At 43.1% G+C, this 277,107-nt stretch overlaps 4 protein-coding genes, 1 non-coding gene and 1 pseudogene across 6 annotated transcripts; 2 read left to right on the top strand and 4 right to left on the bottom strand.

Moving 5' to 3' along the window:
* Nucleotides 1-72,509: 72,509 nt before the first annotated feature.
* Nucleotides 72,510-104,599, bottom strand: CXHXorf58 (chromosome X CXorf58 homolog). The gene is made up of 9 exons (XM_075538301.1): nt 104,506-104,599; nt 103,705-103,825; nt 100,079-100,178; nt 97,981-98,075; nt 97,473-97,584; nt 83,658-83,789; nt 78,610-78,839; nt 75,252-75,414; nt 72,510-72,849 (listed from the first exon to the last, which is right to left on the bottom strand). The coding sequence occupies exons 1-9, from the start codon at nt 104,597-104,599 to the stop codon at nt 72,700-72,702; spliced, it is 1,197 nt and encodes a 398-aa protein (XP_075394416.1). The 3' UTR covers nt 72,510-72,699.
* Nucleotides 104,600-107,977: 3,378 nt separating this feature from the next.
* On the top strand, nt 107,978-276,298 carry APOO (apolipoprotein O). 2 transcript variants are annotated; one of them, XM_075539177.1, is made up of 9 exons: nt 107,978-108,158; nt 126,569-126,676; nt 127,909-128,028; nt 130,223-130,277; nt 133,736-133,831; nt 139,753-139,844; nt 148,520-148,597; nt 167,646-167,711; nt 274,689-276,298. In XM_075539177.1, exons 1-8 carry the CDS (start codon nt 108,150-108,152, stop codon nt 167,679-167,681), a joined length of 594 nt encoding a protein of 197 aa, XP_075395292.1. In that variant the 5' UTR covers nt 107,978-108,149; the 3' UTR covers nt 167,682-167,711; nt 274,689-276,298. The 2 variants fall into 2 exon arrangements, with proteins under 2 accessions (XP_075395292.1, XP_075395291.1); XM_075539176.1 differs by lacking the exon at nt 274,689-276,298 and adding an exon at nt 171,408-171,667 and having other exon boundaries at nt 107,979-108,158.
* Nucleotides 229,438-229,544, bottom strand: LOC142435215 (U6 spliceosomal RNA). Its single transcript, XR_012781319.1, has one exon. It is a non-coding gene; the product is annotated as a U6 spliceosomal RNA (small nuclear RNA).
* Nucleotides 235,894-239,057, bottom strand: SAT1 (spermidine/spermine N1-acetyltransferase 1). The gene is made up of 6 exons (XM_075538975.1): nt 238,802-239,057; nt 238,568-238,619; nt 238,396-238,479; nt 236,705-236,806; nt 236,574-236,614; nt 235,894-236,432 (listed from the first exon to the last, which is right to left on the bottom strand). The coding sequence occupies exons 1-6, from the start codon at nt 238,865-238,867 to the stop codon at nt 236,262-236,264; spliced, it is 516 nt and encodes a 171-aa protein (XP_075395090.1). The 5' UTR covers nt 238,868-239,057; the 3' UTR covers nt 235,894-236,261.
* On the bottom strand, nt 247,332-247,965 carry LOC142434327 (TLE family member 5 pseudogene; annotated as a pseudogene).
* On the top strand, nt 248,400-262,821 carry LOC142433195 (large ribosomal subunit protein eL43-like). Its single transcript, XM_075538300.1, has 2 exons — nt 248,400-248,444; nt 262,476-262,821. The coding sequence occupies exons 1-2, from the start codon at nt 248,400-248,402 to the stop codon at nt 262,764-262,766; spliced, it is 336 nt and encodes a 111-aa protein (XP_075394415.1). The 3' UTR covers nt 262,767-262,821.
* Nucleotides 276,299-277,107: the final 809 nt, after the last annotated feature.

The following is a 277,107-nucleotide window of genomic DNA, read 5'->3' as shown; positions in this document are numbered from 1 at the left end:
CTAAACTATGGGAAAAAATTTTTTTCATAGCATTTTTTTCCAAGTGGATTTGTGTGTGGGTGTGTGTGCGCGCATGCGCGCGCTTTATTGGGAACCATTTCTTGTTTATATACTTTGTGCTCAAAGTAGTTGTTTTTATGCAATTTTGGTAGGAGATTTGAAACTATACAGTGTAACTGTTGTGATCTTTGTATGTGCTCATTTTCACTTTACGTGTTAAATGTCAGGCTTTACAAAAAAAAGAGCTGATTGCCATAATTATGTCTAAATTGGAAATGTTTGTTCTCTTTCCAACTCTTTAATCGTTCAAGTTTTCCGTACACTACATACAACCTTTTCACAAAATGCAAGATTCTCACATTGTAGGTTTTGTATTGGGAGAAATACTACCGGTTTTATATTAAAAAAAAAAAAAGCAAAGCTTGATATGTAGAAGTATTCGCTTTTCTTGAGACAGCAGCTCTCTCTGTGTTCCCGTCACTCGGCTTTCTGCGAGCGTCGCGGTAATAATTCATGAAATGTTGACTGAGCCCTCCACTCACCCTGTCGGGAGCAGCCCTTCTGGACCCCTCATCCCAGGAAGCCTGGGTGAGTCACCCGCTGAGGACATGTGCGTGAGGAGAAGTCGCCCAAATGGAGAAGCCTGTCAGTAAATTACAATGAAAAGAAGCTTTAAAATTTCTGATGACAAATGATTTGAGCTGTATAATTGGAACATGTTAAACATTCAGTGGGTTAATTTTTGTATATTGTATGTGTGGTGATAGGTCATAACATTTCAGTTGGTTCATAAAATTGTTATTTCAGTTAATAAGCTATCACTCAGAAAAGACCAGCTCTTTTGAGAATACATAATTTAAAGTTTTAGCCTGAAGTAAAACACAACATAGCTAATAGTGTAACTTAGACATAACTGAGGGCTATATGGCAGTAAAACTGCTCTCGTGCCAGTTTTCTTGTTTGCCTATTACATGTTTTTTTTTTCTTTTTTGGTACTCAACATTTTTTAGGGATCATCTGTTCTATTTGGATTAGAGTTGGTTTGGGATTAAATTTCTTTTCAAAAGGATTTACCTTAGAAACAAGCCCTGAAAAGTAGTTTATCAAGAGTATATGAAGCCTAATATTCCATAGGCATAGACTGGAATAGACCAACTCAAGGAAGTCCTATCCTTTCAGTATACCATGTAACATCAATATCCCAGTAACAGGGAGAGAATGCTATCAGCATTGTTCCCCCTTAAGAGTCTTGGATTTTTCTTTTACATCTTTGGGAACAATTATGTTAATGCTTTTATTAATCAGTATACCAGTTAGGTATTTACTTTCTGAAGGAATGTTCCAGTGAGGTTATGGGAGAGGTTATTTTCTACCTAACTTGTAGATGCCCAGGTGGGCATACTTTGTCTATAGAAAAATATTTTGACCTTTTAGGTACATTTGGGGCCAGTAGTCAATCCTAGGGCCGATATAAAAAATCTTAGAAATAATTTAAGGTTTGCCTTTTATACCTGTTTTCAAAGCCTTTACATTTTTGTCAGGTAATTTTTCCCAAGCCGTGGATATTATCTATTCAAACATGTTTATGCTATCCATTCTGTTTTTAAAATGAAAAAAAATGTTAAAAGTGTTTATGAAGAAAAGTTTAAATAAAATATTTTTAATCTTTAAAATGTATAATTCTCTATTTTTTACTACCTTTACATAAAAGCCACCACTTTCAAAGTCACCGATGACTGAGTTTCTCTTTCAGGCCAAGGAAGGGCCATGAAAATGTGAGATCTGTCAGTGTTTTCAGCCCCAGATGCAAAGGAAAACAAATTATTTATACTCTTCCGTGCAGTTGGAACTTCCATAATGAAGCCAAGTCATTGAAGTTCCTCTCTGATAGAGTTCAGAGAAGGCCTCCGTGCGGGGATCTTTAGCATCCCTGTAGCAAGGAGTTTCTGAAATTAGGGAATCTGCTGCACTGGAGGGAGAGCTTGCATCCTTTAAAATGGAGTCGTATGGAAACTCGGGGGTCCCAGGCTGCTGAGATCCTGCCTAGAGCTACCTTTCCAGTCTCATGGCTTCCTACACTCTGTTCTGAAGGCACATCAAATTCCTTGCTTTTTCTACTCCTCTGCTTGTCAAGATCCACTAATTCTGCAAAGCCCAACTCGCATGCTCTCCTCCCCTCTTAAAACCTGGTATCTCCCCATTGACTTAATTGCCTTTTCCACACTCAGCTCATTCCTTCATTTCCCTTGTTTAACAGTTGAATTTATCTCTCCATAACTAGATTATAGTCTCAGACAAAACGGTCTCCTTTCCTTCTCTGTACCCACATTTGCACACTGGGTAAAATGTTCACTGCCACTTAGAACAAATTCCGTATGAATTGCAGACAAAGGCTATTAGGCATTTGGAAGAGGGAGATACTACAGTTCACCGGATTTGGGTTTCTGCTTTGTTCTCAGTATACACACTCCCTGCACAATCTCTTCTACACTCATGACTTCCCAACTCTTATTGTGCTACCTGTCAAGTCAGAACTTAACCCAGGGGTCCAGCATCCCCTGAACATTTGTCATGTTGCCCTGAAATTTCAACCGAGGTGAGTGCACCCCTGGTGTAAACCATCTTGTAGATACCTAGACTGCACCCTCCTCTGATACTTGCTCATCATAATCCTCCCCATCGCATGCTTAGCTGGACTCTTAGGGCTGTACTGTGTCTTTTAACATCTGGCACTTGATAAGCCTGCCTTAAAATAAAAATAAAAACTTAAAAGACACTTGGAAGGCTTCCCGTGAAGTTCTCATTGTGATGAGGGGCAGCTGTATCCGAAAGCCTGCATGTCCATTAACATTGACCTCTGAGGCATCCCTGTCCGTTTTCACCAGCACTACTACTACCATGTCTACCAGGTTAACAGTTCACAGCAACACAGGCTTCTTCCGTAACAGCCCAGAGGACCTCAGGTCCACGCTGGAAATGTTAAGTGAAACAGACCAAAGGATATTTTCAGCATATTAATCCAATGAAATGTGCACACATGCACAGTCTTGGGACACACTAACATTTCTTTAGAATTTCGTGAAGAACTCTGGATTCTCTTTAACACGTACTTGGCCACTGCGCTCTTTTTGTTTTCATGGACCTCATTAATATTCTTTGATAGTAATAATCTTGAACAAAGCTGGGTGAAGGAGTCAATGAAATCAGCACTGAGGATGACAAATCCAGGTCCTCTGGCCTACAAAATCGGTCTTTCTCGTGCACTTCCCATTGGTTTCCTGGCTGATGTTAACTTGGAGATTTCCATCCCCCCACCCCATAGGACAAATTTGCTTAATTATACAACTGGTGTGATTTAAGGAACAGGACTTCCAAATGGCCAAGCAAGTAAGGAGTGGTACAAATCCATTCTCAAAGACAAATTTGTCAAAACCAACTTCCATTTAGGTGGGGGGTGGGAATGAGGCTTTCTACGTCCATAAATGGTAGTCCGATTTTCACTGGGGCAGCCCCCCCCCCCCCCGTAGGGTTGCTGTGAGTCAGAATTGGCACGATGGCAGAGAATTGGGGTTTGGACATGGAAGGTCTGGTATCCACCACACTTGAGAAAGTTATTCAAGAAATTATGCACCTCCTGAAGAGTGGGAGTCTGAGGCTGTCCCTATTCCAATTCCCTCTCACCTAACTGATTCTATTTGGAATAGAGTCTGGAAAGATTCCACACCTGAGTGGTAAGCAATCAAGAGAAGGTCAAGATGGCAGTTTAGCCTGAGGTCCCAATCCTAAGACTAGCAATAGACTCGCAGACAGATCAGCCAGAAATTTCACGGCGATTGTGGGCCAAAGCGGGCCTGATTATTTACTTATACCCAGAAGGCTGTGCTCATACACAAGGCCGAGGGCACCTAAGAAAGGACCTTAGCAAGTTACTTTTCTAAGACTGAAAGTGAGGCCTTTTAAAGACAGAAGAGGCCAGAATACATTGAGAAGCTCCCCAAACTTGGGATTTTTTCCCTGTGTAACACACAGCCAAGTCAAGAAGCCTTAACTTGCTCAATGTGTTTTAGGACAACTTCTGACAGCTAGATTGACTCACCACTCAAGTTATGCTGCTTTAGAGGTGATCCCCGGGAATCCAGGCGTCAACATGTAAGAAGTGAGCAAAGTGGCTGGACACAGGGATGCAGGTGTGGACAGACCCTGCAGAATTAGTCCAGTAAAATCACTAGAAGCAACCCAGCACAATAACCTGTGAGTGGATACCAAGTCCTCAAGCTGACCAAAGGGCAGGAAGGTGACTGGACACTTAGGAATATAAGTTTTGACAGGATGTCTCGACAGGTATATTTGTGCTGTGACTCTGTCCGTGAATATAGTCGAGACACCAGGGAAAGTTAGGAAAGCATTTTAGCCACAGTCAACCGCGGGAGTGATTAGCAGGACTTGGGGACTAAAGATCAAAGTTTTAGTAGACACCAGGGTCAATTGTTACATCATAGTCCACGAAGATAATATTCTATATCCTTTGGTGACTGGAGTTTTCTTTTTTAACTGCTTTATTGACATAGCATTCTTATTCAACTCAATGGTTTAAAAGTCATTAAAAAGAGTTGTACACACCAGCCTGTCCTGACTCAATCGCTGAGGACAAAGAGGGTGCATAAGCAAAAGTGGTGAAGAAAGCTGATGGTGTCCGGCTGTCAAAAGATATAGAATCTGGGGTCCTATAGGCTGGAAGATAAACAAGGGGCCATCTAACAAATAACAAAGCCCACGTGGAAGAAGCACACCAGCCTGTGAGATCACAGGCATGAAAGGGATCCGGTATAAGGCATCAAAGACCAAAAGGAAAAAAAAATCATAAATGAGTGGGGAGTGGGGACCCAGGGCCCATCTGTGGGAAATTGGACATCTCCTTGCAGAAGGGCCCCGGCGAGGAGACAAGCCAGTCAGAGTGCAGTGTAGCAATGATGAAATATACAATTTTCCTCTAGTTCTTGAATGCTTTCCCCCCGACACACACACTATTATGATCCCAATTCTACCTTAAAAATCCGGCTGGACCGGAGGATGTACACTGACATGGATAGGAACTGGAAATACAGGGAATCCAGGACAGATGAACCCCTCAGGACCAGTGGTGAGAGTGGTGATACCGGGAGGGTGAGGGAGAAAGGGGGAACCAATTACAAGGATCTACATATGGCCTCCTCCCTGGGGGACGGACAGCAGAGAAGTGGGTAAAGGGAGACGTCAGATGGTGTAAGATATGACAAAGCAATTTATAAATTATCAAGGGTTCATGCTGGAGGGGGGGAGCAGGGAGGGAGGGAGAAAAAGCTGATACCAAGGGCTCACGTAGAAAGCAAATGTCTTGAGAATGATGATGGCAACATATGTACAAATGTGCTTGACACGATGGATGTATGGATTGTGATAAAAAGAGTTGCATGAACCCCAATAAAATTATTTTTAAAGAAAGAGTTGTATAATTCTCACCATGATCTATTTCAGATAATTTTCTTCACTTTTTATCCATTATTATTTGCTCCCCATTTCCCCCTCAACCTCCCATGTCATAACCCTAAGGATCTATTAATCTAGTTGTTGTCTCTATAGTTTTACCTTTCCTGGATTTCATAGAAAAAAATCATCCAAAAATAAAAACCATCAGCAACAACAAAATAACACAAACCAAAAAAACTTCAAAATAAAGCAGAAAATAAAAACTAGAACCAGTTAAAAACGGGTCAGAAGGGAAAACAAATGGTAAGACGTTAAAAATGACAGGATATTTCTACAGATCTATCATGATTCACCTTCCATTGCATTCTGAGGAAAAGACTATTCACAACCCTGGTCAGCAGTCCTAGGGGAGTTCAATGGAGACGTAACCCTCCTTGTGGGGACTCTATAAATGGGCTTGGGGCTTTGTCACTGTTGTCCACCGCCTTCTGCAAACCAGGTGCTCAGCATTTGAGCTCTAATACAATTCTGTTCTCTGGTCTCGGTGTGCTCCTTCCATGTGACCTTAGCTGATAGCTCCCTTAGGTGGCTGCTTGCTTTAAGACAAACCTTTAAGACCCCAGATGCTATTCTTTCTGATAGCCGGGCACCATCTGCTTTCTTCACCACACTTTGCTATAGCACCCATATGTGCAGTGATCACTTCATAAAGGCAAGTATCGAACAGGATCAAATCAAAAGAACTAATTGTTGTTTCATTTGGGCTTATGATTCCGAGCTCAAAATCCATTCATATATCTAAGTTTCGTGTATATATATTCCTGGTCCACTTTAGACGTAGCATTATCAACTTCTAGAGCAAGAATATAGGTTAACTGAAGGCATTTGGTATTTCTAATAATAGTATTAATCTAGCCAATGGTATGGAATTTCAAATACTAGTGAAGAAACTACATAGTAGTTTATTAGATTAAAATACATGGAATGTTTGCTTACACAGATTAGAAGTTAATTGAGTGAACATTGCATTAAAAAAACCAAAGAGGCAAAGGGCAAGCGATTTGATAACACTCATTCTTAAGGCGAAACTATGCCTGCAGAAAGAAGACATGCCGCAAAAAGCAAAGAAACCAGGAAAATCACAAATAGATGTTGGTCTTAAGTTGTCAGTTATTAGACAACCTTAAGTCCAAGACTTGGGATAGCAGTTATCTCTACTGCTTCTTACCCTAGAGCAGTGGTTCTTAACTTGTGGGTCGCGACCCTGTTGGGGGTGGCCTAAGACCATCAGAAAACACATTTCAGATGATCTTAGGAACCGAGGCACTGCTCTAGTTGTCTCCAGGTGAGTCCGCCCACATGCAGATATGCCCACATACGAGTACCCAGCGTGAAGACGTAACCATGCTTCAAGACAAAATTTAATTTATTTGTCATTAGAAATAAATATTTCACAAGATATAAGTAAATATTTTGTGATTCATCACAATGCTTTAATTATGTTCAATTTGTAACAATGAAAATACACCTTGCCTGCACAGAGTGGAGACCCAAAGTCCCTTTGTCAGCCACTGGAGATCCCCTCACAGGGGTCTAGAGGAAGAGATAAGCCAGTCAGGGTGCGACGTAGCACCGATGAAGAATACAGCTTTCCTCCAGTTCCTAAATGCTTCCATCCCCCCCCCCGCCGCACACACACACACTACCATGATTCGAATTCTACCTTGCAAGTCTGATAGAGCAGAGGTTGTACACTGGTGCAGATAGGAGCTGGAGGCACAGGGAATCCAGGGTGGATGATACCTTCAGGACCAGCGGTGTGAGGGGCGATACTGGGAGGGTAGAGGGTGAGTGGGTTGGAAAGGGGGAACTGATTACAAGGATCTACATACATGTGACCTCCTCTCTGGGGGACAGACAACAGAAAAGTGGGTGAAGGGAGACGCCGGATAGGGCAAGATATGACAAAATAATAATTTATAAATTATCAAGGGCTCATGAGGGAGGGGGGAGCGGGGAGGGAGGGGGAAAAAGAGGACTTGATGCAAAGGGCTTAAGTGGAGAGCAAACGCTTTGAAAATGATTAGGGCAAAGAATGTACATATGTGCCTTATACAATTGATGTGTGTATATGTATGGATTGTGATAAGAGTTGTATGAGTCCCTAATAAAATGTTTAAAAAATACATCTTGCCTATTGGATATTTACATGATGATTCATCACAATAGCAAAATGACAGTTATAAAGTAGCAACGAAAATAATTTTATGGTTGGGGGTCGCCACCACATGAGGAACTGTATTAAAGTGTCGCGGCCTTAGGAGGGTTGAGAACCACTGACTTAGTGTGTTTCAGCTGTAGCTTCAAAGGAGCAGCTCACTTCCTTTCATCTGCAACAGATATGTATAAAGGTCACTTTATTTAGAGGGGCTTCCAAATCAGATCATTCTGAGAAGACCTTTGAATAATGCTACAAACCTTGAGAAACCCAAATCTCAAGTTCACATGGCCTATAGCACACGGTTGTCAAGGCAGAAAGAAAATTCTGTCAAAATGCATGATGAGCAATGTGCTACCGGTTAGATTCTTCCCCTGAAGGTCTAGCCAAGTGCTAAGCATTTTCTCCAGGGGCAGGCTGCCCCTCCCTAGTTTATCCATGAACAACAGTGAAATCACCAGCTCCAAAGGCAGACATAACCCTCCTTTTCTGGTCCTCAATTTCTATTGAGGTTCACTGAATGCCACAGTAGGAATGTGTATTAAATTGGGGTGAGTTTAGGGCAAGCTATTTGGCAGGGACTATATGATCCTCTTCCTGTTCCTGCTAAAGGAAAAAACTCACACCCAGAGAAGGTGGGGCCTTCTCTGAAGAAGTGTTTTTTTTTAATTTAATAGTTTTATTAACATCTAATTCACATGTCGTACAAATCAATAGCTTAAACATATTAAGAGAGTTGTATAAGCACCACCACAATCAATTTAGAACATTTTCTTGATTCTTGTACTGTTGTACTTGTAGCTCTTCATTTCCCCCAACCTTTCAAGAATAGTGCTGAGATCTGAATGGGAATTTCATTTATTTATAGATTAATGCAATTCTGACATATTCCCTATATTAATTCTTCCTGTTAGCGCATATGGGACACACTTCCATTTTTGTAACTCTCATTTGCTTCCCTGTAGTAGTGTTTTGTAATTTTCAGCATATAAACGAGGGAGTGAGAAATGGTTCATACGCACTACACAGCCATATCACAACGTTGCTTGGAAGACTAGATTACATGCTTACATGACCTGAGAACAGATGCCAGACTGTGTCTGGAATGTTTGTCCTGATTGCAGTGGTCTCATACAAGATTTGTCCTTTTGAGATCGACTCACTTCATTCAGCATAATGTTCTCCAGGTCCATCCATGGGGGACTGGGGTCTTAAAAGCTCATCACATCTAAGGTGGAACTATTGGTGTCTGTTTCCCTGTCGTGATCGAAGAAAAATGAAGAACATTGATGATGAAAGTCAACCTGCACAACCTTGAGGGATGATGCCTACACTGAAAGAGATCACAGTCAGAGACAGAGGGTGGGGGGGAGAAAAATGTAGCACAAAACTTCAAATCATAAAAAAAAGAAGGACCAAGCTTACTGGTCTGATGCGACCGGTGGAATCCCTGACACTATAACCCTTAGACATCCTTCAGGTCTGGAACTGAACTCTTCCCCGTGGCTCAACTTCCAGCCAAATGATAGACAGGATTATAATGTGGACACTACTAGCCAGGGAGAGACATGCACTCACCTGGCCGACATTCAAAGGGCAGCACTTGCCCAGAGCACAGAGTGCAGGAAGGGGTAGGATGAATGGAAATGGTCCACATGGGGAGGACGTGGGAGGAGGGGAGAGCAGGAATTGCAATCAATGCCCCACCTCCAATCAAAATGTGTATGGATCACTGAAGGAAAAATCAATTTGCTTGGTAAATTTTCACTCGAGTTACAAGAAAAAGTTAAAAACAAACTAAAGCAGCCTGAAACAGCACCCTTGGATTAGCAGGGTTGAGGGGTGGGGAGAGGCAGAAACCAAACCAAACCAAACTCACTGCTATGGAGTCAATGCTCACTGGTGTAGACCCCCTGTGGATTTCTGAGCTTGTAACTGTGTACAAGAACAGAAAGTCCAGTCTTCCCCCCGCAGAGCTGCTGGTGGTTTCAAACTGCCAACCATACGGATGGCAGCCCAGAGTGTAACCACTACACCACCAGGACACCAGGGTTGAGGTTGTGGGGAGGGGCAAAGAATCCAGATTTTCTGCAGGACATTGACTAGTTTTCAACAGCAAAAATGATAAAACATGCAAAGAGATTGGAAAGCGAGGCATACATGTGAAAATAAGCAGTCAATAGAAACTGCGGAATTGGCGTATTTGAGATCGCAGTACAATTACAGTTTTCTGGACTGCATTTGCATTAAAATTTTATTAGAAATAATTTCTCCCAGGCCATTAAAATCTCTTTGAAAATAATATTTTCATGATTGCTTAGTGTTCCGTAATATGACTGTGCCATGCCCCCACTGTGAGATATTTTATGAAAGAGGTTCAAAAAGTTAATGGAAGAATTTCAGTATCTTTTCATTTCCCTTTCCACAAATTTTTGGAAGCCCCCTCCTATATAAACACTTATTATGTCTTTAATATAATTTCCTTGAAATGGAAAAATGAACTATTGAATGTTCCTGACAGAAATTAAGCTCCTAGAAAGCTTTATATCCCCATCAGTAGCGAATGAATTTATCCCCAAACTCCCACCCACATGGATGTTATAAAAAATAAATAAATCATTAACAATTCAAGAGGTGAATGTGGTGTTTTGTTTTCATTTCTATTTCTTTAATTATAGTGAGTGGTGAGTAATTTTTGCCCTGAGCCTATTTGCAATCTCTGTGCTGTGAATTCCAGTTCCTGTCGTTTATGCATTGTTAGTGGTATCTTGGTGTCTCATTATGGTTTTTTTCCTGGTATCTTTCTGTTTAGTTTCTTTTATCATTTGAATGATTTACAAAGTTCCAGATGTTATTCATCAATTCTTGATTGCACCAACTCCAATCTGAGAAACCTAAAACATGTAAACTACACAGGAGTGTTTTGAATTCATTAAACCAGTATTGTTTTTAATAGAATTCTCCATCCATCTGTTTTCTCACACTGGCATACTATTAAAAATGATGAGTAGATATCTTTAATTATTGGGGCAATTCTAAAACATTCGTATTTCATTAAATTTGGAAAGCAACTAAGATAACACTTAGAGAAAGCAAAAGGGATAGTAATTCTACTGAAGAAACAAAAATAATTGAAGACTCAAGTATATTTGAGAGTTGGAGGAAGCTGGTGGAAAATAATGAGAAAAGTATGGGATATACTACACATTCAAAAGAAAAGTTATTCAAAAATTGACAAACAGCATTTTACCTTAGATTTCCAGTATGAGACGTTTGTAGAGTTCCCTCTTCTGTATTGGGAACATATATTCAAACTTCTATTAAATATCTAATATGTTGGTGCTCATAGGAGTGAAGTTAGGTGTGTGTGAGAAAAATTAGTAAGATCCACTTTGCCCAATCTAATGAGGAAACCTGCGAACAACCAACAATCACTTCAGGCAGGAAAGGGTGTGAACTAGAGGAAAAATAAGATGGGCGGGGCGGGTGAAACCTCAGTTAGTTCCTATTGGTCAGAATCAGATGTTTCATGGAGGAATTGGTATTTCTGGTTGTTCATCATGGTGGCTTGTGCTACGTTATGATTCTGGAAGCCAGGTCATTGGTATTTCAGGTACAATCAGGGTCATCCATGGTGGAAAGGTTTCAGCAGCGCTTCCAAACTAAGACAGACTAGGAAGAAAGGCATGTGGATCTATGTGACCATTGGGTTTTGTATCAACGTGGCTAGGCCAGGATTCTCAGGGGCTTCACTGTTGAGGTCTAGCCATCCCTCAGGATGTGTAATCCATTCCATAATGGGGTCTGCTGTGAGCAGCCATGCAGTTATAAAAAGAGTAGGGCGCAGTGCAACCTCCTTACTTGTCACAGTTCTGACTCAATGGAAAGGAAGTTTCCTTGGGGTGTGTGGCTTATTTCCTATATAAGGATGCTGCGATGAAACTTGCTTGCTTTCGGCTGGGTCTGGATCCTGCATCTAGCTCATTGACGTCTAGTTCTCTGGACTTGTGCCTGCAGCCTGCCATATTGCCTGTCATCCTTGGATTCATTCACCTGTCAGAAGTCTGACCTGTAGACTCATTGGTGTCTACAGCCTGTGGGCTTCTTGCTGATCCTGGGCTCATCAGCTCCCAAACCTACTCCACCTGACCCACGGACTTGGACTTGAAACCACACTGGACGTACCCACTTCTATAACAGTGTGAGCTATTTCCTGGACATAAATTTCCTTCTTCCTCTCCCTCCTCCTCCTCTTCTTCTCCCCTCCCCTCCCCTGTCTCTCTCTATAAATGCAGAAGAAGACATGGCATGAGGATTATCATTATTGATGTCAGATACAGCTTGGCTGCAGTCAGAGGATACCAGAAAGGTATCTGTCTGTGTTTAATTCGCTATGTACAGGGGTTTTGCTGTGTGGATCATAACAGACGATGGATGGTAGGAATCTCAGAAGATTTCATTGCGCTCATTCTGAACCTGGATATAGACCACGAGGCCGAGGCTGTTGGTTGCCCCAAACAAAGGGAAACAGTGTGGTTGACAACCAAGGAAGGGTTGCACTGGGCCGATGTCCTTCCCCCCTGATTATTCAACGTGCTTGCTGAGAAGCTGGACTCGATGAAGAAGAAGGCAGCAACAGGATGGGAGGAGGGCTTAGTAACAACTCGACCTGCAGATGGCACAACCTTGCTTGCCCAATGCAAAGATGACTGAATGTGCTTACTAGGGAGAATCAACAGTTATAACCCTCGTGTGTACTACATTTCAACGTAAAGAACAAAAGTCCTGACAACCAGACCGATTCACATAATGAGAAGTGGAGAAAAGAATTAAATGATCAAAGATTTCATCTTACTTGGAGCTACAACCGATACCCATGGAAACAGAAGTCAAGAAGAAGGAAAAAAAAGAATAACTTAATTGCAGTGGCAAAATCTTTTGAATGTATTGGACATATGTCACTCTGAGGGCCAAGGTGCACCGGACTCACTCCGTGATACTTTCAATCACCTCATATGCACGAGAAAACTGGACAATGTGTACCCAAACCAAACTCCACGCTGACTCGTGGTGGCCTGATGGGGTGGAGGAGAACAGCTCTTTTTGGTTTCGGAGGCTGGAAATCTATGCTTTCTCCCACAGGCAGCTTGTGGGTTTGAACTGCTGATCTTGTGGTTAGTAGTCCAACAGGTAACCCATTACACCACTAGGGCTCCTGGCAAGAAGCCTGAAAAAGAATGGAAGCATGTGAAGTATGATGCTGGTGAAGAACACTCTATGGATTGCCAGCACCATGACCAGAATCTGTCTTGGAAGGAATATGGCCACTATATTCTTTAGAAAGGAAGATGGTGAAACCTCACATGCTTTAAACAAGTTATCATGAGGGACCAGTCCCCGGAGAAGGACATCATGCTTGCTAGAAGACTGGTGTAAAAGAGGGAGATCCTCAACAAGATGGCTTGACTCAGTGGCTGCAATGACGGGCTTAAACTTATAAACCATTTGAGACGGTGGCTTCGGATTGGGCAATGTTCTGTTCTGCCATACATAGGGTGCCTATGGGCCAGAATCCATTTGATAGCACCTACTAACAACATTGGCAATTAGGTAGGATTTTTTCTAGGTGGCGAATATGGAAAAGGACTTTCAAGAGAGATGTGAAATCAGAGGGAGATCACAAAAAGCAAGAGGTTCTGACCCTGGCATGCGCTCCAACCCCATGATTGTACCCGTCCAGTGAGTATAACCCATCGTCTGTTATTCTATTTATAAGGACTAGCACTGGTATAAATCAAATAGCACAAAGTAAAATTCATTATGAATGAAAAACATGGTGGAAGAGTGATTTGAACTCATATTAACCATTTTATTGTTTTTAACTTTAAAAGTTAAAAATCAGAATAACAGAAATGTGGGTGAAAGGAGACAATGGACAGTGTAAGATACAAAATAACAATAAGAACATATAATCGATGAAGAATACATGAGGGAGGGAGGGGAAAAAGAGGAGCTTATATTGTGTTAGTTTGGGTAGACTATAGAAACAAATCCAGAGATATTCATTTGTGTGTAAGAGAAAGTTTTATATCAAAGAGCAATTATACATTAAGAAAACATCCCAGCCCAGTCCGGATCAAGTCCATAGGACCGATATTAGCCCATATGTCCATTACCAGTCTATAAATTCTTCTTCAGACTCATGCAACACATGCAATGACGCTGAATGCCGGAAGAAAGATCACAGGCTAGTGGGTAGAAAGTCTTGTGGATCCAGTAGTGGTGGAAGCCTTTCAGTGCCGGCTTGAGTCTCCACGTGGTTTCACCAGCTCCAGGGCTCTGGCTCCATCAGCATAGCACATCTGGCTTGTCAGCAGGAATGCCTTGCAGGGAGAGAGTGTACATCTGCCTCCAGTAAGCTATTTATCTCCTTCACGCCCCCAAATGAGGTCATCAAGCTGCAACTTGATTGACAGGATAGACTGTATCCCTTCTCAAGTTGACAGGAGACTATGTAACTGCCACAGAAATGATGATGGCAACATGTGTACAAATATGCTCAATACAATTGATGTATGGAATGTTATAAGAGCTGTAAGAGTCACCAATAAAATGATTAAAAAAAACATTAAAAAGCAGTCAAACCTGACCATAGGAAAATTGAGAGTTGGTCAAAATAATCAACCCACTAAAGTAGATGCTGTTAAAGACTTAATCTGATTCGGGGGGAACTGATTACAGGGATCTACATATAACCTCCTCCCTGGGGGAGGGACAACAGAAAAGTGGGTGAAGGGGGACGTCAGACAGTATAAGATATGACAAAATAACAATTTATAAATTATCAAGGGTTCATAAGAGGGGAGGGAGTGGGGAAGGAGGGGAGAAATGAGGAACTGATGTCAAGGGCTTGGGTGGAGAGCAAATATTTTGAGAATGATGAGGGTAACAAATGTACAAATGTGCTTTATACAATTGACGTATGTATGGATTGTGATAAGAATTGTATGAGTCCCCAATAAAATGATTTAAAAAAGACTTAATCTGATTATATTAGGAGTTAGTTTGGGAAGACATCCCCCACTGGCCCATAGCCCTACAGGGGACAAAACTGGAGACACAGAGTGGGAATTGTGCCTGATCTGACCCTACTACACCTAGGCAAAACACTAAGAGTGTGCAACAGAACAATAAGGGGAGCAGAGCAAGGAAGTCCCCAGGGATTACCAAAAATAGACTTTGGGGCCAGGGTGGGGCACCCCAGCAGACTCCAAGGGACAATACTCCTAAAGGTCAACAAAAAGACCTTGAATTATTTACAGGCTTTTCTTTTTTTGTCATTGTTTTTCTGTTGTTGTTTTGTTTTCTATTGTTGTTCTCTTTTGCTCTGTCTTGCTTCTGGTGCATAATATTATCTTTGCATGTCTATCTAGATAAGATAGGTGCGATAAACAATCTGGAGGAGAAAACAACGGGACCAATTGGGGGACATGGGAGAGGGGGAGGTGGGGAAAAGGAAGTGGGTGTTAACAAACCCAGGGACAAGGGAACAACAAGTGACCCAAAATCAATGGCAAGGAGGGTATAGGGGGCCTGGTAAGGCTTGATCAAGGGCAATGTAACTGAGAAGAATTATTGAAACCCAAATGAAGGCTGAGCATGATAGTGGAACAAAAGGAAAGTAAAAGGAAATAAAGGAAAGAACTAGGAGGTAAAGGGCATTTATGTAAGTTTAAATCCAAACATGTCCATATATAAATATATTTATATGTGACGATGGAGAAATAGATCTATGTGCTTATATTTGTAGGTTTAGTATTTAGACATTGGGCCTCTAAAGTACTCGCTCAATGCAAGAACACTTTGTTCTAATAACCTGGCATATTGTGATGCTTAGCTTCCTGACATGATCCCCAAAGACAAATGGGTGCATAAGCAAATGTGGTGAAGAAAGCTGATGGTGCCCGGTTATCAAAAGATATAGCATCTGGGGTCTTAAAGGCTTGGAGATAAATAAACGGCCACCTAGCTGAGAAGCAACAAAGCCCACATGGAAGAAGCACACCAGCCTGTGTGATCATAAGGTGTCCAAGGGATGAGGTATCAGGCATCAAAGGACAAAAAATCATATCATTGTGAAGGCGCGGGAGTGCGGAGTGGAGACCCAAAGCCCATCTTCAGGTAAGTGGACATTCCCTTACAGAAGGATTGCAAGGAGGAAATGAGCCAGTAAAGGTGCAGTATAGCAACGATGTAACTTACAACTTTCCTCTAGTTCTTTAATGTTTCCTCCCCCCACTATCATGATCCCAATTCTACCTTACGAATCCGGCTAGACCATAGCATGTACACTGGTGCAGATAAGAGCTGGAAACACAGGAAATCCAGGACAGATGAACCCCTCTGGACCAGTGGTGAGAGTGGTGATGCCAGGAGGGTAAGGGGAAACTGGGGTAGAAAGAGGGAACTGATCACAGGATTTACATATCATCCACTCCCTTGGGGACACACAACAGAAAAGTGGGTGAAGGGAGACATCGGACAGTGTAGGACATGACAAAATAATAATAATTTATAAATTATCAAGGGTTCATGAGGGAGCGGGGAGCGGGGAGGGAGGGGAAAATGAGCTGATGGCAAGGGCTCAAGTAGAAAGCCAATTTTTTGAGAATGATGATGACAGCAAATATACAAATGTGCTTGACACAATGGATGGATGGATGGATTGTGATAAGCGTGTACGAACCCCCAATAAAATGATTTAAAAAGAAAAGAGTTCATCTGGGCTTTGGGGAGCTGACTCTGAGATAAGAATTTGTATAAAAATAAAGCATTTGAGAGATCACTCTAAGAAGTACCATTGGGAAGGAGGGATGTGAGGTGAGGATTGCAGTGCAGCCTAAAAGGGTACCTTCTCTTTTTTTCCCCATCAGTTTATTAGGGACTCATACAACTCTTATCACAATCCATACATACATCAATTGTGTAAAGCACATCTGTACATTCTTTGCCCTCATCATTTTCAAGGCTTTTGCTCTCCACTTAAGCCCTTTGCATCAAGTCCTCTTTTTTCCCCCTCCCTCTCCGCTTCCCCCTCCCTCATGAGCCCTTGATAATTTATTTGGTCATATCTTGCCCTGTCCGGCGTCTCCCTTCACCCCCTTTTCTGTTGTCCGTTCCCCAGGGCGGAGGTCACATGTAGATCCTTGTAATTGATTCCCTCTTTCCAACCCACTCACCCTCTACCCTCCCAGTACCGCCCCTCACACTCCTGGTCCTGAAGGTATCATCCGCTCTGGATTCCCTGTGCCTCCAGCTCCCATCTGCACCAGTGGACCTCCTCTGCTCTATCCAGACTTGCAAGGTAGAATTCGGATCACGGTAGTTAGGGGGGTGGGGGCGGAGAAGGGTACCTTCTCAAGAGGGTTTCTACTGGGGAACCTAGAGTTCCATCACCGGCGGAGCTCAGGATGGTGGTGGAGAACATGTCTCAGGGGGATAAGGAAGCTGGGGCTTTTATCCTCCCAATTCCAGCTGACATTAGTTTAAGACTGATCGCAGCGACTTAACTCACCAGCACTCCTGACCGCGCAGTGCGGCTTGGAAGACAGAACCGTTGGGTGGAGAGCTGCAGGTGCGTGCCTTCGGACCCCAACCATCACCCTCACCTACTGAATGGTAAGTGTCGAGGGGATAGCAGGCAGCGCAGCCCTACAGTCGGCTACATTTATTGTTGACTCAAAATGATCAGGAGAATCTGATTTCCCGACAACATTTGCAAAGTTTAAACCTGAAAAGCTGGGCTCGGCCAAAATAATTGCCACAGAAGTAAATTCACTTGTAAGAAGTAAACATTTTTAAAAAAATGTATATATGGACAACGTTCTCATCAATTCTTCGTAGTGACAGGTGCACAAATAAAAATTCTCCCGATGAAAGCGATTTCAGAAAAATAAAAACAGAGATGAAAACGACTTGAAACATTTTTACCGGCATTACATAGAAAATTGTTATCAAGGAATTAAATTGCGTTTGCTCAGGAAACTATGCTCTTTGTAAAATTGCACCAACGTTGGTAGCATTCTGATGGAAATGTTTGCACTCAACACAGAGAGCCACAATGTCCTAAGGCTGAACATAAGAGAAGGTCAAAACATTGTGTTCTCGGGTTGCTGCCGGGGAAAAATGAAGAGGATTTGTGCCAGGGGACCTTGCATGGATAAATGCGGAGTGGAAACACATATGGACTGCTTTGGGAATGATGAATTCCTCACTGACAGGAGTATGGGAGCAGATGTCAAGCCCCCAAAATCATATTCATGATTCTTTGTTAAAAGAGGACAGGAGAAAAATTGTATCTTACAGTCCCCAGGGAAATGCCTCCCAATGCGTTCCTAAAATACCCCATGGCCTTATAGGAAAAAAAAGCACTGATACGAATGATATATAGACGACACAGCATAAAATGGCAAACAGCCTTGAAAATAAGCTTCAGATAAATGGAGTTCAGTGGAGAAAAACATAGCCTTGCTTCAGTTTATACTCCGGCTTCCTTTCTTGAAAGAGAAGAATAACAGAAGGTTTTACTTTTTCTTTTTTTCACGTGCATTGTTTTTGCTCCATCACCTGTGTTGACTCAGCTTCTGGCGTTTGCTAACTAGAGCTCTGGGCATTCCTTTCTTGATTCCAAGGAGCAATCCTGTGAGGCAGACAACTTTGTTACTGACTTTTGGTCCTTGTCCCCTCCCCTGCCTGTTGACTTTTTACACGGAGGCAGAGAGAGAGAGCAAGTCTGGTCCTCAACTACACAGAGTAAGCACAAACTGACTGTCGTATCAAGCATAGTCTCACTGATTGGAGGAGGACAGGGATATACACCTGTTTTACCTACTGCCGTTGGCTTCCAGCACTGGAAAACAAAATGGTGAGTGGAGGGATGACACCATCAGAATATAAGGAAAAGCTTATTAGGCACTGATAAGACAGCTGAAATTTGTGCCCATCAATTTGTCCATTTTCCAACTGCAGATTTATCAAGGGGGTGGCGCCACTACTCAAATGGGCAAAACTCAAAAACCAAACTCACTGCCATTGCTCGAGTTGATTCTGACTCATAGGGATCCTGTAAAGTTGGGCCTAAAGGTAGCTCACAGACTTCGTTGACATACACCGCATTTGGAAGGGTCTTCTTTTATTTACATAGAAATAACAAGAAAGGCCTGAAGTTAAACAAACAGTCATCTAGCAGAGAAGCAACAAGCTCACATGGAAGAAGCACACCACCCTGTGAGATCAGGAGGTGTCTATGGGATCAGGTAACAGGCACTAGAAGGCCCCCAAAACAACAATAACAAAAAAAACCCTATTGTTGAGAATGAGGGCAGTCAGAGCAGAGACCCCAAACCCATCTGTAGACAATAGGATATCCCTCACAGAAGGGTCACAAGGAAAGGGATGAGCCAACCAGGGCACAGTATAGCACAGATGAAACACACAATATTCCGCTGGTTCCTTGAGGCTTCCTCACCCCTCACTATCATGACCTCAGGCCTACCGTTCAGTTCTGGCTAGACAGGAGCATGTACACTGGTACAGATAAGAACTCACGACACACGGAACCCAGATCAGATAACTCCCCCAGGAACAGAAATGGGAATAGTGATACCAGGAGAGTAGGGGGAAGGAGGAACCAATCCCAATGATTGACTTACAACCTCCCCCTGCCACAGGGGGATGAATAATAGAAACATGGGTGAAGGGAGACAGTAGCTGGTGTAAGATATGAAAACAATAATTATTTATAAGTTATAAAGGGGTCATGAGAGTGGGAAGGGACATGGGAAGGAAATAAGAGGTGCCGCTATCAAAGGCTGAAATAGAAAGTAAATATTTAGAAAATGATGATGACAAAATATGTACAAATATGCTTGATACAATTGATGCATAGGATGTTATAAGAGCTGTAGAAGCTCCCAAGAAATGATGTTTTTAAAAAAATAAAGAAAAAGAAAAAAGAAAACAACATAGAATCTACAAATAAACATTGTAGGATTAAAAAAAAAATAGAAGACTCAGGGGAAGGATATATTTTTGAAAACAATTTGCTTTTAGATCCAGAAGAAAAAGTCAAATTATTTGGACTTTTCAGAAGATTGCAAATAATCGTGACCTTTGGACATGGGTAAAAGAGGATGTGGAACAAAGGATATTATTGCTGATGTCAGATGGATCTTGATAAAAAGCAGAGAATAGCAGAAAGATGTTTACTTGGGTTTTATTGACGACAAGGCCATTCAATTGTGTGGGTCAAAAAAACTATAGGTGACCTTGAGAAGTTTGAGAATTCTAGAATACTTCATTGTGCCCATGCACAACTTGTACATGGATCAAGAGGCAGCTGTATGAGCAGGGTTTAAGATGGGGAAAGATGTGCAGCAGGGTGGGATCCTCTAGCCCAGTGGTTCTCAACCTTCCTCATTCAGCGGCCCTTTCATACAGTTCCTCATGTGATGGTGACCCCCTAACTATAACATTGTTTTCTCTTTGTTTCCATAACATTATTTTCGTTGCTACTTCATCACTGTCATTTTGCTACTATGATGAATCGGGTGACTCCCGTGAAAGGGTCGTTTGACCCCCCAAAGGGTCGCGACTCACAGGGTGAGAACTGTTGCTCTAGTCCTATTTATTCAATCTCTGCGCTGAGCAAATCATCAGAGACTCTGGCTTAAATGAAGAAGATTGTGGCATCAGGATTGGAGGAAGGCTTGTTAATAACCGTTGATATTTAGATGACACAAGATTGCTTGCTGAAAGTGAGGAGGACTGGAAGCATTTGATGTTAAAGGTCAAGGACTAGAGCCTTCAGTATGGATTATAACTCAACGGAGAGAAGATCACAATCCTCACAACTGGACCAATAGGTAATATTATAAGAAATGGAGAAAAGCTTGAAGTTGTGAAGGATTTTGTCTTGCTTGGACCCACAACCAATGCTTATGGAAGCAGCAGTCAAGAGATCAAAAGCCGCATTGCATTGGGAAAATCTGCTGCCCAAGACTTCCTTAGAGTGTTGAAAAGCAGGGATGTTACTTTGACTACTGATCCCAAGGTCCGCCTGACTCAAGCCATGGTATTGTGAATTGCATCATATACATGTGAACGTGCGACCTTGAATAAAGACAGAAGAAGAATCCCTATATTTGAACGGTGATGCTAAAGAAGAATATTGAAAGTACCAATAACTGCGAAAAGGACAAACCAATCTGTCATGGAAGAAGGATGGCCATGGTGCTCCTTAGAGGCAAGGATGGCAAGACTTGGTCTCACATACTTTGAACGTGTTGTCAGGAGAGACCAGTCCCTGGAGAAGGACATCATGTTTGGTAAAGCAGAAGGGCAGTGAAACAGAGGAAGGCCCTCAAGAAGATGGACTGACAGTGTCTGCACCAATGGGCTCAGGCCTGGGACGATTGTGAGGATGGCACAGGGTGGGGCAGTGTTTCGTTCTGTTGCACATAGGGTCGCTGAGTCAGAACCAAAACACCAACTGTCAATGAGAGGCAAAGGTCATAGGTAGATGAAACCTGCAAATTAAAGATATAGATAGATGGCTCCAAGAAAGACTATTTAAAATAAGGATGATAAGAATATTTCAAAAGGACCAGTAGAATGAAAACCCATATTACAATCAGTAAAGAATGGACATGAGGTAGAGAACTCATTTGCTGATATGAAAGACATACTTGAGGTACCTTCCCATGCCGATGAAGATGACAAAGAGATTCAGTCTTTCACCAAACGCTTAGGCGGGCACCTACTGTGTGCTAGGGCTAGTGTGAGGTACTGAATTATCAACCCTCACAAACAAAAACAAAGAAACGAAAACCAAACTCGCTGCCATAGACTTGATACCACTTCACAGGGGTCCTATAGGACAGGGTAGTTTCGAAGCCTGGATGATGTTCAGCAGGGAGCCTGAACTGGAGAGAGATTTTAGACCCTCAGCTACTCTTACCAATAGCAGTTTCTTTATTTTGGTTTGATATGTTTTCCTTGTGGAGATATTCAAATATACCTACACAAAAGTAGGCAAAATAATAGGAGTCTCTATGTGGCCATCATGCTACTAAGTGTATTTTGCTCTGAGAACGGTTAAGTGTCCTAGAGAAAAAGATCTGAATTCCCACTGATTACTTCAGCCTGAGTTTCCAAAGGTGCCTTGGTGGCACAGTGGTCAAGCGCTTGACTGCAAACGGAAAGGTTGATTGATTGAACTCACCAGTCACTCTGTAGAAGAAAGCAGCAGCAGTTTGTTTCTGTAAAGATTTATAGCCCTGGAAATGAACTCTATGGGGGAAGTTCTGTCCTGTCCTAGAGGGTGGTGATGAGATAATTAGATTTAACAGAGACAAGTTGGGGGTTTCCTAAAAGGAAATGTGGGAGAAGTTAAACAAGTGGCTATCTGGCAGGGAAGCAACAAAGCCCATATGGAAGAAGCACACCAGCCTGTGTGATCATGAGGTGTCGACCATCAGGTATCAGAAAATCCCAAACAAACAATTATGTCAAGGCAAATGAGGGGGTATCGAAGTGGAGACCCAAAGCCCATCTGTAGACAATTGGACAGCCCTTCATCACAGAAGAGTCACAAGGAAGGAACAAGTCAGTCAGGGTGCAGTATAACACAGATGAAACACAACATTTCTCTAGTTCTTTAATGCTTCCTCCCCCCACTATCATGACCCCAGTTCTACCTTACAAATCCAGTTGTTCTTTTAAATTGACCATCACAAAAAACAAGGCTTGAGCAAAACTGCTTTTATGAAAAAATCCACTGTGAACTTTCCCAGGCGATGCCACTGGGTGCACTAATGCAGAGCAAGTTGCTCAATGCTCACCCAGTGGGGAAAAAAATCTGTACTTATGAAAGCTCTGCTCTGTCCACTGTAATTCCATGTTTTGTCTGGCCACTGCAATTCCATGTTTTGGCGGGTACCCCTCGTATTCTAGAATAGATCGAATGTTAGGCCACAAATCAAGCCTTAATAAATTAAAAAACAGGAGGACCCGATCTCAGAGATCTACATATAACCTCCTCTCTGGGGGATGGGCAACAGGAAAGTGGGTGAAGGGAGATGCCGGGAAGTGTAAGATAAGATAAAATAATAATTTATAAATTATTAAGAGTTCATGGGGGAGGGGGGAGCAGGGAGGGAGAGGAAGGGAATAAAAGGAAAATGAGCTGATTCCAGGAACCCAAGTGGAAGGCAAATTTTGAGAATGATGAGGGCAGCGAATGTATAAGGATGCTTTTCTTAAATTAATAAATCTTTTTATTGGGGCTCATACAGCTCTTATCACAATCCGTACATACATCAATTGAGCAAAGCACCCTTATACATTCGTTGCACTCGTCATTCTCATAATTCACCTTCCAAGGGTGCTTTACTCAATTGATGTATGGATTGTGATAAGAGTTGTATGAGCCCTAATAAAATGATTAAAAAAAGAAAACTAAGAATTAAAAACACACACACACACACAAACAGTAGCCCAATGCATAACCCACTATGTCACCAAGAGTATAGGCACATCGGAAAATGTGTTAATTATACTGATAAATATCAGTGGAATCTACTCCCATATCCAAATATAAAAACTCCAAGATTGAATGAAGGAAAATAAATTCTATTTTATTAAAAGTACCACACAAGGGCACAAAAAGATCAAAGTAAGAGAATGGGAAGAATATACAAAACAGATTCATATGAAGGGACTTCCAAGATCCAAATCCTTACATTAGTAAAATGTGAAACAAACCAAATCCACCTGACTAAAATGGTATCGAGATTTATAAATCCAAAATGTGAGTGATAAAGAAATCGTGTCATAACACTATTAATGAATCTTATCTAATTGCTTCCTGCAAAGACATACATATGCCACAGAATATACCTTTTCTCTCAGTGCCTATAGAACATTTACAAAAGTTGAATGTATAGCTGCATTATCAGCACCACTTAAACAGAATTCAATTGCCAAAGAAAAGTCACAGGACCCCAGATGACAAAGTTTACAAATCTACAGTTTATTACAGGAAATGGACACAATATAGCAAGGGCAGGCAAGTCAGGATATACATCACAGCACATGACTCACTGCAAGGGGTCTGCAGGGCCAGGCCAAGGCTCCCATTGTTCTCGCTTTGTAAGGGCCAGCCCAGATGTCATCCAGATTGGGAAGCACTGGTGTGTGTACAGAACACTTCAGAATGAGGGAGACTGAAACAGAATCTTGGCTAAGGTTCTTTATACCCTACTTGTCACTTAGGCATATCTCCACTCTGCATAACCAGAGAGCCCAGATGGATGTGCAGGTACACTGAGACCAAGGGCAGCTTTTCACCGCATGGTTATCTATTGATAAAGAATGCTACCAAGCTGGGTCAAGCTGCCCTGAACTTCCTTGGACTCTTTGTTACATAATGACACTATTAATGAATATGCTTCATGATTTTACCAGGAGTCAGCATTAGGAAGGCTCTTGACGAGAAGGATTGACACAGTGGCTGCATCAATGGGTACAAACACAAGAACAATTGTGATGGCACAGGATGGGGCAGTATTTCGTTCTGTTTTACAGGGGGTCGCTTTAAGCCAGGACTGACTCTTTGGCACTGAACAGCAACAACAATATTGTCATGTAAGAGTTTTACCCAAACCCCTCTAGCTAATTTCAGGTCTGCAATAATTCACCCTCACAATATGGTAGCAAAACGCTACATAAATCTTCGTAATTGCCCCCAAAAGCTGAAATCATATAAACCCTATTTTTGGACCATTATGGGGAATAAAAGACAAATCAAAAACACAGATTAAATCAAGGTACATTTTAAAAAAGATGTAAGTCTGATAAAAATTAGAAATAATATTAATATCCAAATAAATAAATACATAAAATAATGTTACTACCCAGTGCCAGTAAAGATATAGGGGGAATTGGCTTCTTCATTCACTAACCCTGGAAACAAGTTTGTGAAACCATTATCAGGTCTTAGTCATCTGTATTCAAGTCCTTAGAAAAGTATTTTCCTTTGCCCAGTGATTACATTTTTTGGCATTTCATCCTGAGGAAGTAATTGAGGCTATGAGCAGACAAGAATGATTATTGCTGCCCAATGGATAATAACAAAATGTTGAAAAAAATAAACTGCTCGGTAATGTGGGGACTGTTTCAAAATAATTCTTGTAGCGAACTACTTGTGGCAGATCCTGCTAGTGGAATGTCTGATCTCCTCCCCTGCCCCCCATTTCTTCCATGATAACAAAATCCCAATATATATATATTTTTTCAAAATCCCAATATTACTCAAGGTAGCTAAATTCACCGTTCCAGGTCCACAAACATGACAATCCTATTCCCATGTCCCTGGCTCCCCACGCTGCCAGGGGTGGTCATGTGATCCAGTTCTGACCAATGAGATGTAAGGGGAAGTCTCCTGGGAGCTCCTGAGGACTTTTTTGTGTGTGGCTTTCTTGATACACAGAGGCTGTTGGCAGAAATCATCTACTGAAGTCCTTCTGGGAAGTGAGAAAAATTACCTTCTCTTTGTTAAACAAGGGTCAGGTGGGTTTTCTGTTGTTTGTAGTCCACGGTGTTCTCACTGTGGTCGAGTCTGGGATGTGCTGCCCAGATTCCTCTGGAGGGTTGTCCGCTACTGTGAGTGCTCTGGCTGATGATCCCTGTCTGTGAGCCATCTCTGAGAACTGCACTCAGTTCAAGTCAGCTGACCTACCTAATGTCCCAGCCCCTGCCCCGGAGCCATCCACACCAAACAACCTAACCAAACCAAACTCACTGCCGTCGAGTTGATGCCAAAACACAGTGACCCTATAACACAGCAGTTACAAAGGTCCCCGTTGCTTCCTTCAATACTGGACAACAGAGCTGAAGTTCTCGTTGACGTTGCACTGTTGTCTAACTTCCCCCTCTGCCAAATCTTACTACATTCTCTCTCCACATTAGTGTTGATCTCAACTTGTGGCTATTAGGTACCCTTGAGTCAGTTCCTACTCATAGAGACCCTATGTACAAGCAAACACAACACTGCCCAGCCCTGCACTGTCCTCACAATCGTTCCCATGCCTGAGGCCCTGCTTACAGAGATGATGTCAATCCATCTTAGGGAGGGCCTTATGCTTTTTCACTGCCCTTCTCCAGAGACGAGTCTCTCTTGACAACATGTTCAACGTACGTGAGATGAAGTCTCCCCATCCTGGTTTCTAAGGAGCATTCTGGCTGTACTTCGTCAAAGACACATCTGAGCCCAAGAGCACTCCCTAATACATTTTCGGCACACAGAGCTCAGTCTCCGAGTTGGTTTCCTGGGGAACCTTGCCCACAACACGACTGAAAATTGATTCATATGAAAAGATGTGCAAAATATATTGCTAACTGACAAAACAACAGGTTAGAAAACAGTATGCACAGTGTTTTATTATACCGATTAAATAGCTGCATAGCAAAGAATTCTGCAAAGGACTACATTCAGACTCTGATCGCAAGACTTGTGTTTTCAACAATCTTCTGGCTGGCTGAACTAGATGTTCAGAAAAACTCTTTCTAAAAAAGGGCAGAAGGAAGGGGCAGGGGCAAAGTAGAAAAAATAGTTTTAGTTCAGAATACATGACATATCCAAAATATGTGACATATTTTCAATACATAGGGTAGTGATGGGATATGAAAGGAATTCCTATGGAGGAAGTAATGATAAGAAACTGCAAATGTTTTGAGAGTGATTAGGGCAAAGAATGTGCGGATGTGCCTTATACAATTGATGTATGTATATGTGTGGATTGCGATAAGAGTTGTATGAGCCCCTAATAAAATGTAAAAAAAGAAAAAAAATTGTACGAGCCCCCAATAAAATTATTAAAAAAAAAAAAGAAACTGTGAATCCACAAAAGCTAACTCCTCAAGCCAAACTGACACCCATGCAGGCGATGCCGACTCACAGTGACCCTTCAGGACAGAGTCAAACTGTAACAATTCAACATGGAACCCACTCTGACACCCCAGAGCTCCCTGCAGATTCACGATGGTCTATAGTTAGGTTTAAATGAACCATTCCTGTGAGGGCAGGAGACAAAGCTTAGAGGCCATGCTGTGGGAGAGGTCAGCTCACAGGCCTTTGCAGAAAGGCAGAAGAGCCAAAGGCCAATACTCCAGAAAGTTCAATGAGAAAAAGCACACCCTATAGATGGGGGTGGTGGATGTAAACTCCCTGAGGATAACCAAGTAGAACAAACTCTCACATGAGTGTGGGTTAAGTCGATCTGGATCTCTGTGACTCAAAGCAAACCTCAGACTCCAAAAATGGAGCCCCAAAGGGTTCTTGGTAGTACCCACAGAAAACAAAAAATGTCTTTGGAAGAACACACTGCTAAGATTGGGCTTAATTTGTAGTGCGGCAATTGGGCAGGCAATGTCAAATCTCCCCAAATTGATCAAGAGGTTCAATGCAATCCCAACCACAATTTTGGGACAAGAATTATCTAACTCATCTTAAAATTGATATGGGAAAGCAAAGGAGCTAGAATAGTTGAAACAATTTTGAAAAGGAAGAACTCACAAGGCCATATTTTAGAGTTAATACAAAGTGAGATGGAGCCTGGGTGGCTATGATGGTTATGTTGGGCTGACAACCTCAAGGTTAGCAGTTCAAAACCACTAACCACTCTGAGGGCTAGCTATGAGCCTTTATATTCCCAGTAAAGATTTACAGCCTTGGATACTCACAGGGATAGTTCTACTCTGTCCCATAGGGTCACTATGAGTCAGAATTGGCTCAATGGCGGTGAATTTTGATATAAATCTGTTCTGGCACAAGGATAGACCCTCTAGCTCTGTGGAAAAGAACAGAGTCCAAAAAAAGAGCCACACCTATATAATTCATTGATTTTTAACAAAGATACAAAGGACTTTTTTTTAAAGTAAACTTTTCAACATTTGGGACTCCTATGTTCCATATGCAACCCCCCCCCTTTCAAGATGGATCCCAGATTTGAGTGGTAATCTAAAACAATAGAAAACTTCTTGAAGAAAGTTTTTGTGAACAGGATTAAACAAAGATTTCTTATATCAGACACCAAATGATGAATAAAATTTGATAAGTAGACTTCATCGAAATTAACACCATCTGCTCTTGAAAATGTTAAAGAAAAGGAGAAAAACAAGGCACAGTCTAGGGAAAATAGTGAACACACCTCTGATAAAGGGATTGTAAGCAGAATACACAAAGAATCTCCAGACTCAATCATAAGAACTCCAACAATCCAACAGTGGGCCAAATATTTGCACAGACACTTTGCCTAAGAAGATATATGGATGAAAACGAGCAACGAAACAGCTGCTTGACATCATTGGTCATTAGGGAAATACAAATTAAAACCATAATGAGCTCCTACTCGACCCTTTCTAGAAGAGTCAAGGAAGGGCGTAGGACAAGAAGAAATAGTAAACATTCCTGGTGGGAATGCAGAATGTTATCACTCCTGTTAGACATTTAGTAGTGTGGTAGGCTGAAGAATGTCTCATCAAAAATGCTTCTGTCCTAAGCCCTGGAATATCAGTGATTGCCAGAAAGGAATGTTGACTACAAAGGGGCACAAGGAACTTCTTTTTTTTTAATTGAACTGTTCTATATCTTGATTATAAAGGTGGTGACACAACGGTATATGTTCATCAAAATTCATGTAATTATATAATAGAGGGTGATTTTTATTGTAGATAAATTATAACTCAATATATATGACTGAAAAAGGTCAAAGGAATAGTGAGCAATATAGGCAAATTCCTATAAACAATACAAAAAATTCTGGTTTGGTGGGGTTAAAAAATAAATCAAAATATAAAACGTATCCTGGGTGAGGATAAGGACATGTTGGGAGGGACTAAGAGGAATTAGTATGAACTAAGATTCTTGAATTGCTCAGAAGGTGGTAACTATGGTGATAAATTTTAGACTTTATTAAATTAAATAGGCATGGTAAAATGTTTATGTTAAACACTCTAAACCCAGAAATACAATGAATGCATGAATTTGAAAAAAGGAGTGAGGGGGAAAGGAGGCATGAAACAAAAGCAAAAAGGAAAAGCAGGATAAATAGAAAATGCAAACAAAAATGACAGAAATCAATCCAAGTATATTTATAATCATAACAGATAAAAATGACCTAAACTCTCCAGATAGAAGACAAACATTGTCTCACTGAGTAAACAAACAACTCCAATGTAGTCTGCTTTCAAGGGACACACCTAAAACATACTGTCAAAAGAAACAAATGAACTTTAAGGGAAAAGAAAGTCACTTCGTATTGCTTTAATGACCATGATGATTTGATTATTTAAATTCTTAAGCAATTCATAATATAGTGTCTTAATAGAAAGTAATTTCTTCAGAATAAAGACACGTAATCTAGGAAACCTAACAGTCCTAAAGTTTATACACTTAATAACAAATGGGAAAATCCATGATGCAAAAACCTTATAAACTGAAAAAATAAAGAGAAAAATCTACGATTATAGTCAGGGATTTTAATACCCCTTTCTTAATAATTGTTAGAACAAGTAGGCAGCAAATCATCAATGCTATAGTAGACTTGAGCAATACTATCAACTAACTTGAGGTGATGGAAGTTTATAGAGTACATTGCTCAAAAATTCTTCAAGCAGAGACCCAAAACCCATCTGTAGACAATGCGGCATCCCCTCACAGAAGGATCACAAGGCAGGGATGAGTCAACCAGGGCGCAAAATAGCACCGATGAAACACACAATATTTCTCTGGTTTCTAAAGGCTTCCTCACCCCCACTATCATGAACCTAGTCCTGCCATGCACTGTGGGCTAGGCCGGAGCACGTATACAGGTACAGATAAGAGATAAAAGCTCTGGGGAGGGAAGGGGAAAAATGAGGAGCTGATGCCAAGGGCTTAGGTGGAGAGCAAATGTTTTGAGAACGATGAGGGCAATGAATGTACAGATGTGCTTTACACAACTGATGTATGTATGGATTGTGATAAGAGTTGTATGAGCTCCTATTAAAACAATGTATATATATATATATATATATATATATATATATATATATATATATATATATATATATATATATATATATATATATATATATATATAGAGAGAGAGAGAGAGAGAGAGAGAGAGAAATACCAAAAAAAAGAGATAAAAGCTCAGGACACACGGAATACAGGAACAGGAAGGTGGGGAGAGGAGGCCAGGAAGGGATAACTGATAGCAATGATCGTCACACAACCCCACCTCCCACAGGGGGACGAACAACAGGAACAATGGGGGAAGGGAGACAGCTGTCTGTGTAAGATATGAAAATGATAATAACTTATGATTTATCAAGGGGTCACGAGGGTGGGAAGTGGGGAGGGGAGGAAAAAAGAGATGCGGATACCAAGGGCTCAATAGAAAGTAAATGTTTAGAAAATGATGATGACAACATATGTACAAATATGCTTGATACAATTGATGTATGGATTGTTATGAGCTTTAAGAGCCTCGATAAAATGATAAAGAAAAAGAGGATGTGGAGCAAGGGATACAAAAAAATTATCCTGATATTAAAACTAGACAAAGACACTACAAGAAAGGAAGATTACAGACCTCACAAACATTGATGAGAAAATTCTAAATAACATTTTAGCAAATCAAATACAACAATATATCAAAGAGGTACACTATGGCCAAGGGATGTTTATCTCAGGAATGCAGTTACTTGAATATTCAGAAATCAATGTAATTCCCTATGTTAAACTAAAACTATATGGTCATTTCAATAGGACCAAAAAAGCATTTGACAGACTTCAACATCCAATCCTGATATAAAGTCTCAATCATTGAAGAACAGAAAGGAACTTCCTTAACTTGATACAGGACATCTATAAAAGTGTTAACAATTAAGAATAGCTGATAATTAACAATAGTTTTCTAAAATCAGGAACAAGACACTTATGCCCTTTTCTACTTACCTTCACATTCGAGGTTCTAATCAGAGAAATAAGACAAGAAAATGAAGGAACAGGTATTCAGATGGAAAAGAATGACATAAAATGAAAGCAATCTCTATTTGCATATGACATGATCTTGCATATAAAAAAATTCTAAGGATTCTACTAAATACTATGAGAACTAACCAATAAGTTTAGTGAGATTGCAGGATACAAGATTAATAAGTAATTATCAATTCCATGAGGGACATTTCCAAAAGTTCATGGAAAAATTAAGTATCTTTTAATTCTATTTCCCAACAACTTTTGAAACCCTCTTATATGTCTCTACATACAGACAGATATATAAATGAATGAAACATAATTGAACATCCAGAAATAGACCCTTATACTGATGGGTGAATAGCTTTTCTATTTTTTAAAATAATTTTTCTAATCATTTTATTAGGGGCTCATACAAATTTTATCACAATCCATATACACATCAATTGTGTCAAGCACATTTGTACATTTATTGCTCTCATCATTCTCAAAACATTTGCTCTCCACTTAAGCCCCTGGCATCAAGTCCTCATTTTTCCCCTCCCTCTCCGCTCCCCCCTTCCTCATGAGTCCTTGATAATTTATAAATTATTATTCTGTCATATCTTGCCCTGTCCGACGTCTCCCTTCACCCACTTTTCTGTTGTCTGTCCTCCAGGGAGGAGGTCACATGTAGATCCTTAAAATCGGTTCCCCCTTTCCAACCCACCCTTCCTTTGCCCTCCCAATATCGCCGCTCACACCACTGGTCCTGAGGGAACATCCGCCCTGGATTCCCCGTGTTTCTGGTTCTTATCTGTACCAGTGTACATCCTCTGGTCTAACCAGACTTGCAAGGTAGGATTCGGATCATGATAGTGGTGGTGGGGGGTAGAAGCATTTAGGAACTAGAGGAAAGTTGTATTTTTCATCGTTGCTACATCGTACCCTGACTGGCTTATCTCCTCCCCAAGACCCTTCTGTAGGGGGATGTCCAGTGGCCTACAAATGGGTTTTGGGTCTCCAATCCGTACTCCCTGCCTCATTCACTATGGTAAGGTTTTTTTGTTCTGATGATGCCTGATACCTGATCCCTTCAACACCTTGTGATTGCACAGGCTGGTGTGCTTCGTCCATGTGGGCATTGTTGCTTCTTAGCCAGATGGCCACTTGTTTACCTTCAAGCTTTTAAGACCCCAAACACTATATCTTTTGATAGCCATGTACCATCAGCTTTCTTCACCACATTTGATTGTTCACCCTCTTTGTCTTCAGCGGTTGTGTCGGGAGGGTGAGAATCATAAATGCCAATTTAATAGCAGAAAATATTCTTGCACTGAGGGAGTACTTGAGTGGAGGTCCAATGTCTTTCAGCTACCTTAATACTAAACCTATACATATATGCACATAGATCTATTTCCCCATCCTCATATATAAATATATTTGCATATTTGCATGTCTTTATCTAGACCTCTATAAATGTCCTTTGCCTCCCAGCTCTTTCCTCTATGTCCTTTGACTTTTCTCCTGTCTCACTATCATGCTCAGTCCCCACCAGGGTTTCAGCAATTCCTCTTGGTTACATTACCCTTGATTATACCCAATCAGGCCTCCCACACCCTCCTCACCACCGATTTGGATCACTTGTTGTTCCCTTGTCCCTGGGTTTATTAACACCACTAACTTTCCCCCCACCTCCCCCTCTCCCATGTCCCCCCGGAACTGTCGGTCCTGTTGTTTTCTCCTCCAATTGTTCGTCCAGCCTATCTTATTTAGACAGACCTGTGGAGATAGTAACATGCACAAAAACAAGACAGAGCAAACCAACAAAACAACAACAACAACAAGAAACCAATGACAACAAAACAAATCAAGAAAGAAAAGCTTGTAGTAAGGTCAGGGATTGTTTATTGGCCTTTAGGAGTGTTTTCTAGTCCAGTCTGTTGGGGCACCACGCCCTGGCCCCAAAGTCCACCTTCAGCATTCTCTGGGGACCTTGCCGCTCCATTCCCTTGCTGTTCCGCTATGCACCCCCAGTTCCTTGCTTCGGTGTGGTGGCATCATGTCGGGCGCAATTCCCACACTGTGTCTCTGGTGTTGTCCCCTATAGAACTATGGGTCAGTGAGGGTGTCATGTCTCATATTGGGGCTGGCCATGTGGTCCTTTCTGTCGACTGGCTGCTCTAATTGAGAACATCATCCTCATGGCCTGGTGGGCCTGGATGTGCTCCACTCTCTCCTCCTCCCCCTTCATCTGGTCCCGTGTGCTCCAATCAGATATGTCCCTCTCCCAGAACTGCAGATTCAGTGTTGTCCTTTGAAATAACTTCTGAGGGGAAGGGCAGGTGTCCACTTAGTAGTTGGGGTTGGAGCCAGCCCCCCAGACCTCTCCACTGGTTACCTACTCCATACCGGCATGTTACATTCACATCTTGGAGCACTGGGTTGAAGTCTGGTCCCCCTTTCCCTGTGGAGATAGAAACAATACCTTCCCCTTGGGTGGGTTAGTGCCCTGTGCCCCCACTACACATTTATTATTATTTATTATTAGTTTTCCTTTCCCCACCTCCTTTTTAGTTGTCTCCCATGTGTATCCCTGTATTTGGTTTGGTCTTTGCCATATTACCTGGTCCTCACCCCAGGAATATTTGTGTACTGTAGCGTTTTCCTTATGCCCTCCCCCCCTTTGTTAAAATTTACCTCAGCAGACTTTGAATTCTTTCCAACCTTAAGTCAATGTTTCTTGAGGTCTGTTTTCTCTTTTTTGCCCTCTGGGTCAGGTTGTTCTATGTGGTGGTCTCTTATTTATGCTTGGTGAGTGTTGTTCTTCTCCCCATACTGGGTCGGCAAGGATCTTTTGTAGGGCTGGGTTTCTTCTACCATATTCTTTGAGTTTTTCCTTGTCTAGGAAGACTCTTACTTCTCCATCTATCTGATCGATAATTTGGCTGGGTAGGGTATTCTTGGGTTGCAAGGTTTCCCTTCAATTTTTGGAATATGTTACTCCACTCTCTCCTCTTCTTCATAGTTTCTGCTGATAGGTCTGAGCATATGCTTATTTGGGAACCTTTATATGTGATTGCTTGTTTTTCCCTAGCTGCGTTCATGATTTTCTCCTTTTCCTCAAAGTTGGATAATTTAACTATTATGTGCCTTGGTGACTTCTTGGAATTCATTCTAGTTGGTATTCTTTTAGCTTCCTGAATGGTTGCCTGGTTTTCATTAATTAAGCTGGGGAAGTTTTCCTCCAAGAATTCTCTCACTATTGTTGCAGATGATTTCTTTGTTGTGTCTTCCTCCGGTAAGCCAATAATTCTAATGTTGTTCTGCTTTATAGCATCAGACATAGCTCTTAAATTTTCTTCAGCTTCTCCGATGATCTTATTAGATTTTTGTTCGCGTTTGTTAAAGTCTGCTTGGCTGTCCTCCAAGTCATTGATGTAGTGGTTCTCCGCTTCCTCTGTCGATTATCTGTGCTTCTGCTACTGGTTTTTGTTATCTCCTCCCTAAGCTCCTGTATTTCCCTTTGGTTTATGGCTTTTATCTCCTCAATCATTTCATCCTTTTTCTGTATTGTTTCACTCATATCCTGTATGACTCCAAGTAGCATTCTGAAAATTTCTTTCTGTGGCAACTCAATGTCTGCTTCTTCTATGCATGTCGTTATGTTCAGGACATCTTCTGCCATTGCCTTTTGTTTCTCCCGGTTTTTTTTTTTTTGTGGTTGTTGTTGTTTTTGAGTTCGTTGGGGATGATGGCTGTTTGCGTTGCGTTGTTTTGGAGGATCCAGCTGCCATTTTCCAGGGAGTTGAAGAGCACTGGCTCTCTCTGGGAGACTTGTAGGAATGCTTCTTTGAACTGCCTACAGCTTATTTCACTATGGAATTAACCTACCACTCTATCCTCCTGTGGCTTCCCTCTCAGGGGAGTGACCCAGAAGGCTGGTGGGTTGCCTGCTTTGGTGTTGCTTTCGTGTTGGGCGGAGGTTCCTGCAGCAGCTTGGAACGTTGAGGAGTGTTGGCTGAGCTACCTTAGGACCCCAGGCACACAGGCAGGAATTCCGAAGGCTGAATATCTTTAACAAGGGTCCCAAGATCACTTAATGGGAAAAAAGTCTTTTCCACAAATAGTACTGGCACAACAGGATATTCACAAACAAAAGAAGGACATTGGGTCCCTTCCTTATAGCATATACAAAAAATAACTAAAATGGATCATAGACTTACCTGCAACAACTAAAACTAACCAGAAAAATACATAGGAATAAATATTTATGACATTGGCGTTGGCAAAATTTGTCACGATGTGACACTAAAAATGTAACTGACCCAATACAAATATAAATTGGACTTCCTCAAAAGTAATACTAATGTGCTTCAAAGGACACCATCAAGAGAATGAAAAGACAATTCACAGAATGGGAGAAAGTAGTTGTAAATCAAATATGTGATAAGGGAGTGGTATCTTGAATAAAAAACCAAACTCTTACAATCAATAATAAAAAGAAAAATAATCCTCCCCGTGACCCTTCCGTAAGGGGGATGCATGAGCCCTAGGGTGCAGTGTAGCAATGATGAAACATACAACTTTCCTCTAGTTCCTAAATGCTTTCTCCCCACACTATCAGGGTTCTACCTTACAAATTCAGCTGGACCAGAGGATGTATACTGGTACAGATAGGAACTGGAAACCCCGGGAATTCAGGACAGATGATCCCTTCAGGACCAGTGGTGTGAGTGGTGATACCGGGAGGGTAGAGGGAGAATGGCATGGAAAGAGGGAGCCCATTACAGGGATCTACATATGGCCTCCTCTCTGGGGGACGAACAACAAAAAAGTGGGCGAAAGGAGACGTCAGAAAGTGTAAGATATAACAAAATAATAATTTATAAATTATCAGGGGTTCATTTTGGAGGGGGGAGCAGGGAGGGAGGGGAAAATGAGGAGCTGATGCCAGGGGCTTAGGTGGAGAGCAAATGTTTTGAGAATGATGAGGGTAACGAATGTACAAATGTGCTCGACACAATTGATGTATGGATGGATTGTGCTAAGAGTTGTCTGAGCCCGCAATAAAATGATTTTTAAAAAAGAAAGAAAAAGACTCAATTAAAAAAAGACAACAATTCTGTACAGATTTTTTCCAAAAAATATCCATAAGCAAATGGCTAATAAGTCCCAGATAAATTCTTAGCATAATCAATAATTAGGGAAATTCAAATCAAAAGCACACTCAGATATCACTTTACACTTAATAAGAAAAGAACACGTGTGAGGACGGTGCAGGACCAGGCAGTGTTTCACTCTGTTGTATATAGGATCACTATGAGTCAGAACCGACTCCAAGGCACTTATCCACAATAACAACAACCACCACCACAGGATGGGTAGAATTAAAAAGATGGATGACAAGTCTTGGCAAAAATAAAGCACTATTGGAATTCTCATACACTGCTGGTGATAAAGTTGAATGAAGCCCTTTGAACAACAGGCTGGCAATTCCTCAGATAATGAACATAGTTACCATAGGATTCATAAATTCCACTCCTAGGTGTGCATCAAAGAGAAATGAAAACACAGATACCCACAAACATCTGTATAGGAATGCGTATAGCAGTATTACTCATAACAGCAAAAAGGTGGAAGCTACCCAAGTGTTCATCAACTGACAAATGGAGAACCAAAATGGACTCCATCCACTCCATGGGCTATCCCACAAGAGAAAGGACTGCCGTACTAATACATGCTAGAACTTGGATGAACCTTAAAAACATCATGCTAATGGAAAGAAACCAGTCACAAAAGCCCCCAGGTTCTATGAGTCCATTTACATGAAATGTCCAGAAAAGGCAAATCAATGGAAACAGAAAGTGGAATAATGGTTGCTTAGGGCTGGAGGAGAGGGGGATAAAGAGGCACTACTAATAGGTTCAGGGTTGCTTTCTGAGGTACAAAATGTTTCCAAATGGATTTCAGAACTCTGTGAATTTACTAAACCCCATCAACTGTATACTTTCAGTGGGTGATTTGTCTGGTCTGTGAATTATAGCTCAATTAGCTTTTTTTTTTTTTTTAACAAAAGCGTCCGATTGGAAAAATGGTTGTAGAATGGTTTTTATTTACACAGAACATGATTATGTAGAAAATCAGTTGTAATTTTCAAAAAGCAACTAGACCGAATAGGTGAGTTCAGTAAGGTCCCAGGATACACAATCAATATACAAAAGTCCATTTTATATCTACATAATAGCAACAAATAACTGGCAGAGGAGGGAACTTTTGGAAAAGCAACTGTAATACAAGAGCAGCAAAAACACTTAGGAATAAGCCTGTCAGAGGATGTGAAATTCTTGAACACGGAAAATTACAAAATAATGCAGAAAGGAACCAAGAAGAACTACATAAATTTATACCCTTGTTCGTGGGTTGAAAGATTTAATATGAACACATCAACCTTCTCCACATTGATATAGGTTTTAAATGTGATCCTAGCCAAAATCCAAGCTTTCTTTTTTGGTAAGAATTGATCAGTGAAATATAATAGGGAGTTCTGAAAAAAATTCCACACACATATGAACAATTTATTTTTGAAAGCGGTGCAAAGGTGATGCTCTAAAGAAATAATCGATTTTTAAATACATTGTGCTGGAATAATTGGATATGTACATACAAAAAAGAACACATATCTCAGAAAACATCTAGCGCAGTGGTTCTCAACCTTCTTAATGTCACGACCCTTTCATACAGTTCCTCATGTTGTGGTGACCCCCAACTATAACATTATTTTTGTTGCTACTTCATAACTGTAATTTTGCTACTGTTATAAATTGGATGACCCCTGTGAAAGGGTCCGTTGACCCCCCCCAAAGGGGTCGCAACCCCCAGGTTGAGAACCACTGCTCTAATGGCAAACATGGGAGAACTTCTTTGTGATCTTGAGTTAGGCAAAGATTATTTCCTCAAAGTCCCCAACTCACTGCCATTGAGTCAACTCTGATTCTTAGGTAAGGTAAAAGCATATATAATAAATGCAAATCGATTCATTGGACTTCATCAAAAGACAGGGGTAAACACAAAACTAAACCACAGATTAGGAGAACATGTCTACCAAGAATTTATCTATTAAAGGAGCTGTATCCAGAACTAGCAACAGAAAAGTGGGTGAAGAGCGACATCGGACAATGTAAGACGTGACAAAAAATTATAATTTATAAATTATCAAGGGTTCATGAGGGAGGGTGCAGGAGGGAGGGGAAAAGGAGGAGCTGATACCAAGGTCTCAAGTAGAAAGCAAATGTTTTGAGAACGATGAGGGCAACAAATGTACAAATGTGCTTGACACAATGGATGTATGTCTGGATTGTGATAAGAGTTGTACGAGCCCCCAATAAAATGATCTAAAACAACAACAACAACAACAACAACTAGCTCAACAGTAAGAAAAACAGTAACAAAAATACACTCAACAATAGGAAAACAAATAACCCAATACAAAAGAAGTAAAAGATCTGACCAGACACTTCACCAAAGAAGAAGCAGGAGCTCTGGTAGTGTAGTGGTTATATGTCAGGCTGTGATCCACCTAGTCAGCAGTTCTGAGGGAGAAAGACTGAGCTTTCTTCTTCTGTAAACAGTTACAGTCTCAGAAACCCACAGGGGGTCGCTATGAGTCAGCATTGACTCGATGGCAGCAAGTGAATCAAAAAGTTTGAGGAAATATGGGATAGAGGTATAAATACAGGCACATACATACGTAAATATATTGATATATAACCATAGGGACATAGATCTATGTACATATACTATATGTTAAGGATTAAGGTAGCAGATGGACATTTGGCTTCCACTCAAGTACTCCCACAAAGCAAGAACACTTTGTTCTAAAACCCTGGCATTCTGTGATGTTTACCTTCCTGACATGCTTGCTGAAGACAAAATGGGTGCATAAGCAAAGGTGGTGAAGAAAGCTGATGGTCCCCAGCTACTTAAAGATAAAGCACCTAGGGTCTTAAAAGCTTGAAGTTAAACAAGTGGCCATCTAGCTGGGAAGCAACAAAGCCCACATGGAAGAAGCACACCAGCCTGTGTGATCATGAGATGTGAATAGGATCAGGTATCAGACATCAGAAGACTCCAAGCAATCATATCAATGTAAACAGGGGTGGGGGTAGACTGGAGACCCAAAGCCCATCTGTAGACAATTGGATATCCCCTCACAGAAGGGTCACAAGGAAGGAATGAGCCAACCAGGGTGCAGTGTAGCACCTACAAAACATACAACATTCCTCTAGTTCTTTAATGCTTCCTGTCACCCACTATCATGACCCCAGTTCTACCTTACAAATCTGACTAGATTGGAGCATGTACACTGGTACAGATAAGAGTTCTCAACATACGGAATCCAGGACAGATAACCCCCTCAGGGAAAATAATGGAAGTAGAGATACCATGAGAGTAGGGGGAAGGTGGGGGGAGAAAGGGGAACTGATTACAATGATTGACATTTAACATGTGCTCTGCCCCCAGGGTGTATGGACAACAGAAGCATGGGTGAAGGGAGACAGCGAATGGAGTAAGATATAAAAATAATGATAATTTATAATTTATAAAGGGTTCATGGGTTCATGAGAGTGGGAGGGTGGGAGAGGGAGGATAAAAATGAGGAGCTGATACCAAGGGCTCAAATAGAAAGAAAATGTTTTGAAAAGGACGATGGCAACACATGTACAAATGTGTTTGACACAATGGATGTTAGAAGATCTATAAGAGCTCCCAATAAAATGATTTTTTAAAAAGATAATGGAATTTCTCATGAACTTTCTGAAGCTGCCTTATATATAAGTATCAAAGAAGCAGATGAAAATATGTTCAACCATGTGCTTGACACAATGGATGTATGTATGGATTGTGATAAGATGATAAGAGTTGTACGAACCCCCAATAAAATGATTAAAAATATGTTCAACTGCATTAATCATTAAAAAATTGCATACTAAACTCGCAATAAGATTCTACTTCACATTATTATTTGAATGAATAAAATGAAAAAGGCCAAAACTGGTACATAAAAGTTCCAAGTAGCTTTGTTTGTATTAGTCCCAAACTGGAAACAACCCAAATGCCTACCAGCAGGTGAAGGGATAAACACAGTGAGGTGTATCCAAACAATGGAATACTATGCAAAAAAAAATATGGATACATGCAACACCATGGACAAATCCCAAAATCATCGGGTTGAGTAAAAGAAGACACCCCCACAAAGAAGGGCATGCAGTGTTTTATTCCATTTCTATGGAACTCTAGAAAACACAGATGAATTTATATGGACAGAAAGCAGATGAGTGGGTGAGTGGGGAGGAAGAGAAGGGAACGACTCACATGGCACAGGAAACTTGGATTGTGGTGATGGTTTCATGGGTGTGTAACCCAAACCAAATCTCTTGCCAATGAGTCCATTCAGACTCATAGTGACTCGATAGGACAGAGTGGAACTGCCCCATAGAGCTTGTAAGCTGAAATCCTTAAGGAAGCAGATGGTCACATCGTTTTTTTATGGAGCAGCTGGTGGGCTTGAGTTGGCAACCTTTTGGTTATCATCCCAGCACTTAAACACTGTACCACCAAGAGCTCCGCATATGTATATAAGCATGTCAAAACTTATAAAATTGTCTACTTTAAATTTTAAAAAAATATTTATTTATTTTTATTTTAAAATATTTTAAAATAAATCATTTTATTGGGGCTCACACAACTCTTATCACAGTCCATACATACATCAATTGAGTAAAGCACCCTTATACATTTGTTGCCCTCATCATTCTCAAAATTCACCTTCCACTTGGGTTCCTGGAATCAGCTCATTTTCCTTGTTTCCCTCCCCCTCCCTCCCTGCTCCCCCCTCCCTCATGAACCCTTAATAATTTATAAATTATTATTTTATCTTATCTTACACTGCTCGGCGTCTCCACCCACTTTCCTGTTGCCCATACCTCAGAGAGGAGGTTATATGTAGATCCTGGAGATCGGTTCCCCCTTTCTACACCCCCTTCCATCCTGGTATCGCCACTCTCATCATTGGTCCTGAGGGGTTCATCTGTCCTAGATTCCCTATGTTTCCAGATCCCAACTGTACCATTGTGCATCCTCTGGTCTAACCAGGTTTGCAAGGTAGAATTGGAATCATGATAGTTGGAGGGGAAGAAGCGTTTAAGAACTAGAGGAAGGTTGTGAGTGTCCTTATTGCTACACTGAACCCTAAGTGAATCATCTCCTCCCCACAACCCCTCTGCAAGGGATGTCCAGTTGTCTATAGATGGGCATTGGGTCCCCATCACGCGCTCCCCTCATTCACGAAGATAGGATTCCCCCCACCCCCCGTGCCTTTGTTGCTTGAAGCCTGGTCCCCTCAGCCCTTCATGATCACACATGTTGATGTGCTTCTTCCATGTGGGCTTTGTTGCTTCTGGCCTAGATGGCTGCTTGTTTACTTTCAAGTCTTTAAGTCCCCAGATGCTATATCTCTCTCAATAGCCGGGCACCATCAGCCTTCTTCACCACACTTACTTATGCACACATTAGTCTTCAGCATTTATGTGGGGAAGGTGATCACACAATGATGGTTTTTGTTCTTTGGTGTCTGCTACCTGATCCCTTCAACACCTCATGTTCACTTAGGCTTGTGTGCTTCTTCTCTGTGGGCTTTGTTGCTTCTCAGCTAGATGGCCGCTTGTTTGCCTTCAAGCCTTTAAGACGCCAGATGCTATATCTTTTGATAGCTGGGCACCATCAGATTTCTTCACCGTGTTTGCTTATGCACACATCTGTCTTCAGTAATCATGTCGGGAAGGTAGGTGTCATGAAATGACCGTTTAGCTGAGCAAGGTGCTATTGTATTGAGGGAGTGTGCGCGAGGAGGCCCAATGTCCACCTGCTACCCTACTACTAAACCTATAAATATAGGCACATAGCTCTATTTCTCCCTTAATCATAAATACATTTACATATGTACATGTCTGTATTTAGGCTTCTATGTATACCCTTTGCCTCCTACTCCTTTGCTCTATTTTCTTATGCTTTCCTCCTGTCCCACTACCATGTTCAGCCTTCATTCTGATTTCAGTAATTTATCTCAGTTACCTTGCCCTTGGTCACTCCCTACCAGTCCTCCCATCCCCTCCTTCCACTGGTTTTGAATCACTCTTTGTTCCCTTGTCTCTGTGTTGGCCAACACCTCCTCCCTTCCCCTACCTCCCACGCTCTCATGTCCCTCTGGGACTGTTGGTCCCGTTATTTTCTTCTCACGTTGTTTGTCCAGCCTGTCTTATCTAGGTGGACCTGTAGATACAGTAATATGTGCATAAAAATCCAGATGGCTTTGACAGCACCAAAGTGGCACATGGCGTCGACAGCAGCAACACCGACACACTGACAAACAAAAAAAGCCATTAAAATTGTCTACTTTCAATATGCGTAATGTACTGGATATGAATTAGACTTGAATAAAGCAGTTAAGATTTTTCATTATATATTCAGAATATGTTTGCCAGGCCCAATATTCTAAGTGACGATTATAACCATTGTCATGCTTGACTAGACATCCACCACTGAATAGTTACCAGAAGCAGAACAGGGATTAAAGGGCTGACTTATTTTCCTCCTCTTTGAAAATTATTCATCTTTTTATTTGCAGAATTCAATGCCTTCACTCAGTACACATCAACATTGGGCTAAAGAGTTTCATTAAAGTCAGAAAGGAAATAAATGAAAGATAAGAAACTTAATTTTAAAAGACAAATTCTATCATATTACTTTATTGGTCTCTTGTTTCAATTTGACCAAAGACTATTCAGTCATTTCCTAGTATGGAAACAAAGGAGGCAAAAGCCATCGTTCTATTCAAGAAAAGAAACAAAAGCGATGCCATCATTCAACCCTTGTTCGTGCTATTCTTCATTGAGCAAAGACAAACATTTTCAAGCACTTACGTCACTTCCTGAAAACATAACTGAAAGCCATAATGCCATATGGAAATTGAGCCAATCTCAAATATGTCAAATATTGTTAAACAGATGAATCAAACAAAAGCAATAGTCATATATATTTTTTCATAACACATTGTGACAAAAAGAAATTTAGGGGAAAAGGTAAGACATAAAAATTAAAAATCAGTTTCTTTTAATAAAACAAGAAATATATGGGTGTAGGGTGAGGAGGAAATTAAAGTGTGGTAAACGTGCTAATGGGCTAGGGAGGTGGACATAAAGAATTTTCACTTCTCACAATTAACGTAAAAAATATACGGTTTGAAATAAGAAAGTTAAAATTAGAAATGAAAACAATCAATGATAAAAATTACATAAATCTTATACATCACCAGAGGAAAAACAAAGAGCGATGAAAAGTGGATCCTCCTAATACAAACCAAGAAGGAAGAAGAAGACACAAAAAATAAAATAATATAAATAAGACTAAAAGTCGGAGGCACAGGGAATCCAGGGTGGACGATACCTTCAGGACCAGGGATGTGAGGGGCGAGGCTGGGAGAGTGGAGGGCGAGTGGGTTGGAAAGGGGGAACTGATTACAAGGATCCACATGTGACCTCTTCCCTGGGAGAGGGACAGCAGAGAAGGGGGGAAGGGAGACTCCGGATAGGGCAAGATATGACAAAATAACAATCTGTGGATTATCAAGGGCTCATGAGGGAGGGGGGACCGGGGAGGGAGGGGAAAAAAAAGAGGACCTGATGCAGAGGGCTTAAGTGGAGAGCAAATGCTTTGAGAGTGATTAGGGCAAAGAATGTATGGATGTGCTTTATAAATTGATGTATGTATATGTGTGGATTGTGATAAGAGTTGTATGAGCCCCTAATAAAATGTAAAAAAAGAAAAGAAAAAAATAAGACTAAAAGTAAATGTCACAATAATCATAAAGGGATGAAACTTTTAATTTGAAAAACTAGAGACTCAATTAAAAAAACAAACACAAAAACTAGAGACTCAGGTGGGCAAATAAAATAAAAACACAGCTATATACTGTTTATAAAAGACACACAAATTACAAGAAAAATTGCAAGCAAAAAGGAAAACCAAGAAAATTCTTGCAAGAAGAAAGTAGATGTGGAAATTTTAATCAAAGGTAAAGTTGAATTAAAGTCACCAACATCAGATAAGACAAAGATAGTTATTTTATAATGATGTAAAATATAAATTAAAAATTAAAATACAATTATTGGACATTTATGCACCCATTACAATAGCAAAATATAGACAGATAGAAACACGAAAGTATAGAGGAGGAAACGGAAGCTACAATCCTACCCTGCAAGTGTTTACATCCCAATGGGCTGAACAAATCCCTATCCTTTCAGCTGTAAGTATACTTCATTAGGGCTTACATAACTTTGGTCATAATCCATGGGGTACATTTTGACAGAAACTTATTGATATCGTCCTAGGAGCTAATATTTTTTTTTCCATGCTAGAGGTACTCTGTGGTCTATTTATCGCAATAGATTTAAGCCTGTTGTTGGAAAATATTTTAATATGTATGTAAACGATTTTGAATCAGAAATATCTTTTTATTCAGTCTAAAGATATTTTTTAATGTTTTTTAAAAATGTTTTATTAGGGGCTCATACAACTCTTATCACAATCCATACATTTACACACATCAATTGTATAAAGCATATCTGTACCTTCTTTGCCCTAATCATTTTCTTTTCTTTTTCTTTCCTTTTCTTTTCTTTTTTTACCTTTTATTAGGGACTCATACAACTCTTATCACAATCCATACATATGCGTACATCAATTGTATAAAGCACATCCATACATTCCCCGCCCCAATCATTCTCAAAGCATTTGCTCTCCACTTAAGCCCTTTGCATCAGGTCCTCTTTTTTATTCCTCTCCCTCCCCGCTCTCCCCTCCCTCATGTGCCCTTGGTAATTTATATATCGTTATTTTGTCATATCTTTCCCTATCCGGAGTCTCCCTTCCCCCCCTTCTCTGCCTAGGAGCTAATATTTTAAAGTTTATCATTTCTAACTGGGTTAATTTTCCCCCCTTCATTAAAGAGTTTTCCTCACATTCCTTAGTTAAGAAAAAGTGGGAGGAAGACTGGCTTATCCTACAAGTAACTAACCTTGTTTTAGTGGTGTGCAGATGCCAGGGGAGGATCGATCATGAAGCAGAGTAGGTTACAAGGTCCAAGCCTTTTTGCCTCCCAATGCTCATTCCCATGCAGCACTACTATGCAGTGGTGGCGGCGAACAGTAGAAGGAACTGTATTCTAGTCCCCATCAGGCCTTACCTAGTTTTATCACCTCAGGCATATACTATCAGTCTATATTTTTATTACTTATCAAATGACAGTAGCCAAAATTCCGAAGCCAAATGTCCATTGTGCCTTGTTCCTCTTCAAAAGGATCACATGAACTCAAACTTCTAAACAATTTTATTTCTAAATAATTACAGATTTACAGAGAGTTGTACAACTTCCCCCCAAAGTGATAGCTTATATAGATGTAGAACAATATCGAAACCAGGAAATAAGCATTGATACATTATTGTTATCCATACACATAACAAGATCATAACAATAGAAAGTAAATGTTTAGAAAAATGATGGCAACATATGTACAAATATGCTTGATACAACTGATGTATGGATTGTTAAAAGAGCTGTAAGATCCCCCAATAACATAATCTTAAAAAAAAGATAACAGACTATGGGTCATAAAAACTATGGATAGCTGTGAAAAAAATGAGAATTCCAGAGCACTTCATTGTGCTAATGTGGAACTTTTACATGGATCAAGAGACAGTCGTGTGAACAGGACAAGGGAATACTGCATGGTTTAAAACCAAGAAAAGTGAGAGGTGGGGTGGGGGTGAGAATCACATCACCGTGAAAGAGGGGGAGTGCGTGATGGGGACCCAATGCCCATCTGTAGACAGCTGGACACCCCTTCCAGAGGGGTAGTGAGGAGGAGATGGGCCACTCAGGGTTCAGTGTAGCAACAATGAAACTCAAAACCTTCCTCTAGTTCCTGAATGCTTCCTCCCCTCCCAATCATCATGACCCCAATTCTACCTTGCTTTGCAGACCTGGTTATACCAGAGGATGTACAGTGGTGCAGTGGGGATCTGGAGGCACAGGGAATCTAGGACAGACGAACCCCTCAACACCAGCAGTGGGAGTGGCGACACCAGGAGGGAAGGGGGTGTAGAAAGGGAGAACCGATCTCAGAGATCTATGTGTAACCTCCTCTCTGGGAGATGGGCAAGGGGGAGGCGGGTGAGGGGAGACGCCGGGGAGTGTAAGATAAGATATAATAATTATTTATAAACGATCAAGGGACCAGGGGTGGGATCGGGGAGGGAGGGGGATGGGGGAAAAAAAGGGAAACCGAGCTGATTCCAGGAACCCAAGTGGAAGGTGAATTATGAGAGTGACGAGTGCAACGAATGTATAAGGGTGCTTTGCTCAATTGATGTATGCACAGATTGTGATAAGAGCCTTGTGAGCCCCAATAAAAAGATAAAAAAAATAAAATAAAACCAAGAAAAGTGTGTTAGGGTTGTATCCTCTCACCATACATGTTTAATCTGCATACTGAGGGAATCATCAGAGAATCTAGATTATATGAAGAAAAAAACGGCATCAGGGTTGAAGAAAGGCTTATTAGCAACCTGAGATACTCAGCTGACACAACCTTGTTTGCTGAAAGTGAGGACGGCGTGATGCACTTGCTGGTGACGGTCATGGACCTTTATCTTCATCCGCATAATCATTACAGTCTTCAGTATGGATTGCAACTCAATGTAAAGAAAACCCAAATGCTCACAAGTGGACCAATGATAAATGGATAAAAGGTCGAAGGTGTTAACTATTTTGTCTTGTTTGGACCCACAAGCAATGTTCATGGAAGCTGCTGTAAAAGAACTCTGGAGGCTATTGAAAAGGAAGGATGTCACTTTGAGAACTAAGGCGCTCCTGACCCGCGCCAGGGTATTTTCTATGGCCTCATATGCATGTGAAAGTTGGACACTGACTAAGGAAGACCGAAGATGAATTTATGCATTTGACTTGTGGTGCTGGAAAAGAATATTGAAAATACCATGGACTGCCAAGAGGAAAAACAAAGCTTGGGAGAATTATGGTCAAGGTGCTCCTTAGAAGGGAGGATGGCGAGACTTCCTCTTACAGACTTTGGCTTTGATGTCAGGAGAGATCAGTCCCTGGAAGGCATCATGTTTGGGAAAGAAGAGGGGGAGGAAAAACGAGGAAGCCCATCAAGCAGATGGATGGACACAGTGGCTGCAACAATGGGCTCAAGCACAGGAACAATTGTGACGACAGCACAGGACCGGGCAGTGTTTTGTTCTGTTGTGCACAGGGTCACAATGGGTCAAAGATGGCACCTACCACCACCACCACCACCACCCCCGACTGAGAAGAATTCCCTGGATGCCCATGCAGGGCTTTGCAACTACTAATACTTTGATCCTATTCCGTGCTAAGCAACATTCCATTGTATGGATGTACCAGAGTTTAACCATTTGAAGGACTCGAGTTGCTTCTAGTATTGTGGTATTATGAATAAAGCTGCCACGAACATTGGGTTAGTCTAGACATAAATTTCCCTTTCTCTTGGATAAACACACGTTTAGTTTTCTAAGAAACTCCTATTTTCCAGTGGCTGCACCATTTTACATTCCCATGACTAATGCACGAGTACCTCATTTTCTTTGCATCCCTGCCAGCATTGGGGTGTAATCACTTTTTAAAAAAATGTTTGTCATTGATAGATATGCAGTGATATTTCATTGTGATTTTCACATGGTGAATAATATCAAACTTTTTTGTTTATACATTTACTTATTAAGCAGTATTACATATCAAACGTTTTTATGTGCTTATTTGCCACCTGTTACACGCCTTCAGTGAAATGTGTGTTGATGTCTTTCGCACTTTAAAAAAGTACTTTTATTGGGGGCTCTTACATCTCTTATCACAATCCATACATTCCTCCAGTGTGTCGAGTACATTTGCACATATGCCGCCATCATCATTTTCAAAGCATTCTCTTTCCACGTGAGCCACTGAGATCAGCAACCCATTTCTTCCCCTCCCTCCTCTGCCCAGCCTCCCTCATGAATCCTTGGTAAGTTATAGATTATTTTTTCCATATCTTACATTGTCCTCCGTTGCCCCTCACCCACTTTGCTTTTTATTTGTTCCCCTGGGAGGGGGTTCCAGGTTGATCTTTGTGATTGATTTCGCCTTTCTCCTTCCACACTACCCTAATCCTTCTGGTATCTCTACTCTCCTTGTTGGCCCTGAGGGGTTTATCTATCCCAGATTCCCCATTTTTTGGGCTCTTACCTGTAGCAGTGTGCATGCTCTGGTCTAATCTGATTTGTAAGGTAGAATTGAGGTCATGATAGTGGGGGGAAGGAAGCACCAAAGAGCTAGAGGAAAGTTGTGTGTTTCATCGGTGCAATACTGCACCCTGACTCATTTCTTTCCTGTGACCCCTCTGTGAGGGGATGTCCAATTGTCTACAGATGGCATTGGGTCTCTAATCCATGACCTCCCCACCCCTATTCACCTTGGGTATGGTTTTATTCTGGGTCTTTGATGCCTGATACCTGATCCCATGGACACCTCATGATCACACAGGCTGGTGTGCTTCTTCCATGTGGGCTTTGTTGCTTCTCAGCTAGATAGCTGCTTGTTTATCTTCAAGCCTTTAAGACCCCAGACACTATATTTTTTGATAGCCAGGCACCATCAGCTTTCTTCACCACATTTGCTTATACACCCATTTTGTCTTCAACGATCGTGTCAGGAAGGTTCAGCAATCTTGTTGGGAAGGTCTTCCGCACTTTTTCTAATTGGATTGTTTATGTCTTTACTGTTGCATTTTGAGAGTTCTTTATCTAGCCTAGATACAAGTCCTTTTGCAATTATTTTCTCCACATGTGAAGCTTGTCTTTTCATTCTCTTAATAGGGTCGTTTGCAAAAGTTTCATTTTGATCAAGTCCAATCTAGTTTTTTTTTTTTATCTTATAGACTATGCTTCTCTCAGGCATTGAGAATTACTAACAAGGGAGATTATTTCTCGAGTATTTCTGATCTGCTCCAGCAGCAGGAGATACCCTGAACAAGGAATTCTGGGGAGTCTGACTGTGTGCACTGAGTAGTAAAGGGTGTGAGTAGGTACTTGCGGCATCTGACACAGCTAAATGTGGGTATTATATTTTGGAGACACAGGAACGGAAATGACCTTCCAGAGAAGGATCTGTAGGCTTTGGAAGAAAAAGATGAATATCATGACTTATGTCAAAAAACACTCAAACTATAGAAAAATAATCCTGGGAGTGACTGAAATTTTTGTTGAAAATATTGCTTTGATGTTTGTGCCTTCTGAAATAAGCTGTGAAGGCAAAAGGTGATTGGCAATGCATTGTCTCTGCATAGAGGATTTTTAATCACTTAAATGAACGCAAACCCAAATATCTGCCATTTGTTTCTATTTACTTTCGCAGGTTAAAAGAATTACTTTAGTGTATTTGTGTTAAATGAAAAAGTACCCTGAATGAGAAAAAAGTAATGGATTGTATGCTGAGAATAACCCATGGATTAATATTTAAAGTTGCTTAAGAGATGATGTCATGATAAAACTCCCCAGGACAGATAGTATAATGGCATTAGTCATAGATTTCCGGAAATGCTGATCCAACATATTTTAACACTGGAGGCCTTTTATTTATAGAAATCTATACTAATTATTGATCCAAAATATGCTTAGATCTTGTTTGCCTCTTTCTTAATATTCTATACAGAATAGTATCATTTGAGGTAGTTATTTTTTACTGTGGCCCATAACCATCATATCTTGATATTTTCATTTTGGCTAAGTTTCTTGTATCTCTGCAAATATGGGAGAGTTTTGGAGAATTGAATTTGAGAAGTCAATTTCAATGCCAAAGATTGTCATAATTTAATATTGCCAGGGAGAAATGAATATTCACTTTTCCAAAAATACAGAAGGAAATTACTTACTCTTGGAGAACTTTTAAAAATGGCACATATGAATATTTTAAATGTTAATGTCATTTTTATGAATCATAGTCAAATACTGTAAATTTATGTACTAGGGTTGAAACTTTTAAGTTTCATTCTTCCTGATCTACCACTCTGAGCACCGCACCTCACCTCACTTCTAAGCAAAGATTTTAAAAGGAGACATTCTCATGCTATTAAAAATCATTAAAGTTTGCAAATATAGTATCTATACTCACCTGCACATTATGAAACTAAGCTATAAAATAATTTTAAGTTAACCCCCTGGTGGCATGGTGGTTATGCATTGGATTGCCAATTGCGTGGTCAGCAGTTTGAACCACCAGTGGCTCTGTGGTAGAAAGATGAGGCATTCTCCTGCTGTCAGCAATTACAATCTTGGAACCCTACAGAGGCATTTCTACCCTGAATTATAGGGTTGCTATGGTCAGAATTGACTTTGTGACAGTGAGATGATTTGTTTCGGTAAAGTAATAGAAGAGCCCCTGAGTGGTCAAAACAACTAAGTGCTCAGCTACTACCTGAAAAATTGGTGGTCTGTATCCAACCAGAAGCACCTCCGAATAAAGACCTGGTGATTTATTTCAGAAACCAACTCGACGGCAACTGTGTTCTTTCTTTTTGTTTTTTTTAAAGAAATAATTTAGACAAGTATCATTCATGAAGAGGAAAACTTGATGCTTGATTTTAAACCAATATTTTCCTCACATCAATATTATTCTATAAATCATTGTCTTTAAGTAGGGAGACTAATATTGGCTCATCATCAGCAAAAGTTATGACAAACACCAAGTCATAAAATATTAGCTTCTGTCTCCCTTTTCACTTAAAGAACTCGGATTATTTAGAAATAGGTAATGCAACCTTTTCTGCCTCAAAAACTCCTTGACTGCTGAGTTTCTACCAAAAAACAAGCAACAAACTCCCTGCCATCAAGGTGATTCCAACTCATAGTGACTGTCGGACAGAGTAGAACTGCCCCTGTGGGTTTCCGAGACTGTACTTATGGGAGTCGAAAGCCCGTCTTTCTCCTGTTCCTACCAGCAGTTCTTATGAAATGTGCAATCACCTTGGGTGGTGTTTGATAAATGTACCATTATTCAAGTCTGCCCTGAAAAACAGAGATTTTTATACAAGCAGTTTCCTGCAGTTTAAGAATCTCTTCAGGAAGATATCGTTGCATGACTTTTATGCCATTCCTTTATCAGGTCATATATATTTTACCCATAAGGCTCCACACCAAAAAATTCACTACCACGGCCTTGCCCCCTGCTCATAGCGACCACATAGGTCAGGAGAAAGCTGCCCCTGGGAATTTCCCAAACTGTAACTCTTTTTTTTTTTTTGAAAAAACATTTTATTGGAGGCTTTTACAGATATCATAACAATCCATAAATCAATGACATCAAGTGAACTGTTGCTATCATCATTTAAAAAACATTTTCTTTTTTACTTGAGCCTTTTAATATCAGCTCCTCTTTTTTCTCTTCCTCCCCCATCCTCCCAACCTCATGAACCCTTATTAAATTATATACTATTTTTCCCTATCTTACACCCTCTGCAGTGTCCGTTCACCCACATTTCTGTGATTCATCCCCCCTGGGGGTGGTATACATCCATCATTGCTATCAGTTCCCCCTTCCTCCTCTTGCCCACCCACCCTCCCCATACCTTCATGGTATTGCTACTCCTGTTACTGTTTCTGAGGGAGTTCTCTGTCTTAGATTCCGTGTGTTAAAGCACTTATCTGTACCAATGTACATATTCTGGTCTAGCCAGATTTGTGAGGTAGAACTTGGGTCATGATAGTGACCATGCTAGTCATCAAATAACTAGAGGACTGATATGTGTTTTGTCAGTGCTATACTACACCCTGGGTGAGTCATCCCTTCCATGTGACCCTTCTGTGAGGGGCTGTCTAATTGTCTACAGATGGGCTTTGACCCCTGTCCTTCACCTCAATTTGTTTGTTTTTGATCTTCTGATACCTGATCCTGTCGACATCTTGTGATCACACAGGGTAGTGTGGTTCTTCCACATGGGCTTTGTTGATTCCCTACTAGATGGCTGCTTATTTAACTTCAAGCCTTTAAGACCCCAGACGCTATATCTTTTAATAGCCAGGCACCATCAGCTTTCTTCACCACATTTGCTTATGCACCCATTTTGCCTTCAGTGATTGTGTCAGAAGGTGAGTATCACACAGTGCCAGGATATTAGAACAACATGTTCTTGTGTTGAGGGAAGACTCGAGTAGAGGCCCAAAGTCCATCTGCTACCTTAATACTTTAACATATGTATGCACATAGACCAAAGTCCCTATCATTTCATATTAGTATGTTTACATACGTACATGGCTATATTTGTACCTCTCTATATAGATTTTGTCTCCTGGTTCTCTCCTCTGTTTCCTTTTCCTTTCCTCCTGTTCCACTGTCATGTCCACTCTTCATTCAGCTCTCAATAATTCCTCTGAGTTACATACAATTGATCAAACCCTACTAGGCGTTCTACACCCTCCTCGCAGTCAATTTTAGATCCCTTGTCCCTGAGTTTGTTGGCTCCCTGGTCCCTATCCCCCGCATCCTCCTCTCCCACGTGTCCCCAGAACTGTCGGTCCCATTGTTTTCTCCTCAGGATTGTTTATCCTGTCTATCTTATATAGCTAGACATATTAAACAAACAAACAAACAAATACATAAATAGGGCCTATAAATAGTTCCAGGTCTATCTGCTGACTTTTATGAATGACTTCCAAACAGGTCTGATGAAGTGCCAAGTACTGCCTCCCAAGTCAGAAATCTACTTTTGGGATTCCTCCGGAACTTTGTGACTTTGCTTCCCTTGCTGCTCTGTTGTGCTTCCTTCATGGTTCGCCTGCTGTGGGGAAGTCAGGTCAGACCCAAACAGTAACTCTTTTTCTTTCTTTAAAAAAAATCATTTTATTAGGGGTTCATACAACTCTTATCACAATTCATATATACATCAATTGTGTAAAGCATATTTGTACATCCGCTGCCCTCATCATTCTCAAAACATTTGCTCACCACTTAAGCCCTTGGCATCAGCTCCTCATCTGTCCCTTCCCTCCCTGCTCCCCGCCCCAAACAGTAACCCTTTATGGAAGTAGAAAGCTTCATCTTTCTGCCACAGTGCAGTTGATAGCTTCAAACTGCTGACCTTTTGGTTATTAGTCTAAGTAACTGCTATGTCGCCAGGGCTCCTCTACATAAGGCCTAGTATTTTTGGAAATGCGGTCTGAGTTCTTGACCCAGTGAATATGCAGTGAACTATAATGATTCATCCCTCAAGAAAATTCGGTCAGTTGTCTGAAACGACAAAAGTTCTAAAAATCCATTTCATATATTTATAGTATTCTATTCAGGCATATATGTACACCAAAACCCAAACTCACTGTCATTGAGTCCATGCCGACTCATAGTGACCCTATAGGACTGGGTAAAACTGACACTGGGGGTTTCCAAGACTGTAACTCTTTTTTTTTTTTTAAGACTGTAACTCTTGATGAGAGTAGAAAGTCCCATCTTTCTTCTACTGAGCAGCTGGTGGTATTGAACTGATGACTTTGCAGATGGCAGCCCAATATGTAACCACTATGGCATTAGGGCTTCTTCAGGCATGTACAGGTGCTCAATATATATGTTTTGTGGTTGCCATTGTTGTTTAAAATGAAGACTAGGTCTCTAGGCCCAACTATAGGAAATAGAGGACAGAGAAACATGCTAAACTACAGAACAGGGATTCAGTCAGCAAAAATCAAACTCATGGGAAATGCTGTGAGATGAATGACATCTCGTTTTCCCAATTGGGTGGGGGGAGAGGGGGCTGGGAAGACCTCTTTGTCTCCTACTGCGATTTATTGACAAAATGGCATGCCATTTTATTATAAAAGATGTAAAAGACATGTCAAAATAGTGGACATAAACTACAGTATTCATACTGAGGTGATGCATACTTGGGTAATGAAACTATAAAGCAATTAAGTGACTACCATATAAGTATTGTTCAAACTCAAACTCAACTATCACCAAGTTGATTCCAACTCACAGCAACCCTATAGGAGAGAGTAAAATGGCTCCCTGTGGGTTTCCGACACTGTCATTCTTTATGGGAATAAAGTATTAGTCGTCTTTTTAAAAAATCATTTTATTGGGCGCTCATACAACTCTTATCACAATCCATACATACATGCATGTGTCAAGTACATTTGTACATTTGGTGCCATCATCATTCTCAAAACATTTGCTTTCTGCTTGAGCCCTTGATATCTGCTGCTCATTTTCCCCCTCCCTCCACACTCCCCCCTCTCCCATGAACCCTTGATAAATGACAAACTATTATTATTTTGTCATATCTTCCACTGTCCGACGTCTCCCTTCACCCACTTTTCTGTTGTCTGCTCCCCAGGGAGGAGGTTATACGTAGATCCTTGTAATCAGTTCCCCCTTTCTACCCTACCTTCCCTCCACCCTCCCGGTATTGCCACTCTCACCGCTGGTCCTGAAGGGATCGTCTGTCCTGGGGTCCCTGTGTTTCCAGTTCCTATCTGTACCAGTGTACATCCTCTGGTCTAGTCGGATTTGTAAGGTAGAATTGAGATCATGATAATGGTGGTGGGGAGGAGGAAGCATTTAAGAACTAGAGGAAAGTTGCCTGTTTCATCATTGCTATACTGCACCTGGATTGGCTCATGTCCTCCCCATGACCCTTCTGTAAGGGTCTAGCTGTCTACAGATGGGCTTTGGGTCCCCACTCCACACTCCCCCTTATTCACAATGATATGATTTTTTTTTTGTCTTTTGATGCCTGATACCTGATCCCTTCGACACCTTGTGATCACACAGGTTGGTTTGCTTCTTCCATGTGGGTTTTGTTGCTTCTGAGCTAGATGGCTCCTTGTTTACCTTCAAGCCTTTAAGACCCCAGACACTATATCTTCTGATAGCCAGGCACCATCAGTTTTCTTAACCACATTTGCTTATGCACCCATTTGTCTTCAGCGATTGTATTGGGAAGGTAAGCATCATGGAATGCCAGTTTAATAGAACTCAGTGTTCTTGCATTGAGGGAGTACTTGAGTGGAGACCCAATGGCAAACAGCTACCTTAATACTAAACATATAAATATATGCACATAGATCTATTCCCCATCATGATATATAAATATATTTACATATGTACATGCCTGCAATTAGACCTCTATAAATGCCCTTTGCCTCCTAGATCTTTCCTCTATCTCCTTTTACTTTCCTCTTGTTCCACCATCACGCTCAGCCTTCATTTGGGTTCCGGTAATTCCTCTAGGTTACAATGACCTTGATCAATCCCTACCAGACCTCTTGCACCCTCCTCGCCACTGATTTTGGATCACTTGTTCCCTTGTGTCTTTTTTTTTAAAATCAAAACTGTTGTCATCAAGCCAATTCTGAGTCACAGTGACCCTACAGGACAGAGGAGAAGAGCCTCCTAGGTTTTCTAGGGTCTAATTGTGATGGAGTAAAATTTCATAATATGGCTCTTCTACCCAAGTCTCTCTAACTCCCACCAAATAATTGAGTGGGGCCATGCAATAAGGCATGTGAAACACTAATCAAGGGGCCTGGTCAGTTTTTGTTACCACCCTCTGGCTATAAGCAGCAGCAGAGACAACCCCGAGGAAGAGCATACCCAAGACCACTGTCTGAAGTGGGGGAGGCCACTGAGATCAGACCTACCAGAGATGGTGACACAGGGACTCCGAGGGGCAGTAACAAGACTATGGGGCTACCTTCTCCTTATCTGGCTATGGGACTGTGAGACAGAGTGACAGGTGGGCTGGATTCATAGCCTATGGAGGCAAAAGTCAAGGGACCAATTGGCTGAGAATCTAAGGACCAGAGAGAGACTTGGCTGCTGGCTGAGGAGAGGTGTTGCTGTGGACCAATGACTGTATCTTTAATGTTTTCTAATCCTGGCTTGTGGTCACCTGGTAACTTCCCGAATAAACCCACTTAATCGGAAATATGGTCTGTGAGTTCTGTGTGGCCATTTCAATGGATGATCGAACCCAGCAGAGATGTAGAGTGATGTGGGAGGAACGGTTGGTGTCAGTGGAGGCCAAGAAGGAGGGAGCGTGGAGGCATGCCTGACCCCTGTCTCAGGGCAATAGGGAAGCCAGAGGAGGTCAGATATGGCCACCCCCCTGCCATTCCTTGCAGTCACCTTTTTGGAGGTAGATAGCCAGATCTTTCCCCAGTGGAACCACTGCTGGGTCGGCAGCCCAGCACTTTACCTCAGTGCCAGCGAGGCACCTTTGGCCACTCCTGGGCACGGGAAACAGGTTCTGGGGTGGCTAGCCATGCTTCTTTCTTCTGACAGGGATGGTAGTTACAAAGGTGTCTCCCCTTACAAGACTTCATTAAGCTATATACATCTGTGGTATATGACTTTCTGCAGATGTGTTCTATTTCATAGGAAAAAAATTCTAAAACAATGGATTTTGATATTTACTAGATCATTTAAATATTAATCTCTTTACAATATTTCTTCAGCATGTGCGAAAGAATGGTTTTGTTCTCCTTTAGGTGTGCTATTGTATTTATGTGTGCTGTTGTATTTGTTATAGGAACCCTGGTAGTGTAGTGGCTATGCGTTGGGCTGCATGGTCAGCAGTTCAAAACCACCAGCCACTCCGTGGGAGAAAGACAAGGTTTTCTGCTCCCCCAAATTGTTACAGTCTTAGAAACTCACAGAAACAGTTCTATCCTGTCCTATCAGGTCGCTATGAATTGGTATAGACTCGATGGCAGTGACTTTGATTACTGTGTTTATTAAGGAACCCTGATGGAGCTGTGGGTCAGGGGTTGGACTGCTAACTGGCAAGGCCTGTGGTTGCAACCCACTAGATATCCCATGGGCTATCAGAAACCTTACAAATGGTCGCTGTGCACCGGCATGGGGTCTTGTATTTATTAAATCCAATCAATCCACTCCCAGTATTAATTCTAATAATGACTAACAGTCATATAACTTTGTATCAGCCATTGAGCTAATCTCCTTTTTCTCAGCAGGGAAGGTGAAGCATTATGGTGAGTCACTTAATACTAGAATTTAATATAGTACTAGAATGTAATGGTGGAACTCTACTTAGAATTGTGCCATTTATTCGAGTGTCGAGCACTTAAACATAGTTTATGTACATTATCTCATTTAATTCTGGCAACCTGCTAAAGTATGTCCTACGATGTTCCCATTTTACAGAGAATGTCAAAATCCAGAGATGTTAAGTAACTTGCTTAGAAACATGTAACAATTTGCATAGTCCATTTTAAAACCTAGGCCTGATGCCAAAGTCTTCACTAATAATCACTACACTATTCGGGAATAATTCTGTCTTGACAGTTGGCAGAGACTGTAATGGGATGGGGGGTGAACTTATTTGAGTGACAGACACATTTTATCTGTATCTGATTTGGGCCAGAACTAGTCCCAGTAGCTCTGAGACAGAAAGAGGAAGTTTTCCATTCCTGTAAAGAGCTATAATCTTGGAAAGCCACAGGGTCAGTTCTACCCTGTCCTGTAGGGTCCTAATGAGTCAGCATCGGCTCGATGGTTTGGTTTGGGTTTAAGTCTTTCTGGCTCCTGTGGGATGTTCTCTACACATATCTGTTCACACAGACTACAGTGACTGGGACCCTCTGTCACTGGCTATTGATAAGGAATGAAAGAGGGGGCAAGAAAGGAAACTGACATTTACTAAACTTTCAAATGCCAGATCCTTCCATTCAGTCCTCACAAGAACCCCACAAGATGTCATTTCACCCAATTTATAGGTCAGCAAGGAGCTCCGGTGGCACAGTGGGTTAGACATTGGGCTGCTAATCATAAGGTCAGCAGTTTGAGCCCACCAGCTGCTTTGTGGGAGAACGACACGGTTTTCTGGCCCCATAATGCTTTAAAACCTTGGAACCCACACGGGCAGTTCTGCTTTGTCCTATAGTGTCACTATGAATTGGAATTGACTTGATGGAAATGAGGTCTACACAAACACACATACACACCCAGTACCTTGACAGGGAACTCCCACAAGTTCAGGCCAGATTCAGAAGAGGACATGGAACAAAGGCTATTAATTGCTGATGTCAGATGGATCCTGGCTCAAAGCAGAGAATATCAGAAAGATGTTTACTTGTGTTTCATTGACTATGCCCAGGCTTTCGACTGTGTGACCCATAATAAACTGTGGATAACCTTGAGAAGAATGAGAATTCCCAAACACTTCATTGTGCTCAAGTGGAAGTGGTCCATGGATCAAGAAGCAGTTGTGCGAACAGAACAAGGAAATACTTCACGGTTTAAAATCAGGAAAGGTGTGTATCAGGGTTGTATCTTCTTCTCCATATTTATTCAATGTATACGCTGAGCAAATTTTGAGAAAAGCTGGATTAAACGAAGAAGAATGCAGCATCAGGATTAGCGGGAGGCAATATGCAGATAACACAACTTTACTTGAAGCACTTATTGTTGAAGATCAAGGACGGCAGCCTTCAGTATAGATGACAGCTCAATGTCAAGGAGACCAAATCTTCACAAGTGGACCAATAGGTGACATTATGATAAATGGAGAAAATGTTAATGTTGTCAAGGATTTTGTCTTGCTTGGATCCACGATCGATGCTCACGGAAGCAGTGGTCAAGAGAGCAAAGGACATATTGCAATAAGTAAATCTGCTATGCTACGCCAGACCTCTTTAGAGTATGGAAGTGCAAGGATGTTACTTTAGGGACTAAGGTGCCACCTGACCCAAGCCATGGTATTTTCAATTGTCCCATAGACATGTGAAACTTGGATATTAAATAAGGAAGAGTGAAGAAGAATCAGTGCATCTGAATGATGGTGCTAGAGAAGAATATCAAAGGTACTATGGACTACTAAAAGGACAAACAGATGTGTGTTGGAAGAAGTGCAGCCAGGGTGCTCCTGAGAGGCAAGGATGGCAAGACTTTGGCTTACATACTTTGGACATGTTGTCAGGAGAAATCAGTCCCTGGTGGAGGACATCATACTTGGTAAAGTGGAGTGGCAGCAAAGGAGGGGAAAGGTCCTCAATGAGATGGATTGACACCGTGGCTGCATTCATGGGCTCAGGCATAGGAACAATTTTTAAAATATTGCAGCACCAGGCAGTGTTTCATTCTGTGGTGCATAGGGTTGCTATGGAGCAGAGCTGACTCAGTGGCACCCAACAACAATAACAACACACACACACATTTGCTATCCAAACTCATTGCCATCAAGTCAATTCTAACTCATAGCGACCCTATAGAACAGTGTAGAACTTGCCCCGTGGGTTTCCGAGACTGTAACTCCTTATAGGAGTAGAAAGCCTCTTCTCTCTCCCAGAAAGCAAGCTGATGGTTTTGAACTGCTACCTTGTGGTTAATCGCCCAATGCATAACCACTATGCTACCAGGGCTCCTTGTATGTATGATATACTATTCATGTTATATGTATAGGAACAAACGGAAACTTCACAGCACAACGTAGAAGCTAAAGGAAGTCACTTCTTATTGACTAGACAACTTATTTGAATACACAACTCTGTATTAGAAGACACAACTACCCTATCTTCTTTCTCACGGAAGTGAAAGAATGTCTGGCAGATCCCCCTGTAAGACGATCTGTAACAGATCTGCATGAGTTCTGCATCCAGTGGTGTGCTGGTAAATGTTTACTAACCAGCCTTCCAGGGGAAAGACAAAGATCCTGATTTGCAGTGTTCACTGATTTCCATAGTATAAACATTCCCGCATGGCTGATTTCAAGTTACCAACAGGATGTTACTGAACAGGTGTTAGGAAACCCCAAACCAAGCGTACTGCCATCAAGTTGATTCTGACTCATAGCAAGCCTATAGGCCAGAGTAGAATTGCCTCTGTGGGTTTCTGAGACAGTAGATACTCATGGGAGTAAACAGCCTTATTTTTCTCCCAAGGAGGAGCTGGTTTCAGACTGCTGATCTTACGCTTTGCAGCTCAGCGTGTAAGTCACTATGCCACCAGAGATGGCCAGTAGCCTGCCATTTAATAGCGCTCCACTATAGATACAACAGATGCAAATGATGTCAAGAACATAGATAAAGTAGAAAGTAAAATAATTAGGAGTTGAGCAGTTGTTGTTTGTTGTAAAGACAATTCACTTTATTGTAATTTTTTACAATTTAATTTTAAAGAATTACTGTGCTTCACAGGCTACACATGAAATTCTTGAAAACTGTAACAGCCAGCCAGCTAAATCTGAGGGTCAGCAGACACAATTCTCGCATGACAATAATTCCTCTAATTTTTCATATGTTTTTGAAATCAAATATGTACTTGCAAAGCCAAATAATTCTACAGCGATTGATATGAAGATCCTCTTTCTCCATCCTTTGGATAAGCAGAAGCAACCATTGAAATTCTTCTAACTCTAAATTACATGTTTCTCATTTTTTCACTTTTGGGTATTACTTGTTGACTTTTCATCCTGGGAAATAAGGATCAATGCTCCTTCATCCCGTATGCTTCTCCACACCTACACAAATACACATTTCCCATCGCTCCATGCTTCCCATATGTAATATTCTAATTCTGGTTTGACCAGTAAAGGTTAATAATTGCTCAAATATGTAATATATTATGATGAGTCTTTCTTTCCTTTATAAGGTTTGTTCCCGCCCCCTCACCCCCGCCACACACTTTGTTTTCATTGCCCAAGTCTGTGTCTTCAGACTATCTCTCAATTTCCTCTCATATTCAAACACATTAAATTCATATGCTGCCAACAATGTCAATTACAACTCACAGTGACCCTACAGGATAGAGTAGAACTTCCCATTTGCATTTTCAAGGCTATAAATCTTTTAAAACTCATTTTATTGGGAGCTTGTACAACTCTTAGCACAATCCATACATACATCCATTGTGTCTAACACATTTGTATGTTCGTTGACATCATAATTCTCAAAACATTTGCTTTCTACTTGAGCCCTTGGTATGAGCTCATTTTTTGTCCTCCCTTCCCACTCCCCCCTCCCTCATGAACCTTTGATAATTTATAAATTATTTTGTCATGTCTTACACTGTCCGACATCTCCCTTCACCCACTTTTCTGTTGTTCATCCCCCAGAGAAGAGGTTATATGTAGATCCTTGTAATCAGTTCCCCCTTTCTACCCCACCTTCCCTCCGCCCTCCTGGTATCGCCACATTTTTTTTTACTTTTAAAAAACCATTTTATTGGGGCTCATACAACTCTTATCACAATCCATATATGTGCATTGTCAAGAACATTTGTACATTTGTTGCCATCATCATTCTCAAAACATTTGCTTTCTACTTGAACACTCATTTCCCCCCTCCCTCCCTGCTCTCTCCCCTCCCATTAACCCTTGATAATTTATAAATTGTTATTATTTTGTCATGTCTTACACTGTCCAACGTCTCCCTTCACCCACTTTTCTGTTGTCCGTCCTCCAGGGAGGGGGTTATATGTAGATCCTTGTAATCAGTTCCCCTTTTCTACCCCACCTTCCCTACTACACCCTCCTGGTATTGCCACTTTCACCACTAGGCCTGAGGGGTTCATCTGTCCTGGACTCACCTGTGTTTCCAGTTCCTATCTGTACCAGTGTGCATCCTCCGGTCTAGCCAGATTTGTAAGGTAGAATTGGGATCATGATAGGAGATGGGGGAAGCATTTAAGAACTAGAGGAAAGTTGCATGTTTCATCATTGCTACACTGCACCCTGACTGGCTCATATTCTCCCTGCGACCCTGAGGGGGATGTCCAGTTGTCAATAGATGGGCTTTGGGTCCCCACTCCGCTCTGTCCCTCATTCTCAATATGATTTTTTGTTCTTTGATGCCTGATAACTGATCCCGTCTACACCTCATGATCACACAGGCTGGTGTGCTTCCATGTGGGTTTTGTTGCTTCTGAGCTAGATGGCTGCTTGTTTACCTTCAAGTCTGTAAGACTCCAGACATAATATCTTTTGATAGCCAGGCACCATCATTTTATTGGGGCTCTTACGGCTCTTATAACAATCCATACATCAATTGTATTGAGCATATTTGTACATATGTTGCCATCATTATTTTGTAAACATTAATTTTCTATTTGAGCCCTTGGTGTCAGCTTTTTTCTCTCCCCCACCACCCTGGTGACCCCTTGATAAATTATAAATTATTATTTTCATATCTTATGCTGACTGCTGCCTCCCTTCCCCGGCAGTTTCTTCCACCTCCTCTCCTTATCTTCCCCCCACCCTCCTGGTTTTGATCCTCTTGTTTCTGTTCCCAAGGGTTTATCTGACCTGGATTCTGTGTTTGTGAGCTCTTATCTGTACCTGTGTACATGCACCTGTCTAGCCTGCAGCGGAAGGCAAGATTGGGGTCATGATAGTGGGGAGTGAGGCAGCTTCACGGAACCAGAGGAATATTTTGTTTCATCAGTGCTATACTTCACTTTGGTTGATTCATCCCTTCCTTGAGACCCTACTGTGAGGGGATGTCCCATTGTCTACAGAGGGGTTTTGGGTCTCTGCTTTGACCACCCACCCTTGTTCTCAACAATGTTTTGTTTGTTTAGGGTCTTCTGGTACTTCTTCCATGTGGGTTTGTTGCTTCTCTGCTAGATGAAGGCTGTAAATCTTTATGGGAGCAGGCAGTCTCATCTTCTTCCTGCAGAGTGTCTAGTGGGTTAGAACCACCAACCTTGAGGTTAGCAACCCAGTTTGTAACCCACTACGCCATCAGGGCTTCACCTTTTTGAAGAAGTCTCTCGTGGAGCTATGACCAGCTCCAATCTGCAGGTTTCTCCAGGTCTACTCCTTGGCTGTTATCTGGGGATTTACCTTCCCCATCATTTTAAGGATCCCCTCAGCTTCTCTTGGGCTGGATCCCACACTCATCTTCTTTGACTATACTCATTTGCTCAAAACAATGTCTTCTAGAATGTCTTGAGAATGGCATATGGCAGCTACCCTTTCTATAATCTGGCACACCTGGAGATGTTTGCCTTCAACCCTCACTTCGTGAGCTGTATTGTTGGTTCTAGAATTCTAGAAAGGAAATGGTCATTAGCCCCCCCCCCCAATTTTAAAGGCATTGCTTTGTTGTCTCCTACCTTCCAGTTTTACAGTCGAGAAATCTGAAGGCATTCTGATGTGAAATCAGGAAGCTTACAGGGCTTTTACTTGTTCCCAGTATTCTAAAAGATCACAACGAAACTGATTTTGCTTTACTATAAGGAGTCCTGGTTAGCATCGTGGATTATGCATAGGGCTGCTAACCACCAGTGTGAAACTGGCCAGTGGTTTAAAGTGACCCTGCACTCCTTGGGAGACAGATGAGGTCTTTTGCTCCTCTAAGGATTTACAGCCTTGGAGTTCCACGTTCGATCCTCCATATAGGATGGCTAGGAGTCAGAACTGACTGATGGCCGTGAGTTTATTGGGAGAATACAAGCCCTGGTATTGTTAGTGGGTTACACGCTGGACTGCTAGCCTCAAGATCAGCAGTTTGAAACCACCATCGACCCTGAGGTTTTCTGCTCTGTAAAGATTTACAGTCTCAGAAACCTGCAGGGGCAGTTCTATTCTGCCCTTTGATTTGATATGCATCAGAATCCACTTGATAGCAGTGAGATTTTTTAATTAAAATTATCTTTAAATTAGAATCTTTCTAATGAGGTTTTAAAAATTATTTTATTATTATTGTTGTTGTTGAAATGGAATTCACATAAGATGAATTATTTTAAAGCATACAGTTTACTGGCATGTAGTACATTTAGAGTACCCACCACCTCCATCTAGTTCCCAAACATTTCATCCCCCAGACAGATCGGTGCCCATGTCGCAGTCAGTCCCCTTTCTCGTCATCTCCCAGCCCCTAGCTATCACCAGTTTGCATTCTGTCACTACGGAGTTCCTTGTTCTGGGCACTTCATACTAATGGAACCATACAATATGTGGCATTTGTGTCTGGCTCTTTTCCTCTTGTCACAGTATTTTTGAGGTTCATTAACATTGTAGCATGCATCAATATGAATGTGACTTAAAATTGTTATTTCATAGATGCACTGGTGGCATAGTGGTTACACACTAGACTGATCCCAAGGATTAGCAGTTCAAAACCACCAGCCACTCTGTGGGAGAAAGACAGTTTTCTACTCCCATAAAGAGTTAGCGTCTCAGAAACCCACAGGGGCAGTTCTTCCGTCCTACAGGGTTGCCATGAGCTGGCATTACTCAATGGCAGTGTTTGGTTGGGGTTCTAAGTTCATGAATAGACTTTCTTGTCTCTTACTAATTAGACTTTGAAAGGTTTCTGTTTTCAGGTAATCTGTTGCCTTCCAGGTGTTTTTCTCCCCTGGGTGTTTGTGCCTTGTCTTTCTTGGTAGTTAGCAGCTTTCCTCTGCTGCTCAGATATCTGGGGAAGCTTGCTCATGTGTTCTGATGTCAAAGCAGGAGGCACTATAAACCAGATTAGAAACTCTGAGTAGTTAGTGGAGCTAGTTAGCTTCAAAGGCATCCTGGTGGCTCAATGATTAAGGGCTTGGCTGCTAAGCCAGTTGAAACCACTAGCAACTCTGAGGGCGGAACACCTGGGGATGTGCTCCCGTAGGCCGGCAGTCTAGGAACCTGTATGCTGGGTATGAAGGAAAAATCCATTCGACAGTCCTCAGCTGACAAAAGGAAGACTCCCCCAACCCACCCCTCACAGCAGTGTTGAGAAGTCTTCTCCCTTGCAGGTCAAACTCCACAGAGAAATGTGTCCCTAACTGCTAGCATTCTGAATGCTTGGTTGGGGGTGGGGTGGGGTGGGGGGCGGGGGGGGGCGGAGGCAGTTTCCAGATGTAAACTTTCACTTAATTCCCCAGTTTTCTGTACAGGACCCTAGATAGCCCTAAGCTGTGACTGTGGCTTCCAGTTTAGAGACCTTTTTTTTTTAAGGGCTTTAAACTGGTTCTGTCTGGTTCCATCAAGGCCAATTTATGTAAACCGGAGTAGTTCTCAGACTGGAAAAATGATAAGTTGCAATCATTTTAGAAACTTAAGTTTCATTTTTCGGGCAGAGTATGCACTGTGTAGCAACTAAATAGCTTGCACACTGAGTTTGAACTGGTTCAAAGCCCTACTTTTGTTATACCCTCTACAGAGGAAAAAAAATCTGTCTTGCACTCAAGTGAAGGAGGAGCAGTCGCTTGCATACAGATCTGCAAGCAACTCCTTTGTCCTCATCCGCTACTTCTAAAAGTAGCGTCTAATTCTTGAGTTCTGGGGATCACTACAGTGTCCAGCAGTTTGGGCCTTGGTCTCCTCCAGGCTGTTTTGGGATTCAGATGTGTTAAGTCAAATAGTACTTGTTCACAAGTTTTCCAACGGACACAGCTATGCTGCTGTTTCTGTTCTCTTTCTCATCCAAGGTTTATGATTTTAAATAATCTCTTTACTGTTTATATGAGTGGCCTTTGAGGGAGGAACAGAGAGTAAAGGAGACTTAAGCTATCATTTTTAGACCGAACTACTTCTGCATGCATCTTTATTCTTTCTCCCTCAAATGATTCCTTCTCTCTTAATTATTCTCCATATCTATGGACAACTGCAGTTCAGGAGTGATTATTCTATCTGGGTAATACTGAAGGGATGGAGAGAGGGCTCGGACCCAGGTTTGGCTCATCCTAAGCCGATACTCCATGTACTGCATGCTGCATCCATGAAGACGACAAACATCAAAATAGTTACCACTCCAAAGAATGAATGGCCGGAAAGCACTAGGGCAATGTATATGAAAACCTATGAAAATGTTGGAATCCCTGATATAGGAAGTGGTTCTTTGTGGGTTTTTTATCATATAAGGTTTATGACTTTAACTAATCTCCTTACTGTTATATTAGTGGAGTTTGGGGGGGAGGCAGAGGGGGAGGAGAGAGTAAAAGAGGAAATTCTCATGAGTAGAGAAGAAAGAGGGAGCAATGATAAGAGATGGATGCCCTGAGCATATTTGTCAATACCAGCAACTAGAGACAGAACCTTCAGCTTGATGACAGCAGGACACTGGAGCTGAGACCTCTGTACAAAGTTAGAACTCTCCAAGAACAAATGAGGAAGGGACTGGTTGGAAAAGAAGAGTGAAACTATTGCACAATGTGACGAATCTGATCAATGTCATGGGGTTGTACGTGTGGATATGTTGACTTCATCTGGTGTGCATGTATGTATGTATGTATGTATGTATAGAGTGGGGTGGGGGAGAGAAGATATGGAACAAAACTCCAAGTCATAGAAAAGATCAGACTTACCTGTTGGACAGAGACAAATGGGACTCCCAAGACTTTGGTCTTTAGTCACCCTTCCAATCTAGAAATGAACTCACCCCATGGCTCAACTGTTAGCCAAACAATACACAGGCCAATATGGGGAACAATAACACTAGGGAGGTATTCCTACTTTAGACTAATCAACCAGATGAGATCAAAAGGGCAACATTTACCCAAAGAGGCTCAGAAGGTGAGGAGAGGAGGGGAGGAAACAGGAAGCCCAGGACAGAAGTGAGATGGGTGATGGTATATTGTGCGGACTGCAACGATTGACTTGAAAGAAAACGTGTAAGGAAAAAAGAAAAGAAAGAAATTAAGAGTAAACAAGACAAACATTTTAAAGTTGCCAGAAAAGAAAGAATATGTTAAAGAAATAACAACTAGACTGACAGCAGTAGCCATATGACAGTGAAAAAAGGCTAACTTCCAACTGGTGAGAAAGTAACTTTCAGTCTAGAATGTCCTGCTTAACTAAAATAGATTTAAGACTAAAGATAAACTAAGGTTTTTTTCAAAAAATGCAAACAATCCCAAACTGAAAGTATTAACTACCAATGGACTCAAATGAAAGGCATCTTTAAGTGTGTGCATGAGGATCAAAAGAAATGTCCCCAGAAGTAAAAGGTGAGATTTAGAAAATGAAAAATTATCTCAAGTTAATTCCAACTCATAGGATGAGCAGAATTGTTCCCCAGAGTTTTCTTGGCTGTAATCTTTTTTTTTTTAAATCATTTTGTTGGGGGCTCTTACAGCTCTTATAACTTTCCATACATCAATTATATCAAGCATATTTGTACATATTGCCATCATCATTTCCAAGACATTTTCTACTTGAGCCCTTGATATAAGCTCCTCTTTTTTCTCCTCCCTCCTCTACCCTCCCACCCTCGTGAATCCTTGATCAGTTATATATTGTTATTATTATTTCACATATTACACTGCCCGTTGTCTCCCTTTGGCTGAAATCTTTACAGATGTAGCTCGCCAGGCATTCCCCTTGTGGCACCACCAGTGGGTGGGCTCAAACTGCTAACCTTTAGCTTAGTCACTCCCTGTTATCGATTGGATTCTGACCCACAGTGCTACCCTATAGAACAGGGTAGAACTGCCCCGTTAGTTTCTGAGAACTTAACTCTTTATTAACGTAGCAAGTCTCACCTTTCTCCCAAGTAGCAGCTGGTGATTTTAAACTACTGACCTTGCAGTCAGTGGCCCAATGCATTATCATGATACCACCAAAGCTCCTTTTAGGTTGTAGTCCAGCATAAATGACTTATACCACAGAGGGATGCAAGTACTCATATTGATATTTTAATAATGTCTTCCAAGACATTGGAGGACAAGAAGTGAACCCACAAGAAGAATTTGGAAGAAAACTGGGAAGGGGAAAAATATAGAAAAACCAGGACAAGTAGCACAAAATAAAATAGTCATAATAATTCTAAGTATATCAACAATTAAGATGACAAGGAAATGTAAATGCATTAAACTCATCAGTTAAAAGAAAAATAGCCTCAGACTGGAGCAAAACACAACAAGAACAAAGCCAGGTATTTGCTATATTTTAGAGAAGACCTTAAACAACGAAAGCTAGATGAGTTATGTTACCAGGGCACGAAGTAGTTCAAAGCAAACTGCATTAGTCGGAGTAAGGACAAGAAGATGCAATTCATCTGGAAGATAGGCTCATTACGAAATTATGTATATACCTAATAATATCCTCAAAGAGTTCTGGTGGCACGGTGGGTTAAATGTTGGACTGCTAGCTGACGGGTCAGCTGTTCGAATCTACCAGCTGTTCCATGGGAGCGAGAGCAGGAGGAAGCTTCCCTAAAGACTGACAGCCTGGGAAAGCTCAGGGAGCACTTCCACTGTATCCTTATAGGGTCATCTGCTCAAAGCTGGAGTTGACTCGAAGGCAGTGAGTTTGGTTTTAGGTTTTAGTAACATCTTTAAATAACACAAAGCAAAACCCAGCAGAATTAGGAGACACATATACTTTTCTCAGTAGTAAGTCAAACAACCTCAGGATTTATTCCATATAGAAAATATACGCAATACAACTAACAAGTTTGATTCGCAGGGCTTGTATAGAACCTTGTATTTAACTATAGGGAACACATATTTGGCTTAAGCATGGAACAAATATAAAAACGGGTCATGTACTTGACTATAACACAGCTCTCAACAAGTGTTGCAGAATCAGCACCACATAGATCCTGGTCTCTGCTTACAGGACAATCAAGTGAAAAAAAAATCAGTAACAGAAAGATAACCAAAGAAAAGAAAACTGTGTATGGAGATGTTTACACTGATGTTAATTATCTACAGTGGTGAAAGAAAAATGAGAAACACCAAAATGCAATAATATAAACCCGATCAAACAAACTGTGCTTTATCAACCCAACGCGCTATCATGTGGTCACTCAAAAGAATGATCTCGGTTCATCAAAAAGTTAAACAGAATCATCATCACCAAACTAAACCCATTGCCCTGGCATCGATGCTGACTCACAGTGACCCTGTCCATGTAAGACAGGGCAGAACTGCCCCTGTGGGGTTTTGATACTGTGACCTAGCAATTCCACTCGTAGGTATATACCTGGAAGGCTTGAAAGCAGAGATTCAAGAAGTTACTTGTACTCTATTGTTCATAGCAGCATTAGTTACAGTAGGCACAAGGTGAAAACAAACAACAAACTCCAAATGGCCATCAACCTAGACAAAACATAGTCTATACATACAATGGAATATTATGCAGCCATCCCATGAAATGAATAAAGACTGCCATGGATGGATGAACTGTAAAACATTATGCTAAGCAAAATGCCAGGCATAAAAGGGCAAATATCGTATTGCCCAAGAGAGGAAATATCTAGAATAGACAAAAGCAAAGAGACAAAATTAAATGAGTAGCTCCCAGGGGTTGGAGAGCGGTGAAAATGGACAGTTCCTGCTTAATGGATACTGAGTTTGCCTGTGGGGTGATAAGAGGTTCTGGAAATGGCTAGTGGTGATGGCTGTACAGCACTGTGAATGCAATTAATGCCACTAAATGGTACACTTAAATGGTACAGATGACAAATTTGATTATACTTATTTTATCACAATAGAATTGATGAAATATAACTTGTGTTAATTTCTTGTTGTCTTGTTGAGAACATACACAACAGACACTGATTCAAGTTTCTGCATGTGCAATTCTGTGACAGAGTACATTCAAGTTGTGCACAAGGAATTAAGTTTCAATGGACTATGCTTAAGATCCAATATGAAGTGAACATTTCAATCTATATGGAATATGATTCTAAGTATGTGAAAAATTATGGTGTTGGCAAAGAATATGAAAGTTCCTTGTCAGGAGAGCCCAGTCCTTGGAAAAGGACTTCATACTTGTTGAAGTAGAAGGGCAGTGATAAAGAGGAAGACCTTCATGAGATGGACGGACGCTGTGACTGTAACAATGGGCTCACACATAACTAATGTGGGGATGGTGCAGGGTGGGGCAGTGTTTTGTTCTGATGTACATAGAGTGACTATGAGTTGGAACTGACTCGACAACACCTAACAACAACATGTGAAAAACATGCATGTGTTTAGACAGATAGGAATGGTATAAGAAAATGAAAACTGTTATTAAAATGGGAATATGCATACTGTATATACTCGTGTATAAGCTAACTTTTCAGCATATTTTTTCTTTTTAAAATCATTTTATTGGGGCTCGTACAGCTCTTATCACAATCCATACATCCATCATGTCAAGCACATTTGTATATTTGTTGCCATCATCATTCTTAAACATTTTCTTTCTACTGGAGCCCTTGGTATTAGCTCCTCATTTTTCCCCATCCCTCCCCACCCCTCCTTTCCTCACAAACCCTTGATAATTTATAAATTATTATTATTTTGTCATGTCTTGCACTGTCCGACGTCTCCCTTCACCCACTTTTCTGTTGTCCCTCCCCCAGGGAGGGGGTTATCTGTAGATCATTGTTCTGCACATTTTTAATGCCGTGTTTGTGGTAAAATTAGGTGCCTCGGCTGATATTCGGGTCAGCTTATACTTGAGTATATATGGTAATTTCAGTTTTTAAGGATTGTTTTAGTGATGTGGTTACATTATTCAATGTCAGTTAAAAGAACCTATAGAGGAGCTCTGATCACAATGATCAATGTATAAACACCATGCCTCCAGGGGGATGAACAACATACATGTGGGTGAAGGGAGACAGCGGACAGTATAAAATATGAAAAATAACAATACATAATTTATAATTTATCATTAAGGGTTCATGAGGGTGAGAGGATAGGAGAGGAGAAAAAAATAGTAGCTGATACCAAGGGTTCAAGTAGAAAGAAAATGCTTTGAAAATTATAATGGCAACATATGTACACATGTGATTAATACAATTGATGTGTGGATTTTAGTTCTAAAATGCTTCCTCCCCCCTCCCACTATCATGATCCCAATTCTACCTACAAATCTGGTTATATCAGAGGAGGTACACTGGTACATATAGGAACTGGAAACACAGGGAATCCAGGACGGATCATCCCTTCAGGACCATTGGTGAGAGTGGTGATACCAGGAGGGTGGAGGGAAGGTTGGATAGAAAGGGGGAACCAATTACAAGGATCTACATATAACTTCCTCCCTGGGGGATGGACAACAGAAAAGTGGGTGAAGGGAGACACTGGACAGTGTAAGATATGACATAATAACAATACTTTATGAATTATCGAGGGTTCGTGAGGGAGGGGGAAACAGGGACAGAGAGGAAAAATGAGGAGCTGATACCAAGGGCTCAAGTAGAAAGCAAATGTTCTGAGAATGATGAGGGCAACAAATGTACAAATGTGCTTGACACACAATGGATGTATTTATGGATTGTGTTAAGAGTTATATGAGGCCCCAATAAAATAATCCAAAAAACAATTGATATATGGATTATTATAAGCCCTGTAAGAGTCCCCGATAAAATTATAAAAGGAAAAGTTAAATTGCTTTAAAAAAACTTTTCATGCCCTCAGAGGAAGAGTTGTGTGGCAGCAAATACTAGGTATACCATAGCATCCATTATCCCTTTCTAATGCTAAGTTATTTATTTGGTACATACTAATGAAAATAACAGCACAGTTGTGTCTCCCTTTAGGTAGGTGCTATGTTGGATTATAACCAATAAAGCATGCGCAGTGGGTACTCTTCAAAGTAAAGAAAGTTCCCTTCCTTCATCCTGTTCCTCCATCCTCCTACCTGAGATGCTACTTAGCTTTGCTATTGTGCGTACTCTGGGTGGACTGAGTTTGGTTTGCATTTGATTGAATGAAGGACTGCTTTCCAATTTAATAGATGACTATTTGTGCCTCGGGAAGCGACATATGTGCTTTTATATTCAACTAGTGCAAGCTCTGAAAAGGATGAGATTAAAGTCTATCCTGTTGGATGTCAAATGAGGACATATTAATATTAAAAAGTACACATTTCTGAAAAATACAATCTAGTGGGAATCATACATATTTACCCAAATATTCTTTATCATTTAAGAGAATATTTTAGCAACAGATGCGATTTTTTTTATAGGCTTCTTTGTTGGAATTGTCGGCAATCAGGCTATACAGTTTTAAAAATGTTAACCCAAATCCAAGACTGTATATTTTGAAGTTCAATAACTACTTGCATTTGGTTTAATTATCACAGCCTCTGGTAAGGTTTGATATGGTCCAACTGCTTAGCACATGCACACGCACACGCACACACACACAATCATTAGTGCTGTATCAGGAATGAGAATTTATCAGTCCAAAGTGGCACTGATAACCATTATCCCAAACAGTCTTGATACTTGAAAAACGACCCAGAGCATGACATTCAGCCAGGGACCTCATTCTGTCCCAGGTGTTTGCTAAGCTCCATAATGATTAGGCATGCGCTGTCATTCTCACTGCAGTAACAAATTCATTAGTATTTTTATTATAATTCCGAATAGGTCATTCGCAAGCTGTTCCTCCTGTAGCAGCAAGCACATTATTATTTTTATTATAATTCTGAAAAGGTCATTCACAAGCTGTTCTCTAAAAACAACATGCGACTAAAAAAACAGATGCTGGAGGCTGACTGAAGAGCCACCTTTTATTCTGCGAATTCTAATATTTATTCTGTGCATGGCCTCTTTAGATGTTTTTAAATGAAAGAAGAGGAAAATGGAATAAACTTTCCGGGGACTGATTTACTCGTCATTTCTAGAACAAAATGGAACACAGCTAGTTCAAGGACATGGCATTGAAAGCATTTATTCAGATGAACACGTTGCCAGCAAAAGAGATCTGTACCTAGGGTTAATACAGAAAAGTCTTCAAAACAGGTTACGTATTTGATGATGACATTGTTCTGAGGGCTTGTTTATATTTGATTTCCTGGTCTTTTGTAAGCAGACAAGTAGATTAGTACATAGCATTTTGACCCTGTCAATTAGCCATACCTTAAGAGGATGGGGAGTAAGCAGATTATAAATCTTCAGACCAGGTGAATAATTTCCCTTTGTCTTTTCTGCATTCCTCATTGGACGGGGCTTCCAGGTATCTCACAATGTTAAAAGTCGGCATGATGGCAACCACCTCCATTTTCTTTATACGTCGTGGGTCCATTTTCCGTTCCTAAGTAGAATTACAAATAGGAGCGAAAAGTGTGTGCTAGTTGCTGTCACAAGGTCGCTATGCGGCAGCATTGATGGTGGTGTGATACAGTTATATGAGACACGGATACATGCCATTGTGATTATTTCTACATTGCAGAAAAATACAGGGTTTTAGTAAGAAAGGTATTGCAAAAAAATTTTTTTAAAAAGGTATTGCAATACCAGAATTCCAGTTTCTAAATGCACAGGTTTATTACAAACAAGACGTAAACATGTCTCTGCGACCCGTGGGTGGCTGCAGACACATTCTCTCAGTAATACACTTGTCTTTGTCTCCTTCGGGTGCCCCCCCCCCCCAAAAAAAAAGTCTGATGGAGCAGCGGCTTCAGAGGGGATCTGCTGGGCCAGTTCCCATCGAGGCCCAGAGGGCAGCAGTGGCTATGGAGATTGTTGTGCTCCAAGGACATAGGACAAACATGGGACCTTCTTAGGAAAACATCTTCAGAAATTGGAGACTTGCACTGGCAAGGAAAAGGCCGGGAAAGTGGTGTTTAGGAACTTTTTCCAATCACGACAATGCACGTACCTGCTCATTCTCAGAGGGCAGTGCTATCCTATAAGAAACCCTGTCCCAACCGCCTGACAGCCCTCATCTTGCCCCTGCAGAGTTTTGTTGTCCAAACTCAGAGAACATTGGAAAGGAGCGCGGTTTGAGGCCCTCCCTCAGATACTCAACTGCCATTTTGACCCAGTTGGTGTAGAGCAGGGGTGCTCACACTTTGTCAGCAGGTGAGCAACTTAGAAAATGATCAAGTCAAAATGATCTACCAACAACAAAAATGCAAAACATTTCTTCTACTTATTACATTTATTCATAACTGCATTGAGAATTCTTTCTATGTACAATGAATGTTTATGTAGTACTCATAACCGCATGAGTCCATATTGCACAACACAATTAACTATGTACATTTTTTGTCATGACCTGAGTTTGCTCTGATGACTTGCACTGAATGGAATGAGCCAGGGATGCACAGTCCAGACAGTAGCTGCTGACAGCCAGCTTCAAGCACACTTCCAAATGATCCTCAGTCATGGGGGAATGGTACTTGGACTTAATGATCTTGATGTGGGAAAAAGCTGACTCACATCAATAAGTTGAGCCGAATAACGCAGTCAAGGAGGCAGCACATTTTCTCATGTTTGGGTCCTTTCCCTCCGTGGGTAAGGCCCAGAACTGTTCATGCGCTCTGAACTTCAGCTGAATGTCGGCTTGTAGTGTCAGAATCTCCCATTCTGTATGAAAGTGCTACGTGTTTGCCTTCTTACTTGGTCCAGCTCCCTCGCTTATCTTAATACCCTTTCTTAACGTTTAAGAGAAAAATCCAAGGTCTAAACATTGGCGACAAATTAGTTTGTCAGTTTTGCTGCACTCAGAACAGTTGTTTGCACATGCGTTTGACACCTAAGATTGCATCTGATTGGCTGCGCTGTATATCAATTAAGTAACGGGATTGATGATAGGTTTATGTCTATTTTTTAATGCCATGCGATCTACCCACACTACATTTACGATCAACTAGTAGATCATGATCGACGTATTGAGCACCCCTGGTGGAGAGACTAGTGTAGAGCTCTTCAGGGACAGGGCAGAGATGGAAATGTAGCCTTCTGAAGTGTACAGACCTGGATAGAGGATAGAAACAATAGCTTCCCATTTTGCTCTTTTTGTTTAATGAAGGTTTCTCTGAGGGTACAGCAATACTTTCTGACACCCCTTCCCCACTTAGTATTCCAACTGCTGGTGACCCTATAGGACAGAAAACTTCCGTAGGGTTTCCGAAACTAAACCTTCATCAGAGCAAACAGCCCCACCTTTCTCCAGCTGACATGGTATTGTGTTTCATTTCCACTTCCCTTTGAGATGTGCAGAATTAAGTGTCCACACAAAGAGACAATATTGTTTTGTTTTTTGTTAACTCATGCTGATGTGGTGCTAAAATAGCTGGTGTCTATCAAGAAAGCCAACTAATCTGTTCCAATTTTTTTATTGTATTAGATCAAGGTAAAAATAGTTTGAACCTATTCAAGGTGTACAAAAGCAAAACAAAAACTCACTGCCATCAAGTCGATGTCAAGTCATAGCGACTCCAAAGAACAGAGTGGAACTGACCATGTGAGTTTCCTAGTCTGTAACTGTTTACAGGAGTAGAGCTTCGTCTTTCTCCTGAGGAGCTGCTGGTGGTTTTGAACTGTTACCTTTGTAGATCACAGCATAACCACTATGTCACCAGTGCTCCTTCCAAGATATATACTACACTGTAAAGTTGTAGATTAGGAAAGTTAGGTTGCTCAGCAGCTGTACTGACTGGCAGTTTGAGTATTTTCTAAACCAATAAATTCAGTACAAGTTAAACTTACGGTCACTGGAGGAACATCTTTTTCTTTTTCTTTCGTATAAGCTTTTCTCATTTTTTCAACTTTCATTTGAGCTGTTTTAGATCGCCGACCCAGATGTTTCATTTCAGTTGGCTTTTTATATGGCCGATACAAAGGAGTGATGATTAAGGGAGGTGAAGGGGGCCTGGGAAATTTATGCATTAGAGGCAGAAAAAAAATCACATAAAAGAAAATTAAAGGCAAGGCAAATTCCATCTTTTATTCAAGCATGCTTGCACAAATATATGAAGGGGCTTCTGAAAATTCATGGAAAAATGAAGTGAAAAAATAATGATATTTTTCCATGAACTTTTTGAAGCCCCCTTTGGTAACAGGCCTCAGTACTTGGACCCATAATGCACTTACAGCTTTGAGGTCACACATGGAAGAAGCACCCAGCCTGCGTGACCATGAGGTGTTGAAGGGATCAAGTATCAGGCATCAAAGAACAAAAAAATCTTATCGTGTTCCGACACAATCACTGAAGACTAATGTGGGCATAAGCACATATGGTGAAGAAAGTTGATGGTGCCTGGCTATCAAAACATCTGGGTCTTAAAGACTTGAAGGTAAACAAGTGGCCATCTAGCTCAGAAGCAACAAAGCCCACATGGAAGTAACACACCAGCCTCTGTGATCACAAGGTTTTAAAAGGGATCAGGTACCAGGCATCAAAGAATAAAAAAATCATACCATTGTGAAGGAGCGGGAGTGCAGATTGGGGACCCAAAGGCCATCTGTAGGCAACTGGACATCCCCTTACAGAAGGATCGTGGGGAGGAGACAAGACAGGGTGCAATGTAACAAAGATGAAACATACAACTTTCCTCTAGTTCCTAAATGCTTCCTCTGTACCCACTATCATAATCCCAATTCTACCTTACACATTTGGCTAGACCAGAGGATGTACACTGGTACAGACAGGAACTGGAAACACAGTGACTCCAAGACAGATGACCCCTTCAGGACCAGTGGTGAAAGTGGTGATACCAGGAGGGTGGAGGGAAGGTGGGGTAGAAAGGGGAACTAATGATAATGATCTATATATAACCTCCTTGGGGGATGGACAACAGAAAAGTGGGTGAAGGGAGACATTGGACAGTGTAAGATATGACAAAATAATAATTTATAAATTATCAAGGGTTCATGAGGGAGCAGGGAGGGAGGAGAAAATTGAGCTGATGCCAGGGGCTCAAAAAAGCAAATGTTTTGAGAATAATGAGGGCAACAAATGTACAAATGTGCCTGACATACAATGGATGTATGTATGGATTGTGATAAGAGTTATACAAGCACCCAGTAAAATTATTATTTAAAAAAAAAACTGCTTTGAGGCCAAAGGTATTTCTGCTTGAACTACTTAGCATAGTTCTTTATCTTCTCAGGAAAGGAGAATGTTGACAACAGTGATGCTGCTGCTGCTGCTGCTGTTGATGATGAGTATGATCAAACCTGCTGTCAAGTTAAAGTCTGCTTTCCTGGAGAAAATATTGTACAGTAGCTATTGGAATCTTTCTGCTTTTTACACCATAGCCTAAGTGTTTAAATTTCATATTGACTGAAAACACAAAAACTTAGTTGTTGTTGTTTTAAATCAGTGTTGGGATTGGACACAGTTGGCACTATGCCCATATCCTCTTGGCCTTACCAGTGTAATGCCCATAGGCCCACCTTCCAGCTGCCAGCATCTGCACCACTCAGCCTGCAAGCTTTCTTTGAAAACAAGAGCCCTGTGCAGAGAAGGCTCAAAGTGCCTGAGAATGCCTGTCTTCCTTCCTAAGCAGCCTTTTAACCAATGATGGCTGGGTGTTGGTGTAAAAATACTCCAACTCCCTTACTCCCTTGTGGGATAACTCTTGAGTTGCATGTTCCACACTGGCGCTGGCATTCCTGAGAAGGATTAAGCTCCAGTTACTCACAGTGGGAAATGTGATAACACACCCTGTTCTGGCCGCTTTCCCTTCCCGATTTTACTTCTCCACCCCCCACGCTCATCAGTGTTTCCCGGGATCACCTCCCAAATAAACACTCAAATCCTTGTCCTGGGATTGGCTTCGGGGACATCTCCAAACTAAGACTGGAGTCAAAGAAGCCTTTATGAAAGTATTTTTTTCCTTGTTAATTGATTTTGAATCTGGCTACTCAGTTGGCTCTTGAGTGACTCACTCTTGGCTAATCAGTAGCATGAATCCAAATAGTAGTGAGCCCGGGGTTAGAGATGGTGGCAGAGGGTATGACATCACTCATTTGACCTTGGTGGGCAAAGGGTCAAGTTAAAGATTTGGATTTTACATGGACATGTTAGAGAGACGCTATTTCATGACGACAGACCACCTGTCTGGTAAATGTATAACCCTGATCACAAAATAAATAAGCTAACTGATGTTATTGGGTCAGCAGTGCTCATCTCGATCCTTTGGGGGAAACGCAGTGTGTGTGTGACACTGGGACCGCTGGTGTCTTCTTTGTGGACTAAATAAAGGAGTATTTTTTATATTTGATATGAGTGCATGAAATTAGATTACCCAGAGATCCTCTTTAGTTTCTCTATCTTTCTGAAGAGGGAAAGTTTTCCTATGTAAATCTGAAGGACTAGACGAGACTTGGTAATGGGGGACAAAAAAGAATAACATTGGAGAGGCCATTCTTAGTCCGTGCTGTTTCAGATCAGAATATGGGGTTTTTCTGTGTTCTGTTTCTGTCATGTGAATTGGTACACATGCTACAGGTAAAGAAGGGAATGATGTCTGTGTAATTCATATGCAATTTATCCTAGGCCACAGGAGCGAGGCTAGCAAGAGCAGCATTGTAACATTGGGCAGGAAAGGAAAAGGCCAGCCCTCTGCTCTATGGGCAATGGAGTCCTTTGGGTTGTTTTTATGAAATGAAAAACTAGCCAACTACACTCGGCGCATAACCTCCACCCTTCCTCAGCTCACCCTAATGGCATTTCCCCCAGCCTGGGGTAACCTGTGACTCTGGGTACTAGCATTGCCTCTCCTGTTCACCTTACAAGGTAACCACACTAACCTCGGGCTCCACTTCCGCCTGCCTGGTCTCAGTGGCCACAACCAGCACAAGTGAATGAGTGGTTAGTATCTCTGCGTATTGTCCCTATCTTGTGGCAGCCTTCAGCCTTCCTATGCTGTCTGCCTGGTGGTCTAAATGACCTCCCCAGGTATCCACTGTTGCTTCTGCTAGTGCACTATTGACTGAATTGCATACGTTTTGAGCGGCCAATTTTCCCCTTCTGCCTTGTTAGCTCTGGTGAGCTATTTGGCAGAAGGTGAACTGAAAAAATACCCCGAGCCATGCAACCTTGATGAAGGATCACTTTTACCTAACTTTAGACACCATCTGCAGCTGCTGCTGAAGCATCTCTTTTGTTTTTGGTCGCTGTGATAAATACTTCAATTCTTTTTGTAGGCGGGCTGAGACGGTCCCAGACTCTGCGTAAGCAATGATGTCGTACATCATCGTTGTCCTGGGAATGTTGTCCAGGTTTAATCTTCTCCAGTGGTTATTTCGGCCCCCAGCATATGCAGGAGTCTCATCCATTAGACTGTTGTACTGTATGAAAACAAAAAATTAGGACAGTTGGTCTGTGGGTGCTCTGAAATGTTTCTTGGGCACCTTTTCCGAGGTTCCACTCCAATGTCACCGAAACCCCAAAGCATTCTGTGGCCCCATCTCTGAACTGAATTGATATCTCTCATCTCTAACTTTTTTTATTTTCAACTTTTTGTTGAGAATTAAGTGAAGGTTTACAGAGCAGATTCGTTTCCGCTTTCTCTTCTGTGACTTACTACTAACCAGGCAATGCTTTCGTCATCTGTGCATGCTGCGGCTCCCCTCCTTCCTGCCCTTGAATGTCACACGGTATTGAGCGCTTAATTCCACGCTCACTATTCATTTCACGCACACACATTTTTATGGCAAATATAAGTGAGATACATTACGCTCAGCATGAGTCTGAATATTAATGCTTATATTTATGTATTCAGCATACCTGGCAGTATTTTTCTGTGACATGCTTGGGTAGATAGGGCATTTGCACAAGGGTTTTCTTTTTTGTGTTTTGAAGAAAAAATGAGTTCATCTATGGTGTTAAGTGGTGCATGTCAGTACTTTTATTTGCGACATCGGTAGACATCTCACTTCTTTTACCCAAATGTAAAAGGGTATCAAGTTAGGAATTTTAAAAATACAAATCTCTGTGACAAATTCAACATTGTGAACTGTCACTGAAGAGATAGGAACAGGAGCAGCAGATCCTACATACTAGTGGTTAAGAGCTATGCGTTTAAGGTGTAATGCACACACAGAGGCAGTCATTGCACTGTACTAATTGGGCATGCACAAATTTCAGTTACTATCATTTAGTCAAATAAGTGAAGGTGCCCTAGTGGTGCAATAGTTAAGTGTCTCCCTGATAATGGAAAAGTTGGCAGCTCCAATCCACTTGGCAGTTTTGTGGAGAAAAGACCTGGCAATCTACGCCTGTAAAAATTTTAAAATGAAACCAAACCCACTGCCTTTGAGTCGATTCCAACTCATAGTGACCCTATAGGGTGCTGCTCCTTTGGGTTTCCAAGACTGTAAATCTTCATAGGAGCAGAAAGTCTCTTCATTCTCTGGAGGAGTGGCTGGTAGATTTGAACTGCTGATCTTGTGGTTAGCAGACCAATTTGTAGCCCGCTGTGGCACCAGGGCTCCTTCCATAAATATTTATAGCCTCGGAAACCCTATGGGGGCAGTTCTACTCTGCCCTACTGGGTCGCCATGATTCTGAATCCACAGCATACAACAGTCAAATAATCCTAGCTCTGCATCCACATGGTCCAATTAGTTACCAGGGAATGTTGACTGTGACTAGTTACATGGAGCACAAACTGTGTCCCTAGCACACCAGTCACCGGTGACTATGTAAATGACAGACACCTCTAGATGAGTGACAAATCATGTCCCTTCCTTCAAAGTCTGTCAGTGACTGGTGACTGGCCAGCTCAGTCCTCAGAGTGTGTAGCTGGGTTGCCTCCTTGTCTTCCAGGGTTAAACCCACATAGCATTTTACCAACATGTATAATCCAAGCAAAGAAATGAAAAGTGTTAGCGCTAAAGTGCAATTGACATGGTACTTCAACGGACTTCTAGAAGAAATAGGTCGTCATTTAAGAGCACCGCCAGGCGGTGAAGGTGAACGTATCAACACAACTGAGGGGAATGGTTGTGAGGAACAGGATGAGGCTTCCCCAGAGGGAGAGAAACAACAGAAAAGGTTTCCACTAAGGGAATTCAAAGGACTTTTCACAAAACTTGAAGTATAAAGGATACAGTGGACGCTGACCCCAACTTCCAAAGTGGTGTCACTAAGGCATCAAAGAGAAGATGGTTCTAATATTGCAAGTTACATGGCAAGAAGGCAGCAAGCAATGTTCAAACTTCATTTCCCCCCTCAAACTTTTTGTTGTTTTTTAAGCGGATTTTTTTATTGTGGTATAATAGAAATATACTTTTGATCGGTTCTTAACAGCTTTATTGAGACCCACACGGCATATTCATAGAATTCACAGATTTAAATGTATAATTCAAAGTGGACTGTTTTGTTTATTTTTAAAGAAAACACTTTCATTCTCAATGTTTTGAATGTTTTAAATTGCAGAGTACAAAGTGAATGTGTTTTTTCCCCATTTTCCTACACACTTATAACAGACAGTAACCAAACTCACTGCCATCCTGTCAATACTGACTCACAGCGAGGGACTCTATAAGACAGCGTAGAACTTCCCATGGATTTCCAAAACAGCAACTCTTTACGTGAGTAGAAAGTCCTGTTTCTCCTGAAGAGCAGCTGGTGGTTTTGAACTGCTGAGCTTGCACTTTGTCGCCCAATGTTATCATTATGCTGCCAGGGCTAAGAGAGTTTTGAACAAGACTGTTACTAGAAAAGACTTTTCAAAGGTCAAGAAACAATTACAGCTCCCTCTGGTGTGAATACTGGAGCCTCTTTGCATGGTTTTAGAGTGTACAGGTCACAGTGAGAGGTTAGCCCTACCGTGCACAGTGAGGGCTGCCTGTGTACGTTATTTCCTGAGAGTAGAGCCAAATGGTGGGTAAACATCTCAGAAACAGCCTTCTTCTCTACCCTTGATTAGATGTTATCTTGGGCCAGTGTTTTTAAACCTTATTCAATCTCATTGGTCTTATCTGTAAAAAGGGTCACCTTATTTCCAGCTTGGAAGATGAAAGGTGGTAATATGTAGAGACAGCTAATAACATAGAATCTCATCTAGCAGCTCTCTCTTAAAAATGGGTCTACTTGGGAACTCCTTGACCTTTTCCACAGCCTGCAAGTAACTGGACCATGCAACCAAGCTTTATGGATTTCCTGGTTAAATGTTCCAGCATTTGGACCACAAAAAACCAAATCAAACTCATTGCCATCAAATTGATGTCAACTCATAGCAACCTTATAGAACATAGCAACACTGCCCCCATGAGTTTCTGAGACTGTAACTCAACGGGAGTAGAAAATCCTGTCTTTTTCCTGGGGAGCAACTAGTGGTTTTGAACCACTGACCTTATGGTTAGCAGCCCAATATGTAATTACTATACCATCAGGGCTCCTTCTTGGGCCACATAAGACATTTGAAAATCATCAACACCAGTTAGTATCTTCATGATTCACATTGAAGCAACTGAGTGAATCGTCATGAAAATAAATTATTGCATGGGCTAGAATCTGGAGACCCTTGGTTTATTTTGTAACTTGTAAAATGAAAGCAGTAATAGGATTGTTCAGAAAAGAAAAGGAGTCAAAAGTTACATATGCGTTTGCTACGAATAGTCTTCAGGTGTCAGGTTTAAGCTTTATGATTTAGCCAGTCCTTCCTTGGTAAAGCACCGAGGCAATGAAGAAGAGAGGAAGACCCTTGACAAGATGGATGGGCACAGTGGCTGCAACAATGTGCTCAAGCATATGAAGATGGCACAGGACTGGATAGTGTTTTGTTCCGGTGTACATAAGGGTCACTGTGCGTCAGAACTGACTAAAGGGCACCCAACGACAAGAATAATCCCTCCAGCTATACCATCCCGAAGTCTAAAGCTATAATGGAAGCAAAAATAGGGACAATGCTGGGGCCCTAATACAGAATACCAAACATAATTAAAATGTGCAAATAGCAGATGATGAACTAGACAAATAGGATCTCCTAAAAATGAAATATTTTTGCTTATCCAAAGGCCAAAAGAGTAAAAAGAAGGAAAAAAAGAATTAAAAGAAAACCCATAGTCTGGGGAAAAAGTTTTGGCTATGATATATCCAACAAAGATCTAATCTTTAAAATGTATAGAAGATTTCACCACCACAACAACAAAAGGCAAAAAAAAATCCAATTAAGGGCCTATTATCCAGAATACATACAGAACTCTTTTTTTTCATACAGAACTCTTACAATTCAATAAAAATATACACAACCCGATTAAAAAGTGGACAAAAAGACTTCATCATTCCTCCACAGAAGATATGGAACAAACACATGGAAACACATGGAAAGATACTCAGCACCATTAGTTATGAACAGAATGCACATCAAAATCACAATGAGCTATGATGTCACGTCCACTAATATGGCTATTGTAAAAAAGCTAATAACAAGCGCTGGTGAGGAGGTGGAGATATTGGAATCCTTCTACATTATGGGCTGGAATGTAAATGGTACAGTTGCTGTGGAAAACAACTTGGCAACTCTTTAAAATGTTAAAACATAAAGTTACCATATGGCCCAGCAATTTCACTTCTAGTCCTATACCAAAAATAATTAAAATGTTGACCAAACAAAAACCGTTATACAGCAGCATTATTCACAATAGCCAAAAGATGGAAACCCAATATGCCACATCAATGGATGAACATATAAAGAAAACAGACTAGATTATCCAGCCATAAAAGAAATATTACAACATGGATGAGCTCTGAAAACATCTGTTTAGGGGAAAACAAAAAAGGAAACCTGACCCCAAAGCCCACATATTGTATGATTCCATTTATGTGAAATATTCAGATTGTCAAATCCATCGAAACAGAAAGCTTAGTGGTTGACAGGTCTGGGTGAAGGGAGATTGGAGAATGGTTGCTTAGTTAGTGCAAGGGCTCCTCTTTGGGTGATGAAAAATTCTGGAACTAGATGGTAGTAATAGTTACACAATATTGTGAATGTACTTAGAGTGACTTCACCACTTTAAATGATTAAAATGGTACATTTTTATGTTGTATTCTACCAGTTTTTTTAAAAGGCACGATTCTTTCTTTTTGGGGGGGTGGGGGGCAGGCGGGGATAAGGTTAGGAAGGCTTTTTGTTTGTTTTCAATATATAGATTCCTTACTTTCATATAATCTTTCATTGTGACAATATCCATTTCATCAGTTACTTTGAGCTTCTGAAAAAGACGTTCATCTTCCAAAATTTGCTCAATAAATTTCCTTCCCCCCATTCGTTTGCAAGCATCATGCACAGTCTATAAAGAGAATAAGAAACAGACTTCAGAAACAGTAGCATAATAGCAATAGACAGCAGCATATGGATCTATTAATTCCTCACTGTTACATTGCCCTTGATTAAGGCCCACTGGCATCCTACGCCCTTCTCTCCATTGACTTTAGTTCACTTGTTGTTCCCTTGTATCTGGGTTGGTTCCTCTCCCTTCACTTCCTTTCTCTCACCTCCCCTTCTTCCGTATCCTCCTGGAAACATTGGTCCTGTTCTTTTTATCTCCGAATTATTTATCCGGCCTATCTTAGCTAGGTAAACATGCAGATACTTTAGTAAGCACAAAAACCAGGCAAAGCCAAATAAAACAACAAAGCAAGTCAACACCAACAAAACAATAACAAGCACAACAAAAAGAAAGCCAATGACAAAAATGGAAAAGCCTATAAATAGTTCAAGGTCTGTTTGTTGGTCTTTACAAGTTTTTTTCCAGTTGAGTCTGATGTGGTGCCACACTCTGTCTCCAAAGTCTATTTTTAGTATTCCCCAGGGATTTCATCACTTTGCTCCCCTTGCTGTTCTGTTGCATGCCCTTAGTGTTTTACCCTAACATGATAGGGTCAGACCAGAACATGCACACTGCTACAGATAAGAGCCCAAAACACAGGGAATTCAGGATAAATAAACCCCTTAGGGACAAAAATGAGTAGAGATACCAGGAGGATTAGGGGAGGGTTGGGGGAGAAAGGGGAAATTGATCACAAGGATCAACCTATAACCCCCTTCCCAGGGGGATGAACAAGGGAAAAGTGGGTGAGGGATGATGGAGGACAATGTAAGATATAAAAATAATAATCTAGAACTTGTCAAGGGTTCATGAGGGAGGGAGGAAGGGGGAAGAAATGGGGAGTAGATATGAGGGGCTCAGGTGGGAAGAGAATGCTTTGAAAATGATGATGGCAGCATATGTGCAAATATGCTTGACACACTGGATGAATGTTTGGATTGTGATGAGATATAACACGGGTGCAAATGAAGGGGGAGGAAGAGAGAGTGGAGCACATCCTGGCCCATCAAGCCTTGAGGACGATATTCCTGCTCAGAGTAGACAATCCACAGAGAAGACCATATGGCTGGCCCCACTATGAGCTAGGACATCCCTCACTGACCCATAACCTTACAGGGGACAACACTGGAGACACAGCGTGGGAATTCCACCCAATCTGATGCCACCACACCGGGGCAAAACACTAAGGGCATGGAACAAAACAGCAAGGGGAACAGAGCAACGAAGTCCCCAGGGAATACCAAAAATAGACTTTGGGGCCAGGGCTTGGTGCCCCATCAGACATGACCAGAAAACACTTCCAAAGGCCAACAAACAGTCTACCTACAAGCTTTTCTTGAACTAACTACAAGCTTTTGTTTCTTGTTGTTGTATTTTGTTTTTGTCATTGGCTTGTTGGTATTGTTGTTAGTTTGTTGCCTGGTTTTGCTCTGTCTTGTTTTTGTACATGTTATCTCCACAGGTCTGTCTAAATAAGATAGGCTGGATGAACAATCTGGAGGAGAAAACAATGGGACCGACAGTTCCAGGGGGTCATGGGAGAGGAGGAGTTGGGGGAAAGGAAGTGGTGTTAACAAATCCAGGGACAAGGGAACAACAAGTAATCCAAATTGGTGGTGAGGAGGGTGTAGGAGTCCTGGTAGGGCATGACCTAGGGTAATGTAACCAAGAGGAATTACTGAAATCCAAATAAAGGCTGATCATGATAGTGGGACAAGAGGAAAGTAAAAGGAAATAGAGGAAAGAGCTAGGAGGCAAAGGGCATTTATAGAGGTCTAAATAAAGGCATGCATATTTGTAAATATATTTATATATGGTGATGGGGAAATAGATCTATGTGCATATATGTATAGGTTCAGTATTAAGGTAGCAGACGGGCATTGGGCTTCCACTCAAGTACTCCCTCAGTGCAAAAATACTTTGTTCTATTAAATGGCATTCCATGATGCTCACCTTCCTGGCACAATTGCTGAAGACAAAGCGGGTGCATAAGCAAATGTGGTGAAGACAGCTGATGGTGCCTGGCTATCAAAAGACATAGCATCTGGGGTCTTAAAAGCTTGAAGGTAAACAAGCGGCCATCTAGCTCATAAGCAACAAAGAAGCACACCACCTTGTGCGATCATGAGGTATCAAAGGGATCAGTTATCAGGCATCATCAGAACAAAAAAAATCATATCATTGTGAATAAGGGGGAGTGTGGAGTGGAAACTCAAAGCCCATCTGTAGGCAATTGGACATCCCCTAAGGTCAGGGTCACGGGGAGGAGACGAGTCAATCAGGGTGCAGTGTAGAAACGATGAAACATACAACTTTCCTCTAGTTCCTAAATCCTTCTCCGCCCCGCCCCCCGACTACGATGATCCCAATTCCACCTTACAAATCTGGCTAGAGCAGAGGATATACACTGGTACAGAGAGGAACTGGAAACACAGGGAATCCAGGACCGATGATCCCTTCAGGACCAGTGAGTGGTGAGAGTGGCGATACCGGGAGGGTAGAGGGAGGGTGGGGTGGAAAGGGGGAGCCAATTATAGGGATCTACATATAACCTCTTTCCTGGGGAATGGACAACAGAGAAGTGGGTGAAGGGAGACATCGGACAGTGTAAGATATGACAAAATAATATATTCCTTTTTCCTAGCTGATTGCTCTTGCATAATATTTACAAAGAGAAGATTATATGGAGATTTTTAAACCACTTAAAATGTGTTAACTAACTAAAGCTATGTCTGCATGGTTTTAAAATGATGTAGAGGAACAAACAACTGAGTCTATAACTCTGGTGTTATTTTCCAAAAAAAAAAAAAACAACAACGATGATGAAGAAGTCTGTAATGGTATTTGTATTGTCAATGCAGAGAAAAATTATCTGGTGATTGAATGGGTTGCCCTAGGAACTGCAGTGAAAGGTGTTAGTGGACTGTTTTTTGTGTTAGTTAATACAATGGCCTTAAATGAAAACAGATGGGAAGTCTCTATGAGGTTTCACATTGCTTAGGCCTTCCTTTTCTTCTGATTTCATTCTCAGTAACCAGAGTATCAAAAAAAAAAAAAAAAAGGTCGTTTGTTTTCCCTTCTTCTGCCAAATGTCAATATCTTTCACTTAAGGAAAGCACCCGAGAGGGCATAGCTGGGAGCATCACAGTAACACAAAAGGCTTTAAATCACTTCTTTCTAGTTCAGTCACAGCCGAAGGAGCAAACTCTGAATAGACTGAAATTTGTAAAATGTGTGTGAACCAGAACGATAACCTCATTGCCATTGAGTCCATGCCGACTCACAGCGACCCTAGTAGGACAGTGTAGAACTGCCATTGTGGGTTTCTGAGACTACCTATGGGAGTAGAAAGCCTCATCTGTCTCCTGAGGAGCTGCTGGTGGTTTTGAACTGCTGATCTTGTGGTTAGCAGCCTAATACTCAATCATCAGGGCTCCTGAATGATAACCAGAACAGAAAACGTCTGGGTTGATGAGCTACTAGAAACTTAGATTCCTTTTTAGAAAACAAGTGTGAGTGGTGGTGGTGGTGGTGGGGTAGGTTGCATAGCAACTAAATCTCTTGGCTGGTGGAGTCAGAACAACAGTGCCCCAACTCAAAGCTGTTGTTTTGAATCTGTATCACTCTCCACAGTCTGGGCAAGAATTTAACCTCCCACATCAGGCTCCTGGGAGGGCATAATGGGCCTCTTCTAAGTCTCCCATCCCAGGGCTTCAACTTGTAATTTTTCCCATTCCAGTTATCATTCTGCTTCACCTAAATTTAAAAAAGGCTCTATTCCAATTTTGCTTTATTGGCTATGACTGAGCTGTTCAAACCTCTGCTTAAATCCTGTCTGGCTCTATTTGCTGCATGTCCTTCCACATATACCTATCCTGCGCTAAGAGCTGTATTAAGATTCAGTACAGGCAATCCCTAGGATATGAGCAAGATTTGTTCCCGAGTCTTTAAGAATTTGTAGATAAGTTGGAACAGGTGCATACACTTTTTGTTTTGGCTTTAGGGCCTAGGTGCCCAAACTTGGCTAATCATTGGCATCACTTGGGGATCTGGTGAAACTATAGATCCCTGGGCTCCGCTCCCTAGAGATTCTGATTCACTAGGTTGCAAATGGAGCTCAGGGGTCTGTTGTTTAGCCAGATCCCCCAGTGATTCCAATCTAGGCCTTAGGGCAAGCAAAGACTAGAAGACTTTTCAATGATTTAAAAGCTGCAAGTGAAGGTGATTGTGATGAAGTATTTCTTGCTAGTAGGATTGGGTTCAGCCATTTCAAAGCGAGGACTGCTTTACCTAACACAGCAGGGCAAGTATGAGGCGTTATTCTGCAGTTGGACATAACCTAGGGCTGCCCGAAGAGACTTAACTAGTCCCCACCCTCTTTACCGCTCCTTGTAAGTATGTGCTGACTCCTAGACGCATATTTATATATGTATCTGTGCTTCTGGCTTATGTGGAGGCAGTGTCTGGCATAGATGAAAATTTTACTGTCTTTTGATTCTAGATTTTTCTTTTTCCTCCACTGTTCAGACTGTGGTATTCATGAAATTATGGGAACTCTGCATTCTAATGCTGCTATAAGGACACAGAAGAGTACTTGCTTGAGACAGGGTTGAAATTTAGAATCTCTGTTCTTAACACACAGTACCACTGAATGCCTTAATGTATTTTCTCTTCTGATTATCACTTTTGTTATTCAGAATATTTCTATATACTTTTTTTATCTCAAAGATGACAAAGAGGTGAACGGAGAAAAGAAGAAACTATCTCAATGGTTGTAGTTTTATTTCAAATACAGTAATTGGAGGGACAGAGCCAGCTAAGCGTGGCACGGTGTTAGTGGTGGTAGGAACTTCTGACTCAGAGGAACCCTCACAACCCTTTCTTATATTCGAGTCCCATTGTTGGAGCCACTGTGTCTTCCTTTGGAAGATAGGTTTTGCTTTCTGTTTCATTCATTAAGAGCCCCGCTGGCATGGGAGGGGGGGTTGGTTGGACTGCTAACTGCAAGGTCAGCAGTTTGAAACCACCAGCTTCTCTGCCTCTGTAAATCTTCTGTAAAGAGTTAGTCTCAGCAACCCACTGAGGGCAAATCTACTCTGCTCTATAAGGTTGCTGTAAGTCAGAATCAACTCAATAGCCGCGAGTTTGGTTTGAGGTTTTTTTTTTTCTCACTCATTTCTTTATACAGCAGGCATCTAAAGAAATGTATGAACCCACATTAAGCTTTCGTGCAGTTAATTTCTAGTGGGTTCTAGTGAACTCTCCCCACAGTGACACCAAAGGTAACAACAAGTAATTGTACACTCAACAGGTAGGAGAATGATGTAATTCCTGCTTTGGCAATGTCTTTGGGTATAACTAACTCTATTTTACTTTAGATCATGGTACTCGTGGTTTTTCTTTGCAGCTCCTCCCTACTCTACTCCACTCTGCCACCACCAATAATCTCCCCAAGGCTCTGACCTTATTTGTAAAATGGCTCAGCTATGAGGCTCAGTGGATCTACCCCATTCCAGTACCCAAGCCAAAGAAAAACATGCCTGACAGAATCGGGCAATCTCTATGGCCACGTGTGAGAGGGTTGTGAACAAGTTTGCCCTCCAGTGGCCTGTAGGTATCCCTTTCCCAGGACATCAGCCAGGTACGGTGAGATTCAGGAAAGCCCTCCCGAGTAAACAAGAATGGATGAGAAAGAAGAGCCCAGCACCAGGAGAAAGGAAAGGGCAGGATACGAGTCAGTCAGATGAGGGGGTTCAAGAGGCAGGTTACCTTTTTGGTGAAGGATTCAAAGGGTCAAAGATGGGCATCTCTAATTCTGATACCACCCTGATACCCAGACTCACTTGGCCTAGACAGCCTCATAGCCCTAGAGACACACTTGGACTTGTAAAGTTATTCTAATATCTCAAAGCACTTGCCATCCCCCTTTATGAAGCTAGTAATAACTGGTATTCCCGCAATGGAACAGTTTCTTGGCTTGGAAGAGTTCCATTAGGTAAATGTTAAGAATAAATGAAACCACCATAATGTTTCCGCCTGTAAATGTAAGCCCCGCCCCCAATGAAAATCTCACTGCCATTGAGTCAAGTCTGACTCACAGCGACCCCATAAGACAGAGTAGAAGTGCTCCAAAGGGTTTCTGTGGCCATATGTTTTTACAAGAGTAGAAAGCCTCATCTTTCTCTTATGGGGTGGCTCATGGGTTTGCACTGCAGACCTTGTAGTTAGCAACCCAATTCATAATTCTAAAGTGGAAACAGATGAGTATTCAAGTCTGTTGTGCTTTAACAAGCCTCTCCAAATTCCAGCTTCCTCATAGACAAAATGGGAGTGTATGTGTATGCATATATAAACACATACATATATGGAGAGGGACAGAACATGACCTCACTGGTTCTGTTTCTTTAGAGAACCCTAAGATAGCCAGGTATATGCCCAACAGAACTGAAGGCATCCATCTATACAACAACGTGGACAGAAATGTTCTGAGCAGTATTACTCATAATAGGCAAAAATAGAAGCAACTCAAATATCTATCAACTGATAATCAGATAAAGAAAATGGGTATATAAACTAGGGAATAAGAAGGAATTGAGTACTGATATATGTGACGACATACCTAACCCTTGAAAACATATGTTGAGTGGAAGGCATCACATACAAAAGGCCACATATTGTATGACTGTTTAGAAGAACAAGTCCAGAAAAGGCAGATCTAGACACAAAAAGTAGATTCGAGTTTGTCAAGGGCTGAGGGTCGTAGGGAGGAAGTGGGGAATTTCCAAAAAATGCATATGGAGTTACTTTGGGAGTGATGAAAATGTGGTGGAATTAGAGATTGGTGATTGATGTATATTATTAGTGATAGAGAGAGAGAGAGCCCTGGTGGCATGGTGGGCTATGCATTGAGCTGCTAAACACAAGGCCAGCAGTTTGAACCCACCAGTTGACCTGTGGAAGAACAATGAGGCTGTTTGCTATTGTAAAAATTTTAAGTCTTGGAAAGACATAGGGCAGTTCTACTCTGTCCTATGGAGTTGCTGAGTTGAAATCAAACAGTGGCAGTGAGTTTAATTTTTGAATCAAGAATGATGTATAGCCTTGTGACTAAGCAAAAAAATATTGAATTACATATTTTTAAAGGGTGATGCATATGGTAATATGAATTATATCTCAATAAAATGTTTTCAAAATGTAGAGAACATTTTAGACTCGGGCCACTGTGAGTTAGGATTGACTCATGGGCAGTGGGTTTGGGTTTGACCATATACACGCACTCATGAAATAGTCATCATACAACCAAAATAACAAACCACACCCCCCAAACTCCTCTGGGCCTTACAGAGTACTTCCCTTCCTCGCCATTGATCTGCCTAGATCAGTGTATTCTAGAATTTTATACAAGTGGAGTCATGCAGTATTCCTTTTCTTTTGACTTCTTTCACTCATTCGGCATCATTCTTTTGGGAGGCGTCCATGCTGTGTGTACTGATGGTCTGTTCTCTCCTGTTGCTGAATAATTTTCATCTACCGAGGGACATTTGGGTTATTTCCACTTTGGAGCTATTACAAACAAAGCTGCAGCCAACATTCATACACAGGACTTCATATCACGTCTCTCCAGTAAACACTGAGCAGTGGACTGGACAAGTCTTCTGGAAGATGTGTCTTTAACACTTAAAGGAACTCCCAGAGTATTTTCTGGAGAGCTTATGCCATTCTCCATTCCCACCAGTAGTACGTGTGCATCTACTTAATTGTAGCCATTCCAGCGAGTGTGTCATGGCGTCTCATTTTGGATTTAATTTGTATTTCCTAAATGTTTAATGATGTCGAGCACTTTCCTGTCTTATTTGCCATCTGTATATCTTCTTTGGTCTGTTCAGATCTTGTTATCCAGTTTCTAACATTGAGTTTCTAATTATTGAATTGTAAGAGCCCCTGATATATTCTAGATACATATCCATTGCCAGATAAGTTTTGCAAAGATTGTTTACCAATTGGGGGGCTTACTTTTTTATTTTGAGAAGTGTCTTTAGAACAAATGTTCTTTGTTTTGATGATGTCCAATTTGGTTTAACCTTTTTATATTTCCTGCCTTTGGTGTCTGGTTTAAGCAATCTCTGCCAAATCCAAACCACTAAGGTTTTCTCTTTTGTTTTTTCCCCCTGGAGTTTCATCAGTTCAGACCTTACATTTAGGCCTATGACTCATTTTTAGGTTAGCTTTTTGTATGTGGTGTACATAAGGGTCATTGTTCTTTTATGGGGGGGCAGGGTGACATGTCCAGCCAATTACTTTAGCATCATTTGAACTGCCTTTGGACCCTTTGACAAAAATCAACTGACGATTATGGGTCTATTTCTGAATCCTCTGTGCTATTGATCTGTAGGTCAATCTTTATCCCTTTACTGCAGTCTTTTTATAGCTTTGTAATAAGTCATGACATCAAGCAGGGAAAAGTCTTCAGTTTTGTTCTTCAGAGTTGCTAATGCTATTCTACATCTTTTCGCTTATGAAATGTGGATGGAAAATAATAAGGAAAGAAAATCTGGAATGGAAGTATGAACAAGGGAAAAGATAGTATAACAACAAACATCTGTGAGCTTAGATTAAACATCTGAATGGGCCACAATGGACTCATCTTTCACATGAGTCAGTACCCTTAGGAAAAACCAGTAAACTTAGAGAGGTGGATTGGTTGGGAAAAGTCATGCTATCTACATGCAAAAGAAACTGAGTACATCTAAAAGGAAAAAAGTAGACCCTAGGTGGCACAAATGTTAACCTGCTTGACAGTTCAAGTCTACTCACAGGCACCTTGCAAGAAAGGCCTGGCGTACATATGAGGGCTGGAGGTACAGGGAATCCAGGGTGGATGATACCTTCAGGACCAAGGGTGTGAGGGACGATGCTGGGAGAGTGGAGGGTGAGTGGGTTGGAAAGGGGGAACTGATTACAAGGATCCACATGTGACCTCTTCCCTGGGAGAGGGACAGCAGAGAAGGGGGGAAGGGAGACTCCGGATAGGGCAAGATATGACAAAGTAACGAGGTATAAATTACCAAGGGCACATGAGGGAGGGGGAAAGGGGAGGGAGGGGGAAAAAAAGAGGACCTGATGCAAGGGGCTTAAGTGGAGAGCAAATGCCTTGAGAATGATTGGGGCAGGGAATTTATGGATGTGCTTTATACAATTGATGTATGTATATGTATGGATGGTGATAAGAGTTGTATGAGTCCCTAATAAAATGTAAAAAAAGAAAAGAGGAGAAAAAAATGATTAGGGCAAAAACTGTACAGATGTGCTTTATACAATTGATGTATGTATATGTATGAACTGTGATAAGAATTGTATGAGCCCCTAATAAATTGTTAAAATAAAAAAAAAGATTACACTCTTAAAAAAAAAAGAAAGAAAGGCCTGGCAAGCAACTTGCAACAAAAACGTTTCCATTAGAAACCTTGTGGAACAAAGTTCAACTTTGACATACTTGGGCCACCATTAGCTGAAACGAACTCAACAGCAACTGATTTTATAAGGGGGAAAATTCTACCTTTAAACGTTTTCCATCAAATATTGTTATGACATTTAAAATAAATTGTTTTCACATTTAAAATAAAAGTTTTCTATCAACTAGGAGTCTGTTTCCAGAATTTAGTTCTTTTCCTTTAAATGATATTCTGCTGTTGTTGAGAGTATACAGAGAAAAACATGTCTCAACTAACCATTCTGCATGTGTGAGTTTATACATGACACCAATTTTTGGGTGTCACAGAATTTTCACTGGTTTTAGTATACACAATGATTTCAATCACTACTGCTAAGGTTTTTCACTTGGTCAAGCCTGAGACTAGCAGGGACTGGCAGGTGCAGATCCAAGGAGCATTTCTGTTCTTGAGGCAAACCCCATTACATAACCTCAAAAAAGATGTTAAGTGATGATCTTTCCTGAAACATTATGTTTATTCTGTAGATGAATGTGGAGTTAATTTATCCCATAAATATAGGGTAAACATACACTTTCACATTTGAAGCCAGTCTCTACAAATTACGGAATATTAATGTTTCTGAAATACATTCCACAATGAACACCCACAGTCAACCTGCTACACTTATAACAAAGAGAGAGATTTTCTGATACTGTCCAAGAACCCAGCCCCATGTCCTTTTCTGGTATTCTTCAGAGTCAATGTGACACATGGAGGATCTGATCAGGAAACACCCGGGTGTTTCTTGCATACCAGCAGCCCCTAGGAAATTATTGTGAATGCAGAATCTCAGGCCCCATCTCAGATTGACTGGAGCCCAAACTACATGTTTATAAGCGCTCCAGGTGACTCCTATGCTATAGATACAATGAGGTGAATGTGAAACTTGCTTGGGAGCTCAGGGAAAGGGAGTTTATACCCCAAACCAAAACCCACTGCCATCAAATTGCTTCCAGCTCACAGCAACCCTATGGGACAGACTAGAACTGCCCTTGTGGGCTTGGGAGGTAAATCTTTACGGTAGTGGAAAGCTTTATCTTTCTCCCACAGAGCAGATTTGAACTACTTGACCTTGTGCTAAGCAGCCCAATGTGTAACCCACTATGCCACTAGGGATTCTGAATACACACCCACACACAACCAAAGTTCTCATAGAGGGACCAATAAGCAACATAATGATTAATGAAGGAGAGACTGAAGTTAAGGATTTCATTTTACTTGTATCCACAAGTAATGCCCATGGAATCAGCAGTAAAGAAATCAAACCACATATTGCATTGGGCAAGTCTGCTGCACCAGCCTCTTTAAAGTATTCAAAAGCAAAGATGTCACTTTGATAACTAAGATGAGCCATGGTATTTTCAATAGCCTCACATGCATGTGAGAACTGGAAAATGACTAGGAAGACCAGAGATGAGTTGATGCCTTTGAATTATGGCATTAGGGAAGAGTATATTCATACCATAGACTGCAAGAAGAATGAACACCTGTCTTGGGAGAAGTATACCCAGTGCTCCTTAGAAGTGAGGATAGTGAGACTTCGTCTCACATACTTGGAATGCATTATCAGGAAGAATGAGGCCCTGTTAAAGTAGAGTCACTGAAAGAAAGGGTGACCTTCAAGGAGATGGATTGACACAGTGACTGCAACAACAGGTGCAAGCATAGTACCATTGTGAAGATGGCTCTGTTGTACATAGGGTCATTGAATCAGAACAAATTCAATGACACCTAATAACGATGTGTGTATGTGTTCTGTAATTTGGGTTAAACAATTTAAACATGTTCAGTGCTTAGCGCAACAATTTTTTTTCTAAATATGCTACAGAATCAAAGAAATAATGACAAAATTTCATTAAAACAAATAGCATCAAATGTTCTGCCTAAGTAAAAACAACAACAAAAAACCCTAGCTAAAAAGATGAAAAGTTTCAGTAATTTCTCTCGGTTACATTGCCCTTGATCAAGCCCTACCTGGCCTCTCACACCCTCCTTGCCACTAATTTTGGATCACTTGTTGCTCCCTTGTCCTTGGGTTGGTCAACACAACCTCCTTTCCTCCACCTCCCCCTCTCCCATGTCCTCCCGGAACCATCGATCCTGCTGTTTTCTCCTCCAGACTGTTCATCCAACCTATCTTATCTAGATAGCTCTGTAGAGTTAATAATATGCACAAAAAACAAGGCATAGCTAGACAAAATGACAAAAGAGAACACAATGATGACAACCAAAAATAACCAATGACCAAGAAAAGCAAATTAATTTTTTTAATGAAAGAAAAACCTATGAATAGATCAAGGTCTGTTTTTTGACCTCTAGGCGTGTCTTCCAGTCAATTCCAATGGGGCGCCATGCTCTGGCCCCAAAGTCTATCCTTTGCACTCCCTCGGGAGCTCCCTGCTCTGCTCCCCTCATTGCTCTGCTGCACGCCCTTAGTGTTTTGCCTCGGTGTGATGGGGTGAGACCAGGCCAATCCTGACACTGAGTCTCCACTGTTGTCCCCCATAGGATCACAGGAGGCAAAGGGCATTTGTAGAGGTCTAAATAAGGCACGCACATATATAAATATATTTATATAGGATGGTAGGGAAATAGATCTGTGTGCATATATTTATAGGTTTAGTATTAAAGCAGCAGATGGACATTGGGTCTCCAACTCAAGTACTTAATTCAAGAACACTTTGCTCTATTAAATTGGTAGTCCATGATGCACACTTTCCCGACATGATCGCTGAAGACAAATGTGTGCATAAGCAATAGTGATGAAGAAAGCTGATGGTGCCCAGCTATCAAAAGATGATAGTGTCTGGGGTTTTAAAGGCTTGCAGGTAAAAAAGGAGGCATCTAGCTCAGAAGCAACAAAGCCCACATGGAAGAAGCACACCAGCCTGTGTGACCACAAGGTGTAGAAGGAACCAGGTATCAGGCTTCAAAGAACAAAAAATTTTATCAGTGTGTGCCCACCTTCCCGATATGATCACTGAAGACAAATGTGTGCATAAGCAAATGTGGTGAAAAAAGCTGATGGTGCTTGGCTATAGAAAGATATAGCCTCTGGGGTCTTGAAAGCTTGAAGGTGAACAAGTGGCTGTCTAGCTGAGAAGCAACAAAGCCCACATGGAAGAAGCACACCAACCTGTGTGACCAGGAGGTGTCGAAGAGATCAGTTATCATATTGTAAATGAGGGAAAGTGCAGAGTGGAGACCCAAAGCCCATCTGTAGGCAACTGGGCACCCCCTTACAGAAGGGTCTCGGGGAGGAGACGAGCCAGTCAGTGCAAAGTAGCAAAGATACATACATACAACTTTCCTCTAGTTCTTAAATGCTTCCTCCCCCGCCCCCACAGCTATCATGATCCCAATTCTACCTTACAAATCTGACTAGACCAGAGGGTGTACACTGGTACTGATAGGAACTGGGAACACAGGGGATCCAGGATGGATGATCCCTTCAGGACCAGTGGTGAGAATGGCAATACCGGGAGGGTGGAAGGAAGGTGGGGTAGAAAGGGGGAACCTATTACAAGGATCTACATATAACCTCCTCCCTGGGGGACGGAGAACAGAAAAGTAGGTGAAGGGAGATGTCGGATAGTGTAAGATATGACAAAATAATAATTATAAATTATGAAGGGTTTATGAGAGAGGGGAAGCAAGGAGGGAGGGGGAAATGAGGAGCTGATATCAAGGGCTCAAGTAGAAAGCAAATGTTTTGAGAATGATGATGGCAGCAAATGTACAAATGTGCTGGACACAATGGATGTATATATGGATTGTGATAAGAGTTGTACGAGCCCCAAATAAAATGATTAAAAAAACTAAACAAAAGATAAAAGGACTCAGGCAAGTAAGCGACTTTGAGTCCATTGTTAACAAACCCAAACTTTAATGCAAAGGAAATGAATGGACATTTTCTAGGACCTTATTTTATACTTCATAGTATATATTACTATATTGCTTCTTTTATAAGCAATTCACTAAACACTTTTTAGCTAATAAATAGAGACATTGGATATGCAGTATTTGTTTAAATGCATTATCTGCCTGATGTGCTGATTAATGGTGAAATAACTTAGACCGTATACTTTGGATGCAATTCAGATACCACAAAGATGGGAAAAGTTAACCTAAGGCATATAACATGAAACATCACCTCACTTGATGCTTTCATTATAGTTTTTCCGCTAATATACTTGTAACCATGGCCTTCGTTTTGAAGAAAAATTTTAAAAACAATGAAAGGTGGAAATTTCTCACCACTAAATCTGAAAGAAAGACCAAAAATTAGTCATTTAGAATCAGACTTTTAGGTTTCTCTTACGGACGTATATCCTTTCTGAAATGCAGAGTAAAAGGCAAGACCATTGATATTCTCAGAGCCATGCCTAAGAACATGAAGACCGGGTAGTGACATGGACTACCCAAGCTGAGGGTCCCTCACTTTAGTACACTCACATATGTGTCAGATTGGACTGATCATGAGTAAGGAGAGCTACTCTCAAAGCAACTTTTGGTAGAAGTCATATCTGTTTATTCAAATAAATAAAAACAACAGTCCCACATTTGCTCTGTAATTATGTCCTGAGAAATTAGGAGATAAAACCCTCCCAAAAATCTTTATGATTTCTTGATATGAACTTTCCCCAAATCAATCAACATACCTGAATCTGACCCTAGACTTCATAGTAGGATCTTTCATCAGCTCAGCTTCTGAGGGGCTTACCTTCCTTAATATTTCATAGGTCGCGAAAGATCCCTGAAAAAGACGGTAGTGTAGTTAACACAGAGCAGTACCCTGCGCAGACACAATTTACTGATGAGGACAGAGGCAGTGTGGTAAAGAGCACAGTACAATTGCCCTTGGAGTCCTAAAGACCTGGATTCTAGTCTTTTTTTTTAAATCATTTCATTGGGGCTCATATGGATTCTAGTCTCAACTGTCACTTCTACCCACATAGCCTTGAGTCATCACCTTCATCTTGTTAGCCTCCAAAGTTCGGCTATGTGTCCTTCCTGGAGATCCCAAGCACTGTTCTTTCCCAATGATAACATGCCTCACAATGCATGTAGTTATCTATAGACTTGTCGGGAGCCCTGGTGGCATAGTAGCTAAGTGTTGCGTTGCTAACCACAAGATCAACAGTTTGAACCCACTACCGGCTCTCTGCAAGAAAGACAGGGCTTCCTTCTGTCAAGAACTACAGTCTCAGAATCCCACAGGGCCAGTTCTAGCCTATAGGGTCATTGTGAGTCAGAACTGACTCGATGGCAGTGAGTTTGGTTTGTGTTTTGGTAGACTTGTCTGACTCTCCTATTGGGCTGTACACTCTGTGAACACAGACACAGTGCCTTTCTTGTTGGCTGTGGATTCCTAGAATCCTGTTCAGTGCCTGGGGCACAGCAGGTGCTTGACATGGAATGAATCGCTGTAAAATGGGGCTGATAAAGTAATGCTACTAGTTTTGAAGTACCTTTTTGCATGAGAGATCTGTTAGGGGCCTTCTAAACATGACCTTGTTTGCTGCTACAACTCCGCAGGATAATTACAATATTATCTATTGTTCCCATCCTACAAATAAAAATGCGGAGGCTTGGAGAGTTACAGTAACCTATCCAAAAGGCATACAGGGAGCAGATGAGGCGAGTGAGGATTCAAACTAAGATTTGTTTGACTCAAAGTATCTCTCTGCCTGGCTTTTGCGCTTATGACAATCACATAAAAACTACACTATGAGGCTTTTAAACTGAGCATGCATTCTCAGTGTAATGTAGTAATATGAAGTGTTAGTATAACAGATGAAGGGAGAATTTCTTTATGCTACTAAAAAATTCTAAGCCATCCAATTACACGGGTCTTGTGGTAATGAGGTATAAGTCTCACGTGGGAAGACAATGGACATTAGATCTGAAATGTCAGTAGTTTACTGGGGCGAGTTTTCTCTCAGGCATTCTGCATGTAACATCCAAAATAGGTCTGTGGATCAGAAGGTGAAGTGTACACATCACTGAGTATTCCTGGATTTCCAGAGTTGTTAAAAATTCCCTTAATGTGACTCACTAATCATAGACTACTAGCATTATGGGTCATTTTTAGGAGTACATTTGCTATTCTATCGAGGAAAGCTTAATGCTCAGCTGGGGTTGCCAGACAGTCTTTCTGGAGGTGGTTTTTCTGGAGGTGGGGGCATGTAAAACATTTTCCTCACTCAAATATCATCATGTTCATATATTTCTACACTTGTCTTTTTTCAGCAAGGAAATAACTTGACTATCTTTCTATTACACTGCTTATAGCTATAAAAACACCAGCATTTATTGAACCAATATCCTCTCGGTGGGCTTCATATAGTTTAATTTTGGGGGGAGCATTTACACATGTTGTAATGAAATTGTACATATATTGTAGAATGGATTCTTAGAAGTGAAATGGCTGGGTGAAAGGTACAGGTACTTTTAATTCAGATTTTTTTTTAATCATAAGATCACTGTCTCCCACATTTGCGTAAAGAATCAAATTGTTTTAAAAAGAACCACCCAGCATATGATTTTCAAAAGTGAAATAATAGTCATCACATGTTAAAAATAGATCCAGAAATACTCATTTATGGTTAACAAAAGAAACAGTCCCAGAACCCCATGCTATATTAGGTTTACAGAGAAGAGATAAGGAAGGTGATGTATTCTGTTTTCAATTAACCCGACTGTTTTGCTTGATAATTAATTAAATTTATCAGAGAAAACAAAAAGCAGAATATGTACCGCTGCACAAATTGTGTGTTTTAGAAGCTGGAACATTCTTTTGTTCATGTGACACAACCATGCACGCTGTATTTTTTTAGCAGCAAAATCGTTTACAGTTCTGAAGGAGAAAACAAGAGGTTATGATTTATGAAGTAATTCTTTTTCCTAAAATCCTAGGGGTTACATTTGCTACACTTTGCCATCCGTGATTCGAAGACCGACCTACTGCAAAATAGTGGGATGTGGTGACGGGAACTGGTCACCTGCAGAATTGAAGTAGGATGAAAGGAGCCCTGGTGGCGCAGTGGTTAACCACTTGGTTGTTCAGACCCACCCCAGCTGCACCATGGGAAATGTGGCAGTTGGCTTCCATAGAGTACAGCCTTAGAAACAGTTCTATGCTGTCTGAAAGGGCTGCTAACAGTCAGATCTGACTCACTGGCAGTGGGTTTGGTCTCAGTCAGAACAGGGATATGAAATACTCTAGAATATTCCTCTTGAGATTAGATAGACTCAACTTGACCAAGACGTTACCATCAGAAGGCATGGTATAAACAAAAAATGTTAGGTAAACCTCCATGTAGACTGTAGGGTCAGCCCCAACACAAGACACGATGTTCCTTTACTGACCCACAGTGCTTTGGTGGGCAGCAATGGAGACACAGTGCGGGGATTGTGCCCATTCAGATCCCTCCACACCAGGGTATAACACGAAGGGAACACAACAAAGCAGCAAGGGGGAACAAAGCAACAAAGTCCCCGAGGAATTCTGAGAATAGACTTCAGACTTGGCGGGCAGGGTTTGGCACTGCATTAGACCTGATCAGAAATAATTTATAAGGGTCAGCAGACAGACCTGGAACTATTCATAGGTGATTTCCCCCCTCTTTTTAACCCCATGTCTGCCTATATAAGATAGGCAGGATAAACAATCCCCAGGGGAAAACAACGGGACTGACGGTTCCAGGGGGACGCGAGAGGAGGAGGTGGGGGAAAAGGAGGTGGGAGCCAACAAATCCAGGGACAAGGGAACAAGAGATTTAAAATCGATGGCCAGGAGGGCATAGAATGCCTGGTGGGGTTCAATCAAGTGTAATATCACTGAGAGGAAGTACAGAAGGTCAAACATGATGTAGGACAGGAGGAAAGTAAAAGGAAATAAAGGACTAGGAAGCAAAAAACATGTATAGAGGTATAAACATAGACATGTATGTATGTCATTATATTAATATATAATGATAAGGATATAAGTCTGTACATATGTTTATAGGTGAAGTATTAAGGAGGCAGATGGACATTGGGTCTCTACTCAAGTCCCCCCTCAACACAAGGACGCTTTGTTCTAATAACCTGGCATTCTGTGATGATAACCTTCCCAACATGATTACTGAAGACAAAATGGGTGCATAAGTTAATGTGAAGAATGCTGATGTTGCCCAGCTATTACAACATAATAGTGTCTGGGGTCTCAAAGGTTTGAAGTTAAACAAGCGGCCTTCTAGTAGCGAAACAACAAAGCCCACATGGAAGAAGCACACCAACCCGTGTGATCATGAGATATCGATGGGATCAGGTATCAGAAGACCCAAAACAAACAACCATTTTGAAGTGAACAAGGTAGATCAGAATGGAGACCTAAAGCCCATCCATAGACAATTGGACACCCCCTCACAGAAGGGTCACAAGGAAGGGATGAGCCAGCCAGGCTACAGTATAGCACTGCCAAAACATACAACATTCCTCTAGTTTTTTTAATGCTTCCTCCCCCCACCCCAACTATCATGACCCCAGGTCTATCTTACAAATCTGGCTAGACCAGAGCATGTATACTGGTACAGATAAGAGCTCTCGACACATAATATCCAGGACAGATAACCCCCTCAGGACCAAAAATGAGAGTAGCGATGCCATGAGGATAAGGAGAAGGTGGGGGGAGAAAGGGAGATACTATAGCAATGATCAACATTAACTCTCCCACCCTGGGCGGATGAACAACAGAAAAATGGGTGAAGGGAGACAGATGGTATAAAATATGAAAATAAAAGTAATTTATAAATTATCAAGGGTTCAAGATGGTAGGAGGGTGGAGAAGGGAGGGGAAAAAAGAGGAGCTGATACCAAGGGCTCAAGTAGAAAAAAATGTTTTGGAAATGATGGCAACATATGTACAAACATGCTTGATACAATTGATGTGATTGATAAGAGCCCCCAAGAAAATGATTTTTTAAAAATCAGGAAAAAGCCCCCAATAAAATGATTTAAAATGAAAAAGAAAGAAAAATCTCTATGACTGAAAATGATTCCAATCCTAGTTAGGCGTTAATAATAGTAGTTGCATCGGGTAAATCTGCTGCACAAAACCTCTTTAAAGTGCTGTAAAGCAAAGAGAGATTACTTTGAAGGCTAAGGTGCGCCTGACCCAAGCCATAGTATTTTCAATAGCTTCATATGGATGTGAAAGTTATATAAGGAAGACTAAAGAAGAGTTGATGGGCTTAAATTATGATATTGGCAAAGACAGACATTGATCCTGGAAGAAGTATAGCCAGAATGCTTCTTGGAGGCAAGGATGGCAAGCCTTGTCTTACTTATTTTGGACATGTTACAAGAGAAAAAGTCCCTAGAGAAGGACATCACGCTTGGCGAAGTAGAAGGGCTGCAGAAAAGGAAACCCGTCAACATGATGGACTGACACAGTGGCTACAACCATGGGCTCAGACATAAGGACAATTGTGAGGCTGGCGCATGACCAGGCAGTGTTTCCTTCTGTTGTGCAGAGGGCCACTGTGAGTCGGAACCCAGTCTATCGCACCTAACAACAACTCGTTAAAAACAAAACTCACTGCCATCAAGTCAATTCTGACTCATAATGACTCTACAAGAAGAAGAAATGCCTCTTTGGTTTTCTGAGGCTGTAACTCTAGAAGCAGAAAGTTTCCTCTTTCTCCCTTGGAGTAGCTGGTGGGTTTGAACTGCTGACACTGAAGTTAGGCACCCATCACATGAGCGACTATGCTACCAGGACTCTTGGAACTGGTTCAAGTGCTAGGAAAATGAAATGTGGAATAGTCTACATTACCACGGGCGCTCTTTTTCCCTGGAATTGATGCCCACACCCTTGAAAAAGAGCCTCCCTCCCTAAATCTTGGTCCAACCAGCCACTTGGCAGTTACATCAGTGAATTTATTCTACTTTTGATCATGTCTCAGCGCTGATAGGTTGCCATTACCCCTCACGAGGCTATGTGCAAAGAGGTCCTCCCGCATAATGCCACCAGTTTCTGGCAGAAAGCAGAGTATGGCATGGCGACTAGAACGGGCCTGAAGTATGGGAGCTGAGGTTGGAGTTCTAGTTGATGCCCTTCTTAAGCTGTGTAGCCTTCGGCAAGTCACTTAACCTTTTGCAGTTGCACTTATAAAATATAATAAAACTGCTTCACCAGGTTGTACTGGGATCAAAAAAAGATGCAGGTTAACATGCTTTGTAAATTATACAATCAGCATTATCTGATCTGAAAAAGCAATTTAAAAGCACAGTCACCTCTAATTTACAAAACAAGACATCTGAAATTCGACTGGGTAAATACTGCAGGGAAACTATCCAGCTGCAGAACATGACCCAAGGCAAAAAAGATGGGTACTTACTGAAATCTCACATGCTTCTGCTGCTTTTTCGGGTCTTTCTTAGAGCCGTGTGTATCTGATTTTGCAACACCAGTCACTGGTGTTTTTGAGGAAGGATTCATTTTCCTTCTGGTGAGGTACCCTGAAAGTACACAAATGAAGCCTTCAAGGTCACACCACTATTGGAACTAGACTCAAGTGCCATGTGACTGCTGGTTTAATTTCAGAATCCGTTAAAGAGGAAAGTCACACTGAGGTGCAATGGCGCTTACAGTCTACAGTCTTTGGTTACTAAAGATATTTATTGGTAGCTGCTATAGTTTATTGTGCCAGCCTGGCCGATAAACACAAGTAGAATTAACTGAAGGGCAGAGGGATAAATGGCTCGGTGAGCCTCACCTTGGTTGTTCTGTGCCTCAGTTTAAAGGGGTACATACCTGTGGGATGCCTAGCGTGTGGACTGTGTCACTGTAAGTTGAGGTCCCTTTAAGCCCACACGATTGGAATGTTCATCTCTGGAGCTGGGGACTGACAGTTGATGACAGTTGGGGACCAGCCTTGCTGTTTGCTGCCTGGGTATATATAGCCCAGCTCTCTGTACAGAAGGGGACTGGCAACTGGCAGCTCTCAAGCCTTGAAGGACTGCTAGTGTCTCACTGCTTTAGAATTTAACTGTTAATTTCTTGTATGATCTATCTGTATATAATTTAACAGTTTATTTCTTGAATTACATATATATCTTTATAAATATATTTATATATAATTACTAGCAATCTGGTTTGTCTCTCTAGAGAACCCTGTCCAATACAGTAGCCTTCTAACTGATTTTCCTGCCTCCGATCTTTTCCTCTTCCTCCTCCTCCTCAACTATGAATCTGGAATTAACTTGTTTACAGCAGGTATCCAACCTTACCATTCCCCGACTTAAAATCTCGCAGTGACACCTCATTCCCTTCAAGCAAAAGTCCAAACGTCTGAACATGGGGTCCAGTCTGATCATGACCTTTTAAATAATTTAATTAATCATTTTATTGGGGCTGGACTCTTACAAATTGTGCACCAATCCCCCGTTCAATAGTATTAAACACACCTGTACATATGCTACCATCAACATTTCCTAAATATTTTCTTTCTACTTGAGCCCTTGCTATCTGATCACAATCTTGTTCCATTCTCTTTTGAATTCAAAATACCAACTTTCATAAGCCTCCCATCCTCTCTGTACTCGGAAAGAACAAAGAACTTGCCACAGTTAGCTGATGTTTTACATCTGTGTCTTTGATCATACCATTTCTCTACCTATAGTGACAGCCCTACCACCAGCCAATACTAATTCATCTGTCAAGACCCCAGCTAATTGATCCCTCCTATCGGCATTTTTCAGGTTCTCTCAGTTCTCTCTCTCTCTCCCTACACCCGTCTATCTTTCTAGCATAATTGGACATTCCATTCTCTAAGATCCTTTTATACTGACCCCTGGAGGTGTAGTGTAGTGTAGTGTGTTACAAGTTGAGCTGCTACCTGAAAGGTCAACAGTTCAAAAGCACTAGCCACTTTGTGGGAGAAAGATGAAGCTTTCTACTTCCATAAAGATGTACAGCCTCAGAAACCCACAACCTCAGAAACCCACTAGAACTACTCTGTTCTATTGGATTACTATGAGCCGGAGTTGACTCAATGGCAGTTGAGTTTGGGGTTTTTAAAAATATACATCTCATAGTACTTCTCCGATTAGTTGACATTTGTTTTTGTGGCTGCCCGTTCAACAAGCTCGTTGAGGGTAGGAGACATTTTGCTAAGTATGTAATCCTTAGTTCTGAACACAGTGGACCATTTTTATGCTAGCTGCAAAAGTTTTCATCACCAAAGTGTTGTGAGAGGTGTAGCACGTTACTCAACCTCTCAGTGGCTCACTTCTCTCCTTGACAAGTCAAGAAGGGTGTGTGCTAAATGATCTGGTTCCACTCTTAACTTTCTAGCCTTTGAAGCATGAATCCCATTTGAATGCAGGTCCCAAATTCTCAGTCATCGCTGAATCGGGGCTATGACACCAACTTTAATGCTGCCGTCGAGTCGAGTCTGACTCAAAGTCAGAGACCCTTTCTATCTTGTCGTTTAGTGCCATGAATCCCCATGACTAGATGCCTTCTAAGCATTAGTCTTCAAAAATGCCAACACTAAAAATATACTGGATCAGCAAGAGGTCTCATTATATTGAAATCATTTTCCAAATATATATATATTTTATACAAAATTATGATACTGTACTATGGGTCATATCTGCTTCCTTGATAAGTTAAATGGGAGATCTAATAATGACTACTTTCAAAGCAGAAATGAGCACTGATGCTATTTTGACTTCTGCTAGGATTGGCATATGATAGGAAAATACCTGTGCTTTCTATTTGGGACCAAAGTGGCCGGTACAGCCAGTACTACTGCACTCTCTTGCCTACATCATAATAGAAAACATTATAGATATGCAGTTGGAGGTTTGTGAAAATAAAGTTGTCACTTTTGTTACCCATCCAAGTTCACGTCATCCCTGAACCAAGAACGCTGGTATTAAATGAGCACTCTGCTTCATACTTGCATATGTTGGAGATTACATTACCAAAACGGAGTCTTCTGGTGAGTCAACAGTTCTCCTTAGGGATGCGAATGGCTTGGAAGATACAATTCTCCTGGGAAATTAAAAAAAAACAAACTGCCCTTAACACTCTAAAGTTGTCCTGGAATGCAAAGTTAGGCCTTGGTGAGACCCCACTTCATAATAGCACCTGATCCAGCGCTTCTGTGACCTCCTTCCCTAAATCACCCAACCAAATGCTCTAACAGACCTAACCCCCTCTTACTGGGATGCCCCACTGTTCCCTAAGGTGTGTGCTTTCCCTTACTCAAACTCCCCAAACCAAACTCAATGCCATCAAGACGATTATGGCTCACAGCAACCCCTGCAGTTATGAGAAAATCCCCTCCTCCCTTCAACTGCAGTTTGCTCCTATGACCTTTCAGTGCACATCTTCCAAATCTGCCGAGGATCAATCTCTCTCTCTCTCTCTCTCTCTCTCACTCACTCACTCTCACACTCACTCATTCTCACTGACAGGGTAAAATTGGCCCCGTGGGCTTCTGAAACTAACTAGCTCTAGAGAAAGACAACCTTTTCATTGTCTTCCTCTTTCGGGATAGCTGGTGGTTTCAAATTGTAGACCTTTCAGGTAGCAGCCCAAGGCGTAACTCTATGCCACCCGGGCTCCTTGATGGGATTAGAATGCACAATACAGAATGAAACCTAAATGACTCCCCAGTTAAGATAGTTGAAGCCAGAGCACGCAGGCTTTAAGGCTAGATGGGTAGGATTTGGACCCTGGCTTCCTAGATTTTATGTGTGAGATCTTGGTAGTTACTTCTCTACTCGGTTTCCTCTGCTATAAATTGGGAATAATCATCTTGCTCAGATTTGGGCCTCTTGTGCTTGTTATTCTTGTTAGTAAGATATTACCGTTACTTTCACTAGTATTCAGATCTGCTCCTATAAAGACTTACAGCCCCCAGGATCCCGCTACAGGGTCACATGCTTAGAAATGGACTCCATAGTAGGTTTGACTTTTTATTGGTTAGTATTAAGGAACAAAAGGGAGCCCTGGCTATGTTGGACTGCAATCTGCAAGGTCAGCAGTTCAAAACCACCAGCTGCTCCGGAAGAGTCGGAGGAAGCTTCCTACTCCTGTACATGGTTACAGTCCTGTCCTCCAGGGTCGCTATGAGTCGCCATCGACTCCGTGGCACTAAGAGTTAAAAAAAAAAATTTGCTTATTGAGGAACAAACTCCGTGAGAGGCGGACACTTAAATATCCTTTTAAAAAGCAGGGTCGGGGATGCCTTTTACGACCAAAGGGAGTGGCACAGACCCTTAAATTTAAAACCTCAGCACAAGCCCACTGTAAAAACCTGAAAACCTTTGTGAGGTAAATGCAGGTCCCTGAGGTCGGCGGCTTCCGGCTGCGAAGCTTTCGAAGCTGCCAGAGACCCAGCGAGCGCCCCCGCCCGGCGGCCGCCGCGCACAGGATCCCTGGCCCACACCTCTGGGTTCCCAATGGCGGCAGCCCAGAGAGCCGACGCCCAACGTCTCCCTCCGCGCGCCCCCGCGTTCTCCCACACTGTGCCGCGCTTCTCGTTGCCAAGCAACAACCAGCGCAGGGGCGGAGCCTCAAGGAGGGCGGGGCTTGTGTTTGCTTCCTGCCGGACTGTGACTCACTGTTGCTCCGCAACGCCGCTTCTTGCCCTAGTGAGGTAAGCGGAAAACCTTCAAGGGATTCAGTCGGCTGTGCTGCGCTCACCCGCACCAACGGTCTCTTACCGGGCGGTTGAAGCCGGGCCCTTACGGGCCGCCGTAGCCGCCTCTCCATAGTGGGCGGAGCCGAGGCCGGGGTGACCGCGCCGGAGCTGCGGCTGCCAGCAACATGTTCAAGGTGAGAGTGTGGAGCCGGGTCGCAGCTGTCACCGCCCCATCCCGGACACACCACCCCTCCCTGCGCTCTCGTGAGCCTCGCGGGGGATCGAGCCCTGTTCCCCCGGAGGCTTTTCCCACCCCGGGGCCCGTCTGAGTCTCGGTTCATTCACAGGTCTCCCTGATACGAGCGGCTGCCCGGCGGAAGCTAGAGTCCGTTGCCGCGCCGGAGGGTGGGAAGGAGGCTCGGAAAACCCTGGGCTGGTTGGGGGGCAGCCGTTTGAGTCGTGTTTTCGTGGATAAAACACTTAGGAAAGTTAGAGATTCACTCTTCCTCGGGTTCGTGCCCGCCTGGGAAGGTGAGGTCAGTTCTGAGCCTTGGGGGCTCTGGTTGCTAGGCAGTCAGGTTTCCGAACCACGTGTGTATTGGGGATGGGGGAGGGTCACCTTCGGAAAAGGTGCAGCGGAGTTTAAAGCTGGCTGACTTGGGGATAGCAAGGTGAGGAAGAAAGGTGGAGCTTTGCTCCAATCCTGGTGAACTTGATATGTACAAGTTGACTCCCTTCTTTATGTTTGATGAACACATGTCCCTTTCAAGAAAAGTACTTACATTGAAAACTGTGTTTTAAAACCCAACATTTTTATGTAAACCACCGAGAATCATGACCTAGCCACCTGACCCATAACCTGAATCATCATCAGCTTAATTGCCTAGGGTTTGTGTTACTGTTGGGCATGCATTGTTAGTGCACAAAACAGTAGATTGTCTACGTTTGAAAAAGTAAATGATATTTTTTATAATGGGAAATTAAAGGCTACCAAATATCTAACTACGAAATTGAGTCATCAATTTAACCCATTGTCATCGAGTCGATTCCAACTCAGCGACCTTGTAGGACAGAAGTTCTCAAGTTCCCTAATGTCTCGCCCCTTTAATACAGTTCCTCATGTTGTGGTGACCCCCCAACCATAAATTATTTTCGTTGCTACTTCATCACTGTCGTTTTTCTACTGTGATGAATCAGGCGACCCCTGTGCAAGGGTCATTCGGCCCCCAGAGGGGTCGCGACCCACTGGTGGAGAACCACTGTTATAGGACCAAGTAGAACTGCCCCCTGTGATTTCCAAGGCTGTTAACTCTTTGGAGCAGAAAGCTTCCTCCTGCAGGCGCGACGGCTGACCTTGGAGTTAGCAGCCCAATGAGTTAGTAAAATCAAGCTCACTGCCATCCAGTCGATGGTGATTCATAGCAACCCTATAGGGCAAGGTAGAACTGTCCCTGTGAGTTTCTGAGACTAACTCTTTGCGGGACTAGAAAACCCTGCTTTCTCCCACGAAGCAGCTGGTCCTTTTGCTGTTAGCAGTCCAGCGTGTAGCCACTATTCCTGCAGGGCTCCTCGAATGATCAGGGAATTCACCGGCCACTTAATCCAAGTGGGGACCCTGCAAATGAGTAAGTAATGCACATGCGATAGTGCCAATGAGATCTCAAACTTTACTACCCATTTAAAAGTTTTATTGCGTTCTCGCAATGTGCTTAAAACCAGAACATGGGCTCTGCCTGCCATTTTCTAGCTGTGCGACCTTGTGCGAGTTACCCCCCTCAGTACCTGTTTCTTTATCAGTGAAATTAGGATATAGCATCGACTTGATGGGTTTGTGAAAATGAGTAAATACGTTAATATGTTTAAAGCACTCAGAAGAGTGTCATCTAAGTATACCTACTCCTCACTTAAGACACAGTTATGTTCCAAACTCCAGGTGCATATTGATTACATATTGGACTGCCAACCTCAAGGTTGGCTGTTCAAAAAACCACTAGGTGCTTCAAGGGAGAAAGATGAGACTTTCTACTTCTAGAGAGTTACAGTCTCAGAAACCCACAGGGGCAATTCACCCCGGTCACATAGCAGTGCTTCTCAGCCTGTGGGTCGAGACCCCTTTGGGGATGGAGTGACCCTTCTTAGGAACCAAGACACTCCTTTATCTGTCTCCAGGCAGATCATCCCACATGCAGACACACCCACATACGAGTACCCAGCGTGAAGCCATGCTACATGACAAAATTTCATTTATTTGTCATTAGAAATAAATATTTCACAATATATAATTACATATTGTTTTGTGATTCATCACAGTGTTTTAATTATGTTCAATTTGTAGCAATGAAAATACATCCTGCCTAACAGATATTTACATTACAATTCGTAACAGCAAAATGACAGTTATGAAGTAGCAACGAAAATGGCTGTTCTGTGTGTGTGTGTTATATGAAATCCGTGTTATGCAAAAACGGAGAATGACTACACTGTTAGATAACTGGCCTAGCCAAGTTGACCCATAGCCTTAACCATCAAAGCCACTGGTGCCCAGCCTCGAGCCTAGCATTTATTACTGCCAGACACATTGTTTAGTGCACAAAATAGTTTTTTTTAACCATTGTCATAAAGATGTCAGATAATGAGTTAGTCAATAAGTGAGGAGTAGGTCTATTTGTTTTCATTTTCAGGTGGGCAATTTGAGGAAGACCGATTCATTAAAAAAAGTTCGTTCAATAAATGTATACTGAATGTCTGTTAAGTACTAGGAGCTCAGCTCCTATTTAAGGTTACAATGAACAAGGATGGTGGTGTTCATTTTAACAAGGACTGGGATCTGTTTCCGCAAGGCATTCTTAGCCTGGGCGCCTCCGTCCTCCAAAGTTATCTGCTGAGCGAATGGGGCCAAATTCCATCTTTGTTTTCACTATGCCCCCACTGCCCTGTAGCAGCATCTTCAGTTATGACTGTAGGTAACTGTTTGAATATCTCATGCGAATCAAATCCCAAGCCCACATTCACTGCTATCTAGTCAATGCCGCCTCATGACGACCCTATGGACTGGGGAGAGCTGCCCCTATGAGTCTCTGAGACTGTAACTCTTTGTTTTTGTTTTTATTTTATTTTTAAATCATTTATTAGGGGCTCATACATCTCTTATCACAATCCATGCATACATCAATTGTGTAAAGGACCTTTGTACATTCATTGCCCTCATCATTCTCAAAACATTTACTCTCCCCTTAAGCCCCTGGCTTCAGCTCCTCATTTCCCCCCTCCCTCATGAACCCTTGATAATTGATAAATTATTATTTTGTCATATCTTAAACTGTCTGATGTCTCCCTTCACCCACTTTTCTGTTGTTCATCCCCCAGGGAGGAGGTTATATGTAGATCCTTATAATTGGTTCCCCCTCTCTACCCCACCCTTCCTCTACCCTCCCGATATTGCCACTCTCACCACTGGTCCTGAAGGGATCATCCATCCTGGATCCCCTGTGTTCCCAGTTCCTATCCGTACCAGTGTACACCCTCTGGTCTAGCCAGATTTGTAAGGTAGAATTGGGATCATGATAGTGGGTGGGGAGGAAGCATTTAGGAACTAGAGGAAAGTTGTATGTTTCATGGTTGCTACACTGCACCCTGACTGGCTCGTCTCCCCACTATTTTTTCCGACCCTTCCATAAGGGGATGTCCAGTTACCTACAGATGGGCTTTGGGTCCCCACCCCACACTCCCCGCTCATTCGCAATGATATGATTTTTTTGTTCTTCGATGCCTGATACCTGATCCCTTCGACACCTCGTGATCACACAGGCTGGTGTGCTTCTTCCATGTGGGTTTTGTTGCTTCCAAGCTAGATGGCTGCTTGTTTATCTTCAAGCCTTTAGGACCCCAGACGCTATATCTTTTGATTGCCGGGCTCCATCAGCTTTCTTCACCACATTTACTTATGCACCCGCTTTGTCTTCAGCAATCGTATTGGGGAGGTGAGCATCATGGAATGGTAGTTTAATAAAACAAAGTATTATTGCATTGAGGGAGTACTTGAATGGAGGCCCAATGGGACTGACCTCTTTTCCCACACAGTGGTAAAGAACACCCAAATCTAAGGAGTAGGCAAAGGAGTCCACGTTATTGGAAAGGAGATGTAGAAGCAGAAGGGAATGGTGTGTCAAAAACCAAGGGTGGGAAGTTTCAGGAAAGATAGGCTATGTTAGAATGCTTTCAGCTGCGAATAATAAAAAACCTGCCGACTTGAAATAAAGAATTATCTCGCATAGAGACTGGAGGAAAGGTGGACTCCAGGCTCGTTATGACAACAGGTCAATAATGTCATCGAGGACCTGGCCTCTTTTCTTGGCTTCCCAAATTGTTTTTCCTGATGGTGCAAAATGACCGCCAATGCATGCTTTCTAATCACTTTAGTAAGAGAAAAAGAAACCACCTCCAAATTTCCGTTAATTCCTCCCTCAAGCTTGGAAAAGTACCCCTTTCCCCACAGTGGTGTGTAGTGAGTTACACATTGGCCTTCTAACCACAAAATCAGTAGTTCAAATCCACCAGTGCCTTTCTACTGCCATAAACAATTAGTCTGGGAAACCTACCAGCGCTGTTCTACTTAGATGGCAGTGAATTTTGGAGTTTACACTGGGAGTACCTTTAATTAACTTCACAGCAACTGGTACTGTTTGGCCTGATAGACCAATTTACCAGAAAGTCAGATGTCTGTTCCTACATCAACAGAATGCCATGTTCTGATTGGCTTCGTTTAAGCAGGCGCAATACCTAGGGGTGAGGTCAATTTCCCCTAATGGGGACCATAATGGAGTTGTTTTAAGCAGGAAGAGGCGGTTAGATACTCAGTCAACAATACCCATTAGAGAGAGTTAAGTTAGATGAGTTCTGAGAGCAGTTCATTGGCTTGGGCAATTTGAAACGCTTCTCTGGTCTTTATACTGATAGTGATGAAGGTTAGATTAAGGGTTGTGGCTGAGGAGAGTATGTAGTCAAAATGAAGTTTGCTGAGCTTGACTACCCAGAAAAAGAGGATTACGTGGTAACTAGAAAATGTTGGGTCAGGGGTCTAGGTTTTTTTGGGGGGTGGTTAAGACACTCAAGATTTGGCAATGTTTGTTATCTGGGGAGGAATGACAAGAAATCTTGTTTTTTTAACTAGCAGGAGTCCCCGAGGGTTAATGGGGAGAGATTCCCTGCTGTGAGCTGGAAGGGTGGGGTGATTAGACCCCAAGTCCTCAACTGGAATGGTACCACCCTTTAGGGTGCATTGTGGAAACTTGTAGGGCTCTTCCTCACACATCTAGTTTACTTGTGCTGAGCATTTCTATAAGGGAAATATCTTCTTACTAGAAACTTTTCCTTTTGACTTTTGTGTGTGACTGTCAAATCTCTGTACTGTTTTGTTCTGAATTTAAGTGTGTTGCTGGTGATATTTTTTTCAAGATTGCAAAAGAGCATTTTGAAGAATGTATCCTACCACGGAGGGTGTTGTTGGGTCTAGTATGGCTGAGAACTGGTGCGACACAATTTTGAATGTGCATTTTTGAATGTGATTTAGTTAAGGGGTCAGCTTCTGAGTCAATGGGGCTGGCTTGGGCATTAATGACACAAAACAAAACCCAGACACACTGCTACCAGTCCACTCTAATTCATAGCCACGCCACAGGGCAGAGTAGACCTGACCATGTGGGTTTTTGAGGTTGTAAATGCTTATGCGGGAGCAGCGTGTCATTTTGGACTGCAAACAATGTGGTTAGTTACCCAATGCCTAAGCCATCAGGCTTAGAGTATATGTTTCTTTTTTTATTGTTGTTGTTTTTAATCACTTTCTATTTTTGTCATTAATTTTTTTTACTTAAAAGATCATTTTATTGGAGGCTCTTATAACAGTCCATACATCAGTTGTAACAAGCACATTTGTATATATGTTGGCATCATCATTTTCAAAACATTTTCTTTCTACTTGAGCCCTTGGTATCAGCTCCTCATTTTCTCCTCATGAACACATGAGAATTTATAAATTATTTTTTCATGTCCTACACCGACCGCTACCTCCCTTTACCCACTTTTCTGTTGTTCACCCCCCTGGGTGTTATATGTCAATCATTGTGATCAGTTCCCCTCTTTCTCCCCTCATCTTCTCCCCACCCTCCTGGTCTGGCTACTGTCAATGTTGGTCCTGAAGGGTTTATCTGTCCCAGATACCTTGTGTTTTCAGCTCTTATCTGTACCTGTGTACATGCTCTGGTCTAGCTGGATTTGTAAGGTAGAATTGGGGTCATGATATTTTGGGGGAGGAAACATTAAAGAACTAGAGAATTGTTGCATGTTTCATTGGTGCTCTATCGCACCCTGACTGGCTCATCCTCTCCTTATCCTTTCCTTGTGACCCTTCTGTGAAGGGCTGTCCAATTGTCTCCAGATGGACTTTGGGTCTCCACTCTGCCCTCCCCCTCGTTCACATCGATATGACTTTATTCTGGGTCTTTGATGCCTGATACCTGATCCCATCTGTTTTCTAAAAAGCTCCCAGGTGACCAAGTGATGTAGGTATGGCTGGTTCCTGATCAGAATTTAGATAAATCTCTAGATGGATTAGTTCTAACTCTCTAATTCAGTTTCTCTCTCTTCTTCTCTCCCCACCTCCTCTCTCTCTCCCTCTCTTCCACTTTCCCTCTTTCCCCCTCTCCCTCTCTCCCTCCCTACTTTCTGGCTGTAGCTTTATGAGTGTGTTGGGATCTGGAAGAGGCAGAGGAACACATACATAGGTGAGCAGCTTTGAGGGCCTTGCTGAGAGCACAGGTCTGTGGTAATCCTGAATGATTGAAGCTGAGACTGGGGACAGCAAGTGGGTCAGCTGGGATAGGAGGGCCAAGGAGTTTCACAGTGTAGGGTTGGTGAGAAAAGTAGTGTGTCACTTGTTAGGTGTTTTGATTTAGCGATTCCTCTTCAGGTCTGTAGGGGGCAACCGTGGATAATAAATGCTTTTGAAAACCCTGCCTAATATTTGCTCTATCGTGCATAGGCAGCAGGTTTTTCATGTGCTGCTGCCGGAAGCGTGACTGTTGAATACATACACTGAGTTCTTCCATTTTATTCGTTGGACAGATGTTTATGATGGCCCACCTGTGGGCTGGGCACTGTGCTAGACACACATGAAAAGACCTAGTCCTCATCTAGGAAAACTAACTCACTGCCTTTGAGTGGATTCTGACTCATAGTGATCCTGTTGGACAAAGTAGAGCTGCCCCAAAGGGTTTCAAAGGAGTTTTAGTGATGTAGTAGGCTATATGTTGGGCACTAGCCACAAGGTCAGTGGTTCAAATCCACCAGTCACTTCATGGGAGAAAGAGGAGGCTTTCTGCCCCTGTAGATTTACACCCTTGGTGTAAGGGGAAAAATTGTATAAGTTGTCAAGGGTTCATGAGGGAGGGAGAAATGAGCTGATATCAAGGGCTCAAGTAGAAAGAAAATGTTTTGAAAATGATAGCAACATCTTTACAAAGGTGATTGACACAATGGATGTATGTATGGATTGTGATAAGAGCTGTAAGATCTCCCAATAAAATAATAATAAAAAGATTTACACCTTTGGAAGCCCAAAAGGGCAGTTCTTTTCTGCCCTTTAGGATCATAATGAGTCAAAGAGAAATTGATGGCAGTGAGGATTTTGTTTTTAAATAGTTTCTAAGGCTGTGTAGCTCTACACATCTTTCTCCTGCTGAGAAGCTGGTAGATTTGAACCACCAACCTTTTCGGCTAGTAGCAAGAAGCTTTAACCATGGCACCCCTATAACTACTCCCTGGAATCCTTTGGAAAGAAGTGGCATCAGGGCCTTCGCCAGTTTCTGACTTAGAGTAGCGGTAAGGTCCAGGAGCCTCTAGTTGTGAATAAACACCCCCAGCGACTGGGAACCCTCGTGCGGGAGCTCTAAACAGCCCACCACAATCCAGGGGGACCAGTGCTCGGCAGTGCTGAGGTGTGAGCAGGGGGTGCCACCCTGACCGCTCACTAGGTTCACCCTGACACGAGGCTGCACCCCAGACCAATTCCATCAGATTTTGTCGCGGTGGGCCTAGATTTGTGTTAAGAAATCCATCCACTGCCATGGAACTGATTCTGTCCTCCCTCCCTCCCTCCCTTGCTGCCATTGAGTCGATTTCAACTCTTAGTGACTCTAGGTTAGAGTAGAATTGTTCCTGTGGATTTTTGAGGCTGCAGTTTTTAAAAAATGTAACTTAGTTCACAGTTTACATTTCAGATGATCAACCCAGCATTCCAAAGTAAGCTAACCATCAGTTCCCCCAGCAGCCGCCCCCTCCGTCCCCAGGCTGTAAATCTTTAGGAGAGCAGACTTCCTCCTCCTTTCTACTGTAGAGCAGCTGGTGGGCACACCCAGCTGGTGGAGAGCACCTGGTAATTACAACCTGTAGTCAACCTTGAAAAGCCCTGACTTACAGACGAGCACCAGCAGGGGGCGTCAGAAAACCGTGAAGAAGCAAATGCCTGCACTGACCTTTGAAGCAGACAGCTAAAGTTGAAAGGGCCTTCCCAGTAGGGAAGAAAAGCCGCACCTGGGAGAGTTCAGCAGCTTGTGAAGACCTTGGGGTTTCTCCGTGGGACCTTGGGAGTGGTACTGACGTGCTCTGTAGCTGTCTCAAAGAATAAGCCTAGCCCTAACCTCAAATTATCCCGTGGGTGCTCCTGACATACTCCAAGCTGAGGTTCAAAGCGGGTGTCTCTGTTTTCAGCTTGTGAGTGGCATTCGATAGGAGGCTGCTCAGGTTGTGGTGTGGTTGTGCAGAGCCTGAGAGCTCTCCAAAAGTCTGTTTTTATTCCTAAACTTGGTGGTTTATTGGTTGGACTTGACGGTAGGAAGTAGTTTTCCAGCGTTGCTGCAGGAAACTTGGATATTAAATACTAGATCTCATTCTTTTCGCAAATGTCTAACCGGGTCCACCTGTGGGCGGGGCACTGTGCTGCATTTGCAAGGGAGGGGCCGGGAACCAAGGAAAAGATCTGGCCCCCATACAGGAGGGCTTCCCCATATTTGGCCACATATTAGAGGTTCTACCTGGTAAGGGGGCAGGAGGATTTAAGGATGGTGGCAAGGTTTTTTTTTTTTAAGTTGAGTGGCTATTAGAGTTCTTCATTGAGATGATTGGCTTGGGTGAGGTGCTAGTTTGGTCCTGCACACACTGGTTGGCATGGAACTCAAGAGAGGGCGGAGGTGTGTGTACTAGAGATTGTGGCATACTTAACTGAAGCCTTGACGGTGAGAAGGTGCCCTACTGAAAGGTGTTCTGTGTCACTTCCTCTCTCAAGGGCAGAGATGTGACAGGGAGGGCCCTGAGGTGACTCTCTACTTGGCTGGAGAGCATTGTTACCACACACATTATTTGTAGCTATTTAATCATGTTTATTTCATTTTTGGACATTAATAGTAAAAACAGAATTACATGCTGAATAGAACAGGAACATAATCTCTAAGTTGGGAACGAAGTGCTGTACATTTCCATGGAGCATTTTCAGTGCCTACATATTTTAAAAGAGAATGATTTTTACCTCTGCGAGAATTCTCCTTGAGAAATTAAGAGAAATTATACTCGTAGTCACGCAAAGACATTATCACTTCAAATAAAAATGTAAAAAAACCACAACAAATTACCACTTCACCCCTACAAAGATGGTTCTACCAACAAAAAAAAATGTTGGTGAGGATTTGTTGACCAAGACAGATTCTAGTTGTTTCTGGCTTCTAGACAAGTGACCTTCACTTGACTTAACCTCTGCTCTGGTCCCCCCTCACCCTTCCCAATCATCTTACTCCTGGGAGGGGGGGGGCACATTCATATGCTCCTCCACATTTTACAGGACTGGAGGGGAGGTTCTAGTGAGATAACATTCCACGAATGTCAGGCATTTTTCACCCTTCTGATTTACAGCAGGCAGACTGTGAAGTGATTTGTGGTTGCAGGCTAAGGCTGTGGATTTAGAACTGGCCAGAAGTAGACCAGATGAGGATACTCTCGTGAGTTCCTCCTAGAATCCCAGCATTTTTTCATCTGCTTCTACAATGAACACACCCTTTGTGTTGCAATTCACACAGCAAGAGGAGAGTAAGAAAGGAGTGGATAACAAGAACTGGGGAGATCAGAGACCAAAGTGGAGGAGACAAGTAGATAGTGTACTAGACATTTATGATCACTGAATTTATTACCCCGCGAGTTCTCTTTATGCTTGTGGATATATAGGTTTAATTTATAACCTGTCTTCTGCCCAGTACCCTTTCTACACCAGATGGAACTTTTTCCTTTTTTTATTCCTAAGAAAAATTCCTTTTGGTGTCCACAGGGTGGCATCCTTCACACGAAGTTTTATTCTTTCTCAAAACACAGCCCTTTTCATGATCCTTAGTTACCCAGGACCTCTGGCGGTGAAGAAGTTAAGCGTTGGGCTGCGATCCACATGGTCAGCAGTTGGAAACTACCAGCAGCTCCTCAGGAGAAAGACCTGCTCTCTACTCCTGTAAACAGTTACGGTCTGAGAAACCCACAGGGGGTCGCTGTGAGTTTGGTTTAGTGTCACCCTTCAGGTCTGAAACACAACCTCATCGAGCAGCTGCACAGTGGAATTGATGTTTGTGTGGTTCTTTTAACACTCTTGTAAGTTACTAGCTGCACAGCAAATCTTTATAGCAAAGATGCTTATCAGTTCCCCAAAGTTAAGAATTGGCTTCTTTAAAAAAAAAAACGTTATTTCTAATATGACAGGAAGTGCCAAAATATTTTTTACGATAAAGGAACTGACAGAGTTTGTGTCAGTTGCAGTTAGTTCACACAGCAGGAAACGATTGTGGGTTGTTTTTTTTTTGGAGAGGAAATAAAAACTCCGTCTAAAGATACAGATTTTAGAATTTGAAATGCATCCCCCCCCTCTTTTTGAGTGTTTCCTAATTGTTGCATGGCCTCATGCCAATTTTCTTAGAAAAATTAAGCAGTGCCAGTTTCTGAATGTGGTGGGATTTTAAACCTGAGTTTGTTGTCCATAAAGTTTAGAGGAGTCAGGAGCCAGAGTTTCCAATATGCTCAAAGCCCAGAACTTTGAGCATTAGGCACTGTGCGGATTTTGACAGTGCAGATGTATGCGTGACGGACGGTGTAGTTATATTGTGCTTTCAAGGCACTGGCAGTACAATCACCCTTTGTCTTCTAGTCCTGTCTGGCTCTTTGAAGCCGGCCAGTGGGTTTTATTCAACAGCTAGAGAGGCGCCAACTTAGGACTTCTTTGTTTGGTGTGGGCAGGCTGAGGAAGCCTGTGAGAGCTAGAGGGAGTCACATAAGTGCACAGTCATTGCCATAGTCCACGAGGGATAGGCGCTACGTTTTGGTTTTGTTTCAGATATGCCTGTGCATTCCTTTGAAAAGACCTTTCAAGTAGGCGCTATGGAAATAAAGGTTCTTTCTTCTTCCCTAGCATCCCCCATTGCCTGTTTTCTTTTGTGCTTGCTGCAGTGTCTCTCCCCTCCTCTAGAGGGTGCCAGTTCCTGGGTTGTATTATGACCTAGGTTAGACTGGCGCAGAGTAAGCCAGCCCAGAAGGATTACGGGATCATGAACAAATTTCCTGAATCATGTCCAGAACTGAGTCATGTACCCAGTTTGCTGACAAAGTTGCCATTTTCTTTAAAGAAGAAAAAAAGCCTAAGACAAATGGAGAGGAAGCTGAAGGCTGTTGTCATTTGTGAGTTCAGGGTCCTCTATGCACCTGTCTGTTAGGACATGAAGCGTGGTTCTAGCCTAGTTGTGGGGAACATCGGCCCATGAGCCATACAAAGCCCACTAAACCATCCATATCAGCTAACATTACACACCTCACCAAAGAGAAGTGGTTCCAACCATCACATTCAAACAAACTCACTGCCATCAAGTCAATGCTGACTCATAGCGACCCCCCCTGTGGGTTTCTGAAACTAAAGTTACAGGAGTAGAAAGCACAGTCGTCCTCCCATCGCAATAGAAGTGAATTAATGAACAGGTTGACCAAGTATAGCAGGCTAATTTTTAAGTTGATGATTGTGTATGGCCCTCAAATGATGTTATACATGTCTGAATGGCCCCCAGCAGAAAAAAGACTCCCCATCCCTGCTCTAGAAGAATAGATTGTACTCTGATAAAACTCTTCCCACCTTCCAGAAGATATGTAGCTTTGAGTTCTTTGCAAACACACAGAAACATTTGAAAGTCATAACTCAGAGTGAATGTTCCCCTAGGATTTTTTCCTACCCCTGTACCCTTAATGCTGAAAGAATGGAATGGTTTTTTAGGATTTCAAGAGAGAGAAGATATATATATCCATATATTGAATTACATTGTGTGTACACGCAGACAAGGAGCCCTGGTGGCGTAGTTGTTGCGCGTTGGGCTGGCTGCGATCTGCAAGATTGGCAATCCCAAACCACAGTTGCTCTGGGGGAGAAAGGGCTTTCTGCTGTAAAGCCATCATTTGGAAACCCACAGGGGCTGTCTTATAGCCTCCATGTGAGTTGGCATCCACTTGATGGCAGTGAGTTTAGTTTTTGAGTTTATACAGACACATAAACTTTGGAATTTTGGGCAAGCTGTATATTTTGGTCTGAATCAGGAAGTTGAACGTAGGTTTAGAGCATGCATTTATATATGAAACCAGTACAGCTCAACGGGGTGACTCGAAACTTGCCTAAATGGGCTATTCTTCTCCTCTTTGACACTAAGGTTTCTTCCTGTTCATCAGATAAGGCTGATAACCACGAAGCAAAAACAGTTGCAGATGAGACACACAGTATTTGCTTTGCTGACTTCATTTTGTTGAATTCTGCTCTCCAAAGATAAACTAAAGCATGGATTTCTGTGGGGAACAAGATAACGTCAATCTGAAAATGGCTTTCCCCCCCTGCTTATCTCTTTAGTCTGCTTCTGCTCTATGAGAGGGAGTCAGGAGTGTCGCCCAGTCCACAACTATGGGCTTGAACATTTCCCATAAAATTTGTGTTTACGGGAAAGTTGTCATAGTTGAAAGACCATTTTCTTCTCATGCAAAGTCTGAACTCTTAAAAGATTGGCTTTCTAATCCCCTTGACTTTGAAAGAGATGAGTATGGTTGTGGTTTTGACTGTTCACGTATGAGGATTTTGTACAGTCAGGTGAGTGCCTGCCAAAGCCATCACCTTTGGTTGGTAGGTTATTGATTTTTAACTAAAGCGCAAACAAACTCAACACAGGGTTGGTTACTTGACAACACAGACCAGGGCAGTGGTGGTGACAAGTGCCCCAGAGTGTGCTGATGGAAGTGGTGCCAGTTGGTCTCTGTTCAGAAAGTCCAGGCCGACCATGAATAAAAATCATTCATGTTAAATATCTGCCTTTAAATTTTGACCTTAATAATATCTATGAAATTTATAAATTATCAAGGGCTAATGAGGGAGGGGGAAGGGGGGATGGGGGGGGGAAAGAGGACTTGATGCAATTGGCTTACGTGCAGAGCAAATGCTTTGAAAATGATGAGGGCAAAGAATGTACAGATGTGCTTTATACAACTGATGTATGTATATGTATGAATTGTGATAAGAGTTGTATGAGTCCCTAATAAAATGTTTAAAAAAAAGAACTAGAAAAAAAAATATCAACCCCAGTAGAGAAGTAGAGCTTACCATGGGACAGCCAGTTGGCATCAGAATTGTTTAAAAAAAAAAAAAAAAAAAGGTCAGTAGAAGCATGTCTGACTTTTGCCTCAGGAATCGGCTTTGGGCAGGTGATGTTGGGGATCTTGACCCTCCTCCTTCATGAAATTAGAGGCAATCAGACCCTTCTGTCACGCCAGTCACACATGCCATTATTATCCAATGTGCTCTTAAAAGTAATTGACAAAAATCTGCTAAACATGTTAATAATAGAGTGATCTACAAATTAAAATTTTTTAACTTAAGGTAGAAGATTTATTAGTTAATAAACCATTTTTTAAAAACCAAAAATATATATCTATGTGTGCATAAGCCCCCATGGTCTGTGTAAATAGTGTCCAGTCACTTGAGTTTAATCTGTACACGTAAACAATTTATGTCTTGTAGTTCATAGCTGGCCTATATTTGTCTAATATCCTTCTCTTAGTGTTATACATTTTGTGCCATTGGTCAAACTAATGACACTATCAACAGAATTTCTTATGCCCTAGGGAGATGATTGATAATGTTCTCTAACATAATAGGACAACCATGTCTCTAAGGTGAACCGGAGATAATATAAGCCATAGATATATGAATGGGTCTGGGTCTTGCACTGAATTCCAATCCCAGTCTAAGAATAATTTGTTCTTATGACATGGCCTTGCTTGATGTTCACCCTCATGAAGAGATCACTGACGATATGAGTGCTACAGCAAAGGGTGCTAGAGAAATCAGGTGGTGACCAACTATCAAAAAGAATATCATTTGGGGTCTTGTCTTCAAATGAGCAGCCATCCAAGTGAGGCATCAACTAAGTCCACATGAAAGAAGCACTCCAGCCTGTGCGATCCATGGATTTTAAATAATAAAATCTAGATCCATAGGAGGGAATGGTATCAACTTCAATTATGAACACCTGGTTTGCAGAAGACTGTGGAAGCCGAAACTCCATTTGCAGGGTCCACACGTGGATGAAGCCTCCAGTGAAGCCCCTCCGACCAGAGCTGAGGGATGTGAATAGCCTTGTTATCAGACAGAGCATTGTGAAGTCGATTGTGGGAGGTGTAGTTAGGTCAAAACGACGGTGTCGTTTGATCTCCTTTTTGATCCATTTAAAATTTGTTCTAGTTTGTAATATTGTCTGCTTGCTTTTTGACTGAGGTTTTTAAAATCTGTTTTATTTGTTAGCTTTTAAAAATGTCTTTCTGTATATGAAATCCAGGACAGGCAAATCTATAGCGTCAGTAACGGAATGAATGGTTTTGGAGGGTTATGGCCGGGGAAGTTGTGGGGAAAATGGGAACCTGATAACAGTGCGAATACAAGAAAAATGAAAGGTTCTAAAATTGACTGTGGTGATGACTGTATAACTGTCCTTGATGTGATCAAGTCATTGAATTATATGATATGTAAATTTTATGCCGATAAAACTGTTCTATTTATATATGTATAAAATTTGTAGTTGCTAATGAAATGTTGGAGCCTTGGTGACATAATGGGTTATGCATTGGGCTACTAAGTGCAAGGTCGGTAGTTCAAAACCACCAGCAGCATTGTGGGTGAAAGATGAGGCTTTCTACTCCTGTAAAAAGAAAGTTACAATCTTGGAAACATACAGGGACAGTTCTACCCTGTCCTTAGGGTCACTAAGAGCTAGAATCAGCTGGATGGCGGTGAGATTGTTTTTAAATGAAATGTATTCAATCCTCCCCTAATCCCATTCATACCACTTGCTGTGTACACATTTGTTACAGATACTGGTTTGGTATTTAAGGTGTTCACTTTTCTTCCCAATAAGGATAAGAACAAATCTAGAGAAATACAAACGTTGTAGCTTGACAACTTTTAAGGATGTTCAAACTGTTAGGGTGGGAGGGGTGTGTGTGAGGGGAAGCATGTACTAAAAGAGTACAATATTTTAAAATTTGGCATATCTTGATTTGTGATAAGCACAGTTGATGGTTAACTACTTGGAGCAAAAGGAGTTGAAGCCCCAAATCCCAGCGTCACAATAGGACGAGGACAAAGGACTTGGGCTGAGGTGTTTTTTTTTTGTTAAAAAAGAACCAAGCTGGATTTATTTTAAAAGAAGACAAGTTTTCCCCAAAGTAGGACAATGGTAACTTGCTTTAGTAAAACGTGTAATCAATGTTCTGTTCTTGGGTAATTCGGTGTGAAGCCTGAAGCTTACTCTGAGTGGGGGACCCTGCGAATGGGTTTTGGAGGTTCACTGTCATTCACAGTCTTCTGCAAAGCAGGTGTTCAAAATTTGGGCTCTAATACTGTTCTTTATCACTTACAATTTGTGGACCACATAGGTTAATTGATGTGCTTCTTCCCTGTAGACTTAGCGGTAGCCTCATTTAGCTGCTTGGTTTTGCTTTTTTTTTTTTTTACTGTTTTTTCTTATACTATAAAAAAATCATTTTGGCTGCTTGTTTTAAGACAAGCCCGTCAGACCCCAGACATGATTCTTTCTGATACTTGAGCACCACTTGCTTTCTTCACCACACTTTGCTGTAGCACTCATCTCTTCAGTGATCACTTCATGGGACAGGCATTGAGCAGGCCTTTATCAAACAAATGAATTATTCTTAGAGTAGGGCTATAATTTAAGTCCAAGCTCAAAATCTGGTCTAATATATATGGTTTATATGTGCCCATGGTTCACTTTAAAGACATCATTATTTTGTTGAAGAACATTATAAATTATCCTTCTGGGGCATATGGTAGTTCTGTTACTATTACCATTAATTTAGCCAATGGTATAGAATTTAGAAAAAGTATAGGACTGTCTTTTAGACCAAAATGTGTGGATTGTTGATTTGTACAGATTAACAACTTAGGGGACTGGACACTGTTAAGCGATGAGGGCTGGAGATAGGGCAAAACTTTCAGTACTGTTCATTCATAAAGGTCAAACTGGACTAAACAGGTCATAAAAGTGAATGGATGATTACATTAATAACCACTCATTTGTTTTTCATCTCTTCTCTCCAGCCAGTCAACAGTTATTGAGTATATATTCTGTACCAGGTATAGCATAGGCTATAGGACCATGAAGTTAGACATGGCCCCTCTCCTCAAAGGGCTTTCAATCTGGGAAGGAACTTGAGAAGGCAAACTAAACCCACTCCCATTGAGTTGATGCTGACTCATAGCGAACGTGTAGGACAGAGTAGAACTGACCCTGTGGGTTTCCGAAACTGTAAACTCTTTTTTTTCCTTTTTAAAACAATTTATTAGGGGCTCATACAACTCTTATCACAATCCATACATATACATACATCAATTGTATAAAGCACATCCATACATTCCCTGCCCCAATCATTCTCAAAGCATTTGCTCTCCACTTAAGCCCTTTGCATCAGGTTCTCTTTTTTCCCCCTCCCTCCCCGACTGTAAACTCTTTATGGGAGTAAAACGCCTCTTCTTTTGTCCTATAGAACAGTTGGTAGTTTTGAACTGCTGACCATGCGGTTAGCAACCACTCTTGCAACCCACTACACCACCAAGGCTCCTTGGGACCTCGGAGAGAGATAAATAAATGGACACATAAGAGAAAAACAAAAGGCGACGGCTCCCAGTGCACTGTAGAGAGATAAAATGAGTGCAGGATATTTGACCTGGGTGAACCCCTGAAACTGGGAAGGCACTTGGGAGACATTTAGGGAGTTCAAATTTTGTGGGAGATGGCAGCTTAGAGGAAGTGTCTGCAGGGGAGCATACAATAAGTTTTGTTTAGCTCACATAAAAGTCCTAAGTAATACTGAAGGTTCCCAAGTGCAATTTAGACATAGGTTTTGGGGGAATACTATTCCTTAGTAATGTGGTTTCCGAGCTGGCAGAGAACCAGTTAGGATGCTACGGAAACAGTCCAGGTAGGCACTGGGGGGTGGGGGTGGGGCTCTAAGGCACGATTGTACAGTAAGAGGATAAAGAGGAGAGAGTAATGCAATCAGGAGAATTAGTGAGGTGCAGTGACAATTAAAGGAGTGCCCTGGTGACACAGTGAAGTGCCTGGCTGCTAACCAAAAGCTCAGTGTGTTGAGCCCGCTGGCCAGTCCCTGGAAGAAAAACATGGCAGCCTACTTCCTTAAAGATTACAGCCATGGAAATGATGGGGCATTTGTGCTCTCGTGTAGGGTTACTAGAAGTAGGAATTGACTCAGTGGTCATGGATTTGGGTGTCCTTTGGTAGGGACCAACACAGTGGTGGGAAGGGCTGAAATGGACCTAAATTTCTGAGTAGGTTGTGTAGTTGGGTCATGGCATCATTCCTGAGAGAGGCAGTTGAGAAAGATGATGAGTTGGTTCTGGGACGTGAGGCCCAGCCAAGTCAAAAATATCCAGATGTAATAGGATAAGTGAGTGAAGAGCTCAGGTGAGAAGTCGGTGCTGGAGCTGCGGATCTGGGAGCCAGAGGTTTCGTATTGGGCCCATGGGTGTAAGTAACTCAGAGAGCAAGAAATAAAAAGGAAATGAGATTGGGGGACCAGCTCTTGATGGAAGAGCTTGATTTGATTAATAGAATTGAAGGAATAGCCTTACTCTCTACAAGGAGTCACTGGGTGACATGAAAAACCCCTTCCCTTGCTGCTGCTGGTAGTGGTGATACGGAAGGGCAGAAGGAGGCAGGGAGGCAGACTGACTCTAATTTTAACTCCATTCTCCATTATTTCTGAATGTTTTCGATCTTTTAATTTCACTTTTAGTTCCTGACAGCGTGTTTGTGTGTTTACCTTCTGACCTCACAACTTAGGAATACATTGATTTCTCCTGCGATGCCATCAGACTTCCAGGGAGGGAGTGGGTAAGGCTATTGATAGGCTTGGGCTGCTCACCGCACGTGGTAGCAGGTAGTGAAAGCAGGTGATTGCCTCTGTGTTTCAGATAATTCAGAGATCAGTGGGACCTGCCAGCCTGGGTCTGCTCACCTTTAAAGTCTACGCCGCACCGAAGAAGGACTTGCCCACCAAAACTTCTTTCAAGGTCGATGAGGTAACCCACCCTCCGTGCTGGGATCGATGGTCAGAGTCTGCTTTAGTTACTATGGGGGATTTTATAACATATGTCCTGCAAAAGAAGAAATCAGTTTGCTGACTCTTTTGCCTTATGGGAAATTATTAACCTCTCTCTGGCTCTTTCACCAAGTAAACTTAGTGGTACTTAAAACAAGTGGTACTTAGTTAAGGACATAATAACGGAGTACCTCACAGGTTTTTAAGATGGGGAATCGGGTGTGTGCTAGTTGCTTATAAGCACACTGACTCTTGGATGGATTCAAGGCCTAGAGTCTGAAAAAAAAATCCTTAAATACGGAACAAATCTTCCATCCATTGTTTACCTTCTTTTTTGTTGTTTTGTTTTGGCCCTGTGCCCTCTCATAGAGCATTTTGGATATCTGTCATGGCATGTTATCTTACTATGCTAACATAAAGTTAATCAGCTCTATGACACACAGAATCCAGGAGTGGGAATGGTAATGCCGGAAGGGTAGGGGGAAGTGGGCAAGAGGAAGGGAGAAAGGGGGAACCGATCGCAATGATCAGCACATTATCATACATCCCTCTCCAGGGGGAAGAACAACAGAAAACATGGGGGAAGGGAGACAGCAGTCAGTGTGAGAGATGAAAATAATAACAATGTACAATCTATCGGGGGGTATGAGGGTGGGGGACAGGGTAGAGGACAAAACAAAAGCTGGTACCAAAGGCTCAATAGAAAGTAAATGTCTAGAAGAGAATGAGGGCAACATATGTACAAACATGCCCGATTCAATTGATGTATGGATTGTGATAAGAGTTGGACAAGCCCTCAATAAAATGACTCTTAAGCTAATTAGCTTATCTTTTGCCCTGTCCTCTCCTCAGGTTTGGGGACAGTGGCCTTGTCAGGGTGAAAGTGGCAGCTGTGAAAGTGTTCTTCATTGGGCGGGGAACAACTTTGCCCTGCTTAGATTAGCACTGACTTGGCATACACTTCAAGCACTTTCAGGCTTTACAAATTCGCTTCGCACTACCCTTCAGAGCAGTAAAAACCTCTCTTCCCATACATTCTAAAGTGAGTTCCAAGCGGGCAGGGGGAGCTGCTCTTGGTCTACACACACACATCAAGGAGATGAGTAAGGGGTATTGTAATTCCCGAATTCTGAGAAGCTGATAGGACAGTCGAGCGTTTATTGTTCTAACTCTGTATAATTTGGCATTTCTTTTTAAAAAATACATATGCAGCTGTCACTCTACTCAGTTCCAGAAGATCAATCTAACTATGTGGAGGAGCCAAGGACTGCCCTTGAAGAAAACATTGCAGAGCTCCGACACTCCTGTGAGCCGTATTTCAATTGGTGTCAGGTATGAGCTGTTCTGGAAATGCAGTTAACTCATTTCGCTTTAGAATCAATAACAAGAAGTCTCTATTGGCTGCATGTCTTTGGCAAAAGACACACTAGGAGGGGTCCAAAGGAGTCCTGGTGGAGGCATAGTGGTTCTGTGTTGGGCGGTTGCACACAAGGTCAGCAGTTTGAAACCACCAGCTTTCTACTCTTATAGCCTCAGATATCCACGGGGGCAGTTCTCCCCTTCCCTGTAGGGTTGTTGTGAGCCAGCATTGACTCAGTGGGTGAGTGAGTAGAAAGGTGAATAAAAAGAGGGTGGAACTACATGTTTTAGTAATGTTTGCCCCTAATGGCCAACAAATTATGCCTAGGGATTGGCTTCTGTTGCTGGCCACGTTTTAGAGCAGACAGAATATTGTGATTTTTAACATTGACACTTATGTTTACAGTCTATATAGGATGCTTTCATAGGCCTTGATACATAATGCTTTCCTTCTCTTGATTTTGCAAATCAGCAAAAACTAATATGTAAGGGTATGTGACAGGGTCTACATTTACTTGGCTTGAGTAATTCAACTTTTCGTGTTAGTAATTTTGAGATTCAATCTCCAGCCAGAACGTGACTTAATTTGTAACTTGTACCATCTGTGTCAGTGTTGTACTGTTTACCGATTTAGAAAGAGCCTAGTAAACAAGGACTACATCAGCAATATCAATTGGGTCATTCTACTTAAGTGTCATAACCATATTCTTGGGCAGTGAAACACCTAATGGCTTCATATGGATTAGGTGGTAAAGTGTTTCGACCTTATTCTATTCTAGTTTTTTTTCCCCTGGTGAAAATGTACACAACATGTAGAAGATTTTAAAAACCATCTTTTGTTTTCTGGTGGTGATTTAGAGAGAGTCAGCAAATTCGTATGAATATTTTTTAATATGTAGGCGTGACTGCTGTTATTTCTAGGGTTGGGGTTTTTTTTGTACTCTATTTACCTGTTAACCTGTTTCTTTGGTTTCTACTTTTTGTCCCGTGCACAATATTCATCACACTAACATACCTTTCCTCTAAGCCAGAGGGTCCCAAACTTATTTGACCTACTGCCCCCTTCCCAGAAAAAAAAAATTGCTTAGAGCCAACCTGGCAATAAAAATTTTTTGGTAGTGTAACCCATAATCATTCCCAACATGTTGATTTGCACATTATGAAAATAAGAAAGCTTTCTTGTGAGTCAAATGGTTTTGTGTTTTCCCACAGAATGGTCTACGTGAATAGAAATCTTTCTTATTCTTCACCCATTTTTCAGACCACTAGTTGTTAGTCCCTTTCTGCAAGGATTATTTTGATTTGTTTTTCATGGTAGAATTCAAGCTAGCAAGAGAAGTGGGCAGTGACTCCAGATGGTGGTTTGTAGTTTCTCTCCCTCCCTTTGTTTTTGTGGGAAGGAAAGCCCAAAGGTGCATTTTAATAAAGCTGCATGTAGTCTCCTTTATGTTCTTTAGGTCCATCTTCCAAATTCAGGTTTATTGTGACAAACAATATTATATGAAATATCAAAAGATATTGGCATAGCTTTCTCTCAATTGAGCTGAACCAAAGAACCAACCAAATCACGTAAGTCTTTTTTCCTGAAAAGCACAGAATGACTCCTGACACCGTCAGATAGCTGTTTCTTTCGTCAAATCATAGCTGTAGGATTCTTGAAAGTGGGTCCCTTTAGCTAGTGCCTTGTTTCTTTTTGGGCGATTTGATGCTCTTGTACAAAGCTTGCGGTTGTTAAGAGGATGTTGACACTTCTTTTGCTTCAGGATTCGTTCAAATGTCTCATCAAATGTGGATCTGGAATCCTTCGTCTCTGTACTTCTAGCAAACCAGGAAATGGAGTTACTAATCAAAGACAGATTTAATCACATGGGGAAAGAATTTGCCACCTTTATTATCAAAGGGGTTGGTTCGATATCTGGTCAATATTTGATAAGACAGTGAAGGCTGGTTGCTGAAACCACTTGGCTTGGGCTCTTGGCTTCCTGTGGCAATGGTAAGCCATTCTGCTAACCAGTTTGCTGGGAAAAGACATGATAACAAATCAAACCAAAGCAGGAGTAGAGCCCCTTTGTTCAAAAGGTGGGAATAGTGCGATCATTTGTTCAGTACAATAAAGTATTTATTCGGTGACTTCATCTACTAATTCCTTTTCACTTTTTTTGTTAAGGAAAAGTACTTCTACGTCAAGCCCAAGGCACAAGATTTTGTTCAATGGGGGGTAGGTAAGTTGATTTGGAATGTAGGCACAATCACTAACTGTTCCATCCCTAACTGTCGTGCTCTTGAACCCAATTCCCTGGGAGTGCTTAAATGGTGTGCAGGATTTGGGGGTGATGTGGGCTTTCCCATGAGTGAGAACTGGCCTGCTGGCAGTGTGTTAGCATTTGAGGGGTCTTTTTCACTCAAACCTGCTTCAGGGTCAGTAGGACTGTTGAGCTACTGTGAGTACAACCGCACACACAAATTTTTTTTTAAGTCTGTTTCAAAGTGCAACCAGCAGCTCTTTAAAGTCGGCAGAGCTCAGCGACCGATTAGTGCATGTGCCAGTTCTTATGTACATGTGAATTTGCATTTACACAGTTACAAATACATTCAGGAGACAGATGGGACTGTGTACTCCTGTAACGATATACAGCCTTGGAAACCCGATCTAGGGTCACTGTGAGTTGGAATGGAATCTGCTCTGGAAGTCGGTTTGATTTTTTGGGTCTGACAAAATTTTAGGAGCCCTGGTGGTGCAGTGGGTGAAGCATTGGGTTCCAAACTGCAAGTTCAGCAGTTCAAACCCACCAGCCTCTCCACGGGAGAAAGTTGAGGCTGCCTGCTCCTGTAAAGATGTAGTCTCAGAAACCCTGTGGAGCAGTTCTGTTCTTCCCTGCAGGGGCACTCTTGAGTCAGGATCTCCAAATGGCAATGGGGTTTGACCGTGGTTATACAGAAGGTTTGAAGCCGCAGGGAACTGGCCTGGTGTGCCTACGAAAGGCCTTATTGCATAATTAGCGACGTGTTTGTTTTCACACGTCAGAATTGACTTCCATGGCAGTGAGTATTGTTTTTCCCACATGGGAGTCACTTATTACTTCAACAACTCACTGCCATCCAGTCGGTTCCAACACATAGCACCTGTACAGGACAGGGTGGACCTGCCCCTGGAAGCTTCTAAGACTAATGCTTTACAGGGGCAGAAAGCCTCCTCTTCCTCCTGCATGTATCATATCTGGTACTCAGAAGTGATCTCAGTCAGGAACTGGTAAGTTAATAACCCGAACCAAACCCACTGCCGTGGAGTCAGTTCTAAGTCATAGCCACCGTCTAGGACAGAGTCAGAATTGACTCGATGGCGGCAGTGCATTTGAGTGAGAGGACAGAGCCAAACTGCCCAGCAGGGTTCCGAGGGCATTCTGTTAGCAGCTCAGTGCTTACCCAGCACACCACCACAACCCCTTGTAAATGAATCAAGAAGCTGCTAATACCTAGTTCCCCCACGTGGCCATCTCTTCCAATTAGCACCTTATTTTTATAAGGGTTTCTTCCCGTGACAGAATAAGATAGGCACGGGTGCAGTCTTTGGATGTGCTTGCTTCTGAGGCTGTCAAGTCAGGGCAGTTTTTGTGTAAGGGCAGATATATTCACAGTCTGCCAGTACAAGTTAATGAAGAACATCCTAACTTTAGTAATAAGCAACCTCTTCTTTAGTACTTGCTCCGTGTCAAGTACTGTTCCAAGGCCCCGAGAAATACGAATTTCTTTAGCTGGTATAACCACCTCACATTCTCTTAACAAATCCTGAGAGTTAGCTACTGTTATCATGGTTTATTTCTCACACAAGGAAACTCAGGCACTCCTGAATAATCTTGAATTCTGACATGTGTCATCTGTCATCTCTTACTGATGTGGAACCGTAGTCCCTCATTTGCACAGCCAGCCAGGCTTTCTCCTTGGGTTTGCACCTACTACAAAAGCTCTTAGCAGAGATGGCACCATTGTTAGTTCTGTTGCTTTTCCCACAGGCAGTCCCTTCATTTCCCAGCAGTCTCAGCCAAGACGCGTTACCAGAAGCTATACTTCAGCTCCACCGGAGTCTTAACACATACCTTCTTGCTCCGGTTCCACTTTGTGATTCACCCGCTTTGGCTGAGCTTCAAAGCCATCTAAGTGTGCTGCTGGCGAGTGTTCTGCGCACATGTTTAAAGTCAAACACAAAAGAAAGTTGAAAATTGCCTGACCTGAGACAGACAATGGGATGGCAGTTGAAAGGGGATGGGCAGGTCTGATCTAGGGCAGCTATAACACAAGCCCTATGGTTGTATTGGAAATGAACACATTTCCCAAAACACTTAAGAAAAGGAAAACCCGTCACTACCTGAAGACGAGCGTTATCGGGGATTCCAGTTGATTGAGTTCAGCGTGTATTTGCGTGGTCACCTCGTGCCAATCACTGAAGAATGAGCTTGATTAAGAGGGTCGCCACCCCTGGAATGCCTATTATAAATGATCCAGTGCTGTGCTGTTAGTGCAGATCCAGAGAGAATTTCAGACTGCTCTGGGAGGTCCCAAGGAAAGAACTCCGTTTAGTAGAGTGGCCAGGTGGACCAATCGAAGGCAAGTGTGAAAGGGGTAGTGACGGGCCCCTTTAAAATGTGGCATTTCCGACAGAAAGCATGGTGGGATCACGGTGTCAAGGTCAGCTCCATATTGGGAACCCGAAGCAGATAAAATAGGGGGTGCTGAAAATGAGGCTGAGAGAGGGATGCAGCCTTTCTGAGTCCCGACCTACCTGAAATTCCTTTGCTGATTGGTTCTGTAATCTTCAGCTTCTAGCCCAGTGTCCTCCCTAGCTATTTGTGGAGCGAATATCCTCTATGTTCCTACTGCAGGAAGGTGACAGAGCAGTCTCAGCAAGGTGTCTAGGGAGGTCTACAGCTGAATAATCACAGCCCAAGGTGGAAAAGGCTTAAATGATGGGATGGAGAATAAATACCATGGAAGAGGTATCTGAGTTGATGAATTAGGAAAATCCTAATTTAGGGGAGATGGACTTAGCCAGTATTTACTTGGTGGGATCGGCTCTGGAGAGCAAAGGCGGCCTCATGAGAGCAAAGTCACGAGGGCATGTTCGGGCATGGCTGATGGGTTACATTTATTTGTACTCATTTTGTCACTCTCCCACGTGACTTCCGTTTACTGTAAGTTTCCTTCATTATCCATGTGTATCCTGCTCTTGAGTTTCAAGAGCGAGGTCTTTGGCTTGTGTAATTGGTTCCCAAGTTTTAGAGAACACACGGCAAAGCTGTAAGATAGGACAGATCTGTCTAGAAAGATGTATCCCAGTCTGCTTGGTGTCTGTGTTTGTATAACAAGAACTTAAACAGTGAGGGGGGCCCTGTCTCTATATTTCTGCCTGTGTGGATCATCAGTTCAGATCTGTTGCCTTTGCAAATAGGAAAAGCATCTAAGATTTGTTTATAGTCAGGAAGTTGTCAGACCACAAGGGTTTGAAAATTGGACACTTGCTCTGCGAATACGAAGCCATGTTTCCATATCACATATGAACAGAAAACAAGAAGTGCATGATTGAGAAGCATTTGGTGTACTGTGTGTACTAGTTTAGTTCCACTTTTTGTTTCATTGTTTTTTGAAACCATTTATGAAATTGTTTCCTGGTCTAATTCTATTATAGATACCTATGATTATCTCCAAAATGCACCTCCTGGATTTTTCCCAAGACTTGGCGTCATTGGTTTTTCTGGCATTGTTGGACTCCTCCTTGCTAGAGGTAGGTGCAATTTTGCATCTTCATTTTTTGGACACGTTTATTTAGGTCCAGTTTATGCTCTGTGACATCCATGCAGCTACGGATCTCCACCACATTCAAAATGGAAAGCAACCATCAGCCCCCAGAATTCCTTTGGGGCCCTTTGTCGTCTGTACCCTTGGCCCAGCACAGCCACGCCACAGTTCCTGGCAACCAGGGGTCTATTTTCCCTCCTCGTTAGTCCACCTCTTCTCTAACTGGCATCAGAAAGGACGTTGAGCTTGATGCCCATCCTGCATTGATGGCTTTTGTGCTTCCTCCGTGTTGTGGCGTGCTAGCACTCCCTCACTCTGATGTTATACAGACTCCCCATGTTGAAATTCTTAGGAGCCATGCAACCAGGCCCCCATAAAATGATAACCATGGAGAGTAGTTTGCCAGCTGTGCCACCCGTTTTAAAGCTCTCGCTACACACGGCACCTTGGGGATCTTGAAAGGCCTCTCCTCTGACTCGTGACGTGAACTCACCCCTGCACACTCCTCACTGGGGAGCCTGGTTAGCTTCCAAAGACCAGGTTGTCATGGGAACATGGAGGCCAATCACATCAACTGTACTGTGAGCATCCTGCTGGTGTGTCTGCTGAGGTCACCTGTCTCCGCCACTTCTCCCTGTCCACTATCACCTCAGGAGACCCTGACTCCTACTGGGCCTGCAGAGAGGGTTACCCAATTTTCCCGAGCCAGGATGGCCCAATGCCCCTCGATCTAAAGGGTCCCTTGCCCTCCTGTATTTTGAAGCGGGGTGGCCCTCGCTCATCTTAATGACCCCAAAGCACCCAGGTGGTTTTCTCAGGGGGAGGGGACTCTCTGAAATGGGTGGGAGGGTCTGGGTCCTGGGGGGTGGGGTGTTAACATTCTGCCTGTTGGGTCCCCGACTGTCCTCTCACCCATGCATCCCCATCTGAATGAACAATTCATAGCTTTCTCCAAGGCCATGCTGGCCAGGCCGAGCCTCTGCCATTGGTCTTAAACTGTAGCAATACCTTATTCAGACTGACCACTCTCCACGGATCCCAAGAGGCATGAAAGTGAAAGGGTGCTGGCCCTGGGCACTCGAATGCCCCTCTCAGGACTCCTTCTGGCCACAGCCTAGCCTGTCCTTGCTCCTAGACACCCCCCCACCTGCCCCCCACAGTTCTGCTTTCTTCCCAGCCTTAAGGGTGGCACACCTTGCGATACTAGCCCCTGCTGTCCCAGCCTCAGCCCTGTGTGGGTACCTAGCACTGGCCCCACCACAGGCCCCATGCTGGAGTGTTCCTTGGGTCGCACCATAACTCGGGGACTGCGCCCGCCCTCCCCCCTAGACGGTGACCCCTTGGCAACCCGAGCTTCCTTTCTCCGTGCATGTGGGGCCCGCTGGGCAGTATTTGTCACTGCTGGACAAGCATCGGCAGTGTGCAGAATCAATAGGTTTTTTTACTGCTGCGAACCAGAGATGTGAGATTATGAACTAAGTGGGTAAGTGAGGAGCAGGTGTAATGGTTTCTGTGCCCGCCTCTCTGTGCAGAATAGGTAATAAAATTAAGATTCGTTTGTAGTAATCAACTTGAGAAATAGCAGAACCTTCCCCAGCCCCTTAAACTTCTTTTCCCTCTCTTCTGCAAAGCTGTTTAGAAAAACATCCCTATTTTCGTTAAGTAGGTTTTGGAATGTACCAAAAATCCCAAGACCGGTCCAGGTGCTGGAAATTGGGTGATTAGGGAGGCAGCTTGTGGAACGGAATGCAGTGAACCCTGCTGCCCTTCTCCACAGGTACAGCTTATGGAGGTATCTTGCAGGCCCCAGAGACGCTCGCTGTGGCACACCCTTGTTTCTACACTGGGTGTTGGTCGCCCGCGTATTCCAATCCTGTGACTAGCCTGGGTGGGGGCACCCCCCTCAGCGTGAGCCTTGTCCTTTGTTTGTGTTTGTTTCCCAGGAAAGGGGAAAAGGACATGGTAATATTAAATAGTTTGAAAACAATATTTTTTTTCAGAACTATAAAGCACATCTTCACATACACAGGTACATATGCACATGCATGTGTGCGCGCATGCACACACACTCACTCACTCTACAGGCTTTTCCTGTGAGTGCTGGGACTCCTAGGGGACTGCTGAGCAAGCTGAGTGGGATGGTAGGTAAATGTAGTGGGGGACCTTCGTAGGTGCAGGTTCCCATAGGTAAATGATCCCCTCTGGCTGGCAGCAGCAGGGTGGGGCCTCCTGGTTAAGTTTCTTGAGTGCATCTGCCAGGATAGCCTACTTCGTTGAGGGGGACAGCCAGAGTGTGGCAGGACAGGACTCCCATCCTAGTAAGGTTCGGGGAGGAGCATTCGGAGGAAGTGCGCCCAGCCAGGTTGCTCTTGACTTGGCAGCTATGGTTGTCTTCAGTGGCTCGCCCAGCAGTGGCAGCAAGGTGGTTCCTCTCTGACACTACCGGCTCTCCCAGGCTCACCACTGGCGTGGTGGGAGGTGTGGACTTGTAGACGGAGTGGGGAGCAGTGCATGCACTTCCTTCAGAAATTCTGGGGGCCTCAGCTCCTTCTGGGAAGCAGCATGAAGATCTGCTGGCCAAGAGCTGCTACTTGTCAGCTTCCCTTCCCAAAAGGCAATCTCACCGCCACTGAGTTGATTTCAACTCCTAGTGAGCCTATAGGATGGAGCCCAACTGCTCTTTGGGTTTCTGAGGTTGTACATCTTCCTGGAAGGCTCGTCCTTCTCCCGTGGAGCAGCTGCTGGTGGGTTTGAGGCAGCGTAATGCATAACCCACTTTGCACCCGCTTCCCCTGGAGGAGGGACACATGACTGGGTACAGACTTGGTGGTGGTTCCTGGGTCCTCACCTGTGCAAGCGGCCCAGAGGCTTAAAGCTTCAAGAGGCCAGGTATGTAGCGGACTCTTCTTGGATAGTTCTATCCCTTTGCTCAAGGAAGTGAGAAAGGAGCACTAATTTATTAATCATCTAGGTTGATAGCGTTTGCATCCTCTATCGTTCCATCTTTGGGGAGCTATATGTTGAAACTAAAAGTTTGAACACCAACGAGGTTCCCTTTTGTTAAAGCCATGGAAGGAGCCCTGGTGGTGTAGTGGGTTATATTGGGCTGCCAACTGCAAGGTCACCCATTGGAAACCCCCAGGCCCTCCTTGAGAGAAAGATGGGGTTTCTTACCCCGGTAAAGAGTTAGGCTCAGAAACCCGCAGGGACAGTTCGTCCTTGTTCTGTAGGGTCGCTATGAGTTCGAATCGACCGCATGGAGTGAGTGAGTGAGTGAGTGAGTGAGTGTTAGCACGTGTTGTGTTAGCATCTCGCCAGGCCCCAGTCAAAAACACCGCCTCTGAGTGGAGGTTTTTCTAATGCCAGATCCACATACATCCCCCTATCTCACACTGTCTATTTGCTTACCTCATTCTGAGGATCCTTCAAGCTCTCCATCCTGCTCTCTAATCTGCTGAGACCCCTTTTCCCCCGGTACCGCACACCTGCCTACACTCTGAACTGCCATTTCAATAGAGCTGTTGTCTTGGGTCTTGTCTTCTGGGTTCCATGCCTTCTTGGTTTACCCTGCTCTTTTGTTCAAGGACAGGCTTAAGTATCTTTTAAAAGAGGTGGTGTTGAAGATAAACTTGCTCATAGTTCCTTGCATATCTGAAAATTGCCTTCTGCCCTCAGGAACCCCAAAACCCAGAACTCACTGCCATCAACTTGATCCCAACTCTGAGCGACCACACAGGACAGGATAGAATTGCCTCTTGGGATTTCTCCGACTTTAAATCTTTATGGAAGCAGACTGCCTCATCTTTTCTCCACAGAGAAGCTGGTGGGTTTGAACCACTGACCTTTCGGCCAGCAGCTCAATACCATTTTGCCCTCATACCAAGAACTTCCTTTGTTGGACGTAGAATTTATTTTCTATCCCCACTTCGAAGGCCATGTCTTCATTCAGGCAGCTGGTGTTGTAGATGTGAGTCGATAGCCAGGCTGATGCTTGCTAAGTGATCCACTTTGTTTTCTTCTTGGAAGCTTTGAGAGCTGCTTGGAACCCTTAGTATTCTGAATTCCCTCGGTGCTGTCACTAGATGGGCTTTTCGTTCCCTAAGTGGCCATCATAGCGGCTTGTAGCCTTCCATTCTAGGAAGAGAGCATGGATGTCTTTGAAAATGCACTCCCATTCTTTTCCCTTTTTTATTCATGTTAATCAGTGATGGGATCATCTACATTGAACCCCATGTCTTTGTATTTTCTAGATTATTTTATTTTAGCCCTTTTGAATTGTTTCACTTTAAACTTTGATCACTTCCAGGACTGTATTGCTCTCGGAATTCCTTTTTCATAGAACTCTTTCTCTCATTTTCTTTCCATGTACTAGCCTCATGCATTTATTTGCTGATACTTAACAGTAAGTGTGATTTTGTTTTTAAGTACTCATGTTTCCGGTAGGGTGGGTATTTTCCTCAAGTGTCTGGTCACCCTTGGTTGTCCAGAAATGGTGTAGAATGCGGCGATCCAGTGAGAACTCTGGGCATCAATGGGGCTTGCTGACAGGCAAGCTCCCTCTTACCTCCTGGTGCGTTGGAGGGGAGCTGACCTTATATGAGAGGTGCCTACATTCAGTGCCGCCTGAGGAGAGCTTTACTTTCGGGCCCTAACACTCTCACCTCAGCTCTTGGTTCCCAGAAGAAAATCCAGGGAGTTTCCTTAGCAATATACCATCCCACCCATTTGGTTTAAACATTTTTTGCTGTGGGGTGGTTGTCTTGTACTGGAATAAGATGGGGGTACTGGTCTATTTATAGAACTTGCATTTGTTCCCTTCTCTGGAGCTTCCCTGAGGCTGCCTGGGTCCAGTCTGCACCCTCCTCAAGACCAGAAGCCTGCCTATCCTTGTGTTTCTGTCCTCTTTGCTTTTTGAAAATTGCTGGACCCTTTTTATCTGCCAGTGGCCTCTCCATGAACTTTGGGCATGCTATCAGGAGGGACCAGCCTCTGGAGAAAGACAGCATGCTTGGTCAAGTAGACGAAAGCCAAACTCACAGCCATCAAGTTGATTCCAACTCACAGCGACCCTATTGGACAGGGTATAACTACCTCTGTGGGTTTCCGAGACTGGGACTCTTTACGGGAGTAGAAAGCCCAAGCTTTCTGCCGCAACACCATCAGGAGCTCTCCTTGGTAAAGTAGGGGGTAAGCAAAAAAGAAGACCCTCAATGACATGCTTGTCACTGGGGCTACAACAATAGTGAAGGTGCCGCAGGACCATGCAGTGTTTCATTTCCCTGAGTCAGAATCACCTTGATGGCAACTAACAACTGCTATTTGGATGGGGTTGCAAGAAGAGGAGCAGAAAAACATGTGTTTGGTATCTAAATAGGAAGCCAATTTGTTGTAAAAAATGTCAGAAACCCAAAGAATGTATATTCTTCACATTCCTGCTCTCTTAGAAATGGTAGTTTCTTGAAAAGAAGGCTGCTCCAAAGGGCCACATATTGTATGATTTCATTGATGTGAAACACCCAAAGGAGGCAGATCTTGGGGGACAGAAAAGCCAGTCAGTGGTTGGCTGGGGATGGGGTGGAGGATTAGAGGTATGTGTGGTTTATTTTTGGGTATGTGTGAGATATGATATTCAAAATTGGGTATGATGCTAATTGTACAGCTCTGAGAATATGCTAAAGCATAGACTAGCACATTCTAAATGGGTGAAGTATGTGGTGTGTGAATCCTATCTCAAGGAGGCCATCAAAAAAATAAAGGTGGTGATTTTTGTTGAGCCTGGTACAGTTCCCCACATTCTCTGTGAATTGGGACCAAGGAAGTCTGATGTCGGTATTCAATGTGCAGGGTCACTGGTGGTGGTAAGGCAGATGATACATCCAATGCTGTGTGTGACCTTTTCTTTAATAGGTTCCAAACTAAAGAAGTTGATATATCCACCTGGCTTCATGGGAATCGCTGCTTCCATCTATTACCCACAACAAGCCATCAGTTTAGCTCAGGTAAGGGAGACCCGGTAAGCGAGGATGACTTTCATTCTTAATTGTCTGTGGATGGATTTTCTGCTTTTTATTTTATTTTATCATTTTTTGATCCCAGTAAAATTACTTTGCACATACAGATGGGCTACAGCAAAAGTAAATGTTTTCCTTTGCTTTGTACCGTAGCTCTGACTACCCCTTCCAATAATGTCAGTGTCAGAGAATACATGCCCATTTGAATATTAATTGATGGAAACTACCATTATTTTGCACAGTAGTATGACAATATAGAGATTTAAGATTTCTTTTTAAAAATATTTTTATTGGGGGCTCTTACATCTCTTATCACAATCCATACATTCATCCATTGTGTCAAGAACATTTGTACATATGTTACCATAATCATTTCCAAAGCATTTTCTTTCTACATGAGTCTTTGATATCAGCTCCTCACTTTTTCCCTCCCTCATGAACCTATGATAAAGTATATATTATTATTTTCATATCTTACGTCATCCTCTGTCACCCTTCACCCACTTTTCTGTTGTTCGTCGCCCTGGGAGGGGGGTTATATGTTGATTCTTGTGATCAGTTCCCACTTTCTCCTCCCACCTTCCCTTTATCCTCCTGGTATCTCTATTCTCATTGTTGGTCCAGAGGGGTTTATCTGTCCTGGATTCCCTGTGTTTTGGACTCTTATCTGTAGCAGTGTACATGTTCTGGTCTAGTCCAATTTGTAAAGTATAATTGAGGTCATGATAGTGGGGGGTGAGGGGAGGAAGCATTCAAGAAATAGAGGAAAGTTGTGTTTCATCAGTGCTATACTGCACCCTGACTGGCTCATGTCTTCCTTGTGACCCTTTTGTAAGGGGATGTCCAATTGTCTGCTGATGGGTTTTGGGCCCCCAATTCACATCGGTATGATTTTGTTCTGGGTCTTAGATGTCTGATAACTGATTCCATCAACAGCTCATGATCACACAGGCTGGTGTGCTTCCTCCATATTTATCTTTGTTATTTCTCAGTTAGATGACCTCTTGCTTATCTTCAAGTCTATAAGACTCCAGACACTATTATTATCTTTCGATAGTTGGGCATCATCAATTTTCTTCACCACATTTGCTTATGCACCCACTTTGTCTTCAGCAATCGTGGCGGGAAAGTGAGCATCACAGAATGCCAGATTATTTAGAACAAAGTGTTCTTGTGTTCTTGAGTGGAGGCCCAATGTCCATTTGCTACTTTAATACTTAAAATATAGATATAAGTACATAGATATATTTCCTTATTATATATAAATGTATTTACATATATGCATGCCTGTATTTAGACCTCTATAAATGTCTTTGCTTCCTAGTTCTTGTCCCACTCTCATGTTCGGCCTTCATTTGGGTTCAGTAATTCTTCGCTGTTACATTGCCATTGATTAAGCCCCACTAGGCATCCTACTCCCTTCTCTCCATTGATTTTAGTTCACTTGTTCCCTTGTCCCTGGGTTGGTTGACACCTCCCACTTCCTTTCTTCGACTTCCCTTCTCCCGTTTCCCTTGGAACCATTGGTCCCGTTGTTTTCGTCTCGAATTATTTATCCCGCCTATCTTATCTAGATAGACATGCAGAGACAGTGATAGAGACTTGAGGTTTCAAAGTGCTCAGTAGACAGCATCATGGTACCTGGAGAACAGATTGAAGTTGTCAAGGATTCTGGCTTGCTTGGATCCGCAGTCAGTGCTCATAGAAGCAGCAGGCAGGAGATCCAACAATATTTTGCATTGGGCAGATTTGCTGCACAAGACCTCTTTAAAATGTTGTAAAACAAAGATGTTACCTGCCAAGAGAACAAACAGATCTGTCTTGAGATAAGTACAGTCAGAAAGTTTCTTAGAAGCAAGGCTAATGAGACTAAATGTGCTTTGAACTTGTTATCAAGAGCAATCCAGTCCCTGGGGAAGAACATGATGTTTGGTCAAGAAATAAGATCAGCCAAAAAGAGGAAGGCCATCCAGGAGATGGATTACACAAGATTTGTAAGGATGGTGCAGGACCAGGCCATGTTTTGTTCTTTTGTACCCAGGGTCCCAATGAGTAGGGATCAACTCGTCAGCACCTATTACCAACAGTGACAACTTTCGTGGTCACAACCATCTCTACTAGAGTTTCACGTACAGAATGAGCTCTGGGCAATCGGTCCCAACCTTGTCTGCTCTTGGCACCAACTTTGGGGCACGTGGGCCTCTCTCCTGAGAACCTTTCTCAGGGCTCTCCGTTGTCTGCTCTTTTCTCGAAAATATTTTATTTTGTTATTGTCGAGAATATACACAGCAAAGCCCACAGCAGCTCAGCCCTTTCTGCGTGTATAGTTCCTTGATGACACTTGGAGTTGGGCAGCCATTCTTAACCCTCCTTTGCTGAGATCTTCCTCCCCTATGAGCATGAACTCATTGCCCACTAAGTTCCCTGTCTAATTGCTGCTGTTGCTGTTGTTCCCCTAGAGATCTTTAAAAAGCCCAGTGCTCAAGACAGGCATTTGTTACTAGTTTAGGCTAATTGGTTTTAAGAAGGCCCACCCCAGGGGGTTGTTGGGGGTTAAAGATTACATAAAGATTACATTAGGCTCGTTGTTTCAAGAGTGCATCCGGCCTTCATGGCTCCAGACAAGGCAGGTTTCTATGAGAAATTGAAATTCTGGGTTGCATTGTCCCTAATGTTATCAAGAGTCTTCCACAGAGGTGAGTCATGGTAACCAGGCACCATCGAGTTCTGGTCTCATGGCAAACTAGGCAGTTGTTCATGGAGGCCGTTAGCCACATTTTCTCTCCATCTGCCGCCGCCTCTTGGCTCTCTTTCTTCCTTTGGTGCTCTGGCAAGTACAGACCAATTGTCGTGCCTCTGGTGGCCACTTTAAGCTTTTCAGAGCCCAGGAACTACTAGGCAGTGGACTAGGAGGTCGAGTAGAAACAATAAGCTGTTATTTGGCCAATTAACTGGGATGCCTCATGAAACCAGGACCCTAAACCACCAAACTAAGGAACCAAATCCTATGAGATGTTTGGTTGTACATAGAGGCAGCTTCAGCAGTTAAACCCCCTCCCATTTGTGTGTGTGTGTTGGCTAATTCAGCTTTTTACAGGTGTTGTCTTAATTTCCACAATTAAATGAATTGGCTGTACAACTTTACCCTCAATGCAACCTTTCGAGTCCCATAGGCCCAAACTCAGGTCGTGGATAGAATGGGAGAAAAATGTGGAACAAAACTCAAATTTCATAGGAGACTAGGCTTACTGGTCTGGTCAGAAAGAAGACTGGTGGACCCCCCCTCCCCCCAAGACTTTGGCTCTTATCACCCTTCAGGTCTGAAAAATAACTTGCCGCACGTCAGTGTAACCAAACAGTAGGCAGGCTTCCAAGGGGAACCGCACTAAGAAGGTAAAAGCTCCTTAGAATCAGTAGCCATTGTGATCAGAAGGGCAGCATTTGACCATGGACGAGGTTCAGAAGGCAGGGGCGGTTAGGAAAGGAGAATTGAAAAAGCAAAACAAGGAGGCAGTGGAATACATGATGTTATTCGGTGGGAATTGCAGGCAATGACATAAAACAAAATGTGGGGGGAATGTAAAATGGTTATGTTCTGTAAACCCATGCCCAACTCACAATACAAAGTTTGAAAACAAGAAACTTCAGTGCATTACAAACCGTGAATACTTCCTTTCTCCTCCACCCCTGGTAAGCACTAGTAACGGGTTTCTATGCTAAAAATCCTGCGTCAGTGACGCCGGTATGGGGAGGGCATCCCAAACACCCCTTTGTTGTCCCTCGGCTCAGCAGTTGCCAGAATTCAGTCCCGGCAGCGGCCTCTGCTAGTTAGCACTCCATGAGGGTCAAAAAGGCTTGTCTTTTGGTTGTTTGTTAGTATGTGGCCATGCAGTGGCGTGAAGTAACTTGATAGGACCCTCTGCCCATAGTTTGTGTAACTCCCAGCAAATGACTGAGGGGGAGCATGCGAATAAAGTGTGGAGAAGACTGATGAGGGGATTGTAGTTTGGGCATTCTGCTGAGTATAAAAGAAGCTATCTCAGAAAGCAGGAAGAGAGAATCCCGTGACGAACAGGAGGAGGAGCCAGACTCACCTGAGCTACTTGTGCAGAGGTGGTTGATAGCCAAGGCCATGAAGAAGGGGCCATGGCAATAGCACAGACAGACACACAGAGAAAAGTGGGCTTCCCAGCCCACAGAAGGAATACAGCTGGGTGCCTTTGGGCAGGAGTCTGGCTTGCAGAGTGGGGGCCTTTGGGCATTTGTCAGTGTTCAAGGAGCTTTGTAACACTTGCCGGAGCAGGGCAGAGGCCAAGGAACCATGTGACTGGGGACTGGGCCAACTGACATGGCTGAGGACAGGCACTGCGGACCAAAGAATTATCTACCATATATACTTTTGTATAAGCCAAGTTTTTCAGCACATTTTTTACGCAGTTTTTGTGGTAAAATTAGGTGCCTCGGCTGATATTCGGGTTGGCTTATACTCGAGTATATACGGTACTTAATGTTTTTTTGATGTTGCTTTATAACTTGTTAACTTCCTTAATAACCCCGTTAACTGTGAGTCTTGTCTGTGAGTTCTGTATGGCCAGTGTGATGGATTATAGGATCCAGCAGAGAAGTCGTGTCGTGGGAGAGACAGTTAATGTCAGAATCAGGGAAAGGAGGGTCGAAGCATGTCCTGACATCTGCCTCCTCGAAGTGATCCTTGGGCAGCTCTGGAGTTGGATGCCCTTGTCCCTTCATGCGGCTAGAGGAGGTTGGACATGGCCCGCACGCCATTTCCTCAGCCCAGTACCGAACTCTGCCAGGCCCATAACTAGTATGTATCCAAGTGGGCTACGTGAGTGAATAGTCTGCCATTGTAATCCTGGCTTGACTCTCACGACAGTTTTGACGTTCTCTCTCTCTCTCTCTCTCTCTCTCTCTCTCTCTCTCTCTCTCTCTCTCTCTCTCTCTCTCTCGATGTGTGTGTCTATATGCATTTTCTTCATATGACTTAAATTGTCTTTCAGAGTAATTTTGGGCCTGTCCTTTTGTTTCTCTGACCTTTGAATCCAAGATGGGTTGTGTTTTCCTTAATCTCTAGAGGATGTTACAAGGTTGGCAGGTCCGTGGGCACTAGTCAAGCCATTAATTGAAATTGTACAGGTTTCCTAAAACAATTTTAGTCTCGCTGAGGAGAGTCCTTTATTTATTTTAAGGAACAAAGTACAACTTTGGTGATGATTTGCTGCCTCCTAAAAGGCTGGTTGTTTACTTTTACATTGTAGCATGTACTGATTCTTTGGCCAGGAAGTTTTTCTCAGTCTTGTAAAAATATGATGTTTTTGTTTTCAATAAACTTGCAGTAAAATAATGGCAGCTTAATAGTATTTATCACATATTTACGTAACTTCTTTTTAAACTGAGCTTTTCTAGTTCTAGAAAGTAATACTAAGCGTTTTTCTGTACAGAAAAGAAAAAGCTTTTGAGCAATGTTTTCATACTTTTCCTGGGATTTCTGTCCTTTGTTCTAACTAGCCACCATCTCTTTGCTGTGGCTATATTCTGCTTTCACACAGTGTCATCTCCCACTCAACAGGACACTGATTTGTGTTTGACAATCTGTTAATGTCTATGAGGACATGTTCATTTCTCCTCGGTGACTAGACTTCCATCTCAGTTCTCAACATAAAGTGGTATGGTCTTAAACATGTTACTACAGAAAACCAGATATAATGTGGGAAGTGACTTAGATGTTAATTTACAGCAAGCTATCCATTGAAGAGATTCTACTTTAACCGTGGGGTTGCAGAGCACATGGAAAATCATTGCAAATAACTACCAAAGGAAGGTGATGTTACGATCCTCTAGGACAGTGGGGTCGAGTGACCCTGTCACAGGTTCACCCAATTCATTACAGTAACAAAATCACAGTTATGAAAGAGCAATGAAAATAATTTTATGGTTGGGGGTCACCACAACATGAGGGACTATATGAAAGGGTCGCAGCATGAGGAAGGTTGAGAACCTCTGCTCTAGGAGGTCCTATGAATTCTAAACTCTTAGCTCATTTACATTAAAGAAAATTTTGAAGTTGTTTCTGTAACTTATTGTCTTCCTTTTTGTCTTTGCCCTGGAGTGGCTTTTCTCAGACCATCCCTTCCAACCCTGATGATCTTTCTATTCTGTTCTCCTTCTTAGAGTTCTACTTCAATAAGTACCGTTGTTCTTTTACATCTGCCATCTCTACAAACATACTCCAGGCTCCTTAGTCTAGAAAGTCCTCCTCTCGATCCTGGTTCCTCTGCAGAAGCTTTTGGCTTTCTCTCTTTTCTCTCTTACCTTCCTTTTGGCCACATACTTTTAAACACACACACACACATCTTTTTATGAGTTGGATGAATGCTTACAGCGCAGATAATCAGTTTTCCATTCAACAATTCATATACCGTTTGTTCCATGTCCCTGATTGCAATGTCTCTAGCATCACATCACTTACCTCATCTCCTCTCTGTGTTTCCTGTTTCCATTTCGCCTCCTTTAGTAAGCCTTCTGAATTTTGTCCTTGAGTAAACGTTGCCCTTGGGAGCTCTGGTGGTACATTATTCTGAGGTGTGGGTACCTCCCTAGTGTTACTGTTCCCTAGTGTCAGTCGTTTGGCTGAAAATTGAACCACGGCAGCGAGTTCCATTTCAGACCCGAGGGATGACTAAGGACCATAGTCATAAGGTTTCTTCCGCTCATTGCCTGACCAGTAAATGTGGTCTCGTACGATTTTGAGTTTTGTCGCACATTTTCTCCAACTCTATCTAGGAATTTCAAATGGGATCCTTTGCATAGCACTTGGTGGTGGTAGCTGAGCACCATTCTAGTTCTGCTGGTTCCAGGGTTATAGAGATTGATGTTTGCATAGTCCATCAGCGCACTAGACTAATTGTTTTAGTCCCAGAGTAGGGATTTTTTTATTTAACCTTAAGTACCCCCACATATATTGCCAAAGAATATTCATATTCACAACCAAGATAGGGATTTTAACTTGCATTCTTTATTTTTGAAGTCATTGGAAAGTTTTTCTCTTTCATTTTTCTTGTACCTAGAAAAGTCAGAACAAAACAATTGGCTTTATTTTCATGAGATGTGAAAAGTCGGTGATTTAAAGAGTTTTCCCAATTTTTTAAGTGTTATTTTGTGCCTACTTTACCACTTCAATTTTCTCTTTTATAAACACTCTAACTTAAGTTGCTATAATCTGTTTTCTATTCAGTGGTATTTAGATAAAATACTATAAGAAAAGCCCTTAGGGTAATGGAAAATGTTACTTTCCACTCAGTAATGTAACATACCCAGAGCCAGGCCATATAGCTGGTTAATGCTCAGTATGTCTGCTGATCACATATTTTAGAACATTAAATGCTAAGAAAGCAACGTATGCCAAAGACTACTGGGCCTATGAGTGGCTTGACCTTAACAAGTCACTTGGCCTCTGAATGGTCCTTTACAGTTTCTGCAGATCACAGTTGTTCTGCAGAGTAGAGATAATTGATGTGCAAGTGCTCTGCAAATTAAAATTCTATACACAGATCAATTATAACAATTAGGAAGAGAAGAATCATTGGTTTCAGAAAGCTGGAGTACTATTCAATGGGAGGAGGACAGTTGCGTATTATTCCAGGATAGATGCCACCCATTCCATGTGGGAAATCAAAGCTGGATTTTCCCACCCATGTAGCTCATGTGCCACCACCATCCATTTATCAGTGGAGGCATAACATGTTATGACACTAAACAGCTTCAGTGGAACTTGTACACTAAGACTAGGAAGAAAGGCCTGGTGCTCAACTTCCAAAAAACAGCCAATGAAAAGCCTATGTAGATCACAGTGGTCTAATCCACCGCCAATCACGTGAGGCTGGTGCAAGACTGCATTAGCATTTCATTCCATTGTGCATTAGGTCACTATGAGTTGGAGGCCAACTGGACAGCAGCTAATAGGGATAAAAATAGTTAAGTGAGAGGAACTCATCAGCATTATTCTTCCTCATATGTATATACAACTAATGATTGCAAATCCCCAGGATGCTTTTGGTTTTTTTTTTTGGGTTCAATACTTTAAAAAAATCTCTTTGAAAATTTTCAACTTAAAAAGATCTTTTTAAAGCATTCTGGATTGTTACCCCCAAGTCCATATAGGAACTGTTTTGGTTTTTTCTTGGTGGGGAGGGGTGTCTAGGGAAACAGGGAGCATATTCATTGGGTCTACCTGTTCTTAAACTGCTAAAATGAATGGTCTATTTTCACCATAGTAAATGTCAAGTGACTGTTACGTGCAAGACAGAGTACTAGATAAGGCAGGTACAAGTCTTCCAGGTCGGATTTTCCTCCATCAGAGAGGATCTATGTTTTTGTTGTGTTTAAAAAAATTTTTAAATTTGGAAATTCATAGGAAATCATTGTTAAGTGTAAATTATAAATAACTAGATTATTTTTTCTTCATATTCGATCACTCCCATTACCCCAGGTCGCACAGTTTTCATGTGTCTGTCCCAAGACTTCCAGCAGTTGTGGTGTGGTTCAATACAGGGGTTTTTTTGGACACAGGAAAAGAAGGAAATCAAATTGTCCTCCGAACACCTCATCTTTGCAATAGCAGTTGATCTTTGTGTTGTTGTTTCTAGGCTGGCGGGGAAGTCTTATATGACTGGAGTTTGCAAGGATACATAGCCGCAGAAAATTTGTGGAAGAACTTTCAAAAGGTGAGCAGCATCTTTTTCATGATCTTCCTTTCAATTTTAATGTGTGGTTACTCTGGGGGGTTGTAAATAGCCGTGCTGGCTGTGTTATTTGCTTGGTTTGAATTCTGCCTCCAGGTCACATTTGCTGGTGACTTTCCTTGGACAAATGGTAGGAAGTCTGAGCAGTGGAGTATTATCAGCAGTAGTGACCAGGTGATCCACAAAATGTGTCCCACACCAGCCTGAGACCACGATTTCCTCTTTCTTACATTTATAATCTGTTCCAAGTGTAGTTTATAAAAACGGAACTCACAGGGAATACACCAGGCTTCCAGCGGAGAGTACTTACAGAGATCCCTGCCCACCTGTCAAGGCCCTTCTGGTCTTTAGCAGTGCTGTGTATGTGCATCCGAAATCTGACTGGGCCCAGCTTTGCGCCTGAGTCATGGCGTGTTGGGATCCAGCCGTCAGCCCCAGCCCACCTTCTATGTGCTCTCGGCTGAGCAGCAGAGAGAGGAGCTTGTATAATTGTGAGAGTGTCATCTTTCATCTCTTCTGGCAGCTGACACACAGCTGATTAAATTGTTGTCCAGGTTTTCGGGAACATTCTTTCCTCCCTTCATAAGGAATGAGTACAGAACAAGTGACTAGGTCTCCTCTAAGCACTCAGGGGTACACAGCCAGCTAAGCAAGGAGGTGTCATTTAACAGCAGATAACCTTTTACCTTCTAGACTGACGGAAATTTATTTTGACTCCAATTCTTTCAAATATAAATATTCCTTTCAAAAAAAGGAAAAGGAACTGTTTCAAAAACCAAAATTCAGAATCTTGAAATGGAATTTGGAAGTACTAATTTTAGAATAAATCATAGGCCCACCTCATTGTTTACATAAATAATCTTACTTCCCCAGGAGATCTGAAGACAGATTTTGACAGGGGTGGTTTCGAAAGGAATTAGTCTGTGGAGCCTGTTTGAACTGGCTCTTTAGTAGGAAGTTCTATAGCAGTATCAAGTGTCCTTTGGCAGTCCCCTTGAAAGAGTAAACACACATAATTTTTTTTTTCATTTCCCTGACATTTTTTTTGGAAGCTTTCTTTCCTGTTTAAAAAATTCCTTCACCCGTCTACAGTGGATTTTATGTGGGAAAGGAAAGAAGTAGGGGAAGTGAGACCAGATCAGCGCCTTTGAGAGCTCACCCTGGCGTGACCACAGACAGGTGTACACCAAAGCCACGGCGGGCTGGGGAGGGCAGGGAGCCTCTCCCTGGAAAACCACTGTCTGTAAGTGGTCGAGAACTCCACAGCCGGGCCAAAGCCACTGGACTGAGGTAGGGGTGCAAATCACATAAGCTAGCTTTTTGTGGTGGTTTGAAAAAAAAATTCGTGATTACATTTATATGCAAGTCTTCTAGGAGCAGGGATGGTAAAGATTTCTAATTAGCTCAGAGTTGCACGGCATTTCTTTCCATGAAGGCATTCATGCCTTTGCCTTCCGGAGAGTTACTGTGAATGTAAAATGCCCTCCACTTTGTTTACTCCCAGGACCGTTTTGGATCTCAGTGGAAGGTCACAGATGCTAACTGCAGGCAGTCCTGCCCTTCGGGCTCTTGCCCTTTAATGTTTTGTAAATTTGATCGCCCTCTGCAACAACTGAAACAGCCCCTACTTACAGCCAATTATTCACAACAATCACCTTCCCTTGTTGCTTGTGCCACTCTTAAGCAGTTGCGAAAGCTTCAGCCTTTTTTTGCGCTAACCCACCCACACTGCTGTTGAGTTTTTCCAACTCCTAGTGAGCCTATCGGACAGTAGAACTGCCCCTTAGGGTTTCCAAGGCTGTAAATTGTTCCAAAACCTGGGTTCAAGCCGCACAACCTGTTTGTTGCCAGGGCTCCTGTCTTGCACCAAAGCTAAATAACCTTTTGCACCTATTTCCACTTACCTGCAAACTCCTAAAGACCCTCACACAGATCTCTTTGGTAACCCAGGAACTGCCTATATTTAAAGACTTAGCATGAATTTAGAATAAGAAATAGCAACACCCCCTCCCCAAACAAGATCCCTTACCATCCAGTCCATCCCGACTCATAGCAACCCTATAGGACAGACAGTGGGACTGCCCATTTGGGTTTCTTCACGGGAGCAGAGAACCTGAAAGAGCAGCTGGTGGATTTGAAGTGAAGTTGCCGTTAGCAGCCCAATGTGTAACCTCCTACACTACCAGCTCTTCTTCAAAGTAGCAGAAGGTCTAATCTTGGATTCAAGATTAAATATACTTAGATTCCAGGAATTGTTTGATAGTGAGGTCACTTTGTTTTTATTTGGATCTTTTACCCCTTGTTGGGTTTTGTGGGCTTCTGGTTTTTGGGTTTTTTAAAACATTTTATTAGGGACTCATACAACTCTTTTTTCTTTTCTTTTTTTACATTTTATTAGGGGCTCATACAACTCTTATCACAATCCATATATATATCCATGGTGTAAAGCACATCCGTACATTCTTTGCCCTCATCAATTTCAAAGCATTTGCTCTCCACGTAAGCCCTTTGCATCAGGTCCTCTTTTTTTCCCCTCCCTCCCTGCCCCCCCCTCCCTCGTGAGCCCTTGATCATTTATAAATTATTATTTTGTCATATCTTGCCCTGTCCGGCGTCTCCCTTCACCCCCTTTTCTGTTGCCCATCCCCCAAGGAGGGGGTTATATACAGATCCGTATAATCGGTTCCGCCTTTCTGCTCCACCTTCCCTCCACCCTCCCAGTATCGCCACTCACACCCCTGGTCCTGAAGGGATCATCTGCCCTGGATTCCCTGTGCCTCCAGTTCCTATCTGCACCAGTGTACATCCTCTGCTCTATACAGACTTGCAAGGTAGAATTCGGATCATGATAGTTGGGGGGCAAGGAGGCATTTAGGAACTGGAGGAAAGCTGTATTCTTCATCGGTGCTACATCACACCCTGACTGACTTGTTTTAACGAGAGCAAAGTGTTAAGCTACCCTGTACCATTAATCTTTGGGGGTTTGTAAAGCTGAGCATATTTTATTGAAAGTATATGAAATGGTTAATAATCTAGTAAGGAAATGAAGAAAGGGCAAAACCAAAATACAAAGTGAAAAGCAAGCGCCATCAGAAAGGCAGAGAAAAAAATTAAGATTTTTGGATAAAGATGAGAGCCTGTCTCTGAACGGAGCTTCACGAAGGTGATTTTCTTCTTGCCTTATTTAGAAATTGTTTTTCAAGTCAGACTGTAGTTACTGGTCTTGATTAGGTGTGACCTAATTCATAACTGTTCGTACTGAAACACTGTAGCAGAAAGAGACATGCTTTTGCTTGTAAATAGTTAAGACATTTGTGGACACTGTGTTTCCAGCAAGGCCCGAGAGGCACAGAGCTATAAATAATGGCTTGGTTGTCCATTGTTTTTCCCATGGGGGGGGGCTTGACTCTCAAGGACCCTAAACAAACCTCTGGCTTTGTACCACTCTGCTACCTCCCTCTGCTCTTTGAGGAATGAATTCCAAATATTGACACTGAGTCTTCCACCAGTAACGGTTGGTTGAGGTGTATGCTCAGTTCCGCCATCTTCACTGGTTGTTTAAGAGACATTGACGCCCCCAAGTGAACCCTTTGTTAGCTTGGTGAAGAGATGCTAGAAGTGTCCCAACATACTGTCATCAGGGGTGTGGTCTAAGGCTTGCTTGTTTGTAAAAAAGAATACATAATATCCAACGAGCTTCTGACAAGTTAGTGGAAAAATGAAACTGAAAGCTAATGTGAGTTTTGCCATGACTTTTTAAAGTCCCTTTGCCAGTCTGTCATTTGGAAGCCATGTATTCATCAGCCATCAAAACAGGAAATTAACTCCTGTCTTCTAAACTCTCCATGTGATACTCCATGTCCCCCGACCCCGCTGCCGCAGAATTTTGTGTTGTTTTATCCCATTGCTTTTCTTGAAACTTTTCTTCGGGGTTTAACTCTGTGTGTATTTTAAAACACTGTAATCGGACTTACCTATTTCTTTGCTTTTATAATAGAAATGTCCAAAATGTAAATATCTATAGGTGACATAAATGGAGTGTATTATTCTGCAACTTATTTGGTTTCCTTTTCCATATGGTGATGGACGTCATTTGTGCTTTTTCATTAGTGTCAGATATTTCTTTGTGGGGAAAATACCTGGGCTGGTGAGGAATTGGGCGGATTTCAGTATCCCACAGGAACCCTGGAGACTTCATGGTTAATTGTTGCTCACAAGGGCAGCCATAGGAGAAAGACTTGGCTTTCTCTTCCTGTGAGTAGTCTGGGAAACCCGTCCTCTAGGGTTGCTCTCAGTTGGAACGGACGTGATGGCAGTGAGGAAGTCCGTTCAGTCTATCCCTGCTGAGACCCACCGCTGTGAACATCCTCGTACGTGCGTCATGAGGAGTTGCTGAGCAGTGTCTCAAGCCTGGGGTTGATTCGTGGGTCATAGAATCTGCGTATCATTAGTTTTACTGCAGGATATCAAGTGTTTTTCCAAAGTAGTTCCATTTCTCTTGAGGCAACACCCACATACACACCCGAATTTTTGCTAGTCTGGTGGCTTTAAAATAAATTTTCTTTGTGAGGTGGTATGTAAGAAGTTGATTTTCGGAGAGCAAATGGCTTTGAGAATGATTGGGGCAGGGAATGTGCGGATGTGCTTTCTACAATTGATGTATGTATAGGTATGGATGGTGGTAAGAGTTGTATGAGCCCCTAATAAAATGTAAAAAAAGAAAAGGGGGAAAAAAGAAAATGATTAGGGAAAAGAATGTACAGATGTGCTTTATACAATTGATGTATGTATATGTATGGATTGTGATAAGAGTTGTATGAGCCCCTAATAAAATGTTAAAAAAAAAACAAAACAAAACAAAACAATACAGACAATAAAAACAGATGAAATTTTAAAAAAGTTGATTTTCTCAGTTTTTTTAGATGCTATTTTATTTATTTTATTTATTTTTTAACAATTTATTGGGGCTCATACAATTCTTATCACAGTTCATACATATACAAACATCAATTGTATAAAGCACATCCATACATTCCCTGCCCCAATCATTCTCAAGGCATTTGCTCTCCACTTAAGCCCCTTGCATCAGGTCCTCTTTTTTTCCCCTCCCTCCCCATTCCCCCCTCCCTCATGTGCCCTTGGTAATTTATACATCGTTATTTTGTCATATCTTGCCCTATCCGGATTCTCCCTTCCCCCCTTCTCTGCTGTCCCTCTCCCAGGGAAGAGGTCACATGTGAATCCTTGTAATCAGTTCCCCCTTTCCAACCCACTCACCCTCTACTCTCCCAGCATCGTCCCTCATACTCTTGGTCCTGAAGGTATCATCCACCCTGGATTCCCTGTGCCTCCAGCCCTCATATGTACCAGTGTACAGCCTCTGCCATATCCAGCCCTGCAAGGTAGAATTCGGATCATGGTAGTTGGGGGGAGGAAGCATCCAGGATCTGGGGGAAAGCTGTGTTCTTCATCGGTACTACCTCGCACCCTAATTAACCCATCTCCTCTCCTAAACCCCTCTATGAGGGGATCTCCATTGGCCGACACTTGGGCCTTGGGTCTCCACTCTGCACTTCCCCCTTCATTTAATATGGTATATATATACATATATACATATACACACATATACACATACATACACACACTTATATCTTTTTTTTTTTTTGCATGATGCCTTATACCTGGTCCCTTGGCACCTCGTGATCGCACTGGCCGGTGTGCTTCTTCCATGTGGGCTTTTTTGCTTCTGAGCTAGATTGTTCCCCTTCAAGCCTTTAAGACCCCAGATACTATCTCTTTTGATAGCCGGGCACCATCAGCTTTCTTCACCACCTTTGCTTATGCACCCATTTGTCTTCAGCGATCCTATCATGGAGGTGTGCAGTCAATGATATGATTTTTTGTTCTTTGATGCCTGGTAACTGATCCCTTCGGGACCACTCGATCACACAGGCTGGTGTGTTCTTCCATGTGGACTTTGTTGCTTCTGAGCTAGATGGCCGCTTGTTTATCTTCAAGCCTTTAAGACCCCAGTCACTATCTCTTTTGATAGCCGGGCACCATCAGCTTTCTTCACCACATTTACTTGTTCACCCACTTTGGCTCCAGCCGTTGTGTCGGGAGAGTGAGCATCATAGAGTTCCAATTTAATAAAAGAAGGTATTCATGCATTGAGGGAGTGTTTGAGTAGAGGCCCAAGGTCCTTCCGCCACCTTAATACTTGACCTATAAATATAGACACATCGATCTATTTCCCCATCCTCCTATATATATTTGCATGCACATGTCTTTGTCTAGACCTCCATAAATGCCCTTTGACTCCTAGCTCTTTCCTCCATCTCCCTTGATTTTCCTCCTGCCCTACTACCATGCTTCGTCGCCACTTGGGCTAGAGTATACCTCTTCTCTAAGCAACCTTACCCTTGATCATTTCCCACCAGGCCTGCCACTCCCCCTTCTCTACCATTTGGGGTCCCATGTTTTTCCCTTGTCCCTGTGTTTGTTAACACCACTTCCTTACCCCCCTACCCCCCCACCCCAAGTCCCCCCGGAACTGTCGGTCCCGTTGTTTTTCCTCCAGATAGTTCATCCAGCCTGTCCTATTCAGACAGACCTGTGGAGACACTAACATGCAGGAAAACAAGACAGAGGAAAACAAAGCAACAGTATACAACCAGACAAGAAAACAACAAAAACAAACTACTGACAAAGAACAGAACAAAACAGTTCACAAGAGAAAAGCTTGTAGTTAGTTCAGGGATCTTTGCTGGCCCTTAGGAGCCTTTTCCAGATTTTCTCAGTTTTTATTTCTAAAAAAATTTCAAACTTAACGAACAGTTACAAGAATGAAGCAGTGACTACACTCTTCAGTGGATTCATTCACGGAACACTTTTCTCTATTTGGTTTCTCTCTTTCCACATATGCGCTCACACATTCCCCCCTCCCCCTCGAACCATCTGAGAACTAGTTGTTCACTTTGACCCATATCTAATTCAGTATGTGTTTCCTAAAGACAAATTCAATCTCTTTTAATCCCTAGACCATTATCAGGAGCCCTATTGGTGTAGTGGTTATGCGTTGGGAAGGGATCTTCAAGGTCTGTATTTCAAAACCACCAGGTGCTCCACAGGAGAAACATGGGCTTTCTACTCCCCTAGAGAGTTACAGTCTCGGAAACTCATAGGGGCAGTTCTACCCTGTCCTAGAGGGTCACTGTGAGTTGGCATCTACTTGATGGCCATGAATTTGAGATACCATTATCAATCTCAGGAAAGTTACCATATATATTCTCACTATTACCTAGTGTACAGTCTTTTTAATTTTTTTCTTTTATAAATTATTTTATAGAGGGTTTGTTTAACTCTTATCACAATCCATTGTTTGAAGCACAGTTGTACATTTGTTGCCATCATCATTCTCAAAACATTTTCTTCCTACTTAAGCCCTTGGTATCAGCTCATTTTTCCCCTCCCTCACTGCCCCCCCCACCCTCACAAACCCCTGATAATTTATAAATTCTTATTATTTTGTCATGTCTTAACACTGTCTGACATCTCCCTTCACCCGCTTTTCTGTTGTCCGTCCCCCAGGGAGGGGGAGTTATAACTGATCCTTGTGATCAGTTCCCCCTTTCTACCCCATTATCCCCTTATCCTCCTGGTATCGCTATTTTCATTATTGGTCCTGAGGGATTTATTGGTCCTGGATTCCCTGTGTTTCCAGTTCCTATGTACATCCTCTGGTCTAGCCACATTTGTAAGGTAGAATTGGGATCATGATAGTGGGGTGGGGGGGGGGCATTAAAGAACTAGAGGAAAGTTGTATGCTTCTTTGTTGCTATACTGCACCCTGACTGGTTTGTCTCCTACCTGCGACCCTTCTGTAAGGGGATGTCCAGTTGCCTACAGATGGGCTTTGGGTCTCCACTCCACATTCCCACTCATTCGCAATGATATGACTTTTTGTTCTTTGATGCCTGCTACCTGATCCCATCAATAGCACGTGATCACACAGGCTGGTGTGCTTCTTCCATGTGGGCTTTGTTGCTTCTGAGCTAGGTGGCCACTTGTTTACCTGCAAGCCTTTAAGACCCCAGACGTTATATCTTTTGATAGCCGGGAACCATCAGCTTTCTTCACCACATTTGCTTATGCACCACTTTGCCTTCAGTGATCGTGTTGGGAAGGTGGTGAGCATCATGGAATGCCAGTTTAATAGAACAAAGTGTTCTTGCATTGAGGGAATACTTAAGTAGAGGCCCAGTGTCCATCTGCTACCTTAATACTAAACCTATAAGTATATGCACATAGATCTATTTCCCCATCCTCATATATAAATATATTTACATATGTACATGCCTTTATTTGCCTTGTGCCTCCTAGTTCTTTAATTTCCTTTTGCCCCACTATCAAACTCAGCCTTCATTTGGGTTTCAGTAATTCCTCTCCATTACATTGCCCTTGATCAAGTCCTACCAAGGCTCCGACACCCTCCTCACCATCGATTTTGATTCGCTTTTTGTTCCTTTGTCCCTGCGGTTATTAACACCTACTTCCTTTCCCCGCCTCCCCCTCTCCCATGTCCCCCTGGAACCGTTGGTTCCGTTGCTTTCTCCTCCAGATTGTTTATCCCACAGTATACAGTCAGGATGGGTTCTCTAGAGAAGGAAAGTCAATGAGGCTTATGTATATATAGAGAAAAAAGGAGAGATGGATTTAGCTCAAGGAGATGACTCCCACCGTTTGTAGAGGCTGACAAATCTAAAGTCTGTGGGTCAGACATCAGGCTAGATTCTTCTGCTCGCAAAGCTGCAGGGGTACTAATCCAAGATCAGCAGAGCAGATGGCAGGCTGATGGCTTACGGGTGGCAGAGGCGGCTGCTGTGGCTGCTTCTGCTACTACTAACTACTCCAACAACAGCTACTCACTGCCATTGAGTCGATGCTGACTCCTAGCAGAGGCTGACAAACCCAAGATCACTAGGCAGCAGGCTCAAGTCTCATGAACCAAGGATCAGCCGATGAAGAATGGCATGCAGGGTCTATCCAGAGTGAACAGAAAGCCAGAGAACTTTGCTCTAAATAATGCATATCTATTTGATGCAGACCACGCCCATGGGGAAACTTCCTTTCACTTGATTGGGGCTCATTGACAGTCACATCATGAAGGTCATTGCACTGTAGCAGATCACATAAATGAAGGATGACGATATTATTACATAACTGCCAAATTACAGCATAACTACATTAAACTACTGACTCATGGCCCAGCCAAGTTAGGACTTTACCAGCCACCTAAAGGTCCCCAAACAGTCCCTTTCTTTACCCCCCAAAATAATTAGTATCCTGAATTTCATAGTAATCTCTTGCTTCATGATTTTATTATCCAAGTGTTCCTCCCTTTCACTTTAGTTTATGTCCTCGAAGTCTCTCTCAATCTCGAGTCAGAGCCCTGTTGATGCATTGGGGACGTGCTCAGTTACTAGCTGAAGGTTGGCTTTGCAAATTCACCCGGTCTCTGCAGGAGACAGACCTGGTGATCTGCTCTGGTAATGAGGCCACTTTAAGTCCAAGTTGTCTCTCTGGCACCTAACAATAACAATGATCTTGAGGCGTGTAATAATTTCAAGTCAAATAAATCAAAACCCACTTTTCTTTCCTCTCTACGATGTCATGAAACAGCACTTCTCTGCCTCTAGCCGCCTAGAGTGAGGTGCGTTAGAGGACACCATCCTTCACACCACCCCACAAAGGAGTCTACAGGACAACCTCACTTCTGACCTGCTGTCTGTATAGTCAGGGTTGACCTCTACCCCTTTAGGATGCTGATTAATGCTCAGAGTTTCTCCCTTTGCTTCTGTCTCTTCTAACCTGTTGTCTTCCATCACTACTTGGGCTTGATAATTTGCTCAAACGATTCACAGAACTCATGGAAAGTGCTATAGTCTACAATCAGTTTGCTTGGAAGAAAAAAGGCTATGAATGAAGACACTTGTTGGATGCGGTCTGGGAGACTTCCGAGATGCATTACTCTTCGGCATGCATCAATCTCTTTCCCCAGCCAGCACACCTGTGGAGCTTTTGACTTTAGGAAGTCTGAGGTCTGTCGGCCCCAGGGAAAATTCGTGAGGTCTGGATATCACCCCACCTACACCACTGGCATAGTTTCAGAGCCCCTATAGGAAATTGTTGCACAGAAAATCTCTATAGGACCAAACTGCTTCATCTTTCTCCCAAGGAGAGGCTAAGGGATTCAAACCACTAACTTTGTGGGTCACAGCCCAATGCTTAACCCATTGTACTACTTGGGCTCCTCTCAGTAGCAACAGTACGTATGCACTCAGTAAACTCCAAGGGTTTAGGAGCCAAGGATGAAATTCAAATTGCTTGAGGTCAAGTAATGCTTTATCCGCCCACATCTACAGATACCACTGCCACCCTTAGATTTTTCCTTACCATGGATCTGTTAAAGAACGAGGCACTTGGGCCTGTAGCGTTTCCAGCCGTGTGAGTTCGGCTGATTGTACACCGTGGTGCAGCTTACTGTGCCCCTCAGTCTTTCCTTCAAATTGATACCTGGGTCCAGAGGCTGGCATTTGAACCCTGTGCCATGATGGTAAATGGTAGCGTGTTGTTTCATTAGAAGGCACAGAAAGAAGTATACTTTTCATGTTTCTTGTTAGCAGCTCTTGATGCTCACTGCCTAGACCCATGAATCCAGTGGGACTGCAGAACATACTACTCTTTCGTACACAGAGCTGGAATGGTTTGTTCGAAGTCATCTTCCCTTATTTAGTATCTAATTATCCAGTTAGAGTTGATATAAGGAGGTCAGGACAAACACTTGCCCCCCCCTCTCTATTTATCTAGTTTTTAAAAATAACTCAGTTCCTTCTCATTCTCAGAAGGTTACCAATTAGGTTGTGATTTAAAAGATTTTTTCAAAAATCATTTGTTGATTGTAAGCATATTGGATGAGTTTCGATGTAATTCTGACTTGAAAGTTCAAATTTTCCCATCTTTGGCCCATAAAAGTTGGCTCTGAGTCCTTTTGACATGACCCAAGTAATCTGTAATAGTGTTCTCGGTATCTGGCATTTCAAGATGTTCCCAGAACTTTTTATTGTGGTTGAAATTACATTTCTCTAATTACGAATGAGGTTAAGCATCCTTTCACATGTTTATTGGTTTTGTCTTGAAACGCTGGCTCATATCTTTTGGACATTTTTGGCTTTCCTTTGATCTCTAAGGATTCTTTATCTTCTTTCTAGATATTGGTATTTTTTGGTTGTGTGTTTACACATAGGTTCTCTCATTTTAGCGTATTAGTACTATTATTTTCTTTTTCCACTTTGATGTCTTTTGATGATCCAAAGCCCTTAATGTTGAAAGTATTGATTTTTTCCATTCCGATTCTCACTCTGACTCTCTCTCACTCCCACTGAGTTGATGCCGACTCATAGCGATCTTGTAGGACAGGGAAGAACTGCTCCTGTGAGTTTCCCAACTCGTAACCACCCTGCCACCAGGGCTCCTGCCTATTGGACTTTTAGGAGCCTACTGAAAAATAAGCAAATATGCATTGATTATTTCACTGCTAACCGCAAACCCTTTCAGAATTGTTCCACCCCAAACAAGGTCTAGGATTAGAGCTGGAGGCCAGGAGTGAGTGTCGGGCCTCAGGGTCACAGCTGGCTCTTGGAGAGTTGTCTGTTATTCAGCTATGGACACAGCAAGGTATCTGTAAATGTCATTTTCACTAGGTTTTTATAAATATGTTATACATTAGTACGAAAGAATTGTAGGTTCGCTCTAGAAAAGGTCAGCAATAACTAAAAAGAAAAATGTGAGTAATTCCTTAAAGGGCAGGCGAAGACATAAATAAGCCCAGAGGTGGGCTAACTTGGGAAGGGCTAGACGTGACAGTTGCACGGTCCTTGGATTGTACACGTGGAAACTGTTGAATTGGCATTGAGTTTTGTTACGTGTACGATGAGGCTTCAAAAGGTCTTGGGAAAATAGAATTAAATGATACCTATTTTTTTCATATGCCTTCTGTAGCCCCCTCTCTCGTTACAATAAGCTAAAAATGGAACCCCAAATGTCCTCTGTTGGTCTGATACACAAACACACCTGTTACCGACATGAAAACTGAGCGGCGCTTCTACAGCTGAGCTTGTCAAATTTTAGCCAGTCTCTGGCTGCCTCAGCAGGAAAGCAAAAGGGCAGCAGCAGCCACCTCCCTGCGTAAACGTGGCCTGTGTTCTCTTCTCGTCAAAATCCCTCAGCTCTCAATAAGCCTCCCCTGTCTGGCTGAAAGTAAGTTGAATGATTTAGAAAGATTACTTTTTTAAAAAAGAGAAAGAAAAAGGCATACTATTTGGTATCAGAAATACAAGTTGGTGGGATCCAGCGTGGCATGGTGGTTAAGATGTGGGCTCTGGCCAGGGGTACCAGGGTCCTACTCGGCCTGTCACTGGCCTTGACACCTTGGGCGATTTCTCAAGGCCTGGAAACTAGGGCAAGGCCTCCTGTGGCTCTTTTTGATGAGTCATTGAATTTGATCCATGTGAGGAAGACCTAAAATGGGGACAGACTCCAGCACATGATAGGTGCCAAGTACTGTTCATGTGACACTGCATATTTTTAATCTCTGCCTGAGAATGTCTGTGGCTGGAAAATGGAATCACAGGGTACCTCAGTCTGTCAAAGAGCACTTTCAGTTCCTATTGCTTCTGTAGCAAACTGCCGGCCACTTAAGGGCTTCAGCCAATCCGGTTTTACTGTCAGCCCTCTGTAGGTCGGAAGTTAAGAACTACTTCAAGGTGTGTGCTGGGCTATCTCTCTTCTGGAGGCTCTAGAATAGTGGTTCTCAACATTTCTAATGTGTGACCCTTTAATACTCTTCCTCATGTTGTAGTGACCCCCAACCGTAAAATTATTTCTGTTGCTACTTCATCACTGTCACTTTGCTACTGTCATGAATCATCATGTAATTATCTGATATGCAGGATGTATTTTCTTTTTATTAAAGTCATTTTATTAGGGACACTTACAATTCTTTATTACAATCCATACATACATCAATTGTGTAAAGCACATTTGTACATATGTTGCCCTCATCATTCTCAAAACGTTTGCTTTCTACTTAGGCCCCTGACATCAGCTCCTCATTTTCTCCCCTCCCTCCCCATTCCACCCTCCCTCACGAACCCTTGATAATTTATAAATTATTATTGTGTCATATCTTAGACTGTCCAACTTCTCCCATCACCCACTTTTCTGTTGTTCGTCCTCCAGGGAGGAGGTTATATGTAGATCCTTGTAATTGGTTCCCCCATCTCGACCCTACCCTCCCGGCATCGCCACCCTCACCACTGGTCCTGAAGGAATCATCTGCCCTGGATTCTCTGTGTTTCTAGTTCCTATATGTACCAGTGTACATCCTCTGGTCTAGCCAGATTTGTAAGGTAGAATTGGGATCATGATAGTGGGAGGAGGGCGGAAGCATTCAGGAACTATAGGAAAGCTGTATTTTTCATCGTTGCTACACTGTACCTTGACTGGCTCCTTCCTCCCTGCGACCCTTCTGTAAGGGGATGTCCAATTGCCTACAGATGGGCTTTGGGTCTCCCTTCCGCACTCCCCCTCATTCACAATGATAAGATTTTTTGTTCTGATGATGCCTGATCCCTTTAACAGCTAGTGATCACACAGGCTAGTGTGCTTCTTCCATGTGGGCTTTGTTGCTTCTGGGCTAGATGGCCACTTGTTTACCTTGAAACCTTTAAGACCCCAGACGCTATATCTTTAGATAGCCAGGCACCATCAGCTTTCTTCACTACATTTGCTTATGCACCCACTTTGTCTTCAGCGATTGTGTCGGGAAGGTGAGCATCATGGAATGCCAGTTTAATAGAATAAAGTATTCTTGCATTGAGGGAATACTTGAGTGGAGGCCCAATGTCCATGCAGGATGTATTTTCATTGTGACAAATTGAACGTCATTAATGCATAGTGATGAATCACAAAACCAATATGTAATTATATATTGTGAAATATTTATTTCTAATGACAAATAAATGAAATTTTGTCTTGAAGCATGGTGTAGCATGGGTAGCAGTCTTCACACTGGGTACTCGTATGTGGGTGTATCTGCATGTGGGTGGACCGACCCACCTGGAGATGCATAGATGAGAGTGGTGTCTGGGTTCCTAAGATCATTGGAAATAAGTGTTTTCTAATGGTCTTAGGTGACCCCTGTGAAAGGGTCATTCGACCCCCAAAGGGGTTGCGACCCACAGGTTGAGAACTGCTGCTTAATAGCACCCTGTGCACACATTTAATTGCTTGTTACTGTAGGACCAACGTCTCTTTTCTTGTCGGCGGAGAGCTGCGCCCTGCTTCTAGCAGCCACAGTATTCCTTGGCTGGTAGAGCCCTTGTCAAGTCCTACGTCTTGACACCTCTCTCTCCTGCCTGCCTTTCACAGCCACCTCCTTATTTTAAGGTCAGCCGATGAGCAGCCTTAATTCCCCTTTTCCACACAGTCACCATTCCAGGACTTCCTGCCATCAAGTTGATGCCTCCTTATAATGACCCTATAGGACAGGGTAGAACTGGCCCTGTGGGTTTCTGAGACTGTAACTCTTCACAGGAGGAGAAAACTCTTTCTCCGTGGAGCCGCTGGTGGTTTCAAACTGCCAACTGGATCATAGTCCAGTGTGTAACCACTATGCCACCAGGGCTGCTCACTGGGTTCTTTTTTTGAGTGCGTGAGAGAGTGAGTTGGTGAGTTAGTGGGAGGGTGAGTGAGAGTGAATGAACGAGCGAGCGACTGAGAGTTAGTAGAATGAGGAGAGAGAGAGAGAGTCAGTCAGTCAGTCCCTCACTGGGTTCTTTAGTGGGCCACTCATCCTTATCTTTTAATTCCACATCAAAAAAAGTTGTGAGACTTGTTATATTTGATAAACATGTTGCTGTCAAGTGGCTTTCAGTCGAACAGAACTGCCACTTAGGGCTCACGAAGTCCTTACTATGAACTTGGCCTGGAGTGCTGTGCTCTTAAGGAGCCTTGGTGGGGCAGTGGGATCTACCTTGGGCTGCTAGCCACAAGGTCAACAGTTCAAAACCACCAGCCACAGCTCGGGAGAAAGATGAGGCTTTCTACTCCCGTGAAAAGTTCTCTCGAAAACCCACCAGGGCAGATCTGCCCTGTCCCTTGTCCTGTAGGGTCGCTATGAGTCAGAATCAACTAGATGGACTCAAAACCAGTGTTCTGAAGGATTTATGTAATTGATCAAAATCAGTCAACATTTTTAGGTGCCCTGACATTTCAATGAACTGCTATGGCTCAAACATCTGCCTTCACATCCTCCTACACAGGGCAGTACATATCATTGAGAAATCAATTTTGTGGATTTTTTTCTAAGTTGCAGTTTTGCCAACAATTTGTAATTCATGCTTGTGAACATGGTGAGAACAGAAATTTAAAACTAAATCCAAATATGCTTTAGAAAAGGATGATAAAGAGATTGAGTTATAAGATATTTTAATAACAGTGTTTCTCTGGCTGAAACTTTTTTAAAATGTAATTTCTGGCTTGGGCTAAACCAGGAACTCTCTTTTGAAGTCAGGTGATGATGTTTTTCCTGATGTCCAGATGGTCTCTGCCAGAGGGATCTAATTTGTTCATAGGGTGTCTGGACTCAATATTTTATTAGGTTGTTCAAGGGTCATGCTTTATTATAAGTGGTATATAAACAAAGTGTTTCCTAGCAACGGTTTTCCTCAGTCAACAGAATGTTTCCTGTATGCTCATTTTCTTAGCTACAAAAGCTTATAAACATTTTTTTAAATTGTGGTAAGAAGTTTATTGATCTAACATTTTCTACTTTGGAGGTGAAGGTGCTAGTAGGGAAGGGAGGGTGAGAAGACTACTTAAGAATATTGTTTGAAGTACTCTGCAAAGTATCATGTGAGGGGAATTCAGACCTACAATACATTTAGGCAGAGACAACATTGTTTTTATGCCAGATCTAATTTTTGCCCTTGGTTATCTAAACTTACCCGTCCACTAAACCCAACCCTTGCTGCCAAGTCAATTGACTCATAGCGATCTTACAGGACAGAGTTGAACTGCTGCCCGATAGGGTTTTCGCGGCTGTAGTCTCCACAGAAGCAGGCAGCCTAATCTTTCTCTCTGGTGGGTGCAGACCACCAATCTTTTGGTTAATCATTGCTTCTTAACGTACTTTATAAGCGTCCTTTTCTCTCTTACTTTCCATTTCTCTCTCCTCTTGTCTCCCACAGCACACTACTACTTCTCTTCCTTTGTCTCCCACAGCACCCGCTCCTTGTCAGCTGGGTTCTGTAACTCTTTGCATTGGTCACACAACTTACAGGCAATGCTCACAATGATGGGGTTGATTAGGGACACTAACGAGTTACCTACTTCAGGTGTGGAGCGCTCAGGACACAGCTGGTCAGTCGGGACAGTTTCTTTTCTGCTGTCTCTGGTCGCTATTCTCAGCCTGGCTTTTGTCCTGCTCCTGCAATGTTACACAGCTTTTGGGGGGCTGCCAGTTAATTTCCAGAGGACATGTCACTGTGACATAGGCCTCAACCTGAAGGCACGCAGCGTGCATCAGCAAATTCAGCTCCCCCAAATAAGTGCCAGAAGGCACCGCACTCCACAAGCCAGCTTCTGGCCCAAAGCACCGAGCATTACTTGTGTGGGCTGGGAAATCCACTACTCTGGCTCTGCTGCTGCTCCTACAACTGTGGGATCAAAGCTGACTCCTGGAGCAAGGAGGTTCGCTGTGCAGGAAATTGAGCATCCAAATGCAGTGCTCCTCTCCTGGCGATTGTGTTTCGCTGATAGTGAGACCCTCCTTTCCTGCAGCTGTGATGACTCCGTTTATAGCCAGCAGGGGGGCAATCACAGGTAACCGTCTTATAATCCACTCACAGCCAAGTCACATAAGCCAATCAGTGTCTTCCTCTTCCTGCCTACCCAGATCCATCAAAAGAAAATTAAGATTGGCGTGTAGGAGGAACTAAGGCTAAGGTTCAAAGAACCATATTAAACAATTCATTGCATTGCAGTCACACCCCCAGCCATAGTGTTTATTCCATTTCATTCATCTATTCAACATATTCGTGAACGCTGTGTGTTAGGAGACCCCAGGACATTGTGCTTTCATGAAGCTTACAGATTCCTGAAGGATTCGAGCCTTTGTGAAGTAATTACACAAATATGGAGGTGCAGAGGTACTAGGAAAGCAAATAAAAGGTTCCAGTGTGAATCGAAGGGTAGAATACAGGGGAAGGCTTTCATCCTAAGAGATGGGCAGCCTTTAACCAGGCAGAGAATTGGGACTTAACAATGTAGGTCAAGGTACGCATTAACAACCACCAAGAAAAAAAAACCCACCTGATCTCAATGAATGGCGCACAACCACACACCCCCCATCCAGGGGATGAACAGCAGAAACCAGAGGGGAAGGGAGACAGCGGTCGGTGTGAGATTTGAAAATAAGTAACAATCTACAATTTATCAAAGGGCCACGAGGATTGAGGGGAGAGGAGGGAGGGAGGGGAAAAAAACAGGAGCAGATCCCAAGGGCTCAGTGGAAAGTAAATGTCTTGGAAAGAAGGATGGAATATATGTACGAATATGTCGGATACAATTTTTGTGTGGATTGTAACAAGAGTTGTAAGAGCCCCCAATAAAATGATTATTAAAAATAATGATAATAAATTAATTTTTTAAAGAAGCCTTTGTTGTTGAGAAGATAGCAAAACCATTCAGCACACTTCAAGGCGAGGAATACATTTTGCACAGGTCTTGTCCCAGGGAGGAGCTTGGCAAGTTTAAGCAATACCAAGAAGGGGCTGTGGTGTGTGAGTGGGAGAGGGGCTCCGGAAGAGAAAGAGGAGGGGGGAGGGGTAAGGTACAAGGGCACTGTTTCCTGGAGAGCTTCCTTGGGAGTGACGAGTGTGACTGGGTAGTAATTATGATCTACCAAGGAAAACATTTGACCACGTTCTCCAGAACTCCACCATCAAGTACATGTAGTCTAAAACAATGGGGTGATCACATAATTTCCATCTAGGATGGTTAATTATATTGGGGAAATGGTTCTGTATAGCCTAGGAAAAGGAAGATGTGTGATTACTGCTAGGTCATTTCTCAACCACGCCAGTAGGGCCCAAAGTTGCCTAGAAGCCCTGCCATGAATTTACAGGATTCGTCATATGGTCCCGCTTTCTGACTCCTTTGCCTCATGGAAAACTCCGAGAGAAGAGAACCCCACAAACCTTCCCCAAGTCTGCGCCGCAGACACGCAGCCCCATTGTCCATGCCTCTGTAGCCTAGTGTGTTTTAGATCGCCAACTCTGGAAAGCTCCGATCTTGGATATAAGTTATGTCTCACTGAAGTAATTTCCAGAAAGATAGATGGAAAAAAAGTAAGGCCTTACACAGTTAGCACCTGAACTCTGCCTAGCAGAAAGTTTCTCACACCATTTCTCATGGATGACATGACCTCAGTACATGTTCCCAAATGATGGCCCAGCAGAATGGGCGTGCTTAGATTATAACCTTGCTCAGAGTAAACACGTTTTGTGACTTGGCCCCTTGTGGGCATTCTCGGTGTAAAACAGCCCACAACATCAGTCTAGAGCAGGGAATCTCCAACGAGGAAGGTGACATGAAATAATAAATCCTTTTCCATGTAAATGAGAAATCTTTTCACTGTTGACTTGTTTTCTGTGGGTTGTTTGTTTTGTTTTTAAACAATTTACTGGCTGATTCTGTGCAGTGAAGATTACTGGAACTTTACTTCCTTCTGACCTCTTTGTCATAGTTACTTTTCCTGTTTATTGTGAAATCAGTTGCTTCGCATTATCTCTTCAAGATCAAATTTATATATTAAGATTGAATGAATTTGAATACTAAGGGTGGGCATTTGAGAAATTTCACTATTTCTTTTCCAATTTGGTTAATACTTCTACTTTTGTTTTACAAGCCAGGAAATGTGAAGACTCCACCCGGAAATAAGTAGACTGCCCCTTGATCTGACCATTTTAAACAGGTAAAGAATATGACAGCTGTGATTATTGTCAGTGTTGTTCACCCCAGCTTGAAATGACTTGTCTTTACTGTAACTAAATTATAGCACTTTCCAGTTACTGTGGAAACATAAGGGTTCTATTTCATCTTTAATTTCTGGACTGACATGCCATGATTTATGGAACTGTAGCCCAGAAAATGACCTGGGTTTGTTTTGTTTTGCTTTTTTGTGACAAGCTAGAGCTGGACAATTGAGATTCATCTAGTCTCTTTCAAATAGTTGAAAACTGCCAATCTTTCTTAGGTGTATTTTGTGTATCAAACAACACTTTATTTAGTGTGCACTTTTAGTAAACATTTATTGAATGCATGACTATCGTCAGAGCTCAAGATGGTATAGAGCAGGGGTCCTCAAACTTTTTAAAGAGGGGCCAGTTCACTGTCCCTCAGGCCCATTGGAGGGCCGGACTATAGTTTTAAAAAAGGAACTATGAACAAATTCCTATGCACACTGCACATATCTTCTTTTGAAGTAAAAAACTAAACGGGGCAAAAAAACCTGGCGGACCAGAGACATTATCTGAAGTGACACAGGGAATGGATAGTGTAATTATTCCTTCTGTAAAAATCGAGTCAATTGAGGTGGATATCACACAGAGTCAGAAAATGAGTGATTTCTTCTGTCTGATCATATACTATTTATTTACATTCATTTGTTCAGTGTAGACTTATTAAGCACCTATATATATTAAAAGGTAGATAATAGCACTTTTGATTCATGGAAATTAGAAAACGATTGAGTTTGGAAACAACCCAGTTAGTCAACTACGGGGAAATGGTTGAATTGTGGCATATCCATATAGAGCAATATTTTTATGTTCTACTAATATTCACTTCATGGGAACAAGTACAAAATTAACTGCGTAAAAAGTTTAACACTAGTTTTCATGATGAAGGTTAGAAGATTGAGAAATATTGAATTGCACATCTTTGAGTAATAGGATTGTAGATGCCTTTTAAAATTGGAGTTACATTCATTACAAATCATGGCTGCTCTTTGAACTTCACTAAAGCCCTGGGTTCGAGACTTTTCTTTATCCAGCTAATTCCGTATTTTTGGAGACTAGGGAACAACCGAATCAGAAGAATTGAGAGAGGTCCTCTGGTCCAGTCTTCACCCTGTAAGACCCTGTGCCACTGTGTGCTCCTACTTTGCCGGCTCCGCGGATCCGAAAACTCACCTGACAGGGCAGGCGTCTGCCCAGTTCAGATTTTTAAGGCAGCTCTTATTGTGCCAATCAGTTTCTCCATGTGATGCCCCTGCAGTGGTCCTGATCCTACTTTGGGGGCTAGGGAGGACAAACCCACTTACTTACCTTTCACATCACAGCACAGCACTTCCAGTAGTAACCCAGAGTCAGTTGTTTGCAGATTTTGTTACACAAAGGAATCACTCAGGGAGCTTGTAAAAATGCAGAGACCTAGGCCCACAACCAGATGGATTGACACTGTGGTTGTATCGAAGAACTCAGGCAAAGGAACAATTGTGCAGATGGTTCGGGACCAGGCAGCGTCTCCTTCTGCTGTGCACAGGGTAGATTAGCCGTGGGGCAGAACCAACTCAGTGCCACCTCACAACCACTGAATCTACGTCTCCGCCGAGTGGGGCCAGAGGCAGGAGACTCAAAGGCGAGCAGCAGCCAGCCGCTCTGCCGTCTGGAGACTTTTTGTTGAACACGGATCTCTTTCTTTCCATTGAACAAGGAGAAGAAAGTGAAACTATATAAACACTCATTGTATTTTTCAGAAATCGTCTGGGTCAGCATTCAGCTTCCTCTGTGCACAGAAATGAATTTACTATTTCTTTAAACTTTTCTCTAATTACTAGAGTGATACCCATTTATTTATTTAAAAGTTTAAAAATTTCTGCATGTGTACTAGGCTTTATTACTGTCCAAGAGGTCATCTGGGTTAATAATTTGGTATATCTATCTACCTCCCTGCCTTTCTCCCTCTCTGCATTCATATATGCATTTGGTTTTAAGGCAGCGGTTCTCAACCTGTGAGTGGCGACCCTTTGGGGGCCGAAGGACCCTTTCACAGAGGTCACCTGATTCATCACAGTAGCAAAGTGACAGTGATGAAGTAGCAACAAAAATAATGTTATGATTGGGGCGTCACCACCACATGAGGAACTGCATTAGGGTCATGGCATTAGGAAGGTTGAGAACCACTGTTTTAAGGCAAAATGAGATCACAGGCCTCCGGAATTGCTCTGCAAGTACAGGGAACACTATGCGGGCCCGTAATCGCGATTTTATCTGCACACCTAAGGAAATGAACTCCGGTACTGAAGTAGATGTGGAGAGGTTGTTGTGTCTAGTCTTGTCACAATTAGGAAAAGATAATGACACGAATGACAATGAGTACAAGGAAGAAGAAAGCGTTCTAGAATTGAGTGTGGTGATCCTCTCACGGCGCTTCTCGATAGGATTGCATTATAATAACGTTTCACAGTTGGTTTGTTTGAATCGGGTCCCGTATATCTCATTTGAAACTGTACTAATTCCCTTGCCCCTTTCTTTCCTCTTCCACTTTGTGAAAAAACCTGACTGGTCTGTCCTGTAGAATTTCCTATGTTCGGCACACAGCCAAGGGCATCCATTGAGTGTACTTTTATTTCTCTCTGGATTCCTCTCTCCTTTATTTTATTTATTTTTTAACCTTTTCTTTCTTGAAGCTGCTCAGGAGCCCGGTTGGCACAGAGGGTAGTGAGTTGGTTAGCTCACCACAAGGTCAGCTGTTTGAACCCCCATCTGCTCCGCGGGATAAAGAGGAGGCTTTCTACTCTCATAAAGATTTCTGATGTGGGAAACCCACAGGGGCAGCTCCACTCTGTCCTGTAGCGTCGCTATTAGTCAGAGTCCACTTGATGACTGTTCGTTCTTTGTGTTCTTGCAGCCGCTTAATCACTTCCTAGTGTAGATTACCATATCTAGCTAATTCCTGTTGATGTGGCTTATTTCCAGATTTGCGCTCTTAACAATGCAGGTTTCCTATTGAATTCCTAGAGCTGTCTAGAGGAGATGAATAACTCAGATAGAACACGTACTGAGTTTACGGTTTGCATATTTAAAGGTTAGGAGTTTTATGTGAGAAGATCAAATGAGTTAGCCGCTAGTCGCTGAAAGATTTATAAACCTCTAATTGTTTTTCACATCGTAGGAAAAGAGCCACCGGAGAAGATTCGGTTTGTCTTAGGACTGATGGGTATTTCAGTCTAGAAAAGAAGGGGGAGGATAATGTGAGGAAAGGTATATAGCAGCCTGACATGGATGCAATCCTCTTCTCTTGCAGCCACTGGATGGAGTGCAGTTACTGGGCTCAGGAGGGGCAAGGCCTGGGGTGTGGTGGGCCACATAGGCACTCGGTTTTCGTTTGTTCGCCCATGTGTCTAGTGCACATTCAGAGAATCGGAATGTGGAACTGATGGCACACAAAACCACTCTGATTTTCTTCATTCCCCCAGCTGCAAAATGGAAATAATCGCAGCTTTCTCTGGCTTCTGGTGATCCTTAGGGTAATGGAACTGTTCTCCACGGTTTCTCTGTTTTATATCTGTAATTGCGAGACCCAAGTTTGGAAGGTTTTGGTGATGTGTAGGTGCATGTGTGCCCCTGACAAGAGTGGAATTAACGTTTTCTTTTCTTTCCTTTAGTTATAGGTAAGCTTTGGAAACTCCATCTGGTAATCAGTATTTCTACAGAAACAAGTGACGAAGTCAGTATTGAACGTAGCAAATTGGCAGTCTTCAGGAAAAACTCCACTGCACCTTTCTTTATCTGGGGTGGTGTCATATGATATGCGGACTAATCTGGAATTCTTTCACCTAGAGATAATGTCCAAGCCTTAGAACTCCTTGTTCTCATGTTGCTAGTTATGCACATAATAAAATTCCAGGTTCAAAGAAAACTTGATCTGCCCTCTTTTCTGATATTAAAGTTTTAAGCATATCCTGCACCCCCGTGTGTATAGACGTGGCCCGTGTTCATGGTTCAAGTGTCTGTGTACATGTGTGTGTCTGCAGGATTTGTGTGCTGTGTGTGCACATGTGTAAAAAAACAGCCCTAACACTTTTCAGGACCGTGTCCGCTGGCTAGCTGAAAGAGTAAAAGGCTGTCTACAAACAAAGTCCAAACCCCACAGAAAGGAGTAGAGTGTGGGGAAAAAAGGGTGGCTTTGGGGCTGAGAAGCAATGCTTCCAAAAGCAGCAGAGAGAACAAAACGTCTAAGTAATAGAGTTTGCCTGACTCACTGAGTAGACATACAAAAGAAAACAATAACAGTCGTCCCTTGTTGTGTGCCCTCCCCATCTAGTGGCTCTTTAAGGCCAGTGGGAGGTTCATAATGAAGTAGGCGATGCCTTCCGCCAGTGGAAGAGTGGGTCTGTGGCTGGGTGGATGTTGGCTCTCTGTGTGTGTGCCTTGTATTCTCCTCCATTCTTAGGCCCTGAATGCACAGCTCATTGAACTCCGCAGCCCCAGTGCTCGGGGGAACAGCAGGCGCCTCTTAACTTGTCAACCAGCCAGCAAGGATGGCAGAGAAATCAAATGTGAAACAGTATTTAGAACTTCAAAATTCTAAGCCTATTTGGAAATTAGAAATCGTCTTTGTAGATTTGCATCGCTGATTGAATTCCTAATTGTTGACTGCAGAGAATGGTTAGCAGTCAGAAAAAAATGCAGTCCCCAAACGGAATGTGGAAACGTTAATGTTACTCCATTGAACACAATCAAAGTGGCGAGAACAAGTGCCAGCATTGTTCCCGAATTGAATGGAAGCTAATTTGTCCCTAGAACAATCCCCCATAGTCACCCAAGAGTCTTTTATTTCCTTTCATGCTGAAATGCTTTCATGTTGTTGTGCCAATCCTAAATTAGAATATTTCATCGTAAATGTTCGATTACTTCAGGGTTGTTGGTTTCCCCACCCCCACCCCCATCGGGCTTGGCTTCCAGCATCCACTCCTGAAAGTAGAGAGATCCTGAGTTTCCTTGTTCTTGTTGTTGCTTGATCTTGAAGATGATTAAAAAGAGTAAGCCTATCCCCTCAGCACGTCCTGGAGGTTATGAATAGGTATTTGAGTGCCTCCTACCTCTTAGGCATCATTTCCAGTTCTTAACCCTGGAGTCCGTATTGAAGGGTTGCCATCAAAGCCTTTAACTCCTCAGTGGAGGTGGTTGGGGTAGGTGTCACAAAGTTGTACCCTGGTAGAGTTGTTAGGTGCGATCATGGCATGAACCACTGCCTGGTCTTACGCTAGCCTCACATCCTCACTGCTGTGTGTGAACCCATTGTGGCCGCCAAGGTCAGTCCCCCTCATCGAGGGCCTTTCTCTTACCCACTGACCGCTTTACCAAGCGTGATATCCTCCTCCAGGGCAGGGCCTCTCCGGACAGCATGTCTGTGCTTTCTGTGCTATCTGCTTTCAAACACATCTGGCTGTACTTCTGAGACCGTCTTTTTCATTTTCCTGGCAGCCTATGGTCTATGCAGTATCCTTCACTAGCACCTTAATGCAAATGCATCCGTTTTTCTCTGGACTTCCTTATTCACTGTCCAGCTTCTGCATGCATATGAAACATGGAAGTCCCATGGCTTGGGGCAGGCACACCATAGTCCTCAAGGCGATGTCTTTGCTTTTGAACACATTCATGAGGTCTTCTGAAGTACTTTTGCCCAATGCAATCTGATGTTTTGATTTTTTTAAAAAGAACAACATTATATTGGTATATAAACATTCTTTGATTTCTTCACTGCTACTTCCATGGGTGTTGATTGTGGATCCAAGTAAAATGACAACTTCACGGCTTTCTATCTTGATAAGAGTATGACCCGTGTTTGGTTTAGCAGGGAAATTACCTCCCAACCAGGATAATTCTATGCCCTTCAAACTATTTTTGGTTTATGGATGGTAGCTCTAAGATCTTTGCCTTTCATGGCTATTTGTATTCAGTGCTGCTGCCTTTTCGTTTTTCATACTTTTGATATACCTTCCACGAGCCCTGAACTTTAAGGAATATAAAGCATGAATATTATAGAATATCTTGAATTTCTATAGGTCTTCTCAAAATGCTATTTTTATATCGTTCATCCCCTGACCATTGTCGTTAAAAACAAACCTCACTACCATCGAGTTGATTCCAACTCATAGCATCCTTGTAGGAAAAGGTATAATTAACCCCGTGCGTTAACAAGACTAACTGCAGTTCATTGTATAACCTACCACACAACCAGGGTTCCAGATTTATAGCCTTCGAAACTCCATGGGTACAGTTCTCTGTCACATAGGGTTGGCTAGGCGTCTCAATGGACAACAGTGGGTTTGATTTACTTTTTGAAAAGTTACCAATTTTTTATTTGGGTGAAGATATGATTCAGATTCCTTGAAGATTTTATTCTCCCTATTGTCCTGTCTGAATCAATACATCCTGCCCTTTTATTTAGAGAGTACTTTTCTAGCTGTATTTGTGCCTATTGTATGAGCCGAGGGATTTGCCACCAGTGTAAATGTGGTCCCTTCTTGATTGGGGGTACCCAGTTGTATTTCTAAAGTCACTGTCCGAGGGATCAGCAGTATTTGGATGAGATTAAACTCATTCAAGGCTCAGTCCAAAGGTAAACATTTCAAATCATGATTTACCTTACACACTCGAGTATAAGCCGACCTGAATATCCACCGAGGCACCTACTTTTACCACAAAATCTGCACCCAAAAAATGTGCTGAAAAGCTCGGCTTATACTCGAGTAAATACGGCAGTTCATGAGTTGAAAGAAACTTAACTGGAGTTTCTGCTTTTCCCCCTTGTGCTGATGTTTTGTTTCCCTTCTGATATTTACCAGTTTGAAGTCAATCATTAGCCAGCACACAGCACTAAAGGTACAATCAGGTCCAGCTCCTGGCATGATCAAAGTCCAGGTTTATGAAATGATAGCCAAAGACATTTCTGGGTCGAGGAAAAAAATACTTTCATAAACAAGCACTTCACGCCTTCATATTTTGCCCATTTGGCCGTGCTGAGTCAGTCCCCTGGTGTTTACTCATATTGTCTACTTTTCCTCTAGTCCAGCTGTTTTCAACTTGTGGGCCGCGACCCCTTTGGGGGTCAAATGACCCTTTCATAGGGGTCACCATCGGAAAACATATTTCTGATGGATTTAGGAACCGAGTTACCGCTCCTCTATCCATCTCCAGGCATGTCCGCCCACATGCAGATATGCCCACATATAAGTACCCGGCATGAACACTGTTACCATGCTTCAAGAAATTTTAATTGATTTTTCATTAGAAATAAATATTTCACAGTATATAACTACATATTGCTTTTGTGATTCATCACAATGCTTTAATTATGGTCACATAATTTGTCACAATGAAAATACATCCTACCTATGAGATATTTACATGACAATTCATAACAGTAGCAAAATGACAGTGATGAAGTAGCAATGAAAATAATGGTATGGTTGGGGGTCACCACCATGTGAGGAACTGTATGAAAGGGTCGCGGCATGAGGAAGGTTGAGAACCGCTGCTCTAGACTATGTAATACACTGATGTTGACCAAAAACTCACAACAGTCAGGATTAAAAGGTTCATTAAGTAAGTAACAAGTTACAGTGCAGGCGAGACATGCAGGATGAAATCCTTGACAACGTCCATCGTTTCTCATGATGTTTCCTACTGGTCCAGTTGTGAAGATTTTGAGCTTCTTCACATTAACTTGTCCATACTGAAGGCTGCAGGCATCGCTCTTCTTCAGCAAATGCTTCAAGTCCTCCACACTTTTCTGCACACAGGGTTGTGTCATCGATATCACAGTTGTTAATAAACATGCCTCCAATCCTGGGGTTGTGTTCTTCATCACAGAATCCAGTTTTTCTGATGCACACAGATTGAGTAAGTATGGTTGAGGACAAAACGTGACGTATTTCTTTGTTCTGTTTGCACAACTGCCTCATGATCTATGCACAAGGTCCACATGAGCACAATGAAGTGTTCAGTCAGTTTTCTGTTGAGGCACACTCCACTCCAGATCTATGGAACACCCCAGATCCATGGTTCAGCGAACCCAGCTCCCCCACTTAATTACCCAGAGGCACTCTACTCCATAAGCCATCCTCCTGCCCCTGAACACAGCTTTACTTACTTTGTAGGCTGGCAAGTCCACCACGCTGACTCATGCTCTGTTTCCCAGTTCTATGCTCCTCGGTTGTCTCAGCTGTCTTCTGGATCCAGAAGTTTGACTGCACAGGGAACTCATGGTCCCGAAGACATGCTCCACCCCTGGTTCTTTCTAGCAGTGAAACACCCACCTCCTAGACCAGTGGTTCTCAACCTTCCTAATGCCACGACCCTTTAATACAATTCCTCATGTTGTGGTGAACCCCCGTATGTGGGCATATCTGCATGTGGGGGGACTTAGCTGGAGACAGAGGAGCAGTGTCTCGGTTCCTAAGACCATTGGAAATATGTGTTTTCTGATGGTCTGGGGTGACCCCTGTGAAAGGATCGTTTGACCCCCAAAGGGTTGCGACCTACAGGTTAAGAACCGCTGTCTTAGACCAAGGGAAGATTGAGGGAGAACTTTCAGGGACACTGGGCTCACACATGCTGCAAGGAGACAAGGGCCTTTCCCTAGAGCTGACAGAAAGCCTTCCCTAGAGCTGGCCCTTTGAATTTGCACTTCTAGCTTCCTGACCTGGGAGAAGAAATGTTTGTGTTCCAGCGGATCATTTGTGGTATTTTTGTTACAGCAGTACTAGATGGCTATGACACTTAGGGTGACAAAACAAACAAGCAACAAACTCCCTGCCATCAAGGTGATGCCAACTCATAGTGACTCTATCGGACAGAGTAGAACTGCCCCTGTGGGTTTCCGAGACTGTCACTCTTTATGGAAGTAGAGAGCCTTGTCTTTCTCCCTCGGAGTCGCTGGTGGTTGCAAACTGCTGACCTTATGGTTAGCAGCCCAGTGTGCAACCATTGCACTACCAGGGCTCCTCTAAGAAGACGAGGGAAAGGATTCCCTCCCTACCCGCCCCCCCCAATCATTGCATTGTGCAGTAGGTATAAGTTTACATCGCCAATGCGTTCTCCAATCAAGAGGTCGTGTACCAATTGTCCCGTGACATTGGTAGCAATCTCTGCAGTGTGTCAATACTCTCCATATTTTCTTCCTGAGTTCCCATGCCAGTTGGTCCCGTCTCCCTCTACCTCCCATCTTTGGTTTGGGGCAAAGCTGCCCTTGGACCTCTTGGAGTTGATTGTTCTAAGGAACACGTTCTTCACAGGTGTTGTTTGCTTCACGGCCCCATCTGTTATTTGGCTGTAAGGTGATCGCTAGGAGTGTCTTCAATTTTACTTAAAAGATGGTCTCAGGGTGGGGGTGCTCACAGGTTCCTTTAGTCTCTTTCATACCACTAAATCTATGTGCTTGGTTTTGTTTTACATTGGGTTTTGTTCAGTATCCGTTTCCCATTCTAACTATGACCTGCTGTGCTCTTGGTCAGAGTGTGCTGGTGGTAGTGGTAGCCAGGCACCATCTAGCTCTTCTGATCTCGAGACAGAGGATGCTGTGGTTCATGAACTAATTGCTTCCTCGAGCCTTTGCTTTCTTTCATTCTCCTTTGCTCCAGGTGGGAAGAGACCGTGTTACTTCTTAGAGAGTCATCAAGCCACGCCACATGCTACTCATCAGATTAAGAAACAGAACATTAACTTTATGAACTGTCTTTTGTCCATTGACCTAGATCAGTGGTTCTCAACCTATGGGTCACGACCCCTTTGGGGTTGAACGACCCTGTCACAGGGGTCGCCTGATTCATCACAGTAGCAAAATGACAGTGATGAAGTAGCAAAGAAAATTATTTTATGGTTGGGGGGTCACCACCACATGAGGAACTGTCTGAAAGGATTGCGGCATTAGGGAGGTTGAGAACCACTGGCCTAGATGGTCCCCTGAGGTTATAGTCCTTGGTCTTCAAATCCAGTGGTTCAGTCATGATGTGTAAGTAATTTCTATAACTGTGCCCCATAATGTATACTCTATTATATGAGTAGACGTGAGCATGCATGCATTTACAAATAATGTTGGTAGAGAAACCCATCATGATGCACACGTGTGTGCGTGCCTGTGTACATGTGCATATTCCTGTAGGCAGGAGGAAGGAATGTTTACGATGACTTTAGCACACAAAGAGGATGGGAGAGAAGATAATGAGATTCCTGTTGTGTTGTTTTGCAACAGACTTGGCCGAAGGCCTGCCTCTTGAAACCCTGCATCTCTTTAGGCATCCAGACAAGTACAAATAAAGAAAAAACGGAAGCACAAATGACAGGAAGAACAACCAAGTTAGCATGCAAGCTCTCGTGTTCTATTGACTTGGTGAACTTTGACTCCATGTGTCCACTGGGGCATATAGGATTGCTCCGAGTCCGCATCGACTTGACAGCAGTGAGTTTGGGGGGGGATTTTTGAGTCTACATTAGCGGCATGATGTCCTTCTCCAGGGATTAGTCTCTCCTGACAACAGTGCCCAAAGTAAATGAGATGAAGCTACCACCTTTATGGCTAAGAAGCATTCAAGCTGTACTTCTTCCCAGACGGATTTGTTTGTTCTTTGAGCACGCCGTGGTTCTTCCCATATGCTTCACCAGCGCCATAATTCAAATGAGCCTGTTCTTCACGGGTAATCTCCCTGAGGCCAGGGCAAGTCTTTTTTCTCCTTAAATGTTTCCATCCAACAAAACTCCAGTAGATTCTGACTCCGAGCGACCCTCTCTGACCTAGTAGGACTGCTTGACAGGATTTCTGAGGCTGCAAATCTTTACGGGAACAGACAGCCTCATCTTTCTTTGGAAGAGCAGGTTGGTAGATTTGAACTTCTGACTTTGCTGTTTTCAGTCCAATGCTTAACCCACTATGCCACCAGGGCTCCTTAGTGTAGGAGGACTCCAAAAAGTTTCTTTCCACACACGTTTCCAATCAAAAGACATGCTCCGGAGTGAGTTCTTTCAAGTTTAGAATTGCTCTTATTTTAGATAGAGAATATGACGTCTTATTTCTTTTTCCTTTTTTTAAGTCATTTTATTGGGGACTTGTACAAATCTTATCACAATCCATCCATCCATTGTGTCAAGCACATTTGTACATTTGTTGCCATCATCATTCTCAAAACATTACTTTTATAATTAAATCATTTTATTGGGGGCTTGTTCAACTCTTATCACAATCCACACATACACCCATGGTGTCAAGCACTTTTGTACATTTGTTTCCCTCATCATTCTCAAAACATTTGCTTTCTACTTGAGCCCTTGCTATCAGTTCCTCATTTTTCCCCTCCCTCCCCACCCTTCCTCATGAACCCTTGATAATTTATAAATTATTGTTATGTTGTCATGTCTTACACGGTCCAATGTCTCCCTTCACCCACTCTTCTGTCTCCTTTCTGTCATGCGCACATAGAATGCACGTATCTGGCTAAGGCCATTCTTTGCGGAGATCTTGCAAACCTGCTTTAGGTAAGATAACCTTTCAACTCTCTGCAAGTATTACATAGTTCGATTATTACTGTATGCCAAATTGGTGTTTACAGAAATAAACTTCAAATTAGAACTTGAGTGACATGGCCTGTGGATCCACAAAGTACTTAACACAGCCTGAGATGGCTGCTTTCAAAAAGACCTCCTTCCAGGGTGGAGCTGTAGGAAACTCACCTTCCAGAAGGTTCCTCCCTATACTGATTCAGGCTGGAGCACCAAACTCCCCTGCGTCCGATCCTGTAGCTTGTGCAAACGATGTGCTTCACAGTCCAAAGCTTTCTCTCTGGCCACCTGGCAATTTGGTCGTCGTTTGGAAGAGAAGGCGCCCTGGTGGTGGTTTGGGTTGGTGACACATTAGTCTGTTAACTGCAAGGTCAGCAGGTTTGGAACCAGCAGCCACTCCAAAGGAGAACGAGACAGTTTTCTAGGTCCCGTAAAAATTTAGAGTCTCAGAAACCCAAGGGGCGAGGTTGCTATGAGTCAGACTCAACATGCTGGCAGTGAGTTGGCTGGTATGTGGAGAATGGCTATCGTGACCAATGGCAGTCAGAAGCTTAGTGCTGTGTCTCTAATAGACTTCCCTGGGCATGGCACTTACATGGCTGCATTTTTGCTGCAGAAAGGAACATACTTAATGTTTTCTCTCCTGGGATGGGTGGGTGAAAACATAGGAAGTGGGTATAGGGATTTCTCTAGGCTCTACCTGTCTTTTCCCCTTGCTGGCCCTCAGCCCTGGGGGTGAAGTGCTTACCCGTTGGGCTACTAATTGTAAGGTCCCTAGTTTGAAACCACCAGCCACTGCGAGGGAGAAAGATGAGGGCTTTCTATTCCTGTAAAGAGTTACAGTCTTGGAAACTCATAGGGGCAGATCTACCCTGTCCTACAGGGTGGTCATGAGTTGGTATGAACTTAATGGCAGTGAGTTTTAGAAGAAACCCACATCTGGAGTATAACTATGTGAAGATGCTACTTGTTTTACTTGTGGCATGTCACCTTCCCCTGAGCTACCGAGGCCAACTAGTGTGGTAGGTACAGCATCTGTTGTCAATGTGAGAGTTTTCAAAGTGAATAGGTTGGAGTTTAGCCTGTCAATCAGGTTGAAGCTGGAGGAGCTCATTTGGAGGCACTAACGAGATAAAGAGCTCGTTGGAGGCAGGACACAAGCTCACTCCCTGCGAGACATTTCTGTTGACAAGACACTTGGAGCTATGCTAGAGCGCCGGAGCCAGAGGAGCCACAAGGAGACCCCTGCCAGTGCTGAGATGCTTGCACCACCACTGAATCCACAAGACTTTCCACCCACCGCCCTGTGATCTTCTTGCATTCGGCATTATTGCATGTGATTCGTGAGTCTGAAGAGTACTTTATAGATTGGTATTGGACTTTAAAAATTAGTTTTTTATTCAACTTCCTCAAGCAAAGAGAAAGTAGATTGGGCTTTTGAATATTTTTGTTGTGGGTGGTGGAAAGTTAACCGAGCAAATTCGTTTCCAGCGATAGTTGATACACATTTTGGTGTGTGACCTTGATTGCCATCTCCTCAGTGGAACAATCCACTTCTTCCCAGGGGTCTCCATGCACAGTCACCCATTTATCCTGCCCCTCCCCCTCCTACTTTCTGAACTTTGGTTTGGGTCAAACGCTGCCCTGTGGGTCTTATATGTTGAATTGTGTTGAGAAGCACATTCCTAGCAGGTGTGACTGTTCACTTTCTCGGCCTGTCTATTGTTTGGCTAAAAGGTGACCTCTCCAGGAATGGGTGAGAATGTTTTTGAAAGCCACACACACAAAAAGTCTCAGCTCCTTTGTTTAGACCAAAGTAATGATGGGATTTTTTCCCCCCCTGATTCTCACAATAGTCTTCCTTCCTTCCCTCAAAACTATAGAGGCGAGTTGTTTGGGCTGGTGCATAAGTAAACAGGTCATAAACTGCACTCCATTCAAAAGTGACCTCTTTATGAAAGAAAGCATTTATTTGCCCTACAGAGTGAGTACTGTCTCCTTTCAAGTGCTGCTCTCAGCCTAGGTCAGAATGCTAAAAAGTACACATTGCACATTTTGTATTAAACCCAATTGCTTATGTAATGGTGCCTAAAGATTTCTCTGGGAAAGCACTACAAATAGATGAGGCTTAAGACTATGTGGGATCATAGACAGAAGTGTAAAGGCTAAAACTACACAATGTTCAGGAAAAACTTAAGCGTAAACCTTTGTGACTTTGGGTTAGGCAATGGCTTCTTAGATACCACACCAAAAACACAAGTGACCAAAGGGGGAGGGGGATGCATTGTACTACATTACCATTTGAAACTTGCTTTGCAAGCAATGTCATCAGGAAAAGAGACATGCAGAATTGATTGATTCGGGGTATGTTCTGTGGTGTATATTCTCAACAACCAAAGTTAACAACAACAAAAAATTCAGAATGGGAGAAAATAGGAGGGAGTTTCAAAAAGTTTGTGGAAAAATTCCATTATCCTATCATTCCATTTTCCACAAATTTTTTGATGCCCCCTCATGTGGTAATCTGATAAGAGATTGGTACTCAAAGTAGATGAAGACTATTTATAACTCAACCATAAAAAGATAACTCATTTTTAAAAATTGGCAAAGGATTGGGAACATTTTCCCAAAGAAGATACACAAGTGGCCAATAAGCACAAGAAAAGATGTGCAACATCATGAATCCTGTTTCTTAGTTGCTGTGGATACAAAGGACAACCACAGTGAGATGCCACTTCACACTCATTCAAACTCAAAAAACCTAATTCACTGCCATCTAGTTGATTCAGAGTCATAGTGACCCTAGGACCAGTGGGTTTCCAAGGCTGTAAATCTTTTTTAAAAAAAAACATTTTATTAGGGGCTCATACAACTCTTATCACAATCCATACATACATCAATTGTATAAAGCACATCTGTACATTCTTTGCCCTCGTCATTTTCAAAGCATTTGCTCTCCACTTAAGCCCTTTGCATCAAGTCCTCTTTTTTCCCCTCCCTCCCCGCTCCCCCTCCCTTATGAGCCCTTGATAATTTATAAATTATTATTTTGTCATATCTTGCCCTGTCCGGCATCTCCCTTTACCCCCTTTTCTGTTGTCCGCCCCCCAGGGAGGAGGTCACATGTAGATCCTTGTAATCGGTTCCCTCCTTCCAACCCACTCACCCTCTACCCTCCTAGTATCGCCCCTCACACCCCTAGTCCTGAAGGGATCATCCACTCTGGATTCCCTGTGCCTCCAGCTCCTATCTGCACCAGTGCACATCCTCTTCTCTATCCAGACTTGCAAGGTAGAATTCGGATCATGGTAGTTGGTGGGGAGGAAGCATTTAGGAACTGGAGGAAAGCTGTATTCTTCATCGGTGCTACACCGCATCCTGACTGACTCATCTCCTCCCCAAGACCCCTCTGCGAGGGGATCTCCAGCGACCGACAAATGGGCTTTGGGTCTCCACGCTGCACTTCCCCCTTCATTCACTATGGTAAGATTTTTTTTTTTGATGATGCCTTATACCTGATCCCTTCGACACCTCATGATCTCACAGGCTGGTGTGCTTCTTCCATGTGGGCTTTGTTGCTTCTGAGCTAGATGGCCGCTTGTTTATCTTCAAGCCTTTAAGACCCAGACGCTATCTCTTTTGATAGCTGGGCACCATCAGCTTTCTTCACCACATTTGCTTGTTCACCCACTTTGGCTTCAGCGGTTGTGTCGGGAGGGTGAGCATCATAGAATGCCAATTTAATAGAAGAAAGTATTCATGCATTGAGGGAGTGCTTGAGTAGAGGCCCAAGGTCCTTGCGCCAAGGCTGTAAATCTTTACGGGAGCAGACAGCTTCATCTTTCTCCCATAGAGCTGCTAGTGGGTTTGAACCACAGATTTTGTGGTTAGCAGCACAGATACCACTATGCTAGCACCCACTCAAAAATCAAAAGTCAAACTCACTGCCATTGAGTCAGTGCTGACTCATGGCTACCCTATGGAGCAGGCTAGAACTGCCTCTGTGAGTTTTCAAGACTGTAATTCTTTATGGGAGTAGAAAGCCCTTGATCCCTTGGAGCAGCTGGTGGTTTTGAACTGCTGACTTTTCAGTTAGCATTCCAACTCATAATGACTACACCACCAGGGCCCCACTAGAATGGTTTAAAAAAATGCCACAAAAACAAACAAACCTTGACCAGGGTGTGGAGAAAGCAGTCTGGCAATTCCTCAAAATGTTAAACCTATGACCCAACAATTCTACACACAAAAACTTGTACATGCATAGTCATAGTGCTATTATTCATGATAACCAAATAGTAGAGACAACCAAATGTCTACCAACTGACAAATGGATAAATAAAATGTGGTACATTCATACAATGGCATATTCCTTGGCAATAGAAAGAAGTACTAATTAACATGTTGTAATATTAACCCTTGAAAACATTATGTCCAGAATACATAGAGACAGAAAGTAGATTAGGGGTTGCTTAGGACTCCTGGGAAAAGAGAGTGTATCAAACAGTGTTCAACTAGAGAAACATCAGTAGAAGATACACATTAAGAGGCTTATTGCCAAGAATTGGTTTAGGCCATTGTAGAAGCTGACTTGGCAAGGCTGGGACTTTCTGGCTCAGTGTTTTCCTGGGAAACGTGATATGAAATTATGCTTATAAGGTCTTTCAGCTGATTAAATTAAGCCCACGGTGGCAGTTACATAATCTGTCACCTTGGGTGAAGGGGTGAAATCTAGTCTGCCAATCAGGTTATATCCAATGAGGCCTCTGTGTGGGCATGGCCTTCTCCTGAGGATTCTGGGAACTCTTGTCTTCCTCCCTGGAAGTGGGACACACACTCTCTCTGTGTGGTATTCCTGTTGACAAGCCACATGGAGTTAACGCTGAGAGAGTCAGAGCCCTGGAGCTGAAGGAGCCACGTGGAGACCCATGCCAGTGCTGAGATGCTTCCATCCCCACTGGATCCACAAGACTTTCTACCCACTGGCCTGTGATCTTCCTGCATTCACCATCATTGTATGTGTTGTGTGAATCTGAAGAGGAATTTATAGACTGGTATCAGACATATGGGCTAATTAATATCAGACTCATGGTCTTGATCTGGACTGAGCTGAAATATTTTCTCAATATACAAGTGCTCTTTATATTAAAATCTTATTTTTTCACAATACAGCAATTTATTTAGATATATAAAATAAATACAAAGGGAAATAAAGACCACAAAATGACATGTACAATAGTGTCATATATTAAATGGAGATACCATGGTGGTGTTGAACTGCTTTTAACCCAACACACTTTTTATACAGGTCTAAAATGTATCAAAATTAGTAGCTGCCAAGTCACTTCTGGCATGTGATTTTTAGCTTAAAAGACTTCAGAACAACAGATCTGAAATACCAGTTTTTGTGTGTTTGTTTTTTGTCAGATGTAATGTCAAGGGTATTCAGAACAAGAAAAATTCTATAATACAAGAGAGTCCAGATATATACTTTATGTGGCTGGTCTCTGTTGCAAGATTGTACAAGGTTATGTGTAAAAACTAAGTCTGTCCAAAGTCCATACTAGCGTGGTTTCAAGCTTCTGCTAGGTAAACTAGATAAGAGCATTTATTACACAGCAAGGGCAGCACTAAAAATAGAAAAACCTATGGTGGGTACACAATAACAATATCATAAGCATCACTTGAATAGATCTAAAAGACTGTACATATATACATTTTCAACTATTCAGAATGAATACATGAAAAAAAAGATTAAAAAAAATTTCCCCAACATCTACTGTACACATTGAGCTGATAGCTTGTATGTTGGCCCTACATTACCATGAAAGTCAGGGTTACCACTCCTCCTCAAAGACATCCACCCATAAAGCTCTTTCTTATACACATATGCGTGTTTATGAATTTGTTTCTCTAGTCAACCTGAATGAACACACCCACCCAGGTTATCTAAAATAATCTCCCTTGCTTAATACCAACTGGTTGTGGATTTTAATTATATCTACCAAATACTTTCACAGTAACACTTAGATTAGTGTTTAATGGGTGGTCTGGAGAGGAAGGGACGTACCAATAGCCTGAAGTGAGAAGCTGGGAGATCACAGGCCAGTGGATGCAGAGTTGCATGGGTACAGGGTCCATGGGGACATGGCAGGGCATCAGCTGCAACCAGACTTGGCAGGAAGGCGAAGAGCAAGAGTGAGAGAAGGTTTCAGTGTCTTGCCTATAAAAAGGCCACACCCCCCCAAGGAGGCTTCCTAGCTTGGATTGTACCCCTACTTTCACACAGGTGTAAGTTGACATAAGGTCTGACATGCCACCCCTTCTTAAAACCTCTACACAACTCTTTAACCAAAATCTCCAAGGACAATAGTAAAATCATATCTGTGCCTACAGCATACAACTGAAAATGCCCCAGCCTCGTTTGCATCTTTATAAGCAAATAAAACAGAGATATTTGATGCCTAGCAATTGAAGTTCTGGGATCAGTCACCTACACCTGAATCCTATAAGCGTATCAACCTCTTCCCCCACCTTCTCTTCCCTGGAGTCATTAAGAAAAGAGAAAACTATTCAGGGAGGATCCTCCCATGTTACACTTCATTTGAGATGAAAGATTTGAGCACGTTTGTAAGCCAGCCATTTCATGACTTATCTCCCCTCACCCCCCATTTTGGGTATCCGATTTCTAAACAGCCCATTCCTAGTAACCCAGTGCTCTGAGACAAGCATGTTCTTTGACGTGAAGAATGTGCACCCCAGTTGGAACTACGGGTGTCCTCATCTCTAAGCAAAGTCAAATCTAGAACAGGCCATCCATGAAAGCTGCAAGTAAAATAATGCTAAGCACAGGAATGAAGAAAATGTTATAAAACAGAGTGTGATGATGATTGTACAACTCTTCTTGATGCGATTGAATGATTGTATGACACATGGATTATATGCCAGTAAAACTTGGAAAACAAAGCCTGCAAGCAATATGCACCAACTCACAGGAGGCAAACAGCTTTCTCTTCATCCAGTTGGTTCTGGGGAATTCAGTTCTAGTCATATTGGCTCAATTGCTTATCTCTTTACCGATAATTTTTTTATTAATTTATTTCTAGGAAGCCAAAGATGTTAAGATATTAAAAATATGTATATTTAGAGATGAGAAAAGAATGATGGCAACCTATGTACAAATGCACTGGACACAATGACTGTATGGATTGTGAGAAGAGCTGTAAGAGCCCCCAATACAATGATTTAATAAAAAAAAGAGATTTAGAGATGATTTTAAAAATTGCGGTGGGATTGTTTGGATTTCTTTTCTCCAATCAACTGAAAACATAAAGTCTGGTCTTGGTGGGGAAGGTAGAGAAGCGGTTGTCTAGCTCTCTTCAGACATGAGTGGGTAGCAGGCAGCCCAGAACCACTACACCCACCTGACTGTATTCTGGGACTGTCTGGACCCCATTTTAGACTCAGTGGGAAGAAAAACAGCCTACCGGCTAAAGTGTTCCACCCCATTGGGCATTCCCACGTCTGGCTCGACTGCTTTCCTCTCACAGAGCATTGGTTCTGGTTGACAAATTCACCAAGAGCGAGGAGCACCTGAACTGGTAAGGCCAGGCAAGCTGAGGGCTTGTCTCACCTGAGACACTTTCATTTGCAAGGCCTTCTGGGGGCAAGCTCCTGCCTGATAGCACTGGCTCTCAACCTGCCGATTCTGCTGCCCCTCCTCCCCTGGATATTGGGCAATGCCTTGGGGAAGGTTTGGTTGTCAGGAGCATCCTGTGAATAGAAGCCAGAGGTGCGACGAAATGGCCTTGAAGGCACAGGATCCCCTCACACACAGACAACTGATTATTTGCTCTAAAATGTCAAGAGTGCAAGGCTAGCTCCTTGGTATTTCAGTCTTGACCGAAACAGACCTTTAGCTGGGGTGGGGTGTTCTGAAGAGCCTGAGGTACTTTTCTTTTTCCTTCTATACTTTATTATGTTTTGTTTCTTTGTCTCTACCTATATCACAGGGTCCCAAACTTATCTGGCCTACAGCCCCACCCCTTTCAGAAAAATACTACTCAACGTCTCCCTGGCACTTAAAAACTTTTGTACTTCAGCCCATCATCCAGGATTTGCTTTTGCAGTGCCACCCCCACCCCGATGATTCCAGCACACGCCAGGGTCAGTATAACCCACTTTGGGAAACACTGCTCTACATTATGACTGCCCAGCCACTTCTCTATGCAAAATACACTAAGGATTCATATAAATTCCCGGGTCTTCCTCACATAATGCTCGGAAATAGTGAGATGCAATGCATCAGTGAATGAAAAGGATGTAACATGCTTTAGCAATTGGGTCTCCTCGTTGCTCCCCAAGGCCTGCCCCCTCCTCTTTGCTACTCAGTCCTGAGGCCTCTGGACCCTGGCAGCCTCCCTCGCTCTTTCACTTCCTTACAGTAGACACTGGAGAAGGTGGGAGGAGAAAAGCTCACCTGAGGGCCTCTAAGGGAGGCGAGTTTACAGGGACCAAGAGAAGTCTCCAAGTTGTTCCAAGCCTGGATTTAAAATATAAACAGACAAGTGAGGGAGATGAAATTTTTAAAAAAATTTAATGAGGAAGGGAGGGCTAGGGAGAGTCTGTATGTCTGGTCATTCAATGTTTTTGAGTGGGAAAGAACAGAGTTAATATTTATTGGCACCATCTATTTGAAGTGCAGGATAATCTCCTGTGATTCTCGAAAAAATTCTGGGCTGGGGATACCAAAGTCCAGCACAATAAAAGTACTGTAAGGCCACACAACTAGGAAGTGGCCGAGATGAAATTTAAATCAAGGATGTCAGATTCCAAAGTCCAAGTTTTTCCCAAGGAATAAGCTGTCTGCTTGCCTTTATCATGATAAATATTTTGTAGCAGACTACGTAAAATGGGTCCTGTCCTCAAAAGAACTTCTAATCTTGTGGAGAGGGTACTGGCAGGCACACAAATTAGCAGAGGTACAAATGAAGTCAATTCCTTGTAGTAAAATCAACTGCTCAAACATTTACCTACCCATGTTCAGTGCAAGCAACTATTCAATGTGGCTCTTCTAGCCATAGTCTGTGACTTCTAACAAATGACCTTTTGGGGATGGATCTGGGTAAGAGAAGGTAGGGGAAGACACTGATAGGACTCAGTTGTGAGTGATTAGTAACAGGGTTAATTGTGATTATTATCCATCTCCGTATAAAATGAGACATCTCAGAAGCAGGAACGGGGGCGGGGGAGGATCTTACAACCAGCAAGCAAGAAGAACCAGGAGTAGAATGGGTTCTTTGAATCCCAAGATTTCTGTGTATTGAATCTCCTTGATCTCGGAAACATCTGTGATACCAGTGGCAGAACCAAGAACCAGCGCATGAGACAGAATGGTGGACTCCCCAACCTACAGAGTGCATAAAGTTTTGTGCCTTCAGGCTGGAGGTTGCCTTGCAGAGTAGGATGCCTCCAGACATTTAATTGGGAGTTAAGCTTGCTGACTCACAGCGCTAGAGTTGAGTGGTGTCAGCCTGAGTTTTAAGGTGAGGAGGCAATCCCTTTGGGAACTTATTGGTAGCCAAAAAAACTTTGTAATACTGTACAAGCAAGGTAGAGGCCAATGGACTGTGGCTGAGACACCAAAGACTAGAGAGAGGCCTGCCTGCAGGCATGGAAAACAAGACATTGTGCTGTAGAATCCTCTCTGAATAATTTTATCCTGAACATTTGTAACCTATTAACTTCCTTAATAAATCCCAAATTGTATTGTCCATGAGTTCTGTGTTGCCATTGCAATGAATTATCAAACCCATCTGAGAAATAGAAAGTGTGTGGGAGGGATGACTGGTGTCAGGAGGAGTAAGTGTAGGTAGAGACATGTCTGACCTTAACTTTCTAGAGATCAGCCCTGTAGAGTTAGAGGAGTTAAGAAGGCACTCCCACGTCATTCGCTTTTTTAAACTGTATTAGTTGGGAATCTAATGTTGCTCAATGTTGAATGTAAGAACATTCTGTTTGAATTCATCCCTTACAACCCCCTCAATGTACCATCATTTCTCCTCCTTCCTATTTCCATTCCTCCTTTTCTAATCTGCTGAACTTTGCCCTCGGGGAAACGCTGCACTTTTGATCTTCAATGCGTTATTATTCTAATACACGGGGACGTTCCGTTCTAGACCTGAAGGGTAAGGGCCATAGTCTTGAGGGCCCAGCAGTTTCCATCGGACCACTAACACTGGTCTCTTGTATGGTTTTCAGTTCTGTTCACATTTTTCTCCCACTCTATCCAGGACCTTCTAATGCGCCCTTGGCAGAGCAATTGGTCGTGGGAGGTAACTGGTCACCATGGAGTCCTGGTATCAGGGTTGTAGAAACGGATGTTTTGCATAGTTTTTAGCTCATTGGATTAATTGTTTCCATGTGTCTGTTAATTTTCATTACTTTTCCTTTGGAAGGAGGGAGATTTATAGATGTATCTTAAATGTTTGCTCAGTACTCTCTTTTGAAGCCCCCTATCAAATTTTGTTAAAGAACTACAGGAGCTTAAACCTGGATTAGCTAAAATGAGAGACAGCCACCATTACCACCTGACTGCTACTAAAATTTTCCCACTCTTTATACTCACATCACTTATTTATGAACATGGACTCAGTCATTCTCCTCAAAGGGAGTTCTATGCTAAGGGGGGGGTCCCAGTCTCACGGACATTTCGCCAGACTTACTACGGCAGATTGATCTTTTTAAATGGTGTTGGCAATATTTCTGGGTTCACATGTTCTTTTAGAACTTTGCTATCCCATTTGTAAAGGATTTCATCTCGCTTGGATCCACAATCAATGCTCATGGAAGCAGCAGTCAAGAGAATCAAATGGCACATTGCATTGGGCAAATCTGCTGCACAAGATCTCTTTCAAGTGTTGAAAAGCAAGGAGGTTACTTTAAAGACTAAGGTCCATCTGACCCAAGCCATTGGTATTTTCAATTGCTGTCGATGCCTGAGAAAGTTGGGCATTGAATAAGAAAGACTGCCAAAAAATCAATACCTTTGAATCGTGGTTAGGCAAAGAATATTGGAAGTACCATGGACTGCCAGAAGAACAAACAGAACTGTCTTGGAAGAAGTGCGGCCAGAATGCTCTTTAGAAATAAGGATGGCCAGACTTTGGGCATGTTATCAGGAGAAGCCAGTGCCCAGAGAAGGGCATCATATTTGGAAAAGTCAAAGGTCCAGCATTAAAAAGGGGAAGACCCTCGACAAGATGGATTGACACAGTGGCGGCAACAATAGGCTCTGCAGGGCCAGGTAGTGCTGTAAGGATGCTGTAAGGTGGAGCCGCCTCACCGGCGTCGAACAGCAATGTTCCTCACACCCCAAATTGGAGTCTAATCCCCTTCCAGGCCAAACTTTGTGACAGGCGTTCTTTTAATTAACTGGATGGGGACAGAAGTAATGCTCTGTGACTTCTGGCATCAAGGTCAAAAGCCACTAGGTGGCTTCCACCTGGTCGCGTCTCTTGGCCCCCCTTCATCCTCGGAACATTGCCACCATGCTGTGGCGAGGCCATGTGTTCTGGTGGCGAGCCCCCGCTGTCGTGCCTTCGGGTTGACACCCTGTGGAACAGTGGCAAAGCCTGTCCCTGCTGTCCCCGGACTCGCAGAATTCAGGAGCATAACAATCAGCTGTTTTGCGACCTCCAGCTTTGGGGGGTAATTTGTTTTGCAGCCGTGAAACTACTACTCTTGTCCTCCCAGGTGAGATTTTCAGCTGTGCCTTTAAGGCCACCCATCCAGGTGCCCTTTCTTCATTGTTTGTAAAGGTTGACTCAAAGGTCAACCTTTGTGAACACAGTCTGATACCTCCTAGGGAGAATCCACCCAGTTCTCTGTTCTGACAGAGCGTGTTTTATATTGTGTTAAAGTTACCTGGATAAACTGTGCCCAGTCGTGGAGGAACGAGCCTGCGTTAGTTGAGTTCTCTTTACAGGCAAGTATTAGCCTGATATGCAGCAAGGCTAATACAGCTCCTAGTACTCACAGTGTGAACCATAGAGCTGAAATTCAAACCGTACGTTTTCAGTAGTTATATTGATGTGTGTCTGGACAGACATGTGTAATTTTTCTTTCTGCTTAATCCATTATTTGAGTCTCATTGAGAAAATAATAGGTCGCTTTCAGAAACTCCGTCCCAGAAGCAGCTTTAAAGATGCCTTATAGGCAGCTTCATCTCTTCCTTGGACTCTACTTCCTTGTGCCAAAGGACACAGACCACACGCACAAAGTGGGACCCACTTCCCCTTCCCATCGTGTGCTGCTCAGAGCGCTCCAGTGGAACGTTTAGCCCGTGAACCTCCCCACATGCTCCCACCCCCACCCCGTGGCTCCTGCTATTTTAGTTCTGCCAACAGTCTCACCCTCCACATGCTTTTTGTAGTAATTCTGGGCTTGGTACCACCTCCTGGGATGCGGGATGCTCAAGATGCCTGGCTCCTAGGAGTACAGGAAAGGATGCTAAGCTAGGCGCTACAAGGCCTGGATTCATGGCCCAGGTCTGTTACCTCCTTGGCTGAGGGGCCTTAGCAAGTCCTGTTACTCCACCTTCTACTCTCGTGTGTCCTCCCTTCCCCACCCCAATATTCCCCTGCGTTCTCGTAGCATTGAATTCACAGAGTAGAGTTGCCCCCATTGGATTTAAAAGGCTGTAAATCTTTACTGAAGAACACTAACACATTTTTCTCTCACGGAGTGACTAGTAAATTCAAACCAGTGATCTTTTGGTTAGCAGGTAACTGCTTCACCACTGCGCTTCCAGGGTTCCTCAGGAAGGAAGGTACTTAAGCTAAAAAATTGAGATTCTTTTCATTTGAGAGCTATTTAGAGAGTAGATATTGCGTAGGCAACTAGAGTTTCTACCAGAACAGCCTAAGCACTAATGGGGACATTGCCACTAAGGAATGCATTTCCTTCCGCCATTCATTCTGTTAGTGTTTATTGAGCGATCACAATGCCGCAACTATGTTTCTTTTAAAAATTTGAACCTATTTTGACATGTACCAAATAATTTTGTCCTACGCATTCAACAGACATTTACTAAATGCCAATAAGTGGCAGACACACAACTGGTGATGCAAAGATAAGTTTAAGCCACAGTTTTCGGTCTTAAAAACCTCGTACTTCTACAGAATGGGAGACAATAGTTCACAATCTTCAAAAATGGCGTGGGGGGGCCACGTTGGACCTTCTCTGACTTCACAAGTGGGAAAAAAGAGAATCACTAGCCCAAGGCTATGTTCTATAAGGGAGAGCGCTCAGACGTGCCTCCACTCTCCAAGTTTCCTTGATCCTATTCGGATATCAACCATCCAGCCCATGGCACTCTATTTCTCTGGTGGATTTCATAATCCATTGCAAAAGCCACACAAGACTCAATGATAATGCTCCTGATTGTGAGGGCTTAAGGAAACTAACAAATTACAAGTCAGGTTGAGAAAAGTTAAGGATACAGTTCTATCTGCAGCAATGCTTTTCCATTGTGTTGGCATGCACACCTGTCTGGCTCTTGGCTTCTCAGCCACATAGCCCCTTGACCTCTGCTCTACTCGGGAAAACCTACCCCTAAAGATGTCCAAAGGGTGTCGCACTCTACAAGCTGGCCTCCTGCCAAATGACATTCAGCTGTACTCATTCTGTGGGCTGAGAAGACCACTGCACTCTCTCGTGGTCTTAGTACTGGTGCCTCTGTTCTGGGCAGGGGTCCTTGTGACACTTCTTTCTGGGTGGTTATGAGATCCTCCATGGCAGCTTCTGAAATGACTTGCTTTATCCCTAGCAGGATGGCAAAACTGACCAGTCCTCATATCAGAGTCCCACATGCCTTACTTGCATATGCCCACTCATTCATTTGGTGGGATTTACAAAGACTTTGGATAGAAAAAGCAATGCATGTGGACTATGGTGTTGGCAAAGAATATTGAAAGTACCATGCACTACTAGAAGAATTAAAACATCTATTTTGAAATAAGTACAGCCAGAGTGATCCCTAGAGGCAAGGGTGGTGAGACTTCATCTCATGTACTTTGGACATGTTGTCAGGAGAGATCAGTCCCTAGAGAAGGACGTCATCCTTGGTAGATGGGAGGGGCAGTGAAGAAGAGGAAGGCTTTCAATGATATGGATTGATATACTGGTTGCAACAGTGGTCTCAAACATAAGAACAATTGTGAGGCTGGTGCAGGAGCAGGCAGTGTTTTATTGTGTTGCACATGGGGGCACTATGAATCAGAGCTGACTCGATGGCAACTAACAACAATGGATAAGAGGGGGCCCTGGTGGCATAATGGGTTATATGTTGATCTACTAACCATATGGTCAACAGTTCTAACCCACCAGATTCTTGGTGGGCGAAAGAGAAGCTTTCTGATCCCATAAAGATTTACAGCCTTAGAAGCCCACAGAGGCAGTTCTACTCTCTCCTATAGGCTCGCTATTAGTCAGAATTAACTCAATGGCAGTGGGTTAAGCTATGAGATCAGGTATCTAGTTCCTGATAGTCTGCAGTGAGTATTCCAAATTATATAGCCATTCAGAGTCACATCACATTGCTTAACTTGGCTGTATTGAATGCATCTAGGGTCACCATGTTAAACCTGATTCATTGGTAAGGAGTTTGTTTTTTTGTTTATGGATAGAAGAGCCATACCATGAAATTCAACTGTGGCACAAAATAATATATTAAGTGGCTTCAAAATTCATGGAAATATAAAATTAAAAGATAATGGGATTTTTTCCCATTAACTTTTTGAAGCCTCTTCATATCTGATAACAGGTTAATATCCAGAGTATATAACAAATTCCTTTAACTCAACACAAGACAAACAACACAATGTTTTTCATAGTTTTATTAGGGGTTCATACAATTTTTATCACAATCCATACATACATCAATTGTGTCAAGCACATTTTTACATTCATTGCCCTCATCATTCTCAAAACGTTTGCTCTCCACTTAAGCCCTTGGCATCAATCAGCTCCTCATAATTTCCCCTCCTTCCCTGCTCCCCCCTTCCTCATGAACCCTTGATAATTTATAAATTATTATTTTGTCATATCTTGCCCTAACGTCTCACTTCACCCACTTTTCTGTTGTCCTGCCCCCAGGGTGTAGGTTACATGTAGATCCTTGTAATTGGTTCCCCATTTCCAACCAACCCTCCCTCTACATTCCCAGTATCGACACTCACACCACTGGCCCTGAAGAGATCATCCGCCCTGGATTCCCTGTGTTTCCAGTTCCTATCTGTACCAGTGTACATCATCTGGTCTAGCCAGACTTGCAAGGTAGAATTGGGATCATGATAGTGGAGGGGAGAGGGGAAGAAGCATTTAGGAACTAGAGGAAAGTTGTATTTTTCATCGTTGCCACATCATACTCTGACAGAGCTGCTCTCCTCCCGGAGACCCTTCTGTAAGGGGATGTCCAGTGGCCTACAAATGGGCTTTTGGTCTCCACTCCACACTCCCCCCCTCATTCACTGTGGTAAGATTTTTTTGTTCTGATGATGCTTGATACCTGGTCCCTTCAACACCTTGTGTTCGCACAGGGTGGTGTGCTTCCTCCATGTGGGCTTGGTTGCTTCTGAGTTAGATGGACACTTATTTACTTTCAAGCGTTTAAGACTCCAGACGCTATATCTTTTGATAGCCTGGCACCATCAGCTTTCTTCACTACATTTGCTTATTCACCCTCTTTGTCTTCAGCGGTTGTGTCAGGAAGGTGAGCATCATAAAAGGCCAATTTAATAGAAGAAAGTATTCTTGCATTGAGGGAGTACTTGAGTGGAGGCCCAATGTCCTTCTGCTACCTTAATACTAAGCTTACAAATATATGCACATAGATCTATTTCCCCATCCTCATATAGAAATATATTTGCATATGTACATGTCTTTATCTAGACCTCTATGAATGCACTTTGCCTCCCAGCTCTTTCCTCTATTTCCTTTGATGACTTTCCTCCTGTCCCACTATCATGCTCAGTCCCCACCAGGGTTTCAGTAATTCCTCTTGGTTACATTACCCTTGATCATGCCCTACCAGGCCTCTCACCCCACCCCCCTCACCACCTATTTGGATTACTTGTTGTTCCCTTGTCCCTGGCTTTGTTAATACCACTACCTTTGCCCCCACCTCCCCCTCTCCCATATCCCCCCGGGAATTGTCAGTCCATTGTTTTCTCCTCTAGATAGTTCATCCAGCCTATCTCATTTAGACAGACCTGCGGAGATAATAACCTGCACAAAAACAAGACCGAGCAAAACCAAGCAACAATATACAATAAAATAACAAACAATGCAATTTTTAAAAATAGGTAAGGGATTATTTCTTAGTGTTCCAATGCTGCCATAACAGAAATACTATCATTCGAGGGCTTTAAAAAAAACCGAAGTGTATTTTCTCCTAGTTTTAGGGGTTAAAAGTTCAAATCAGAATCTCAGGCAGCTTGATTTCCTTATTTATAGATAATCCTAGGCATTTCTTGGTTCATTGGTTTGTAGACCATACTCACATGGTGTCTGCTTTCCCCTGGTTGTGTATGGCTCTGTATCGATGCTACTCTTCATAGAACTCAGAAGGGATTAGGTTTAGGACCCATACTGACATGACCTCAACTGGTTGACTATGTATATTACATAAGATTACATTGTGGAAAGTGATTACGTTAGGTTATAGGACTTAAGATGCCAATACATGTTTTGAGAGGACACAATTGGACCCATAACAAGAATTGAGTAGACATTTCGCCAAAGAAAATGTCTCGTAAGTTAGAAATTACAGTACAAGGAATGCAGGTTGTGGTCATTGCCTTCTGTGGTCATCAGGTCCCATTTTAACCTGCAAATGGGAGACAGTTGTTATCCCCATTGTCAGACTCTTTACAGGAGAGTTTTTTCATTTCCTAAATCCAGGCCTTCCCTTGCTTTGTCAATATTGCTCCCGCTACATACAAAATGTGTACTATGTACCCTGATTCTAAAGGAGCCCTGGAGTGGGTTAAGTTGGGCTGATTTCCGCAAAGTCAACAGTTCAAATCTACCAGTTGCTTTGTGGGAAAACTATGAGACTGCCTTTTCCTGTAAAGGTTTAGAGTCTCAGAAACTCCAAGGAGCCGTCATCATTGACTCCACAACAGTGAGTGGGTACCCCAATTCACACTCGTGTTCTTAAACCCACTATGACCCATACAGAAACTTCAGTCCCTTCTAGTTCAGGGAAAAGGGAAGTCATGCCATTTTCAGCAATACTGAGAACTGAGAAAATATGGAATATAGTGTGAATATCTATTGTTTCCAACTGACGGGAGCTGTTTCCTTGAAAGAGAAAAAGTGGGATTTGTACTAAGAATAGACTGTAGTGCAAGAGAAACATCTGCCCGGTGCCTTCAGCTGAGAAATGAATTTCACTGGAGTCCCAGTTATTGTCTATTGTTCCCATTGGTTAGGCTGAGATCTGATTTTCACTTCAATTCTCACAGTCGGCATTATTACTTCCCTTTGTGTAACTTTTGGGAAAACAAAATGTGATATGAATCAGATTTTGTTTTTAGTTCCCAGCAAAGAGAGACTCTGGAATTTTGTTGTTGTTGTTGTTTCTTTTTCTTTTATGGGGGGGTGGGGGTGGAGGTGGTGAAATACAATGCGAACAGGTTCGGACGTAAATCCAAATCCTGAGCTCACAATGGAATATCTTTTGGGAGTCCGCTGCCTTTGTTTCAGAATCTGACATTTCACGAGTGGTCCCTTCCTAATTTAGAACGGAATGCACCTGCTGCCTAAACCCTGTGACTTCCTGTAGCTCAGGCTTCCTCTTTCCGTTTGAGCAACCCAGAGAGATGTCCATTTTAATCTGTTTGCAGATTAAGAAACACGCGCGTCAAGAAAACACTGACAGTTTTGGCAGGCACTTCAGGGGGGTGGGGGGGGGGGAAAGATTACCCAATTGAAAGGACCACGTCACAGTAGCAAGCCATTCCCTTTGCGATCAGATTCTTAAAATGGATCTTCTTTATCAACTTTGAATTTAAAATTGTTTATGCTGTCTGCGGTCTCTTCGAATTAAGCCTGTGTTCCTTTACTCGCCAGAATTCATGGCGTCAGAGCAGGGCAATGTGCATTTTTTCTTCTCTGAGCTCGCTCTCGTTGCTGGTCAGTTCAGGTAAACGAGGCAGAAACCCAAGTCCTCCCTCATGTGCTTGCCATTCCATAAAGCTTTTTATGGTGGAGATGATACTGCTTTTATTCAGACAGTGCTATTTTTGACACCAAACAGTACCAAGTGAAGCCTTTACACCAAATTCATGCTGTTTGTTTAAGGGAAAAAAGAGGCGGGGGTGGGGGGAAAGAGAGAGAGGAGGAGTAACCTCTGAAGCCATCTATTTGAGAGCGATGTGTGTTCTGCTGATGATGATTGAAGTATTTTGTGTCAGATGTAGTTGATGGGTGGTGCTGGTTAGCTCCCCTGTGAGAGTTTTTAAAAGGGAAAAAAGGGGGTGGCGATGAGTCTCTCATACCATCTGCTTTTGAACATGACCCAAACTCTTAGCCTACAGGGCAGACATGAGCAAAATGTCGGGGTTGGAAGCGTCCTTAAGACCTTTGTCTCCGAGCCATGTAAAAGAATGGGAAGAGTGCAAGGTATTAATTGATGGCCAAATTTCATGGAGTGGAAGCTCTCCGAGGACACACCCAGGAGCAGATGTTAAGAAGAGAAGCCAAGGCTGTGAACTCCACTTGCCTCAAGCTTTCTCGACTTTCTAAGCTGCCTCTAAGATACCCTGAGGTGATTTTCCTCCCCCTGAAGTGATTTTTAAAATGATGATGCACACCCCATGCCTCGAACCAATGAATCCGAATTTCTGGAGGAGAGTCTGAGGCATCAGTATTTTGGTTTCTGCTAACCAACCGGCCTGCGGTTCAAACCCCGTCTACAGTCAGGATGAATCAAAATGCCCTCAAGGGCAAAGAGTATGGCTCATGTACGATTTCTCATGTCTGCCTAGAACTTCACACTTTTTAAAGCGCTCCGGCTCCGCTCTCATGCCAAGTTTCCACTTTTAGGTCCCCACACAATTTGGCTTTTAGTTGTTGGAGTGGATTTTAAATACTTGTGACTCACTGGAAAGTTTAATCTCATAATTCTTTTCAAGTTCGTCTCCTTTGATGTTAACTGGTTAACACTGTGATTCAGTTATTTCTCTTTGCCATGTTAGAATTAAATGCCTAAATGAAGTCAAAGGAAAGGGAAGACCCAGGTCAGCTGTCCTGTTAAGGGCCACAGCTGTGTTTCTGGAAAGACCTAGTCCTGTGAATGCCTTGTCTTAGCGCCTTCTTCTCTTCTCGTTGCTCCAAATGAAGGCACCCCATGTCTCGGTGGTGTTTTTACAGTTGGCTTTAGGCTCACTCAGCAAATGTGTTGTCTGGATGAAGGGTTAGATTTTCCTATGCTGAATCACATATTTTGCTGCTTGGGAAATGTATTTAGCTAAACTCAATTGGAGAGTTTGTCCCAGTTTACTTGGCATATCTGGATTTGTCCTCAAATGTCCTTTACCCCTGAGATATTGAAAGGCGTGAATAATAAGGATCCATGTTTGCTTGCTGCTCGGTGAGAAGGGACAAAGTGGAGAAGGCTTGGGCAATTCGTTTTCTTGCTTTGAATTTGGGGTCAGAGGTACTTGCTAAATTAATTGAAATTGAATTACTTGAATTAACTTCAATTATAATTTCCATTAATACTGAACCGATTGTTCAGTTTAAACAGAGTCACATCTTTTGTGCGCAGTAAGTGTAGTTTTTTTACAGCGGCCAAAGAGTCTGATCACTTATTAGGAAAACATTCTGGGATTAGCATCATTTCTTGCCAGAAGAAAATAAATGGGTAAGTCAAAAATTGTTGCTATAAAATCTTAGAAACCATGATGAGTAAGAAAAAAATATCTAAATATGAAGCTATTGCTTCTCAACATATCCTCCATCTAGGTCTGTGTATTAGTCTAGGTTGACTAGAGAAACAAATTCATGAACACTCAAATGTATGTAAAAATAGCTTCATATAAAGAATAATTGGATATTAAGAAAATATCCCAGCCCAGTCCAGATCAAATCCATAAGTCCGATATTAGTACATAAGTCTGATACTAGTCCACAAATCCCTCTTCACACTCAAGCAGTACATACAATGATGCAAAATGCAGGAAGGTCCCAGGCCAGTGGGTGCAGTCTTGTGGCTCCAGTGGCGGTGGAAACATCTGCAGGGCTCTCCCAAATCTCAGTATGCCTGTGCATACTAACAGGAAGGTGAGAGCAGAGAGTGTAGCCTGCCTCCAGGGAGAAAAGAGGCAGGCTGTTCCTATGGGAATAGAAAGCCCCATCTTTCTCTAGAGGAGCAGCTGGTATTCTTGAACTGCTGACCTTGTAGTTAGCAGTCTATTGCATAATCACTATACCACCAGGGCTCCTTATAAGCCCCCACAATTGTCCTGTGTCTTTCTAGAAAATCTGCAGATTACCCCTTGGGTATCCAAAGGGGGAATAAAACGTCGTGGTCAATTTCTGAGCCTGGCCTCTCGGCCTTGAATATAATTAGCCCAGGAGATCCTCTTGGAAGCTACTGTTTTGATTGGACCTTGTTTTTGGAGACACTGTAACCAGACTAAGACAAGTGTACTCTACATGTAATAATATATCTGTACCATCCAGTGATCACAGAGATCTGTTTCCACATGTTTGGTTTGAAATAAACCTGTACATGTGTGTTAGGTTGGATTCTCCAGAGAAGCAAAACCAGTGATACTTGTAATGTATTGTCTATAGAATGAGATTGATATCAAGAAATAGTTTACACAGGTGTAGAAGTAGGTTAAGTCCTGTCTGGATTAAGGCAGGCTTCTCCTGACTCAGGGAAGCTGACGAACAGGAAGTAAGATGATGAAGCGGAGACAGTGGAGCCATAGCCTGGCAGATGCAGAGAAAATAGGAATCGAAAGTCAGCTGAATGAACCCACTGTTGGGAGTTTGCAGATGGCTCGTATGATAAGCAGGTGACGCAACAGGAGATCGAGGAACCAAATGCAAGATTTAGCTCTAGCAGAAGGCAAACAGGCCTACGAGGATTCAGCTCTGCTTAATCTCTCTCTTATACGAAGGGCACACCTCTACCCAAAGAGGTGTCATCGGGCTATAACCCAATTGATAGATTGGGCTCCACTTCCACTCTTAGCCAGGAATGTCTAGTTGACATAATTCCTAACCATCGTAACATGTATGAACTGGAACCCTAGTGGCGATATTTTTGTTTCGTTTATCCTTATATAATGTGTCTTACCCGGACACCTACTGTATGAGGGCTACCCCCTAAAAAAACAAATTTTTCTTTTCAAAGCTATTTATTTAATATTTTTTAAACAAGAAAAATCCGTTATCACTTTCAAAGGATTCTCCATTATACTTCATACATTTGTCAAATCGATGATTTCATTCTTGGAAACATTTTTTAAACTTATCTATTCGGATGGCTAACAGCACCTCCCTCATTTTTCCTTCACCTCTTCTACATCATCAAATAGTCGTCCTTTAATGTCCCTCTTCATTCGTGAAAACAAAAGGAAGTCTTTGGAGGGAGGTCTCCTGAGTAAGGTGCATAGGGCAAGAGAGGCATGCTGTTTTCTACCAAAATCTGGCACACTGAGATGGCTGCATGAGCAGGTACATTGTCGTGGTGGTAAAACCTCTCCCCCATCTGCCACAAATTAGGCCTTTTTTGTCACACACCGTTATGCAATCTTTTCAGAACCTCTAAATAGAAAGCTTGATTAACAGTCTTACCTGGTGGAATGAGTTCAAAATACACTAGCCCCCTCATATTTTAAAAAAAAAAATAAAAAGAAAGAAAGCACATTGTCTTGATCTTTGATTTTCCTTGATGAGGTTTTTCTATCATCGAGATGATGATAGTATCTTCTATTGGGTTTACTGATGTTTGCTTTGGGGTTGTAAGAATAGCACCATGTCTCATCACCAGTAATGACCTTGGGGGAAAAGTCTGAGACACTTCGGAGTGGTTCTTTCAAAACATAGCATGTTTCCATTTGATGCTCTTTTTCCTGATCAGAATCCGAGGCACACATTTTGCAGCAACCCTTCTCATTTCCAAATCTTCCATTATAATTTGTTGAACCGAGCTCTAAGACAGTCCAGATAACTTCCCCATCACCTCAATGGTCCATCATTGGTCTTTGAGCACAAGTGCACACATTTTGTTGCCATTTCATCCATTCGGGAGGTTGACTGATGTCCAGTATGAAGTTTGTCGTCAATCAATCTTTCACCTTTTTTGAATGAGAAAACCACTTGTACACTTGAGTTTTTCCCATAACTCTGTCCTTGTAAGCAGTGTTCAACATTACAACAGTCCTGCAGCATGTTCCCGGGCAGGAAACAAAATTTCATAGCTGCATGCTATTCTCTTACATCAGCCATCACAATAAACTGCTTTTTATAAAAAAAAAATTTGCTGTGACCAAAGAGAACCTTCCCAGAAGATGCCACTAGATGCACCACTCAGAGATCATTGCTCAATAATGTTCGCCTAGAGGGAAAAATGCATACTAGGAAAGCTCTGCCCAGTGAAGCTTTTTTTTCCTGTTTGTTTTTGGGTACCCCCTCATATGTACACAATCCAAATCTAAACCCACTGCTATCTGCTCAATTAAAACTCCATATTTACCTATAGGAAAGAGTAGAATTTCCCCATGGGTTTTCTGAAGCTGTACATCTTTATAGAAGGAGACTGTCATATTCTCCCCCCCCCCCCTTGGGGAAGTTGGTGCATTAGAATCACTGATATTTTGGCATCTGAGAGCTTTAGTCATTGCACCACCATAGAGCTTTCATGTGCACAATACTCCCAAAAAAAAAACAACCAACAAACCAAATTCACCGTCATTGAGTTGATGCTAAATCATAGCAACTCTATAAGACAGGGTAGAACTACTCCTGTGAGTTTTATAGATTGTAACTCTTTTTTTATTTTAATAAATCATTTTATTGGGAGACCTTACAGCTCCTATAATAATCCATACATCCATTGTATCAAGCACATTTGTACATATGTTGCCATCATCATTTGTAAACATTTTCTTTCTTTTTTTTTATTTGTGCTGGCTTCCAATTTCTTTTTGGTTTTTTTAATTGTTTTATTAGGAGCTCATACAACTCTTATCACAATCCATACATACATCAATTGTGTAAAGCACATTTGTACATTCATTGCCCTCATCATTCTAAAAACATCTGCTCTCCACCCAAGTCCCTGACATCAGCTCCTCATATTTTTCCCTCCCTCCCCGCTCTCCACTCCCTCACGAACACTTGATAATTTATAAATTATTATTTTGTCATATCTTGCCGTGTCTGACATCTCCCTTCACCCACTTTCCTGTTGTCCGTCCCCCAGGGCAGAGGTCACATGTAGATCCTTGTAATCAGTTCCCCATTTCTAACCCACCTTCCCTCTACATTCCCAGTATCGCCACTCTCACCACTGGTCCTAAAGGCATCATCTGCCCTGGATTCCCTTTGTTTCTGGTTCCTATCTGTACCAGTGTACATCCTCTGATCTAGCCAGACTTGCAAGGTAGAATTGGGATCATGATAGTGGGGTGGGAAGAAGCATTTAGGAACTAGAGGAAAGTTGTATTTTTCATCGTTGATACATCGCACTCTGTCTGGCTCATCTCCTTCCTGAGCCCCTGGGTCTCCACTCTGCACTCCCCACCTCATTCACTATGGTAAGATTTTTTTGTTCTGATGATGCCTGATACCTGATTCCTTCAACACCTCATGATCGCACAGGCTGGTGTGCTTCCTCCATGTGGGCTTTGTTGCTTCTGAGCTAGATGGCTGCTTATTTACCTTCAAGCCTTTAAGACCCCAGATGCTCTATCTTTTGATAGCTTTCTTCACAACATTTGCTTATTCACCCTCTTTGTCTTCAGCGGTTGTGTCAGGAAGGTGAGCATCATAAAAGGCCTATTTAATAGAAGAAAGTATTCTTGCATTGAGGGAGTACTTGAGTGGAGGCCCAATGTTCTTCTGCTACCTTATTACTAAACCTACAAATATATGCACATAGATCTATTTCCCCATCCTCATATAGAAATATATTTGCATATGCACATGTCTTTATCTAGACCTCTATGAATGCCCTTTGCCTCCCAGCTCTTTCCTCTATTTCCCTTGACTTTCCTCCCATCCCACTATCATGCTCAGTCCCCACCAGGGTTTCAGCAATTCCTCTTTGTTACATTACCCTTGACCATGCCCTACCAGGCCTCCAACACTCTCCTCATCACCAAATTCGATCACTTGTTGTTCCCTTGTCCCTGGGTTTGTTAACACCACTTCTTCCCCCCCCCCCCCACCTCCCTCTCTCCCATGTCCCTCCGGAACTGTCGGCCCTGTTGTTTTCTCCTCCAGATTGTTTGTCCAGCCTATCTCATTTAGACAGATCTGCGGAGATAATAACCTGCACAAGAACAAGACAGAGCAAAACCAAGCAACAATATACAATAAAACAACAACAACAAACCAATGACAGACAAAACAAAACACATCAAGAAAGAAAAGCTTGTTGTTAGTTCAAGGATCATTTGTTGACCTTAGGAGTGTTTTCCAGTCCAGTCTGTTGGGGCACCATGCCCTGGCCCCAAAGTCCACCTTCAGCATTCCCTGGGGACCTTGCAGCTCCATTCCCTTGCTGTTCTGTTGCACCCCCTTTGTGTTTTGCCTCGTTGTGGCGGGATCAGATCGGGTGCAATTCCCACACTGTGTCTCCAGTGCTGTCCCCTGTAGGACTATGGGTCACTGAGGGGCGTCGTGTCTCATAGTGGGGCTGGCCATGTGCTCCTCTCTGTGGACTGGCTGCTCTAATTGGGAACATCGTCGTCATGGCTTGGTGGGCCAGGATGTGCTCCACTCTCTCCTCCTCCTCCTTCATCAGTACCCATGTGCTCCAATCAGATATGTCCCTCTCACAGAGCTGCAGATTCAATGCCGTCTTTTGAAATAAATTCTTCTGGGAGGAGGGGCAGGTGTCCACCACTTAGTAGTTGGGATTAGGGCCAGCCCCCCAGACCTAGATTGTAATTCTTAATGTGAATAGAAAGTCCTTTCTCCTGCAGAGCAGCTGGTAGTTTTGATCTGCTGACCTTGTGGTTGACAACCCAACAAATAACCACTATGCTACCAGAGCTTTTCTCATGCAGAATAGAGAACAGGAAAAAAAATACTACTACCACCCCCAAAACACAAGATCATGTCCTGCTGTCAAGTCGTCTAAGAGCTAACAGGGGAGAAAATCTACCCGTGGTGATAAGTACGTAATGTAAGACACTGTATATGTAGCGGTTACAGTTCCAAGTGGAGAGTAAACCCTGGGGACTGCAGAGAAGCTGGAAAAGGGAATTACAGGTCTGGGAGCAGAGTAGGAAAGCCAGCAAAGAGAAATGTGTCAAACCACTGAGTTGTTATCCAAGAGCTTTGCTCTGATTCTCACTAGTCTGTTTTTTTCTCTTTTAAACAAAACTATACCTTTAAAGTTATTAAATGATTTTTTAAAAATTCTCAATTAGGTGGAGGGTTTGCACTGCAGACCATCAACTCTTTGTTCAAGAGTTCAAGCCCCTCGTCATCTCTCCACCCCTCATCCCAGTGTTCTACCCCACCTTCTCCCTTAATTTCTCCTTTCCCTTTTATGGACCTTCAGCCTCCCTTTCACCAAAATCAACACCTGCAACACCTGTCGACCCTCTAGTCTGTTGCTCTATCTTCCCTCCCTTGCCCTCCCCGCCTGGCAACTTCCAAGTGTGTTCCTTTTGGTATGCAAATCCTTGGCTTGGATTTTATCCTTATAGTAGTGATTTTTTTTTTAAATAATTTTTTTGGGGGACTTGTACAACTCTTATCACAATCCATCCATCCATCCATTGTGTCAAGTAAGTTTGTACTTTTGTTGCCATCATCATTCTCAAAAATGTTTTCTTTCCGCTTAAGCCCTTGGTATCAGCTCCACATTTCCCCCCTCCCTCGCCCCCCTGCTCCCTCATGAACCCTTGATAATTTATAAATTATTATTTTTTCATGTCTTACACTGACCTATGTCTCCCTTCACCCACTTTTCTGTTGTCCATCCCCCTCAGAGGGGATTATAGGTAGATCATTGTGATCGGTTTCCCCTTTCTCCCCCTACCTCCCTCCTCCCTGCCTGATATGGCTACTCTCAATATTGGTCCCAAGGGGTTTATCTGTCCCTGGAATCTCTGTGTTTCCAGCTCTTATGTGTACCAGGACCCAAACTTCTTTATCCATTCTTCTATTGATGCATGTTTGAGCGGTTTCCAACTTCTTGGAATTGTGAGCAATACCGAGACGAACATGAGAGTGCATATGTCGGTTAGTGCTATGGCTCTTACTCCTTTAGGGTATATACCCGGAAGAGGGATGTCTGGATCACGTGGAGTTTCCATTGCTAGTTGTTTTAGTAGCACCATTGTGCTTGCCACAGTGGTCGCACTGCTTACAGGACCCTCCGGCAGTATTTGAGCGTTTGCTTTCCACTACTCTTGGTGGTATTTCTCCGGGGGATGCACCTTAGCTCCAAGAAAGAGAGCAGTCCAGAGCCCCAGGCCACAGCTTCACAGCTTGTAAACTCAAAGATGGTGGTAACTGTATACACCTTAGGAGGACTTGGGGTGGCTGAGTGTCCCCAGGCCTGAGCCAATTCGTGGGCCAGTGGGCATGGAGCAGGGCACCATGCCCGATAACCCTACCGGCCCGGGCAGGTGGGCGAGTTATACACATGTGCCACAAAGGGAAATGGGGCTGGAGTGTGAGTTGGTCAAAGGGTACAACTCCCACAGGTGATAATGTTTAAAAGTATGTTCATGTGCTTTCCAGAGAGAACACAACCCCCCTGGACTGTCCTATACAAAACTAGAAATTGAGCAATCTGATCACGGTATTCTCTGTCATGCTTCCAGGATTCTGCCTCGAAGTTGTCACTTCAACCACTGCACACAAACCTTCAAAAAATGTTCCAGATGTTGCTCTTCTCGTCTCCTGCCACCCAGTACATCTTCTCTATTTCCTACAGCTGTTTCCCCCCTTGCCCTGGCTCCTTGTCCTGCCTGCACATCATAGTTTAAAGTGCTCTTGCTTCCTTATGTAGGTGGGACAGGGTTTTCCCTGGAGCCAGTCACCCGTCTTCACTCAACGGGTACAGTTGGGAGCACATCCTGTACATGCTGACGTCATGTGGTTCTGTTACAAAAAAGGAAATGGGCTGCACGGGTCTAACAGCTTCAGCTAGAACATCTTTCAAATGAGCGCTTCCCTGTAACCCATTCCTCTGAAAAGATTTCTTTGCAGCCAGAACAATTCCCTTCTAAACGCTTAAATAATCCTGCAAACAGAGTTGAAACACAGTTCCCAGAAAACGAAGTAATGGGCTCTGTCTGCTTTTGTTTGCAGCCCTTATACGGGAAAGAAAGACTCTGGTTCTGGAGATACTGTTTTCTTAACAGGAAACGAAACTGTGAGTGTGCTACAAAGCACACTCATTACCTAACAACCGTGATGAAGAAATCATGCTGCTTCCCAGACCGAAGCCAACCACCACCACCAGAACATTATATGCGCTTTCTTTTTCTTTCTTTCAGTTTTGAAATTGTGACTTGGGTAAAGGTTCACAGAGCAGAGCATCAGTTTTTCATTCAACCATTCACTCACACTTTATTTTCTCTTATTCACCGAAATCTCCTGAATGCGACATCCTAACTCCTCCCGTTGTTTCCGGTTCCAGTCCTCTGCTGGCATAACCCATCTGAACTTTGCCCTTAGGTGAATGCTGCCCCTTTGGTCTCAGTGGTTGATTATTCTAAAGTGTGTGTGTACCACAGTAATATCATCATTCCTACCGATTCTTTGGTGAATGTAACTGTTTATCTTTCTTGTTTTAAATGGTGATTAAATAGGAGGCTTACATTTCGGATCATTGATTTTATATTCCAACTCATAGTGACCCTAAGATAGTGTAGAACTGCCCCTCTAGGTTTCTAAAGCTGCAGATATCTTGGCGGGAGCAAAAAGCCACATCTTTCTCCCGAGAAGGGACTGGTCGGCTCAAACTACTGACCATGTAGCCTGAAAAAAAAATTACCTTCACCTCATAGGTATCAGCCTTGTGCAGTTGATGCTGACGGCGAGTCTCTCTTCCTCCTAGTGAAGTTAGAGGGTCAGAGCCTTCTCCAAGCTATTTTTACACACACACACACACACACACACACACACACACACACACTGCTCAGTCACTAGGACAGCGGTTCTCAACTTGTGGGTTGCGACTCAGAGGTAAAACTGAGAGACAGAATGAAGGTAGAATTGAGACAAAGAATGTGAGGTTAAGAGTGACTTTATTAGAGTAAAGAAAGAGCCCACAGGTGGTTCCCTGAACCAAGAAGTTATGTCAGGAAATCTCATCCTTTGGCAGGGTGGTGGGATACATATAGAGCTTGGGTCAGGGCAGTATGTAAATGAGGTGAAGAAAGCTGATGGTGCTTGTGCTGATAAGGAGAAGGGAGGCTCCTTGGTGCTGTAGCTGCAGAGTCTGAGTCCTGCACAAATCAGCCTCTTGGAATGTGGGGGAAGAGGCTGCACAGTCCAGCTCTGGCCTTGGGATGCTAGAGGATGGAGCTGTACAGTCCAGCTCTGGCCTTGGGACGCTGGAGGATGGAGCTGCACAGTTCAGCTCTGGCCTTGGGATGCTGGAGAATGGAGCTGTACAGTCCAGCTCTGGCCTTGGGACGCTGGAGGATGGAGCTGTACAGTCCAGCTCTGGCCTTGGGATGCTGGAGGAAGGAACTGTACAGTCCAGCAGGCCCTCTTCCTGGAGAGCTGGGGGAAGGTGCTGCACAGGCTAGACCCGGCCCAAACACGGACCAGACCCGGCCCAAACAGCGACCCCATTGGGAATCCAACAACCTTTTCACAGGGGTCACCTACGACCATCGGAAAAGACATATTTCCGATGGTCTTAGGAACCGAGACTCCGCTCCCCTGTCGGGTCTCCAGGCGGGTCCGCTAACATGCAGATGCACCCACCTACGAGTCCCCAGCATGAAGACTCTTACCCATGCTATGCCATGCTTCAAGACAAAATTTCATTTATTTGTCATTAGAAATAAATATTTCACAATATCTAATTACATATTGTTTTTGTGATTCATCACTATGCTTTAATTGTATTCACTGTGTAACAATGAAAATACACGCTGAATATCAGATATTTACATGATGATTCATAGCAGTAGTAAAATGACAGTGATGAAGTAGCAACGAAAATCATTTTATGGTTGGGGGGGTCACCACCACATGAGGAACTGTATGAAAGGGTCGTGGCATTAGGAAGGTTGAGAACCACTGCTCTAGGAGAAATGAACACTGGATACATACATGCTACAATGTGGAAGACACTATGCTGCGTGAGAAAAGTCAATCACAAAAGGACAAATGTCGCATGACCTCCTATATAAAAATACAGGACAGGCAAGTGTATAGAGAACAAAGTTTTAGTGGTTACCAGAGGCAAGGGGGAGAAGAGGTAGGAGGGGTGAATGGTGATGAAAAGATTTTGTTGATTAAGGGTAGGGCTGCACAGCTGATGGTTGTTTTTATTGCTGTCAATAAATTGTACACCTGCTAAAAAAAATTAAGTTAGCAAAAGTTGTGTGGTAGATTTACAGCAATGATTTTTTAAAAGGCAATAGCTACTATGCCACCAAACACCTCATGAGACTGGTTTCTTGGTTTGGAGGTTGAAGGTCAAGGTTTCATGTGGCATCCTAGCTAATTGGCCCAATAACGTGTTTAGTGCTTCTGTCCTACCTCCTAGTTCCTTGGATAGTGCCTAGGGTCTTACAACCTTGAATGCAGCCATTCAAGCCACAACAAGTGGTTTCTGTTCACCTGGACCAACAGAAGGGAGGAGAGTCAGGAATAAGAGGAGGCTATGGAATGAACACCAGCATCCTTTGCCAGGAGACCAGAAGAACTAGATGGTGCCTGTCTGTGGTTACCAAATATTTTAATCCAGTGGTTCTCAACCTTCCTAATGCAGCAACCCTTTCATACAGTTCCTCATATTGTGGTGGCCCCCCCAACTATAAAATGATTTTCGTTACTACTTCATCACTGTCATTTTGCTACTGCTATGAATCGGGTGACCACTGTGAAAGGGTCATTTGACCTCTGAAAGGCTCACGACCCAGAGGTTGAGAACTGCAGGATTCCAAGGAAGAATCCTGATCAAAAGGAGGCAAAAGCAGAGCAGAATTTCTCCTTTTTATGGACTCTCGAGTTCTTGGAGCCAGGAAGGTTGGATAACTCCCTGAAAATTATTGCCCTGGGATAATAACCATTTAATCTTAAACCCAAAATAGCCCTGAAATCTTAAAACCAAACAATAGCTTAACTTAATGAATAATAAATGTCTGCCTTGAGCTTTTCACTCTTTTAAAAATATTTTATTGGGAGCTCTTACATATATCATAACTTTCCATCAACGACATAAAACAATATTGTACAATTGTACATAGTCGGTTTCAGAACATTTTCTTTCTTTTTTTACATAGAAGGCATATAATATTTTTAAAATACCATTAAACAATGTATTATTTAAGGTTAGGTATAATATGAGGGGATTTTTTTAAGTGTAGAAAAAAATGAATTAAAATATAATGGCATCTTCCCACTTTCCCCACTTCCTTTTTTTATAATCATTTTATTAGAGATTCATATACCACCCATCTCGATCCATACATACATCAATGAGAGCAGGTTGATAAAGCAACTTGAAAGAGTAGGTAGGGACCTTGTTGTTGTTGTTAGCTATTCTAGTGGGTTTTGTCTCACAGCAACCTTATGCAGGACAGAACAAAACACAGACTGGTCCTGCACCATCCTCACAGTCATTCTTATATTTGGCAGTGAGTTGGGAGTTGGGTTGACTTGCCCTATCATTTAATGGCAGAGTGAGTCTTCACTACCACACCAATCAACCAAAATCAGCTAACTTTTAAGGAATTATGAAAAATATTAGCCCTCTTCTTGCTCAGCAGGCAATGGTGGACCTAAAATGGACAAGATTCTTGCCCTCGTGCAATTCTGGTCTTGTAAGGAGAAACCTTAAAGAACTTGGGATGAGCCACCCAGGGTGCAGTATAGCACCGATGAAACACACAATCTTCCTCTCATTCTTTGAGGCGTCCTCACAACCCACTATCATGACCCCAGTCCTGCCGTTCAGTTCTGGCTTGCTTGGAGCATGTACACTGGTACAGATAACTCACGACACATGGAATCCAGGTCAGATAAGCTCCGCCCCCCCGCCCCCTGGAACAGGGAAAGGAATATCAATGCCAGGAGAGCAAGGGGAAGGTGGAGAGAGGAGGGGGGGTCGATCCCAATGATTTACATATAACCATCACCACCACCCCAGGGGGACGAACAACAGAAACCCATGGGGGAAGGGAGACAGCAGTTGGTGTAAGATATGAAAATAATAATAATTTATAATTTATCAAGTGGTTACGAGGGTGGGAGTGGGGAGGGAGGGGAAAAAGGAGCTGATACCAGGGGCTCAAATAGAAAGTAAATGTCTAGAAAATGATGGCAAATTATGTACAAATGCTTGATATAGTTGATGTATGGATTGTTATAAGCACTCTAAGAATTTCACAAGTAAACAGCAATATGAAATACTGTCTCGCTTTTACTTGTAATGCTTAGATAAGGCAATTTGTCACCTGGCCTGGATAAAAGAAGTTTGACAGTATCCCTGTCAAAGTTTTAACTAAAGCTCTTTGCTTTATGTGTTAGTCTGGGTAGACTAGAGAAACAAACCCATGGACACACAGATGTTTGTAAGAAAGAGATTTATATGCAAGAGCAATTGAACATTGAGAAAACATCCCAGCCCAGTCCAGTCCAAGTCCATAAGTCCGATACTAGCCCATATGTCCGATACGAATCTATAAAGCCCTCCTCAGACTCATGAAACACATGCAATGAAGCCAAATGTAGAAGATCACAGGCCAGTGGGTAGAAAGTCTGTGGATCCAGTGTCATTGGAAACATCTCAGTGCTGGCAGGGATGTCTGTATCAGGGTGGGTCCATGTGTCTTGTCAGCTGCTCTGTCTCCCAGGGTGTGTGCAGAGGGAGGGAGGAAGTCTCCCGCCTCCAAGGAGGAAGTACTAGATTTCCCAGAATTCTCAGGAGAAGGCCATGCCCACACAGAAGCCTCATTGGCTATGATCCGATTGACAGACTAGACTCCACCCCTACACTCTTTTTTTTGTTTAAATGAATATATTAATTCTATTTTGAAAAAGGTGATAACTTGTACAGAATATTTTATTCTATCTCTTTAGGTTTTTTAAAAAATAATTAAATCATTTTATTGGGGGCTCATATGACTCTACTCACAATCCACACATACACCCATGGTGTCAAGCACTTTTGTACATCTGTTTCACTCATCATTCTCAAAACATTTGCTTTCTACTTGAGCCCTTGGCATCAGCTCCTCATTTCCCCCCTCCCTCCCCACTCCCTGTCCCCGATGAAACCTTGATAATTCATAAATGATTACACTCTTAATCTTCAAATTGACAAACGATTATATAGCTACCACACTTTAGGTTTTGAAAAAGAAAAAAAAATTCCAAACCTCGTCTGGGATAGAACTTTTCTATCAGATGCCCTTTCCTACCTGTCCTTCCTGGAAGATGATGTACAGCTCTGTGTACTAAGAGCTTCAACTCTGTGCACTCCGGTTGGCCAGAAGGCTGTGGATGGCAGTGATAGCCCAGAACCTATATGCAAAGTTCCCACACAGATTAAGTCTCCAATGAATTCTTTCTGATCATTCATTAAAGATGTAGATTAGATGACTGCCACCCCTCTCCAGCCAACCCAGGGTGGGGAGTCTCTCAGGGGCCTGCCTTGGAGTGTCTCGTTAGCCATCACTGTACTGGCAAGCGTACAGGGGATCCATAGTCAAGAGGCAAGCCCCGTCAGTCTCAACCTGACTGCCTTGGTTGGAAAGCCCTGGACCAAACTTCTACCTAAGCCCTTCTATCTAACATGATGCATGTGCCCCAATCATGGCTTTGTTCCTGCTTCTGTAGTCCCACCTGGAACTGTGATGTATTCAACTACCCCCAATCATGAATTCATGACAGTTCTTTTGTTCCATGCTTTATTTACCTAGCTTACTGACTGAGTTGTTGGATGTCATTATGACCTCCTGCTAATGGTCTCCTGCTAATGTCTTCCCTCATCCAGATGATGTATCCATGTCTTTGTGTTGTCTCTGTCTCTTTTACGATTTAATAAATGTTCTCTTTAAGTTATATTTGATAGTGGAATCTCTTTTGTACCCTAAACCATCTGAAAAAAATGCTTGGACATCCTCTTTCTAGAAAGTTATGGTTACCTCCAGCTGAGACTCCTTAGTCAACAATTCCTTTATACAAATTATGTCTGCCCAAGTAAAGCATCCTGTTGGTTGGCATAGTGGGTTAAGAGTTGGGCTGCTGACCATAAGGTCAGTGGTTTGAGCCCACCAACTGCTGTAAATGAGAAAGGTGAGGTGGTCTGCTCCCATAAACACTTCCAGACTTGGAAATCTTAGGGAGAAGTTCTACTCTGTCCATGGCAGGGGCTTCTGGTTAGCTCTTACCAAGACAGAAATCGGCCTTGTCAAGGACATCTTTCTTTGGGAGTTCAAAATAAAACCTTGGCACATTCTCCTAAGCTGCTGGTCTGAGAAGCTGACTTACCTTTTAGGGAACCCTTCCATCAGGGATTTTGCATTGTTGAATTGGCCTTTGGCTTGGTGCCCAGTGATTTTGATTCTCTGGAGATAGGACACCCTGCTAGGGGTCAGGGCACACATTTCCCTCATCGAGTTGGAGATGGCCAGCGATGAAAGGTAAAATGGGTAATGTGAGTGAGAGCTGAGTGACCTCTTGACCCCAGTAGCATTCTCCAGCAGCTCATTTCCATATATATATATATGTTGAGGAACAGAAATGAAATCCCTTCAAATTCAGTCTCCTATAAAGTGCTGGGTTATCTCTTGTGGCAAATGTGTTCTGGTTTGCAGGCCCTGATCTAGATGACTCCTGTATGCTGGGGCCAGAGTGATCTATTGGAGTGTCAAGGTAAACCAGCCCCTGACAAATATCATACGTTCATAGACGCAGCTGTACGGCGATAATATATAAAGATTATAGTAAAGTCATAGAGAATAAGAGAGATAGGAGAGTAAAATCAAGGAGTCAGACACATTTTATGGTAGCATGCTCACCTCCTGGACGGCCATGATCTCAGCAGCCAGGTCCGTGCAGAGCACAGGCAGAGGAGAGGGGAGGACAGAGCTAGATTTATTTCTAACCAAGGTTCATATACATACTTGGGGGCATGTAAGCCCCCTGATTACAGGTAACCACATATGTCACAAGAAGGGGTAGTACGATAGGCAATACAGCAATGGGAAGGGGACGATCTAGGGGTGTACATGCAATAGGAAGGGAAGGGATTAGGGGTACACATGTGACATGATGGCGGATCTTAGATTCGGGATGGCAGCCTAACCTTGGTTTGACCTATTCTGAGCGCTCCAGGGAACACTCCACTGTCCTTTGCAGCAGGGTGTGAGCCCCACTTATTGCAGGATGGCTGGTGCCTTCAGGGAGATAACTTCTAACCAGCTTGCTTCTAAGAGTGCTACAATCATTCACTATGTGTTGTAAGCAGTGTCCTAGGTCTGACATATATTTGGGGCAGACAAGCTGGGGAAAAGCCTTTTTTCTATCCCACATTGGAGGTCACCTCATGTGATTCATTCTGAAAGCTGTTCCACAAAGACCCCTGGGGGCAGCATCCTATCTCCTACCACATTTCACCAAAGCCCATTCTTTGTCAGAGTGATTATTGTGCCGTGGCTATTGTTTAAAAAAAATTCTGTGATGTTGCATTAAAAATAGTTAATCGATGGCAGGCTTGCCTGAAGCAGACTAGGAAAAAACAAAAGTCTTCTGAATTCGTCCCCTAGGTGTTAGAGAATAGGAAACCTAAGGGGTTTCTTTCAAAATTAAATCTCAAATCTGTTATCATTAGAACCAACAAGAGTGTGTTCATTTCTTCAGAACAAAGGCACATTCCTCAAAAGTATTCTTTTGGCTGTGTCTTTTATCGCTTGCAAAAGTCACCTTTAAATCCTCACTTCCTTTGAGAATTCCTTTGCTTTCACCCTTTGAATGGTAGTTAGAAGGAAAAAATCAACGGCGTGACGTTCAAACCTAGGACAATACTCTGGAAAAATACGATCACAATAACCTGGGTTGCAAAACTTGTTTAGCAAGTTTCAGCTGGAAGTTAGTTCCAGCCTGCTGGGAAACCTTTTAAGACACACACACACACACACGCACACGCACACATAAACCATACACACTACCAACCACCTAGATTTTCCTCTCGCCACCTTCCTGGATTTCAGTGGGAACCTTCTCCCCAGGGGACAGTCTGGTCTGGCCAAGATCGTGGTGTGCTTGACCGTGGATCAACTCTTTCCCCTCCACCCCAGGGGGGCGAGCACTAGGAAAGGGAATAGGCAGACCTGGGAAATGTTAACTGCTTTCTACAAGAACCCCTAAGTCATTTTGAGGCCCATTGGGAGTTGGGGTGGAATTGGGGGTAGGGGCAGACGGTTGTAAGTATTTCCCCCAGTGTTTCATGTTTGAAGTCTGATACCGACAAGACAAACGAGGTCAAAATCATAACAGGAAAAGGTAGAAATGCTGGCTGGCATTTGACTTGCCGGCGAGCATACGGACCTAGTTGAGCAGCCTGCAACATGAACTGTAAATCCCTGCAAGGTTCTTCAGAGTTACCGCTAGTATTTCATTTGTCCAGACTTGTTTAGACTGATTGTCAACTAACACCCCGTTGGTGGCTAAGCATCTGTGAGATTTGCAGGAAACAAGGCCGGAGAATAATTACGACATAATGCTATAACAACATTGCACAAGACCGCCTCAGTACTATATGCCAGAGTACATAATGGCCGTCTTGCTGACAGGCATTTGGATGGCAATTACTGTTGGATCACGTCCGGGAATCAGGCTTGAAGCCAGAGAAACTGGAAACTGATTTTTGGTTTTCAATTCCTGGGAGGCCGGTGTGGAAAATTCAGGAGAGCAATTTTGTTGTGGTGGTTGTTGCTAGTAGCAGAACGCACGTAGAATTCGACAAAGAGCAAACGAAGCAAGAAGTGGTACCTGAACCACACTTAGTTTCCCTGAATGGAACCAAGAGGTGGTTGTCTTTGCAGAGCTGCCTGAGAAGTGTTGAGGTCGGGAGTGGTTGATGGAAAGCCCACAATCCATCTGGTTCCTCGACACCTAACCTAAGCACAGGCAGGGCCTTTTCCAGGTTATAAAGAAACCGTCTTAAGCCCCAAATGCCATGATTTCACTTGACTAGAGGCCACGAGGTGAACTTAAACTAGACAACGAGCTGGACTTCGTGAAGCATAGCTGGAGCTGCTGCCCAGTTCAAATCTCAACCCCATTGCCCTCTGGTTGTATGACACAGAATACATTGCTTCACCCCTCACACCCTTCCTTCCTTCCTCATACACAGAAGGAAGGCTTGTTCTAAGTCTTACATGACCAAGTGCTCTATAAGTCTGGCCATTTCTCCTCCAATTTAATTGTGACTTTCAGAATGAGTGCCCGTTACAAGGACAACTGACACGACAGTTGATTTCTGTCTCCATTTCCCCCTTAAACTGGGGCTTGTCGAGTCAATCTATTTCACATTCACTTTCATAATGTCTATTAACATGCCCATGAGGCCCTGAAGTTCTAAAGATTCTGGGCATTACCCCTGCTACCAAGATGCTACCGTCAAGGGGAGGTAAAAAAAATTGTGTGCTATCAAGTTCATCTGAGATCAAATAGCAGAGTCCAATTGCTTTCAGAGGTGACAGAATATGGTAGGAAAGCATACAAGCCAGTTGTTAGAGTGCTGTTGTGGTTGTCAGGTGCCGTCCAGTTGGCTCTGATGCACAGCCACCCTATGTACAACGCAACGAAGCCCTGCTGGGGCCCCGCGTCATCCTCCCAATGGTGAAGTTCACGTCCCTGGTTGCAGCCACTGTGTTGCTCTATCTTGTTGAAGGCTTTTCTCTTTGTCACGGACCCTCCACTTTACCAAGCGTGCTGTCTTTCCCAGGGACTGCGTCCTCCTCAGAACATGACCAAAGTACGGGAGATGAACTTTGGCCATCCTTCCAAGGAATAGTCTAGCTGTTTACTTCTGCCTAGACAGATTCCTTTGTTCTTCAGGCCTGGTGGGAGTATTCTTACCAGTGGTTCTCAACCTGTGGGTCGAGACTCCTTTAGGGGTCAAATTACCCTTTCACAGGGGTCGCCCAATTCACCACAGTAGCAAAATGACAGTGATGAAGTAGCAACGAAAATAATGTTATGGTTGGGGGGTCACGACAACATGAGGAACTGTATGAAAGGGTCGCGGCATGAGGAAGGTTGAGAACCACTGATTTATACCATGATAAGCAGCAAGCTCTCAAACTATGACTGCCTGCTCCCACCATGCGCCCAAGCTGGTTGACCAGCACTCCACTGGAATACCTTCCAGCATTGTTAGGGCACTTAAGGAGCTAGTAAATCCACAGTATGCATGTCCATGTGCATAATTTCATTTAGTCCTCACTGAAATACTTTGGGGTCATTTATTTTTATTGTATACATGAACTTTATGTTTATCCCCATATGGAAAAGAGCCAGGGTCTATTACTCTTTCTTTTAAATCTAAATCAAATGTTTATGTTTTTTGTTTGTCTGTTTCACTGCCTCTAGACCATTACCCTTATCTTTCTGCAAGCCAAGAACATTGTTTCCCAGGAGGAGGGGAGTGGTGCAGGGGACGCTTGAATGATCCAGGGAGCCTGTAAATGCAGATACCTACACTTTATCCTGGATTATGGGCTATATAGTACAGACATTTCTAATTGCCAGGGAGGCAATGGATAATTTTTTTCTGAAAAAGGGGTAGTAGGCTAAACAAGTCTGGGAACTTCTGGACTAGCTGAAAGCAGGAGGGTTAAGCTGTCTTTACAGCGAAAGGAACAGAGGGGGGAGATGGCAGCCCTGCCCACAGTTGGTGCCAAAGGGCCAGGCGACAGTTCCTGGGTATCCTTCCTGAGCTGAATGGTGGGCCTGAAGCCAGAGGTGAATGCCACCATCTCAGTGCTCTTATTAAAGGAACTCCCTGTTGTCACCCTGTCAGTAACAAAACAGAGAGTTGTGGCCACCACTTGCTCCCTGTGAACGCTGTTTCCCCCGGAGGCCTCTGAAGTTCAGCTGTACCTAGCCATTGATGTCAGGCCTGGAGTAGGAAATGTACAGGATGAGCCTGGGAAATCTGAAAAGGCAGGAAACTAACCAAGGATTCTGGGACAGTGTCCAGAGGATGCTGGAGCCAACTTTAAGAAGCTCTCACTGGACTAATAAGGGAAGTCTGAGCATCAGTAGAATAATAATGGCAATGGACTGAAACAGAGGAAATGTTCAAGAGTCCACAATACTCTCAGAAGGAAATAACTTGAAGATTCTAGGAAACCTACTTCATTATTTTGAAACCAAATAAATGAAAGGGAAGAATCAAGCATTTATTTGGACTTTTTTCTACCCCAGTGTGACCAAAGGCAAGCTGGGAGAAAGTGCTCTTTGTGATAGTATTCTGCCAAATAAATGAAGAAGGAGTGATGGAATATCATCATTTCTAATGAGTTCTTCTCATAGAGACCCTATAAGACTGAGTAGAACGGCCTCTGCAGATTTCGTAGACTAACTCTTTATGAGAGTAGAAAGCCAAGTCTTTCGCCTGTGGAGTGGCTGGTAGGTTCAAACTGCTGACATCGTGATTTGCAGCCCAGTGCATACCCACTATGCTATCAGAGTCAGTATGAGTCAGAATTGACTGGATGGCAGTGACTTTGGTTTGCTTTTGTTAATTAATGGACCTCAGTATTGATATTAACAACTGCTAGTATTGCAGTTGCTTACCCTGATGGCATAGGGGTTACGAGTTGGGTTGCTAACTGCAAGATTGGTAGTTCAAAACCACCCGCCACTCTTTAGGAGAAAGGTGGGGCTTTCTACTCCTATAAAGAGTTATAGTCTCAGAAATTCACACGGGCAGTTCTGCCCTGTCCTCTAGGGTTCCTATGAGTCATGATCAACTTGGTGGCAGAGAGGGAGAGAGAAAGCTGCCACACCCAACAACAAAAAGACAAACACTCCAATTTAAAAAATGGGCAGAGGACATGGACAGTTCACCAAAGAAGACATCCAGTTGGACAACTAAGATCCCTGGCCACTCGAGAAATTCAAAACAACATTCGATAGTACCTCACACTGACATTGATAGAAAAGTTCAAAGAAAATAAATGCTGGATGTGGTAGTTGCATAAAACTGTATAAACTTGAGTATAAGTCGACCCGAATATCAGCCGAGGCACACCTAATTTTACCACCAAAACTGCATAAAAAGTGTGCTGAAAAACTCAGCTTATACACGAGTATATACGGTATGTTGTCAACTGGCAAAGGGGTGGAGTCTAGGCTGTCAATCAAGCCGCCGCTTGATGACCTCATTTAGAGGCGCTAAGAAGATAAATAGTTCACTGGAGGTGGGACACTCGCTCACTCTCTGTGAGACATTCCTGCTGACAAGACACACGGAGCTACGCTAGAGCCCTGGAGCTGGAGAAGCCACGTGGAGACCCCTGCCAGCGCAAAGATGCTTCTCCCGCCACTGGATCCACAAGACTTTCCACCCACTGGCCTGTGAACTTCCTGCATTCAGGAAAACTGCATGTGTTTTGTGAGTCTGAAGAGGACTTTATAGATTGGTATCAGACATATGGGCTAATATTGCACTTATGGACTTGATCTGGACTGGGCTGGAATGTGTTCTCAATGTACAATTGCTCTTGATTATAAAGCTCTTTCTTATACATGAGAGTGTCTATAAATTTGTTTCTCTACTCCACCCAGACTAGCACACTGGAGAACATAAGGAGAGATTGGAACCCTCATTTGTTTACGGTGGGATTCCACCATGGAGAATGGTATGGTGCTCCCCCAGACAACTGGGGGTAGAAATACCACATGACCCAGCATTCTCTACTCAGTCACTACGCTCATGAAATAAGGAGCACAGCACAAACAGGTAAATACACATGCATGTTCATCACAGTACGATGCACCATTGCTTTGAAGATGGAAACAGCCTCAAGGCCCACTAGTGGAGGAAAGGATAGATAAGGTCTGGTTCACATACACAACGGAATAATAAGCATCATTAAAGGAGAATGATGCAGCTATGAAGCACCTCATGACACGGGGGGGATTTGGAGGGCATTGTGCTGAGTGAGATGAATCACAAAAGGAGAAAAGGGGACCACTGTTATAAATGAAAAACTCAAAGATTTCATAGCCAAAGAAGCAGACTTCGATGGTTACCAGAGGTGGGAGGGAAAGGGAGAATTGGGGAAGCAATAGACTAGAGGGTGGCCAGGTGTTTACTGTGGGGGACCAGCCTCCACAACCGAGTGGATCTTAAGGGGTGGTTATGTAATTGGATGGTAAATTTAAGAAACATCAGACGAGACATGCAAGGGCTCATCTCTTCAGATGGCAGGATTAAGCGAGAGCAAATGTATTCTATTGCAGGCTTATATAAACTCAGTCAAGGAAGCCATATCATACACATGTTACAGGAAAGGGATGTACTAGGGGCATTCATAACAAGATGGGCGGGTTCTAGAGTTAGGATGGCAGCTTAACCTTGGTCGTCTCTAAGCTAGCTTGACTCGAAGTGTCCCTGAGCTCTTTCTCCAGGGGAGCAATCTATGCTCCCTATCAGAAGGGAGTAGGCCATATTTCCAGTGGGGTGGTCTGGTTGCTCTTGATGGCAAACAACCTTCAGGTAGATAACCTTCAAGTGCATAGTAGCAACCATGTGCTTGCAAGCAGCATCTTAAAAGTGGCATTTTACTGGGGGTGGGGAGTAACTTTTAGTTAGGAGAATGTGACAGGTTCATTTCCAACTCATAGATGTGAAGGCCTTTCCCAACCAGTCTGCTTCCCAGACTCGTAATTATGTAGACAATTTCTCCACATCCACTCTCTTCCTGGTTCTCAGTTGCCCACAGTTTACTTGGGTGAAGGGAAAGATAGTGTTCTCCAAGAGGGTGAAGGGAAAAGGGTGGGGGCAGGAGAGTAAGCTCTTGGTAGGTTTGATAAGTTGTTGATATAAAAATGATCATCTGAAATGTAACCCCCCTGCCCACTTTGCGATAGAACGTCTAACCATTTTTTACAGTCTCAGAATGAGTCCGAATGAATTCGATGGCAGTGGGTGGGTAGCATTTTAGAGATGACCACATACTGCAAACCTCATTTTTGGTAAAGTTTTATTGGCAGATAATTCATGCCATACCATTCAATGGTTTAAACATAACAAAAAGAGCTGTGCAATCATCACCATGACCAATTTGAGAACATTTTTTTCTTGTACTCATTTTTATTTGCCCCCTGTTTCCTGTTTTTTTGTATACCTCTTAACAGGAGGGGGGTGGGACAAAGTCGCTGCCATCGAGTCAATGTCGACTCAGTGATCCTGTAGGATAGAGTAGAACTGCCCCTGTGTGTTTCCAAGACTGTAAAATCTTTACAAGAGTAGAAAGTGTATTCTTTCATGGAAGGGCTGGTGGTGAGCATTGTATGTTCCTAACGCCCATACAACTATAAAACCAATGTAAGTTTTCATATCCAATCCAAACAAAACTACCAAACCACTCAAATTAAAATCAACTGCACGATTGAATGCAAGGAAAGAGCTTATTGCTGGAGTGAAATTGCTGCTCATGAAGGACCCTGTGACTCACTACTAGAAGGCAGCTGTTCTTTGGCTTCAGCACTCTATGGAGTTGGGGTGGCACAATTCTCCCACCAGTTTCCCCCTAAAAACTCTCAAGATGCTTCTCCTTCCCTTCCCTTCCCTTGACCTTGGATGCCAAGAGCAAATTCCTCATTAGGAGTTGGTGCCAGGGTTGGTCTTGTCATAGCAACCAGGCTTTGGCTACAAGGTAATGCTCTAGGTCAGTCATTCTCAACCCTGGCTTCACTTTGCAATGCACAGAAAATTAACATTCCTCGGGGTTGCAGTATTACTGACTGAAAAGGCCTTTCAGGGCCTTCTAATGGTCAACCAGTTTTGAGAACCACCAATTAAGATTATCTGAAACATGCTTTGAGTGATTTTTCTTTAGCTCTAGTTGTGTGGCTTTGGGTCACTGAACCTCTCTGAAGTTAAATTTTAATTACAAAAAGAAACCATAAATAATAAACATATATATATATATATATATATATATATATATATATATATATATATATATATATATATATATATATATATAAAATGGTTCCTGGGCAGGGGTAGGTGGGTGGGTAGGGTGGGAAAGGGAGGGTGTGTTAGTCTGGGTAGACTAGAGAAGCAAATCCATGGACACACATATGTGTATAAGAAAGAGATTTATATACAAGAGGAATTGAACATTGAAAAAACATCCCAACCCAGTCCAGTCCAAGTCCATACGTCTGATACTAGCTCATATGTCCGATACCACTGGATAAAGTCCTCTTCAGACTCACAAAACACATGTAATGATGCCAAATGCAGGACAATCACAGGCCAGTGGGTAGAAAGTCTTGGATCCAGTGGCGTTGCAAGCATCTCAGTGCTGGCAGGGATCTCGGTGTGACTTCTCTGGCTTCACAGGTCTGGTTGCATCAGGGTAGGTCCATGTGGCTTCTCCAGCTCAGGGCACTAGTGTAGCTCCATGTGTCTTGTAAGCTGCAATGTCTCCCAGGGAGTGGCAGAGAGGCAGAAGTGTCTCCCACCTCCAAGGAGGAAGAAGTACTGGACTTCCCAGAATTCTCAGGAGTAGCCCATGCCGACACAGAGGCCTCATTGCCTATGATCTGATTGACAAGGTAGACTCCACCCTTACACTCTTATTCCTCAAATTGACAAATGATTATATATCTAGCACAGAGGGGATAAAGGGGGGTTGATATCAATGAGGTCAAGAAGAAAAAGTTTTGAAAATAATGGTGGCAGCAATTGTACATTTCTGCTTGATCTAGTTGAATTATGGATTGTTATAATATCTGTAAAAGTTCCCAATGAAATGATGTAAAAAAAGAAATGATTTTTAAAAAGAGTGGATAAAAATAAAATCAAGTATTCACCTTTCTTCTCTGTTCACTTCTGACACCAACTGCCCATGTAGTACTGACCTTCTCTCCCTGAAGTTAGATTAGTCAGACCTAAGATGTCAGATGGGAGCTACAAATTTGGGAGGCCAAAGGATAACCTTCTAACCTGCTGGCTACAAATGTAGGGTGCTCGCCCTTTTAGGAAGCTAGCTTCAAAGAGGTTTGGGATCTTGCAATGCAGTGAGTTGCCTGATATTCTTTGTGAACATAGTCTTTGTAATGCCTACCAGAGGACTGGGTAGGACTATGTGAATGTGAGGTATTTGTGGCCCACTGTGTAAGTCTGGGTAGACTAGAGAAACAAATTCATAGACACCCATATGTGTATAGGAAAGAGCTTTACATAAAGAGTAATTGTACATTACGAAAACATCCCAGCCCAGGCCAGATCAAGTCCATAAGTCAGATATTAGCCTATATGTCCAGCACCAGTCTGTAAATTCCTCTTCAGACTCACACAACACATGCAATGACACCAAGTACAGCAAGATCACAGGCCAGTGTGTAGACAGTCTTGTGGATCCAGTGGTGGTAGAAGCATCTTAGCGCAGGCATGGGTCTCCTCGTGGCTCCTCCAGCTCCAAGGCCTCTGGCTGCCATCAGCATAGCTCCATGTAGCTTGTCAACAGGAATGTCTTGCAGGGAGTGAGTGTATGTCCCACCTACATTGAGCTATTTATCTCCTTAGCACCTCCAAATGAGGTCATCAAGCTGTGACCTGATTGACAGGCTAAACTCTACCCTTTCACTCTTAAGTCTCAAATTGACAACAGATTGAGTAACTACCACACCCACCAAAGGGGATTGGGTAGCTTGCTAAGAATGTAAAGGAGGTCCATAGCACCCTTGGGGTGGGCCCATGCAAACAAGGTATACGAAACCCTAATGTAGTGATTGTTCAGTTTTGCCATCCTGTTAGGTTTAAAAGCAACCATATCAGAAGCAGAAAGAGGGTTCTCACTTCATCAAGGAAGAAGAGCCAGGAGTGGAGTGTGTGCTTTGGACCCCAGCTCCCTGCACTGACCTCCTGATCCAGGCGGCAGAGGGATGTGGTAGCAGAAACAGCAGAACAGCAGCAGGAGAGGTGGCAGAACTAAGAGCATGAGCCTAACCAGAGGGCTTCCGAGTGAGAAAACGGAATGTCTTTGGGAGCTGAATGTTGGATGCCTCTCGGGCACTTAATGGGACAAGGAAGGTGGCTAAATTTGTTGACCCATGGACCTAGAGCTGAGTACCTTTGAGTAAGGCTTATTGGCAGAAGGGGTGCCTAATCAGCAGGCTACATTTACCCAAACAGCAGAGGCCAAGACTTTGAGGAGCTTCATAACACTTGTCCAAGCAGGCCATGAGGCCAAGAGCCTTGGTGTGCCTGTGAACATGATCATGACAGAGAGGAAGCTATCCTGAGCACTCGTGACCCTGAATTGTAACATAAGTTACCTAATAGACCTCATAATTATAAATGTTGTCTGACTTCTGTGTGGCCCTTGCAACAGATTATTGAAGCCAGTAAAGAGTACTATGGGAGGACTGGTTGGTGACAGAATTCGTAAAGAAGGGGCAAGGCCTGTCTGACCTCCTCTACCTCATAGGAACTGGTCTTGGGCTGATGTATAGTATGATTTTCCTTCCCCTTTGTGAATTCAGAGGAGATCAGACACCACTGACTTCATGTCACATGTACAGACTTCACCTCTAACCTGTTGGCTACACATTTGTGGGTTCCCTGGACCAGCTATGATCTCATTGGTTTCTAGCTCACTTACTTTTGACTTTCTGGCTCCCACTACATTCTGGAGTTTGATAATTTGCTGAAGTGACTCTTGCTGGAAAGGGCAATTGAACCAATTCCAAATCCTGTTGACCCTTTGCCCCACCAAGCACCGCCCAGTCCCGTGCCAACCTCACAACTGTTTGGCTGAAGCACGCTGTTGAAGCCATTGTGTCAGAGTCCTTACCCTAGGGTCTTCCACATGTGTGCTGCCCTTCTACTTTACCAAGCATCATGTCGTTTTTCCACGGACCGTTCTGATAACATGTCCCAAGTCCTTGAGATGAAATCTCGCCACCATCTTTCTTTCCAAGGAGCATTCTGGCTGTCCTTCTTTCAAGACATATCTGTTTGCTCTTTTGGCAGTCCATGGTATTCTTTCGCTATTCTTTGCCACCACCATAATGCCAGTGTGTCAATGCTTCTGTGGTTTTCACCTTGTGCAGTGTCCAAGTTTCACAGGCATATAATTGAAATTACCATGGCTTGAGCTTAGTCCTCAAAGTGAACCCCTTGCACTTCCACACTTTGAAGAGGTCTCATGCAGGAGAATTACTGTATGCAATGCATTGCTTGATTTCTTGACTTCTGCTTCCACGAACATTGATTGTAAATCCAAACAAGATTAAATTCTGGACTTCAGTCTTTTCTCCATTTATCATGATGGTAATTCTTGGTTTGATTGTGAGTGATGCCTGGAAACCCTGTCATTCACTGTTCAGCCCCCAACAGAGACTAGGTTGATTAGAGAACTTCTTAGTTTATTTCTGCAAGCACTTATAAAGGAAACAGTGGGGTTTGCTACCTCCAAACTGGTTTTTAAATTCCATGAAAATCAAGCAAGTTACATACCTTAACCTATATGACAGGTTTGTGGTTTGTTTTTTGGTTTGTTTTTTACAACAATCACAGGAAGATATTAGCAGGCGTCTACAATGATCACAGGATACAACTGACACAGAAGGGAGGGTTTACTATGATTAGGAAATTATCTCTACCTGCATTTATTTCTCCAGCGGCCATTAGACCACCATCCCCTGAAGCTTCATGTGCCTTCATTTATCTAAACTGAGGTGATGCTTCCATGACTGGCCTAGCCAGACGGCCACCCTTGAGAGCTCTGCATGTGGGTGTCTCATGGCTGGCTACTTGCCTTGACGATCTTGCTAGCCTACTTCCTGAACCAGGACACCTCGACTGATTATGCTTAAAAGGAATGTTTGCTGCCAGGAAACAGGCTGTTATGTTTTGGATGTTTCACTATCTCAAATTGGTATCTTTCTTTTATTGTGATTAACACAGGTTAATTCTTTCACTGCTCTACCCCCTCCATGATGATTTTGATTTTCTTTACATTAGGTTGCAATCCACATTGAAGGCTGTAGTCCTTGATCTTCATGACCAAGCGCATCATGTCTGCCTTGCTTTCAGCATGCAGGGTTATGCCATCTGCATGCCACAGGTTGTTAATAAACCTTCCTCCACTCTTGATGCCCCAGTCTTCTTCATCTAGTCCAGTTCCTCTGATGATTTGCTCAGCAGATAGATGTAATAAATATGGTGAAAGGATAACCCTGACACATATCTTTCTTGATTTGAAATCATACAGTAGTCCCTTGTTCTGTTCTGCACACACTTATTCTGCATGAGCACCATGAAGGGTTCTAGAATTCCTGTTCTTCTCAGTGCCATCCATAGTTGGTTTCGATCTGTGCCTCTACATAGTCAATCAAATGCAAGCAGATGGAGGGAGGGTGGGGAGAAAGGGTAAACCAATTACAGGGATCTACATAGAACCTCCTCCCTGGGGGACGGACGACAGAAACGTGCGTGAAGGGAGACATCGGACAGTGTACGATATGACCAAATAATAATTTATAGATTGTCAAGGGTTCATGAGGGAAGGGGCGGCGGGTAGGGAGAGGAGGAATGAGCAGCTGATGCCACAGGCTTACGTGGAGAGCAAATGTTTTGAGAATGATGAGGGTAACGAATGTACGAATGTGCTTTATACAATCGATGTATGGATGGATTGTGATAAGAGTTGTATGAGCCCCCAATAAAATGATTACAAACAAAGAGAAAATAGGAAAAAATACACGCAAACATCTTTCTTGTATTCTCTGCTTTCAGCCAAGATCCGTCGGCGTCAGCAATGTTATCTCTTGTGCCACAACCACTTCTGAAAATCAGCCTCGGATTTCTGACAGCTCCCTGTCAATGTAGTGCTGCAATTGTTATTGAATCGCCTTCAGCAAATTTGACTTGCAAGTGATAGTAATGATATTCTTCTACACTTACCAATTCTTTTGGGTTGCCTTTCTTTGTGATGGGCACAAAGATGGATCTTTTCAAATTTCTTGGCAGACAGGAGTAAGTACTCCCAGTGCTTCATCTACTTCTTGAAACATTTCGATGGCTATTCCATCAATTCGGGAGCCTTGGTTTTCATTAATGTCACCAGGGCAGCTTGGACTTCTTCCTTCACTGCAGTAGGTTCTTGACCATATGCTACCTCTTGAAATGATTGAATAGCAACCCATCCTTCTTAGTACAGTGACTCTGTATATTCCTTCCTTTTAGGGATGCTTCCTGCATCGTTTAATATTTTGCTGTTAGCCTTTCAATATTGTAACTCAAGGCTTGATTTTCTCCTCTCCCTTTAGTTCTTTCAAAAGTTTGATAGATACCAAGCATGTTCTTCCTTTTTTTTGTTTTCAGATCTTTGCAAATTTCATAATTTTTTTGCATATTGCATAATAATTTGCTTTGTCTTCTCAAGCTGCCCTTTGAAACTGAACGTTCTGCTCTTTTACGTCATTTCTTTCGGCTACCTTCGCTAGTCTACTTGTCTGTCAGTGTGTTGTACTGTGGGGCCTTGTGTGTTACCGATACTGGTAGCTATGTTACCAGTCTTTCAAATACCAACAGGGTGAACAGGTTTCAGCCGAGCTTCTAGACTAAGAATACACTACAAAGAAGGAGTCGGCCATCTTCTTGTGAGGAACTAGCCACTGAAAACCTTATGAATAGCAGTGGTATAGCTCATGGAATATGGAAAGTGATATGCTTACAATGACAGCTTTTATTATAGAGGGGAAAGAAGAAATACATAGGACAAGGTCTGAGAGCATTCCCAGAAAGGACATTCTATTTCTCACAAATGGTGTAATACGTTACCAAGTGCATCCATGTCTTCCCCAACCAAAAAGACCATGGAGTCCTTGTGTCCCAGCCCCTTATTGAGACCTTATTCCATTAGACAGATGCCCTGCCAAAGATTTTACAGTGTTACATTGCAAAGAAGTCATTTTAAGGACTAAGGTGCATCCGACTCAAGCCTTGGTCTTTCTTGTATTTCTTTACTTTTTTAATGGCTCTTAATACATACCATATATACTCGAGTATAAGCTGACCCAAATATCAGCCGAGGCACTTAATTTTACCAGAAGAACTACATAAAAAATGTTTTCAAAAACTCGGCTTATACACGAGTATATGCAGTATATCATTTCTTACTGTAATCACATCAAGCAGTATTGTGCAGTTGCTGCCACAATCCGTTTTCAAACATTCTTTGCCTTCCTGGACTCCTTGACATCACCCTCTTTTACAGCCCCGCCACTGTATCCCCTTTCCCCCAGAAACCCTTATTCCACTTGCTGTCCCTATAGGTACATCAGCCCTGGGTTTCATAGACCGAAAAAAAGGAAGACATACCACATAACTTTAAGATGGTGACTCCCAATAACATAACACATCTGAGAAAAACCCTGATATAAACAACCAAAAAACATACAGAAAAGGTTGAAAACCAGATCAGGTCCAGCGTTCATCAGAGTGGGGAGCGACTGACAAGGTTTTAACCACTTGAGTCAGGTGCATCCCTTTGATCTTCTACACTCATCTCTCCAGTGCACTCTGTCTTGTAACCAGTTTCCTCCCATCCCTCAATGATGGAGACAGGGAGATCACCGGACAGCAGGAGGCAGTGGCTGCTTTTCCAGGGCAGGCTTAGCACTGCTGACCAGCCATTTGCATCAGGGAGCAGTGATAAGTGTCAGCCCTTCCAAGTCCCTGAGAGAACTCAGTGGAAAGGAGACTCAGAGGAAGGGGTGTGGAGGGCCTACAGCAAGGCTTCCAACTGGTTCTTTCTGGTGGGACTTGCTGCTGAGAATTCGCATCTCCACCCCAGATAGACTGAATCAGAATCCACTTGACTTGGAATTGGTTCTAAACACACCCCTGAGGCATTCAGAAGTCATTCGGGTTTTTAATGGTTTCTTGTTCATTGTTGTTGGGGGGTGGGGCCGGGGAAAGGCCCTGACTTTCTTTAGAAAGGCTGCCCAGTAGAATCTAAGCTGGTGATGATCGTCTCCGTTTCTTGGTGCTGTTGTGACAGCAGTGCCACTTGTCCAGGACATTAACAAATCGAGGTGCATCTTTCTCACAATGTAGGAGACAGGAAGTCCACGTTCTGGGCGGTAGCTCCAGGGACAAGACTCTCTGGTGGCTGCGAGGGGAAGGTCCTTGTCTCTTTAAAAAGAGCTAACAACTTTGTGTTGTGATTTGGTTGGAAGTTGACAAGAGCACATGCATTTTCTCCCCATTTTGATTTTCCATGTTGATTGGAATCCCCACAGCAGAACCTCACGCTTCTACCTTCCTCCCTGTGTTTACCAGTTTAATTGGCTCTGCCATTCCTGCCTTCTGAGCTTTATCCCTGAGTCCATGTTGCCCTCAGCTCTCCTCTTGTTGGTGTTCTAGGGAGTGCACGCCTTCCTGGTGTTATTAGTCAAAGTATAGGCCTCATTTTTAAAAATATGGAACACTTCACGAACTTGCATGTCATTTTGGCGCAGGGGCCATGCTAATCTTCTCTGTAGTGTTCCAATTTTAGTATATGTGCTGCCGAGGCGAGCACAGTATAGGCCTATGTTTTGATTGAAAGTTGAGTTGATGTGGGTGATTTAAAGGGTTAAAGAGATGCCAAAGACCATAGGCTCAGAGGTTCCACCAGTCTCTTTTATTATTATTTGGGGTTATGTTTTATATTTTTCTCCTGCTTGATAGAGGACCTCTTTCAGAGCAGTAGCTGGTATCTAGGCACCATCTAATTCTTCTGGTCTCAGAGTTGTGGAGGCTGGAATTCATGTGGCCCACTAGGATGAATTCTTTGCATGTGTCTTTGATGATTGATTGATTTAGCTCTGGATCGGGAGAGACCAATAGTTGCACTTTAGATAACGACTGGTTCTGGTCTCTCTTCAACTCCTAGGCATTCTTCATGTGGCCGGTATCTTCTCTTCTCTGCCGATTTTTCTCCTTTTCTGTCTCAAAAGGTGATTGGTTTAAGGTACATCCATCCTACAAGGATATGGTTCATTAACATAACAAAGAAAATCCTGTTCCCACGTGGGATTCTAAGCACAGGTGCACGGGTTTAGGATTTACAACACACGTTTGGGAGGGGTGGATTTTCAACCTGTAACAGTGATCTTGGGCTTTGGTTTGAACCAAGACAGACAAATGGCTCTGGTGTCAGTCTTGTGATTTGCTCTCTTGTAGGGTGTTTTATGAGACATAATAAGCATAGCAAATAACATATCCTTATATGTTTAAAAAAATCACAGAAAACTAAAAATCCTCATGTAACAATTGACAAACGTGCAATAGATTTGGCGATTTCTAAAACAGATGGAAATTGAGCTACTATACGACCCAGCAAACCCCCTACTGGGCATACACCCAGAAGAGGCAAGAAACAAACCAAGGCAGAGGCCAGATCAAATCCAGGGGTATATAGGGTAGCCAACTAAAAAATGGGGGGGGGGGAGAAGAAAAAGAGAGAAATGGGTAGCGGAGGAACAGGGCACTAACCCACCCAAGGGGAGGGTATTGTTTCTCTCTCCACAGGGAAAGAGAGACCAGACTTCAACCTGGTGCTCCAAGATGTGAATACAACATACCGACATAAAACAGGGAACCAGGAGAGATGTTTGAGGGCCCGGCCTCAATCCCAACTACATGGACAGCTGCCCCTCCCCCCAGAATAATTTACTTCAGAGGACAGCACTGAAGCTACAGCTCAGGGAGAGGGACATGTCTGATCAGAGCACACAGGAGCAAATGAAGAGGGGGGAAGAGAGAGTGGAACACATCCTGGCCCACCAAACCTTGAGGACCATATTTCCGCGCAGAGCAGCCAATGCACAGAGAGGATCTATATGACCGGCCCCACTATGAAACACAACATCCCTCACAGACCCATAGCCCTACAGGGGACAAAACTAGAGACACAGTGTCGCAATTGTGCCCGATCTGACCCCACCACACCGCGGCAAAACACTAAGGGTGTGCAACAGAACAGCAAAGGGAGCAGAGCAAGGAAGTCCTGAGGGAATACCAAAATTAGACTTTGGGGCCAGGGTGGGGCACCCCATCAGAACTCGAACAGAATATACTCCTAAGGTCAACAAACAGACCATGAGCTATTTACAGGCTTTTCTCTTTTTTTATCATTGGCTTTTTTTGTTGTCGTCGTTGTTTTGCTTTCTTTTCTCACTTTGTTTTGCTCTGTCTTGCTTTTTGTGCATATTATTATCTCCGCAGGTCTATCTAGATAAAATAGGCTGGATAAACAATTTGGAGGAGAAAAAAAACAAGACTGATGGTTCCAGGGGGACAAGGGAGAAGGCGAGGTGGGGGAAAGGGAGTGGTGTTAACCAACTCAGGGACAAGGGAACAAGTGATCCAAAATCAGTGGCAAGGAGGGTGTAAGAGGCCTGGTAGGGCTTGATGAAGGACAATGTAATGGAGAGAAATTACTGAAACCCAAACGAAGGCTGAACATATAGTGGGACAAGAGGAAAGTAAAAGGAAATAGAGGAAAGAACTAGGAGGCAACAGGCATTTATAGAGGTCTAAATACAGGCATGAACATATGTAACTGTATTTATATAGGATGATGGGAAAATAGATATATGTGAATTTATTTATAGGTTTAGTATTAAGGTAGCAGATGGACATTGGACTTCCACTCAAGTACTTCCTTAATGTAAGAACACTCTGTTTATTAAATTAGCATTCCAAGATGCTCACTTTCCCAACACTATCATGAAGCCAAAGCTGGTGCATAAGCAAAGATGGTGAAGAAAGCTGATGGTGCCCAACTATCAAAAGATACTGCATCTGGGGTCTTAAAGGCTTGAAGGTAAACAAGTGGCCATCTAGCTCAGAAGCAACAAAGCCCACATGGAGGAAGCACACCAGCCTGTGCGATCATGAGGTGTTGAAGGGATCAGGTATCAGGCATCATCAGAAAAAAATATATCATTGTGAATAAGGGGAGTGCAGATTAGAGACACAAAGCCCATCTGTAGGCAACTGGAAATCCCCTCACAAAAGGGTCATGGGGAGGAGACGAGCCAGTCAGGGTGCATTGTAGCAACGATGAAGCATACAACTTTCCTCTAGTTCTTAAATGCTTCCTCCCCTCCCCCCCCCACTATCATGATCCCAAATCTACCTTACAAATCTGGCTAGATCAGAGGATGTACACTGGTACAGATAGGAACTGGAAACACAGGGATTCCATGACAGATGATCCCTTCGGGATCATAGCTAAGAGTGGCGATACCGGGAGGGTGGAGGGAAGGTGGGGTTGAAAGGGGGGGACTGATTACAAGGATCTATATATAACCTCCTCCCTGGGGGATGGACAACAGAAAAGTGGGTGAAGGGAGATGTCGGACGGTGTAAGATATGACAAAATAATAAATAATTTATAAATTATCAAGGGTTCATGACGGAGAGGGAGCAGGGAGGGAGGGGAAAATGAGGAGCTGATACCAAGGGCTCAAGCAGAAAGTAAATGTTTTGAGAATGATGAGAGCAACAAATGTGCTTGGCACACAATGTATGTATGTATGGATTGTGATAAGAGATGTATGAGACCCCAATAAAATGATTTTTTAAAAAAAGAAAGAAAATCCCACTGACACTTGCAAAAATAAATAAATAATTAGCATTGTGAGAGCACAATGCTTAAAAGCTTGGCTGCTAATCAAGTATTTGGAGAGACCTTGTGCTCCACTGCTGTAATGAGTACAGCACAGGAAACCCTATGGCAGCGGTTCTCAACCTGTGGGTGGCGACCCCTTTGGGGTCAAATGACCCAATCACAGGGTCACCCAATTCATCATAGTAGCAAACTTACAGCGATGAAGTAGCAACGAAAATAATTTTATGATTGGTGAGTCACCACAACATGAGAAACTGTATTAAAGGGTTAGGAAGGTTGAGAACCACTGCACTATACGATAGTTCTCTTTGGTGTAGCTATGAGTTAGAATCCACTCAGTGGCACCCAACGTTAATTGGCAAGTCCTTAGAACTGAAATACTATTCTTCTCAAATGATTTTGTTAGGCATATTTTCAGTAAAACATCCATTTTTTTAGAAGTTATTTTTATGGAGTGTTGCTTACGTAGGTTGCTTTTTTCTTTTCTACGCTGATCATTGCTATCATTGATCATTGCTATTGCTTTGGGACACGTTTTCTTACATGCTTAAGATTTTGAGCTTTACAGATTGGCTCAATGGTCAAGTCTTTGAAGAGACGTCTTCGCCATTGAGCTCTGCAGCATTCCGTGGACAGAAGCTGTCACGATGCAACTTTTAAATGTTACATTTTAAGGAACTTGCCGAAAGTGCCTACAGAAACTTCACAGATGCTTTTGTCTGGGACAACACTGGACCTTTAAGGGTAGGCTCGAAAAAACGAGAGGGGAAAACAAAGAGCTCTATTGTTACTTGCTTGGCTAATTTCATTTATTCACCATATTCAGCCACAGTCAGCATGTAGCTGTTTTCCTCTAGGATTCCCACTTTCCGAAACACTATTTTCAGAAGGTCTCATTTCCTTACAAGGCTCTTTGTATATAAAAAACAAAACAAAACTAAAACCCAAGAAACCATCACGTGGGTTTGACTGACGATGATTCCACTTGTCAGGGCAGAGCTGTGCACCACGGGTTTCCCATGACTGAGTTTTGGAGAGGTCACCAGACCTTTCTACCAAAGTGCCTCTGAGTGGATTTGAGTCCTCAGCCCTTTCCATTAGTAGCCGAGCATGTTAATGGCGCCAGTACAGTGCAGTGAATTCCTTGCTATGCCTCTTTGAGCCACAGTTATGTAACTCCCACCAAACAACTTTTTTTCCTGATGGGGTCTGGGTAGAGAAGTTGGAGGAAGATACCGATAGGATTATATGATTCCGTTTTGAGTGATTGTCAACAGAGTTCATTGTGATTGCAAAAGCTTAGAACTCTAATGTGAAGGTTGGTCTTTTTTTTTTTCCCTCATTTTCTTTTTGGCCATTCCTGTTGGGTTTAAAATGAGCCATCTCAAAAACAGGAGATGGGATCTCACCACTATCAAGAAAGGAGAACCAACAGTGGTGTGTGTCCTTAAGACCGTGAGATTCCTGTGCACAGAACCTCCTAGACCCAGGGGACAGAAGGCTGACACTAGATGAGTAGCAGCAGCAGAAATACGCCCAGTGTTGGAGCAGTGGGTGCCCTGACTCATGGAGCGAGCAAAGCTGAGTTTTCAGGCACCTACCTGGGAGCTGGGCTCACTGACTCATGGAGCTAGAACTGAGTGCCTTCATGCTGAGGGGTAGAGTGTTTAGTGTGACCTTTGGGCATTTGTCAGCAGTGCTCAAAGAGCTCTGTAACGTTGTTCAAGCAGGCCAGAGGCCGGGTGGAAGGGCTGAGGACCAGAAATAAGTCTGTCTGCAGCCATGGCAGAGAAGAGGCTGTCCTGATCAAAGAACTGTCTCTTGGACATTTCGAATCTTGACTTGTAACCTATTTACTTCCCTAAGAAACCTCATAGTTGCCGTCATGGTGAGTTTGGTCTGTGAGTCTAGTGTGGCCATTGCAATATGTTTGGGAATTTAGCAGAACAGCAGAAAGCCTTGGGAAGGCCCAGCTGGTGCCAGAATTGGCCAGAACAGAGAGTGGAGGCCTCTCTGAGCCCTGCCTCAGTGAGCTCATGTGGAGTCTGACACACCTTCCTCCTTGTGGGTCAGTCAACTCCATGGCATCCAGTCTGGGTTTGATTTCCTCCTTGTGACATCAGAGAGCAGACACCGACCACTCCACTGTATTTTTACAGCTGCTCAGGGATGCTGGAGTGTTTAGATACCCTGGTGTTTTTCTCCATTCACCTGGCAGGCTCTCTGAGCTACCAGTAAGCCCCCAAGCTCTCCAGTATTAAACACAATAGAGGCCGACACTTTTTAAAATTATGGACTGTGGTATTCTAATCTCTAGCCATCCTATGAGAAGCAGTGGTTCTTATCTTTTCATTAATCGGTCAAGGGTTTAGGATTTTAGATCATTATAATGAGCACGCAGAAAAGTGAACTCACATACGATTATGGAAGGTCTCTACTTCAGCCTTGGAAAGCATTTACTTCTTCCCTTCTGGCATTGAACACTTCCTATTGCTGGTGGCACAGTGGTTGTGTTGGGAGGGCTGCTAACCATAAGGACAGCAGTTCAAAACCAGCAGGGCTCTCTACTCCCCTTAAGAGTTAACAGCATCAGAAACCCACAGGGCAGTTCTGAGGCAGCATCAACTCGATGGTAGTTCTTGAGGGATTGCTTCTGTACATAGAAGCCCATTGTGTCCAGTACAGAAAACTGACCCTCCAAACTTGCTGGGAACTTACTTGACTGGTGCCCCACCCTGATCAAGCCTAGCAACTCCAGGTCCTATTAAAATATACTCTTTTCACCCTTTGACCTGAATTACCACAATCATCTCTCCCTGTAAGTAGTCATTGGTGAGGGATAGGGTTTTGTGGTTAAGATTTGTTCCTGGTTTTCAGAGGTTTGTAATTCGACCCTCCCACTTTTTACTTGGAAAACAATGAGCGTATTCATTACTGGCATGTGAAGTCACCGCCGCTTTTGGCTCTTGGGGTGGGGTGGGGGGATCACCGTCAGGTTGAAGTACATGATGCCAGTGAGGAAAAGTCCTAATTTGACATGTTGTTACATCCAAAACCTTAGAACCCAATGGGATGCTTTTCTGACCTTGCTAAGACTAGCACAGGGCAAACCAGCCTTAAAGACAAGGTCAAGAGCCATGTTGGAGCTGTTGTCAAGTGCCCCGTTAACTGTGTTAGCTTGTTTTCCTTTGATGCAACGGCAGCGAATCCAGCGGCGAGCGAAAGGACGAGTACAAATGCTGACACGGAGTTAAATCAAAGGGTGGTTTATTAAAAAAGAATCCCAACAGACACTCTAAGTACCAGTGTGTACATTGTACACATTTAAATGACTCACAAGAATGAAGTGTTCATTTTTTTTCATATATAAAGATCACGCTGCCGCCTTATTGTTTATCAAAGATGTTCAAGGAAAACAAAAACCGGACTCCAAACTGCATGCAAACGGCCATTCAGAATCGCCGCTTGCCTTTCAAACATGCAACAACACCACTGGTAATAAAGCTGTGGAATGGGAGCTTGTTCTATGGTTCCACTAGAATCAGGGAAGGAAAGCAAGAGAAGCGGAGAATTTATTCTACATAGAATGGAACTTGTCGGCGCCGACGCCGGCACTCCTCACTCCTCTGCCGCCATCTTTAGCAAGTACTCCTTGTCGATCTTGAAGAGTCTCCATCCCTCCTCGCTGGACAGGTCAGAGGCACCTCTGCGTTTGTAGAAGTTGATAGATGGTTCATTCCACTCTGCCACCAAGAAGTGCATGCTGCTGCAGCGACATTTCATAGCCACCTAGTGGAGGGTGGGGGGAACAGGGGCGATGTCAAAGAAAACTTGTGACATGTCCCCTGTTTTCTAAGACCCGATTTGGACACAGGCATTTAGACAGCCCTGCCATCCTTACAGATTCAGACACCCAACCTGGAGACGTACCTGGCTTAGATTCTTCAGAATTTCTGACCCAATGCCAAAGCCTGAAAGAGAAGTACAATGGTGGGAAATGGTCACTTTCTGGTTTTCAAAGCCCCTTTCTTTGAGGGCCAGCCCTCTGAACTCGGCCCTACCTCTGTAATCACTCATCACAAAGAAGTCCTCAAGGTACAAGAGCTTGCCAATCCAGGGATCGTAGGTAAAATAATACATGGCGAAACCAACAACGCTGTGGCCTGCAACAAGAGTTATCACCTGGGTTAGCGACCAAAAGCCCAGCAACGATGTAGCTGCAACACAGACGCCTAAGCATGGCTTGTCATAAACAGATATGCAGAGATTATTGAGATTAAGTGACCACTGACTTCAACTGTCCCCTTTTAGGCCAGGAAAGCCCCAGCCACTCACTGTAGGGACAGTCTCTCTGTGTTCAGATTGTGTCACAAGCCAGCTTCAAAAAAAAAAAAAAGTTCATGGAACAATGCCATAAAGAGATCTTGGAACTCCCCCTCCTACCCACCCACAGAACTTTTTGAAGCCCCCTCAAATTTGAAAGAAAAAAACCAAAACAACAAAATAGTCACTCAGCGCTAACCGGAAGCCAGCTTAGCACCTCAGGCAGGGGTTACTCTGCAGTCTGCGGGAGCCCACACTCTGGGAGCAAGAAGCCAAAGAACTTGGTCTTTTAAAGTAAACAACTGTATTCATTGCCTACATTTATACTGGGATGCTGATGTGGGGATAAGTCAAATTTACAGGGCAGTTGGGAATCGTAAATATCTGTAAGTCGGGAAACACTGCTTCCTTAACGTCCAGAACGGGCCAAAGGTGCCACATTCTAGCGCAGAATTTGCCTTCCAATTCACAGTCACTCTCTCCCCAGTTCTGAATGCTAGAAGCAGCCACCATTGTCGTGAACAGCTATTATAAATCACTCATCTCCTTCCTTACAAGGTAATTCGCTCATGTCTTCTAGCTTGGGGGCAGGACTTCAAGAAAACCAAACAAGTCAAAACAACATCTCTAGAAATCTCCCACCCCCAAACAACTTCCCATTTCAGCTCTGTCGACAAGGACCAGCAAAAATCAAACGAACAGAAAACAACCAAGCCTCCGCCTGTGAACAGGTGATCTCACCGCGCTCCCAAGGGAGGCAGAGAGGTTCCACACGGCCCTGTCTAGCCACTTTCGATTCCTTTGCACACAGACAGGAAGCAAGTATAGTGACGTTTCTGATCTACCGTGTTTCAAATGTGTGATAATAGGGCCTTACCTCATTTATCATGATCATCTACTTTATTGTGTAAAGGATCTTTTAGTTACCTCCCCGCCCATCCATGTACACAGAAGGGCCATGTACATGGCGAAGCTAGAGACTGTAACCTGAAGATTGGGACAAATTAAAGAAAAAAATGTGATTTAACAGAATTACAAAAAAGGCTTACGTTAGGGTCAAACAAGAACCATTTTATGAAACGGAATTACAACAAAAGACATTATATACCTAACTTGTTCGGGGGCTTCACAGAGCTCTGATACTTACACAGTTCTCCGAGTTTTGGTTCCGTAGTACCGCAGTTCTACTGGCACGGGGGGAGGGGAGAGCTGTACAAGTCGGAATCCACTAGATGGCACCCAACAACATTAATTAAGTACAACCCAGTTATGATGTTCCTTCTTTGTGGTTTCTGCCCTGGCTGCCATTATTTCTGGCCAACTTCTCCCTAAAGAACTTGGGCCTGAGCAGGAAGTGGTTCCGAATAGCAGGCTACGCTTTACTCTGATCAACTTCGGGATGGGCAAAGGTGGAGGGGGGTGGGGTTACCTTCCGGGGTCCAGTGTTCCTTGGGCACTTCCGCCACCAGACAGTGGTAGAAGGGGTGTTCTCCAAAGCCATCGTCCAGCAGATCTGTGGGAAGGGGCAGTGGAGTGTTGGCTTTGGGGAGGTCAAGGGGAACTGGAGGCTTTGCCGTGCCCCTGCCTCTCTGTAATGTTACCTTTCTCCGTTAATATTACTTGGTCTTCCATATATTCGTATTTAGCCAGTTCCTGGGAGGAGGCACGCAGAAGGGAGAGAAGAGAAAACAAACGTGAGGTTCCGGCCCACTCACAGGGAGAGAGGGGAGTGGAGGGTGGCTACAATGGGGGGGGGGGGCGAGGGAGGAGCAGGGGGACTTGCGCTCGCCCGGGCCGCCCTACCGGTCCCCGAAGGCGCCCGGGCTCCCAGCTACCTTGATCAGCCGCAGGATATCGCTGCAGTCGGCGGCGGTGGCTGGGCGGATCACGAATTTAGCCATTTTCGTCTTTTGCTTTTCTTCCCTTTGCGGACCAAGCCCCTGTACTTGAACAGCAGGAGGAGGTGGTTCCTCATTCGTCTCCCGGGAGCGTCCTCTTCTGAGTCAGGCCGGCACCATGACCCGGCGAACTTTGGAGAGCAACGAAAACCTTTCTGCAGAGAACTTACTACAGAACAGCTGAGCGCGACGGTCCCGGCGCCGCTTTTCAAGGCAAAGAAGCCCCGCCCATGGCGCCTCGCCCAATAAGATCGCGGCTACCCCCTCTGTCCCGCCCTCTCCCAAACCCCCGGAGCTGCTGTGTTCCGGGTGCTGGAGTAAACGGAGCATGCGCACTCGGGGCTGGTGCCACGCCCCAAAGCGGCGCCCTCTAGCAGTACCTCTTGAACCTTCTCAGAAGTCCTTGCCTACGCACGCAAGTAATCACTGGACATTTTTGGAAAAGAATATTGCTTCGTAGTCCTGACCTGTAGCCTACCTGTTTTCTCCTTGGCCCGTCGTGGAAGCAAATTCTGAAGAAACTGGCCTAGGACGGTGAAAGGAAGAAATGTTTTCATTCTAGGAGTGATGTCATTTGCCTTTTTTAGATCTCCGTGGAATTTCCCAGAGGTGACCCGTTGTGTGATGATATCATCGATCTGATGACTCAAGGACTGTGTGCTTATATAATTTGTTTTTAAGAGGTTTGAGGCGATGTCGATTGGATTGTTCAGTATTTCTTTTGCATGGTTGCAATTTTAAAAAAAATTTATTGGGGGCTCATACAATTCTTATCACAATCCATCCATCCATCTATTGTGTCAAGCACATTTGTACATTTGTTGCCCTCATCATTCTCAAAACATTTGCTTTCTACTTGAGCCCTTGGTATCAGCTCCTCATTTCCCCCTCCCTCCCTGCTCTCCCTCCCTCATGAACCCTTGATAATTTATAAATTATTATTATCTTACACTGCCCGACGTTTCCCTTCACCCACTCCCCTGTTGCCCATCTCCCAGGGAGGAGATTATATGCAGATCCTTGTAATTGGTTCCCCCTTTCTACCCCACCCTCCCTCCCTCCACCCTCTCTCACCACTGGACCGGAAGGGATCAGCTGTCCTGGATTTCCTGTGTTTCCAGTTCCTATCTGTACCAGTGTACATCCTTGAGTCTAACCAGATTTGTAAGGTAGAATTGGGATCATGATAGTGGGTGGGTGGACGGAGGAAGATTTAAGAACTAGAGGAAAGTTGTATGTTGCTACACTCCACCCTGACTGGTTGTCTCCTCCCCTTGACCCTTCTGTATAGTTGCAATTTTGTAAAGAGTTAGCAAGTCCCCCCTCCCTCTTCTTTAGTCCCACCCTCAACCCTACACTCTTTATTTCTTCCTAAAACGGACTTTCCTTGTGTAAACACTTTCCTTCTGTTAGTGGTATATTCCTGAATACATTTTTCATTTACCTTAAATGCCTTGAAGAATTTGTTGACCGCTGCTTGTAAAATCTGAGATGGGAGTTATTTTCTTTTACGTATTGATGTATCATCTTACTGTTTGGGGTTCTTCAATGCTGTGGAAAAGTAAGCTTCGGCCCAGAGGCACCCAATTCTAGCTCCTAGCTTACCTGCCTCTCCCACCCTCTTAACTCTCAAGCCTCCTGCCTGAAAAAGAGAAAGAGTAAAAAACAGACTGGTTTCTTCTACCCCTGTTTATTCCACACCCTGGCTCTGCAGCTGTCATCCATTTTACCAGCTTCAATTAGCCATAGGAGCAGGAGCAGACCAGACACCTGTGACCTTGAACTGAACCTCAAAGAGCCAAGAACACCCAGGCACAGGACTCGAACTTGAGGAACTAGCTGTCCAGCTTATGTACACTGTCCCATAATAAATTATGACAGCTAACCCCATTCATGTAGACCCCTTTCCCAGAATTCAGCTCTGTCTATGACTAAACACAATATCCATCACCCCTAAACCTCTCCTTCCCTTTTGTTCGGAGAGACCATGGTCTGCACTGGCTTACAACCTCTGCCACATGTCCCCTTGCAAGGCACTTCTCTCTAATAAATCTGTGCTTGTATGGTTCATGTGGCTCCCTACCTCACTCTTCTTTCCTTTTTTTTTTTTTTTACTTTACCTCATTATTCTTAACTGGGAAAGAGAAAGAACCCCATCTGGGGAGCACCCTCGCAACAGAGGCACTCAAGTTTCTTACTCAGTGGGCCAAGAAGCCCATTGCCCTCTCTGGTGCTTTGACTGTGGGTTCTGCTCTGCCTCTTCTGTGGTGTAACTGCTTTCTGTTCCTGGCCCAAGGGGTTCGATGCACAGGGATATTGGGGTCCAAAAGACACTCCTCTCCTGACTCTTCTCTCCTGTTTCTGCTCTCCTGTTGCTGAGATGGCCCATTGTCAATGCAACACGAAGACTCAATCGACCAATCTTTTAGCGTTCCAATTTTATAAGCATGTGCAAACCTACGCATTCAGAGTTTCTAATAATTGAATGATATCCCAGCTACCTCTTCCTCCATTGGACTCCTACTCAGACTCATTGGGAAAAGGGGAACCAGGCAATCGGCATCATCTCCTCTCGTCCTTTGACTGGATTGACACAGGCTGTGGCTAAACTAGCCATGGGACGGAATTCCCGGCACCACAGTAGGGTGCTGTCTTACAGGGAATGCTAAGATCAACTGTTTTGGTATCATGAATTTTTATGTCCTGAGATCAGCTGGGTTAGAGGATAGTTTTTCCCTGGTTGTCCCTCCTGCAAGAAGTATTCCAGCTTCTGCAGAATTTTTCTTTTCTAACCACCTTCCCAAGGATTTCTGGTGGAATGGTGGTGACACTTTGGCCTACTAACCACTAGGTTATCATTTGGAAACCACCTGCCCCTTCAGGGAGAAAGACAAGGCTTTCTACTTCTGTAAAGAGTCAGTCTAAAAAAAAAAAAAAGAGTTACAGTTTGGGAAACCCCAGGGGCAGTTCTACCCTGTCCTCTAGGGTCCCTATGAGTCAGAATGGACTTGGTGGCAGTAAGTGTGGTATTGTAGGAACCATCTCCCCAGACAGACTCTGCTGAAGGCCTTGCCCAAGGAAGAGGCAACAGGTGATTTTTGCAAAAGAGGGGAGTTGAACTATCACCAGGTGACACCTATGACCTCCAACACAAGTCTCTGCGGGGTGCAAATGGGTAACAAGCTCAGCTGCTAATCAGCAGGTTAGACACCCCTGTCTATCTTGAATTGCCGTGGAAGAAAGGCCTGGCCATCTACGCCCCCAAAACCCAGCGATTGAAACCGTTTTGGAGCACAGCTTGACTTGGAAACACATGAGGTGCTCGTGAGCCAGAAGCAACTCAAAGGCTACAGGTTTTAACATTGAACAAGTGACTGTTGGCCTTTACTAGCAATACATCATCCATTGGGTGGCAGGGAGTTTGGTTGGGGTTTGGATGTAGATAAAAGCAAAAGTAGGTTCTCGCTTCTTCCTGCCCTCCGGGACTTCAAACATAGTGAATCATTGTGGGAATAGAAGAAGAGGCTTTTCTCAGATTTGTAAAGTTTTGTCAAGGATTTCCTAAGTGACTAGGTAATACCTCTGCTAACACCGTGACTTACAGCTCATGGGTGACTCCTCACAGGCTGTCTTCCTCTGCTCCGGGAAAACAAGGGAGGCTGTCACAGAGCTCTTTCAGCCTTACCGAGAATTAGAAATTAAGCCTCTGTAGGCACTAGCAACAGCTATCTTGTCAGCGCCCCGACAAGGCCATTTCCTATTTGGATTGCTCAGTCTTCTAGAAGAGTGTTTGTTTTATTAAAATGATCATTTTTGTCTCCTGGGAAATTATAAGGTGTCTAGACGTTTTTTTCTAGTTGAAGTCTCATGTTCTTATTCTTCTCGTCCCTACTGACAAGAGCAGCTTATTCAGAAATGGCCATTGCATCGATTCTGACGCCTGATGACCTTAGCTATTAGAGGAGCTCTGAGCCCCTCAACAAGCCCCTGAATGAGACTGGGTGTTGGTGTGTATCCCCACTGCCATGCGGACCCATCTCGGCCCTATAGGCCAAGGGAAAACTGGCCCTGCGAGGTTCTGAGGCCTTGAATCTTTACAAGGGTAGAAAGCCTCATCTTTCTCTCACAGAGAGGCTGTGGGTTTTGAACTGCTGACCAACACGTAACCCACTACACCTCAGGACTCCTTAAGAAAAAGTTCTACACGCTGAGTAAGAAATCCAGATATCCAAAAAGATCCTCCAATTGATCTAGTCTTTTTTTCCCCTATGCATACGGCTCACACAGTGTGGTGGATGAAAAAATGGCCACAAAGTCATTGCCACTCCTCTCCGGAAGAGGTGCAATCAGTTTCCCTACCTCTTGAATCTGGATTGACTTTGGAACTGGCCTTAGCCAATAGAACACAGTCGAAATGGGCTGTACAATTCCCAAGCAATTCCCCCAAAGAGTTTACAGCTAGCTTCAGCTCACTTCCTCTTAGAACACTACGGAGAAGCTTGAGTTAGCCTCTTTGAGAATGAAAGGCACGGTGGAGAGAGGTGCCCAGCTGATAGCCAGCACCAAATGCCTGGTATCTTAAAGCCAAGATAACAGAGCACACTGCCATCGAGTTGATTTTCCAACACACAGCCACTAAATAAGACAGAGTAAAACTGCTTCTTTGGGTTTCCAAAGATGTACATTTTTAAAATAGTTTTATTAGGGGCTCATACATCTCTTATCACAATCCAAGGATGTACATCTTTTGGGGAGCAGACAACCTCATCGTTCTCTCACGGAGCAGACGGTGGGTTTAAACTGCTGGCCACGTGGTTTGCAGTGCAGTGTTTAACCCACTATGTTGCAAGGGCTCTCAGACATAGACAGGGCCATCCAATACCTACTGAGCTGCCAGGTGATTGCAGTTACACCAGTGCCCATGAGTCGAACTAGGTGATCTCATCTCTTATATCAACCTGTGAATCACGGACCACTAACAGGTTTGGTATGTTTGAAATGAACTTGGTTGTCACTAAAGACTCCAAGTTCATTTCAGTGTTACTCTTCTACCCCCTACCCGACTCCCTTTTCCTCCCCAGCCATTCGGACCATTTAGGAAAGGATTCTGGAGGGACTTGTTTGTTTTTTAAAGAAAGATCAGGAAGAGTTGTTTTAAATCGCGAGACTCGGGGTGGTTTGTTGCACAGTGAAGACGAACTGAAGGGCGCAGGTCGGCGATCTTGATCGTTTACATCTAGCCTCCGTTTGATTGCTCAGAATGTCCTTTATCGATTCTGCTCTGCCTGTTTTAAAATATTTTAAGAGTCACCCGCATATATGTTTACTTTCACACACACAAAAATTAGTGGCATATCATATCATGATTCTGAAGAATAACGTCATGATTTCTTAGCCACGACAGGCATGGAATCATATACTCCCCATCTGTGTGATGGTATCAAGGCACGTAAGCTTAATAAGTCACAACTTCTTCATATGTAATGTGGAGCCCACCAGAACAATGCCAATCACATATCGTTAGTTGTGACGATGAATGGAGGCCATACGTATACAGTGTGCAGCACAGCGCCTGTCATAATTGTTAGCATCACTATTGTTAATGTTATAGTATACCTTCTTGTGTCATTGTGGCTGCTGTTGGGTGCCATTGAGATCCATAGGCACCTTATGCACAACAGAAGGAGACACTGCCGGGTCCTGTGCCAGTCACACCGTTGTTCCTCTGTTTGAGCCACGGTGGCACTCTATCTCTTTGAGTGCCTTCTTTTTTGCTGCCCCTCTACCAAAATGATGCCCTCTCATTTCTCCTGACAACATGTCCAAAATACCTAAGACGAAGTCTTGTTAGCCTTGCCTCTAAGGAGCACTCTGGTCGTACTTCTTCCAAGAAAGATTGGTTTGTCCTCTTAGCAGTCCATGGTACTTTCAGAATTCTCCTGCACCACGATTCAAATGCACTGATTCTTTTTTTATCTTCCTTCCTCAATGGTCAATATCCACATGGCATATGAAACCATTGAAAATACCATGGCTTGGGGCAGGTGCATCTTAGTCCTCAAAGTAGCATCATTAATTATAGCTAATTAAATTTTTTTCCAGTGGCAGCTTCGAATTCCACAGTGTGTAATATAGTTGAACATTCTGTTGTTGAAGGTTGTGTTTTCTCTTTCAGTAATAGATAATGCTTTCCGAAACATCTTTTCACCTTAGTGTTGGCCCCGCTTTCTGACTTTTTTCCTTAGGAGAGATTCCCAGAAACTAAATGACTGGATTGGAGGTCATATTCCTGAGAAAGATCCTGAACTCAAAGTATGGACTTGAAATGCCTCTCCAAATGTGTGCACTCTCATGTGTTATCATTTGTTTCCTTATACAGTGATTCATGCAGCTTCTTTCATTTCCACTTCTAGCTCAATCTACTTTTCTTTTCTTTTTTTTTTGTTCAATCGACTTTTCTCCCTTTCAACACACCCTAGATAAAAGTACTCTGCTGTACTTTGTTCCTGACTGTTTCGAGTGATAAGCTCTGAACGGTTCGTTGTAACTAGTAACCTTTGGAAACAAGTAGCCGTCTCTTTATACATGGATTGTACTTGATAACATCTGTGTTTCATAGGTTGCAATACTTTTGAGGGATTAGAAGTCATGGCTTTGTCCAAGGGTGGTTTTCTTTAGACATGTGGTAACAACCCATGAGAATGAGCAAGAAAAACACCTCTAAGAAAGCATACCTTCAAACGTACAATTATGGGTCTGTTTCTATCTGGGGCAGAGAAGAGTGCAGAATGTAATAGTCGCCTAATCTGGTGTCAATGTAAGGATTAAGTGTGTAGGGGTGGGGTGTAGCCTGTCAATCTGGAGATATGCAATGAGACTTCTGTGGGCATGGACTTCTCCTGAGAATTCTGGGAAATCTGGGACTCCTCCTTGGAGGCAGAAGACACTTCTCTCTCTGCCACTCCTAGGGAGACATTCTCCAGATGACAAGGCACATGGATGCAACCAGACCTCTGAAGCCACATAGAGACCCCTGCCAGTGTGGAAATGCTTACAATGCCACACTGGCTTGTGATCACCCTGCATTTGGCCCCATTGTATGTGTCTCATGAGTCTGAAGAGGACTTTATAGACTGGTATTGGACATATGGGCTAATATCAGACTTATGGCCTTGGCCTGGACTGGGTTGGGATGTTTTCTCAATGTTCAATTCCTCTTGCATATAGATCTCTTTCTTATACACATATGTGTGCCAATAGATTTGTTTTAGTAGTATACCCAGACTAACACACAGGAAGTCAAACATTCAGGGACACAATGCACCCACAGATCTAAAGGACCATGTGAACCCAGCTACCCTGATCCTGAGACCAGAACTAGAAAGTATCCAGCTACCACTGCAAACCACTCTGAAAAGGATCACAAGGAAAAAGGTGGAACCAAACGCAAACTCATCCAAAGGAGTAGTCTTACTGATAAGGTAGAGATTGGGGGAACCCCTTTAAACATCCTTCAGGTCTGGAATGGAGCTCACTTCATGACTCAATTTTCAGCCAATGAACAGGCCCATAAGGTGAATAATAACATCAGGGAGCTATATACTCGGTGGTGGAACAATCAACCATATGAGATCAAAAGGACAGCAGTAGCCCAGGGAGAAAGGTCAGAGGCAGGAAGGATAGTCAAGAAGGATGAATTGAAAGCGTGAACCCAGGGATGAAGTAGAGGGAATGCTATTCCATTAGCAATGAATGCCATGCGTTTAAAACTGTATGCATTTTTGCATGGCAAACCATTTTGCCAAATCACAATAAAACATTTTTTTAGTACCCTCATTTTTATTTGGGAAGGGGGTGGGGAGGGGAAGCCTGGGTCACCCACCCCCACCCTGCTGGTCCCAGCTAAGCTTGCTGTCCCTCTGTCCCCCTCTTCTGATGGGGAAGGAAGAGAGAGGACCAAGTGGGGCATGGAGCACCCAAGAGTAAGGAGAAGCATGGGCAAGAGGAAGGTGGGGGCAGAATTTGGGGTGGGGGAAGACAAGGAGTGCCAGGGTGGGGAGAGGGGAGGGGGCAGCTAGCATCTTATCGCATGCAGTGCCAAGGAGGGTGGCTGTGTTGTGCCCCCCGGAGCGCAGGGTGGTCTGTCAGTTACACGTTTGCAGAACGAGGAAGTGCAGGGGGTGCTGAACTTGAAGGTTTTGCTCCCTTTGGTCCTGGCAGCCTGGGCTGTGATGTGAGCAGGTGGAGGAAGGGGGAGGAGGTCGGAGGTCGGGAGTGGAGTGTGTGTGTGGGGTGGGGGGTCGGGGAGGTGCAAAGCTAGGGGGCAGCCCCAAGAGCAGAGCTAGGGCCCCAGCAGGTGGCTGCCATAAATACTACCGGAGTTGAACCAATCTGGAGCTATACTGTGGCTTGGGCACGAACCTTCCTCTCTCTCCTATCTGTCTCCTCTCTGTCCCTGCCTTCCCTCCATCCCGGCCGGCCGGCCACCCACTAATCAGACTTCTCCCCGTCATCCTCCTGGTGGGTGTCCCCATCGTGCCCATTCTTGTCTTCCTTGGAGAGGTGGGCCTGGGAGCCCAGGGCGGACAGTGAGAGGAGGCCGGTGCCCGCGCTGACCGCTGGCAGTGAGGGCGGCTGCAGCCCCACGGGCAGTGGGGTGAGGGGCAGGGCCAGCGCCTGCAGCTGGGACAGCTGGTGGGCTTGGAGCTGCTGCCGGATGATGGAGTTCAGCTCAGGAGCAGTGACCTGTTTAGCCCTCTCGATGGCTCCCAAGACTTGCTGTTGGTGCTCTTGGGACAGGTAGGGCAGGACCTGGGCACAGATGCCGTTCAGCCTTTTCACAATCTTAGCCTGCTTGTGCATCTCGATGTTCAAGCCATAGGACATCTCGTAGTACATCACGTAGTGACGCTGCATCTCTGACTTCTCGCTGGCCAGCTTGTCACACTCCAGCTTCAGGCTGTGGTACTGGGCCTGCAGCAGCTGAAACTCATCTTTGAATCGGTCGCAGGAATCGGAGGTGGTGAATTTGAGTTGTTGGGGGAGGTGCGAGGAGCCCCAATGCCTGCTTTGTGGAAACATCATGTCAGTCGCAGCGGGATCTGCGCCCCGGCTGTGCGCCCCGGCTTGGGCTGCTCGGGGCGCCGGGCGCCGCGCCTTTGTCCCGGCGCCAATCGGCCGCTCCCCGGCCGCCGCTGCCTCGTTCGCCCCAAAACATTTTTTAAAAGAAAAGAAAACATGGCTTGTTTGGTTCAGGACTGGATTTATTATTTACTGGAAATTATACTTTAGGTTATGGATAATGGTTTCACCTTAATGGGTTACTAAAAGCTGCATTAAAAGAGGTCGTTGTTGTTAGCGGGTGTTGTCAGTTCAGATTCATAGCAACCCTATGTACAACAGAGCAAAACACTGCCCGGTCCTGTGCCAGCCTCCCACTGATTCTTATGTTGATCCCATCATTGGAGCCATTCTGTCAATCCATCTTGTCCAGGGCCTTCCTCTTTTTCGCTGCCCCTCTACTCTACCAAGCACGATGCCTTTTTCCCAGAGACTGGACTCTCCTGACGACAAGTCCAAAGTAGGTTAGATGCAGTCTCACCATCCTGGCTTGTAAGGAACATTCTGGTTGTACTTCTTCCCAGACAGATGTGTTTGTTCTTTTGGCACTCCATGGCACTTTCCATGTTATTCCAGCACCACAATTCAAATGCATGGATTCTTCTTCAGCTTTCCTTATTCAATGTCCAACTTTCACATGCATATGAGACAACTGAAAATACCATGGTTTGCATCAGGTGCACTTTAGTGATCAGAGGAACATCCTTGCTTTTCAGCACTGTAAAGAGATCTTACGCAGCAGAGTTACCCAATACAATAAGTTGTTTGATCTCTTGACGGTTGCTTCCATAAGCATTGATTGTGTATCCAAGCAAGATGACATCTTTCCTCTCTTTAGCATGATGTGTTACCTATTACTCCAATGATGAGGACTTTTGTTCACATTGAGTTGTAATCCATACTCCAGGTTGGTTACTAAAAAATAGCATGCCAGCCAGGACTCTCTGTTTGCAAACGACAGTATTCGACTAAAACTAGGTTAGCTAAAAGAAAATTCATGCAGCTCAGGAATAAGGGCACTTCTATTCAGAAGCAAACCAAAAGGGAAGGAGAGAGAGTGGAACACATCCCGGCCCACCAAGCCCTGAGGACAATAATCTGGCTCAGAGCAGCCAATACACAGAGAGGATCACAGGCCCGGCCCCACCACGAGACATGACATCCCTCACTGACCCATAGCGCTATGAGGGACAGCACTGGGGACACAGTCTGGGAGATGTGCCCGATCCGACCCCACCACTCCGGGGTGAAACACTATTGGGGTGCAGTGGAACAGCAGGGAGATCAAAGCAATGAAGTCCCAGAGGAATGCCAAAGGTGGACTTTGGGGCCAGGGTGTGGCACCCCAGCAGACTCGACTGGAAAACACTCATGAAGGTCAATGGACAGACCTGGAACTATTTGAGGGTGTTTGGGCTGGGTCCAGACCATGCAGCCCCTTCCCCCAGTCTCTCAGAAAGATGGGTGATCTGCTGGACTGTGCAGTCCCTGCCTCCAGCAGTCCAAGGAGCTTCTTTCTCTCTGGGCAGGGTGCGCACAGCCCCTCCCCTGCCCCCCTCCAATCAAGGCCAGAGCTGGACTGTGCAGCTTCTCCCCCCACACCCCAGAAAGCAGCTCTGGGAAGGGCTCAGACTCTGCCGCTGCACACCAGGAAGCCCCCCTTCTCCTTACTGTGCAAGCACCAGCAACTGTCTTCATCTCATTTGCATATTTCCCTGACCCAAATCCTGCAACGATCCCACTGCCCCACCGAAGGGCGATTTCCCTGTTGGGTCTAGGAACCCTCCCAGGAGCTCAGGATGCTCCTGTCCCTCTCTCTGCTCTCCCTTCTCTCCAAGGAGCTCAGGATGCTCCTGTCCCTCTCTCTGCTCTCCCTTCTCTCCAAGGAGCTCAGGATGCTCCTGTCCCTCTCTCTGCTCTCCCTTCTCTCCAAGGAGCTCAGGATGCTCCTGTCCCTCTCTCTGCTCTCCCTTCCCTCCCAGGAGCTCAGGATGCTCCTGTCCCTCTCTCTGCTCTCCCTTCCCTCCCAGGAGCTCAGGATGCTTCTGTCCCTCTCTCTGCTCTCCCTTCTCTCCCAGGAGCTCAGGATGCTCCTGTCCCTCTCTCTGCTCTCCCTTCTCTCCAAGGAGCTCAGGATGCTCCTGTCCCTCTCTCTGCTCTCCCTTCTCTCCCAGGAGCTCAGGATGCTCCTGTCCCTCTCTCTGCTCTCCCTTCTCTCCAAGGAGCTCAGGATGCTCCTGTCCCTCTCTCTGCTCTCCCTTCTCTCCAAGGAGCTCAGGATGCTCCTGTCCCTCTCTCTGCTCTCCCTTCTCTCCAAGGAGCTCCTTCTCTTCCCTATTAAAGCTGCTCTTAACCTCACGTTCTTTGCCTAAATCCTATCTCTGTTCAGTGTCTGTGTTGACCTCTCAGAGGGCTTTTCAGTTTTTGCTGTTGTTTTTTAAATTTATTTTCTTTGCTTTGGTTGTTTTGCTTTTGCTTTACTCTGTTTTTGCGTGTATTATTGTCTCTGCATGTCTGTCTGGACAAGATAGACGGGATGAACAATCCGGAGGAGAGAACAATGGGACCGACGGTTCTGGATATATGTATGGATTGTGGTAAGAACTGTAAGAGCCCCCAATAAAATAAAACTTAAAAAACAAAAAGAAAATTCATAGCTTACTGCCAGGAGTCCTGATATGACAGGAGCCAGGACTTTGTCATTCAGTCTCAAGTACTCATTGGGTAAGAGGTGGTGGGGTGGGGTGGGGTGGGGTGGTGATGTGGTGAACGGGATGACAAAACAATAATTATGGTTTGTCATGGACACCTACTCGTTTTTCAGAACAGCATCTTCCACTTTGGGGAAGTTATTTCCTTCCTGCTGCTTTTAGTTGCCGCTGACTTGGCTCTAACTCATAGTGATATTGTATACATGGGAGCTTCACAAAGTTTGTGGACAACTTCCATTATTGTTTTGTTCAATTTCTCCGCAAACTTTTTTAAGTCCCCTCATATAACAGACTCACCGCCACGGAGTTGATTCCAACTCGTGGCGAATCCATTAGAACAGGGTAGCGCTGCCCCTGTGGGTTCCCGAAACTGGAACTGTGTAAGGGAGTAGAAAGCCTCATCTTTCTCCAGAGGCAACACTCACTGATGATTTCAGTTGGCAGCCCAAAGCATGACAGGTCTTTCTCCTTCCGGAAAGAATGATGAGTCAGCGTTGATGAAATGCCAGTGAGTGATAGAACAGGACCAAACAGTGTCAGGTCTTATGCCAAGCATGACCCAATATGCAGATTCAGGAGAGACCCTGGAGTACTCCGTGAGCTGTCAGCGTGTGGATCTTAGCTAGCAGAACACAATTATAGGAGTAAGATCCCTTCACCTTTTCCAAAGTCGCATCCTTTAATACTCTCCAGCCTTGAACCAGAAAGCTAACCCCTGAGGTTACCTGGTAGGTAAAAAAGAAATTGGTTAAAACAAAACAAAACAACTGAATGCCTATCACCCCTAAGTACTGTGCTCCTTAAAAAAAAAAATCACCTATTTGAGGCTAAATGGTAAATAATGACCTGAAAACAAAGCTGAGCAGGTAAGAGGACCAGGTGATTGGATGACTAGAAATGCAGCCAGCAGGAGGGAAACAGTGAGAATGTTGCGGTGGGTGTTTGAGAATGTTGCGGTGGGTGTTGTGAAGAACGCAACCAACGTCACTGAACTACTTGTGTGGACACGGAACCTAAGCTGCCGTGCAAACCTATACCAAAGACACAATATAATGTTAAAAGAAAAAAAAAAGAGCAAGTAATGAGAGCAGCTCACTCTGCAGGGAAGGGTCTCGTTTACACAAAGGTGTGGACCCCAGGAGGCTGGGAGGACAACCAGAGGCCATTCACCCCACCTCGAAAGGGCAGTAGAAGCCTGCTTCTTCAAAACCAGTCAGCATACGCTTCAGGTCTGCTTTCTGTCAAGCATTGTGTCTGGGGAATTTAAGCACAAATATGGCATGATCTCACACTCCAGGGACATGCAGTTCAATATTACCAATCCCTGTGAGTCAGAATGGACCTCATGGCCATGGGACTTTTTGTTTGTTTGTTATTTTAGAAGGTTGGAAGGAAGGGCTCCAGCACCCTGGAGGAAAAGAAGAGAACCAATCAGAACGGAGGGTAGGATACACAGTTTGTAACCCACTCAGTGTGACCTGCCGCCTACAGGTTGGCCTCCCTCTCCCGCTCCAGGAGCCCCGCCCAAAGACTATACAGTCTCCTGGAGCTTGAAGAGTACCGACAACCATTGTAGGCTTTCTAAGGCATCAGCTCTTCCCATCTGGGAATGGAGGTTACTCAGAGAGAGCATCATAGAACATAATTGCCTATTAGTGTGCAAAGTAGGAGACACCCCCTCTTTTCCCTGTGGCCCCTGGGTACCTGTAATAGATTTTTCAAGTTCAGAACCCAGTTGACCAACCTTAGTGCCATTCATAAACTGGCAATTAAATGTTAACAGGGAACCTGGGCAAATAGATGGCACTTCAAAGAAGGAACTGTCAGGGGGCAAACTCCATGCAAGTAGGCCATTTGGCCTGAGGAATAATGAACATACCCACGTTCTGGCCCTGGTTTGAGTGAATTTTCAGAATAGTCTGTTGGGAAAAAAACCCCGAGAACTCATCCTGGAGGTGAAGTGGCCGAGTGTGTTTCACTGCTTTTGAAGGGATCATGTAGGTAGGGGAAGGGGACAAGAAAGCCAAAAGGTATGTTTGCAGACCCAGACCCCTAGGAGTCAAATAACTGTGATATGTGTTTGGGTTGTTCATTAACCACACGAAGTACACATTTCTACTTCTGAGCTTTCAGGAACATAGACATTCAAACAGCAATGTAAGTAAAGCTGGCCTGGGTGACTGTAAACCAGAAGAACCAGGGATTGAACAGACAACAGAGAATGTGAGTGGTTCTCTAAGCCAAATGTCTCCTCTAATAGCTAAGAAAATCAAAGCTCAAAGAGTGTTAAGTACTTGCCCAAGGTCATGCAGCTAGAAAGGGGTAGAGTCAGAACTGCAACTGCGGCCTCCTCTCTGTCGCGCCATCTCTGCAATGATGGGCCTCTGGTGGCAAAAAGGGTGAGTCTGAAGTTAGATCGGACAACAGGCACGGGATCCAATACAGTCATGTGGCTGGAAGTCAAGCAAAAAAAAAAAAAAAAACCAACCCCAACACACCAAAATGAACAAAACACAACAACAACAAAAAGTCACAATGCTAGCCCGATTGAAAAAGCAACAGAAAACAACAAGTGCTGGAGAGGGTGTGGAGAGACGGGAACTTGTATACACCACTGGTGGGCTTGTCCACGTGTGCAACCATTCTGCAAAGTGATATGGCACTACCTAAAATAACTGGTAATAGAAATCCCATGCCACCCAGCACACAAACAGAGGTATGCTTTCCCATGTGCACTGCAGCACTGTTCACAACAGCAAGAAACTGGAAACGACCCAAATGCCCATCATAGAAGTGGATTAAAAAACTGTGGTACCTGCACACTATGGAATAGTATGCATTTCTGAAAACAGCTATGGACTAGGTCTAGCAGACACAATTCTGCTTTTGTGAATGAGGTTATTGAAAGTTGTGCCCTATCTCCAATCTTCATTGTTTGTGTAAATAGTATCGAATCACTTAAGTTTTTAATCTATATAAGTCAACAAGCTACGTACTTTGGTCTAAGTAGCCATCTTATACCAGTATACTTTCCTCAAAGTTCTAAACATTTTGCATCACTGGCTAACTTAATGATACTATCAATCGAATTACAATATGCCCCATGGGGATGATTTAAAATGTTCCCCAAATTTAAAAAAAGATGAATTTAAAGTGGACCAGTGACAAACATATACAAAGAATAGATATATGAATGGCTTTTGAACTCACACTTAATCATAGCCCTAATCTAAGAACAATTCGTTCTTGTGATATAGCCCTACTCTACTTACCCTCATGAAGAGATCACTGAAGACATGAGTGCTATAGCAAATTGTGGTGAAGGAGGCACATAGTGCCCGGCTATCAGGCAAAATAATATCTGGGATCTTACAGGCTTGTTTTAATACAGGCGACTACCTAAGTGAGGTGTCAGCCAGGGCCACATGGCAAAACACGCACCAGTCTGTGTGATCCAAGAACTGTAAATAATAAAATCCAAATCTAGAGGAGGGAATGGTATTAGAGCTGAAATTCTGAACACCGACTTTGCAGAAGGCGGGTGGCTGACAGTGAAAGCTCGAAATCCATTTGCAGGGTCTCCAGACTCACCTCTGACCTTTGACCAGGGATGTGAGTAGCTTTGCTATCAGACTGATAGCAAGTGATTTATTGCAAGCGTAATTAGGTTAAAATGTAACACCTTATCATCTGATCTCCCTTTTGACCCATTTAATTTTTTTTACAGTTTTCCATATTCTCTGCTTTCTTTTGATTGCATTTTTTCCCACTGTTTCATTTTGTTGTTGTTGTTTTTCCTGTATGTGAAACCCAGGACAGGTGTGAATTATATGCCAATAAAACTGTTTAAAGAACAAACAATGAAACAAAACATCTGGTCCTCTCAAGTCAAGTTTCACCGAGCACACACCTTTCTTTTTATTACAACAGAGAATTGTTACTCTTGAAAGAGTTGCCATTCTCACCAGCTCTTTCTTCCTATGCTTACCTTCTCTGGGTCTTTTGTTGTTTTGTTGCTGTTGCTGTTTGTTTATGTTTCCATTGTCTCCCAAACCCAAGAATAAGAGTGAGAGGCAGAATTCAATAAGTAGGTCAATGTGAAGTCCACAATTGACTTCCGGGGAGGTCTGTACCACTCTAGGAAGCCTCAAGATGCCTTCATAGAACCCAGATTCCTTTATGGAACCATTCCAGAGGCTCTGGGACTTTTTGCACACGGGTGATTCCTCTCTGCCCATCCAGCCAATGAATCTAGTGCATCACAGTATCATCATTCGTTCTGAGCTGAGAGCTGTCCCAACACTTGGAAAATGGTCCACAGCTCTTCATCTATGCTTTCCCTTCATAATCATGATGCACATTCATAATCTGCCAGGGGGAGAGGATTTTCCCATGCAAGCAAGTGAAGGCTCATCCGTTGGCGTGGTACTAAGGGCTGGCAGACTGAGTACACATGCCATCCAAAGATGGCAGAGCTGAGTGTACCGGTGTGGCAGGAAAAGCAGGACCTTGGGAAGTCAGACAAACCAGATACAAATCCTCCCTGTGGTTGTCAGTTACTGGTTGTGAGATTTGGGACCAAGTTCTTGATTCAGTATGTTCATTTGGAAAATGGGATTGTTAGGTTTGCTGGAGTTGGTAATACCTTGGTTCTTTGATTCGCACTATGAATGAATTCACGCCAAAAACCATTTTGTAAACCAAGTGGGTTTTCATGAAGGACAAGACAAGTTTCAGGTTCTATAGTCTCAAAGAGGTTCACAACTGGGCCTGAACAACTATGTTGAAAAGAGCACTCATCCATGCTGAACTACAGGGGGAACTCTAGAACAGGTTCTCAACCTTCCTAATGCCTCCACCCTTTAATACAGTTCCTCATGTTGTGGTGATCCGCCCCCCAACCATAAAATTATTTTCGTTGCTACTTCATCACTGTCATTTTGCTACTGTTATTAATCGGGCGACCCCTGTGAAAGGGTCGTTGGACCCCCCAAAAGGATCGTGACCCACAGGTTGAGAATCACTGCTCTAGAGGCTAAGAGCAGGTGGGCCCAGAGGCTGTGGGCACCCCCGCCCAGTAGGCTCAGGAGAGGGAAACCCTTACACTCCACCTGCCTCTGACCAGGAGCAGGGTAAAAGAGCGTCCCAGAGCCTGCTCCCTGCCTTTATTCTAGCCCACCCCCTGGCTAGGGGAAGGTGTGGCTGGTAGTATTTTTTTACCCCATTGGCTGAGTTAGGCCCACCTGGGTGATGTCATGAGCCTGGCCCTAGGTTGGCCCGCCCAGGTGTACTTCCCACCTGGCTGGAGGCTTGAGTATGAGCATGTTCAATTTGGGGTCTTCATAGGTGTCTAATGAATGCCTGATTTCTTTCCAACCTCCTCTCTGGGGACCTTTGCAGGCATGGGATGACAAACCCCATCCTTAAGTTAGCTGCCTAACAGGATCATCAGCTTTGTCCTCTTCATATGGCAACTGTTAAGTGATGTTGCAAAGCCCTTGGTCTGCATTTAGAATGTTTGCTTCCTTCTACCTGTTAGTACAAGGCTACCACACTATCGGGATTAAGAAGAACGATTGTGAATAGTCCACTGGGGAGAGAGAGAAATTCCTTTCTAAACATGCTTTGACCTGCCCTCCTACAGGATTTTTCTCTTCTTCATTGATCTTTGCCAGGAGTTCTTGCTCACGAATAGTAATTGTGCAAGGATGCTTGCTGTTGTTGGTCAGCCAACGCGGCTTGCCCCGGTGGGCACAGAATCAGGACTCAACACTGAGCCTGGACAATCGGTATTAAAATCTCTATTTCTCTTTGCCTGGAGTTTTCTTTCTTTTTGGTTTTTTTTGGGAGTTCTCTTATCTGCCTGACCAGACATCATGTGAACAAGGTCCAATCCAGAGTACATCACTTAGGATAAATCATTTACAATTCTGTCTCATTTCAGAAATGGACCTGATCCGACAGCTGATTAACAATGAACTATAATCCATACTTGGGAATTTCATTTTTTAAAGGGGCAAGCTTAGAGAAAAGATCAAAGTAGGAGATGATAAAAAGACCATGATTCTGAGCATATTAATTCACACATTAATTTCTCGTTCTTCTTTTACAGATATTTTATACTCTCCTAGAGAGGGGGAGATTATGCACTGATCATGTTTAGAATTTGGTCAGAATGTCAGACAGAAAAATTTCCCAAAGCAAGTTCCTTCTAGTACTTAGTTGCTGAAATCACTATAGAACTGTGATTGCTAAGGACTCTTTATCATTACTAATTTCAGGGATCCTCAAAAAGATCATGGAAAAAATTTGTATTATGAAGACACTACGCATGGATTTCACAATGTTCTCTCACCCAAAAAATGTGTAATAACTTGTTATAACTATAACATATCTGAACAGAGCTTATCTTGAGGAATAAATATATTTTATCTTTTAATTCCATTATTCAGCAACTTTGAAAACCTATTGTATATAGGAATGAAACACAATTTACAATTTTATATTTCCCTTATTCAGCTTTAAGAATGTTCCGAATATATCGAAAACTATAAGCCAACATGTGTGTGGTAGTTAATTTTATGTGCCAATTTGGATAGGCTATGGTTCCCAGTGGTCTAGCCAAACGGTAGACTAGTTGATGATGTGCCACAAAGAAATTTAATGTTGTGCAATCACCTCCCATAATGTAAACTAATTAGTATATTAGATCAATCCATTGAAAGGAGTATTTCTTAGTGTATGATCTGCCTCCTAATTGTAAATGGATATTTTGACAGAACTCTGGCTCTCTCTTTACTCTTTTGTTACCTGATCATTGGATCTTGGGGCCCAAGCCAGTAGAAATCACTAGCCTGCCACCTAATCTATGAGTTTTGAATGTGGCAGCCCATGCAATCAAGTGAGTAAATCTCTCTATATAGATATGACCTATACTTATCAGCTCTGTTTCTCTGGAGAACCCAAAGGAAGTCAAATGTCTAAGAATTCAAATGAGTCACGTGGATGAGCCATTGCAGAATCAAATTTTTGAAAAGAATCACGAGGAAAGATGTTAAAGTGAGACTAACCACTGGTTGCTCTTCAGGAAAAAACAAGGCAAGCCAGAGAATAATATGTAATGATGTCTGGAAAGCACTGCAAGAAAAGAATTGCTAACCTAGAATTTTATATCTAGTGGATGGGCCCTTCAAAAATGAAAGCAAAAGCGAGACATTTCAGATAAATAATAGCCAAGAGGATCCATCACTCGTAAGCCTGCACTACAAGAAATGCTAACGGAGGTTCTTCAGCCTGGAGGTCAGCGATACTAGATAGAAATCAATCTACACAAAGGATTAAAGAGCGCCAGAGATGATAACTGTGTGGGAAAATATAGAGATATTCTTGTTTTTAATGTCTTTCAAAGATACTGTATATACTCATGCATAAGCCGAGTTTTTCAGCACATTTAAAAAAAAACATTTTATTAGGGGCTCATACAACTCTTATCACAATCCATACATATACATACATCAATTGTATAAAGCACATCCGTACATTCTTTGCCCTCATCATTTTCAAAGCATTTGCTCTCCACTTAAGCCCTTTGCATCAGGTCCTCTTTTTTCCCCCTCCCTCCCCACTGCCCCCTCCCTCATGAGCCCTTGATAATTTATAGATTGTTATTTTGTCATATCTTGCCCTATCCGGAGTCTCCCTCCCCCCCCCCCTTCTCTGCCATCCATCTCCCAGGAAGGAGGTCTCTTGTGGATCCTTGTAATCAGTTCCCCCTTTGCAACCCACTCAACCTCCACTCTCCCACCATCGCCCATCACACCCCTGGTCCTGAAGGTATCATCCACACTGGATTCCCTGTGCCTCCAGTTCAAATATACACCAGTGTACAACCTCTGCCCTATCTAGTCCTGCATGGTAGAATTCGGATCATGGTAGTTGGGGGGAGGAAGCATCCAGGATCTGGGGGAAAACTGTGTTCTTCATCGGTACTACATCACACCCTGACTGACCCATCTCCTCTCCTAAACCCCTCTATGAGGGGATCTCCAGTGGCTGATAAATGGGCTTTGGGTCTCCACTCTGCACTTCCCCCTTCATTCACTATGGTATATATATATATATATTTTTTTCTTTTTTGCATGATGCCTTGTACCTGGTCCCTTTGGCACCTAGTGATCGCACAGGCTGGTGTGCTTCCTCCATGTGGGCTTTGTTGCTTCTGAGCTAGATGGCTGCTTGTTCACCTTCAAGCCTTTAAGACCCCGGACACTATCTCTTTCGTTAGCCGGGCACCATCAGCTTTCTTCACCACATTTACTTGTTCACCCACTTTGACTTCAGCAGTTGTGTCGGGAGAGTGAGCATCATAGAGTACCAATTTAATAAACGAAAGTATTCATGCATTGAGGGAGTGCTTGAGTAGAGGCCCAAGGTCCTTCCGCCACCTTAATATTAAACCTATAAATGTAGATAATTAGATCTATTTCCCCATCCTCATATATATGTTTGCATGTACACGTCTTTATCTAGATCTCCATAAATGCCCCTTGACTCCCAGTTCCTTCCTCCATCTCCCTTGACTTTCCTTCTGCCCCACTATCATGCTCCGTCCCTACATAGGTTACAGCTATACCTCTTCTCTACGCAACCTTACCCTTGATCATTCCCCACCAGGCCTGCCACTCCCCCCTCACTACCATTTTGGGTCCCATGTTGTTCCTTTGTCCCTGTGTTTGTTAACACCACTTCCTTACCCCCCCCACCTCCCCCCACTCCAAGTCCCCCCGGAACTGTCAGTCCCATTGTTTTTCCTCCAGATAGTTCATCCAGCCTGTCCTATTCAGACAGACCTGTGGAGACACTAACATGCACGAAAACAAGACAGAGGAAAACAAAGCAACAGTATACAACCAGACAACAAAACAACAAAAACAAACCACTGACAAAGAACAAAACAAAACACATCACGAAATAAAAGCTTGTAGTTCATTCAAGGATCGTTTGCTGGCCCTTAGGAGTGTTTTCCAGTTCAGTCTGTTGGGGCACCACGCCCTGGCCCCAAAGTCCACTTTCAGCATTCCCTGGGGACCTTGCCACTCCATTCCCTTGCTGTTCCGCTGCACTCCCCCAGTGCTTTGCATCGGTGTGGGATCAGGTCAGGTGCAATTCCCACTCTGTGTCTCCGGTGCTGTCCCCTGTATCGCCCTTAGTCCCTGAGGGGCATCATGTCTCATAGTGGGGCCAGCCATGTTGTTCTCTCTGTGGACTGGCTGCTCTACTCAGGAACATCATCCTCACAGCCTGGTGGGCCAGGCTGTGTTCCACTCTCACCTCCTCCCCCTTCATCTGCTCCCGTGTGCTCTGATCAGATATGTCCATCTCCCGGAGCTGCAGAATCAATGTCGTCCTTTGAAACAAATTCTTCTCAGGGGAGGGGCAGGAATCCACTTAATTTTTGGTGCTGGGGCCAGCCTCCCAGACCTCTCCACTGGTTCCCTACTCCACGCCGGGTTATTGCATTCACACCTTGCGGCACTGGGTTGAAGTCTTTCAGCACATTTTTAATGCAGTTTTTGTGGTAAAATTAGTTGCCTCGGTGGATATTCGGGTTGGCTTACACTCGAATATATACGGTAATTGACTATTGAAAGGGAAAATAATAATAATGGATTATGAGCTTCATAACATTCGTAGATGTAACATTATGACCAGAGTAGAACAAAGAATGGCATGGGAGCAGACTGTTTAAGCTTTTTACACTGTGTGTGAAGTAGTGTAATATTTCAAAGTAGATGGTGATTAGTTGAGAAGGCATAGTATAAAGCTTAGAGACGTGGTTCTTGACCTGTGGGTCCTGACCCCTTTCGGGGTTGAACGACCCTTTCTCAGCGCTTGCCTGATTCATGACAGTTATGAAGTAGTAACAAAAATAATTTTATGGTTGGGTGGGGGTCACCACAACCTGAGGAACTGTATGAAAGGGTCGTGGTATTAGGATGGTTGAGAACCACTGGCTTAAAGCAACCACTAAAAAACAAAAGCAACGAGGTATAGATACTAAGCCGATGCTATTGTTTTATTAGGTGCCTTCAAGTGGGTTCCTGACTCATAGAGACTCCAGGTCATACATGTCTCAGTTCTGCTAAGCCATTCTTGCTGTGTGTGAGCCCATGGCTGCAGCCACTCCTTGATGGTCTTTCTCAATGGCTTTCTACTTTGTCAAGCATGATGCCCTTTTTCAGGACCTGGACTCTCCTGATAACATGTCCAAAGTCCACAAGACAAAGTCTCCTCGTCCTCATTTCTGAGGAATATTCTGGCTCTGTACTTCTCTGAAGACAGATTTGTTTGTTTAGCAAAATTCATTGCCAACACCATAATTCAAATACATCCGTTCTTCTGTGGGTTTCCTAATTCATCGTCCAACTTTCACAGGCAGATGAGGCACCTGGAGCACCCTCATGGCATAGTAGTTACGTGTTGGGCTGTAATAGACAAGGTCAGCTGTTGCAAACCACCAGCTGCTCCCTGGGAGAAAGATGGACTTTCTATTCCCATGAATAAGGAAGAGCTGGGAAACTCACAGAGGCAGATCTACCCTGCCTTGGAGAGTCCTATAAGTAGACATTGACTCGATGACAGTGTGTTCACATTTTTGAGAGGAGGCAAATGAAACGTCCATGGTTTAGTCAGATGCAACTGAGGAGTCCTTTAAGTGACATCCTTGCTTTTCAACACCTTAAAGAGGTCTTGTGCAGCAATGCAATGCTTGAATCGATAAGCCAATAGAGGAGAGAAAATGTATTGATAAAAAACAAGCCAAGAAATCTGGCCCCAATTCTACTCAACCTATTTAAGAGTATAGAAAAGAATGGAAAACTCCTCTCTCTCTCTCTCTCTCTCTCTCTCTCTCTCTCTCTCTCTCTCTCTCTCTCTCTCTCTCTCTCTCTCTCTCTCTCTCTCCTTTTTTAAAAATTCCCCACTCTTTCAACCTCTGCCGCTGGTGCCACTTCCGGGAAAGCAAGGAAGTGGGAGAGGAGTCCACGCCGTTTGTCACCCAAGTCCCCCAGCCACGCCTCCCTAAAGACTCTAAGTTCGCCTGCTCCACGCTCGCCTGCACTCCCGCTCTGCTCTGAGCTGGACCAGAGTTGCACACAGACCAATGGCTGCATCCATGTAATATCGCCCAGAGGCTAGAACTGGAGAGGCTCGGCAGTGTTTCATGGGGCCCAGGCTGGTGTGTCTCCACTAATCCAAGGGGAGTTTCAGACCAGTGCAGTCGGCAGAGACACTGATACTGCTGCCAAAGTTACTGGTGCAGGTGCTGCAACTGTAGAGGGGCTGGTTCTGGGCTGGTGTTGGAACCGTCTTTGGCAGTCTCATCATTGGTTATGCCAGAAACCCTTCCCTGAAGCAGCGGCTATTCTCAGAGGCTCTCCTGGGATTTGCCTTTTCAGAAGCTGTGGGTCTCTCTTGTCTGATGGTCGCTTTCTTGATTTTGTTTGCCAGGTAACAGAAATGAGTGGCTAGAGATATTGGCATTCATATTAATTATGGAATGGATACAATTCTATCTAACTGTGACTCCGAAAACTGTAGTGTTGGTGTCATAAAAATGTACGTTCTTCCCAAAGCCATTTCATTAAAGATGATTAACTTAAAAAAAAAGGAAAAGTCTTGAATTCATTTTATGAAGCAAACATAATTCTGATACCCAAACCAGGCAGAGAAATCACTAAAGATATAAAAATTATAGATCAGGCTCTCTGGCTCGGGACTAGTTTGCGGCTAAATTGGCCAAACGCACCAAGAAGGTCGGGATCGTGGGCAAATATGGGACCCGTTACGGCGCCTCCCTCAGGAAAATGGTGAAGAAAATTGGAATCAGCCAACATGCCAAGTACACTTGCTCCTTCTGCGGCAAAACCAAGATGAAGAGACGCGCCCTGGGCATCTGGCGTTGTGGTTCCTGCATGAAGACAGTCGCCGGTGGGGCCTGGACCTACAATACCACCTCTGCTGTCACAGTAAAGTCTGCCATCAGAAGACTGAAGGAATTGAAAGACCAGTAGAAGCTCCACTATCTGAAACCTCTCTGGCCTGTAATAAATGGGTTAATTTATGTAAAAAAAATTATAGATCAGTATTCCTCATGAATACAGGTGCAAAAAATTTCAAGAAAACCCTATCTTATAGAATCTAGCAATATGACCAAAGAATAATACATCATGATCTAGTGAAATTCATATTTGGTATTCAAGGTTGGTTCAACATGGGAAAATCAATCAGTGTAATCTCTTTCACATAAATAAAGGAAAGAAGAACCACATGTGCCAACTAATTGATGCAGAAAGGCAATTGACATAATTCATCACATGGTCCATATAAAAACACTCAACAAAATAGGAACAGAAGGGAGATTCCTCAACATAATTAAAAGCACATACACCAAAACAAGAGCAAACATTAAAACGGAAAGCACTGCCATTGTGAATGGGAGCCAGACAAAACTACCCTTTATCACCACTGCTATTTAATATTGTGTTGGAATTTTTAGCCAGAGCTACAAAGCAATAAAGGGAAATTAAAGGCATCCAAACTGGTAAAGAAGAAGAAAAACTATTTGCAAGCCATATGATCCTATACATTGAAAATCCTAAGGAATTAGCAAGAAAATTGTTGGAACTAATTAAAAGTCTCATCAAAGCGGCAGAGTACAAGATAAGCATACAAAAATCAATTTATTCCCTTTATACTCACAGACAGCACTGAAGAGGAAATCAGGGGAAACGAATAGCATTTACAATAGCTACTCAAGCCAGCACTGTACAATAAATTGATAGATGAGTGGAGGGACCTTGAGTATGTCCCACCTGAATTTAGAGGCTATCTAAAACTATATTGGCTTCATTGAATGTGATTGATCAAAGATTAGATACCTTGTAGGATGGCATCATACAAAAGGAAAGAAAGAAAAGGCCAAGATGGTTGTCAGAAGAGACTCTGAAACTTGCTCTTGAATGTCAAGAAGTTAAAGCAGCCAGAATAAATGATGAAGCAAGTGAGCTGACCAGAAGATTTCCAAGGGCAGCTCACAGAAAACCATTGTAATGAAATGTGCAAGGACCTGCAGTTTGAAAACGCAAAGGAAAGAACAGACTCGGCATTTCTCAAGCTGGAAGAATTGAAGGAAAAATTCAAGCCTCCAGTTGCAATAGTGAAGGATTCCACGTTGGGGTGGGGAGGGGCGGGAGGCAGGGAGAAGTATTGCGTGATGCAGAAAGAATCAAAAGAAGATGTAAGGAATACACAAAGTTAATGTACCAGAGGAACTGTTCAGTATTCAAGCATTTCAGAGAGTTGATCAATACTGGGTGATGTTCAAGGAAGAAGTCCAAAGTGCATTGAAGGCACTAGCAAGACGCAAGTCTCCAGGACTTGAGATGGTTCAACGAATGGATGCATAGTTAAAGTACTCGCTCATCTATGCCAAGGGATTTGGAATACATTTATCTGGCCAACTGACTGAAAAAGATTCATATATGTGTCCATTTTAAATAAAAGGGACCCAACAGAATGCAGAAATTATCAAACAATATCATCAATATCACATCCAAGTACAATTTTGCTGAAGATCATTCAAAGACAATTACAGCACTACATTGACAGGGAGCTGCCAGAAATACAACCCAGTTTCAAAAGAGGAAGCAGAATGAGAGAGATCATTGCTGATGTCAGATAGATCCTGATCGAAAGCAGGGAATACCAGAAAAATATTGATTTGTGTTTTATTGCATATGCAAAAGCATTTGCCTGTGTGGACCATAACAAATGACGCATAGCCTTGAGAAGAATGGGAATTCCAGAACCCTTCATTAAGCTCAGGACTTGTACATGGATCCAGAGGGATGTGTTAGTCTGGGTACTTTAGAGAAACAAATCCACAGAAACTCGTGTATAAAAGAGAGTTTTATATAAAGGTTAAGTGTGCACCAAGAAAACATCTCAACCCAGTGCTGCCCAAGCCCACAAGTCCAACATTAACCCATAACCCATATGTCCAACACCAATCCACAAAGTCCTCCTCCATCTCACAAAACAGACGCAATGATGCCGACTGCAGGAGGAAAGCCAAGTCAGTGAATGTGTAAGTATCTCAGGGCTGGCAGGGGTCTCCTCACGGCTGCTCCAGCACCCAGGGCTGCATCTGGGTAGGTCCATGTGGCTTCTCCTCAGGGATGTCTTGTAGGAAGTGAGCCTTGTCGGTTGAAGCAGGGAACTGACTAAGGCAACTGCTCCCTGGTCTGACCATCAGAAAGCAAGAGACCCGAGAACTCGAAAGGCCAGGCTCACCGAGCCTTTTATCGCTCCGCCCTTCACTTAACCCCACATGTGTTTATTGGCCAGGTTGGCACAACAAACTAACTACCTCAAGGGAGTTGTGTAAACAGAACAAGGGAATACTGTGTGGTTTAAGATTAGGAAAGCTGTGTGTCAGAGTGTGGGAAACTGAGAATCAGGAAGAATGTATGCTCATATTTAAGGAGTCTGGGAAGCCGACACTCTGGTGGAGGGAGGACTTCACGTTCGTGAGTTGGAGATGAATCCTAGTCATATTCTCTTAACTAAAAGTTATCCCTTACAATGTCATCCCCTACCCCCCCCCGCCCCCCCCCCCGGAATAATACCAACCTTAAGATGCTTCTTACAAGCTCATGGTTGTTACTATACTTGAAGGTTATCTGCCGGAAAGTTGTCTGCCATTGAGAGCAATCAGACCCTCTTGGCCACCCCAACCGAAGTCCAGTCCATTCCCTTCTGATAAGGAGCATAGATTATTCCCCTGGAGAAGAGTTTAGGGATACCTAAGGTCAAGCCAGCTTGGGGAAGACCAAGCTTAAGCTGTCATCTTAACTCTTGAACCTGCCTATCTTGTTATGTATGTGCCTTCCTGTCACGTGTATGCCCCTAACACATCCCCTTCCTGTTACATATGTGTATGATGTGGTTTGCATGCCCCGAGATTTTATAAGCCTGTGAGTGAATACATTCGGGCACTCTCTCAGGTTCTGGTCACCATGGAGGAGGTGAGCCCTTGCATACCTTGTCTGATGATTCTTTAATTTACCTTTCAGTTACATAACTGCCCCTTAGGAACCAGACGGTTGTGGAGGCTGGTCCCTCCCATCAGAGTTGTATCCCTTCATTATACTTACCCAATCTGTAATCAAGAGGTTCATTTTACTTGAATCCACAATCAGTCCCCGTGGAAGCGCCAGTTGAGGGATCGAATGGCATACGGCAGCACTGTTACCAAAGACCTTTCAAAGGGTTAAACAGCAAAGGTCTTCCCTTGGGAACTAAGGTGTGACTGAGTCCGTTCATGATACTTTACATCTCCTTAGATACATTTGAAAACCGAACAATGACTACGGACCACCAGAGAAGAACTGATGCATTTGAGTTATGGTGTTGGTGAAGAATGTTAAATATACCACCATCGGCCGGAAGAACTAACAAATCTGTCCTGTGAGAAGGACAGCCCAAATGCTCCATTGAAATGATGAGGCTGACATTTGGTCACATATACTTTGGACATGTTGTCTGGAGGGACCAGTCTCTGGAGAAGGTAAACGGTTAGTGGCAAAGAGGGCGTCTCTCAGTGGGATTGGTCCAACAATGGCTGCCACAATGTATTGAAAGCTATCAATGATTTTGAGGCTGGTCTATTGTCCAATGGGTTGTTCAGTCAGAACCAGTTCCACAGCACCTAACAACAACTAGTTTAGGTTTATAAATAATTTCTCAGTTTCCAATTTGGTTCCCTTAACTCCTCTCCTTCCCATAGCAGTTGTTATTCTAAATGTTGGGAGCCTTTCCCCAGATTTCCCTTCTCATTAGTATAGATATATTTTGAAGCCTGTGGTGCACCATTGCGCCCTCTGGTGGAAAGAAATCCAATTGACAGCATATCTAGTAATAAGTATTTGGGAAAAGTCAAACTTTTTTGGGGGTGGTGGTAATTAACATGTAGTTCCCCTTCTTCTCACAACGGTAGTCCTCAGTGGACTTGATTCATTAGCAAAGCTTGGGGCCCCTGGAATTCTGCTCATTGTAGGGTCCATTGCAGTGCACTGTGTCTTTTTTTACGGACAATGGGAACCACTCCTTTCTGATGGAAAAGACTGTATACCTTTGCACTGGTTAAGTAATTTTGTGTGCAATCCAGTTAAGCCAATGACTACTACTGCTACTGCCTTATGCAAGGGCCACTGCATTCAAGAATGCAGACATTCTAACTAGTGTCATAAATGGTGTTGTTTGGGAGGAGTGTATGAGGTTCCCAGGGGAATTCACAAAGGCTAGGAACATCTCTGGGCCCAGTGAGCTGAGTTGTCAATTTTTTAAACTTAGTTTGTATATTTCCTTAATTTGGCTCCAATGAAAGGGACGTATTCTTGTATGTCATTGTCTTACTGTGGTGGCTTGTGCGTTGCTGGGAAGCCTATGTCACTGGCATTTCAAATACCAGCAGGTCACCCAAAGTGAACAGGCTTCAGCAGAGCTTCCAGACTAAGAACTGACTATGAAGAAGGAATTTGCTCTCCACTTTGGAGAAAGTAGTCATTGAAAACCTTAAACATACCAGGGCCTAATGAAGTAGAACCTTGTCAGAGATAGTGCCAGAGTGTGTTAGTCCGGGTAGACCAGAGAAACAAATTCATAAACACGCATATGTATATAAGGGAGAGGTTTATACAAGAGGAATTGAACATTGAGAAAACATCCCAACCTAGTCCAGTCTACGGTCATAAGTCTGATATTAGCCCATATGTCCGATACCAGTCTATAAAGTCCTCTTCAGACTCATGAAACACATGCAATGAAGCCAAATGCAGGGCGATCACAAGCCAGTGCATAGAAAGTCTTGGGGTCTAGTGGCATTATAAGCATCTCAGTGCTGGCAGGGGTCTCTCTGTGGCTTCTCCGGCTTCCGAGGTCTGGTTGCATCATGTGCCTTGTCTTTTGCAATGTCTCCCAGGGAGTAGTAGCCAGAGAGAGGTGTCTTCTGCCTCCAAGGAGGAAGTAACAGATTTCCCAGAATTCTCAGGAGAAGGCCACGTCCACACAGAAGTGTCATTGGCTATCTCCAGATTGACAGCCTAGACTCCACCCCTACACTCTTAATCCTTAGACTGACACCACATTAGGTGACCACCATACAGAGGATGGGCCCCGCGGATCAGAAGGTACTTTAAATGTGACTGAGGTGGAGATGCTGTCTCAAAGTAGAGTCAACCATGGTGACGTGAAGGGGGGAAAGGCTTTGGGATCTTCATTTGCTGATGGGGCACAACTCAAAATGAGAGGAGCCCACTGCAAAAATCTACTAGTAATTGTAAGTTGGAATGCCTGATGTATGAATCTAGGAAGATTGCAGGTGGTCAAAAGTGAAATGGAACATGTAAAGACCGATATCCTAGGCATTAGTGAGCTGAAATAGGCTCTTCTGGGCCATTCTGAATCAGAAAATCCTATGGTTTACTATGCCTGGAATGACAGATTCAAGAGGAATGGTGTTGCCTTCATCATTAAAAAGAACATTTCAAGGTCTATTGTGAAGTACAATGCTGTCTGTGACAGGATTATATCTATCTGCATTCAAAGAAATTCAATCAAAACCACTGTTATTCAAATAGTGCACCAAGCACAAAAGCTAGTGTTGACGAAATTGAAGAATTCTACCACCGTCTTCAGGCAGAAATTGATCAAACGTGCAATCAAGATCCATTGATAATTATTGGCGATTGAAATGCGAAAGTTAGAAGCACAGAGGAAGGAACCAAACTCCCAAACCAAAATCAGTGCCATCCAGTCGGTGCTGACTCATAGCAACCCTATAGAACAAGATAGAACTGTCCCTGTGGGTTTCTGAGATTGCAATACTTTTGGGGAATAGGAAAAAGGAACACTGGTTGTAAAATATGGTCTTGGTCATAGAAATAAAGCCAGAGATCACATAGTAGAATTTTGCAAGACCAATGATTTGTTCATAGCCAGTATATTTTTCCAAGAACACATATGGGACTTCTTTTGATGGAATACACAGAAAGCAAATTGACTACATCTGTGGGAAGAGATCATGGAAGCTAAATATGAGCAGCTGAAACCAGGCTAGGAGATGACTGTGGAACAGAGCATCAATTGCTCACATGTAAGTTCAGGTTAAAGCTGAAGAAAATTAAAACAAGTGCATGAGAGCCAAAATACGACCTTGAGTCTATCCCACCTGAGTTTCGAAAACATCCCAAGTACACATTTGCTGCATTGAACACCACTGAGAGACGATCTGATGAGCTGTGGGAGGACATCAAGAACATCATTCATGAAGAAAGTAGAAGGTCATTAAAAAGACACGAAAGAAAAGTAAGATAAAAGTGGAGGTCAGAAGAGACTTTGAAATGTGCTATTAATTATAAAGTAGTTAAGGCAAATGGAAGAAAGGATAAATTCAAAGAGCTGAACAGAAATTTCCAAAGAAATTTTTCAAATTTTCTAGAAATTTACTTTCTAGAAGACAAAGTAAAATATTATAATGAAATATATCAAGGTCTAGAGTTAGAAAACTAAAGGGAAGAGCCCACAGCATGCCTTAAATGGAAAGAACTCAAGAAAAAAGTCAAGCCTCAAGGTGCAATATTGAAAGAGTCTATGGGAAAAATATTGAATGATGTAGAAAGCATCAAAAGAAGATGGGAAGAACACAGAGTCACTGTAGCAAAAGAATCATTAGCATTCAACAGTTTCCTAGGGTTGGATATAGGCAAGAACCAATGGTACGGAAGGAAAAAATTCAAGCCACTCTGAAAGCATCAGCTAAAAACAAGGCTCCAGGAATTGATAGAATACCAAGTGAAATGTCTCAAAGAGCTAATGAAGTATTGGAAGCACTTACTCCTATATGCCAGGAAATTTGAAAGACAGCCCCTTGGCCACCTGACTGGAAGAGATATCTGTACCCATTCCAAAAGAAGGTGACTCAACAGAATGTTCAATGTCATTAATGTCACACGCCAGCAAACGTTTTGCCGAAGATCGTCTAACAGTAGTTGCAGCAGCTTCTGGTTGCTTCCAGACGTTCAGGTCAGAGTCAGAAGCGAATGCGGAACAAGGGATCTCATGGCTGATGGCAGGTGGATCTCGACTGAAAGCAGAGAATACCAGAAAGATGTTTACTCGTGTTATGTTTTCTGACTCTGCAAAGGCATTGGATTGTGTGGATCATAACAAACTATGGATAGCCCTGAGAAGAATGAGAATTCTAGAACATTTCATTGTACTCATGTGGAACCTGTTCCTAGATCAAGAGGCAGTTGTGCAAAGAGAACAAGGGAATACTGCACGAGTTAAGATCGGGAAAGTTGTGTGTCAGGGTTGTAGCCTCTCACTGGAAATTGATCAAATATGCAATCAAGATGCATCGATAATTATTGGTAATTGGAATGCAAAAGTTGGAAACAAAGAGGAAGGAACAGGATTTAGAAAAGATGGACTTGAGATAGAAATGAAGCACCCCCCAATAAAATGATTTTTTTAAAAAAAGAAATGAAGCTGGAGATCAGATGGTAGAATTTTGCAAAACCAACGACTTATTTATAGCGAATATCTTTTTTTTTCAACAACACAAAAAGGTGACTATGCACTTGAACTTCATCAGATGGAACACACAAAAATCAAATTGATTATATGTGTGGGGAAAGATGATGGAGAAGCTCAATCTCAGCAGCTAAAACCAGGCCAAGGGCTGACTGTGGAACAGACCATCATTGCTCATACGTTAAGTTCAGGCTAAAGCTGAAGAAAATTAGAACAAATCCAGAAGAATCAAATGCAATCTTAAGTCTATCCCCTGGCATTTCGAGAACATTTCAAGAATGGATTTGACACATTGAACACTAGTGAAAGAGCCCTGATGAGCTGTGGGAGGACAGCAAGATTATCTTTCAAGAAAAAAGCAAAAGGTCATTAAAAAGACAGGAAAGAAAGAAAAGATCAAAGTGGGTGTCCCAAAAGACTCTGATGCTTGCTCTTAATTACAGAGTAGCTAAAGCAAATGGAAGAAAGGATAAAGTCAAGGAACTGAATAGATCATTTCAAAGGGCACCTCGAGAAGACAAAGCCAAATATTATATAAATATACAAGTATCTAGAATTATAAAATCAAAAGGGAAGAATATGCTCAGCATATCTGAAACTGAAAGAACTGAAGAAAAAATTAAAGCCCTGAATTGGAATTTTGAAAGATTCTAAGGACAAAGTATTGAAAGATGCTGGAAGAATCAAGAAAAAATAGAAAGAATATGCAGAGTCACTGTACCCAAAAGAACTAGTAGACATCCCACCATTTCAGGAGGTAGCATACGAGCAAAACCCAATGCTGATGAAGGAAGAAGTTTAAACTGCATTGAATGCATTAGCCAAAACCAGAATTCCAGGCTATTCAAACGTTTCAGAAAGCTGAAGAAGCACTGGAAGCACTCACTCATCTAAGCTAGGAAATTTGGAAGACACCTAGTTGGCCAACTGGCTGGAAAAGATCCATAGTTGTAAAAGAAAGACAACCCAATAGAGTGTTCAAACTATAGAACAATATCATTAATATCAAATGCAAGTAAAATTTTCCTTAAGACCATCCAGCAACGGTTGTAGCAGTACATTGATAGGGAGCTGCCAGAGGTTCAGGCCGAATTCAGCAGAGGGTGTGGAACAAGGGATATCCTTGCTGAGGTCAGATGAATCTTGGCTGAAAGCAGAGAATACTAGAAAAATGTTGTTTCATTGACTATGCAAAGACATATGACTATGTGGACCATAATAAATTGTGTATAACTTAGAGAAGAATGGAGATTCCTGAACAATTCTTTATGCTCATGTGGAACTTGTACATGGATCAAAAGGCAGCTGTACGAACAGAGCAAAGGATTATTGGATGGTTTAAATCAGGAAAGGTGTGCCTCGGGGTTTCATCCTTTCACCATACTTGCTCAATCTGTGTGCCGAGGAAATCATCAGAGACGCTGGATTATATGAAGAAGAGTGTGACATCAGGATTAGAGGAAGGCTTATTAACAACCCGAGATAGGCAGATGATGCAACCTTGCTTGCTGAAAGGGAAGAAGACTTGACGCACTTGCTGATGAAGATCAAGGATTGTAGCCTTCAGTGTGCATTACAACTCAATGTAAGGAAGACCAAAATCTGAACAATGGAACCAATAAGTAACATCAGAGTCAAAGAAGAAAGGGTTGAATTGGTCAAGGATTTTGTCTTGCTTGGATCCACAATCAATGCTCATGGAAACAGTAGTCAAGAGGTCAAAAGATGTATTGCATTATGTAAATCTGCTGCACAAGACCTCTTTAGAGTATTGAAAAGCAAAGATGTGACTTTGAGAACTAACGTACGCCTGACCCAAGCCAGAGTATTCTTCATTGCATCATGTGCATGTGAAAGTTGGACATTGAATAAGAAAGACTGTATAAGAATCAATTAAAAACTTGACTTTGAAATATGGTGCTGGAGAAATTTTAAATTTTATTTTAATGGGGGCTTTTACAGCTCTTATCACAATCCATATATATCCATTGTGTGAAACACATCTGTACGTATGTTGTCATCATCTTTTCCAAAACATTTTCTTTCTACTTGAGCCCCTGGCATCAGCTCCTCATCCCCCCCCCTTCATTCTCCCACCTTCCCTTTCCCATGTCCCCTTGGTAATTTATAAATTATTCTTTCTGTTTTTTCATGTCTTACACCGACCACTCTCTCCTTTGATCCACTTTCTGCTGTCTGTCCCCCTGGGAAGGGGGCCATGTGTCCATCATTGTGATTGGTTCCCCCTTACTATCCCCCCACTACCCTTACCCTCCTAGTGTTGCTACTCCCCTTATTGGTCCTGAAGGGTTTATCTGTTCTGGATTACCTGTGTTGGGAGCTCTTATCTGTACCAGTGTACATGTTCTGGTTTAGTCAGATGAGTAAGATAGAATTGGGACCATGATAGTTGGAGGAGGAAGCATTAAAGAACTAGAAGGTTGTGTGTTTCGTCCGTGCTATACTGCACTCTGACTATCTGGTCTCTTCCTTGTGGCCCTTCTGACAAGGAGTGTGCAATTGACTACTGATGGGCTTTGAGTCTCCACTCTGCCCTCCCCCTCATTCCCATTGATATGATTTTTTTGTTTCTTTTGTTTTGGGTTTTTGATGCCTGATACCTGATCCCATCGACACCTCATGATCACACAGGCTGGTGTGCTTCTTCCATGTGGGCTTTGTTGTTTCTCAGCTAAATGGCCACTTGTTTAACTTCAAGCCTTTAAGACCCCAGATGCTATATCTTTTGGTAGCTGGGCACCTTCAGCTCTCTTCACCACATTTGCTTGTGCACCCATTTTGTCTTCTGTGATCGTGTCAGGAAGGTGAGCATCATGGAATGCCATGTTAGTAGAACAAATTGTTCCTGCATTGAGGGAGTACTTGAGTGGAAGCCCAATATCCATCTGCTGCCATAATACTTTATAAATACATATATGTACATAGATAGATTCCCCTGTCATTATATATAAATGTATTTACGTATATACATGCCTATATTTAGAACTCTATAAATGTCCTTTGCCTCCCAGTCTTTCCTCTGTTTTATTTTCCTCTTGTCCCACTATCATATTCAGCCTTCATCCGGGTTTCAGTAATTCCTCTCAGCTACATTGCCCTTGATGAGCCATCAATTTTAGATCACTTATTCTTCCCTTGTCCCTGGGTTTGTTGAAGTTGCCCTCCTTTCCCCCCTACCTCCCCCTCTCCTGTGTCCCACTCAGAACCACCGGTCCCATTGTTCTCTCCTCTGGATTGTTCGTCCCACCTATCTTATCCAGATAGACATGCACAAAAATAAAGCAAATGAAAACATAGCAAAAAAGAAGACAGAAAAATAAATCAACAACAGCTAATACTACAAAATTAGGGGGAAAAAACCCAACTGTAAAAACTGAAAAGCCCTCAAATAGTTGCAGGTCTTTCCATTGACCTTCATGTCGATCTTCCAGTCGAGTCTGCTGGGGTACCACACCCTGGTCCCAAAGTCCACCTTTGGCATTCCTTGCTTTGCTCCCCCTGCTGCGCCGCTGTACGCCCTTAGTGTTTTACCCCAGTGCGGTGGGGTCTGATAGGTCACATCTCCCTCACCGTATCCCCAGTGCTATCCCCCTTAGCACTATGTGTCAATGAGGGATGTCATGTCTCGTGGTGGGGTTGGCCCTGTGATCCTCTCTGTGCATTTTCTGCTCTGAGCAGGAATATTGTCCTCGGGGCTTGGTGGGCCAGGGTGTGTCCCCCCCTTTCTCCTTCCCTCTTCATTTGCACTGGAGAAGAATATTGAAAGTATCATGGACTGCTAAAATGCTGAACTGATCTATCTGTATTATAAGAAGTTAGCCTAGTGTGCTCCTTAGCGGCAAGGATGGCAAAACTTCATCTGACATATTTTGGCCATGTGGTCAGGAGAGACCAGTCCCTGGGGGACATCATGTTTGGTAAAGTGGAAGGGTGGGGAAAGAAGAGGAAGGCTCTCAAGAAGCTAGATTGGCATAGTGGCTGCATCATTGGGCTCAGGCGTAGGAACAATTGTGAGGGTGGTGCAGGACCGGACAGTGTTACATTCTGCTGTGCATAGAGTCGCCAAGGGTCGGAGTTGACTCAATGTCACCTAACAACAACAAGCACAACCTTGACTCTATCTATTCAGATGGCGGAGAATGAGGATTTGGTTCACATCATCAGGCAAGCCGTAGGCAAGACCTATGAATGAGGGGAATTTAGACTATAGAGTAGAGAAGGTAGGGCCTGAATATCAGTGTGGTTCCCCAAACCAATAGCAGTCATGAGAACTTGAGTTTGCTCTACTAATCTCCCATTTCTATGTGCCCCATCAGGAAGAGAAGGCCCTAGGAACCATGGAGGTGCTGCTCCCTGACCGTGAATGGAGACGTGGACCTGCCCAGTGCATGAGCCATGGAGGTGTCCCACTCCGATCTCTCTTCTGGAGAGCGTCTCCTGCAATGGCTGGATCCAGCTAACAGCCTTCAGGGTGTGCCTTGGCTTTCCACCTGAAAGCCAACTATTTCCCAGGCAACCCTTAGCAAAATTTGCACACAGCAATGGCACCAGGGCTTGCTACTTCTGGCCAGAGCACTCCTGGAACGAGAACTTTTCCTTTGGCTGCTCTCAGCTTTCTCAAAGCTGGACTGTAACCCAAGGCTTTCTTCCTTCCCCATCTCCTGTCTCAGAGGTCAGACTTGTGGCACGATCTGTCATCTTTGCTCACTCAGTCCTGTTCCTCCCCCCCGCCCTTTTGTATTTCACAGGCGTCACTTCCAGTTAACCTCTTGCAACTCTGTCTTCTTGGAGAACCGAGGGTGACATAGCAGCCTGCACATTCATGTTTAAGTCCGGACAATGGGCCAGTGGAAAAATCTGTTCAAGGTCTTAGCAAATAGAATTTACCCCGGCTGGGTCCAGTGACAAGACTAAAAAGAACCACTGACAGAGATATGGTTAGGATTAAACTTGAACAAGCAAGGGATGATGAGGCATCGGGAGGCTTCAAGAGCCAGGGAGTCTTTCAATATCACCCATAAGGGTGAAAGTGCAAGAGAAAGAAACTCTAAATGTTACTAGAAGTCAGCAGGAGCTGGAGTCATGGAGAAGGAATCAAGTGGAAGCAGCTGAGATTGGGCTTCTAACGTGGTCAGCAGTTCAAATCCACCAGCTGCTTCACGGGAGAAAAACGAGGCAGTCTGTTTCTGTGAAAACATAGAAACCTCAGAAACCCTGTGGAGCAATTCTTCTCTGTTCTTCTAGGTCACTGCGAGTTGGAATGGGCTTTAAGGTAGGGTGTTTGGTTTTAGGAGGTTGGGAAGATGACAGCTATTGTTTTAAGTTTATATTTAAAATGCTAGTTGTGGGGTATATGTGTGTATTTCTATATTTGGCTTTACAGGTGTCATAAGCAGAAGGAAGGTTCCTTGTAGTTGTCCCTATCCTAATTGCCAGAGCCTGTGAATACTTTAGGTTAGGTTCCCTGACAAAGAGGAATATAAGTTACAGGTGGAATTGAAGTTGCCAATCAGGTGCCCATAAAAATAGAGATTATTCTGGATTCTCTGGGTGGATCTGATACAATCACAAAAGTCTTTAGAAGTGGCAGAAAGTCAAGAAAAGATGTGACTACAGAAATAGGCACAGAGGCATGCAGCCCCACTGGCTTTGAGATGGTGTAAGGGGGCTGTGAGCCAAGGGATGTGGGTGACCACTAGAAGCTGGAGCGAATAAGGTAAAGATCCTCCCCTAGAGTTTCCAGAAAGGAAAGCAGCCCTGAGGAGGCCTGGATTTGTAACCAAGTACAACCCATGTGAGACGTCTCATTTACAGAACTAAAAGATCATCATGGTTGCTGTCGGAAGCCACTACGATTGTGATAATTTGTGATAGCAGTGATTTAAGACATTAATAACGTGAGTGAGGAAAAAAACCTTTCCAAATGACACTGCTCAGGAACAGTGTACCCTTGTGTACTTTGCTTATTTCTCTATTAAAATTAATGTCACTGAATTACTTTGATTTACTTATATATTCTTTTTTTGTTTTTAATTTCCTTCTTGGTGTTTGTATTTTTTTAAATCTTTTTATTGGGGCTCATAAGGCTCTTATCACAATCTGTACATACATCAATTGAGCAAAGCACCCTTATACATTCGTTGCACTCGTCACTCTCATAATTCACCTTCCAATTGGGTTCCTGGAATCAGCTCGGTTTCCCCTTTTTTCCCCCCATCCCCCTCCCTCCCCGATCCCACCCCTGGTCCCTTGATAGTTTATAAATAATTATTATATCTTATCTTACACTCCCCGGTGTCTCCCCTCACCCGCCTCCCCCTTGCCAATCTCCCAGAGAGGAGGTTACACATAAATCTCCGAGATAGGTTCTCCCTTTCTACATGCCCTTCCCTCCTGGTGTCGCCACTCCCACTGCTGGTGTTGAGGGGTTCGTCTGTCCTAGATTCCCTGTGCCTCCAGATCCCGACTGCACCGCTGTACATCCTCTGGTATAACCAGGTCCGCAAGGCAAGGTAGGATTGGGGTCATGATGATTGGGAGGGGAGGAAGCGTTCAGGAACTAGAGGAAGGTTTTGAGTTTCATTGTTGCTACACTGAACCCTGAGTGGCCCATCTCCTCCTCACTACCCCTCTGGAAGGGGTGTCCAGCTGTCTACAGGTGGGCATTGGGTCCCCATCATGCACTCTCCCTCTTTCACGGTGATGTGATTCTCACCACCACCCTACCTTTGATGT

This window comes from Tenrec ecaudatus, chromosome X (assembly GCF_050624435.1).
Source record: "Tenrec ecaudatus isolate mTenEca1 chromosome X, mTenEca1.hap1, whole genome shotgun sequence".
NCBI lineage: Eukaryota > Metazoa > Chordata > Mammalia > Afrosoricida > Tenrecidae > Tenrec > Tenrec ecaudatus.
The sequence above is the reverse complement of the archived record's forward strand: the minus strand, read 5'-3'. Positions and strand labels throughout refer to the sequence as shown.

Coding starts and splice junctions, on each gene's coding strand:
- SAT1 (XM_075538975.1), bottom strand. CDS start 238,867: ATGGCTAAATTCGTGATCCGCCCAGCCACCGCCGCCGACTGCAGCGAT. Junction 238,480..238,567: donor AGTAATATTAACGGAGAAAG/GTAACATTACAG, acceptor CCCTTCCCACAG/ATCTGCTGGACGATGGCTTT. Junction 236,433..236,573: donor TTCTGAAGAATCTAAGCCAG/GTACGTCTCCAG, acceptor ACCCTCCACTAG/GTGGCTATGAAATGTCGCTG.
- APOO (XM_075539177.1), top strand. Junction 130,278..133,735: donor TTTTGTTCAATGGGGGGTAG/GTAAGTTGATTT, acceptor ATTCTATTATAG/ATACCTATGATTATCTCCAA. Junction 148,598..167,645: donor TGTGGAAGAACTTTCAAAAG/GTGAGCAGCATC, acceptor TTGTTTTACAAG/CCAGGAAATGTGAAGACTCC.
- LOC142433195 (XM_075538300.1), top strand. CDS start 248,400: ATGCCTTTTTCCCAGAGACTGGACTCTCCTGACGACAAGTCCAAA. Junction 248,445..262,475: donor CTCCTGACGACAAGTCCAAA/GTAGGTTAGATG, acceptor GCTCGGGACTAG/TTTGCGGCTAAATTGGCCAA.
- CXHXorf58 (XM_075538301.1), bottom strand. CDS start 104,599: ATGGTAAGGTTGGATACCTGCTGTAAACAAGTTAATTCCAGATTCATA. Junction 103,826..104,505: donor GATCGGAGGCAGGAAAATCA/GTTAGAAGGCTA, acceptor GTGTACTTTCAG/GGTACCTCACCAGAAGGAAA. Junction 98,076..100,078: donor AACACACAATTTGTGCAGCG/GTACATATTCTG, acceptor CGTCTTTTTCAG/GGATCTTTCGCGACCTATGA.